At 46.3% G+C, this 288,358-nt stretch overlaps 3 protein-coding genes and 2 long non-coding RNA genes across 13 annotated transcripts; 4 read left to right on the top strand and 1 right to left on the bottom strand.

Moving 5' to 3' along the window:
- The first annotated feature begins 9,230 nt into the window (after nucleotides 1–9,230).
- SEC22A (SEC22 homolog A, vesicle trafficking protein) lies at nucleotides 9,231–90,913 on the top strand. 7 transcript variants are annotated; one of them, XM_086402922.1, is made up of 9 exons: nucleotides 9,231–9,409; nucleotides 10,533–10,698; nucleotides 11,245–11,339; nucleotides 26,912–27,112; nucleotides 39,787–39,950; nucleotides 41,093–41,287; nucleotides 66,668–66,783; nucleotides 80,522–80,587; nucleotides 90,290–90,913. In XM_086402922.1, exons 3-9 carry the CDS (start codon nucleotides 11,335–11,337, stop codon nucleotides 90,488–90,490), a joined length of 948 nt encoding a protein of 315 aa, XP_086259048.1. In that variant the 5' UTR covers nucleotides 9,231–9,409; nucleotides 10,533–10,698; nucleotides 11,245–11,334; the 3' UTR covers nucleotides 90,491–90,913. The 7 variants fall into 7 exon arrangements, with proteins under 7 accessions (XP_086259048.1, XP_086259020.1, XP_086259030.1 ...); XM_086402894.1 differs by lacking the exon at nucleotides 10,533–10,698 and having other exon boundaries at nucleotides 9,231–9,259; XM_086402904.1 differs by lacking the exon at nucleotides 10,533–10,698.
- A 26,965-nt stretch (nucleotides 90,914–117,878) lies between these two features.
- ADCY5 (adenylate cyclase 5) lies at nucleotides 117,879–276,662 on the bottom strand. The gene is made up of 21 exons (XM_086402834.1): nucleotides 275,106–276,662; nucleotides 185,335–185,484; nucleotides 181,536–181,657; nucleotides 167,472–167,583; nucleotides 165,815–165,942; nucleotides 163,647–163,805; nucleotides 162,678–162,819; nucleotides 160,596–160,736; nucleotides 155,683–155,705; nucleotides 153,961–154,105; nucleotides 152,609–152,706; nucleotides 149,142–149,229; nucleotides 139,270–139,386; nucleotides 138,683–138,847; nucleotides 135,316–135,491; nucleotides 133,224–133,253; nucleotides 132,059–132,191; nucleotides 126,642–126,905; nucleotides 125,403–125,607; nucleotides 121,917–122,041; nucleotides 117,879–120,222 (listed from the first exon to the last, which is right to left on the bottom strand). Exons 1-21 carry the CDS (start codon nucleotides 276,231–276,233, stop codon nucleotides 120,094–120,096), a joined length of 3,780 nt encoding a protein of 1,259 aa, XP_086258960.1. The 5' UTR covers nucleotides 276,234–276,662; the 3' UTR covers nucleotides 117,879–120,093.
- LOC147379875 (uncharacterized) lies at nucleotides 120,582–127,383 on the top strand. Its single transcript, XR_015164518.1, has 2 exons — nucleotides 120,582–120,942; nucleotides 124,865–127,383. It is a non-coding gene; the product is annotated as an uncharacterized LOC147379875 (long non-coding RNA).
- LOC147379874 (uncharacterized) lies at nucleotides 163,685–168,624 on the top strand. Its single transcript, XR_015164516.1, has 3 exons — nucleotides 163,685–163,822; nucleotides 168,248–168,341; nucleotides 168,494–168,624. It is a non-coding gene; the product is annotated as an uncharacterized LOC147379874 (long non-coding RNA).
- A 7-nt stretch (nucleotides 276,663–276,669) lies between the features above and the next one.
- On the top strand, nucleotides 276,670–287,084 carry LOC147379872 (uncharacterized). 3 transcript variants are annotated; one of them, XR_015164515.1, is made up of 3 exons: nucleotides 276,670–276,807; nucleotides 277,284–278,169; nucleotides 278,676–278,934. XR_015164515.1 is itself a non-coding variant. In XM_086402857.1 (2 exons), exon 1 carries the CDS (start codon nucleotides 276,857–276,859, stop codon nucleotides 277,811–277,813), a length of 957 nt encoding a protein of 318 aa, XP_086258983.1. In that variant the 5' UTR covers nucleotides 276,713–276,856; the 3' UTR covers nucleotides 277,814–278,169; nucleotides 286,781–287,084. The 3 variants fall into 3 exon arrangements, 2 of the variants coding, with proteins under 2 accessions (XP_086258983.1, XP_086258974.1); XM_086402857.1 differs by lacking the exon at nucleotides 278,676–278,934 and adding an exon at nucleotides 286,781–287,084 and having other exon boundaries at nucleotides 276,713–278,169; XM_086402848.1 differs by having other exon boundaries at nucleotides 276,713–278,169.
- The last annotated feature ends 1,274 nt before the right edge of the window (nucleotides 287,085–288,358 follow it).

Below are 288,358 nucleotides of genomic sequence, written 5' to 3'. Positions count from 1 at the left end.
TCGAGAGAGGCTTTCTTAGGTCTGAATTGTAGTGTAAACTCTTAATCCCGTCTCCACTCTGTTTTCCTCCATAGGTGTTAATCGCTAATACACATCTTACACTTCAGACTCTGGCTCCAAAGAACCCACTTTCTGACAGTGTCCTTTTCAGTGCATTACATTAGGAAGCAAGCATATAAAGTCACTTGGTGATTTGGTGGCATCTGCCAGGTTTCTCCATTATAAAATACCTGGTTTTCCCTTTGTTTAGTAGGCAATTTGGGGATGTGTTTTAAGATTTTTAAATATCTTGTTCCTCATTATACTTCTGTCTACTTAGATTGGGATAGGCTTCCATTAATAATTTTCTAAGTCTCTCATTCTTTCTGTATTTGTTACTTGGCATTCTACTGTAAGGAAAAGCTTTCCCTCCTCATTTGTCTATCATATCAGATCAGATCAGATCAGTCGCTCAGTCGTGTCCGACTCTTTGTGACCCCATGAATCGCATCACGCCAGGCCTCCCTGTCCATCACCAACTCCCGGAGTTCACTCAGACTCATGTCCATCGAGTCAGTGATGCCATCCAGCCATCTCATCCTCTGTCGTCCCCTTCTCCTCTTGCCCCCAATCCCTCCCAGCATCAGAGTCTTTTCCAATGAGTCAACTCTTTGCATGAGGTGGCCAAAGTACTGGAGTTTCAGCTTTAGCATCATTCCCTCCAAAGAAATCCCAGGGCTGATCTCCTTCAGAATGGACTGGTTGGATCTCCTTGCAGTCCAAGGGACTCTCAAGAGTCTTCTCCAACACCACAGTTCAAAAGCATCAATTCTACAGCGCTCAGCCTTCTTCACAGTCCAACTTTCACATCCATACATGACCACAGGAAAAACCATAGCCTTGACTAGACGAACCCTTGTTGGCAAAGTAATGTCTCTGCTTTTGAATATGCTATCTAGGTTGGTCATAACTTTCCTCCCAAGGAGTAAGTGTCTTTTAATTTCATGGCTGCAGTCACCATCTGTAGTGATTTTGGAGCCCAGAAACATAAAGTCTGACACTGTTTCCCCATCTATTTCCCATGAAGTGATGGGACCGGATGCCATGATCTTCGTTTTCTGAATGTTGAGCTTTAAGCCAACTTTTTCACTCTCCACTTTCACCTTCATCAAGAGGCTTTTTAGTTCCTCTTCACTTTCTGCCATAAGTGTGGTGTCATCTGCATATCTGAGGTTATTGATATTTCTCCCAGCAATCTTGATTCCAGCTTGTGTTTCTTCCAGTCCAGCATTTCTCATGATGTACTCTGCATGTAAGTTAAATAAACAAGGTGACAATATACAGCCTTGACGAACTCCTTTTCCTATTTGGAACCAGTCTGTTGTTCCATGTCCAGTTCTAACTGTTGCTTCCTGACCTGCATACAAATTTCTCAAGAGGCAGATCAGGTGGTCTGGTATTTCCATCTCTTTCAGAATTTTCCACAGTTTGTTGTGATCCACACAGTCAAAGGCTTTGGCATTGTCAATAAAGCAGAAATAGATGTTTTTCTGGAACTCTCTTGCTTTTTCCATGATCCAGCGGATGTTAGTAATTTAATCTCTGGTTCCTCTGCCTTTTCTAAAACCAGTTATGATTTAAATTTATATCAGTATGGACTCACGGATATCCCTGGTAGTTCAGCTGGTAAAGAATCTGCCTGCAATGCAGGAGACCCTGGTTTGACTCCTGGGTCAGGAAGATCCCTTGGAGGAGGGATAGGCTACCCACTCCAGTATTCTTGAGCTCCCCTGGTGGCTCAGTTGGTAAAGACTCCATCTGCAGTGTTGGAGACCTGGTTCAATCCCTGGGTTGGGAAGATCCCCTGGAGGAGGGCATGGCAACCCACTACAGTATTCTTGTCTGGAGAATCCCTATGGACAGAGGAGCCTGGCGGGCTACAGTGTATGGGGTCGCTAAGAGTCAGACATGACTAAGCACATAGATTCACAGATTATTTGCTTCACTGATATTTATTCTACTCAAGGGGAATTATGTAAAAATGACAGCTATTGTTTAGCTTGAGACTATGATATTGTCCTAGATTGGATCAAAGGAAATCCTTCAAGCTGGCTCCTACGTCTTGGATATGTCTCTGTCGTTCTTTGACACTTCTTTGTTTTCTGGCACAATATGATCCAGGTGCCTATTATTCTTTCTGTGCTGTAGGCCTGCGATCAACCTTTTCCCCAAAGACTTCTGATCTCTTTTAGTGGAAATGGCATTTTGTTCTCTTATTTTTAGGTAATTCCATTATTTTAAAATAACATTAGATAACTCCTTATTTTTAACTCCCTTTCTTGACTTGAGTAACCTGCTTTCCATCCTTCTCAGTGTATTGATTTCTTTGTTCAAGCCTAGAAAAGACAAAAATAATTTCAGATTGCTAGTTAGACTTCAATATTTATATGCCACTTTTTTTTTTTTAGGTAAATTTACATGCAATGAGATGCAAAAATCTTAAGTGTATCATTTAGTGAGTTCTGAATAATTCATATGCCTGTGAAAACCAAATCCCTATCAAGATAACAGAACCTTATCACCACCCTAAAATGTCCCTCCTATTGCTTTCTAGTCAACCGAACCACTAGAGGCAAGCATTTTTCTGATTTTCTTTTCACTATATATTATTTTTATTTGTTTAGATCCTCATTTAAATGGAAAGATACAGAATATACTTTTTAGTATTTGGTTTCTTTTGCTCCACTAATATTTTAAAACTTATTTTTATGCCCCAGAGTATGGTGTAGCTTAATGAATAGTACATGTGCACTCAAAAAAATGTATATCCTGCTGTTATTTGCCATTATTTCACCTTCATACTTTGAAAGAATTTTTGCTGGATATAAAGTTCTAGATGAACAGAGATTTTTCTTTCAGATTTTATTCCATTATATTCTGGCTTACACTACAGTCATCAAGACAGGGTGGTAGTGGCACAAAAACAGAAATATAGACCAATGTAACAAGTTAGAAAGACCAGCGATTAAACCCAAGCACCTATGGACATCTTACCTTTGATGAAGGAGGCAAGAATATATGAGGAAAAGTAGTCTGTTCAGTAAGCTGTGCTTGGAAAATTGGACAGTTATGTGTAAAAGAATGAAATTAGTACACATCCTAACACCATACACAAAGATAAACTCAAAATGGATTAAAGACCTAAATGTAAGACCAGAAATTCTAAAACTCTTAAAGGGAAATACAGGCAGAACACACTTAGACATAAATCACAGCAAGAGCCTCTATAACCCACCTCCTAGAATAATGGAAATAAAAACAAAGGGAATCTAATTAAACTTAAAGGTTTTTTCACAGCAAAGGAAACCATAAACAAGATGAAAAGACCACCCTCAAAATGGAAGAAAATAATTACAAATGAAACAACTGGTAAAGGATTAATCTCCAAAATTTATAAGCAGCTCAGGCAACTCAATATCAGAGAAACAAACAACCCAATTAAAAAATGGGCAGAAGACCTGAACAGACATTTCTCCAAGAAGACATATAGATGGTTAATAAACATTACAAAGTGCTCAACATCACTTATTATGAATAGAGAAATGCAACTCAAAACTACAATGAGATACCACCTCACACCAGTCAGTATGTCCATCATCAAAAAATCTACAAACAATAAATTCTGGAGAGGATGTAGAAAAAAGGGAACCCTCTTGCACTGTTGGCGGGAGTGTAAATACAGCCACTATGGAGAACAGTACGGAGATTTCTTTAAAAGCTAAGAATAAACCTACCATATGACCCAGAAATCCTACTACTGGGCATAGACCCTGAGAAAACCACAATTCTAAAATACACATGCACCCCGGTGTTCATTGCAGCACTATTTACAATAGCCAGGACATGGAAGCAACCTAGATGTCCATCAACAGATGAATGGGTAAAGAAGATAGACACATACACATACACACATATATAATATATATACAATGGGATATTACTCAGCCATAAAAAGGAACAAATCTGAGTCAGTTCTAGTGAGGTGGATGAACCTAGAGCCTGTTATACAGAGTGAAGTAAGTCAGAAAGAGAAAAACAAATATTGTATATTAACACATATGTATGGAATCTAGAAAAATGGTACTGATGAACCTATTTGTAGGGCGGCAATAGAGATGCAGACGATAGAGGACAGACGTGTGGACACAGTTGAGCAAGGAGAGAATGGGGTGAATTGAGAGCGTAGCACTGAAACATATATATCACCATATGTAAAAGAGATAGACAGTAGGAATTTGATGTATAACACAGGGAGCTCAATCTGGGGCTCTGTGACAACCTACAGGGGTGGGATGACGGGGTAGGTGGGAGGGAGGTTCAAGAGGAAGGGGACATATGTATACCTGTGGCTGGTCCATGTTGATGTATGGCAGATATCAACACAACATTGTAAAGCAATTACCCTCCAATTAAAAATAAGTAAATTTAAAAAAATTGTGGCTTACAGTCTCTCTGATTCTTAGTAGTAATTCTTATCTTTTCCTCTGTATACAAGGTGGCTTTTTCTCTGGTTGTTTCTAATATTTTCTTTTAATTATTTATTTTCAGCAGTTTTGTGTAATGTGCATTGATAAGGATTCTCTGTGTTTATCCTCTTTAGGGTTGGTTTGATTTCTTGATACTGTGGATTTCTATTTTTCATTAAATTTAGAAAAGTTTTGGCTGTTATTTCTTCAAATATTTTAAAATCACCTCTCTTCTCTTTCTGGGTCTCTGATAATACATGTGCTAGGTAACTTGGTATTGTCCTGTAGGTCACTAAGTCTCTTTTCATTTTCTTTTCAACTTTTATTCTCTTTGTGCTCTGGTATAGATAATTCTTTTTGTACTATTTTCTCATTCACAGATCTTTTTTTCTGTATAACTAAGCTGTTTTTAAGGCCATCCAGTAAACTTTTCATTTTGGATACTGTATTTTTCTGCCCTAAAAGTTCTATTTGGTTATTTTTATAGTTTTAATTTCTTGTGTTTTCCTTTAAATTCCTGGCTACATTTTTAACAGCTGTTTTAAGTCCTCTGATAAATTCATTATCATTGTTATTTCTGGGTCCATTGACTAATTTTTCTCCTGTTCATGACTCCCATTTTCTTGCTTCTTCATATAATTCAGTTCAGTTCAGTCATGTCCGACTCTTTGCGCCCCATGGACTGCAGCATGTCAGGCTTCCCTATGCATCACCAACTCTCGGAGTTTACCCAAACTGATGTCCATTGAGTGGATAATGCCATCCAACCATCTCATCCTCTGTCGTCCCCTTCTCCTTATGCCTTCAATCTTTCCCAGCATCAGGGCCTTTTCAAATGAGTCAGTTCTTTGCATCAGGTGGCCAAAGTATCGGAGTTTCAGCTTCAACATCAGTCCTTCCAATGAACACCCAGGACTGATCTCCCTTAGGATGGACTGGTTGGATCTCCTTGCAGTCCAAGGGACTCTCAAGAGTCTTCTCCAACACCACAGTTCAAAAGCATCAATTCTTCGGTGCTCAGATTTTTTTATAGTCCAACTCTCACATCCATATATGACTACTGGAAAAACCATAACTTTGACTAGACGGACCTTTATTGGCAAAGTAATGTCTCTGCTTTTTAATATGCTGTCTAGGTTGGTCATAGCTTTTCTTCCAAGGAGCAAGCATTTTTTAATTTCATGGCTGCAGTCACCATCTGCAGTGATTTTGGAGCCCAATTAAATAAAGTCAGCCACTGTTTCCCCATCTATTTGCCATGAAGTGATGGGACTGGATGCCATGATCTTAGTTTTCTGAATGTTGAGCTTTAAGCCAACTTTTTCACTCTCCTCTTTTACTTTCATCAAGAGGCTTTTTAGTTCTTCTTCACTTTCTGTCCTAAGCGTGATGTCATCTGCTTATCTGAGGTTATTGATATTTCTTCTGGCAATCTTGATTCCAGCTTCATTCAGCCTGGTGTTTCTCATAATGTACTCTGCATATAAGTTAAATAAGCAGGGTGACAATACACAGTCTTGATGCACTCCTTTTCCTATTTGGAACCAGTCTGTTGTTCCATGTCTAGTTCTAACTATTGCTTCCTGAACTGCATACAGATTTCTAAAGAGGCAGGTCAGGTGGTCTGGTATTCCCATCTCTTGAAGAATTTTCCACAGTTTGTTGTGATCCACACAGTCAAAGGCTTTGGCATAGACAATAAAGCAGAAATAGATGTTTTTCTGGAGCTCTCTTGCTTTTTCTATGATCCAGCGGATGTTGGCAATTTGATCTCTGGTTTCTCGGCCTTTTCTAAAACCAGCTTGAACATCTAGAAGTTCACGGTTCATGTATTGCTGAAGCCTGGCTGGGAGAATTTTGAGCATTACTTTGCTAGCATGTGAGATGAGTGCAATTGTGTGGTAGTTTGAGCATTCTTTGGCATTGCCTTTCTTTGGGATTGGAATGAAAACTGACTTTTGGATACTGGACATTATGGGTGCTACATTGTTTAGTGCCTGGATTTTGTTGTCCTTAAAGATTATTAAGTTTCATTCAATGAAGCACTTAATTTACTTGCATGTAAGTTTTCTGTTTTGTTTCAGTGAGTCTAGAATAGCCTTTACTTTTGGGCTAATTTAGCCTTATCTCTAAACTGTGACCTTTCTGAGGTTTTCTTACCAAATGCCCTATTTGTTTAATGAGGTTTTTCCATTCCAGTTAGTCAGAATGTCAATGTTTCCAAACCTTATTTAAGATCTAGTAGTTGTTCAGCTTGTAGTTCCCACAGTAGTTGTTATTTAACCAGCCTCCTGGAGTCTCATTAAAGCTATGCCAAAGATTCAAGGAGACTCACGTATATTTCTGAAACTCTTAATCTGGTTCTCTGGACTGCAAATTTCAGTTGCCTCCATCTCTCATAATTCAAATTTCACTCTCCTCAGTTAGAGAGAGTACTGTATTCTGCTGAAAATCTGGGGACGTCTTTGGGCTCATCTTATTTGCTTTCCTTCTTTCTAAGATCACAGTTCTACTGTGCCTACTGCCCAATGTCTGAAGAGACACTTGTCTTATAGATTTGGTTCAGTTTTCTATTGTTTGTGGTAGGAAAGTTAGTTTAGTTTGGTACCAGTCACTTATTTATGGCTGGATCACCATAACACTTTAAAAATATAAAATTTCTACTGAATACTAAGATGCGTACTAAAAATTGTATATCTCAAGTGTTCAATTTGATGAATTTTCTTTTCTTTTTTTTTGCCTGCTCCATGTAGCATGCAGGATCTTAGTTCCTTGATCAGGGATTGAACCTGTGCCCCCTGCAGTAGAAGCAGGGAGAGTTCCCACTGGATTGCCATGGAATTCCCAACCTCATGAATTTTCATTAATCAAACACACTAGTGTAATTAACATCCAGATCAAACATTACTAGAACCCCAGAAGCCCCCTAGGGGCACTTTCCAAAACTTAATGCCACCTAAGGGTAACCAACAGTCTAACTTCTATTACCAAATATATTATTTTTGTCTCTGTTTGAATGTTATATAAGTAGAATCAAGTAGTATACAGTTTCTGTGTCTGGCTTATATCAGTCAGTTTTACAGTTGTGAGAATCATCCATGTTTTGTATGTAGTTGTTGATTGTTCATTCTCTTTCCTGTATACTGTTCTACTATGTGAATATTCTAAAGTTGATTTATCCTATGAGAATTCTTATATATGTGGTATATTCTTATATATGTTTATGGTAAACATATGAATACATTTCTGTTGCATATATATCTAGGAATGGAATTGCTTGGTCAACCCACTCCAACAACCAGCAAATTTATATAATTAGTCCAGACATTGCTTCTGGACTTCAGACTTACATCTCCAAATCTGTTTGACATCTCCATATACAAGCATGTCCAACTAAATATGTCCAAGACCATTTGCTCCTCCTTCTAGGTTCCCTGAGTCAGTAAATGGGTTCTTAATTCATCTAGTAAGTCATCCTTAATGCTCCACTTTTCTTTATCATCCTAGGCAAACCAATTCTTTATTACATCCTTTGGATTCCACCTCTAATTTATAAATAAGTATTTCAAAATTATCCAAATCTTTCTGTCTCTAGTGTCATTACCCTAGTTCAAGCCACCGTCATCTCTGGCCTTAATTAATGTAACTGCCTCCAAACTGGACTTCCAGTAAGCCCTTCTCTCCTCTTTCAAACTATTCCCCACAAACAACCTAAGTGAGAGTTTATTAATAAATACATAAATCTGACCCTACTTAACACTCTGTTAGCTGCCCATTGACCTTAAGATACATTCCAAAATACAGTCTAAAATTTATAATGTGGCCAGGAAGAGCCTGCATAGTCTGGCCTCTGATTCATTTCAACTCGTTTGCTCCTACACCTCAACCCCACTGACTTCCTTTCAGTGACATGTTCCTAGAGCACATCAAATTCTTTCATGCCCCAACAATCTCAAACATAATATTCCCTATGCCTGCAACATTCTTAAAGCCTCTTTCATGTGCCTGGAGCTTCAAAGGCACTTCTTCAAAGAATTCTTCCCCCATAGTCCTGATTAATCTATCGTTGCACTCACTAATTTTCCTTCATAGAACTGATCACAATTTATAATTACGTAATGTTTATGCTTTAACATCTCTTGCTCCTATCACACATTATATCCACCGAAAGTTATGTTCACTCCTATAACCCAATGCCTAACACTGTGCTTGGCACATAGTATGCAGTCAGTAAGTATTTGTTTAATAATGCATGACCGATGCAAAAGCTGGGATGGACTGCAGGAACAGCATCTGGCATTTCTTTGTCAAGGTTGGATGCCTTCCCGGGCGTAGTAATAATGGGACAGGTCCTTTTCTTGTTCACTCAGAGGGGGACTTTCATGTTTCTTCGATAAGTGTTTCCTGCAGGGCCGCTAAGAAACAAACTACGTGCAGGTACAGGCGCAGACGGGAGATCAGCCTAATTTGCCAGGGACAGTATAATCAGTCAATCCAGGACTTGCCACTCTCTTGGCGTAGAAGCGTGAAAAGCTGTCAATCTCCCCTGGAGCGGGGCCGGGGGTCGGGGGGAGGAGGGTAAGTGTGTCCTTCCCCCAGAACCTGATTGGCCTGAGCAAGGAACGGGGGCGGGGCTTGATCCCGCTGGGTGCCAGCCACGTTGCACGCGGGGCTGCCCCGCGGAGAGGCCACTCCCCGGCCCCACAGTGCACTGCGAAGCGCGTCACTCGGAGCGGCGGGTCTCGGCTCGACAGGTACGACCTGGCCCCTCCCAGTCCTCCTTCCTCCCTTCTTGGGGTCGCCCGAACTCTGATCTGCCGCTCCCCTCTCTCTCCTGGTCTCCTGCCACGGTCCTGACTCTCGCCGTTGGGACTACAGACCTACCTACCCCGGGCGGGAACTAAGTTCGTGGCGTGGGAGCGGGAGTCGTCGGAGTCGTGGAGATTTGGAGGGGTGGGATTGCTGGGACTTCGTTCCCTTCAACTTAAGGGATCACTGGGGCCGGGCGAACGGCGGTTGCCCTTCGGCTGACCTGCCGGGATATCGGGCAGCTCGGACAGGGGGCCGAGGAGGGAGGGACAGTCGCTCTGAGCTGCCAGCGGTTAAGCGGCATTCCCTGGCGCCCAGGTGTCAGAAACACGGTGGCCCTCCTAGGCTGTTTAGATGGCCCAGAGAGCTTGACATGGCACTTCCTATTTTCTTTTAGGCAGGGTTATTTAGCTTTTTTGTGAGGTAATTCAACCTCAATGCTAATTCAACCATTGAACCCAGAGATTTGCCCGCGTTGGCTCACAGAAACCTAAGGTCCTGTTAATGGCACTTAGGAAACGATGTGGCATAAGGGAGACCTAAGCAATTGGCTCGACAGGTAGATGAGGGTTCCGGAATAGGAGGCCGAGCCCCAGCTGCCTTTAATCTCTCTGACAGTGAAAACAGCAGCTTTGGCCCGCCCCCCACCCCGCCCCACCCCTTTTAGTTTTCCTGGATCATCTACCTGGGGCAGTGGGAAAGCTTGAGAATCAGTTCCTTCTAAGCTTTGCTTCAGCCAAGGCAAAGCCTAGGGGTGAAGTGTCAGCCACCAGGAGGGAGATGATGGGATCCCAGCTAACAGGTGGAAAAGCCACTTAAAACTCTCTGAGTCCCTGTGCAGGTTACTGCATTTGTTCAGGTGCTAAGATAATGGTTTCCCTGGTGGCTCAGATGGTAACGAATCTGCCTGCAACGTGGGAGACTTCGGTTTGGTCCCTGGGTCAGGAAGATCCCCTGGAGAAGGGAATAGCAACCCACTCCAGTATTCTTGCCTGGAGAATTCCATAGGCAGAGGAGCCTGGCAGGCTGCAGTCCATGGAGTTGCAAAGTCAGACAGGACTGAGCAACCAAGCACACAACACAACCCTAACTTAAGGGGCATCTAGGCATTTCCTGTATTGAGAACCATAATTAGTTTACTGCTTGTGTGTGTGTGTGTGTGTGTGTATAAAGTGATTATAAAATGTTAGTCGTGTCTAACTCTTTGTGATCCCACAGATTGTAGCCCACCAGGCTCTTCTCTCCATAGGATTCTCCAGGCAAGAATACTGGAGTGGGTTGCCAATTCCTCCTTCAGGGGGTCTTCCCCACCCAAGGATCAAACTTGGGTCTCCTGTATTGCAGACAGATTATTTACCATCTGAGCCACTAGGAAAGTCCGTGTGTACGTAATTGACTCTTAAAAATCTTTATTTTATACTGGGTGTATTAATGGAGCCTGTAGTTCAGTTCAGCCGCTTAGTTGTGTCCAACTCTTTGCGACTCCATGGACTGCAGCACACCAGGCTTCCCTGTCCATCACCAACTCCCAGAGCTTGATCAAACTCATGTCCATTGAGTCAGTGATGCCATCCAACCATCTCATCCTCTGTTGTCCCTTTCTCCTCCTGCCTACAATCTTTCCCAGCATCAGGCTCTTTTCCAATGAGTCTAGGTCTTAACAAACAGGTACTTTTGACCTTCCTGTCCATGTAGTCGAGTTGCTGCTGTTGCTAAGTCGCTTCAGTTGTGTCCAACCCTGTGCGACCCCATAGACTGCAACCCACCAGGCTCCCCCGTCCCCGGGATTCTCCAGGCAAGAACACTGGAGTGGGTTGCCATTTCCTTCTCCAATGTAGTTGAGTAAGAAGCTTAAATATGTTGAGAGGCAACATTTCAGAGTGTGGTTAGAATTATGCTTGAGTTTAATTCTGTCACTTGCTTGTTTCAGGATTGAATAGATTACTTTTCTGGGCTTGAATTTCCTCAGAGATAAAATGGAACGGATAATAACTACCTCACAGGTTATTGGAAGGCTTAAATGAGGTAATGTGTATAAAGTGGTAAATAGAGGACAGTCAATAATAATAACAAGCACTTAATATTACACTTTCAGTCTGCAAGGTCCTTGACATGTTCTTATGTGGTAGATACTATTAGTATCTTTAAACAGTCCTATGAGATGGGTGCTGTTGGTAGTCAAAATTGATAGATGAGGATATTGAGCATAAAAAGACAAAGTTTGCCCAAGTTTACACAATTACTAAACGGTAGAGCCAGTTTTTGAATCCAGGCAATTTGGTTCCATAGTACACCCTGTTAACTATAATACTATACTATATAGTATATAAGCGGTTTTAAAAAATTGTTATTTCAGAATGAGTAGCTAATTCCAGTATCACTGGCTCCTTGCCCCTTGTTGATTATAGGAGGAGCACAGTGATGTAGAGATATACAAGAGACTTAGGTTTAAATACTGCCATGCATTAGCAGTGTGACGCTGAGGAAGGTTTCCTCATCTGTAAAATGGAGGTTATACCTCCCTCACTCTTTGTTAACTGTGAGGTGTTACACAAATTACTGATGCAATTGAGTATGTATTGAAGGCCTTCTTCCTAGATGTGTGTATGATCTATGCATACTATGTGTGTATGATCTATGCATACTATGCAGTACAAGTACCTATAATAAAAATACCAAAGGCTGTTGATAAGGTGGGGGGCACAGGTAATGTTGCAGAATAAACTCTGGTTGTTTTTGGTACCCTTTCCACCTCTTTTCAGGCTCTATCTCCCAAGTGCCTTCCTGCGAACCTATGGCTGCATGAAGTCCTTCTCATTTCACTCAATCTTCCCCCAACTCAGTGCATCACAATTAGTATAGCTTTCTCCAAAGCTACAGCCCAGTTCCCAGATCTCAGCTAGTACTTTTTAAAAAATTTATTTATTTTAATTGGAGGGTAATTACTTTACAATATTGTAGTGGTTTTTTCCAGACATCAACATGAATCAGCCACGGGCGCACATGTATTCCCCATCCTGAACCCCCTTCCCACCTCCCTCCCCATCCCATCCCCCAGGGTCATCCCAGTGCACCAGTCCTGAGCACCCTGTCTCATGCATTGAACCTGGACTGGTGATCCGCTTCACATATGATAATATACACATTTCAGCGCTACCCTCTCAAATCATCCCACCCTCGCCTTCTCCCACAGAGTCCAAAAGACTGCTCTTTACATCTGTGTCTCTTTTGCTGTCTCGCATATAGGGTTGTCGTTACCACCTTTCTAAATTCCATATATATACAGTAGTATACTGTATTGGTGTTTTTCTATCTGGCTTACTTCACTCTGTATGATAGGCTCCAGTTTCATCCATCTCATTAGAATGGATTCAAATGTATTCTTTTTAATGGCTGAGTAATATTCCATTGTGTATATGTACCACAGCTTTCTTATCTATTTGTCTGACGATGGACATCTAGATTGCTTCCATGTCCTGGCTATTGTAAACAGTGCTGTGATGAAACAGTAGGGTACACGTGTCTCTTTCAATTCTGGTTTCCTTGGTGTGTATGCCCAGCAGTGGGATTGCTGGGTCGTATGGCAGTTCTATTTCCAGTTTTTTAAGGAATCTCCACACTGTTCTCCATAGTGACTGTACTAGTTTGCATTCCCACCAACAGTGTAAGAGGGTTCCCTTTTCTCCACACCCTCTCCAGCATTTATTGCTTGTAGACTTTTGGATCGCAGCCATTCTGACTGGCATGAGATGATACCTCATAGTGGATTTGATTTGCATTTCTCTGATAATGAGTGATATTGAGCATCTTTTCATGTATTTGTTAGCCATCTGTATGTCTTCTTTGGAGAAATGTCTGTTTAGTTCTTTGGCCCATTTTTTGATTGGGTCGTTTATTTTTCTGGAATTGAGCTGCAGGAACTGCTTGTATATTTTTGAGATTAATTTTTTGTCAGTTGTTTCATTTGCTATTATTTTCTCCCATTCTTAAGGCTGTCTTTTCACCTTGTTAATAGTTTCCTTCATTGTGCAAAAGCTTTTAAGTTTAATTAGGTCACATTTGTCTATTTTTGCTTTTATTTCCATTACTCTGGGAGGTGGGTCATAAAGGATCTGCTGTGATTTATGTCAGAGAGTGTTTTGCCCATGTCTTCCTCTTCAGTTCAGTTCAGTTCAGTCACTCAGTCGTGTCTGACTCTGCAACGCTATGTACCGCAGCACGCCATGCCTCGCTATCCATCACCAACTCCCGGAGTCTACCCAAACCCATGTCCATTGAGCCGATGATGCCATCCAACCATCTCATCCTCTGTCATCCCCTTCTCCTTCTGCCCTCAATCTTTCCCAGAATCAGGTTCTTTTCAAATGAGTCAGCTCTTCACATCAGGTGGCCAAGGTATTGGAATTTCAGCTTCAACATCAGTCCTTCCAATGAACACCCAGGACTGATCTCCTTTAGGATGGACTGGTTGGATCTCCTTGCAGTCCAAGGGACTCTCAAGAGTCTTCTCCAACACCACAGTTCAAAAGCATCAATTCTTCGGTGCTCAGCTTTCTTTATAGTCCAACTCTCACATCCATACATGACTACTGGAGAAACCATAGCCTTGACTAGACGGACCTTTGTTGGCAAAGTAATATCTCTGCTTTTTAATATGCTGTCTAGGTTGGTCACAACTTTCCTTCCAAGGAGCAAGCGTCTTTTAATTTCATGGCTGCATTCACCATCTGCAGTGATTTTGGAGCCCCCCAAAATAAAGTCAGCCACTGTTTCCACTATTTCCCCAGCTATTTGCCATGAAGTGATGGGACTGGCTGCCATGGTCTTAGTTTTCTGAATGTTGAGCTTTAAACCAACTTTTTCACTCTTCTCAAGAGGGTCTTTAGTTCTTCTTCACTTTCTGCCATAAGGGTGGTGTCATCTGCATATCTGAGATTATTGATATTTCTCCTGGCAATCTGGATTCCAGCTTGTGCTCAGCACCACTTGTTAAAGAGATTGTCTTTTCTCCATTGTATATTCTTGTATGTTTTCATCTAGAAGTTTTATAGTTTCTGGTCTTACATTTAGCTCTTTAATCCATTTTGAGTTTATTTTTGTGTTTGGCATTAGAAAGTGTTCTAGTTTCATTCTTTTACAAGTGGTTGACCAGTTTTCCCAGCACTACTTGTTAAAGAGATTGTCTTTTCTCTAGTGTATATTCTTGCCTCCTTTGTCAAAGATGAGGTGTCCATAGGTGCATGGATTTATCTCTGGGCTTTCTATTTTGTTCCATTTATCTATATTTCTGTCTTTGTGCCAGTACCATACTGTCTTGATGACTGTGGCTTTGTAGTAGAGCCTGAAGTCTACTTCCACTGGAGGTTGATTCCTCCAGTTCCATTCTTCTTTCTCAAGATTGCTTTGGCTATTTGAGGGTTTTTGTATTTCCATACAAATTGTGAAATTATTTGTTCTAGCTCTGTGAAAAATACCGTTGGTAGCTTGATAGGTATTGCATTGCATCTATAGATTCCTTTGGGTAGTATACTCATTTTCACTATATTGATTCTTCTGATCCATGAACATGGTATATTTCTCCATCTATTTGTGTCACCTTTGATTTCTTTCATCAGTGTTTATAGTTTTCTATGCATAGGTCTTTTGTTTCTTTAGGTAGATTTATTCCTAAGTATTTTATTCTTTTCGTTACAATGGTGAATGGAATTGTTTCCTTAATTCCTCTTTCTGTTTTCTCATTGTTAGTGTATAGGAATGCAAGGGATTTCTCTGTGTTAATTTTATATCCTGAAACTTTACTGTAGTCATTGATTAGCTCTAGTAATTTTCTGATGGAGTCTTTAGGGTTTTCTATGTAGAGGATCATGTCATCTGCAAACAGTGAGAGTTTTACTTCTTCTTTTCCAATCTGGATTCCTTTTATTTCTTTTTCTTCTCTGATTGTTGTGGCTAAAACTTCCAAAACTGTGGTGAGAGTGGGCACCCTTGTCTTGTTCCTGACTTTAGGGGAAATGCTTTCAATTTTTCACCATTGAGGATAATGTTTGCTGTGGGTTTATCATATATGGCTTTTATTATCTTGAGGTATGTTCCTTCTATTCCTGCTTTCTGGAGAGTTTTTATCATAAATGGATGTTGAATTTTGTCAAAGGCTTTCTCTGCATCTATTGAGATAATCATATGGTTTTTATCTTTCAATTTGTTAATGTGGTGTATTACATTGATTGATTTGTGGATTTTAAAGAATCCTTGCATCCCTGGGATAAACCCCACTTGGTCATGATGTATGATCTTTTTAATATGTTGTTAAATTCTGTTTGCTAGAATTTTGTTAAGGATTTTTACATCTATGTTCATCAGTGATATTGGCCTGTAGTTTCCTTTTTTTGTGGCATTCTTTGTCTGGTTTTGGTATTAGGGTGATGGTGGCCTCATAGAATGAGTTTGGAAGTTTACCTTCTTCTGCAATTTTCTGGAAGAGTTTGAGTAGGGTAGGTGTTAGCACTTCTTTAAATTTTTGTTAGAATTCAGCTGTGAAGCTGTCTGGTCCTGGGCTTTTGTTTGCTTGAAGATTTATGATTACACTTTTGATTTCCGTGCTTGAGATGGACCTGTTTAAATTTCTATTTCTTCCTGGTTCAGTTTTGGAAAGTTATACTTTTCTAAGAATTTTTCCATTTCTTCCAAGTTGTCCATTTTATTAGTATATAGTTGCTGATAATAGTCTCTTATGATCCTTTGTATTTCTGTGTTGTCTGTTGTGATTTCTCTATTTTCATTTCTAATTTTATTGATTTGATTCTTCTCCCTTTTTTCTTGATGAATCTGGCTAATGGTTTGTCTATTTCATTTATCCTCTCAAATAACCAGCTTTTAGCTTTGTTGATTTTTGCTATGGTCGCCTTTGTTTCTTTTTCATTTATTTCTGCCCTAATTTTTATGATTTCTTTCCTTTTACTAACTCAGATCAGATCGGATCAGATCAGTCGCTCAGTCGTGTCCGACTCTTTGCAACCCCATGAATCGCAGCACGCCAGGCCTCCCTGTCCATCACCAACTCCCGGAGTTCACTCAGACTCACGTCCATCAAGTCAATGATGCCATCCAGCCATCTCATCCTCTGCCGTCCCCTTCTCCTCTTGCCCCCAATCCCTCCCAGCATCAGAGTCTTTTCCAATGAGTCAACTCTTCGCATGAGGTGGCCAAAGTACTGGAGTTTCAGCTTTAGCATCATTCCTTCCAAAGAAATCCCAGGGCTGATCTCCTTCAGAATGGACTGGTTGGATCTCCTTGCAGTCCAAGGGACTCTCAAGAGTCTTCTCCAACACCACAGTTCACAAGCATCAATTCTACAGCGCTCAGCCTTCTTCACAGTCCAACTCTCACATCCATACATGACCACAGGAAAAACCATAGCCTTGACTAGACAAACCTTTGTTGGCAAAGTAATGTCTCTGCTTTTGAATATGCTATCTAGGTTGGTCATAACTTTCCTCCCAAGGAGTAAGTGTCTTTTAATTTCATGGCTGCAGTCACCATCTGCAGTGATTTTGGAGCCCAGAAAACTAAAGTCTGACACTGTTTCCACTGTTTCCCCATCTATTTCCCATGAAGTGATGGGACTGGATGCCATGATCTTTGTTTTCTGAATGTTGAGCTTTAAGCCAACTTTTTCACTCTCCACTTTCACCTTCATCAAGAGGCTTTTTAGTTCCTCTTCACTTTCTGCCATAAATGTGGTGTCATCTGCATATCTGAGGTTATTGATATTTCTCCCAGCAATCTTGATTCCAGCTTGTGTTTCTTCCAGTCCAGCGTTTCTCAGGATGTACTCTGCATATAGGTTAAATAAACAGGGTGACAATATACAGTCTTGACGTACTCCTTTTCCTATTTGGAACTAATCTGTTGTTCCATGTCCAGTTCTAATTGTTGCTTCCTGACCTGCATACAGATTTCTCAAGAGTCAGATTTCCTCCTTTTCCAGTTGCTTTAGGTGTTCAGCTCTGCTCAGTCATGTCTGACTGTTTGTGACCCCATGAATCGCAGCACACCAGGCCTCCCTGTCCATCACCAACTCCTGGAGTTCACTCAAATTCATGTCCATCAAGTCAGTGATGCCATCCAACCATCTCATCCTCTGTCATCCCCTTCTCCTCCTGCCCTCAATCTTTCCCAGCATCAGGGCCTTTTCAAATGAGTCAGCTGTTCGCATCAGATGGCCAAAGTATTGGAGTTTCAGCTTGAACATCAGTCCTTCCAATGAACACCCAAGACTGATCTCCTTTAGGATGGACTGGTTGGATCTCCTTGCAGTCCAAGGGACTCTCAAGAGTCTTCTCCAACACCACAGTTGAAAAACATAAGTTCTTTGGTGCTCAGCTTTCTTTATAGTCCAGCTCTCACATCCATATATGACTACCAGATAGAGTTAGGTTATTTATTTGACTTTTCTCTTATTTCTTGTGGTAGGCTTATATTGCTGTGAACCTTCCCCTTGGCACTGCTTTTACTGAGTTCCATAGGTTTTGGGTTGTTGTGTTTTCATTTTCATCGTTTCTATGCATATTTTGATTTCTTCTGTGATTTGTTGTTTTTTCAGAAGCGTGTTGTTTAGCCTCCATATGTTGTATTTTTAATAGTTTTTTTCCTGTAGTTGACATCTAATCTTACTGCATTGTGATCAGAAAAGATGCTTGGAATGATTTCCATTTTTTTTAATTTACCAAGGCTAGATTTATGGCCCAGGATGTGGTCTGTCCTGGAGAAGGTTTCATGTGCACTTGAGAAAAAGGTGAAATTCATTGATTTGGGGTGAAATGTCCTATAGATATCAATTAGGTCTAACTGGCCTATTATATCATTTAAAGTTTGTGTTTCCTTGCTAATTTTCTGTTTAGTTGATCTATCCATAGGTGTGAGTGGGGTATTAAAGTCTCCCACTATTATTGTGTTGTTGTTAATTTCCCCTTTCATACTTGTTAGCATTTTCCTTACATAGTGCAGTGCTCCTATGTTGGGTGCATATATATTTATAATTGTTATATCTTCTTCTTGGATTGACCCTTTGATCATTATGTAGTGTCCTTTGTCTCTTTTCACAGCCTTTATTTCAAAGTCTATTTTATCTGAGTATTGCTACTCCTACTTTGAGTATTGCTACTCCTACTTTCTTTTGGTCTTGATTTGTGTGAAATATCTTTTTCCAGTCCTTCACTTTCAGTCTGTATGTGTCCCTTGTTTTGAGGTGGGTCTCTTGTATACAGCATATATAGGGGTCTTGTTTTTGTATCCATTCAGCCAGTCTTTGTCTTTTGGTTGGGGGATTCAACCCATTTACATTTAAGGTGATTCTTGATAAGTATGATCCCATTGCTATTTACTTTGTTGTTTGGGGTTTGAGTTTATAAACTTTTTCTGTGTTTCCTGTCTAGATAAGATCCTTTAGCATTTGTTGAAGAGCTTGTTTGGTGGTGCTGAATTCTCTCAGCTTTTGGTTGTCTGTAAAACTTTTGATTTTTCCTTCATATTTGAATGAGGTCCTTGCTGGGTACAGTAATCTGGATTGTAGGTTATTTTCTTTCATCACTTTAAGTATGTCCTGCCATTCGCTTCTGGCCTGAAGAGTTTCTATTGAAAGATCAGCTGTTATCCTTATGGGAATCCCTTTGTGTGTTATTTGTTGTTTTTCCCTTGCCACTTTTAATATTTGTTCATTGTGTTTGATTTTCATTAATTTGATTAATATGTGTCTTGGGGTGTTTCACCTTGGGTTTATCCTGTTTGGGACTCTCTGGGTTTCTTGGACTTGGGTGGCTATTTCCTTCCCCATTTTAGGGAAGTTTTCAACTATTATCTCCTCAACTACTTTCTCATGGCCTTTCTTTTTGTCTTCTTCTTCTGGGATTCCTATAATTCAAATGTTGGGGCATTTGACATTGTCCCAGAGGTCTCTGAAGTTGTCCTCATTTTTTAAAATTCTTTTTTCCTCTCTGCTTCATTTATTTCTACCATTCTATCTTCCACCTCACTTATCCTATCTTCTGCCTCAGTTATTCTACTGTTGGTTCTCTCCAGAGTGTTTTTGATCTCAGTTATTGCACTATTCATTATTGATTGACTCTTTTTTATTTCTTCTAGGTCCTTGTTAAACATTTCTTGCATCATCTGAATCCTTGTCTCCAGGCTATTTATCTGTAACTCCATTTTGTTTTCACTATTTGGATCATTTTTACTATCATTATTCTGAATTCTTTTTCAGGTAGACTCCCTATTTCCTCCTCTTTTGTTTGGTTTGGTGGGCATTTATCATGTTCCTTTACCTGCTGAATATTTCTCTGCCTTTTCGTCTTGTTTAGATTGCTGTGTTTGGGGTGGCCTTTCTGTATGCTGGAAGTTTGTGGTTCCTCCCTGTGGGTGGGGTTGGACGAGTGGCTTGTCAAGGTTTCCTGATTAGGAAAGCTTGGGTCGGTGTTCTGGTGGGTGGAGCTGGATTTCTTCTCTCTGGAGTGCAATAAAGTGTCCAGTAGTGAGTTTTGAGGTGTCTATGGGTTTGGTGTGACTTTGGGCAGCCTGTATATTAATGCTCAGGGCTATGTTCCTGCATTGCTGGAGAATTAGCATGGTATGTCTTGCTCTGAAGCTTGTTGGCTCTTGGGTGGAGCTTGGTTTCAGTGTAGGCGTGGAGGCTTTTGGATGAGCTCTTGTCGATTAATGTTCCCTGGAGTCAGGAGTTTTCTGGTGTTCTCAAGTTTTGCATTCAAGCCTTCTGCCTCTGGTTTTTCAGTCTTATTCTTACAGTAGCCTCAAGACTTCTCCATCCATACCACACTGATGGTAAAACATCTAGGTTAATGGAGAAAAGATTCTCCACAGTGAGGGACACCCAGAGAGGTTTGCAGAATTACATGGAGAAGAGAAGAGGGAGGAGGGAGCTAGAGGTGACCAGGAGGAGAAGAGGGGAAATCAAAAGGGGAGAGAGCAAGCTAGCCAGTAATCAGTTCCCTATGTGCTCTCCACAGCCTGGAACACCCAGAGAGGTTCACAGAGTTACATAGAGAAGAGAAGAGGGAGGAAGGAGATAGAGGTGACCAGGAGAAGAGGGGGAGTCAAAAGGAGAGAGACAGATCTTCAGCTAGTACTTTTAATAAAACAGTATGTACCAAATTAGTGTTTCCCAAACTTTGGTAAGTTAAGATAGGTAAGATAATTCGAATGATAAGCAGATAAACATAAAAGAAATTCTGTAAAAATTTTCCCACATATGTTTGATGAGACAAAAGTTCTTTATATATTTTAATTTAAATTAGGAGGAAAACCTAACACCTCAAAACTGATTTCATAGATGCTATTGCTAAGCATAGGGCAAAAAGTAAATCAATTGAAAGACCTGTATTAGGTAAAAAATAGTACAGGTGGGATGCAGATATGGTAATATGACTTCTGAAAATGGTACTTGGATGACAGAAGTTTGGGAAATAACAGACTAAAAGTATGAGTGATTAATCTATTATGAAATTTTTTTTTTCCTTAAAAGTGGCATTTTGAAAGCATCTTGCTGGAAAGTAGATATAAAATATACTTACGTGTTGGGTTTTGTTTATTACTTTTGAGAGATTGCCTTCCTGGAACCTTGGACCCACAGTCATTACCCTACAACATTCTAAAGAAGAGAGGCCAGTGTCTTGTTGTTTTGGGTCTAAAAGGCTGCTTGCTAACCACTGCTGTAGGAGTTTGGTATTGTGGAAATGTTTCCTCTAGCAGTTGCTATTGGGCAAAGAATATATAAGCCAGCACTCAGATTTCCTATCAGTTTTCTGATGTGGTGTAAAGGCATATGATACTTGTTTTTTTCCTGTTAAAGGTGAGGGAGAATGGACCAGTGTCCTAAAAATGTATCTATAACCCCAATTAAAATACTGCTCTTGAATCTTCCCATGCAAGTGTCTTAACCTCTCCCTTTTCTCAGTTCCCACTAGCTTTTCCATGTTTTCTCCAGTCACTACTTTGCTAGACTTTAAGGGTATCCTAACCCAAGCTTGGCCTTAATGTGAACAGATTCCTTTTTCTACTGCTACAGTCCAGATTAAGATTGGAGTGTGTGTATGTTTAAGGAACTGTATTAAGAATTCAAGGTAAAAAGAAAAAAGGTGGGGTGTATTTATTGAGGTAATAAAGGAAAGATTGCTAATCCAAAGAGTTGGACGTGACTGAACTGAACTGAAGGTGACTAAAGTCTCTACAAATTAGTCAAGCCTCGTATTGTTCACTGACAGTCATCCCAATTTCTTTTGTTAGTTTGCTGGTTTGAATGCTAGGTTAAATGACTCTGAAGTTCAGTTCAGTTCAGTTCAGTTGCTCAGTCGTGTCTGACTCTTTGCGACCCCATGAATCGCAGCATGCCAGGCCTCTCTGTCCATCACCATCTCCCAGAGTTCACTCAAACTCAACGTCCATCGAGTCGGTGATGCCATCCAGCCATCTCATCCTCTGTCGTCCCCTTTTCCTCCTGCCAATCCCTCCCAGCATCAGACTCTTTTCCAATGAGTCAACTCTTCACATAAGGTGGCCAAAGTACGGGAGTTTCAGCTTTAGCATCATTCCTTCCAAAGAACACCCAGGGCTGATCTCCTTTAGAATGAACTGGTTGGATCTCCTTGCAGTCCAAGGGACTCTCAAGAGTCTTCTCCAACACCACAGTTCAAAAGCATCAATTCTTCGATGCTCAGCTTTCTTCACAGTCCAACTCTCACATCCTTACATATCCACTGGAAAAACCATAGCCTTGACTAGACAGACCTTTGTTGGCAAAGTAATGTCTCTGCTTTTCAATATGCTATCTAGGTTGGTCATAACTTTCCTTCCAAGGAGTAAGCATCTTTTAATTTCATGGCTGCAGTCACCATCTGCAGTGATTTTGGAGCCCAGAAAACTAAAGTCTGACGCTGTTTCCACTGTTTCCCCATCTATTTCCCATGAAGTGATGGGACCGGATGCCATGATCTTCGTTTTCTGAATGTTGAGCTTTAAGCCAACTTTTTCACTCTCCTCTTTCACTTTCATCAAGAGGCTTTTTAGTTCCTCTTCACTTTCTGCCATAAGGGTGGTGTCATCTGCATATCTGAGGTTATTGATATTTCTCCTGGCAATTTTGATTCCAGCTTGTGCTTCTTCCAGCCCAGCGTTTCTCATGATGTACTCTGCATAGAAGTTAAATAAGCAGGCTGACAATATTGACAAATACCTCAAGCAGTCTTGACGTACTCCTTTTCCTATTTGGAACCAGTCTGTTGTTTCATGTCCAGTTCTAACTGTTGCTTCCTGATCTGCATATAGTTTTCTCAAGAGGCAGCTCAGGTTGTCTGGTATTGCCATCTCTTGAAGAATTTAAGGAAGAGGTTTAATTTTTTCTCCTCAGAGAAATCTTATCAGTAGATCTATTGAAGTAGTTCTCTGAAAACCTTTCAAGAATTTAGAAAGGGAATGTCACTGCTGTTGTGCTTTTGGTTACAAGCCTAAAACTGTATATTAGGAATATCTGAAAGGCAAGTTTGTGTAACTGTAGTTTTCTAGTTAGTAAGGCAGTTGGCAATATAGCTTTTGTTATGTTTGCTCTTTCCATCTGAATTTCTTTAATTCTGGACTGCTGCTTCTCCATGGTAGGAACTATCTATTCCTAATGTCTAACATAGCCCCTGGCATAAATAATAAATGTTTGTTAAATGAATGGAACTTAACTAGGTTGGTATTCTTTTAGGAAGTATGAATCATACATTTTTGTCTTTTAAGTCATAAAAAAGAAAAGAGTAGCTTTGAAGATTATGTGAAAGTTGGCACTGTATGCTGCTGCTGCTAAGTCGCTTCAGTCATGTCCGACTCTGTGCGACCCCAGAGACGGCAGCCCACCAGGCTCCCCCATCCCTGGGATTCTCCAGGCAAGAACACTGGAATGGGTTGCCATTTCCTTCTCCAATGCATGAAAGTGAAAAGTGAAAGTGAAGTCGCTCAGTCGTGTCCGACTCTCAGCGACCCCATGGACTGCAGCCCATCAGGCTCCTCTGTCCATGGGATTTTCCAGGCAAGAGTACTGGAGTGGGGTGCTATTGCCTTCTCCTGGCACTGTATAGTAAAGCTTATTCCTAATATTTCTGTTGAGAATCTAGAAAGAGCAAACATAAAGAATGCAGTTTCTTTTAAACAGTACTAAGAATATGGATGTTTGGAAACTGTAAGTCACAATCCTGCCCTCATGTTAACTCCTAGAGTGGTCCTTGCGTTTCAGTATACTTGTGGAAAGATGAAATTTTCTGTTTAAATCATAAATTGTAAGGGTATAAAGTAAGCCATTTTCCTAATTTCTTACACTTAGGCTAAATGTTACAATTGTGGTTTAATAAATGTAACAACTTTAAAAAGAGATTGATAGTATAGACATTATCCCTTGATCCCAGCTTTCTTTTGCTACTGCCTTCAGAAGGAAAAAGGAGCTGGTTGAATAGGAAGACAAAAAATGATTTGGATATGTCATGTTGGAACTTTTGTTTGAAGATTCCATTATGGTAAAGACTAATTTAATTCCTGCTGGGTTTTTTTTTTTTTTTTTCTTTCAAATAAATGGAAAAGAAAAATATTAAAGGATAATGACATATTAATACCTAGCTTTTCCTCTCATTCCCTCATGAATAGAGGTAAAGGGGGAAGTAAATTTAATGTATTAACTTTATATTTGGGTTAAGTTTTGTTATCAATTATCATCATGATTGGGCACTCAGATTTCGACTTGACATAGCGACAAAAATTAGGGGCCCCTGGTTTCCAAACTTGGTACCAATTGATTTTCTTTGTCATTGTTTGATATATTACTAACTCAGTTTTTCATTTTTGGAGCGAGATAATATTGAACTAAGTTGATTAGGTAAGGATTAATTTAGTCTCTGAGATATATTATCTTGAAAAAAGCCTATGACATTGTTACCAAATTTTTCAATTTTACTGCTGCTAGTGAAGGAGACATATTTAGTGGCATTATGCTCTATGACCTGGCAAGAAGGAGTTATCACTTAATTTTAGACTGCTAACAGACTGGTTCCAAATAGGAAAAGGAGTATGTCAAGGCTGTATATTGTCAGCCTGCTTATTTAACTTCTATGCAGAGTACATCATGAGAAACGCTGGGCTGGAAGCACAAGCTGGAAACAAAATTGCCAGGAGAAATATCAATAACCTCAGATATGCAGATGACACCACCCTTATGGCAGAAAGTGAAGAGGAACTAAAAAGCCTCTTGATGAAAGTGAAAGAGGAGAGTGAAAAAGTTGGCTTAAAGCTCAACATTCAGAAAACGAAGATCATGGCATCCGGTCCCATCACTTCATGGGAAATAGATGGGGAAACAGTGGAAACAGTGTCAGACTTTAGTTTTCTGGGCTCCAAAATCACTACAGATGGTGACTGCAGCCATGAAATTAAAAGATGCTTACTCCTTGGAAGGAAAGTTATGACCAACCTAGATAGCATATTGAAAAGCAGAGACATTACTTTGCCAACAAAGGTCTGTCTAGTCAAGGCTATGGTTTTTCCAGTGGATATGTAAGGATGTGAGAGTTGGACTGTGAAGAAAGCTGAGCATCGAAGAATTGATGCTTTTGAACTGTGGTGTTGGAGAAGACTCTTGAGAGTCCCTTGGACTGCAAGGAGATCCAACCAGTCCATTCTAAAGGAGATCAGCCCTGGGTGTTCTTTGGAAGGAATGATGCTAAAGCTGAAACTCCCGTACTTTGGCCACCTTATGTGAAGAGTTGACTCATTGGAAAAGAGTCTGATGCTGGGAGGGATTGGCAGGAGGAGAAGGGGACGACAGAGGATGAGATAGTTGAATGGCATCACCGACTCGATGAACGTGAGTTTGAGTGAACTCTGGGAGTTGGTGATGGACAGGGAGGCCTATGTGCTGCAGATCATGGGGTTGCAAAGAGTCAGACACGACTGAGCGACTGAACTGAACATGTTGTAATTCAATTTTTTTCAAAGTATGGTCCTTAGATAAGCATAGTAATTACTTGGGAAATTTGCTTAAAATAGAAAATGCTCAAGCTGCACTCCATAGTCAGTGGATTAGAATTTTTTGAGGGGAGGACCCAGAAATCTGCATTTCTAATAAAAATTCAAGTGGTTTTGATACAGGCTAAAATTTGAGAACCACTGTGTATGTGTGTATTTTATCAAAGTTTGACTGTTTACCTGATTTCTTTCAGACTTGTATAAACCTATGGTCTTTTATTTATTTTTGTAAAGCATGATTAGAATATAATAAAACAGGTCATTATGATTTAGTCAGTTCAGTTGCTCAGTTGTGTCCGACTCTTTGTGACCCCATGGACTGCAGCACACCAGGCCTCCCTGTCCATCACCAACTCCCGGAGTTTACTCAGACTCATGTCCATTGAGTTGGTGATGCCATCCAACCATCTCATCCTCTGTCGTCCCCTTCTCCCGCCGTCCATCTTTCCCAGCATCAGGGTCTTTTCAAATGAGTCAGTTCTTCGAATCAGATCGCGAAAATATTGGAGTTTCAGCTTCAGCATCAGTCCTTCCAATGAACACCCAGGACTGATCTCCTTTAGGATGGACTGGTTGGATCTCCTTGCAGTCCAAGGGACTCTCAAGAGTCTTCTCCAACACCACAGTTCAAAAGCATCAATTCTTCAGTGCTCAGCTTTCTTTATAGTCCACTCTCACATCCATACATCACTCTCACATCCATACATTGTGATTTGCTTTCTGGTAAAAAGATTGAGAACAGCATTGATTAGTATTCCTTTAGCTTTAAGACTTATTTTTATAAAACATTTATCTGATTATAAAAATAATATATTCCCATTGTGGAATATTGCGGAGACTTAGGAAATTATAAAGTAACTGTTACCCATAATACTGTTTCTTGGAAATGAGCATTCTGATTTTGTCATGTTTCCTTCCATTATCTATTTTGCCATTTATCCCTCCCTTCTTCCTTTTCTTTGTCTTTATGGAAAACAACATATACAGTTTTGATCCTGCTTTTTTAATACCTAACATATAAACATTTTACCATATCATTAAACTGTTCTTAACAAACATAACTTTTAGTTGCATTATATTCCATTATGGGGTGTACCAGTAATTTGTTTAACCATCCCCCTGTTGTTGAATGTCTAGGTTATTTTCAGTTCTTTCTATGAGAAAAATGTCTTTCTGTTAAAATTTTTTTCTAAATCTGATTATTTTCTTTAGGATAAGGGGAGAGAGAGAGAGAGAGAGAGAGAGAGAGGGATGTATATTTATTGTGGTCAAAGGGCATGTCTTTCTAAACTCTTGTTGAGCATCACCAAATTGTTTTCACAGTGCTGTTTATTCCAATATTTATTTCCATGTATACTTACAGAAATTCCAGAAGGAAGCAAGTGGTTTTTTTTTAACAACTAATTTGTGAAAGAAAGTATGATATGTCATTGCTTTAATTAGTATGTCTTTGATTATTAGTGAGTTGCATATTTTTGCACTGTTTATCAGCCTTGGGCTTAATTTCTTACCTAACCCAAATTGTTAATTTGTTTCAGATCTTCTCTGCTGGTGGAAATGTCTATGATTTTATCTGCCTCAGTCATTCGTGTCAGAGATGGACTGCCACTTTCTGCTTCTACTGACTATGAACAAGGCACAGGCATGCAGGAGTGCAGAAAGTATTTTAAAATGCTCTCAAGAAAACTGGCTCAGCTTCCTGATAGATGTACACTGAAAACTGGACGTTATAACATTAAGTAAGACTTCAGCTTGCTCCCTTAGAATCATTTGCTTAGTGGTTGTCATTTTAATGAAATTTTAGTTGTTGAAATAGAAATTAAGTGTTTGATTAGTTTAGGAAAACTTTTCAAGTCAAAAATGATGTGATTCTGAACTTATACTAAATAATATTTATTATGTCATTACCGTTTTTGTAGTTTCTCTGTGTTTATGTCTGGCTTTAGTAAATTTTATATTTTTACAGATGGCAGATATTCTGTCTTGTAAACTGATCATTAGGTATTTATTGGTGTTCTTACATGTCCAGGAAAACTTTCATGGGAAATATAAAAAAATCATACCCAATAGCAGCCCTCAAAGAACTTACAAGATTTATATCCTAGTGATAGGAGATAGTGCTCATCATTATTATTTATTGACGTAGTGCCCAATAAATAATGAGCAGAGGGATAGTGACTTTTTGGTGGTCAAGGGCCTCTCTGAGAGGGTGACATTTGAACAGAGATCTAGAAGACATGAAAGACGACAGTCTTATGAATGCTGGGGATGAAGATCAAAGTGTGGTAGGTGCATTAACCTGGCCTGGAGTAGTGAATGGTGATTTAGGGATAGTTATGGGAAATGTGAGATAATTAGTATGGGGCCATATCCTAGATTTCCCTGAAAGTTCAGGTCTAGGGATGTCACTTTGATGATGTAATAAGTTTAGGAAACTTATTGCAAGTTTGAGGAAAATGGCTTTATAAAAAACAATGCTGAGACAGTGAAATATAGGGTGAAATGGAAAGTCTGAGCAGAGGAGAGAAGTCAACTTGTAATTAGGGCCTGAACTAGTAACATAAAAGTGCAAATGAAAAAGAAAATGCCAACCAGAAAGATACTTCAGAAGAAGAAATGGTTAAGCCTGATAAGATAGAATATCAGAGAGGAAGAGAAGAAAGGGACGAAGTTGACTTGGAATAGGACAAAATGAGATCTTTGAAAAGGGTTGCTTATGTGGTGAGGAAGAAGAGGGAGACAGTGAAGCTCCATTTTGATCATTTTACTTGAGGTTATAACAAGGCATTCAGTTGAAGTGGTAGAGAGATTTTTTTTGTTATTTACATAGAAACTGAAACTGTGAGGGTAGACATGCCCACTGAGTTTCAGAGAGGCCCAGAAGAGAACCTTACAGAAGGTCCATATTTGCTTGGGTTACCTGGGATAATGAGCATTGTCTTTACTTGGTCTTTCTTAGAGTTTTAGCTAGAAAATGTGGTGGTCATGGTGGTTAAAATATATCTAAAATGATATCTTAGTCTACTTCTATATTTTGAAGAAAAAGCCTGAAACCTTACAATATTTCATAGGCTCTTTTTGTGCCCTGGGTTTATCATCCTGAGTTCCAGTTGTTGTATACTGCCAAGACAGATTGGTTTGAATATGTATTAATTCTGGCAGATATCCTGGACTCTAAAGAAACCAAATGCTTGTTTGCAAATGTTTTTTGTTCCTCTACCTTGTTGGCTTAAAAGGAGAGTAGAATGTGGTGAAATTTTAGCATTCTTCCAGTGCTCAATGCTGTTTAATTGTTGTGAATTCTAGATTTTGTATTATTTATTTGCACCCATGTTATTCCACAAAGGATGTGAGGCAATTAAAAAAAATTCAAGAGTACAGGTAAAAGAATCATATGAAAGAAAAAATAAAGATAGAGTAATAAACTGAAGTAATGTATCCTTCTAGAGATGCAAGCTACATAGTCCATTAATTTTTTTAGAAAAAGGCTACAAACATTGTTCTGAACTTCTTTGAGGCCAAAACAAAGGGGGATAATGGGTCATTTATGGGATTCACAGGTTCCATTGCGTAAAAACATTGCTTCTCATGTTATTGAAACCTGATGTACATAAAGAGAGACAGAATTTGGGTAGTATTCTTCCAGCAGCCATACCATGAGCTTTCTATGATTTTTCTTATAATATTCCTTAGTGTAAGCAAATAGCTTGATGCAAAAAGCAATTTATTAGCGAGTTTAGGAGTCAGGTGAATCAGCAGAGGTCTAATCAGCCTGATCTAAGAATATAATTTAGAAATGTCTAAAGGAATAAATATGTTACATGGCCCCCAGAACCACATATAGAAAAACCTCTTTGTGTATTTTTATAGCCAAGTTTTAAGAAAGGTTTTAATAACAGAGAATTTTTAGTTCTAGTTCCTAACAGCCTGGATTTCATATATTTTCTTTCACTGATTAGAAGTCTTGTTAGTTGGTTTCTAGTTCATTGAGGTTTTTATACAGTATGACAACAAATTTAGCCTGAAATACATAAAATTGGAAATTGCTGTGTTACCCGACATATTTAAAATTCTCACATGACACCTCTTTTTCTAACCTCCATGAGTTTGCCAGGTAAAACCCAAAGATCTATAGTAGTAGTTGCAGCACAACGTGAAACTGGCAACACTCTGCAGTTTCTTAGCCGTATTTCTAAATACTTCTCTTTCTTTCAAAGCTCCGCCTATAGCCTGTGTCTTTTGAGTCACCTGCCTCATTACTACCGTTTGATTTCTCTAGTAACCTCACTCCCTTCACAGATTGCCTGTAGAACTTGTTGACTGACCTTTTCAGCATTTTTTTTATTAATATTTTTTAGAATTTCTATATCCACTCTCTAAAACTAGGTTGTAACTCACTGAGATAATTGACCTGCCCTGGCTTGTATTATTTTTGATTCCTCACCTTTAAGCATTGTGGTTTTTAGATTTGTACAGAAATTGAAGTGCTCTTTGCAGAATACCCCTGAGAAGCCAAACTAAGTGTCAAATAATGTGCTAAATCAGATGGTACCTCACCTTAGATTCTAGTTGAATAGGTAGAGGAAGTTCAAAGTTTTAAGGAAGAAAAGTAGGTGAGTAACATTTAAAATGAGAAAATTATTTTAATTTTCTCCCCCTATGTATTGGATAAAAGATAAATTTCAACAGATTGTAGTACCTGAATAATGCAGTTCAGCTAATGGTGCACGTTCTGTGGAGCCTGGCTTGTGGTGACACAGTGCCATGCATATATCATAGTAGCTGCTACATAAGGGGTGGTTGTGCAGTATGGCAGCAGTCAGAGTGCAGTGGAGTTAAGTCTTCATTTTCTTTTAATTCTTCAACTTGACTGATCAGGGTGGGGTGGGGAGTGTATAACCCAGTTTTGTGATTTCTTTTCCCATTGCATAGTGATAGTATAATTCTCTGTATAAAATTTTAAGGAATTCATCTGTTTTATTAATTGAAGGATACCTTCCTTAAATTATAGTGTTTAATAGATAAACTTATATTACTACTTAGGGAACAACAGTGACTCACACAATAATTATTAACCATATGGAAATTAAGTTGTATTTTATGAAATCTCGAAACTTTGAAATTGGCTTTAGATGTTTAAAAAGTATAGTTGTACATTTTGAAATCTCTTTAAACATTGAGACACTGATCTCATGAAAAGACAAACCTTTGGAAAGTCAGTCATACTCTGAGGTGAGTTTAGTGCAAGAAGTGAAATTCCTTAGTTCTTTCATAGCAAATTCATTTGAAGTCTGATATTGGCTGTGAACTTCATAGGTTCTCTCCTTACCTGTGGAGTCACTTTCTTCATATTTGTCCCCAAACTGCTGCTACCAACCAGGAATGCTGTCTTAGACTTATCTACCTTTTTGTTTTTATTTCCGGGATTCCTTTCATACTTTGGTTGTACTTTCTGATTATAGGAGTAACAACTTCATCAATGAACCAGTTAGTAAGTACCTGCAGTTGCCAGGCGCGTTAGTTACAGTAGCTCCCCTACACGTGAATGAGTTGCATTCTGAGAGCATGTTTGTAAGTCCAGTAAAGTTAGCCTAGGTACCCAGCTAACACAATCAGCTATATACCACTGCTTTTATGCTTGCTTCTGGACATCCTCAGCTTGAAGTAAAGATACTATAATACTGTACTCTAAACTACACAGAAGCCGACCCACTTGTAGAGGATGCATGCACGTGACATTGTGTGCCAGACGTGTGAACTAACTTACGTGATTAGACATGCAAACACGTTTGCATCTTTGAAAGTTTGCAACTTGAAGGTTTGTATGTAGGGCACTTACTGTGCTTTTCATTAAATTTTGCAGCTACTCTGTGAATGGCTATTAAATAGAACTTTGCCCATTGTCAAGGGCAAAAACACAACTCACACTTGCTTAAGCAAAAAAGGGTATTCTGAAGGATAGGCCAGATTCCTAGTTGGGTGGAGCCAGGGACTTAGATGTTACCAGGAATTCTTCTCTCATTTCTTCAGTCTTTTCTTTTGCAGATAGATGTTCTGCACATATTGGAAAACACTGTATGGTGGCTTCAGGCTTACTTCATTACAGCTGGGCAACCCTGCCCCCTCCATGTTTCAAGAAAAGGACCTCAATTGGCCTTGTTGTGTCATGGCCCATTTCTGGACTAACTTTGTGCTTGGAGGTACTCTTAGTTGTCCTGACCTGGTACATACCCATCTAGTTGGTGGGGAGCTTTATCAAAGCCATATGGAATAGGTAGTGGGGCTGGAGGTAGTTCCCCAAAGGAAAGAGGTGAAGGGATGCTGGGCAGATAGCTGTTATAGTACTACCACTCCTATTGTACAGATGAGGGGACTGAGACTTAGGGGTGTAAAGAAACTTATTCAAAGACACAGAGCTAATAAATCGTATATCTGACGTACAGTCTGTAGGGTGGTTCAGAGGGTAAAGCGTCTGCCTGCAATGCGGGAGACCCAGGTTTGATCCCTGGGTCAAGAAGATCCCCTGGAGAAGGAAATGGCAACCCACTCCAGTACTCTTGCCTGGAAAATCCCATGTACGGAGAAGCCTGGTAGGCTACAGTCCATGGAGTCACAAAGAGTTGGACACTACTGAGCGACTTCACTGTCTTTCTTTTTCTTTTTTTTATTCACGTTAATCTCTGGTAAAAGAGGGAGTTACCTCTCTTTACCCTTAGCCTCTTTGCTGACAAAGTGCCTTCCTAATTCTTTTCATTTTATGAAATTAACTAGGGAAGAGTGTTAAGTGAAACTATCCCTCCTCCCTCTTTTTGGTTGAAAAACAATGAGGAATAGAGTATATATGAAGTCTAAAATTGATGAGAAAACACTGGAGACGAGGTGTTTGGTGGGGGCGGGGGATGTACCAGGGTAATGCAACCCACCAGTAGTTACCAGGCCACTTGGGGGAAGAAGATAACCTGTGTTTTGTCTCATTACTAGCATCGTATTACTTTTCTATTGTTTATTATGGTAAGATCCACAGCTTTTCAGCTCCATGTATGTTAAATAGGCTCTTATGAACTGATCTAGAAATCTAGTTATTCTTACAATGCAGTTTTTGTAGGTGTAGTAAACCTCTGAAATACAGCTAACAGGCAAATAAGAGGCTGTCAATGGTTGGTTATCTAAAAGAAGTTAGGATCTTTATTCCCTGGAATGTGAAGGTGTAAAGGAATAGGGTTAATGGGAACAGGTAAATCAGGAGATAGATTAACTTTGCAGAAAAAGAAAATGAAGGCTGTCAAAGGCAAAGTTTGTATCCAGGGTTCTGATGGTGTAATCATCTTCAGTCACTTAAAATCATCTGATTCTCCTTTTCTTTTTGTTTAGTTGCTAAGTCGTGTCCAACTCTTCTGTGACCCCATAGACTTGCAAGATGACCCCCTGGATCAGCAAGATCCAAGAAGGGAATAGCAACCCACTCCAGTATTTTTGCATGGGGAATTCCATGGATAGAGGAGCTTAGCAATTTACAGTCCATAGGATCACAAAGAGTCAGACACGACTGAGTGTCTAATGCTTTCACTTACTTTCTCCAGGGGATCTTCCTGACCCAGAGATTGAACCTGTCTCCTGCACTGTCAGGTGGATTCTTTACCACTGAGCGACCAGGAAAGCCCACTTCTTCTTTAGCTTACTGTTATAAGTTGCTATCACCTGACATATTACATATTAATACATATTTTCTTATATAATGAGGTTTAAGTTAGTAATGAAAATGGGTCTTTTATTTATGGGATAATGTATTTATGATTTAGCTCTTCACCATTGGAGGATAATTAAAGGTTGGCTACGTAAGAGAGGAATAAATGATAAAATATGAAATTCCTGATAGAATGTGGAGCATGGCAGACGCTCATTGTTACTTAGTTCTCTTTCTGGTTCTTGTCATTGTACTGTCACTGTACGGTCCCTCTGGTGGTAAAGTCTTGTTTTCACTTTGTTTCTTACCATATATATTTGGTGATAACAAATTCATAAGGTATACTCAATTTCATAACATCAAACCATTTTTTATGTTTAAAACTTTAAAATCATTAGTTTAGGAAATGGAATGCAGTTTGAAGTTTTTTTTCTTAGGAGTAGATTAGAGATTTCATGTCCAACTGGAGAACTTTTCTTCACCCAGGAAAGCTGTTTACTTGGTAAACATGGCTACAAAGGATGAGCAGATTTTCTATGTGCAGTGGTACAATTGCAGAATGAAAATTATCAGTTCAGTTCAGTTCTGTCGCTCAGTCCTGTATGACTCTTTGCGACCCCATGGCCGCAGCACGCCAGGCTTTCCTGTTCCTCACCAGCTCCTGGAGCTTTCTCAAACTCATGTCCATCAAGTTGGTGATGCCATCCAACCATCTCATCCTCTGTCTTCCCCTTCTCCTCCTACCTTCAATCTTTCCCAGTGTCAGGGTCTTTTCCAGTGAGTCAGTTCTTCGTATCAGATAGCCAAATTATTGGAGTTTCAGCCTCAGCATCAGTCCTTCCAATGAATATTCAGGACTGATTTCCTTTAGGATGGACTGGTTGGATCTCCTTGCAGTCCAAGGGACTCTTGAGAGTCTTCTCCAACACCATAGTTCAAAAGCATCAATTCTTTGGCACTCAGCTTTCTTTATGGTCCAACTCTCACATCCATACGTGACTACTCAAAAAGCCATAGCTTTGACTAAACAAACCTTTGTTGGCAAAGTAATGTCTCTTCTTTTTAGTATGCTGTCTAGGTTGGTCATAGCTTTTCTTCCAAGGAGCAAGCGTCTTTTAATTTCATGGCTGCAGTCACCATCTGCAGTGATTTTGGAGCCCCTCAAAATAAAGTCTGTCACTGTTTGCACTGTTTCCCCATCTATTGACCATGAAGTAATTGGACCAGATGCTATGATCTTAGTTTTTTAAATGTTGAGTTTTAAGCCAACTTTTTCACTTTCCTCTTTCACTTTGATCAAGAGGCTCTTTAGTTCTTCTTTGCTTTCTGCCATTAGGGTAGTGTCATCTGCGTATTGAGGTTATTGATATTTCTCCTGGCAATCTTGATTCCAGCTTGTGCTTCATCCAGCCTGGTATTTCGCATGATGTACTCTGCATGTAAGTTAAATAAGCAGGATGACAAAATACAGCCTTGATGTACTCCTTTCCCGATTTGGAACCAGTCTGTTGTTCCATGTCCTGTTCTAACTGTTGCTTCCTGATCTGCATACAGATTTCTCAAGAGACAGGTCAGGTGGTCTGGTATTCCCATCTCTTTAAGAATTTTCCACAGTTTCTTGTGATCCACACAGTCAAAGGCTTTAGTGTAGTCAATAAAGCAGAAGTAGATATTTTTCTGGAATTCTGTTGCTTTTTCTATGATCCAACAGATGTTGGCAATTTGATCCTTTGCCTTTTCTAAATCCATGTTGAACATCTGGAAGTTCATGGTTCACGTACTGTTGAAGCCTGGCTTGGAGAATTTTGACCATTACTTTGCTAGCGTGTGAGATGAGTGCAATTGTGCAGTAGTTTGAACATTCTTTGGCATTGCCTTTCTTTAGGGTTGGAATGAAAACTGACCTTCTCCAGTCCTGTGGCTGAAAACTATATGTAATACAAATATTATTGCTATTTCAATTACTTTTTCATTTAGCATGCTAAAAAGTTCAGTTTTGTTTCTTTAATCTTGTTTTGTATATCATTTTAAGTATATTCCCAGTACCTATCTACAGGTTCCTGGTGGGCAGGCATTTGGTCTTTGACATTAAAGCTTGTAGAGTAGAATGCTGGATATGCACTGGGTGCTTTATTATTTGCTGTGAGAAAGATCATAGTCTTCACTTATCATTTTAGTTTGGTAGAACAAGCCAGCAAGTCCTAATAATGTTGATGTTTAATTGGTGATGTCTAAAAAAATTTTTTTGGCATTTAATAAATAAAATTAGGTACTAGGAAAAGTTTAATGTCTAAAACCACTTATTCATTTTGTTGGACTTTAGGAATCACTTGAGGTGTGGCCTGCTTGGATACATGTTAAAATTAGCTTTTAAACAAAATGACTGAAAGTGGTAAAGCCTCCTTATCTGTAGTTGGAACTTCAGCCAGCCTTACTTGCCCCAGACACTCTTGACCTTGGATTCCCTAAAGAAGTTTCTAGTATATGTGCCATGGAGAGGAACCAAAGATGTAATGAGGTTAGATAAATTCCTGGGTCAGAAGGAAGGCAATAGCTATAGAGATCAAATCCCATGGATCCCAAAGTCCAGAAGTGGAAGGAAATAAAAAAGGAAAAGGAAATTAAAGTGAAGTAGGAAAAAAACAGTGGCAATTTAAGAATTGTGCTCAAGGTGGAGAAAAGAGGACTTTTTGTTGTTGTTGTGAGGATTAGTAATGACTGTGATAAGAGGAAAGCCGACAAGCTTGTTAGCCCTTTATAACCATCTGGGGGTACTCAGGGCACAGGTGAGTAGTTCTACATGATCTCTGAGCACAGCTGTCTTTTAAATAGGGGGATGTTGAAGACTTAGTGATTTGAACTCAGGCCTTCTGGGAACAATGACCTGGGAGAGTATGTGAAGTTCTATTCCCTTCTGTCATTAGTCAGGTGTTTATTTAGCTTCTTGGTGTAGATGCCACTGAGCTGTGCAATTATCTGTGCATAGTATCTAAACCAACTAGGTATAAATGAATAAATGAATGATGCCATCTATGCACTTATTTATTTACAAATTTATTGAGCACTTATTGTGTACTGGACATAATATTCTAGATATTAAGAATACAGTGGTGAACTGTAAAGAATCATCTCTGCTCTCATGGAGCATAAATATTAGTGAGAGAGACATGAGAACAAACATACAAATAGGTAAGTATAAACTGGGTTAATTACGTGAAGATAGATAACATGTGCTTTATTTACATAAAGTAAGAATTAAATTAGATAAAATATGTAAAATACTTAGCAAAGGGCCTGGTTCATTCCAAGTGATCAGTAAACCGTACCTGCTATTACCATTACTATTATTAAACCGTACTATTACTGTTACTACTACTTCTCTTCTTCCTCCTCATCAAGGCAGAAGAACAACAGCCAGATTGTCTGTAACAAGTGAGCCAAATGAGCTTGATGGACAGGCTAAAGCCTGCACAGACTTGCTTGCCTCTAGTGGCTTTAGACTATTTCATTGCAAGTTGTCCTCAGTGCCATGGTAGGAGTCTCAGTTTGTCCCAGTAATATGAAAAAGTAGAACCTTTGATAACAGAGTTGTATCTAATTTTGGAAAACCAGCTTTGCATTTCAAAAAAATATAGCATTGTAAGGGTAAATTCACTATGAAAAGTCAATAGCATTTTTGGAGAATATCTAGCATTTATAATAAAATAAAGACTTTGTAATAAAGACTTGAAAACATTAATATACCATCTTAAAAACAGGACTTTTTTTATTTCACAAATAATTTGCCAGGTAAATTGAGTGCAAGCAAGAGAAACCATTTGGGATAAACACATGTAGGTGTCTATGGTTCACTCTGTTATTAATATGGAAGTATAGTAAAACCCTGTTATAGCACAAAAGCTGGAGTGTAAAAGCTTCCATCATATTATTGAAGGATAGTGAAGTAACGCCTCAGCAGCTACTTGAAAGTTCCAAGTGTTTAGAAGCTAATCACCAATTTTGTTCTATCGCAATTCAAGTTATTGTGAGATATATTTGAATGTTGAAGAATTTTGATAGTGACAGTGAAGATTTTTTTGGACAGGGAAAAGTATTTGGGAAAATCATACTTTGATTTTTCAATTTACTTGACAATTTTGTAGAAAAGTACAGTACATTATGGTTAAACTTTTTTGACTGTGACCCGTAAGAAGAGATACATTTTACTTTGTGACTGTCACTTAGCATACAAATAGGATAAACCAAAGTTTTATGAAACAATTGCATTCCAGCATTTTCTGTAATATTCTATTTCAGTTTTTAAGAAAATGCTGTGTGTAATTCATTAATTTTATGGTCTACTGGGGAGGGGTGCCAACTTGCAGCTTGAAAAACATTGCGTCAAATGGCTTTATGTTAAGTGGAACTTCAGAAAGGAATTTCAGGTTATTCCAGAAGCACAAGATCAGCACAGTTTCCCTAGTAGTATATCTCACACTGTTAATAATAGATGATGAATAGGTGCCAACCCCACATCATTTGGCTGCCTTGGGTGGTCTTTTAAAAAAGATAGATGTATATTTGTTTTCATATGCATAACTCTCACTGGAAGGATGCATATGAAATTAATAGTAACATGAGTTGCTTGAGGGACAGAGAACTGAGTATCTGAGAGCAGCGGTGGGGATAAAATACTTCAAGTATATATTTCCTTTCATTTTTCATTCTTTTAAAATTTGAGTCATGTGAATATTTTAAAAGTTAAATTTAAAATGATATTAATAAATAAATTCTGCTTCTATAATAGTAGAGAAAAAGGGAGAGAGAGGAACTCTGATGTGGATCAGGGTTCGGTAGTAAAAATTGCTGTGACAGATTAGCAGTGTCTGGCATGGGAGTGGTGAGGTTACAGCCTCTACGCTGTTTGCTTCCCTTGATCTAGACCAGAACTGTGTTGACAATACCATGCAAGAACGTTTAATGACTCATTAAAAACCATCAATTTCTGTCCCATCCTATGCATGTTATAGGGCAATGTATACTTTGTTTCAGAAATTTTTTTTCCAATAGAAGATGGTTAATTTAAACATTTTTGTTTTAAATTTTAACTTATTTAGAAATAATTTCAAACTTTCAGAAAAGTTGTACAAGTATGAAAATTACAAATAATACTTGAACCCAGAGTCACATTTTGTTAACATTTTACCCCATTTACTTTATTGTTTCATCTATCTGATTTATTTTTGTCCAAACCATTTGAGAGAAACAAAAATACCATACCCTTTTATTCCTAACTACTTCAGAGTGTATTTTCTAAGGTTAGAGATATTCCTAGACTTAATTGTAGTACAGTTATCAGATCTAGTATATTTAATACGGATACCATAGTTTTACCTAAACTACTGTACTGCCTGTTTTCTGTTTTTGTCAGTTGACCAAGGAATGTCCTCTGTAGAACTTTTCCCCTTCTGTAGCACAGGATCCAGACTAGGGTTCAGTTCAGTTCAGTTCAGTCGCTCAGTCGTGTCCGACTTTGCGACCCCATGAATAGCAGCATGCCAGGCCTCCCAGACTAGGGTTAGGTATTGCATTTAGTTGTGTCTCTTTAACCTCCTGTGATCAGAAACGTTTCCAAAGCCTTTCTTTCTTTCTTTTTTTTTTACAACATTGAGTTTTCTGAAGAATATAGCTCCCCACCCCACACCCTTTTAAAGGAAATAGAATGTTCATTATTCTGGTGTTCCTTCATGATTAGATTCAGATTATGCATTCTCAGCCAGAACTGATATGTCTGACTGAGGATCACATCTGGAGGCATGGCAAGGCCATATTAGAGTACTTGGTTAAGGTGTTGTCTAGTTTCTACTGTTTTATAAATACAATAGAATTCCCCTGCAGCCAATAAGCAATCCATGAGAAGACATTTTAAAGCCATGCACAATTTCCTTCTCCTTACCAAAGTACCTACCTAGATTTAGCATCCACTGTTTATAAATGGATTCAGTCTTTACTGTGTAGGCTGCAGAGTGCTAAGTTTTCCAGTTCTACCACTATCTCCACATGTACCAGGTGGTATTCAGCATTCTGCTGTGAACGAGAGTCTTCCTTTCTTCCCTTTTATTTGTTGTTATGAACTCATAAATTCTCTTTTTCCCCCACTGATACATAATTCATTTTGTGAAGTAGAGGATTTGATTTTGGAGTCAGTGGATAACTTTAGGAGGTCAGTTATCACCTTGAAACTGTCTGCCAAATTCTGTGTTGTTTCTGCAAAGAGTGTCCATAACTTTCATCAGAACCTCTAAAAAGTTCTTGATTCAAATAGTGTTAAATTCCTCTAGGTTGAACGATTGAAATGTTAAACTATCTGTGACCCTTATTTATTTGCATAGTCTTTCCTGCTTTCTACCCCAAGTGATAAGTAACTGAAGTGTTCGAATCACAGTATATGTCCCTCTCCACTTTTTAAAAATGAATCTTAATTTGAGTATAGTTGATTTACAATGTTGTGTTAGTTTCTGCTATACAGCAAAGTGAATACATTCACTTTTTTGTCTATTGTTTTTAAACCGCAACTGAAACTAGCATTATATTTCAATTCCTTTAATTTTTTGCTAAAATATTTAATAAGTATTAGTAACATCAATGCCTCTGTAGCAGCAGAGTATGGTATATAGAGCCAGTCTTGTGAAGTAACGAATTACCTTGTTTTAATTTGAAATTTTAAATCCGATGTTTTTTACACTGTAGTTTTATTAGCTCTATGGGAGTGAGCTACATGATGTTGTGCACTGAAAATTACCCAAATGTTCTGGCCTTCTCTTTCCTGGATGAGCTTCAGAAGGAGTTCATTACTACTTATAACATGATGAAGACAAATACTGCTGTCAGACCGTACTGTTTCATTGAATTTGGTAAGGGCCTGATTTTTTTTTTCCCTTTTCATTATCCTGTCTCTATTCAGTCATAAATGATTTTTCATCTAATACTAAGGGACAGAGAGAAAACTCAGAAAATTCTACTAACTTGCTTTTGACAGAATAGTTTGACAGTCTATAAATTATGGCAACTTCTTCACTTGAATGCCAATTAGTAAAGGTTCTGTTTGAACCCTGTAGAGGATCATGATTATTGGCTCAAAGAATTAATCCCAGAAGATAATTTCTCAGTGAGAAATTTATAAACTAGAGATTCAGAGCTTTGTGTTTATGTGATAGTATTTTTAGACTGCTTAATGTAGAACAGAAGTTGGCAAACATTTATTGTAAAGGACCAGATAGTACAAATTTAGGCTTTAAGGATTATTTTCTCAGTCTCAGCCCTTGCTATTATAGCTTGAAAACAGCCATAGGCAATGCATAAATGAATGAGTATACTTATATTCCAGTAACATTTTATTCACAAATAGAATCAACAGGCTAGATTTGGCCTGTGGACATTAGTTTGCTTGACTCCTGATGCAGAAGGGGCAAAAAGGGTAAATTCAAGATGCAAATAGTGGAAATAAAATTGGGAGAAATTTAGGAAATGTTTTTTATTGACTTCATTAAATGTGTTCTTTAAAGCATATGTTCTAATGGTATAAGCAATAAATAAGAAAACAGATTTATATGAACATGCAATTTACAGTGTATGTTTTAATGTAATTACAACTGGTAATACTTACAGGTAATACTTTATGAGATCTGAATCCCTGTACAAATTAAGGCTTTGGTTTAAATTTAAAGGGAGCTGTTTTCATTTTTTTTTTTTCAGAGGTTCAGAGTAATTCCTTGAAGTGGATATAATTGTAGAAGTATTCTCACAACCATGTGATATTAAATCCTTAGTTTATTTATAATTACTAGTTTCTAGAGTATAATTTCTAGTGAGAAAAACTGATGATGCCAGGATATATTAACCATTAAACACAAATAATATTAGGGCATTCCATGACAGGTTGGACATTTAGGATAACAAACTGTTTATCACCAAATTTACTGTCTGTAAACATCACACTTTCAAATGATTTAATTAACAAATGACTGCAAGGAAATTTATTTTTTATTTTACATAGATAACTTCATTCAGAGGACCAAGCAGCGATATAATAATCCCAGGTCTCTTTCAACAAAGATAAATCTGTCTGACATGCAGATGGAAATCAAGCTGAGGCCCCCTTATCAAATTTCCATGGGTGAGCTGGGGTCAGCCAATGGAGTCACATCTGCATTTTCTGTTGACTATAAAGGTGCTGGTAAGATTTCTTCTGGTGAGTTCTGGATCTCAATTACTTCATTAAAAAAGTATTTTCTAAGAACTGAGGGACTCTTAAAAAATGAATTAATTTATTCTAAAATTTTAAAGCAAGTACATGAGAGAATGTAGAAGCTCAAAGTAATTAATCATTTCCCCCAATGTTTTATATAGTTATCTCTCAGATATATGTCTGATCAGAAAAATACTTTTAAACAGCAATCTCAAAGGAACTGTTTGCTAGAGAAACATTTAAGAAGGTTTCTTTGTACACATTTTTCTTGAAAAGAAAATGTTTATTTGCAGTGTATACCTATAGGCATGTAAAGTGCTTTGCATTGTGTAAAAATGACTACATTTGAGGTCAAGGTTCTTGACTGTCATGGGAAATATGATCATCTACTCAGACGTCCCTCTCAAACAAGGAGTGTCATTCTCAACAGTTATGACATGTTGAAAATTTCTGCTTAAAAGTAAAACCCTTGTTATTTTATAAGGTAGTATATGCCACTGTTGAATTGCTTATTTTAAAAATTCTTTCTTGTATTTTTGAGCTAAAATCTGTTCCCTATAATGCCTACATTTGTCTAAGTTCTGTGACCTCTCCCTCCCTGGCTTCGGCTGTACCACAACTTTGAAATCAGCAGCTTTGTGTCCTTTTTATCCTGTTAGTCTGATTGACTTCATGTGAAATATCCCCAATTTCCTTACCCTTTTTGTCTATTGTATTTTGAAACCCTCCTCATCCTGGAAGCTTCCTCTTTATATGCTTACGTTTGTTAGTATTCTTCAGATGTGGCATTCAAGGTTGAACACAACATTTCATGTTTGGTTTGATTAATACAAATTATGGGAGAGAGAGGAAGCAGATTTCACTAAAATAATCCAGCTAGTCAGAAAACAAGTAAACAAACAAATAATAGTAACAAACCCTGGGGGAGAGGAGGTGGCTCAGTACCCAGAGTTGTTAAAATATAGTTTCTAAAATGCCTAGTTTCTAAAATGCCTAGTTTCCAATGAAAACAATTACAAGACATTCAAAAGAAAAGGAAAGTATAATTCATACACTGGAAACAGGGTATGGTAGGGAAGGCAGGCAATAGAAACTGCCTGTGAGAATGATCTGATGTCAGATTTAACAGACAAAGACTTCAAAGTAGCCATTATAATTTTCTTCAAAGAACTAAAGGAGGCCATGATTAAAGAATATGATGGTGATGTCACATCAAATAGACAGTATTAATAAAAGAAAGAAATTTTAAAGTAAAGGAACCAAGTGGAAATTCTGGAATTGACAAATACAGCTGAAATAAAAAACTTGCTAGTTGGGCTCAACAGTAGATTTGAACAGGCAGAAAAAAGATCAATAGAGATTATGTAGTCCAAAGAACAGAGAGAAAAATGAAGAAAAATGAACAGAACTTCAGAAAAATATGGGGCCCTATTAAGCACACTAACATATGCATGATGGGAGAACCAGAAGGAAAGGAGAGAGAGGGGAGCAGAAGAAGCATTGAAGAAATAAAAGCTGAAAAGTTTCCACTTAGTCAAATATGTTAATCTGCTCCTCCAGGAAGCTCAAGGAATTCCAAACAGGATACATGCAAGAGAGTCACAAATAGATGAATCATTAAAAATGCTGAAAGACAAGGAAAAAATTTTAAAACAGCAAGAGAAAAACAATTTGTCATTTGCAGGGTTAACCACAACAAAATTAACAACTGCCTTCTCAACAGAAACAGTGGGGACAAGAAGGTGATGGGATAATATGCTCAAAAAACTCAAAGGGAAACAAAAACTCAACCAAGAATCCTATATATAGCAAGGCTGTCTTTCAAAAATGAAGGTGAAATAAAGATATTTGCAGATAAGCAGAAGATGAGAGAATTTGTTACTGGTGGACTCACCTTAAAGAAATACTGATGCAAGTTCTTCATATTTGAAAGCAAGACCCAGACAATAATTTGAATCCATACTGAAAGAAAAAAAAGCAAAGAGCAATCATAAAGGTAGTTAGACAATAAAATGTATTTTCTTCTTTTCTAAGTCAGTTAAAAGCAATATTATTAAGCTATATATGTATATATATATAATCTCAATAGATGGCGGAAAAAGCTTTTGACAAAGTTCAACAAACATTTGTGATGAAAGCTCTCCAGAAAGTAGGCTTAGAGGCAACCTGCCTCAACATAATAAAAACCATATATGACAAACCTCTTGTGTTGTTGGAAGAGGGTGTTTGCTATGACAAGTGCATTCTCTTGACAAAACTACATTAGCCTTTGCCCTGCTTCATTCTGTACTCCAAGATCAAATTTGCCTGATACTCCAGGTGTTTCTTGACTTCCTACTTTTGCATTCCAGGCCCCTATAATGAAAAGGACATCTTTTTTGGGTGTTAGTTCTAGAAGGTCTTGTAGGTCTTCATAGAACCATTCAACTTCAGCTTCTTCAGCATTACTGGTTGGGGCATAGACTTGGATTACCGTGATATTGAATGGTTTGCCTTGGAAATGAACAGAGATCATCCTGTTGTTTTTGAGATTGCATCCAAGTACTGCATTTCGGGATCTTTTGTTGACTATGATGGCTACTCTATTTCTTCTAAGGGATTCTTGCCTACAGTAATAGATAAAATGGTTATCTGAGTTAAATTCACCCATTCCAGTCCATTTTAGTTCACTGATTCCTAAAATGTCGACATTCACTCTTGCCATCTCCTGTTTGACCACTTCCAATTTGCCTTGATTCATGGAACTAACATTCCAGGATCCTACGCAATATTGCTCTTTACAGTATCAGTCTTTGCTTCTATCGCCAGTCACATCCACAACTGGGTGTTGGTTTTGCTTTGGCTCCATCTCTTCATTTATTCATGCAAAGATGGGCACAATAAAGGACAGATGGTATGGAGCTAACACAAGCAGAAGATAGTAAGAAGAGGTGGCAAGAATACACCAAAGAACTGTACAAAAAAGATCTTCACAACCCAGATAATCACAGTGGTTTGATCACTCACCTAGAGCCAGACATCCTGGAATGCAAAGTCAAGTGGGCCTTAGGAAGTATCACTACGAACAAAGCTAGTGGAGGTGATGGAATTCCAGTTGAACTATTTCAAATCCTAAAAGATGATGCTGTGAAAATGCTGCACTCGATATGTCAGCAAATTTGGAAAACTCAGCAGTGGCCACAGGACTGGAAAACGTCAGTTTTCATTCCAATCCCAAAGAAAGGCAATGCCAAAGAATGCTCACACTACCACACAATTGCATTCATCTCACACGCTAGTAAAGTAATGCTCAAAATTCTCCAAGCCAGGCTTCAGTAGTACCTGAACTGTGACCTTCTAGATGTTCAAGCTGGTTTTATTTTATTTATTTATTTTTTTAAATTTTATTTTATTTTTAAACTTACAATATTGTATTAGTTTTGCCAAATATCAAAATGAATCCGCCACAGGTATACCTGTGTTCCGCATCCTGAACCCTCCTCACTCCTCCCTCCCCATACCCTCCCTCTGGGTCATCCCAGTGCACCAGCCCCAAGCATTCAGTATTGTGCATCGAACCTGGACTGGAGGCAGAGGAACCAGAGATCAAATTGCCAACATATGTTGGATCATTGAAAAAGCAAGAGAGTTCCAGAAAAACATCTATTTCTGCTTTATTGATGATGCCAAAGCCTTTGACTGTGTGGATCACAACAAACTGTGGAAAATTCTTAAAGAGATAGGAATACCAGACCACCTGACCTGCCTCCTGAGAAATCTGTATGCAGGTCAGGAAGCAACAGTTAGAACTGGACATGGAACAACAGATTGGTTTCAAATAGGGAAAGGAATATGTCAAGGCTGTATATTGTCCCCCTGCTTGTTTAACTTATATGCAGAGTACATCATGAGAAACACTGGGCTGGAGGAAGCACAAGCTGGCATCAAGATTGCCAGGAGAAATATCAATAACCTCAGGTATGCAGATGACACCACCCTTATGGCAGAAAGCAAAGAGGAACTAAAAAGCCTCTTGATGAAAGTGAAAGAGGAGAGTGAAAAAGTTGGCTTAAAACTCAACATTCAGAAAATGAAGATCATGGCAGCCGATCCCAACCTTCATGGGAAATAGATGGGGAAACTGTGAAAACAGCAACAGACTATTTTTTGGGGCTCCAAAATCATTGCAGATGGTGATTGCAGCCATGAAATTAAAAGACACTTACTCCTTGGAAGGAAAGTTATGACCAACCTAGATAGCATATTAAAAAGCAGAGACATTACTTTGCCAATAAGGGTCCATCTAGTCAAGGCTATGGTTTTTCCAGTAGTCATGTATGGATGTGAGAGTTGGACTGTAAAGACAGCTGAGCACTGAAGAATTGATGCTTTTGAACTGTGGTGTTGGAGAAGACTCTTGAGAGTCCCTTGGACTGCAAGGAGATCCAACCAGTCCATCAAGGAGATCCAACCAGTCCATCCTTAAGGAAATCAGTCCTGAATATTCATTGGAAGGACTGGTGCTGAAGCTGAAACTCCAATACTTTGGTCACCTGATGCAAAGAACTGACTCACTTGAAAAGACTCAAGATAAACAAAAATAGATGGAAAGATATACCGTGTTCTTGGATTGGAAGAATCACTATTGGCAAAATGACTATACTACCCAAAAGCAATCTATAGATTTAATGCAATCGCTATTCAAGGGCATTTTTCAAAGAATTAAAAGAAAAAATTTTACAATTTGTATGGAAACAAGAAAGACTCTGAATAGCAAAAGCAATCTTGAGAAAGAAGAATGGGCTGGAGGAATCAGGCTCCCTGACTTCCTAATATACTACAAATTTGCAGTAATCAAAACAATATGGTACTGGCACAAGAACAGAAATATAGATCAGTGTAACAGGATAGAAAGGCCAGAGGTAAACCCATGCACCTGTGGCCAACTGTGGCCAATCCAAGAACACAGTATATCTTTCCATCTGTTTTTGTTATCTTGCACTTCTTTCATCAGTATCTTATAGTTTTCTGAGTACAGGTCTTTTACTTTCTTAGATCAGTTTATTCCTAGGTATTTTATTCTTTTTGATGCAATGGTAAATGGGATTATTTCCTTAATCTCTATTTCTGATCTTTCATTATTAGTGTATAGGAAAGCAAGATATTTCTGTTTATGAAAAAGGAGGCAAGAATATACAATGGAAAAAAGACAGTCTCTTCAATAAATGGTGCTGGTAAAACTGAACAACTGCATGTAAAAGAATGAAATTAGAACATTCCCTAATACCATACACACACACAAAACTCAAAATGGATTAAAGACCTAAATGCTGGATACCATAAAACTCTTAGAGGAAAATTAGACAGAATATTCTCTGACATAAATCACAGCAAGATATTTTTTGATCTGCTGCCTAGAGTGATGGGGAAAAAGACAAAAATAAACAAATGGGACCTAATTAAATTTAAAAGCTTTACACGGCAAAGGAAACCATAAAACAAAAAGACAACCATCACATGGGAGAAAATATTTGCCAACGAAGCAACAGCAGGGATTAATCTCCAAAATATACAAACACCTCATGCAGATCAATATAGAAAGAAAATGAACAACCCAATCAAAAGAAGTGTGGAAGACCTAAATAGACATTTCTTCAAAGAAGACATACAGATGGCCAACAGACACATAAAAGGATGCTCAGCATTATTATTAGAGAAATGCAAATCAAAACTACAATGAGGTATCACCTCACACCAGTCAGCATGGCCATCATCAAAAATTCTACAAACAATAAATGCTGAAAAGGGAACCTTCCTACACTGTTGATAGGAGTGTAAATTGGTACAGCCACTATGGAGAATAGTATGGAGATTTCTTAAAAGACTAAAAGCAGAGCTATCATATGACTCAGCAATCCCATTCCTGGGCGTATATTTGGAGAAAACCATATTTCTAAAGGATGCATGTACTCCATTGTTCATTGCAGCACAGCGGGCAATGCAAATGTCCATTGACAGAGGAACGGATAAAGAATAGCTTCTTTATTCTTGCTCCTGTACGTATACACAGTAGAATATTGCTTGGTCATAAAAAGGAATGAAACAATGCCATTTGCAGAGATGTGGATGGACGTAGAGATTATCATAACAGGTGAAGTATCTCAGAAAAAGATATTGTATAATATTGCAGCTTTCCTGGTGGTTCAGATGGTAAAGAATCTGCCTGCAATGCAGGAGACCTGGATTCGATCCCTAGGTTGGGAAGATCTCCTGGAGAAGGAAATGGCAACCCACTCCAGTATTCTTGTCTGGAAAATTCCATGGACAGAGGAGCAGTAACCAGCACTTTATATGTGGATTTAGAAAAATGGTAGAGATGAACCTGTTTGCAAAACAGAAATAAAGACACTGACATAGAGAACAAATGTATGGCCACCAAGGGATGGGAGAGAGAGAGAGTGGGAAGAATTGGGTGATTGGGACTGACGTATGTACACTACTATGTATAAAATCTGGAGTAGGAAATGGCAACCCACTCTAGTATTCTTGCCGGGATAATCCCATGGACAGAAGAGCCTGGCAGGCTACATACAGTCCATGGGTTTGCAAGGGTTGGACACGACTTAGCCACTAAACCACCACTATATATAAAATAGATAGTTAATGAGCACAGGGAATTCTCCTCAGTGCTCTGTGGTGACTTAAATGGGAAGGAAATCTATAAAAGAGTGGATATATGTATATGTATGGCTGATTAACTTTGCTGTACAGTAAGAAACCAACACAACATTGTAAGGCAGCTAGTTGTTGCTCGGTCGCTAAGCTGGGTCAAACTCTGCGAACCCATGGACTGCAGCACCCCAGGCCTCCCTGTCCCTCACTATCTCCTAGAGTTTGCCCAGGTTCATATCCTTCAAATCAGTGATGCTGCCCAATCATCTTATTGTTTGCCACCCTGTTCTCCTTTTGCCTTCAATCTTTCCAAGCATCAGGGTCTTTTCCAATGAGTTGGCTGTTCGCATCGGGTGGCCAAAGTATTGGAGCTTCAGCTTCAGTGTCAGTCTTTCCAATGATTATTCAGGGTTAATTTCCTTTAGGATTGATTGGTTTGATCTCCTTGCTGACCAAGGGGCTTTCAAGAGTCTTCTCCAGTACCTCAATTTGAAAATCAACTGTACTCTAATAAAAATTAATAAAAAATAAAACAATGTATATATTTTGCTACCTATGACATATAGAAATGTAATATATTTTCTGTTTTTATAGTACAAAGAAGGTAGATGGTAGCAAAGCTCCACTGGGTTAAAGAAATGACCCCAGATGATAATTTGATACCCCAGGTAGTAATTTGATTCTACAGGAGTAAATGAAGAAAGCCAGAAATGATAAGAATTCATATTAACAAAAACCTGCAAAAATATAATTGCAGTCCTTTTTCCTCTTAATGTCTTTAAAAGACATACACATAGAGCAATGCCACAAAAACAGGAGAAAGGGGATAATGCCATTAAGACTAATGTTTTCTGTAGCTCATTTGAATTAGGTTAGTATAAATCTGAAGCTGTTTCTGATAAATTAAGATGTATATGGTAAATTCTAGAGCAGACACTAAGCAAATAACTCAAATAGTGAAATATCATTGAAGAAAACACTGCAGTATTCACTTATTGTAAGTATAGCAGTAAATAAGGAATAGAGCAAAAAGTATGAGGGATATCAAAATGAGTAAAAATGGCAAGTGTAAATCTTCTGTCTCAATAATCACATCATATGTGAATGCATTTTTTTTAATGTGAATGGATGAAACATTCCATTCAAAAGTTAGAGATTTTAAAATTGGATTAAAAAAACAAAATTCAAAGATACAGGTAGATTGAAAGTAAAAGGAAGAAAAAATATATATATTGCAAACGACAACCAAAAGAGAGCTGGAATGGCTATTTTGATAAAAATGGAATTTAAATAGAAACCGCTACTAGAAACAAAGGACATTATATAATGATAAAAGAATCAATATACTTTATTGATTCTTATAACAATATAAGGTATAACAGTTATAAATACATATGCATTTCTCAACAGAGAAAATCCTAAAGAATTCACCAAAAAACTGTTAAACTAATGCATCAAGCAAGGTTGTAGGGTACAAGACCAAAATAGAAAAGTCATTTGTGTTCTAAATAATAGCAACGGACAGTCTGAAACGGACATTAAGAAGATCCTAGCAACTATTGGCCAAAACAAGACAGACACGTACGTATTTTACTGTTTGCAGTTAGAAAGAAAATCCCATATGCTGAAAAGTACCAAACATAAGAAGAAATTAAACAGGACCTAAATTCATGGAAAATAAAGTAGTCCTTTGTTCATGGATTCAAAGACAGTATCGTTTTCATTTCATACTCCTAAATTGATACACAGCTTCAGTGAAGTCTCTATGAAAATTCCAGCTTTTGTGTGTATGTGCAGAAATTGACAAACTGATCCTAAAATTCGTATGGAAATGCAAGGAACTAAGAATAGTCAAAATAATCTTGAAAAAGAATAAAGTCGGGGGACTCACACTTCCCAGCTTACTACCAGGCTAGATAGTCAGGACTGTAGTTCTGGTGTAAAGTACAGATCAACAGACTAGAATTGAGAGTACAGAAAGAAATCCTTATAGTCAATTCATTTTTAAGACAAATGCCAAGACAATGGTGTAACAATAGTCTTTTCAACAAATAATTCTGGGACAAGTGGATACCAACTTTCAAAAGAATGAAGTTAGACTTCTACCTTATAAAATGTGTTGAAACTGACTCAGAATGAATCAAAGATCTAAATTTAACAGCTAAAACTGTGAGATTCTTAGGAGAAAACTTACAGTTCTACAAAGAAAATCTGCAGCTGGCTAATTAGCACGTAAAAAAGTGCTGAACATCCTTCAGTCGCTCAGTCATGTCTAACTCTTTGTGACCGCATGGACTGCAGCACTCCAGGTTTCCTTGTCCATCACCAGTTCCCGGAGCTTGCTCAAACTCATGTCTATCTAGTTGGTGATGCCATCCGACCATCTCCTCTGTGGTCCCCTTCTCCTTCTGCTTTCCCAGCATCAGGATCTTTTCCAGTGAGTCAGTTCTTCATATCAGGTGGCCAAAGTATTGGAACTTCAGCATCAGTCCTCCAATGAATATTTAGGACTGATTTCCTTTAAGATTCACTGGTTTGATCTTGCAGTCTAAGGGACTCTCAAGAGTCTTCTCCAACACCACAGTTCAAAAGCATCAATTCTTCAGCACTCAACTTTCTTTATGGTCCAACTCTCATATCCATACATGACTACTGGAAGAAACATAGCTTTGGATGAACCTTTGTCAACAAAGTAATGTCTCTGCTTTTTAATATGCTGTCTAGACTGGAGAAGGAAATGGCAGCCCACTCCAGTATTCTTGCCTGGAGAATCCCAAGGACAGGGGAGCCTGGTGGGCTGCCATCTATGGGGTCGCACAGCGTCGGACATGACTGAAGCAACTTAGCAGCAGCAGCAGGTTAGTCATAGCTTTTCTTCCAAGGAGCAAGCATCTTTTGATTTCATGGCTGCAGTCACCATCTACAGTGATTTTGGAGCCCAAGAAAATAAATTGTTTGTTAAAGAAAATTCCATTGTTTCCTCATCTATTTGCCATGAATTGATGGGGCCCGATGCCATGATCTTAGTTTTTTTGAATGTTGAGTTTCAAGCCAGCTTTTTCACTCTCCTCTTTCACTGTTACATTGTTAGTCATTAGAAAAAAGCAAAGCAAGGTGTTAAGATACCACTTCATACCCACTGGGATGACTATAACAACATAGACAATAACAAGTGTTGGCAAGGATGTGGAGAATTTGGAGCATTCTTATGTTGTTAATAGGATTGTAAAATGGTGCAGCTGCTTTGGAAAATAGTTTGAAAGTTCTCAGAAGAGTAAACAGAGTTATCATATGACCCAGCAATTCTAGTTCTTGGTACAACCGCAGAAATTGAAAGTGTATGTCTAAACAAAAATGTGTACATGAATATGCATACCAGTTAAAAAGTAGAAATAACCCAAATGTCCATCAATTAATGAATGAATAAAGTATGGCATATTCACGCAATAGAATATTCAGTTCAGTTCAGTCTCTCAGTCATGTCCGACTCTTTGTGACCCCATGAACCATAGCATGCCAGGCCTCCCGGTCCATCACCAACTCCCTGAGTTTACCCAAACTCATGTCCATTAAGTTGGTGATGCCATCTAACCCTCTCATCCTCTGTTGTCCCCTTTTCCTCCTGCCTTCAATCTTTCCCAGCATCAGGGCCTTTTCAAATGAGTCAGATCTTCACATCAGGTGGCCAAAATATTGGAGTTTCAGTCTCAACATCAGTCATTCCAATGAACACCCTGGACTGACTTCCTTTAGGATTGACTGGTTGGATCTCCTTGCAGTCCAAGGGATTCTTAAGTCTTCTCCAACACCACTGTTCAAAAGCATCAATTCTTCGGCGTTCAGCTTTCTTTATAGTCCAACTCTCACATCCATATATGACTACTGGAAAAACCATAGCCTTGACTAGATGGACCTTTGTTGACAAAGTAATGGTTCTGCTTTTTAATATGCTGTCTAGGTTGCTCATAACTTTGCTTCCAAGGAATAAGCGTCTTTTAATTTCATGGCTGCAATCACCATCTGCAGTGATTTTGGAGCCCCCCAAAAATAAAGTCAGCCACTGTTTCCACTATTTCCCCATCTATTTCCCATGAAGTGGTGGGACCGGATGCCATGATCTTCGTTTTCTGAATGTTGAGCTTTAAGCCAACTTTTTCACTCTCCTCTTTCACTTTCATCAAGAGGCTCTTTAGTTCTTCACTTTCTGCCATAAAGGTGGTGTCATCTGCATATCTGAGGTTATTGATCTTTCTCCCAGCAATCTTGATTCCAGCTTGTGTTTCTTCCAGCCCAGTGTTTCTCATGATGTACTCTGCATATAAGTTAAATAAGCAGGGTGACAATATACAGGCTTGACGTACTCCTTTTCCTATTTGGAACCAGTCTGTTGTTCCATGTCCAGTTCTAACTGTTGCTTCCTGACCTGCATACAGATTTCTCAAGAGGCAGATCAGGTGGTCTGGTATTCCCATCTCTTTAAGAATTTATCACAGTTTGTTATGATCCACACAAAAGCTTTGGCATAATCAATAAAGCAAAAATAGTTGTTTTTCTGGAACTCTCTTGCTTTTTTGATGATCCAGTGAATATTGGCAATTTGATCTCTGGTTCCTCTGCCTTTTCTAAAACCAGCTTGAAGATCTAGAGGTTCACTGTTCATATTGCTGAAGCCTGGGTTGAAGAATTTTGAACATTACTTGACTAGCGTGTGAGATGAATGCAATCATGTAGTAGTTTGAGCATTCTTTGGCATTGCCTTTCTTTGGGATTGGAATGAAAACTGACCTTTTCCAGTCCTGGGGCCACTGCTGAGTTTTCCAAATTTGCTGACATATCGAGTGCAGCATTTTCACAGCATCATCTTTTAGGATTTGAAATAGTTCAACTGGAATTCCATCATCTCCACTAGCTTTGTTCGTAATGATACTTCCTAAGGCCCACTTGACTTTGCATTCCAGGATATCTGGCTCTAGGTGAGTGATCACACCATCATGTTTATCTGGGTCATGAAGATCTTTTTTGTATAGTTTTTCTGTGTATTCTTGCCACCTCTTCTTAATATCTTCTGCTTCTGTTAGGTCCATAGCATTTCTGTCCTTTATCGAGCCCATCTTTGCATGAAATGTTCCCTTGGTATCTCTAATTTTCTTGAAGAGATCTCTAGTCTTTCCTATTCTATTGTTTTCCTCTATTTCTTTGCATTGATCGCTGAGGAAGGCTTTCTTATCTCTCCTTGCTATTCTTTGGAACTCTGCATTCAAGTGGGTATATCTTTCCTTTTCTCCTTTGCTTTTCGCTTCTCTTCTTTTCACAGCTATTTGTAAGGCCTCCTCAGACAGCCATTTTGCTTTTTTGCATTTCTTTTTCTTGGGGATGGTCTTGATCCCTGTCTCCTGTACAATGTCATGAACCTCCATCCATAGTTCATCAGTCACTCTATCAGATCTAGTCCCTTAAATCTATTTCTCACTTCCACTGTATAATCATAAGGGATTTGATTTAGGTCATATCTAAATGGTCTGGTGGTTTTCCCCCACTTTCTTCAATTTCAGTCTGAATTTGGCAATAAGGAGTTCATGATCTGAGCCACAGTCAGCTCCTGGTCTTATTTTTGCTGACTGTATAGAGCTTCTGCAATATTACTAAGTAATAGAAAAAGAATGAAGTATTGATGTTACATGGTACCATATGAACTTTAAAACATGCTAATTGAGAGAAGCCAGGTACAAAAGGTCACATATTTATAATTCATTTATTCCATATGTCCAGAGTAGGCAGATCTACAGAGATAGAAAAGTATATTTGCCGTTGATAGGAGCTGGAGGGAAATAGGCATAATAACTACTAATTGTTATGAAGTTTCTTTTTAAGGTAATAAAAATGTTGTGGAATTAGTTGATAATGATGATACAAGTCTGTGAATATATTAAAATTTCTGAATTGTACACTTTAAAATGATGAATTTTATTATATTTGGATTATATTCAATTATTAAAATCAGTAATAAATGAAGGGGTTATTACTTTAAAGACTTCCAGTAATGATGGAATAGGTAATTGAGACCAATCGTGTGAGTTGCTCAGTCATGTCTGACTCTTTATGACCCCATGAACTATGGCCTGCCAGGCTCCTCTGTCCATGGAATTCTCCAGGCAAGAATAATGGAGTGGGTTGCCATTTCCTTCTCCAGGGCATCTTCCTGACCCAGGGATTGAACCTGGGTCTCCTGCATTGCTGGTGGATTCTTTACTATCTGAGCCCCCAGGGAAGACATTCAGACCAGTAGTCCCATGAAATACATGTGGACAAGCTAAATGGAATGTATATATTATATACAATAATAGGTCTAATATAGAATTTATTTTAAAACATAATGTTCCTGATGTCTTTGGAGACCCAACAAGATTACTAAGAATTACTAGGTTACAGGGGAAAATGGAGGCTCAGGAAAATGAACCCAATGTTTGGAACTACTTTTTCGGTGGGGAGGCTTTTTCCAGTTCTGGAGGGAACTACTGATAACCTCTCAAGACTTGGGAGACAGGGATTAGAGAGCAGAACCCACCAAGGTGGTGAACCTCATGAGCAACTCTTCAGCTTTGGGTTAGGATTTTGCATGTCTGCACTCTAAGAAAAGGATAGACAGGAAGGAGTATGAAGTAGGCAGGCTTTATGTATGAAGTAGATAGGCTTTATCAGGACTGCAGCTTAGTTTTGAACCATATTGGTCTCTAAAACTGAATTGAGCTGATTACACTGTGCTTTGCTCCAAAGATCCTGGCAGAAACAAACAAATTTCCTAAGAAAAAGTCTCACAAGCTTTTAATGTCTACAATACGATTTTGAAAATAGATTGGCCAGCAATCAAAAATAACCAGACTCCTTGAGGAGACTAGACTATGTGAATGCAAACCATTAGACACACACACACACTCTCTCTCTCTCTCTCTCTGTCCCTCTCACAGAAACCGTGGAGGCCAGAAGGCAACTTAATAATATCTTTTAAAAAAGAGGATAACTGCAAATGTAGAATTCTGTGGTTAACAAAGATATCCTGAAAGAATAAAATAGCTTTGTTCCTGATTTTGATCTTACCAGGAAAAGCTCAGTCTAAACAGTTAAATACTTATAATACGATATTAACGTAGGGTTTATATTTTATGCCTTTTTACCAGGTTGAGAAAATTCCCTTATATTCCCAGTTTTTATCAGGAACTGAAGTTGTATTCTGTCAAGTGCTTTGTCTGCATTTATTGAGATGATTGTAGCTTTTCAAATGTTAAATCAATCTGGTGGTTCTGTGATAAACCCCACTGAGGTTTATCCTGTATTATCCTGTTTATATACTCAGATCCAATTTGCTAAAATTTTATTAAGATATTGTACTTGTATTCATCAGGGAATTGGTTTGTAGTTTTCCTCTTTTGTGATTTTTTTTTTGGGGGGGAGGGGTTGTCTGGTTTTGCTAACACAAAAAAACTGGCCTCAGAGAATAAATGGAAAGGTATTCTCTCGTCTTCAAAATTTGAGAAATGTTGCTGTAGAAGTTATTTCTTTAAGCATTTAGTAGGTGAAGCCTTTCGAGCTTCTGGTTTTTGTGATAAGATTTTTATCTACAGATCAGTTTCTTTAGTGAATGTAGTTATTCGAGTTATCTTCTTGAGTGAGTTTTAGTAGTTTGTTCCTTTTAAGAATTCTGTCCATTTCACCTAAGTTATTGAATTTTGGGGCATAAAGTTTGACATCAGTCTTCTTAGAGTTTATAATTTTTCTTTTTTTTAAAAAAGAATATATTTTGTATTGGGGTATAGCTGATAACAATGTTGTGATTGTTTCATGGTGAACAGCAAAGGGACTCAACCACACATATACATGTATCCATTCTCCCCCATAGAGTTTATAATTTTTATCAATTTCCTTAAAAAACTAGCTTTTGCTTACTTTGACTTTTTATTGTTTTGTTTTCTGTTTCATGATTTATGTTTTGGTGTTTATTACTTCCTATCTTTTGCTTCCTTAGACTTTAGTTCACAGAAGGCAATGGCACCCCACTCCAGTACTCTTGCCTGGAAAATCCCATGGATGGAGGAGCCTGGTGGGTTACAGTCCATGGGGTCGCTGAGAGTCGGACACAACTGAGCGACTTCACTTTCACTTTTCACTCTTATGCATTGGAGAAGGAAATGGCAGCCCACTCCAGTGTTCTTGCCTTGAGAATCCCAGGGACAGGGCAGCCTGGTGGGCTGCCGTCTATGGGGTCGCACAGAGTCAGACACGACTGAAGCGACTCAGCAGCAGCAGCAGAGTTTAGTTGAGTTTTCTTTTTGTAGGTTATTAAGGTAGAAGTTGGGTGACTGCAGCCATGAAATTAAAAGCTTACTCCTTGGAAGGAAAGTTATGACCAACCTAGATAGCATATTCAAGAGCAGAGACATTACTTTGCCAACAAAGGTTCATCTAGTCAAGGCTATGGTTTTTCCTGTGGTCATGTATGGATGTGAGAGTTGGACTGTGAAGAAGGCTGAGTGCTGAAGAATTGATGCTTTTGAACTGTGGTGTTGGAGAAGACTCTTGAGAGTCCCTTGGACTGCAAGGAGATCCAACCAGTCCATTCTGAAGGAGATCAGCCCTGGGATTTCTTTGGAAGGAATGATGCTAAAGCTGAAACTTCAGTACTTTGGCCACCTCATGTGAAGAGTTGACTCATTGGAAAAGACTCTGGTGCTGGGAGGGATTGGGGGCAAGAGGAGAAGGGGACGACAGAGGATGAGATGGCTGGATGACATCACTGACTCGATGGACGTGAGTCTCAGTGAACTCCAGGAGTTGGTGATGGACAGGGAGGCCTGGCGTGCTGTGATTCATGGGGTCGCAAAGAGTCAGACACGACTGAGCGACTGATCTGATCGGATCTGATCTGAAGGTAGAAGTTGAGGTAGTTTACTTCGGAACTTTCTTTTTTAATACAGACAGTTAGTACTGTGTATTTCCCACTAAATATTGCTTTAGCTATATTTTGTGAATTTAAATTATAATCTATTGCATTTTTGCTTTCATTCTATTCAGAATGCTTTTTAATTTCCCTTTTGATTTCTTTCATGATCCATGGATTTGTTAGAAATATGTTACATGTTTCAAAATATAGAGATTTTTCAGATGCCTTTCTGTTACTGATTTCAAATTTAATTTCATTGTAGCCAGATAGCAAATTTTGTATAATTTTAATCCTTTTACATTTATTGAACTTGTTTTATTTTCTCCAAGTATAGTATATCTTAGTAATTTTTCTGTGTTCATTTGAAAAGAATATGTATTCTACTGTTACTGGCTAGATGATAATATATCAATATTGGTGATCAATATCATTTAGGTCAAGCTAGTTGATGGTGTTCAAGTCTTTTATACCTTTCTGGTTTTCTGTCTATTTCTGTTAATTATTGAGAAAGGGGTGTTCAAATCTCTCACTGTATTTTCAAATTTATGTTTTTTTCCTTTTAGGTCTATTGTTTTTATCTTGTGTATTTTAAATCTTGTTAAATATTTAGGATTGTTCTCTTGGTGTTATGTACTCCTTTGTCCTTTGAAATTACTTTCTTTATATCCAGCAATATTCTTGGCTCTGCAGTCTACTTTATTAATAGAGCAATGATAATCTTCTTTTTTAAAATTAGTGTATATTTTACCATCTTTTTTCTTTTAACATTTGTTTTTAACATATTTTTAAATAGGTAAATGTATTTTTAAAAATACTTATTTTAATATTTAAATAAATTAGTTAATTTAAATAAATACATTTATATAATTTAAAATATATACATTTACTTATATATTTTTAAATGAAATATAGTTGATTTGCAATGTTGTGTTAATTTCTATTTACAGCAAAGTGATTGAGTTATACATATCTATCTATATTACACATTCTCTTTCATGGTCTTTTCCATTATGGTTTATCACAGGATGTTGACTGTAGTTCCATGTGCTATACAGTAGGACATTGTTTTCCATTTTATATACAATAGTTTGCATCTGCTAATCCCAAGCTCCCAGTCCATCTCCCCTCCCTGCTTGCGCCTTGGCCACTACAAGTCTGTTCTCTGTGTCTGTGGGTTTGTTTCTGTTTTATAGATATGTTTATGTCATATTTTAGACTCCACATATAAATGATATTGCATGGTATTTGTCTTTCTCTTTCTGACTTACCTAGTATGATAATCTCAAAGTCCATGCTGTTGTATGCCATTGTATATATGTGCCACATCTTTATCCATTCATCTGTCAATGGACATTTATGTTGCTTCCATGTCTAGTAAATAGTGCTGCAATGAGCATTTTTGAATTATAGTTTTGTCCGGATATATGCCCCAAAGTGGGATTGCTGGACCATATGCCAACTCTAGTTTTCTGAGGAACTTCTATACTGTTCTCCATAGTGACTGTACCAACTTACATCCCCACCAAGGTGTAGAAGGGTCCCCTTTTCTTCATACCCTTTGCAGCACTTGATATTTATAGACTTTTTAATGATGGCTGTTCTGACCAGTGTGAGGTGGTACCCCATTATAGTTTTGACTTGCTTTTCTCTAATAATTAATGATGTTGAGCATTTTTCACATGCCTGTTGACCATCTGTGTGTCTTCTTTGGAGAACATCTTCTGCTCATTTTTTGATTGGGTTTTTTCCTTGTTCTTATTATTAAGTTGTGTGAACTATTTGTGTATTTTTGGAGTTTAAGCCTTTGTCGGTTAAAACATTTGCAGATATTTTCTCCCTCTGTAGCCTGTTTGTTTTGTTTATTATTTCCTTTGCTGTACAAAAGCTTGTAAGTTTGATTAGATTCCATTTGTTTATTTTTGCTTTTATTTATATTGCCTTGGGAGACTGTTGTATTTTTATATTTAAAGAGTGTTTTTTTTTTTTTTAGGTATGTAGTTGGGTCTTTTGGGAAAAAAATCCAATTTGACAATATCTGCCTGTTTACCTATGTATTCAGATCATTGATGTTTAGTGTGTTTATTGGTATGTTTGGGTTTAAACCTGTCATCTTGGCTATTTGTTTTTGTTCTTTCGGATTTTGATCACGTCTCTTTTTCTGCCTCTTTTTGTATTGATTACTTTTGATCTATTTTCTATTCTTTGTTGCCTTATTATACCTCCTTATTTCATTTGTCAGTTTTTGTGGTTCTTTTGGGTTTTATAGTCTTTCTTTCCAATGGATAAGCTGACAAGGTAACTTCTGCTTGAGAAAAGACAGTCATTGAAAATATAATTTCTCATGCCTTAACTGTCCTATTTGACAAAAAAAGAGAAGAGAGATTACTAATATATATCTGATATTTTGTGGTATGAACACTAGGTCCTGTGGTAGCTAATAAGCAAGCCTAAAACTAGTTCTGAAAATGAAAACAATTTTTGCCTAAGGGCGTGTCATTGCTTCAGAATACCTGGAGCCTCTTTTATGATTTTTCTTTCCAGGTTTACTACAGGCTCAAAACATCATCCTCTTATCCACAGATTTTACGTAATTAATTAGTTAATTTTTGGCTGCACTGCATCTTCACTGCTGCACATGAGCTTTCTCTAGTTGTGGAGAGTGGGGGCTACTCTGTAGTCGTGGTGCATGGGCTTCTCATTGCTTTGGCTTCTTGAAATTGTTGCAGAGCACAGGCTCTAGGCACACACACTTCAGTAGCTCAGCACAGGGGTTTAGCATTTATGACATGGGGGCTCTAGGGCATGTGGACTTGAGTAGTTGTGACACAGGGGCTCTTGTTGTGGCTCAAGAGCCCAAGAGCACGTGGGCTTCCATAGTTGTGGCATGTGGACTTAGTTACTCCACAGCAAATGGAATCTTCCTGGACCAGAGGTCGAACCCGTGTCCCCTGTATTAGCAGGGAGGATTCTTATCCTCTGTACCACTAGGGAAGTCCCACAGATATTTTTAACAACATTGGATCCCTGGGTCATAAGTGCTGAGTAGAAAAATGTCCTGTATTGAAGTCTGGATCCTTCTGTTGCTTTGGGCCCTCCTCAACCATTGTCATTTAGTAAACATGTTGAAGCATCATACACAAATCTAGAAAGGCGTATTAAGCAATATATGTTTTCTTAGTGGTATGGGTGGAAAGCTGCAATTTGATCTTTACTTTCAATATTCTCTAGACCTTTAACCACCAGAAACTTGATTGAGGTGGTAGACTTTTATAATCTTGAGATTATTTTTTACCCTCTGGCATATATGTCATCTCCAGGTATCTAACCCAAAGCATATACTGTCTGTTCTTCAGGTCCTGTCAGCATGAGATCCTCAATGAAGTAGACTAATATAATATTCTATGAGGTGTTAAGATGTTAAGTGCTTGTAAGCCAAGATTTAGCAAACTTTTTCTGTAAAAGGCCAGGTAGTAAATATTTCATATTTTACAGGCCATGTGGTCTCTCTCATACCTACTCAACTTAACTACTCAACTCTGCTGGTATAGTATGAAAACAGCTATATGCAGTATGTAAAAGAATAGCTGACACTGTCTTGCAGTAAAACTTTATTTATAAAAATAGGTGCTAGGCCGGATTTGGTCCGTGGGTCATGGTTTGCTAACCCCTGCTATGGACAAATCAGTGGCACACAGTTGATAAAACCTAGTGGCAATATGATAAATTTACTGATATCTGTATTAAGTAAAAGCAAAATGCTTCTGGTCTTCTGTTTTAGGATAGATTAAAAAAAAGTATACAAAAGTTAGTACCTGTGTGCCAGGGAGTTAATTGGTTTGTTCCACATGGAGACCGCATCTGGAAAAGCATGTGCTGTTGGAACCTACAGTAATCTGTTGTCATCCTCTATGATGCACCTAGTTGGAGACAAACTGGAAGGTTAAAAAGGAGTATGATAGGAATCATCACCAATGCATCTTTTTAAGCAAGCCTCGGGTGGTCACACCAATCTCTGCCGTTAGCCTAGGGATTAATTTTTTTATGATATTTGGATTGAGGGAGCTCCAAGACTTCCATTGGTCTTTCCTTCTCCAGTAGTTTTAATTCCATAGGTCTGGCACTTGCTAAGAATATATGTTCATTAAAATATACACTCAGGATCCAGGAGAATTACCTTAATTTGGGGTAGGGGTTCAACTTGACCTACTAGGAGGAGGACTTTATTAGAAACTCCTTGTATTACTTGACTTCCATAAGTCTCTACTCTGATGTGTAGATTGCAATGGTATCTTGGATCACCAAATAGGAGATACTTGGAAAATAGGGAGAAATCTGGAATTTGTTATTTTAAGAAAGGGAGAGAAAAATCATAAGAAAGAGAAAATTTTAAAATAATTGGCAGTTGGAGATTATCATAATATTAACTTTAAATTTGTTTTTAATTCAGATCAGGCCTGCATAATATTTTCTGTATAGTCTCCCAGTTTAAATATACTTTCTTGTTTTGCAGTTGTCTTTCCTAAATGAATTTATTTTAGAATCTGATTAATAGTTATTTGATAAACATTATTTTGCAGGCCTTGTCTCTCTTGCTTTTGGTATCTTTTTTCTACAGATGTTCTGCTGGGGTCAATATGTTAAATACTATGTCCTACTTTTACTTTTTTTTTTTTTAAACACTTTATTATAGAAAAATTTAAACATATATCAAGTAAATAGAATATTATAATTAACACTTTTGTATCCATCATCCAACTGTTATAACTATATCAATATTTTGACATTCTTGTTTCATCTATACCTCCCCTCACTACCCACTTATCCACTTGATAATTTCTACAGTTCTTTCTCTTTTTCTTTTTAAATTAAGTTTTTGTATGATTTATAAAGGTTATTTTCCATTTACAGTTACTATAAAATATTGGCTATATTCCCCATGTTGTATAACACATTGCTGAGCCTATCTTATACCCAATAGTTTGCCACAGTTTTCTTTTTTAAGGGAAATTTGCACATACTAAAATGCACAGATATTTGTTGTATGGTTCAACAAATGGATACAGTTGTATAAACCACACTCTGTTTCAAAATATAGACTTTACTCTTATTCACATATGGCACGGCACGGCCAACAGATTAGGAGCTAAGAGTCTTTGCTGTGATTTCCCCAGGAAGGAACGGGAGAGGCCCAGAAAGTACATTTAAGATTGGCTAGTTTGAATACTTGTATGATACCTGCCCCTGAAGTGCTTCAGGCAGGGGAATAGTGGCCTTCGGTATGAGAACCCTGTAGTTAGGAATGTGGGCTCCGGATATGGGGTTTGCTTATGGAAGACGTGCTTGCAGATGAGTTTTTTGCCGTCTCTACGAATTAAATAGTCCCGGGAGAGGCAGTCCTTTGATGTCTGCCAGGCCCCAAGATGTCAAAGCATCAAAAATACAGAGTAAAAAACCATGATAATACATACGCCTATCACAGTGTGGACCATTTCCATCTTCCTAGAAAGTTTTCTTTATGACCTTTCTCACTCAATCTCTGTCCCACTCCAGACAACCACTATTGAGATTTTTTTCACTTTAAATTAGTTTTATTTGTTCTAGAGCTTTATATAAACAAGACTATATAGTGTAATTCTTGTGTTCAGCCTCTTTTGCTTAATCCAATGTCATATGTGTATGTTGCATCTCTGTAGTTTGTTCCCATCGCTGAGTAGTAGTCACTGTGTGGGCATACCACACTTTGTTTATCCAGGGTGGGTAAACATTGGACATTAGCTTGTTTCCAGTTTTTGGTTAGTGTAGATAAACCTGTTATAAACATTCATCTTTTGTTGCTATGTGTTTTCATTTCTCTCAAGTAAGTGTTAGGAGTCAAGTTGATAGGTCACGGGTTAGGTGCATGTTTAACTCTTTATGAAACTGCCAGTTTTTGGAAGTAGTTGTGCCATTTTACATTCCCACAAGCAATGTATGAGAGTTTTGATTGCCCTCTATCCTCACCAACATTTAATGTTGTTATTCTTTTAAATTTTATATCCTTCAAAACAAATATATGAAACCCTAAATTTAATACACGTTTCTCAGTTTCTTTAATACCTCTGTTTTTAGCATAAATACTTGGTTAATCAGCATTTTGTCAATCTATGTAATTTTCTAGACAATTTATTAGTTGCCTACAAATGTGACTGTATTTGGCTGTTGTCCCACAATGCATGTAGATTTCCCAATCTCTTTCTGATACACACACACACACACACACACACACCCTCATAATCTAACAAATATTTATTGCTTTTTTCCCTCCAAAGTATTATGCTTAAATATTGTAGGGCATTTTGTAAAGACAATAAGCACATGTCTGGTTTCAAGATGGGAAAAGCAAGTAAAAGTCAATAAATAAAATACAAGGTAGAATGTGATACATGCTCTAAGATAAAAAGGAAGTAACACTTTTAGACCTTGGAAACTTGAAGGACAAGCACATTTTTGACAAGTGGTAATGATAAGAAAGGGTCTTGTAGTGAAAAAAATAGTGTGTTTTTGTACCTTACAATTAGTCTCAGTCATAATTTAGTAATAAGGTATGCTTATTTAGATAGAACTGACTTGAAATTTCTCTGCATTTTAAAACCTGTGTCTCCAGGTGTTTTGGACATCATTGAATGACTGCAACTTCTGAACTTTGTCTTTGACTCAGCATAGACACTAGTATTATGAGGAGGTTTGAGGTTAGAATGGGACCATCTTTTTGAATACTCACTATGACTGTTCTGGTACTCTGTTTCACCAATTATTTTTCTTTTCTCTTGATTCTTCTATTTCTTCTTCTCTGAATTTGTTGTTCCACCTATAAATTTATTAAAGTCTCTTTCTTCCACCCCATTACTGGGGAAAAATAATTATTTTTCAATCCTGTTGTATCTGTCAGGCTGTCGTTCTGTTTTCCTCTCCTGTAACTGCGGAAGTGTTCACTTACTGCTTCTGTCTCTTACCTTTACTAGTTATTTAACTTCTTGCAGTCTGAATTTTGCCTTCACCATTGAATACTTTCTGAAGAGTCAGAACCATCTTAGTCAGTAAATCGAATCTTTTTTCTTTTTCAGTTCACATTGTCTTTGGCCTGTTTACAGACATTGTAATCCATGTCTTCTTGATGGTCTCCCTTTCCTGAGCTTCTGTTGCTCCCTCTTCTTCTGTTTGTTTTACATCTGTCTTCCCTGCCTCCTCTTCCTTTCTGTGAAGGCAGTGTTTACCAAGGGTTTGCTGTTGGCTCACTTCCTTCAGTATAATCTCATCCAAGCCCTTCCCATCAGATGCAGACCTCATCTGTTTTTCCAACTCACCTTTCTTGCATTCTTCAGTTGCTTATTAAACATATCTCATATCTCACCATCACTTCAAGTTTGATATGTTTAAAATGTCTCCATTCTCAATCAAACCTGGGTTTCTTCCACTGAGTCTGCTAATAGCCCTTTTGTTCCAAGGGATTTGCTCTTACTTCTTTAGGAATTTTTTTAAACTTTCCTTTAATCATTGGTACATTAAAATTTTAATTTTCATGTGAAAATGCAGTTATTGGGCTCAAGGAGACTAAAAAAAAAGCATCATAGCAGAAGACAATAATAGCTAAACAAATAAAAAGTGACCTGGTAGTGTTATTTTGAATTAAACAAAACTATTATTTTCTATATTACCTCTCATTTCTTTGTTTCTTACTGTTCTAAACCTGCTTTATACCTAATAGTACGTATCATGGTGCCAAATTAAAATGTGAAGTAAGCATTTGTGGATAATAATTCATCTAAAATCTGTTTTATAAAATAAAAAATATGTAATATAATTCATTGAAATGTGATTAAATATCTCGTTCAATTCATTAAAATGAGAAAGTGTCCTTACAAAGTGTCAGCCTCACATTCTGTGCAGGTGGAGTTTTTCTTAGTAAGCATTCCCACAGGTCTTAGAAAGGGGATGGGGTGGGAGTGGGGGAATCTCCACTTGAGAATATTCTTTCTTGTGATTTGGCACCTTTCCAGCCTGTCCTTTAGCATAATTTGTGCCTTGTCCTTGTTAAAGGAGGCTTGTCATTTGCTTTAATGCCTTTAAAAATGTTTCTAGTTATTTGAAATAATTTTTAAGTCATATACTATCATTATAAAGAGAGTGTTCCAAGGGCCTAAGAGGCAAGTCTTAGAAACTTGGTAAATATTATTATTTATTTCTTAAATAGGTATTAATCAACACATTAAAATGGTAATATTTTTTCATTCAAGCACGGCCATTCCTTACTTGACCACAAAAGGCTATGGTTCTTAATTACAGTATAGATTACTGTTTGGTTTTTTGGTAAGATAAACTTGTATACTTTCGGAGAAGGCAATGGCAACCACTCCAGTACTCTTGCCTGGAAAATCCCATGGGCATTAGAAGTGTTATTTCTGTAACCTGTTTAGTTATCAAGTAGCTTTGTGCTTGAGGTCCTTGCTAAGGATTTTTTTTTAACTTGGAGGTCAGTTCCCCCTTACTACCCAGAGGGAGTGGAGAAGGATGGAGGAGGGATGCAGAGTAGGACTAATTGTTAGACCATTGGATAGATTCTTAAGTTGTGCGATTTTTTTCTCTAGTGATAGAAAATCTGGTACCAATACTTTACAAAGACATTTAGTTTTTGCTTTCATATTAATCTCAAGGAAATTAACTGGGAGAACAAGCAGTTAGCTTTGGCACAGAAGAAATTTAAGAAAATATATCCTATATTTGGATTCCTACTGAATTTGAGGAATAACTTTTTTTCTTGACATGTGGGTTTTTGTGTTTTTATGAATTATTTAGGGATGTTTTTCTGCTGTAATGGTTGAATATAAGTTGCAAAGATTTAAGCCTTTATATTAATGTTCTACCTCATTAACTTCATTGTTAGGGCTTTTACACTTCAGTGATTTAAAATAAAATGATCTAAATATAGTTCTGTTGTCCTCTTTTTCCCTCTCTCTCCCTTTTGAGGTCTAGATGATTATGTATTTAGTTTTGTGTTTTCATTTAGACTCTATAGTTAATTTTGTTAACTGCAGAATGATGAAGGGAAGCTATTGTATATCTAAATGTGTTATACCGTAAAGTCCCGATGGATAGGGCATGTGTCTGTAAAATAAACTGGTCACTTCATCAACTGTTGTTTTATCTTCAAGTGGTCTTCAGAGACCAGGAGCCTCATAACTGTAAGAGTCCATTCTATTACAGAGTTCAAATCAGTGGTTATAGATGAGCTTTCGCATATACCCTGTGGTATTTATAGCCCTGGGACCCAAATAAGGAAGAGCTTTGCTTAAAAGCAAGCTATGTTTGTCCTTTAAAATGTTTCCTAAGCATTTTCAGAAAAAATAGGAATTATGCAGTGAATTTCTGAGCAAAGTCACCTTCGCAAATATTTGCAGCTAAAAAAATATACATATTTGCAGCTACTTGTAAATGGTAGACATATTTAGGCAATAAGATTTTTTTCCTATATGGTTTACTGGCGAATGTGAGAACTCCTTAGCGCTATGTACCTCAAATGCAAATTAGGTGTCTTTGTTAAAAATGTAGAAAAAAAGTTAACTTGAGTTCAAGGGAATGAAGCTGTCATGTCAGACATTTTGCATTTTAAAAAATATGTAATTTGTAAGGCATAATAATTTTTTGAAGATTCACCAATATTTGATCCATATAAATTAAGCAGTGAATTTCATTTTATATAAGTATAGGTATTGATGTGAGATATTGATGTTCATTTCTGATCATTTTTTTTTATTTTTCAGCTCACCAGAGACTGGAACCAGCAACTCTTTCAGGGATTGTGGCATTTATCCTTAGTCTTTTATGTGCTGCTCTGAATTTAATTCGAGGCTTTCATGCCATAGAAAGTCTCCTGCAGGTACTGTGCTATTTTTGCAATTTCAGATGACTGTGCCTTTTGATTCCACTTGTTACACAATTGATTTAGATTTGGTTATTAGTACAACTTAATGTGCTCAGATTTTGTATCCTTTATACTACTCTAGTTTCCTCTCCCCTTAAAAACACTACTTTCTAGTTGGCTTCTTCGACTTAACTAACAAATATTTATTTATTATCTGCTCTGCAGGAGGCACTGCTTAGAGGTATTCTGGAGAAACCAAGATATGTGTGACAAGGGCCTTGCAGTCTCAGGCCCTGGAATTGAATTGGGAGGCAGAGAAGTCCACAAATAAATGACAAGTACAGAGAGTTTGAAGGAGGAGTCAGGATACGAGCAGGAAGCTCTGAGGGGGGCGGTGAGCAGGACCTGGAAGCACCTGAGTAGACAGAGATAAGCAGAAGAAAGAGGAGAGCACTCATAGGCAGGTTTTCGTCCTGCTTTTGGATTTCCTACCTAGTTATCTCCTTTTTTTCTTTTTTATTGATGGCTACCTCTGAAATCGCTAATTTTTTCAGATATTGCCAACTAATTTGTTTTCCAGAGGAGTTTCTTCCGGAGACTATAGCTATCAGAACATACGTTTTCTCTTACTTTTTGTAAACTTTTGAAACTTCCTTTCTTGAAGTTACACACATCTCCCCTTTTCCTTTCCCTGTTTTTACTCACATTCTCTGAAGAGTTTTTGACACTTACACATTGTAAATTAGTTCTTTTTTTTTTTGGCCAGTATTATGCTAAAAATATCATTTGTAAGAACCCAGTCAAGGCACTTTATATTCTGTTTTAAAGTTGCTGTTAGTTTGGGGAATACGCAAGAGAGTGGCATCTTGAGTACCCTCTGAAAGTCCTCAGCCATATGAAGCCAAGAGCAGAGGACATCACAGCTTTCAGGCAGCAGAGCTATCCCTCCAGGGGGATTGGGGGTCTTCTTATGACTTCCCAGCTCCTCTCCTGAACATCCGGGCCTGTAGGTAAAGCCCCTGTTCCCTTTCAGGCACAGGGCAGCTGGCTGCTGTCTCTGGGCATTCCTGCCCTGGTTGCTGAGCTGTTTAGCTTTATTCTAGTAAGGCATCAATTTCAAACCACTTAAACAACCTGCCAGAAAGAAACAAAGGCAATTTGGAGACTGCTGACTGGAAAAAGCTAATAAATAAGATCTTCTCTTGCCTTTAAAAAAAAAAAAAAAAACTTGATATAGTGGAAAGAACAGTCACATAGAAGTGTGAGAGCTGATTTTTGTTTGTGGAAGAGTGAGAGAGAGGGTTGACTCCAGCTGAGCTGATTAGCTCTGTGACCTTGAATTGTTCACCTTACTTTCTGGTTCCTCAGTTTCATTTCTTATAAAATGAAGGAGACTTCCCTGGTAGTCCAGTGGTTAATAAGACTCCTTACTGGGGATTGAACCCCTGTCCTCTCCAATGCAGGGGACATGGGTTCAATCCCCAGTAAGGGAATTAAGGTTTCCACATGGTGTGCAGCACAACCAAAAAAAAAAAAAAAAAAAAGGCAAAACACATCCAAATAAATCCATCATGTTAAAAAAAAAAAAAGTGAATGGTGAATGGATAAACAGATTTCAGCAAACTATACAGTGGAATATTATTCAGTAATAAAAAGAAGTGAGCTATCAAGCTACAAAAAGACATGGCTAAACCTTAAGTTCATATTGCTTAATGAAAGAAGCCAGTTTGAAAAAAAAAAACTATATACTAAGTGATTTTAACTATACGACATTTTGAAAAAGGCAAAACTCTAAAGACAATAAGTGAAAAGATTTGGAGGGATGGAGGAAGGGAGCATGAGGATTTTCGGGCAGTGAAACTGTTCTTATTATAATGGTGGTTATGTCCTTATAGTGCACATATAGTGTTAGTTGCTCAGTCGTGTCTGACCCATTTGCGACTCCAAGGACTGTAGCCCACCAGGCTGCTCTGTCCATGGAATTCTCCAGGCAAGAATACTGGAGTGGGTAGCCATTCTTTTCTCCAGGGAATCTTCCCAACCCCGGGATCGAACCTGGGTCTCCTGCATTGCAAGCAGATTCTTTACTGTCTGAGCCGCCAGGGAAGCCCAATGTCATTATACATTTGTCAAAACCAGTAGAATGTACAACACAAAGAGTGGGCCCTAATGTAAACCATGGACTTCAGTTAATAATAGTATGTCACTATTGGTTCATCAGTTGCAATGTTAGTGCATGATGTTAATGATAGAGGAAAGTGAGTAGGGGAAAGAGTGGATATATGGGAACTCGCCGTACCATCTGCTTAAATTTTCTGTAAACCTGAAACTGCTCTAAAGATAGCAGTCTGTTCATCCGTACACACACCTCCCCACTACCACCAAATTAAAGCAAAGACTGGAGGCACATTCTCCGACTTTGATATTTCATTAGGTGTGGCTCTACTTAGTTAAAGTACAGCTTGTTACACTTGGCCAGCTCTTAAGAAATGGTGGATGGGGCTTTCTTTTCTAACAGAGTGGCAGAGTGTTCCCCTTCACATGGGCCAGGTAGGGACACCAGAGCCCTAGCCAGAATGGAGCCTGGGTTCAGGAGTCTGATTTGTATTTCATAGTCAGATATACAAATTTTTGCTGTCTGAGAACTATGGCCATTTTGAGAAAGCCACTGAGAGACAGAGCAGGTTCTCTGAAATTGTACCCACCAGTCTCTCTCAGCTTGGCCCCCAGCTCCCCTCATCAAGATGTCCTGGGAAATAACTGTAATTTGCATTAATTTGCACAAGGAAAGTCTGGAAAGATAAGAAACCAATAAATGTAGTGGGAACTGGATAGATAGGAAGCAGAGTAGGATTGGGAATCTTCACAATATGTATCTTCTTAATTTTTACTTTTTGAACCATATAAATATATGACATTTAGATTTTAAATGCTAAAAATTAATATTTATTAGCACCTATTATGTAATCTGGAAAACACTTTTCTTAATCCAAATTAATAGGTAGATTTTCAAGAAACAGAAATTTCAGGCAGAGTAAAGGTATATGTTTTCATGGAGGGTAAGAGGAAGCTGAGCATTTTCCCTACATTTTTGAAGCTTCTTATTGTCTCTTAGAGTCTACAGTTTCCCTAGGAGCTTCAGGGTTTTTTATTTTAAACGGTTCCTTAAAACTGTGGTGGTGGGGTATGAAAGCAGCATGGGGTGAATTATGAATGGGAAGTTACAGTGGTCTTTTATAGTTTGGGATGCTTATATCTTTGAAGATGTGTCTTTCTGATGGTTGATATGGAATTCTTTTTCACTGTCGTCCTAGACTAAATTCACCCCAACAACATTGCTTTCTCACTTGACCCGGGGAACTGTAAATTGTTCCATGTAGGGTTTTTAGCTATCTGGAGGCTAGGGACACCTGGTTATGTTACTCTCTTAGCATTGTTTTAAGTCTTTGTTCTGCCATAACCCAAATACACTCATCAACAGTTGAGGTTCCTAAAACAGCGATGCTTTAAGAGAGGAGTGAGGAAACAAAAGAGTACAAAGTTGGGGGAATGTAATCTACAGGTACTTTGTCACTCGTTGATAGTTTTAAGGTATTTTCCAGCAAATTTTGATCCTCTCACCTAAATGAGAATTACTGCTTTTGGAAATTCACTGGACCAAAAGTAGAGATTCCCATTGTTCCAATTATTGGGGTTTTTACATCTGTATAGAGAGAATGTTCTGGTAAGTGACTGGAACTTGGAGATATGTTTCCTTGTCTTGTTATGAAAATAATGAAGGAGTGCTATGTAGTGTTGGATTCCTGAAAGATGGAATGGACAATAGGCTAACAAATGGAGAAAAATGTGATTGCAGAGAGCACTGTGATAAACTTAGAGCTCTTAGCAGGATGAGTCTAGGCGTGCAAACTAGATTAACTTCAACAGTACATCCTTTATAGCTTGAATTAACCTGAAAGAAAATATATACAAAATTAGGGACCTGAGTTCTCTCTCTTTTACTCTTCCCTCAGCATCTCTTTTATCATTGTTTGTGACTTGTGTTGGTTAAAATGTTCTTTTTATTCTCATTAAAGCCACTGAACTTAAGACATACTTCTTAGCCTTTTCTCCTTCATCACTGTACTTTGTGTTCAGAATAATCTCTACAGTTGCTGTAGATTATTTTTGATCAATAAAGTAGATCTTTTTGAGGTGGTCCACTGTGTAGACTTGAGTGCAAAATCCCGAACATGGGTCTTAAACCTTTATCTGTTCTGAACTTACCTGTATCTAATCACACCCCACTGGTACAGACTTAGTCATATGGCCGCACCTATCTGTAAGAGAAGCTGGACATGAAGCTCAGCAGCCATGCCCCCAGTTAAAATGCAAGGATGCTAAAGAAAAAAAAGACATAGCTATCACAGAACTGGAAATAGTTTTCATTCCAATCCCTAAGAAAGGCAATGCCAGAGAATGCTCAAACTACAGCACAATTGCACTCATCTCACACGCTAGTTGGAGAAGGAAATGGCAACCCACTCTAGTACTCTTGCCTGGGAAATCCCATGGACAGAGGAGCCTGGTAGGCTGCAGTCCATGGGGTCGCTGAGGGTTGGACACAACTGAGTGACTTCACTTTCACTTTTTACTTTCATGCATTGGAGAAGGAAATGGCAACCCACTCCAGTGTTCTTGCCTGGAGAATCCCAAGGACGAGGGAGCCTGGTGGGCTGCCGTCTATGGGGTCGCACAGAGTTGGACATGACTGAAGCGACTTAGCAGCAGCAGATCATAGTAGTAACAGAGGAAGTGCCAAGACAGTACCTAGATTAAGTGGCCTCAGCATTTCTTTAATACTTGATTTAAAAGCAAAGGTTTTATTTGGGGGCCATATTTTTAGATCTAGCTGAAAATGTATAGTGTGTGTCCTGAGTGTGAACAATATATTGATATTAATTTCAAATTTGATTTTTTAAGGCTGTGAATTCTAAATACTCTCCTTAAGTATTAAAACTGATTGCCACATTTATCTTCTAGTATGTAACTTGGTGCCTGAGGCAATTTAAATTTGAGAACCCACAGGAATTAACATTCCTGTGTAGTTAATGTCTTTGAAGGTTCAGCACAAGTTTGTTTCTTCTGGATTAATAACTGATTCTTAGGGTGATAACAAGCGATTTATTACAATGCCCAGTACTGAAGTTTTTCTTTGGTATCTAAGTTCAGACTGGGGAGGTTTAGGATGAGTACAGCTCTTTTTCAAGTTGGTAAATTTGATTTGGTGTTCACAGTAACGTGTAAATTAGATTATTTTCGCTCATTTCCATACTTTGTTCTGGGTTTAGACATGTTATTGTGAATTGACACCTCACGAATGCATAAGCTTTTATCACATTGGGCTTACTTTTCCTGTGTGCTTTTAAGGATCAGCCTTGGAACGATGATCTTAATTAGGCTGATGCCAACCAGAAGTAATTCACATGTGGTGCACTAGAAAAAAAAACGAGTATTCTGATACAGAATTGGAAATGCTGACCTAGAAGTCAGAATACCTGGGTCACATTTGCCAATAGCAAACTTTGTGACCTTGGATGGGTTATTTTACCTTCTTGGATCTCATTTTTCTATTTTGCTAGAGGAAAGTTTTAGACTACATAGGCTCAAGGATCACTTCATTACTACGGCTCTGATTCTAAAATTGTTTGTTCAGTTCAGTTCAGTCGCTCAGTCGTGTGCGACTCTTTGCGACCCCAAATTGTTTGTAATGGATACTATAACTAAAAGTCAACTTGCTTTTATTCCTGGAGTTCTTTATTTCCCATAGATTTGTTACTACCTTTTAAACAAATTATGTACCTATTAAAGCTCAATGAAAGTTTTTATTTCTTTAGTAGTATTATATCTATGTTAAGACGCAGTGATTGCTTTCTTAAAAAAAATAAATGCATTTTTCATGTGCTCTGTGCATAAAGAGTTGGAAGGAAAAGTATAAAGAAGAAAAGAAAAATCTCCCAATTTTCTCTTATTTTATTCATATCTACCATATATATACACACATATCATACCATTATGTAACTTTGTGTCCTTTTTTTCACTGAAGTTTAAAAAGTGAATGTTTCTCAATTATTACAGACCTTTAAATAGTATCATTCTAATACATTTTGTGGCTATCATAGGAAGCTTCTGCTTACCTTGACATCCTCATTTTAAAAAATTCTTTCCTTTTATTAGTTATTTCTCAAGCAGTATATTGATACCCTAGCATCCTCTGAAGGTGAATATGATTTTAAAAAATTTGAACTCTTTACTTCAGCCCTTTCTTCCCTGCCCCACCCTTAATCCCATCTCCTGTCCACCCTGCCCCCACTGACTCCCACTTTTGTCTCTCTCTAAACCTCTGCCCCATGTTTCCCCAGCCTGTAGCTATTCATCTGTTTTTCATATGCTTCCTCTCTACTGGCTCTGTTCTCTCAGCTCATAAGTATGTTATAGCCTGCTGATCTTAAAACAAACAAACAAAACACCCCTAAAAAACTTCTAGATGTATGTTCCCTCCTAATATTTTGAAAGCATAGACTACACTGTGCCCCTCTTCCCTTACCTCTGTTCTCTTGGTTGACCATGATCCCTTTCTGCCCTTATAATTCTTTCAGTGACCATTAAGTTCACCTGTGTCCTTCGGGTAACCAGATACTGCAGCCGCTCTAGAGGTCTTGTTTTACGTGTCCTGTCTTATCACACATGTTGTTCAGTGCTTGCTTTTGAAAATAATTCATTGTTTAAATTCAAAAATAATGTTTATTTTAGAAAACTTAGAACCAAATAAAATAGATCACTGTTAATAGTTTCATGGTTTACTTTATTCTTGACATAATCTCATCCCTTCATTTCCATGAAACAATTTTTCCTATTGTATCTTTTTTCCTTTCTCTTCTTGTTGTTCAGTTTATTTGGTAAATTTTGTCCTCCACCTGTCCTTTAAATTGTAGGGTTTGTGTCATGTGCTTGGCTTTATATTCTTTTAAGTCTACATCTTCTTGGATATTTTCATAATGACTTTTAAAAAAGTTAATGTGTGTATATTTACAGACATCAATAGTCATGCATACACAAGTAAAATATGTACATGGTAAATTTCAAGCCTGTAATTTTCATAATAGGCAATTCTCTTCCCATTTCTCCTCCCCAGAGTCAACCACTGGTGTATCCTTCTAGAGAGACTATGTGCATATGTTAGTGAAATGAAGTGAAAGTTGCCCAGTTGTGTCTGACTCTTTGCAACCCCATGGACTATACAGTCCGTGGAGTTCTCTAGGCCAGAATACTGGAGTGGGTAGCCGTTCCCTTCTCCAGGGGATCTTCCCAACCCAGGAATTGAACCCAGGTCTCCTGCATTGCAGGTGGATTCTTTACCAGTGAGCCACCAGGGGAGCCCATATATGTTAATACGTATGTATAGATTTACTTATATATTCTTTTAAAATTATTCCTTTGTAAATGTCAGTGTATTATTCATATTGATTTGAATCTTTTTCCATCTAACTATGTAAATCATTTCATGGCAGTATATAGAGATTCTTGTTAGTAACTGAAAAGCATTTTTTTTTTCATTTGTATCCCTGTTTCCCCCACCACACACCATTTTATTTTGAAAGAATTCAGACTTACAGAAAGGTTTTAAAAAGCAATACAATTAACAGCTACCAAACCATTCAATGCCACAGTAATCCAAGTCTGTGCCCCAACCAGTAATGCTGACGAAGCTGGAGTTGAACGGTTCTATGAAGACTTACAACTAACACCCAGAAAAGATGTCCTTTTCATTATAGGGGACTGGAATGCAAAAGTAGGAAGTCAAGAAACACCTGGAGTAACAGGCAAATTTGGCCTTGGAATACAGAATGAAGCAGGGCAAAGGCTAACAGAGTTTTGACAAGAGAATGCACTTGTCATAGCAAACACCCTCTTCCAACAGCGAAAGAGAAGACTACCATGGACATCAGCAGATGGTCAATATAGAAATCATATTGATTATATTCTTTTCAGCCAAAGATGTAGAATCTATACAGTCAGCAAAAACAAGACCGGGAACTGACTGTGGCTCAGATCATGAACTTCTTATTGCCAAATTCAGACTTAAATTGAAGAAAGTAAGGAAAACCACTAGGCCATTCAGGTATGACCTAAATCAAATGCCTTACAATTATACAGTGGAAGTGACAAATAGATTCAAGGGTTTAGATCTGATAGACAGTGCCTGAAGAACTATGGATGGAGGTTCATGACATTGTACAAGAGGCAGTGATCAAGACCATCTCCAAGAAAAAGAAATGCAAAAAGGCAAAATGGTTGCATGAGGAGGCCTTACAAATAGCTGAGAAAAGAAGAGAAGCTAAAGGCAAAGGAGAAAACGAAAGATATACCCATTCGAATGTGGAGTTCCAATGAATAGCAAGGAGAGATAAGTGATCAATGCAAAGAAATAGAGGAAAACAATAGAATGGGAAAGACTAGAGATTTCTTAAGAAAATTAGAGATACCAGGGAAAATTTTCATGCAAAGAAGGGCACAATAAAGGAAAGAAATGTTACGGACCTAACACAGGCAAAAGATATTAAGAAGAGGTGGCAAGAATACACAGAAGAATTATACAAAAAAGATCTTCATGACCCAGATAACCACGATGGTGTGATCACTCACCTATAGCCAGACTTCCTGGAATGCAAAGTCAAGTGGGCCTTAGGAATCATCACTACGAACAAAGCTAGTGGAGATGTTGGAATTCCAGCTGAGCTATTTCAAATCCTAAAAGATGATGCTGTGAAAGTGCTGCACTCAATATGCCAGCAAATTTGGAAAACTCAGCAGTGGCCCCAGGACTGGAAAAGGTCAGTTTTCATTCCAATCCCAAAGAAAGGCAATGCCAAAGAATGTTCAAGCTACCCCACAATTGCCCTCATCTCACACACTAGCAAAGTAATGCTCAAAATCCTCCAAGCCAGGCTTCAGTAGTACGTGAACCATGAACTTCCAGATGTTCAAGCTGGTTTTAGAAAAGGCAGAGGAACCAGAGATGTAATTGCCAACATATGTTGGATCATTGAAAAAGCCAGAGAGTTCCAGAAAAACATCTATTTCTGCTTTATTGACTTTGCCAAAGCCTTTGACTGTGTGGATCACAACAAACTGTGGAAAATTCTTAAAGGGATGGAATATGCCTCCTGAGAAATCTGTATGCAAGTCAAGAAGCAACAGTTAGAACTGGACATGGAACAACAGATTGGTTCCAAATCAGGAAAGGAGTATGTCAAGGCTGCATATTGTCACCCTGCTTATTTAACTTATATGTAGAGTACATCATGAGAAATGCCGGGCTGGATGAAGCATAAGCTGGAATCAAGATTACTGTGAAAAATATCAATAACCTCAGATATGCAGATGACACCACCCGTATGGCAGAAAGCAAAAAAGAACTAAAGAGCCTCTTGATGAAAGTGAAAGAGGAGAGTGAAAATGTTGGCTTAAAGCTCAACATTCAGAAAACTAAGATCATGGCATCTGGTCCCATCACTTCATGGCAAATAGATGAGGAAACAGTTGAAACAGTGAGAGACTTTATTTTTGGGGGCTCCAAAAATTTGGGGGGGCTCACTGCAGATGGTGACTGCAGTCATGAAATTAAAAGACACTTGCTCCTTGGAAGGAAAGCTATGAAATTAAAAGACACTTACTCCTTGGAAGAAAAGCTATGATCAATCTAGACAGCATATTAAAAAGCAAAGACATTACTTTGCCAACAAAGATCTATCTAGTCAAAGCTACGGTTTTTCCAGTAGTCATGTATGGATGTGAGAGTTGGACTATATAGAAAGCTGAGCACTGAAGAATTGATGCTTTTAAACTGTGGTGTTGAAGACTCTTGAGCCTTCCTTGGACAGCAAGCAGATCCAACCAGTCCATCCTAAAGGAAATCAGTCCTGAATATTCATTGGAAGGACTGGTGCTAAAGCTGAAGCTCCAACACTTTGGCTCCAATACTTTACCTGATGTGAAGTACTGACTCGTTGGAAAAGTCCCTGATGCTGTGAAAGATTGAAAGCGGGAGAAGAAGGGGACGACAGAGGATTAGATAGTTGGATGGAATCACCGACTTGATGGACATGAATTTGAGTAAGCTCCGGAAGTTGTTGATGGACAGGGAAGCCTGGCATGCTGCAGTCCATGGGGTTACAAAGATTCAGACATGACTGAGTGACTGAACTGAACTGTTACGTACCTGCCATTCTTTCTTCCTTTCTCTCTTTATTTTCTTTTTTTCTGAATCATTGGAAAGTAAAATTGTCAGTATTATGACAGATGTATTCCAAAATTATTCAATATGTCTGTCTTTAGGACTAGAACATTCTCCTGCATAATCACAATACTTTTATTAAACCAAAGAAACTGAAGACCAATGCTGCTGCTGCTGCTAAGTCACTTCAGTCGTGTCCGACTCTGTGCAACCCCATAGATGGCAGCCCACTAGGCTCCTCTGTCCCTGGGATTCTCCAGGCAAGAATACTGGAGTGGGTTGCCATTTCCTTCTCCAGTGCGTGAAAGTGAAAAGTGAAAGTGAAGTCGCTCAGTCGTGTCTGACTCTTCGAAACCCCATGGACTGCAGCCCACTAGGCTCCTCTGTCCCTGGGATTCTCCAGGCAAGAATACTGGAGTGGGTTGCCATTTCCTTCTCCAGTGCGTGAAAGTGAAGTCGCTCAGTCGTGTGTGACTCTTCGCAACCCCATGGACTGCAGCCTACCAGGCTCCTCCGCCCATGGGATTTTCCAGGCCAGAGTACTGGAGTGGGGTGCCATTGCCTTCTCCAGAAGACCAATGCAGTATTAGCTAATAATAAAATCTATTTTTAGATTTCACAATTCATATTTGACCCCAAATATCCTTTATATTTATATTTTTTCCTCTCTACAGTCTATCAGCCAGTCAAGAAATATATTTTGCATTTCGTTGTCATACTCCTTTATTTCATTTAACTACTATTTAAATATTTGACTACTAAACTAGATCTCTAGGTTAAACTCTTCCCTGAAGCTGACTTAAATGGCTACTAAACTTATTTTTTGAATATCTCATGAGCAACTCCAAAATACCTGAGTCCAGAATGAACTCATTTTTTCTTCCCTCAAGCCCATTTTTCCTCCTATATTCCCAACTCAGTGTTTGTGCATGCTTAGTCTCTCAGTCGTGTCCGAGTTTTTGTGACTCCATGGACTGTAGCCCGCCAGGCTCCTCTGTCCATGGGGATTCTCCAGGCAAGAATACTGGAGTGGGTTGCTACGCCCTCCTCCAGGGGATCTTCCCAACCCAGGAATCGAACCCAGGTCTCCCACATTGCAGCACCTGAACCACCAGGAAAGGCCAACTTAGTGTATGGTATCATTCAAATGTTGCCTAAATAGGAGACCTTGGAGTCATCCTATCCTCTTAAAACTGTACAAGCTACTCCGTTTGCCTGGAATTCTTGTCCTACCTTGCCTACTGGTTTATCCTTCAAGATGCAAATTAAGCTTTACTTTCTGTGACAAACCTTCCCTGATCCTTTTTTTCTCCAGAATTAAATGTGTCTCCAGTAGGCTCCCTTAGTACCCTATACATACACCTATCCCATCAGTTACCACTTTGGATGTAAATTGTTACTTTCTATATTTGCCTTCCTGATTAGAGTTGAGCTTCCTCATTTTGTGTTGACTTGTTTTCTGTCCTTGGTTGCATAACACAGTACTTGGGCCATCTGTGTTTAATGAATGACTATTTTTTGAAAGAAGAATATGTTTATAAATATTCTCTTTACTAAGTGGAAATAAAGATTTTCCAAAGCACAACTCAATTTGGCATTCATTTGTTGAATTCCCACTTTGTGCACAGTTTCTTGCAAGTAGTAAGATTCATTTTCTTCCTTGAAGGAAGGTTAGGATCTCAGTGAGAAAACAAGGCTAGCACATTAGAGATTTAAACAATATTGAAAGGTAATCCTAATTATCTGATAAATGATGCATATAGTAACCTTTGAGAAGGAGAAATTAGTGAATGTTTTTGAATACTTACTGTGTCCATTACTGTTCTTTGTGTTTCCAAATATTATTGATATTTCATTGACTCTGTACAACTTTTATTTTCAAAAAAGGGAATTGGAGTTAAATATTAATAATAGTCCATGGTCATACAGCTAGCTAATAAATAAAGATTTGAACCCAGTTCTGATCTACTCCAGAAACATGCTGTTAAGTGTTCCAAAGGCAATTAAGAGAGTTATAAAGTGATAGTGTAAATTTAGGGAAAATATAATATTCGATTTTAAGACAATAATGAAATTATTGTATAGCCCCACAGTTAAAGGTTATGTAATCATTAGAAATTAAATGGTTGAGAAATATTTAGTATCTTAAGAACATGTTTTATGATATAGTGTGAAGTACTAAAAAATACATAAAAGTATGATTCCATTTTTTCAAAGTACATATATTTTTGTACAGAAAGGATTAGAAGGAAGTACATAAATGGTTAGCAGTAATTCTCCCAAAATTGTGATATTATGTACTATGTGAGTTTCTTCTTTGTAACATTTTGTTTCAGGTTCTCTACAATGAACATGAACTTTTATAATCAAAAAAGATCATTGAAAGGACAGAAGAAAAAACAATCAAGCAGAACTTATTTAAAAGTCTTAGAATTATTAAAGTAGAAGGGCTTTTTCTTGACCTTCCTTGTCTCTGGTATAGAACTGGTCTAACCATCCCAGACAGATTAATGGTTTCTATTTTAAGATCCTCTCACTAGGATAAGCCATTTTCTCTCTGCCTTACAGGCACTTCTGTTGCCCAATAGCAAATGGAAAAGGAATTGTTCGCTTTATGTTATTTCAAAAACTCATGGTCATGAGAGACACTCCCATGTCTTCTGAAAATTTTTATTGTATAGAGAGATTTTTTTTTTTTTCTAAAATAAGGGCCAAATTTAATGTTTCTACCTAGAAGAAAAGAAATTTGATGCTCCTGCTTGGGCTTTATGTTCTACTCCATCAAAAGACATGAGAAATACAGATATTTAAAAGGAACCAAAGAGGAGTAGAAAAAAATGGGTTTTTACGTGTCTCTATTAGTTTTCTTTTAAAAGAAATACTCTTATGCATAATCTATCTCTGTTTTTCCTCTGAGTGATTTTAACATAATACATGTCACTGAATTTCCTCATTGGGATTTAGCACACTCTAGTGGACAGTAGCTTTTCAATTTTAGTTGTCTTTTTAAAAAAATTTTAATCATGTCAAATGACTTCGTTGGACAGTTCGGTGATGTGCTAGTTCTAGATGTAAACTATCAGTATTTATTTGAGTCAAATAGTAATCCCAATAAGCAGGCCTAGCTTTATAGGCTGCTGGGGTATTGTATATTTTCATATGGTTTCTTTAGTGGAAAGTAGAGACACGTTTAATGTTACGCGGAAACTTGTTTCCATTGGCTTTCATCTTCTCTTGGGTAAGATATAATTGATGGGGAAGCCCAGACCTCGAAGAACACTGGTAGTCTTCCCCTACCTCACACTCTCAGGTTCTTATGATGTGTTTTATGTTTCTCTTTTAGGACTCTTGAGTATTTTTATATTCCACTTTTGAAAATTTTGACCATTTGTGCATAAAGGTCATATCCTATTCCAATGGATTGTTTTTGGAAATGGGCTTCCACAGAAAGAATAACTTTTTATTTTATTTTTGCAGAGTGATGGTGAGGACTTAAATTACATTGTTGCATTTTTTCTTGGAACAGCAGCCTGCCTTTACCAGGTAGGTTCTCTCTCATTTTTAAGAAATACCTTCCTGTTATTGCTCATTTCAGGTGTCATTTCTAATTAACTTCTTGGGCGCTTTAAATAAGATAATGTCTGAGTTCTTTGCCTCGTTTTTCAGTTTGAGCCTCTATTAGCTTTGTGACCCTTTTGAATGAACATAGATCCCAGTGAATTCAGTGTTAGCGCTCTTCCTGTGCTGGGGCTTCATTGGCAGCAGGTCATCAGCCTGTGGCAGTAAAGGCTACTTCTAGATATTCTGGTGACTTATTATTCTACTTGCAGCCTCTGCTTCTACTCCAGGTTGAGGATTTTGTATTTTTGAGGTCTGTGAAGAGGGAACAGCAAAAGCGGGATTTTAGGATATTTAATTTAGCAATGATGAATAGGGCAGATTGTCAGAGCAGAGAGACTACAAGTAATGATATTAGTTTTGAGGCAGAAGGTAATGAAAGCCTAAACTATGGTAATGGCAGTGAAAGTGAAAGTGGCTCAGTTGTTTCCAGCTCTTTGCAACCACATGGACTACACAGTCCATGGAATTCTCCAGGCCAGAATACTGGAGTGGGTAGCCTACCCCTTCTCTAGGTAATGGCAGTAGGGATAGGAAAAGAAAGGATGCTGAGAAGGAAGACTCCCTGAGATTCGAAGACCAGGTAGATCTGAGACTTCAGGAGAGAGGAGGTTTTGTACCTGAATCATAGGGAGATACATACTCTTATTTCCAAGACCAGAGGAGGCACAGATGTGTTAGAGAAGGGAGATTTAACCATGCTGATTACCCAGATTCAAGTGTTTTTGTTGAAACATGTTAGAGCAAGCAAGGCCTTTTGACTTAACACTTATAGGTGTCACATTTCTCTGTCTTGCATAGAAAAATGTTAGATTCAGTCCTGCAAATAAAAGGGTACCTAAAACTCAGAAGAAATCTTTAGGGAAATATATTAAATATATGCGTTTGACTTTTATGTGAAGACATTAGAAATTTTAGTTTCAGTGGCCCCATTTTTTAAATTCCCCTAGTTTTTCTTAATCATTTATATTAGCTTTAGAAATTGTTTTTCTGTCAAATTTGACAGATTGAGTTATAATGAATGACATTTCATGCAGGAGATATGAAAGCTTGTCTTCATTGATGTCACAAGTATTTTAATTTTATGAAATATTCTTCTGCAGATTTCGTTCTTTAATCTCTACAGGCTATCACAGAGGGTATATTATCCTCACTTTTTTGAAAAAGAGAAATCTGAAGCAGTTTCAGTACTATCCTGAGATCACATAGCCAGCAAGTGGTAGAGTCAGAACTGAACTGGGTCTTCAGATTTTAAATGTCATATTCATTCCACTATATCATGCTATCTCTAAGCAAAATTCCTATATTTGCATAACTTTTATAATGCTGTAAGTGTATAATTTAATAACATATGCACTATTTCATATTCTAAAACAATGTGAGGTAAATATTAACTTTAAAATAGTCTCATGAATGATTATCCTTATAAAATATACTTTTAGCTGTTTTACCTTAATGAAATAATTTTAAATGCTAATAATAATGCAAAAATGTGTTGAGCTCTTCCTTTGTGGTAAGCCCTTTACATTCCTTATGCCATTTGATCCTCAAAGAAAGCCCCACACTAATCCTATTATTATCACCATTTTTCACAGCAGCCTAGACTGTTCTTAGAGTCAGTCAGTGACTTGAAGCTAAGTGATCTTAGAACCAGTGCTCTTGCCAAGGATAGGCATACCTCTGTAACTTTCTCAGAACAGATGAAAGTATTGATAGTTTTAAGAGTAGCCTCATGATGGAGCAATGTCACCCAGGTCTTCTTTTAACTTGAGAAGTAAACAGATAAATACTTTAAAAAAGAAAATTAAAAAAACAATGTCCTTCATATTGACAGGCTTGAAACTGAATGCTTTCCAAATATGATTAGCATATTCCTATAATTTCCCCATAGGAAGAATTAAGTAGCTTTTACCATGTGATATGCTGTATCTCCAATTTCAGGATATTTTTTAATCTCCTTTAGATTAGACCTCAAAGACTGCTACTGCATGGTTTGTTGCCTTTTCCTCCAGGCTCTGGATACTTACAGAATCACAGGGTTCAGTCAGATAGAGATCATCTTGATATGGAACATTTACAATAGGAAATCTGGGAATTCCCTGGCAGTTCAGTGGTTAGAACTCCATGCTTCCACAGCAGAGGGCATGGACTCAATTCCTGATCTGGGCACTAACATCCTGCAAGCTGCATTGCATGACCAAAAACATAAAGTAGGAAATCAGAAGAAACTAGAGATTGTGCTTTTCCTTCTGTGTTTTATTTTGGAAACCTTTAGACTTATAGAAAAGTTGAGAAACTGGTACACCTAGAATCACCAGTTGTTAACATTTCACAACATTTGCTTTAATCTCATTCTTTTTTTGTATGTTTTTGTATATGGGGTATATGCTCATTGTTTACAATGTAAGTTGCAGATAAAATGAATATGTGAAGTTGTTTTTCTTATTAGACTCTTTATTTTGAGATAATTAAACTCACTTGGAGTCATAAAGCGTGCTTACGTAACATTTATCCATTTCCCCGCAATGTAACCACCTTGGAAAGCTATAATACAACATCACAGTGCATATTGATGCTGTCAAGTATATAACAGTCCTTACCATAAAGACTCCTCATGTTGCCCTTTATAGTTCCCTCCTGCCCCAGCCCCAACCCCTCTTTAATCTCTGGCAACCACTCCTGTGTTCTCCATTAATATAATTTTCTCATTTTGAATGTGTTATATGAATGGACCCACATAGTATATATAACCTTTTGTGGTTGGCATTTTTTATTCAGCATAATATTCTGAAGGCTTATCCGTGCATGTGTCAGTGGTTTGTTCCTTTTTATTGCTGAATTGTATTCCATGGTATGGCTGTACCACAGTTTGTTTGATCTTTCACTCATTTAAAGGACATCTGAATTGTTTCTAGTTTTTGGCTATTATAAATAAAGGTGCTATAAACTTTCATGGTTGGGATTTTGTGTGAAAAAATTCTTCATTTCTCTGAGCTCAGTGCCCAGGAGGACAATTACTGGCCGTGGTAGTTGCATGCTTATTAAGAAACAAACAGTTTTCCAGAGTAGTGTACCATTTTACATTCAGCACTGTGTGAATGACCTAGTTTCTCTGCATCCTTGTCAGCGTTTGGTGTTGTCTGTATTTTTTTTTTTTAGCCATTCTGATAAATGTGTAGTGATAATCTCATTGTGGTTTTAATTTTCATTTTCCTAGGGGCTAATGATGTTGAAAATAGTTTCATGTTTGCCACCTATGTATCATCTTGGGTGAAATGTCTGTTCATGTCTTTCGCCTATTTTCTAATGGGATTGTTGTCTTTTACTGTTGAGTTTGAGAGTTCTTTATATATTTTAGATATTAGTCCTTTGTCAGATATGTAGCAAATATCTTCTCCCAGTCTTTGCTTATCTTTTCATCCTCTTAAGAGTCTTTTGTAGTTCAAGTATTTTAAATTTTTATGAAGTTTAATTTATCAGTTTTTCCTTTTTTTCCCTCTACTGAATTGCTTTTGCATTGAAAAAATCTGTTGGGCATGTTTATGTGGATCTGTTTCTGGAGCCTCTATTCTGTTCTGTTGATCTATGTGTCTGTTCCTCTGCCAGTACCATACAGTTTTGATTACTTCTGCTATTAGTAAGTCTTTAAAAAAAAAAAAAAAAAGATTATTTTTATTTTTTGGCTGTGGTGGGTCTTTGTTGCTGCACATGGGCTTTCTCTAGTTACCGCGAGCAGGGGCTGCTCTTCACTGGTGTGTGGGCTTCTCACTATGATGGCTTCTGTTGTTGCAGAGCACAGGCTCTAGGTGTACAGACTTCAGTAGCTGTAGCACGTGGGCTCAGTAGTCGTGGCACACAGGCTTAGTTGCTCCAGAGCATGTGGGATCTTCCTGGGCCAGGGATTGAACCAGTGTCCCCTGCATTGCAAGGTGGATTCTTAACCACTGGACCACCAGGAAAACCCTAATAAGTCTTACAATTTTCTTAATAGTTATAGAGCTATCCACATAATTGTTTACAATGGATGGTTTGCATTTTATGAGGAAATTGTCCATTTCACTTAAGTTATCAAATTTGTGTGTTGGATGGTTGTGGTATTCCCTTACTATCCTTTTGATGTCTATAGGATATGTAGTGATATTTCTTATTTCAGTCCTCATATTGATCATTTGTATCTTCTCTTTTCTTGATCATTCTTATTAATTTCATTGATCTTCTCACAGAGCCTGTTCCTTGTTTTATTGTTTTTTTTCCTATTTTCTATTTTATTGATTTCTGCACTACCTCCTTGGTTTCTTTCCTCATGTTTGCTCTGGGTTTATTTGACTCTTCTTTTCCAGGGTTCTTGAGGTGAGAGCTTAGATGATTTGATTTGAGAATTTTCTCTTTTTTAATGTGTACATTTAATATTACAGATTTCCCTCTTAGTACTTCTTTAGTTCTATTCCATACTTTGAGATGTTGTATTTTCATTTAATTCAGTGTATTTAAAATTTTTTTCCTTGCAGTTTCCTCTTTGGCCTGTGGATTATTTAGAGTTGTGTTGCTTAGTTTCCAAGTGTTTGGATATTTTCATTTTCTTTCCATTATTGTAGTTTGATTCCATTGTAGTTTGATAACATAGTCTGTGTGATTTCAGTTATTTTACATTTGTTGAGGTTTGTTCTGTGGCCCAGAATATGTTTTGTCTTGGTATATATTTCATGGGCACTTGAATAGAATGTGTATTCTGTTGTTGTTAAGTGAGTGTTCTGTAAATGTTGATTAGCTTCTGTTGGTTGATAGTGTTGCTCAGTTTTTATATGTCTTTGCTGATTTTTCTGGCTAGTTCTATCAATTGCTGGGCTTCCCAGGTGGCACCAGTGGTAAAGAATCCACCTGCCAATGCAGGAGACATAAGAGATGCGGATTTGATCCCTGGTTCAAGAAGATCCCTGGAGGAGGAAATGGCAACCCATTCCAGTATCTTTGCCTAGAGAATCCCATGGACAGAGGAGCCTGGTGGGCTATATGGGATCCATGGGGTCCATGGGGTCACAAAGAGCTGGACATGCCTGAAGCGACTTAGTATACATGCACACTCAGAGGAGTATTGAAATTTTCAACTATAGTTGTGTATTTGTGTATTTCTTATTTGAGTTCTATCAGTTTTTGCATCTCTGTTGTTTGGTTCATACACATTTAGGATTGCTCCATCTTCTTAATTGATTGATCCGTTTATCATTATATCCCTCTCTGTCCCTGGTTATTTTTGCTTTCTTTGAAATATTTTTACTTATTCATTTTTATTTTTTGGTCACACTTTCTGTTTCTTAGTTTCTCGACCAGGGATGCAACTTGTGCACCCTGCAGTAGAAATGTGGAGTCTGGACCACCCGGAAAGTCCCAAAATATTTTTATATTTATCTAATAGTAGGATAGCCACTCATGCTTACCTTTGGTTAGTGTTTGCATGCTACATCTTTTTCAATCCTTTTACTTTAAACTTGCCTGTATCATTTGAAGTGAGTTTCTAGTAGATAACATAGAGTTTGTTATGTTTTTTTAATACATCCTGCCAATCTCTATCTTTTAATTGCTATATTTAAGCCATTTATATCCAATGTAGCTATTGACATGTTAAGGCTTTTGTCTGCCTTCTTATATTTTGTTTTCAGCTTTTTCATTTTTATGTTTTATTGTTTGTGTCTTCCTGTAGATTACTTGAACATTTTTTTTAGAACTCCATTTTGTTTTATCTATAATGTTTTTGAATGTATTTCTTTGGATGACTTTTTAAATATTGCTCTAAGGTACTACATTTTACTTACTCAGTTTACTGGTGTCATCATTTTACTAGTTCAGGTGAAGCATAGAAATTGTAACTCTTTATATCTCTTTGTCCTCCTCTATTTATAATTGTCTTAAATATTTCCTCTACATATATTTAGAAACATATCAGACCCTGTTACAATTTTTACTTCAATCATCAAACATAATTTAGAAAATTCTTAAAAAGGCAAAGCTAGTCATTAACGTGTATTTTTGCTGTATTCCTTTTCTATCCAGTGTTCCAAGGTTCCTTTTTTTTTGGTTTCCTTTCTGTCTAGAGAACTTCATTTAGCCATTCCTTTAGAGTATATTTGTAGGTGATGAATTCTCTTCGTCTTCTGTCATCTGCTGCCGCTGCTGCTAAGTTGCTTCAGTTGTGTCCGACTTTGTGCGACCCCATAGACGGCAGCCCACCAGGCTCCGCCGTCCCTGGGATTCTCCAGGCAAGAACACTAGAGTGGGTTCTGTCATCTGAGAATGTCTTTATTTTTCCTTCATTCCTAAAGGATATTTTTGTTGGATATAGGATTCTGGATTGATAGCTAATTTTCTTTCAACACTTGAAAAACGTTGTTCCACTCTTATCTGAACTTCATAGCTTCTGATGAGAAATCCATTGCCTTTTTAATGCCAAGTGGAGGTGAATTTCTGCAGTCCTTCTTAGTCTCTAGTGATACACCATGGGGTGGGGTTGAGGGACTCCTACCATCCAGTGGAAATCAAAGTTCTGGCTTCCCACTTGCCTTCTCTGAAGCCCTGGAGAGTTAGAACATTAGCATTAGAGCCTTAGAGCATGATAGGCTCCCCACATAGGCTTTGATGGGGTGAATGTGGGTGGTCACAGTTTGTGTGTGTGTATGTTTGGCTTTTTGGTTTGTTTTGGTTTGGTTCTGGTGGTATTTGGCTGTAGAAGAATAGTTGTTGTGTACAAGTTTCTGTAGTGGAAAATCGCATCACTCTTGGTCTTTTGGCTAGAGAAAGCAAAATTTTATTGAGTTTTGTTTGTTTTGTTGGTGTGCGTCCAGTGGTTTTCTACTTGTCAGCTTCTTCAGCTCCAAGTGTGGGGTATATGAGGCAAAACAAACAAACAAACTTAGGTAATTTACCAATGTGTCATTACTTGAGACTTAAGGTCCTTAGCCTGTCTTCCTTCTTCTCTTTATCATCCAGAGTCATCTGATACTTGTTTGATATATCATGTCCAGGGTTTTTAGTTGTATCTAGTGGAAAGAATAGAGGAAAGTGCATCGACTCCATCTTCCCAGAAGCAGAGGTTCCTGCAGTTTTTTTTTTTTAAAGTAAGTTACAAACATCAAGATATTTCACCTCTGGAAACTTTAGCATGTGTCTTTTGAGACCAGAGACATCGTTCTGTTGTACATAGCCATGATACCTTTATCACACCCAAGAAATTTAACGTTGATACAATATTACCTAACATAGGATTCATATTCAGATTATGTTGTCTCCAAAATGTTTTCTATAGCTCTTTTCCTCTGATTTCAAATTGTGCATTGTGTTTGGTTGTTGTGTATCTTTTAACCTACAATGCCATCTCCTGGCCTTTTTGTTGTTCTATTTTGTTTTGGTCTTTCATAACCCTGACATTTTTTAACAGTCCAGGCAAATACCTTATAGAATGCCCCATAATCTAGATGTGTCTCTTGTGATTAGATTCAGGTTAGTTATTTTGGTGACCATACTATGTAGTATAGTATTCTGTATACCTCTAATTTCATAAGTCAAGAGGCATGTAATAAATTTGATCATTTGATTAAGTGATGCCTAACAGATATCTCCATTGCAAAATTATCTTTTTCCTCTTTGTAATTAATAAGTAATCTGTGGGGTACAGACCATTATCTTTAAAGCCTTTGAAAACCACAAATTAAATATTTATTTAAAAAAAATACGAGGTACTCTAGCTCTTCTTCATAGTAGAATTTCCAGTTAATAAATGTAGAGAATGATGGAAATTGAAAGCGACTGTTTGGCAAACACCTGTGGCAGGCAGGAATCATCAATAGATACTAAAATTAGTGGGCAAAATATGATGGGATAGAAATCTACATAATCTCAAAGTATCCTCCTACAGGATACTGATTACAAGGAGAAAAATAGTAACTAGTGGAGAAACCTGTTGGATACCACCTTACCAAAAGATCAAAGTTAATAAGTAATTTGACACATCACACATTACCTCTTTGGTATTCTTCTTTCCAAAATTGGATATCCTCTATTCAATTTTGAGACAATATCAGGTGAACCAAAATTAAGGGCCATTTTACAAAATAACTTATCAGTATTCTTTAAACTGTTAAGGTCATGGAAAACAAAGAAAGACTTGAGCTGTTAAAGATTCAAGGAGACCTGACAACTAAATGAAATATGGAGTCCTGGGCTGGATTCTGGACCAGGAAAAGGGTCTTATGGGACAGCTAGCAAAACTCAAGTGAAGTCTTTAGGTTACTTAATAGTATTAAAATCAATGTTAATTTCTTGTTTTGATGATTATACTGTGGTTATATGACGATAACATTTGGTTGGGGTAAAAAGCTTTTGCAACTTTTCTGACATTTAAAATTATTTCAAAAGAAAATTTATATTTGTTTTTCAACTTTTTAAATTCAAAACACTCCAATAAAATAAATTTTTCCAATTAAATTTTGCTTGGATAGCAAACACAGTCCTGATTTGTGTAAGAACTAAACACATTAAGCAGAACATCACATTCTTTCTGTATTGTCACAAACACTCTAATGTTCTTCTGGTTCTGAAGTCTGGATATAATGTCACACAGAGACCTGCACCTCTTTCCTAAGACTTTATGATCATATGTAATTCCTATATATCCCAGACTTGGAAAGCAGTTCATTGATTCAACAGATTTTTATTGTGCACTTATTATATACATACCAGGCACTGTTTGGGGCAATGGAGAAAAGTGAGTGAATAAGGCAGTTAAAAACCTCTCCCTCATGAAACTTGGATTTCATTGGAAGACTACAGATGACAAATAAAATAAGCATATTTTTGAAGTATGTTAATAAATGTAATATAGAGAAAAATAAAGGCAGAAAGGTGAATGCCAGGGTTTAGGTGCAGGGGAGTACTTTATCTTCTAAATCACCACTCATTGCGTCCTGTGTCCCATTTTTAAAAATCTTTTCTAGAACATAACTACTTGATTGTATATATATAAATACATATATATACATATATATAAACTTTATAATCTGTCTTCTAGTAGAAGGTAAGCTCCATCTGAGTGAGGTCTTTGTTTACTTAAAACCAAAGAACAATGCTAAACAGATAAATAAATTTCCATTGAATAAATTCTCCCTCAAGTGTTCTCTCAGGTCCTAGTTTAGCCCCTTGCACTCAAGTAAATATTTGCTGATTTCATTAATATACAGATTCAGGTTATATGAGCCCATTTTGCTGAATAACTTGTATGAGTTTTTTTAACTTTTCTGGGATAAGAACCCTTAAGATCCTAAGACTGCTTCTTAGTTGCCTGTCATCTTGAGGAATTTGTTTAGCTTGTTTGCATGGAAGTTATCTCTTTTAAATATGATACAAAACGCTTTTCCTTTTGAAAAATGAAAAACATAAAAGGAGAAACCTATTTCCCTCTTAAGCTGGAGCTTTCATAGCTGAATGTCTTAAAGATATTACATTGTGTTATCTGTAGTTGAAAAATCCCCTTACTCCACTTTCATATTTCACCCTGTGGCTTGTTAAAGTTTTATAGTTGCAGCATCTATTTCTTCTTCCTATAACCCTAATCATCATTCATTTTTGTATTTTCAACAGTGTTATTTACTTGTCTACTATACCAGCTGGCGGAATGTCAAATCTTTTTTGACTTTTGGTTTAATCTGTCTATGCAACATGTATCTCTATGAACTGCGCAATCTCTGGCAGCTTTTTTTTCACGTGACTGTGGGAGCATTTGTTACGCTACAGATCTGGCTAAGGCAAGCCCAGGGCAAAGCTCCTGATTATGATGTCTGACACCATCCTTCAGACATACTGCCTTGCCTTACAGAGGAAAAGGAAGGACACTACCACTGTGCTGAAGAAACTGCTCACCACAAATGAGAAGCTCTGCTTTCTTTCTCTCCAGCTGCCCTTTTTAAGTCAGCGTGGCATGCCTGTGAGCATGCAATACCTGGTAGGCAAATTCCTCTCAGCAGAATGTTGGCCATGATTATCATTCAGAAGATGAGGACACCTCTCTACAGGGCAGTGGCAGTGGAAGAACAGTCAGATGCCACGGGAAGACTGGGCCAACAGCTCTGAATCACGGCTGGAGAATTCAATCCAAAAGCAGGTGTGGGACTTGCTCTGAGAACCAAGCAGGAACTCTACAACCCCAGTTTGCCTTTGTGAGGCATTAGTATAGACCAAATAAAAGATGCTGCAGTGAATTGGAAAGCTTATGTGTAAAACAAATGACTTACTAAATATTAGATCATTTGCACATTCATTGTACCATGAGTTTATGAAGTCCAGATTGGTGTGGAATGGTTTCTTTTTCCTTTTATATTTTTGCTTGAATGTTAACTCTGGAAATCACCTGATGTAGGAGAAGGCTGTGGTGAGCTCATCCCTGGAGCATCATAAGTATTGAAAACACAGTGAACATGTTTCTTTCCTAGACCACATTTACACCTTCTTTTGAAATCACTTTTTAAAAATATGTCATTGGGCTATAGCCATTATTTGCCAAACTTCTATCACTTAAGTATTACATATGCTATTATTTACTTAATACTTATCTTTTAAATTTTAAAATATTTTAAAAAGAAACTAATCTCTACTCCAAGTGAAAAATCAGCATCAGTTTGCCATTAAAAAAAGAGAACTACAGAATAAATTAAAAATAAAACAGGATGTTGTTAGATTCTAACTGGATGCTGATGACTGCCAAGGCTCTGAATCCAAGAAGCCTACTCCTTCTTGTTGAGGTAAGAGACGTTACCTAGCCCCAAATGGGCTCTCTCTGTGGAATTATCAGAAATGTAAAAGAAAATTACAAAGGGAATGACATTCACACTGTGATTCAACATTATTTAATTCTGTGTTGTGTATCGCCTAAAGTCATATCACATGCCACCAAGTGATCTGGGTCCTGCCCTGTGGAAACACTGAGTTGTTCTAAAAGAATCAGAAGGTAGCTCTTCTCTCAGCACTTCTTATTATTCCTCTTACTATTTCATGGCTTCGAGGAGTTAAGCACCTACTGTCTAAGTGGTGCTTTTCGATAACTTTGTAAAGATTGTTTAAGCAGTTGTGAATTATTAGAGGAAGCACATTTTAGTTCTTTTAGCAAAATCTACTACTCTTCTGGTTTTGAGGGCTTCCCGGTGGCTCAGATGATAAAGAATCTGCCTGCAGTGTAGGAGACCTCGTTTGATCTCTGGGTTGGGCAGATTCCCTGGAGAAGAGAGTGGACACCCACTCCAGTATTTCTTGCCTGGAGAATTCCATGGACGGAGGAGCCTGGTGGGTTATAGTCCGTGGGGTTGCACAGAGTCAGACAAGGACTGAGAGGCTAACACTTTCACTTTCTGGTTTTGAAATCATCCTCATGAGTGATTTTCTTGAGGAAAGATTCCAATTAAGGAATTCATAAGGTTTGAAATTTGATATCCAGAAAAACAGTGGACTCATTACATGTGATTCATGTTACTGGGTATATTAATTAAGCAGAAAAAATTGTCCAGAGGGGTAAAGTCACCAAACTGCATTGTTTCCAGAACCAGTTTATATAGGTATGCTTATAATGAGAAATCCTGCTTAACTACAACCTTTTTGCTACACTCTCCTTTTTAGGAGAATGAGGCAAAAGAAGACAGTGAAACTTATAATTTTGGGGATTTATTTAATACAAGAAACTCCAGTTCCCTCCAATTTTCTGCCCCTAACAAAACTGCAAAGAAATTATGAATATTCTGAGAGATGTACCCATCTCTCAGATGTACCCATCCCAAGGTACCACATGATCCTAAATCATCAAAATGAAATTGATTTATGTTTGGTGTTTTGTAGTTACCGAGCCAGAAAGTTAACTTGATTCACTTTACTTTAGAAAGTAAAACTTGAGAAAGTTTTTTAGAAACTAATGGTTAAAGCAAGAAGAGTTTTCTTGTAAATTGTTGATTAACCAGGAGATTGGAGTATTCTGGTTCATCGAGATTTTGTTGTATATTGATACTTTATAGCTCTCTTACCAGTTTGGTTCTTTTTATTATTGAGTCATAATGTTTGGTATTAAGCAAGGACACTTGAAAACTCACCAGCTATCTTTAAAAGCTTCATTTGTTTTTCATTTAGTTTTTTCACCAGCTATTTTGGATAAGGGGATGTTTATATTTTAATGTAAAAAATGAAAACAGGTATAAATAATGTTTTATGTATAGAAATGTTTTCTTTCATTATTTGGTGCCTGCATCTTTGCGTGTTTATACAGCTTTCATGCCTCTGTCATGTTGTTGCCAAAGAAAGTATGAATTTAGAAAGATAAATTTTTGCCATGAATGTAAAGAAGTTTTTAAGCTCTTGAGAAAGAATCACTTAGGCCTCTAATGTGTATGATGGTGATACATTGCGTTTATATTGCAATTTTACTTCTAAGAGCACCTACCTAATCATAATGAGTCTTCTCCTGTCGAGGAGGTACTATTTTCCCAATAGGAAAGAGGACACTATGATAGCCAGGTGTTAGGGACTTACCTAGGGTCAAGAGCAAAGCACACACAGTTTCTAATCTCTTAGCCCAGGGTTGGGCTAATGAAGGTAGCTAAGATTATATTAATGAAGATAACTAAGATTATATTTAGGAAATATGTCTATTCTTGGTAAAATTGAAGTCCTGGGGACTTCTTAAAATAATGAGCTTTAGCCCGCTATTGTATCTAGGTGTATATTATCTTAAGGTAATTCTGAAACATTGCTTTTGATTAAGGTGTTTTATGAGGGCAAAGACACTCCCTTTTATATCCTAAAAGTATTTGCAATATTTGCTTGCTTTTTTCGGGTGTGTATTTGAAGTATACCTGGCCTCTTTGCCAAAAGAATTTGGGAAGCATATCCAAAAAGGACATACACAATAATGTAATAAAATATGAACATTAAGGGAAGAAAAGCAAAACCAATGAGACTGGAAGGAAGGGTGAACACATTGCTGTTACTGAGTATAAAATTTGATTCTTGAATTTCTTGAAAATCAAGGCTAGAAAAAGGAAAACAAGTTTTGCCTTGATTTATATCCAAAGTCAGAATGTGTTTCTCAGAGAAGATGTCTTCCTGATGAATTCAGGTAAAAATGTTTGCACTTGGCGGTCTTGTGAAATGCTAAAAGAACAAAATCCTCAGTTGTTTTATACACATTTCCATATTACAATTGTGCCTTGGATCCTCAACTTTGTACCAGCTTTCAAAGGCTTTTATTTCAGGGCTTTTTTTTATGTGTTTAATAGAGGATTTTGTTTCAATAAGAATTCTGCTCCTAAGCTAAAAGCAAGTATCCGTGTTAAAGCTTGAAAATCCATTTAAGACAAATGCCTTGACACTTGGAAAACCTTTACCCAGTTTTGTAATTTTATGACTTATATAAAGTGAATCTGCTACCTCTGGGTTAGCACATTTGTTTTGTATTAAATATTGTCTTTTTCACAGTGGAATCCAGTCTGGAGAAATGCATAGCTCCATTTCTTTTGGACTGTGTGTGGAATCTCATTAGAATTCTGATTTGTCAAGCCTCCACAGAGACCAGATTCGTCAGATGAACCTTTAACCCTCCTGTCACAAAAGTGCTTCCTCCTGAGGTTAGCGACCTACCAAAAAGGCATACACTTGGCCTTTATTACAAGATTTACTGAGTAACCCAAGAACCCATTCCAGGCTGTTGGATTTCCAAGAGACAAGCAAATTGTATGTGTGTGTTCACTATTCTTTTTGTTGTTTTAACAGACTTTTAATTCACTTTAAAATAGTTTTAATAGAGTATGTAGTAAAAGAACAAATTATTTCAAAATCAGCCACCACTCAGACCAAATTGAACACTTAGCTCTACTACATATTATAGGTCACTCTTCAGGGCTTCCCTGGTGGCTCAGATGGTAAAGCATCTGCCTGCGATACGAGAGACCCGGGTTTGATCCCTAGGTCGGGAAGATCTTCTGGAGAAGGAAATGGAACCCACTCCAGTACTGTTGCCTGGAAAATTCCATGGACAGAGGAGCCTGGTAGGCTACAGTCCCTGGGGTCACAAAGGGTCAAACACAACTGAGCAACTTCACTTTCTTTTCAGGGCTTCATTCTTTGTCTGTGGTCAAGCCTTTGTATTTTTCTGCTTTATATCTCTAAGGAAATGGAGTCTTTCTTTCTAAAAATATTGTGAGAAAGTCAAATCTAATTTTGGGGTTAGATTGGCTTTAGGAATATCCTGGCCCAAAGTTAATAGAATAAACCTTTCCAACTCCCAGGGTTATAAATGAATTGTGCAGATACCATGTCAGCTGAGGATTTTACCCTTATGGTCATACTGACTAGGGTCTGATGATCTTCATCAATGTCCTGGGATTGCTGTTGAATGCTGGCATATTGTAGCCTTCTGTTTGAGCAGTGAGCTTTTCAAAGAGAAGGAGTATCTGTGGCTGCCACTCTTATAACATCTCTTCCTTGGGTGGCCAAGCTTTCTAGGTTTCTTTATTCAACAAGTGAAATCACAGTGCCATAGCATTGTGTGGTTGGAAGCCACATGGCTTGTATCTTCCTTGCCTCTTACAGTGAGTGGTATTGACATGAGTGCAAACGTTTTCTTCTGCATTGGTGGAGCTGGTGTGTAAAAAATAGTCTAAACACCGTGGAGGCTAAAGAATCTCAAGGAGAGAAAAGGCTTCATTTTCAAAGAGTTCCTGAAGTCAGTACTGTAAACTTATGAATTGTTCCTGGTGTTTCCTTGGCAACAAATGGTGTTTTCAGCCCAACCCCACCCACAGTTCACATTTGCCCTTTTCTCCTACATCCCACAGTATGGCAGTATAAGCATCACGCACAAAAGCACGTTCAGGCTCCGTCTGACAGTGGGAAATAGGGCTCATCAGTTCTGTCTCCTGTCTGGTCCCAGCAGCCCCTTCCCAGCTCTGCCTTGGTTACCTGCCTCCTTGTGCTGGTGAATTTCTTTGAGGCTGGGTTTTCAAGGGGACCTTGCCTAAAGGTGAACAAAGAACATTTTGCCCTTGCCCTTTGAATTCTTCCAAAATTGGGAGATACCAAGGGAACATTTTATGCAAAGATGGGCACAATTAAGGACAGAAATGGCAAGGACCTAACAGAAGCAGAAGAGATTAAGAAGACATGACAAGAATACACAGAACTATACACAAAAGGTCTTAATGACCTAGACCTAACCACGATAGTGTGGTGACTTACCTAGAGCCAGACATCCTGGAGTGTGATGTCAAATGGGCCTTAGAAACCATTACTATGAACAAAGCTAGCGGAGGTGATGGAATTCCAGCTGAACTATTTAAAATGCTTAAAATGATGCTATTAAAGTGCTGCACTCAGTATGGCAGTGAATTTGGAAAACTCAGCAGTGGCCTTAGGACTGGAAAAGGCCAGTTTTCATTCCAATACCATAAAGAAAGCTGAGTGGTGAAGAATTGATACTTTTGAACAGTGGTGTTGGAGAAGACTCTTGAGAGTCCCTTGGACTGCAAGGAGATCAAACCAGTCAATCCTAAAAGAAATCAAGCCTGAATATTCACTGGAAGGACTATTGCTGAAACTGAAACTCCCAATACTTTGGTCACCTGATGCAAAGAGCCCACTCATTGGAAAAGACCCTGATGCTGGGAAAGATAGAAGGCAGGAGAAGGGGACAACAGGGGACGAGATGGTTGGATGGCATCATGACTCAATGGATATGAGTTTGAGCAAACTCTGGGAGATAGTGAAGGACAGAGAAGCCTGGCGTGCTGCAGTCTATGGGGTCGCAAAGAGTTGACCACAACTTAGCAACTGAACAACAACAACAATACCTACAACTCATGTAAAAAGAATGCTCATTAGCACATTTTGTGGGCCAGTGTAGGGCCTCCTACATAGTTTATCCTTATGGCAGCCTTAGGGGACAAGGGTGGCACTGTTTCATATTCATTTGAGGAAACAAAGGCTCAGAGTCAAACCTAGGATTCAAGATTAAATGACTCAAAAATTGGTGCTCATTTTTCCATGCCACAGAACCTTTCAGAGAGCAAGTTCTTTATGTGTGTGTTACTGACAACACTGGGCTCTTACCATTACAGCAGCAGTGAGAACAAATGAAGCCAGCATGGAGGGGAAAATAGTACTGTGTATGTGCTAAACATCCTCACAGGTTGCCTTATGAAGGCTTTCTGTATTATAGATGAAGCACCTGAGGCCCAAATAAGTTAAATGACTTAAACAGTCACAGTCTAACCTTTGTGGTGGCACCAGGATTTCAATCCACATCAGTCTTAGAACTCACACTCTTAACCAACCACCCTATAATATTAAGCTAGGCAACATGGAAATATGTTGAAATATATAAGGAATATATATAAGTAATGCATATTACTTTGAAAAGAGGTGAAGTCATGGCTAATTCCTGCAGTATAAATGTCCTAGTAAAATTGTTTCCTAAAATTCCTACACGTATAATGGTCAGGACAGAAGGCTGCCATAGGTATGGTGAACCTCAGGTGTGCCTTAGACTTTAGGGCAAGGAGGTATAAAGTTTATTCTTTCTCATAAAACTAACTCACAAATTAATGATTCTTGATATAGAATGTTAAAGCTTCCTTGGTGTTACAAACCAATGTAAATGTGTTACAAACATTTCCTTTTTCTAGCTGAAGGCCAGCATAGGTTGATTCTTTGATATGAAATAATTTCATAGGAATTCTGCTTTAAGTCATTCCTATATCTGAAAACATTAAACAAAAGGTAGAAGGTAACTAATTGCTTAATCAAAAAGTAGTAATGATGAGTTTAGAGTCAGACCGTCTCCCCTGCCCCCCTCCACCCCACCGGCTCTCCCTGCCACTGGCATGGTGACCTCGGCAAGCCATGTAACCTTTCTGCCTCAGTTTCCTTAGGTATGAAGTAGAGGTAACTGTGCTTTGGGCAAAGTGTTGTGAGGATTGAATGAATCAATAAATGTAAATCACCCAGAGCCAGGCACAGCAAGTGCTAGGACATTTGCTGCCTTATTGTGGTCTCTTTGATAGGTGTTGCTGTTACTTTCAAGATAATAGGCATCTTTATATATATATATATATTTATTTATTTTTAATTGAAGGATAATTGCTTTACAGAATTTTGTGTTTTCTGTCAAACCTCAACATGAATCAGCCATAGGTGTACATATGTCCCCTCCCTCTTGAACCTCCCTCCCATCTCCCTTCCCATCCCACCCCTGTAGGTTGATACAGGGCCCCTATTTGAGTTCCCTGAGACATACAGCAATGCAAATGCCCCCGAATATATCATTGCACATAACTTTTCAGAAATGGTAAATTAAGAAAGGATCCTAATTCAAAAACAAAAACGGACAAAGGATCCTGTTGAAATATTTGGTAGGCAGTTGACCTGCTCCTGGCACTCTCTTGTGTGCAGACTTCAGGGCAGTGTGCTGGGGATGCATCCAAAGTCAGAGCAGGGAACTGAAGGACTGACATTTGCCATATGCCTGCTGTACATCAGGTGTTTCACATACAGGATTCGTGTGAGCTTAACAAAATCCATCTGAGGTGAGTAAACAGGATTAAGTTGTCACTTAATCCAGCGTCACTCAACCTGGAAAAAGTAGACTACTCTCCGGGCCCCCTCAGTGTCCTAGGTACTGGAGCACTGCCATCAGATGGGAAAGTGCCTGTGGGAACCTCGCCTGCTACAATGCGGCACAGGTTTGCTTTGAACATCCTGTTTGGTCTATTGGGTATTCCTGGATAACTGCCACCTAGTGCCCACCACTCTGCAGGGCCTCCACAGAGTGGAGCGTGTGTGCCCATGGTCTGTGCCTGGACGGGAGAAAGGGGTGAGCAGGCAGCCAGCAGCCTTCTAGCACAGAGTGGAAATATGTAGATGCTGAGGATGTGAGAGTTCAAGGCACTCTTCAAACATGCAAATGCAATATGGCTTTCAAGAGACTAATCTGAAGAGAAATGCGTTCTCCCTGCCACCCCAAAAATCCCATGTGAGCCAGGGAAATGCCTGTCTAGCTAACAGAGTCAAAGCAGAGCAGCACAGTTTGCACAATTGGAAAATAGTCTAAGAGAATAACCAGAGATGCTGACAAACTAGAGATTACGGGTGGGTCTACATTGGAAATTGGCTGAGGGGGAAAGAGTGCTGAGGCTTCTTTCTAATGGATTCCAGGGAGACTTCTTGAAATTCACACAGGCCTAATAGGCCAGCAAGATGAAAAGGGCCTTGGGGATGAATATGCACTCAACAAGGGAGGGGGCAGCTCAGCTCTGCTCATTAGAAACAGATGGTGAGGTTTGGGGCTGACAAGCCAGTGGGGACAGGATGCCTGCTTAGCCCTCAGCCCCAAACAATCCTTTTCTTTCTCTGTGTCTTCTCACCACCATCCTGCCTTTCTGGATCTCTGCTCTGTGAACCTAGGTTGACCTGCATCACCTCTCCCCACTCCGTGGACCAGGGCCCTTGATAGAAAAGGGCATCCATTGTGCATGGTTGCTGCTGCTGCTGCTGGGTTGGCAGGGGGAGGACTGAACAAAGGCTGCTTCCGATTTGATTTGAAGGTGATCCTCCCACAGATCCCCCTTGGCAATGTGCTTTCACCTCATTTGTCTTTCTGTCTTTGTCTAACATCTTAAAATCCTGTTTGGATTGTGTTTATGTTTGCACTATTCTTGTAGTCTGGCACTTGAAGGTAAGATGAACAGTTGCACAAATATTTAGTTAGGGAATGCCAGAGAAGAAAGAAACCCTGGAGGTCAGCCATTCCAGTGGCCTCACTTGGCTTTGTTCTTGTGTCTGTCTTGCAAAGCAGTGACTTTGCCAGTGAGAAGTGGAGATAGGCTAAAGGAAGACAGCAAAAAAGTTTTTCCTCCCAAGACAGAAAAAACCCAAAATTTCTGAAAAGGCTTTTCAGAAATTTTGGAAAGATAAAATCTACACAATACTACAGTAATTGGATCTCATTTCATCTATTGTCAACCTTGGAGAAGGGTGGACCCTCTGTTCCTGCCAGGATCATTGGTACTTAGCCAGGTGGGCACACTGAACAGAGGTGCCTCTGGGCTAATGTCACAGCTTTTGTCCCCAAGTATCCAAGCCACTTGGAGAAGGCAATGGCACCCCACTCCAGTACTCTTGCCTGGAAAATCCCATGGGCGGAGGAGCCTGATAGGCTGCAGTCCATGGGGTTGCGAAGAGTCAGACATGACTGAGCGACTTAACTTTCACTTTCCTGCATTGGAGAAGGAAATGGCAACCCACTCCAGTGTTCTTGCCTGGATAATCCCAGGGACGGGGGAGCCTGGTGGGCTGCCATCTATGGGGTCACACAGAGTCGGACACGACTGAAGCGACTTAGCAGCAGCAGCAGCATCCAAGCCAATGCAGGGGCTGCACTGATCATTTCTCCCATTGCCCACAAGGCATGGGGCAGCACAGTGAGAAAGTGTACATGAAAGCTCTTTATACACTGGGAAGTTCATCCAAATGAGGGGGCTTGGTATCCTCTGGTCATCTGTCCCCTTGCCTAACCACAGCTCTACAAGTAACACCAGCACTTCCAACTTTTCCTCCTGATACCTGTGCTCCATGCTGCTTGCCACAACCAGTGTGGCCCAGCCACGTCACTCCTCCCTTCTGGACATGAGGACCTGTACAGTGTTCTCTTCAGTGTGGAGTTGTTTCAATCTTGGCAAATTCAAACACTGGGTTTTCCTAGCGTGCTTGTCGCTGCCAGTGCAGTTCTCCTGTTCAGTGACAGTGAGACCCTGCCCAGCACTGCTTTTGAACGTGTAGCTTGTGTCCAAGAATGCTTTCCTGCCCCATGACGATGCAAGCCCAGCATCTCTTTCTGGGTCTGGGAAGCTCATTTTCTATCACTTAGCAACTCGTGGCCAGATTGTGTATGGAAACATCCATGTTTTAATCGTGTAAAGACCACAGTTCAGGACATGATTTATCTGTGTGCCTCTCAGGTGATACACATTTTAGGAAAAGTTCTGTAAATGTACTTATAATTTTGAATGTCTTAACGTAACATGGCTACCTGGTGAACATTTAGCTTCAACTTCCTCAGTGCAACAAACTTCACTGTGCCTCACTGCAACATCACTACCACCGTTAAGTCATCCCCCTGTTGGATGTAATCAGGTCTTAGTTTTAGTGATCTTTGCTTCTTTGCTGTCAGTTCAGTTCAGTCATGTCCGACTCTTTTCAACCCTGTGGACTGCAGCACTCCAGGCCTCCCTGTCCATTGCCAATTCCTGGAGCTTACTGAAACTCATGTCCATTGAGTTGACGATGCCATCCAACCATCTCATCCTCTGTCGTCCCCTTCTCCTCCTGCCTCCAATCTTTCCCAGCATCAGGGTCTTTTTAAATGAGTCAGTTCTTCACATCAGGTGGCCAAAGTATTGGAGTTTCAGCTTCAGCATCAGTCCTTCCAATGAATATTCAGGACTGATTTCCTTTAGAATGGACTGGTTGGATCTCCTTGCAGTCCAAGGGACTCTCAAGAGTCTTCTCCAACACCACAGTTCGAAAGCATCAATTCTTCGGTGCTCAGCTTTCTTTATAGTCCAATTCTCACATCCATACATGACTACTGGAAAAACCATAGCCTTGACTAGATGGACCTTTGTTGGCAAAGTAACGTCTCTGCTTTTTAATATGCTGTCTAGGTTGCTCATAACTTTTCTTCCAAGGAGCAAGCGTCTTTTAATTTCACGGCTGCAGTCACCATCTGCAGTGATTTGGGAGCCCCCAAAAATAAAGCCTGTCATTGTTTCCCCATGTATTTGCCATGAAGTGATGGGACCAGATGCCATGATCTTCGTTTTCTGAATGTTGAGCTTTAAGCCAACTTTTTCACTCTCCTCTTTCGCTTTCATCAAGAGGCTTTTTAGTTCTTTGCTTTCTGCAATAAGGGTGGTGTCATCTGCATATCTGAGGTTATTGATACTTCTCCCAGCAATCTTGATTCCAGCTTGTGCTTCATCCAGCGCAGCATTTCTCATGATGTACTTTGCATATAAGTTAAATAAACAGGGTGACAATGTACAGCTTTGACATACTCTTTTCCCAATTTGAAACCAGTCTGTTGTTCCATGTCCAGTTCTAACTGTTGCTTCCTGACCTGCGTACACATTTCTCAGGAGGCAGGTGAGGTGGTCTGGTATTCCCATCTCTTTAAGAATTTTCCACAGTTTGTTGTGATCCTGTCAGCATTAAAATGGTGTTCAGAACTCACTCTACATAATAATGGGGCCCTTGCTAATGAACATTCTAGTATGGATGTGCTTCTGAAAAAAAGTATACACCTTTGGGAGAAACAGACATGTTCTCTGGATTTGCTCAGTGGAGATGGAGACGGAAAGGTGTGAGTTGTGCCTTTTGTTGTCGTGGTGTGCCCTGGATGTGTGTGCATGCCTGGGTGTGTGTTTTCATGTGCCTGCCCAAGGCTTGCTCTCCACCACCCACAGCAGGGTGGGAGTGTTACCAAACCAGGTTCATTTTGCAAAGAGAGGGTTTATTCGTAAAGCAGTCAAGCAAGAAGACTAGAGAAAAAGTCTTAAATCTGCTTCCCCAAAAGCAAAGGCCTTGGGGTGTTTATGAGATAAAGAAGAAAGAAACAGGACAGACAGGCATGGGGAGTATGGGGAGAGGTGATTGGGAAAAGGTATGGTAATTGATGTTTTGTGCAGGCATAACTAGACTACCAGCCTTGGTGTGTTCTGAGGATGGAATTTTCAGCCCTCTAATATCAAAACGTCACTGAGAGGGTGCTCACATGTGCCCAGTTGAAAGATTGGTGGTCCTGCCTAGTCTTAACCAGCTCAGCTTGGACTGGACACAGCTGACTCCTGACTAAACTGAACTAGGCATAGCTGTGAAAATCTTGTTTTTTAGGCTGTGTACCCCTTGGAAGAAGGGGTACAAAGAAAACATGCAAGTTTTCAAATCACCTTATTAGTGAAAGCAAGGGAAATGCATTTAACCCATGGTTTCAATTCCTCTTAGATTTTGATCATTCCTCTGTCTTGGGGGGAAAGGGGCTGTTACTTAAAAAAACTTAGGTCTGCTAGCCCACAACACAGCATAGTCAAGCTACTGACATGTGGTTGTGGTAGACAGTATAGCATTTACTGCAGGGTGCCCAGTAAGACCAGGCAGCTTGTGTGCAAATGACCTAAACTCCCTAATGGCTTTCAGGGAAGGGTTTTTAAAGGCAATTTGGGGTGAAGGTTGTAGAGGGCATGACCTTCTTCTGATTGGTTGGTGCTATGGTAACAGGGTAGCATTTCAGGCATTTTAATCATCAACCTTCTGGTTCCAACCAGTATGTGTTCTACTGCTTGTGGTCAGCAGGTAATCACTATCGTCCTCCTGGGTAGAAGTCTTAATTTCTTCAGAACAACTCAAAGATATGCATCAGTTAGTTCAGTCGCTCAGTCGTGTCCAACTCTGTGACCCCATGAACCGTAGCACGCCAGGTCTCCCTGTCCATCACCAACTCCCAGAGTTCACCCAAATCCATGTCCATCAAGTCAGTGATGCCATCCAACCATCTCATCCTCTGTCATCCCCTTCTCCTTCTGCCCTCCATCTTTCCCAGCACCAGGGTCTTTTCCAATGAGTCAGATCTTCACATGAGGTGGCCAAAGTATTGGAGTTTCAGCTTCAACATCAGTCCTTGCAATGAACACCCAAGACTAATCTTTAGGATGAACTGATTGGGTTTCCTTGTAGTCCAAGGGACTCTCAAGAGTCTTCTCCAACACCACAGTTCAAAAGCATCAATTCTTGGTGCTCAGCTTTCTTTACAGTCCAATTCTCACATTCATACATGACCACTGGAAAAACCATAGCCTTGACTAGACGGGCCTTTGTTGGCAAAGTAATGTCTCTGCTTTTCAATATGCTATCTAGGTTGGTCATAACTTTCCTTCCACGGAGTAAACGTCTCTTAATTTCATGGCTGCAGTCACCATCTGCAGTGATTTTGGAGCCCAGAAAAATAAAGTCAGCCACTGTTTCCACTGTTTCCCCATCTATTTGCCATGAAGTGATGAGACTGGATGCCATGATCTTAGTTTTCTGAATGTTGAGCTTTAAGCCAACTTTTTCACTCTCCACTTTTACTTTCATCAAGAGGCTCTTTAGTTCTTCTTCACTTTCTGCCCTAAGGGTGGTGTCATCTGCATACCTGAAGTTATTGATATTTCTCCCAGAAATTTTGATTCCAGCTTGTGCTTCCTCCAGCCCAGCGTTTCTCATGATGTACTCTGCATATAAGTGAAATAAGCAGGGTGACAACATACAGCCTTGATGTACTCCTTTTCCTATTTGGAACCAGTCTGTTGTTCCATGTCCAGTTCTAACTGTTGTTTCCTGACCTGCATACAGGTTCCTCAAGAGGCAGGTCAGGTGGTCTGGTATGCACATCTCTTTCAGAATTTTCCAGTTTATTGTGATCCTCACAATCAAAGGCTTTGGCATAGTCAATAAAGGAGAAAGAGATGAGTTGTTATATAGATAGATAGATAGATAGCATATTGAAAAGCAGAGACATTACTTTGCCAACAAAGGTCCATCTAGTCAAGGCTATGGTTTTTCCAGTGGTCATGTATGGATGTGAGAGTTGGACTGTGAAGAAAGCTGAGTGCTGAAGAATTGATGCTTTTGAATTGTGGTGTTGGAGACGACTCTTGAGAGTTCCTTGGACTGCAAGGAGATCAAACCAGCCCATCCTAAAGGAAATCAGTCTTCAATATTCACTGAAAGGAATGATGCTGAAGCTGAAACTCCAGTACTTTGGCCACCTCATGCGAAGAGTTGACTCAATGGAAAAGACTCTGATGCTGGGAGGGATTGGGGGCAGGAGGAGAAGGGGACAACAGAGGATGAGATGGCTGGATGGCGTCACTGACTCCATGGTTGTGAGTCTGAGTGAACTCTGGGAGTTGGTGATGGACAGGGAGGCCTGGCGTGCTGCAATTCATGGGGTCGCAAAGAGTCGGACACGACTGAGAGACTGAACTGAACTGACTGCAGTGAACTGAATTGATCCCTTGAGGAGGACCTAGGTAGGACTGTTTTGTTTAAGCTATCGTTACTTAATTTGCTTCACTGCTTTTCCTTGGTTTCTGCTTTCTCTCACTTCCATACTTAGTAACTGCTGAGTCTGCTCTTTGGAAATCAGGGAAGGCCTAGAGACTAAAGTCTTTTATCTACAAACAGGAAATGAGGGACACAAAGGGGCTTTTGTACCCAGAATGGCCCTGTTGAGTAATGGGGTCTGGGGTGTCCTGAAGCTTCAGTTGGCCTGCTAGTAGACAGGGCCCAGATGGTCAAAGAGGAGGGTCGGTTCTGCTGTGATGGACTGGGTTTGCAGGCTGCAGGGTTGTAATTTTCCCCTGTCTGATGTCTGCTCCTTGGTGGGTGAGGCTGGTTTAGAGGCTAGCATAGGCTTCTTGTAGAGTATGGCTGGTTCCTGCCCAGTGGTGGATAGAGCTGGGTCTTGGCCCTCTGGTGAGCAGGGCTGTGTCTATGGACATATCTAGAGTTGGCCGTGGGCTCAGGAAGCCTTAAGGCAGCCTCTCTACTGATGGGTGGGGCTGTGTCCATACCCAGTTAGTTGTTTGGCCTGAGGCATCACAACACTAGGGCTTCCCTGATAGCTCAGTTGGTAAAGAGTCCACCTGCAATGCAGGAGACCCCGGTTCAATTCCTGGGTCAGGAAGATCCGTTAGAGAAGGGAGAGGCTACCCACTCCAGTATTCTTGGGCTCCCATTGTGACTCAGCTGGTAAAGAACCCACCTCCAATGTGGGAGACCTGGGTTTGAACCCTGGGTTGGGAAGATCCCCTGGAGAAGGGAAAGGCTACCCACTCCAGTATTCTGGCCTGAAGAATTCCATGGACTGTATAGTCCATGGGGTTGCAAAGAGTCAGACACGACTGAGCAACTTTCAGTATCACAGCACTGCTGCCTACAGATTGTTGTGTAAGATTCTCTTTTCTCCACATCCTTGCCAACATTTGTTATTTGTGTTCTTTTTGATGAGGGCTGTTCTGACAGATGTGAGGTGATATCTCATTGTAGCTTTGATTTTCATTTCCCTGATGATTAGTGATGGTGAGCATCTTTTTATGTGCTTTTGGAACATCTGGTATATGTCTTTGAAAGAATGTCTATTTAGGTTGTCTGCCCATTTTTTAATTGGTTTTTTGATGTTCAGTTGTATAATCTATTTATATCTTTTAGATGTTAACCTTTTATTGGTCATGCCATTTGGAAGTATTTTCTCCCATTCAGTAGGTTTTCTTTTCATTTTGTCAGTGGTTTCCTTTGCTGTGCAAAAGCTTTTGAGGTTCAATTAAATCCCATTTATTTTTGCTTTTTTGTCTTTGGCCTTATGAGACAAATTATAGCAGTTTGTGGAGGGTCTATGTTAGAGTGTTCTACCTGCGTTCTCTTTTAGGAATTTTATGGTTTCAGGTCTTACATTTAGGTATTAATCTATTGAGGTTTTTTATAGGGTTTGAGAAAATGTTTTAATTTCTCATACATGTAGCTATCCAGTTTTCCCAGTACCACTTTTGAAGATACACTTTCAGTGTATCTTCTTGCTTCCTTTGTTGTAGATTAATTGACCATAGGAGTGTGGGTTTATTTCTGGGCTATCTATTCTGTTCCATTTATCTGTGTCTGTTTTTCTGCTGCTGCTGCTGCTGCTGCTAAGTCGCTTCAGTCGTGTCCGACTCTGTGCGACCCCATAGACGGCAGCCCATCAGGCTCCACCATCCCTGGGATTCTCCAGCCAAGAACACTGGAGCGGGTTGCCATTTCCTTCTCCAATGCGTGAAAGTGAAAAGTGAAAGTGAAGTCACTCAGTCGTGTCCGACTCTTCTGGACCCCATGGACTGCAGCCTACCAGGCTCCCCCGTCCATGGGATTTTCCAGGCAAGAGTACTGGAGTGGGGTGCCATTGCCTTCTCCGGTTTTTCTGCTAGACCATACTATTTTGATTACTGTAGCTTCATTGTATAGTGTGAAGTCAAGAGTGTGATTCAAGCTATGTTCTTTAAAAAATGTTTTGGCTGTTTGGGGTCTTTTGAGTCTGGGCTCATTCAGACTATTCCTTAGATATGCATCTTAATTATATAAGTCCAGCATCCAAAGCACAACATACATCCTATTTTTCTCCATACTGAATTTCCCTCAGGGCACACCATGGGAGCAATGGTCAGTGGCAATGGTGACTGGTAGCTTGATCCTTGAACTGGAATGTCAGGCAACATTCCCTTTTCACAACCTCAATAATCAATACCACATATCTGCCAAATGTCAAGGCCTTCACTGGTAATCAAACCAACGAGAGACAAAAAGACATACCCGGAAGGGGCACACAGAATGCCAGATGTTAGACTCCCAGGAGGTGGTCTAGTTAGGGATCTGTGTCTTACCTTATTGGACTTTCTCAGCGTTCTCAGTTTGTCTCAGACACCTAGATATTAAACATGGAAGTGACATAGGCTAGGAAAAATAGGTATTGTTTCTATAATATCCTGACCAAGGTCTTTTTTTTTTTTTTTTCAATCTGAGGACTGAATTTCAACTTAGTCAAAAAAACAGGGGACAGTAAATTCTGTTGACTTGCCTAAGTTGGTATGTTATATCCAAGGACTTTTTATTGTAAGTCACAGTGACATTAGGGATGGTTGAAAACTGATGCCAGGCACAACCAGGGGGTCAACATGTGAAATACAGAAAATAGTTTTGGATTACATATCAAGAGCTTGAGAGATTACCTGCTTTTGGCAAAGTCTGAGAAATCCTCAGCATTGTTCTTTCAAGCCTGGAAGGTTAGAGACAAAGAGAAATCATAATAAAAGAAAATAATCATTCCGCTAACCTAACAAACTATTTAAATAAACTGCCTTCTGAAAAGTTTTGCTTTACAAAGTTACCACTGCAGCAATGCTGTTCACCTCAATTTCTTTCCTGTAGCTTCCTTCTGAAAACCAACTTAGGAACTGTTAGAGGTCCACTTGCCCACTGGGAGAAGCCAGTGCCAGGGGCTGGGCAGCCATGTTTTGATGATCTCTGTCAAGGTTGTCTTCTATTGCATGGTTTCTGTTGATCTCTGCAAGATGAGCTTACCATGAATGTGATGAAGCCATGTCTTATTTCTCTTCCTCTTCACTGTGGAATGGGGCACAAGTAGCACTTGTAAGGTCCAGTCCAGCAAGTATGGAACTGGTCTTCTGGATGTTTATTCTTCCAAGATTTCAATAGGACACAGTCTCCAGGATAGACATGGTTGCCAAGAAGCATGTAATTTCCAGCAAAGGCCCTCCTACAAAGGCCCTTCTGTTGTCTCTGAATGGACATAGACACCAAACCTAGGATTTATTTCTTGCAGTAGGGCTTTAACCTCAGAAACTTTCAGAACAGCAGGAAAATACTTCTAAACAACCAGTTTAAGTGTCCAAGAAAACCAATAAGTACCTGAGTAGTGGTTCTTCAGCATAATAGTAAAATCAACCTGCCAGTCTTTGAATCTAAACTCAGTACTGATAAAATGATCATACTAGACTACCCAAGGCAATTTATAGATTCAATGCAAGCCCTATCAAATTATCAATGGCATTTTATGCAAAAAAATAAATAAATTTTGTATGGCAACACAAAAGGCCCGAAGTAGCCGAAACGATCTTGAGAAAGAAAATGGAACTGGAGGCATCAGACTCCCTGACTTCAGACTGTACTGCAAAGCTACAGTAATCAAAAAATAAAAATATGGCAGTTGCACACAAAAACATAAAAATCAATAGGACAGGATAGAAAGCCAAGAAATAAAGCTATGCACCTGTGGTTACCTAATCTATGGCAAAGGAGGCAAGACTATATAATGGAGAAAAGGCAGTCTCTTCAATAAGTGGTGCTGGGAAAACTGGACAGCTATGTGTTTAAAAAAAAAAATGAACCATACATAAAAAATAAACCTAATGTAAGGCCAGACACCATAAAACTTTTACTGGAAAACATAGGCACTCTGACATAAATCACGGCAATATCTTCTTCGACTCACCCCCGACAGCAATGAATACAAAAACAAACAGGACTGAAAAAAATGTAAAAGCTTCTGTACAGCAATGGAATCCATAAATAAAATGAAAAGAGACCCTTAGAATGGGAGAAAATATTTGCAAATGAAGCAACTCACAAGGGATTAATCTCCAAAATATATAAACAGCTCATGCAGCTCTATATAAAAAAAAGGACCTAATCAAAAAATGAGCAGAAAATCTAAAATCTAAATAAAGACACCATACAGATGGCCAAACAGTACATGAAAAGATGCTCAGCATTACTAATTATCAGAGAGATGCAAATCGAAACTACAATGAGAATATCACCTCACACTAGTCAGAATGACCATCATCAAAAAGTCTACAAACAATAGACGCTGGAGAGGATGTGGGAAAAAGGGAATCCTTCTACACTGTTGGTGGGAATATAAATCAGCACAACCACTGAGGATAACAGTATGGAGGTTCCTTAAAAAATTAAAAATAGAACTATCATATGATCCAGCAATCCCACTCCTGGGCATGTATCCAGAGAAAACCTTAATTTGAAAAGACACATGCTCCCGTGTTCATTGCAGCACTGCTTACTATAGCCAGGACATGGAAGCAACCTCAATGTCCATCGACAGGGGGATGGATAAAGAAGATGTGGTACATACTTACAATGGAATATTGCTCCGACATAAAAAAAGAACAAAATAATGCCATTTGCAGCAACCCGGATGGACCTAGAGATCATCATACTAAGTGAAGTAAGTCAGACAAATACCAAATGATATCACTCATATGTGGAATCTAATTTTTTTAAATGATACAAATGAACTTATTTAGACAGACTTCCAGACATCAAAAACAAACTTATGGTTACCACAGAGGGTATAAATCAGCAAAGAAATAAATCAGCAGTGGGAAACATAACCTGCTAGGCAAAACACTTATAGCAGTTAGAGTAGCTCCCAGTGATTGTATATATTCGACAATGTCTGGTTTCTTGTTTCAAGTTCCCTCTTGGTCTCATAAACCACTTCTGGAAAATAGGAATCGTCTCCTATAGAACATTCCATAGGGGCTCAATTGGAGCTTGCTTCTAGGGAATACTTCACTCAAAGCAGGGCAACTGGTAAGACCTTATTCCTGGGAATTATAGCTAAAATTTGTCAAGAGACTTGTCTTTTTAAAACTATAATTCATCTTTCCTTTTGCCAGTAGATTAGGAATTACATGCGTGGACTTTCCTGGTGGCACAGTGGATAGGAATCCACCTGGCCAACGCAGGGGACAGGAGTCTGATCCCTGGTCTGGGAAGATTCCACATGCCACATAACAACTAAGCCGTGCAGACAACTAGTGAACCAGTGTGCCCAGAGCCTGTGCTCTGCAATAAGAGAGGCCACTGCAATGAGAAGCCCACACTCCCTGCAGCTACAGAATAGCCCCCGATCTCTGCAACTAGAGAAAGCCAGCAGGCAGCGATGAAGACCCTGCACAGCCAAAAAAAGAATAGGTAAAAAATAAATATAGCAGTGTGTACATGTCAAAAAAAAGTTACACGTTTCATGGCAACCCCAACGAAGCTTTCAAGCTCCAGATACTTGAGTTGCTATAAAGGCCCCTCCACTGTCACTCTGAATGGACATAGAGAACACAAACCTAGGAATTCTTTCTTTTAGTAGGGATTTTTCAACCTCAGAAGCTTTTTCAGACCAGCAGGGAAATGCTTCTCACCAGGCAGTAAAAGGGTCCACAAGCACTAGTAAGTACCTAAGGTTTCCGGTTGCCCTTGGCCTCACAGTGAACGCAGCCTACCCGTCTTCTCCCAGCCCAGCACTTCCGGTCTCAACTTCTTTGATTGGCAGCACTCCAGTGTTAGCGTTATTTAGCACATACTGTGTATTTCTGTGTCACCTTTTGAATTGTCCTTTTCATGTTTGGTCCTATAGTAAATTTCTGAATCCACTGCAGGGTGGCATCTCTCCCATTGTGGGTGCGCTTGTGTAAATAATTTATTAGATCTTCCATAAGGTGTTCAGGGGCAAGCACCTTGCCTTGTCTGTTCTAAACCCACCCCTCCTTGGTGTACCTTTATAGTCAGCCTCCTGAGAATGGCTGGGAGGACTCCAGTCAAATCCCCTTTCCCTAGCCTCTTCTGAGTCTTCAGGAGACTACTTTGGGCAGCATTTTGTCAAGGGTAAGGGCCAAGTTGGGAACCCAGGGCTGTTAGTTCTAACTGCCAGCTTTGCCACTTGAACTGCTAGATTATTCCCTCGAGCAGTCAGACAACCTGATTTCTAATGTGCTGCACAGTGGATGATAGCCAGTTCTTTTGGCTCTGTGACAGCTTCTAAGTTTAAAGTTTCTTGGCATGTTTAGTTTCCTTCTTTTCTGCAGTTAACAGTCCTTACCCCAAATGGCCCCATGGACTCAGACCACCAATAAAGGATATTTGGCATCAGTTAAAATCATTATTTTCTTATCCTTATTAGATGGAGGGCTCTCATCAGGGCTGTGAACTTCTACCTTTTGAGTAGGGGGTGCCTCGGAAGGGCTTCAGTTTCCAGTGCCTTTTGGTGAGTCAACACCACATACCCAGTCTTGCATTGGCCCCAGTCCCTAAAGCTGCTTCCATCTGTGAACATTCTGTCAACTTAAAAATTCACAACCTAAAAGTTGATAATTATGTTGAGGGCAATACTGAGGACATAGCCTGGGGTACAGTCTCTCGGATAGCTCTGGGGCTGTACTGAAGAGGTAAGGGAGGAGCCAGGACATACAGGAGATTTTGCAGGAAAACCCGAAAACAAACCGGGTAGTCAAACATTGGAAGAGTCACTTAAAGCACACAGACATCTCAAGTTTATGAATTGAGCACTTTTCTTTGTATGTGTGCTTAGTCGCTCAGTCGTGTCCAACTCTTTGTGACCCCATGGACTGTAGTCCTCAGGCTCCTCTGTCCATGGAATTTTCCAGGAATTCTGGGGTGGGTTGCCATGACCTCCTTCAGGGGATCTTCCCAACCCAGGGATGGAACCTAGGTCTCCTGCATTGCAGGTGGATTCTTTACCATCTGAGCCACCGGAGAAGCCCTTTCTTTGTATGGGAAGATGCAAGAATCTGGGCTCATTGAAATCATCCCTTTGATATGCACCATAACAACCTGTCCTGTTTTCTCCATCCTGAATCCCCTCAGGGTGCACAGTCAGCGGCAGCTTTAGTGGCTGATGGCTGCAAAGTTCTTTGTCTTATTTGTCTGTAGTAGAGACGGCTTTCAGAGTAACATTAGGAATGTTACTGCCTTTTTGCTCATTTCCATGGCTCCATAACAGTCCTAGTTTGACCACACAGGGTCAAGAAAACTCCTCGGCCGGATGTGGACAAGGAACTGATGATGGAAATTTGATGTCTACTCAAGAATGAGGAAGGGGACTTCCCTGGTGGTGCAATGGCTAAGACTCCATGCTCCCAATGCAGGAGGCCAGGGTTCAATCCCTAGGAAGGGAACTAGATCGTGTATGCCACAATTAAGACCTGGTGCAGCCAAATAAATAAATAAATATACTTTTTAAAAAGAATGAGGAGTAAGATGGTCTTCTTCCCCTCCCCCCTCCTTTTTTCTATTATGAAACTGTAGCCCACTAAGTTCTCAGGGTGGCACGCCCTTTCCTGCCTGCTTATATCTCTCTCAAGCATCCTATGCTAATAAATCACTTCCTGCCTGACCCTTTGCCTCTTGCAGAATTCTTTCCTCACTGAGACAAAAGAACCTGAGCTTCATTTAGCCCTGAGATGCGTTCTGAGGTTTCGGCAACCTATGCTCTGAGTCCCAGTACTAGTTGTGTGGTTTCATGAGGAAGTGCCATCTAGCAGTACTGGTTAATTTTTGTTAAACTTTTGTATCTAGATCTTCCCATTTGAAAGCAGACAACTCTTGGGATTCAAAACTCAAGGGTATACCCAAAAAAGGTGTTCTTTGAATCCAAAATGGTAAACCAACAAAAATCTCCAGAGTGTATGGGTTAGGCACTGGATGATTATCTTCTACAGTTTGAATAATTGTTCTTTGGTTTGTGCACAAACCAGTTTGTGTCTGGTTTCTGACTGGTAAAATTAGAGTTCTAGAAGGTGACAGGCAGAGGTGTATTAAATCATATTTAAAGGAAGGCTATTAGCAGGGGTTGACTTCCACACTTCCCCTGTTCCTTTAATGGGTAATGCTTTTAAGTTTGGATTTTTGCCCCAGAGCAAAGCCTAAACTGGAGAGGTATTGCTGTGTGTGTTCTCCCTGCCTCCCATCCATTCACACGTCTGAGCTCACCTTCTGCCATCTCTCTCCTTGGATAGTTGCTGGATGTTTTCTTCAGGGTCAAAGCCATAGAGCCTGCAATGTGCAAGTCTGCCCTGGTGGTATTTTAATGTCCATTCTTGCAGGTGCAAAGGTACCCTTGGCATTTAACTCAGTAAATCTCAACCCAGTAGAGGAATGAGGCCTTTAGGCGTGTATAGAAAGCTATGCTTCAAATGGGTCTCCCCCATCCCATCTGACTGTCCAGTAGCAGGAGAAAAGGCTTTTTCTCTGGACATCCTAGCCTCAGAAGAAAGTTTAGAAAGCCAACTATTTTTAACAAAGCAAGTGGCCTCAGCATCAATCAGAAAATCCAAAAGCTGATTTCCCACAGTCATGGTCACCTGCGGTTGCATACGGGGATATTGATGGATGCAGGATTGAGAGGAGGTCCCGGGCCCTGTCACTCTTGTTCAGTGTCATTCTCAGCTCACACACCTCATGTGCCACCTGTTTACCTTCAGTTCAGTTCAGTTCAGTCGCTCAGTCGTGTCCGACTCTTTGCGACCCCATGAATCACAGCACGCCAGGCCTCCCTGTCCATCACCAACTCCCAGAGTTCACTCAGACTCACCCCATCGAGTCGGTGATGCCATCCAGCCATCTCATCCTCTGTTTACCTTCAAGAATGTTATTTAGGACGTGACAATCTTTTTCAGGGTCCCTCCCGATGGCAGTATGCCCATTGCAGGGTCCCATGTCAAGTGCCCCATTCAAGTGGAAGTTCGGGGCTTGAGGCCTCCCACCTTGCGCTGAGTCCCTTGTGAGGCTCCTCCATTTGGTCTAGCTCTCCCCTGTGTTAAGGCCGCAGCCAGCTACGCAGCCTGTTTCACTCTCCGCTGTTCCCTTTTCTCCTGAACATGCTTCCTGCCATTAAAAACTTTGAAGGCAATTTCAGCACGTTGAGACATAGGCATTCCTAAAGCCCCTTCCACCTTTTTGCAGTTTCTTCTGTATACTGAGGTTGCTCTCACCAATAAAAGCCATTAACCTTTTTTAAAATTCTCTGGGGTCTTAGGATCTGTATCTGCACGTTGCCTGTAGGCTTTAAAGACTCTTTGTAGAAATTCTGAAGATTCTCACTCAGCTTCTGTTTTACCTCCCTGACTCTACTAAGGCTTCTTTGTTTTGACCCTGGGTCCTGCAAGAATGCAACCTTGATAATGTTCAGCATTCGAGCCCCAATTAGGATCCACTGTTGGTGTAGCTATGCTTGCAGCAGCACATACTGAATTACCAGGGGTTTCTGTATGAAGCCCATCTGCCTCCTCCCTAGCTTTATTCAGCACCATTCTATGTTCTGCTGAAGTGTGGGTGGTGTTTAATAAACTCTCAACATCTGCCCAGATTGGGTTGTGGGTTGCAGAAATTGAAAAGACACTTCATTTTCTGTGGGTTATCTCTATAAATTGGCCTTTTTTTTTTGTGGCTGCGCTGTGTGGCATGCAGGATCGTTGTTCCCCGACTAAGAATGGAACCAGTGCCCCCTGCAGTGGAAGGGCAGAGTCTTAACCACTGGACTACCAGGAAGTTCTGGCATATTGTTCTTCTGATTAATTAAACCTGAAGTTGAAGAAAAAGTAGACCCAAATCAATGCCATCAACTGCCCAGTCTCAGCATTTACACACTCATGTGGATTTGCCTTAATGGTAGGATTGCCCTGAGTTTGGGTGGCTCTCTGGTGGATATGATCGGACTTCCCTAGTGGCTCAAATGGTAAAGAATCTGCCTGCAATGCAGGATACCTGTGTCCAATCCCTGGAGAAGGAAATGGCAACCCATTCCAGTATTCTTGCCTGGAGAATTCCATGAACAGAGGAGCCTGGCAGGCTACAGTCCATGGGGTCGCAAAGAGATGGACACGACTAAGTGACTTTCACTTTCTGGTGGATATGAGAGGGAAGACCATTCTTATTTCTTGATTCTCAGAGACAGGGGCAACCGTGGCCCAGAGGCTGTGGCTCAGGCACTGGCAGGGAAGGAGTAGCAGCCCCATCACATGGGGGTGGAGGAGGAACAAGCAGAGTGTTCTACTGAATTAATAGCAAGTCCTCTTTTTCCTTAAGATCAGGCAGAACAGCTTTCTTTGCCTTTCCTTCCTATTGAACTGTAGTCTTATTTTCTTTGCACAGGTTTACTCAGATACAATGACATAAAAAATTACATTAGATTTTCATCACACTTTTCTTCCTACTTAATAAATAAATCTAGCTGCAAAATTGTATTATGATTTAAAGATCCATTTTCAGGCCATTTTGTTCTTGAACCTAAAGTCAAGCTGTGCTATCAAAAACTACCATCTTCTCCATGGATTCATAACTGAAAGCTCCCTAGTTTTAGAGTATGCAGCCTAGAAATCTTGAAGAGGGAATTGGATTAACATTTTTGATTTTGAAAGTGCTTTACTTCCAGTTGGTCACAGCAGCAAAGTCTTTCTACCACTGCTTGCTGTGGTCACCAAGAAGCTCAGTCCCCAATAGCCAGTTCTTAATAAGTGACAACCTGACATAGACATGGACAAACAAGACCAAGCCAAAACCAAGACAAAACCAAAATAAAACGAGACAAAACCAGGAGTCCCTGAGCCTTTAACCCATTGTCTGCCACAATTCCACCGGGTGGGCCTTCAACCCGTGATCTATATGGACAATCTGACACAGGTATACTTCTTTAACAAGGCTTCTCACCCAAAGACAGCTTCCAAACCCCAAAGCCACCTCTTTGCTACAAAACAAAACTAAACGCTAGAGGTCAGCGGCCCCTCCCTGAGGAAGTCGCGGCGGGTGGGTAGCCCTAGGAACAAATGGCCCGGGAAGCTGCTTGAACTTGCTCACAGGCTCAATACGGGCAAGGGACTGACAAACTACGGGCAGGAACTCCCTCTGGACTTCTCTTCTTGCAGGCTTATCAAACTTGTTACCAGATCAGGTTCATCTTCCCTGAAGAACAGCAAGCCAAAATGCTGAGATGCCAAGGTTTGCAGCAAACTGAGGATTTATTTGCAAGGTAGCCAAGCAAGGAAACAGGAGAAGGCATCTCAAATCTACTCCCCAATGCAAGAGACGTGGGGTACTGATATAGGATAGCCAATAAAGAAACAGGGCGACTGGAGGACGAGGGAATGTGGGGAAAGGTGACTGGAAAAAGGTGCAAAAATCCTCATTCTGCACAAGCGTAACTAAGCTACAGACCTCCGCCTGTTCAAAAGGTCACTTGTGCCTGCCTAGTTGAGGCGTCTGTGGTTAAGAGTCTGGACTGGCTGGCCCATCTCAAACAGGACGTAGCTAACTCTTAAGTTTCTGGAAAACAATTCCGGCCAATATCTCATTGTTTAGGCTACATGCAGATTGGGGGACACCCAAGTCTTTTGTAGCAAGTTAAAATGATTAGTGAAGGCAGGTTACAGGTGAAATGGATTTAACTGATGATTTCCCATGGTTGCACTCCTAAAGGATCCTGAAAGATCTCTAAGTTAAAATTTAGCTCTGTGTTGCAGAGCACGGGCTCTAGAATGCTCAGGCTGCAGTATTTGCGTCTCCCAGGTTTTAGAGCACAGGCTTAATAGGTGTGGTGCACAGGTTTAGTTGCTCCAAGATATGAGGAATCTTCCACGCTCTGCAACAAGAGAAGCAACCAAAGTGAGAAGCTGGTGCTCGGCAACTACAGAGTAGCCCCTGCCTGCCACCACGAGAGAAAAGCCTGTGCAGCAATGGAGACCCAGCACAGCCAAATATAATTAATGAATTAATTATAAATAAACTTTAGCTCTATGCAATTACATTCTTTTCCACACATATTTGAATTCCTAATGAATCTATTCTCTTTGGAACAGGAGACCTACCTAGAACCAGGAATACCACATCTGTGTCCCTCTGTGGCCATTATTGCAATGAACCCCAGTGAAGTGTCTTTCAATAGTTCCTTCCTTCTCACTTGTGTTCAATTTTATTTGACCAAGCTCCTCTGGTTTTATTTCCTGAAGCCAAATATAACCCTGCATTTAATGGATGCAGCAGCTGGGAATTGCTGAGAAGGGTCCCCCACCCTCCTACCACCTTTCCCTTTCTCTTGGGAAAGGAGGAGTCCTGGACACATGTGAAGTTACTTATCTGTGTGGGCTTACTAGACAAGCCTGCTTTAATCTTGGTTGTGAATTACCAGCTGTGTGGACTTAGGCAGATGACTCAACCTCTCTGTTCCTCGGTGAAATATGGTGGCCAGGAGGATTAAATGAAGCCATGTTTGTAGGGTGCATTTCCTAGGCTCTGGCAGACAGATTGCCTGATAAATATTCCTAGTTATCCAAGTCAGGTCAGTTCACCTCCTGCCTACATCTCCCCCACTGCCACCTACTTGGGTCCTTTCGATGATCTGTGTTCCCTCTTGTATTTTCAAACTTTCATTCCCTTAACATGGAAACACATTTGGCTCACCTGTTTTAAAACATCCTCCCCTTGGTCCTGGATCTTTCTGGTTCCATCCTTCATTGCTTGTTCCCTTGGTCCCTCTCCCTATCTCTCCATCCTGTGGCCTCCTGCACCCTGGCACGTCCAAGGTCACCAGTGTTCTCCCACCTGCTGCCACAATGACTGCAGTCTTTGGCCAACATTCTCACCACAGCAGTGCACTGTCCCCACTCAGGGGTGCTCTGTCCTACACTGAGAGCACTGTTCTTCCCACTGGAAACAGGCCCACTGCCCCAGACGCAAATTAGACCAGAACACGTTACCAGTGAAAGTGTTTAATAGTTAAATTATTTAAATAGACTTTTCCATTTCCATGGGAAATCATAATTGTATTCATTTTTGCAAGAGCAGGGATAAAAAGAGTGCACACCCCTTGGAGGGAATGAAGAGCTAGCACTGCACGTGGTCACCAGTCACTGCCAGGATGGGAGGGAGGGGCCCCACAAGGCCAGGGAGTCCATGACCAACAGGGGAAACACTGGAGAAACCAGCACACACGTTACTCAGGTTGGGGGCAAAATGAAAACCCAGCACCACTGGCGGGCCGTATGGAGAGGTCAGGACTCGAACACAACACCATGGGGAATGCCAGCCCCTTGGGACAGATGCAGGGGTGATGCAGAATTCAGAGGATGGAGCAGCAAAAGCACAGGGAAACTAAGGCTGCCAGTGTTAGGCCCATAAGCTTTGCTTCTCAGAATTGTGTTTGATTGGGGTGGGAGGTGGTGTGTAGAAAGGGGAGGGCGGGGCTGGTGTCCACTGAGAGGTGGTGCAGGGGGGTGTCAAAGTAACGTTTTGCAGCTGGCATGTAGCTGCCTCCTCACCTCCTTCAAGCTCACATGGGAGGCGAGAATAATGCTGCCCTGAGACGGAATGAAGAGATCTGGGCACAGGACCCAAGGATTCTGTTTGAATAAGGTCTCTATGACAGTATATCCTTTTCCAAATGCCTCCCTCATAGGACATAAAAAATAGAAATTTTTCTTGGTGTATTTGACTGCTCCCACCACACCCCCCAAATGAAACCAGACAAAATGAAATTTCTGCTGGCTTGGCCCAGGTTGGCTCCACTCTTTCCTCTGTCTGGTTTGTAGATGGAGAGCAAAGCCCCCTGTCTTTCCTTGCCTGAGGGATCATCTCCAGAGAGAGACGCCTGCACCTTGGAAAGCCAGGCAGCCCAGCCTTCCCCACACCACCACGCCAGCTGAGCTCTCAGGGTTGCAGGGGCTGCCTGTCTGCCCGAAGCAAAAGCTGACATCTCCGGGAGCGGAAGGGTGGAAGGAGGCCCTGCTGTCTGCCACGGGTTGAGGCTGCTTCCCTTGACTCCAGCTTGGCCTGAGATGGGAAAGAGGCTTTTGCTTTCTTTTTATTCTGTTTGCATTTTACTTAATAGAAGTGACAAGTTTGTGTGTGTGTGAGAGAGAGAGAGACAGGGAGAAAGGGTAACGTGTGCACGCATCTTCCCACATATGGAACCCCAAAGGGACACGCTCACTGCTCTGGTTGGACCTGGGAAAATCTGAGGTGAGGGAAACAGGTGTCCTGAATGAGAACAGTTCCACAGCATAAACACGCGCACGCACACACACACACACACACTCCAGTACACACATTGACATACATACAGTACAAATGAGCACAAACGCCCTGCTGTGCACAGCCGTTTTCTAATATAGAGAATTTACAAAATATAGAATTTGGTATATTTGTTAGATCTCCAAGGTTTTCAATAATACAAAATAAAAAATACAAAAAGACAAGTTGGGATCCCTGGCCTCCCTCCGCAGTGGCATCCTGGTTTGCTTGTGGGCCTCTTACACGCATACAACTAGCACAGTCTAAAGAAGGGCACAGAAACGTGTTTTGTTTTATTTAATAAATATTTTCTTTTTTTCTCAGAACCACCACTCCTTGCTCCGAGTCCTCTGGCCTCCCCCTCGCAGTTAGTTCTGCCCCCTGCAGGGGCACCGGCCGTGGGTTGTGGGAGGGGCCCGCGATGAAGGCCACGGCCCATCCAAAAGCCAGCACTCCTGCCGAGGCCTGCAGAGCCGCTGCCTCGGTCTGAAGTGTAAAGGCTCACATAGAAAAGCAGCCCCGGGCCGGGCCAGAGTGGCGCCGCCTCCCGCCCGCCGGAGGCCGAGCTCCGCGGTCCTGCGCCCAGGCGGCCTGCCCTGCCGAGCCCGAGCCCTCCTGCCGCTCCTCTCCGCGCGCGCGGCAGCTCCCGTCAGTCAGAAAACTCGAGGTTCCGACCGCATGTGGCGGCGCCTTCAACAGAGGGTGACATCTTTGGTCAGCTTGGTGCTCGCAGGACGCTGGCACCCCGGGCCTTGGACGGAGACCGCCAGCTCTCCCGCCCGCGAAGGCAGAGGCTGCTTCTGGAGTCAAAGTGGGAAATCTCAGGGCGGCCCCACGGGCTGGAGCGAGGCTTCCGCCTTGTCTCTGGAGGCCAGGCTGCCTGGCGTCCGCGGTGGCTGCTAACTGGGCGGGGGTCCTCCGTTGAGGAAGTAGGTCATCATCTCGCCTTTGCCCTTGACCTTGACCACACCCCGGCACTCCAGCTGGTACGTATTGGCGGCCAGCACCTGGTACATGTCTGTGGTGACCTAAGAGGCAAAGGAGGAAAGAGGACAGGCCATCCATGACCTGACTGCCCCTGACTTGGAAGGGTGGGTGGCAGCCTCAGGGCAGCTCCTCCAAGGAAGGGCCTCAGAACCCAGAAGGAGGCAGCACCCACTCCCAGGCAGGTGGGGTGGCCAGCCCCTCAATGCGCCTGTGGCCACGCACTGCCTATCGCCATCCTCCACAATGAGAGAGCCGTAGAAGCTGAGGGGAGCTCTCAGGAGCTCACAGCTCTCCCACTCCCCACAATCCACGCCCAAGTGTTTTACCAAAGCCTCATTCCAGAACTTTCAGAAAGTTCTAGAGACTGGTTTTCCACCACAGACAGTTTGAGAACCACTACTGATCTTTCTCATTTCATCTTCCTAGGAGGTTAGAACTATGATCTCAGGCTTGGAAAACCTATGCCACTTGCCTGAAGTCACGCAGCTGGTAAATGCTAGAGCCCAGATTCACTTCAGATTGTGCTGCCCGCCTCTGCTTTGGCTTTTGGAACAAAGAGGAGGATTCACAGGCAGTGTCAGTAACACAGGACACTGCTGCAGGGCGGAGGGCCAAGCAGAGGTGACAGGAGGAGCAGTGAGACTACAGCTTCACCACAGGGTGATCCAAGAGCCATTTCTGAGAGTGGCCAGCACCCTGCCGGGGCCCCCATCCACACCCGCTGTCCAGCCAGGGAGGAAGGGGCAGCACATTCTGTGAAGGTAAGCCCTAGGTAAAGGTAGGTGCCCTGCTGCCGGTTACTGACTGAGCCCCTCACATCTGTGTATATGTGTATGTGGGGGTGGGGGGGGTGGGGTTGAAGCTCTGTCAACACTCCTCCTCTCTCTCCGTCTCTCCTCAGGACCCCCACTCCCACCTTTCTGTCCCACTCTCTTCCCCCCCCCAACCCCCCAACCCCCAGGGTGGAGGTGAGAGGAGGCCATCTGGCCAGGCCCCTCAGGCAACACCCACAGGCCAGCCAGGGCCATGCTGGGATCAGTCCCTTTGTTCAGAGGCCCCACAAGGGAGTGAAGTTAGGGGACGGTTAAGCAGTGTCAGTGTGAGCAAGGACCTTAAAAATGGCCCAGTTTGCACTTGGGAAAACCGAGACCAGGAAGGCTAACCGAGGTTCCACGGTTCAGGGCCTCTCTGTGTCAGATCAAGCAAGGCCTGAGAAAAACAAAGAAAAGTGGCTGAAGAGCACCAGCCTGTACAGGATGAAGAGACGAGAAAGTCTCCAAGTCTCTGGCCAGGCTCCTTAGCTGTTAAGATTGGTGGGGGCACCATCCAGGGACCAGTGGCCTTGTCTTGTTTTCAGAACCAAGCCCTGAGTGCTCTAAGCTCCATTTAGCAAATCCTGCTCCCTGCAGCCGCCTGCCTTGTGACTGTTCTGTGTGCCTGGTGTGTGGCGTTAGCACTCCTGGCTTGGCATGGGCAGCTGGCTGTGCCATTCCCCACAATTCCCCCTGTGGCCAGTAGAGGGCTTTGTGCAGGCTAGAAGATCTGTCCAAGGTTCTGAGAACCTGAAACATAATTGTGTTCTCCAAGTTTCCACTGCATCAGCACCAACCACCCCATCTCCCTCAAATGTGGCTGCAGAATTCTGACTAGGAACTGTGAGCAGCCTGCTGGAAGACCGCTTAGCATCACACAGAGGTCCCCCAGTGGACATGGAGGTAGATGCTCCTGCACTCACCTGGATGCGGTCGGGCACACCGGTGCTGTCCATGCGGCTGGCCACGTTCACCGTATTGCCCCAGATGTCGTACTGAGGCTTGCGGGCTCCAATCACACCCGCCACCACGGGGCCAATATTGAGCCCTGCAGGGCACAGAAGTCAGAATTCTCATCAGGGTTCAGACCAACTCTTTCCTGCCTGCCCTTGACAACATTCCTCCCCCGACTCTTGGCAGATTATCCCCCTGACTCTTGGTCTGAAGACACTCAGGGTCCTTCTGGCTTGAGGCTGTACCTAACCCCACAGCTGCCACTGCTTGGATCCTATTGCACACTTGCTAACTGGAGACCACAGGAACCCATTCACATAGCCACTACTCCTGTGTCCTTGTCACCCAGGCAACACTCAGCTCCTGCAGATCCACCGCTAGACTGCCCTCTTTAAGGCGTCCAGTGACCTTTTGCATTTTCTGGTTGCCTTTCTTTAATCACCCCTCTCCCGGTAGCATTTAAGTTTCCACCTTTAATTCAGAATACCAGACTCGCCTTGCTCCTCTGTTCCAGGGGTGCCACCACTCTCATTCTCAGAACCTGCCTCCTAACCCACTTCCCTGCCCAGTGTCTGCTCTCTTCAAGTAATTCACCCCCAGGTTTCCGCACCAGGGTGGTGATGCTGCAGTGACTGACACCGGGAAGTAATCTGCCACATCCATGTGGACTCTCCCTCTCCTTCTTTCTCCTCCACTTCTGCTCCAGTCTGTCTGCCTTCCTGGTCCTGCCCAAGACAACACTGAGCAGCCCTGCCCCTGAGCCTCTGTTGTGCTGGTCTCTACCTCAAATGCCCTTCCTCCTCTCCCAGCAAAGTCCTTCCCAGGCACATCTGCCTCAACCAGCATTCTCTCGATATTTTCTGCCCCATCTCCAAGGCCCAGGGCACTCCCTCCTATTACATAAACTGTCTCTCATGATGGGCCTCATTAAGCCTAATTGTGGCTTAACTATTTCTTAGCGTGTGGCCACAAATACAGCAGGAGCTCCCACACGCCCCCCTCGACCACTCACTAAATCAGAAATGTCATCAGTCCTCAAAACTCTTCCCTCCACCAACTTCCTCTTTGGGTCCATCAAGCCACAGGTAGCTTTTTGCCCCACGTGCTATTCCCAGGCTGAGCTGTCACCCTCACTGGTGACAGTCATGCTTCCCAGGAAGACATCCCTGCGTCTGTAGGGCAGGATCTACCACACGAGGCTCCCAGCTGCCTGCCCAGCTCCTGTCTGCATGCCACTCAATCCCAAGTCCTGGTCCAGCGCAGGAGCTGGGGCAGCTCACAGAAACATACATGCCAGGAGAGAAGTGCAGATCAGTGGAGCTGGGGAGGTGGAATGAAAGAAAACAAGGATGCAACATCATGGGAAGCCAGGGGTGATGTTTACACAGAAGCACAGACTGCCCATCAGTTAAAGCCACCCCCCAGCTGGCTCTGGTCTGGGTTTCCAGCACCTGATGCAAAATGAAAACCTGGTCCAGTCCGCAGGCATGTGCCCCCCACCAGCCCGCACGACCAGCTCCTCAGGGAAAGCCAGTTCCCAGCACTCAGGCCAGAACAAAAGATCTCCTGAGGACCTTCATGATCACAGTATTGACTTTTAAGAATCCATATTTCAGTTTAATGTGCTAATTTTGAGAACTGAAATACCAGTATCTTTGCTGGTGAATCACTGTTACTTTTTTTAAAAATTTGAAATCTGAATCATTTTTGGCCTGAGACATTTCTGGGAGGGAGCTGATAATACATTAAAATTTTGACAAAGGATTGCTCTTTCGGAAAGTATTCTTTATCTCCACCATCCTCAAGAGGTAGAGAGCAGTGCTCGACAAAGCTGTTTCTTTTGAAAAAGTAACTCTTATTCTGAAAGCCTGGGTATCCTTGACAAGATAAGGACAGAACAAGCCACTGAAACACCTTGAACCTTATCAAGCAACACAGAGTTGTGTTTCTCAGATCGTTTAGTGGATGCAGTAGCAGAGCAAATAGGCAAGTGTGCTGATGTACGTGGGTTTTCCCTGCACTATTCTTGAAGCTCTTCTGTACAGTTGAAAAGTGTCAGAATAGAAGACTGGGATAATAAACAACCAAAGGAATACAAAGAAGATGTATAGCACAGGAAATATAGCCAATATTTTATAATAATTTTACTTGGAGTAAAATCACTATGCTGTATACCCACAACCAGAGAAGGCAATGGCACCCCACTCCAGTACTCTTGCCTGGGGAATCCCATGGACCGAGAAGCCTGGTGGGCTGCAGTCCATGGGGTTGCTAAGAGTCAGACATGACTGAGTGACTTCACTTTCATTTTTCACTTTCATGCGTTGGAGAAGGAAATGGCAACCCACTCCAGTGTTCTTGCCTTGAGAATCCCAGGGACGGGGGAGCCTGGTGGGCTGCCGTCTATGGGGTCGCACAGAGTCGGACACGACTGAAGCGACTTAGCAGCAGCAGCAGCATACGCACAACTAATATTATATTGTAAATCAACCATACTTCAATTGCTAAGTCACTTCAGTCGTGTCCGACTCTGTGCGACCCCATAGACGGCAGCCCACCAGGCTTCCCCGTCCCTGGGATTCTCCAGGCAAGAACACTGGAGTGGGTTGCCATTTCCTTCTCCAATGCATGATAGTGAAAAGTGAAAGTGAAGTCGCTCAGTCGTGTCCGACTCTCAGCGTCCCTATGGACTGCAGCCTTCCAGGCTCCTACATATATGGGATTTTCCAGGCAAAAGTACTGGAGTGGGGTGCCATTGCCTTCTCCGATACTTCAATTAAGAAATAATAAATACAAAAATTGAAAAAAATTATATAGGGTTTTGGTTCAAAGATTTTCTAAACAAGTAGAATACAGCTCTGCCTGTTTTGAAACTGGCCCAGGGCCTCTGCTCAGAACTTTCCCCTCTCTCCTGCAGCAGTCCTGCCCCCCAGATACCACAGCATCAACGAAGCTCCTCAAAGCCACCCAACAAGGGCCAAAGCATTTGACAAAGAAGGAATCTAAGGAAGATACGTGGACTCAACTTATCTCCACATCCTCACCATTTCTTTCCCCAGTTTGTGTAGATTAGAAGAACCTTCACATCACCTTGATCTTGCTCACACACACACAGAAACCACTTAGAACTCAGCAATAACCCCTTTCTGAGTTCCGGCCTCTCCCATGGGGAGCCCTGTGCCCTTGGCACACAGCATCCCCCACAAAGCCTCTCTGGTGGGCACAGTGAGTAGAAAAGGCAGGAACTGAGAAAAATGGTATCCTGTGCTCACCACCATGCAGAGGAAGCACCACTAGGCCCTGGGAGAGCTCTGCTGTGTGATGGGCACCAACCCCTACCCCTTGGGCAGGGACATACGATAGCATCAGCCTCCTTGGACTGGCTCATGGAAGCAGGATGGGAGAGAGGGTTTGGGGAGCCCCCACAAGCCCTCAGCACTCTGAGCCAGGCTCACCGATCTTCATCTGGAAGTTGTTGAAAGAGTGCTCGTTGATGTACTTCATTTGGTCCATCAACTTCATGGCGAAGTCGGCCAGGGCTTTGATGTGGGTCTTGCCCACCTTGTCGTAGGTGGAGTCATTGAGGCCGGAGGCGGCCATGTAGGTGCTGCCGATGGTCTTGATCTTTTCCAGCTGCCTGAACCGGTCCTCACTAATGATCTGGGAAGAAGGAGGCCAAACCTGGGTCACCCCGAAGTTGGGTACTGAGGTCTGCAGGGGAGTGCAGCACAGCCCCTTGTGTCACCCGGGTTCACACAGAGGGGCCCATCTCTGTCACCAACTTAGTGGAAAGCCTCGGTGCTCCCCAACAGTCAGGCTGCTTCCAGTACTCATCTGCTGGCTGTCTAGGGGCTGTGGGCTATGAGCCCAGCCACATACAGGAGCCCCTGGGGCCAGGTCACAAGTCACCTCTGGGGCTTTTCCCCCTAATATGGATTGGCAGCCGCCTTTCCCTTTGCTGGCTAAAGTCCCAGCCCTCCCAGGGAAACCTCCTCGTTGTTGTCCAGCAGGCCACTCTCTCCTGTCTCCAGGACCTGCTGGAAGCCTGTCCACATCCATCTCAGCCAACTCCAGGATCCGCAATGCCCGGGAGTCTCAGGGGCTGCTTCTGACTCTGCCTGGTCCCAGCTCCACCATCTCTCTAGTGCCTGTGCACCATGCCCCGGCCCCTGTACTCCTGCTGGGCTTGTCCCTCTCACACTCACTACATGGTGAGCTCCCAGCACTGAGGCTGCTCTACTGGGTACAGTACTCCTCAGGGCCTGGCACACACTAGGTACTCAACAAAGGAAATGTCTTTGCTTCTGCTGTTCAAGGCTTTGCAACTTGGTCCCACCTCCTCCTTTAGCTTGGGTATCCCTCCTCCCTTGGACTCTCTCAATGCTGAGTCCCAGCCTGAGGCCCTGTCCAGCCCGAGATGCCATAAGAGGAGTGGCAGGTGATGGGGGTGGCTGGCGAGGCAGCCAGGCGGGGCCTTCATGGGGCAGCTGAGGCTGAAACACCAGCTCTGGCACTTACAGGCAGTGACCCAAGGCAAGACGCTTAATGTCTGTGAGTCTGGGCCTCCCCCATTGTGACATGGTGATGGGGAATACACGCAGGCGCCTGTGGCAGTGCCTGGGACACAGTCAGGGCTCCTGACGTCTCCACTCACACTGGTGATGGGAAAGGGGGATATCAGGGCCCCGCTGCACCTCGTCAAAGTCTGCGATGATCTCGTTGAGTAGCCGCAGGCACTCGACGCCCTCGTTGTTGGCCTCTAGTTCCACATAGAACTCAGAGAAGTTGGCGATGGAGGCGAACATGACGGCCACGCACTCGCACGACTGATAGTAGAGCTCGTCGTTGCGCCGTTCGCGGGCCAGGAAGTGTGCGGCCACGTCCTTGGGCAGAATGTTGTGCAGCAGCCGCCGGTTGTAGGCCTGCAGCTCCTCCATCTCCTCCTTCTCCTCCGTGGCCTGGGACAGAGGGCCCGGTCAGAGGGAGGGCAAGCAGCAGGCCACTTAGAAAAAGGCAGTGCAGCCCACCTGCGTGCCCACATGGGCCCAAGACTTCAGCAAGTGCCAGCTGCATCCTCACTGCTGTCTCTACTCCAGGTTTTCAATAAAGAGCATCTATTACTCTGACCATCAGAAAAGAGAGCTCTGTAAGTGGCTAACTCCCCGCCTGCCTCTCGGAAAGCGACACCTATGAGAGCGTTGATCCTGCAGGAGGGACCCTGAGTGAAAACAGGTCCCAGAGGAGAAGCTGGACGGATCCTGCCTGCCCCAGATGAAAAGGAGGCAGGAGGGTAAAAGGCCGGTTCAAACCCACGCCCACACGGCCCTCTAGCCACCCAAGTGCGCCTCGATTGTCCATTTGCCTCTTCGTATAAGGAAACGCACACAGAAAACCAATAAAAATCATTTTAGCAGACTGAATGCAGGGAAACCTGCTCAGAGCCCTGCCTGGTCTCCCTGGTTTCCCGAGAGCTGACCTGCCCCAGGACCAGAGGGTGCAGGTGCCTTAAGGTGCCACCTGGGCAGGACAGGGACATCACTGATGTCCCCAAGCTTGGGTCCTGGGCCTGGGACAAACCTACTATCCAGGATAAAGGGACAGTGCAGAACCCTCAGGTCAAGAGGCCAACAGTGGCCCACAAGCTGAAGCACAGAGGTAGTCCTGCACTTTGGTGTGCAAGGAGCCAGCTGACCAGAGTGTTCAAGGGGCACAGACGTCCAGAAAAGGGGTCTGCTTGCTCCCTCCCCTCAACAGCAAACAGAATGGTCCCTTGAATGGGGGCAGGCAACAGTGTAGGTAAGGCAGGCAGACAGGCAGGCCAAGCACCATTAGCAGGGCTGTTTAAAGGATCTAGCCAGCCTTCTTGGGCCTTCCTTAACTGCAGCTAGAACCTCCAAAAAGGCCAGGACTATTTCTCAGGGCCCTGGGTCTCCAGGTAGGCAGTGGCTACCCATGGAGAAGGAGCTGCTACACCCATCAAGGCTGCAGGTCTGGCTCCAGTGGGGGAGGAGAAAGCTGAGGGATGAGGTGAGAGGACCCACCTCATTCTTGGGATGGGTGGGTCACACCCAAGGAAGCTCCTGGACCTCAGATGCCAGGGGGCTCCAGCAGGCACATGCTCTCTTCCTGCCAGGTGGCTCCTGTGGGGTGGGACACTTTGACCATCCCCTCCCCTAAATTGGGCTTCCCTGGTGGCTCAGTGCTAAAGAATCCTGCAATGCAGGAGATGCAGGTTCTAACCCTGGGTTGGGAAGATCCCTTGGAGAAGGGAATGGCAACCCACTCCAGTATTCTGTCCTGAAAAATCCCAGGGACAGAGGAGCCTGGTGGGCTACAATCTCTGGGGTCACAAAAACAAACACGACCTTGTGACTAAACAACAACTCCCATCAATAAGGGCCCCCTGCTTCTGCTCTGGAACAGGTGTGCCCGCGGGAGAAGGCTGGTGGGGGGGTCCCTCTCCTTCTCCCTGCCATCCCCACAGAGGGGCCCCAGCTGCTTTGAAGATGCACCAGGCTGCCCCCACTCCTGCCCCTGCCACCCACGGAGACCACATGCCCGGGAACCCAGGAGCACCTCAGCTCCTCTGATCAGCCCACAGGTGGCAGGAATGCTTTCCCAGAGAGCATCTACCCAGAGTGTCAGGCAGTGGAGGCTGGGGGTGGGGATGCTGGGAGCACAGCTGCTGCTGGGAACAGAAGCCCAGCACAGAAGTGCTGGTCAGGTGAACCTGCCTCCTCTGGGAACTCTGCCCAAGACGTGTGGGCAGTTGCCAGCACAGCCAGCTGCTTCTAGGGCTGGGCTGTGCTCAGGCAGGATGGCTTGGGGGTTCCCAGGTGCTTGCTGGTCCTAATAAGGTCAAGGATATGGGAGGAGATAAGAATGGCCTCTCCTGAGAACCGAGGCCCAGAGGAGGGGCCATGCGGGTGTGTGTCTTGTGCAGGTGCTTCAGGGAAGCTAAGGACCCCAGGCTCCCCACCTCCCTGCCAGCACTACACCCAGCCACCAGGACCATAGATCCGACAGCTAAATGGGCTGCTAGGCGAGATCGGCAGTGGGGCAACAGACCATCACTCAACCACCGAGGACCCGTGCTCAGGTTATTATTTACCCCTGCCCCAAGTGCTGGAGGACGATGGGAGATGGAAGGATGTGGGAGCATCATGAGACGCTGCAGTAGAGGCGGGCAGACACGCCTGGCAAGCAGAGACACACGCCCCCACACTCACACACATGCGCATGTTTGCAAGATGGAGAGTGGCCAGCCACTTCCTTGTCAATTTTCCCTTCCTTCCCAACCTTGTACAGAGTGCTTGTGCCTGAGAAAGGACGTGATCAGAGGAGGGAGCGTCACATGTGGTGTGTCCAGCAAGGAAGCAGGGCGGTGAGGCGGGGAGCGGGCATGGTGGGGCAGAGAAGGGGGCTGGGGTGGGGAGGCCAGTTCCACTGAACAAATGAGTAAATATGTGAGAGAAATAGAAGGGGAAGTTATCACTGCCAGCGATAATATTTGCATGCATGGAAAGAGGAAAGCTAGAAAGAAGCCTGAGGTATTGCATTGGGAATGGGGATACTGCTACCAACCCATGGTTTTAAACATCAGCTGACAGTTACTGCAGTAGTATCCATTCATATGTATGTATATGTGTGTATTTTCTATACACTTACATACATTTCCTAGCTTTGTCCACAGAGAGGACCTAGAACAGTGAGCACACAGCGTGCCCTGATCTGGGTTTCTAAACACCATTCTCCATGAAAAACAATTGGGGCACTTTGAAGGGAAAGTACCTGATGAGCCCCAGACAGCATCTTGTGCCAGAAAGTAAAAAAATGCTCAAAGAATGACGGAGCGTGTCAAAGAACATGGAAGCCAATCTGAAGACACACGGACCAAAGCCAGGACACGTGAAACACTGAAATAAATAATGAGAGGAGCAGGGCATAAGCCCCACTGAATTCGATAGGAATCGATGAGTGTAGGCTGATGTAGATAATGAATGAAGCAAATAAGAGGAGGATAAGGAAAGCTCTGGGCTTCCCTGGGGGCTCAGACGGTAGAGTCCGCCTGTAATACAGGACACCTGGGTTGGATCCCTGGATCAGGAAGTTCCCCTGGAGAAGGAAATGGCAACCCACTCCAGTATTCTTGCCTGGAAAATTCCATGGACAGAGGAGCCTGGTGGTCTACAATCCATGGGGTTGCAAACAGTTGGACATGACTGAGCAACTAACACACACAAGGAAAGCTCTGCCTTAAAGGAGAATGTCGATCAACAAATGCAGAAGGGGGACTTCCCTGGTGGTCCAGTGGTTAAGAATCCACCTGGCCATGGCAGGGGACATGGGTTCAACTCCTGGAACTAAGTAAGATCCCACATGCTGTGGAGCGACTAAGTCCATACACTGCAACTACAACGAAAGATCCTGTGTGCCGCAGCTAACACCCAATGCAGCCAAATAAATAAATTAATTTAAAAAGAAAGCAAATGCAGAAGGAATGACAGACATAGGTCATCACAGCTGGCAGGCAGGAGTCAGTGATGGATGCTGAGACTGCTGGGGGAGGTTTGCTGAGAATCAGAATATTGGTGTGATGCCAGAGTATCTTTCCACAAAATGCTAATAGGGTACAAAAGGGAAGATGGGGACCTGACAGTGGAGAAATCTGGCAGATGCCCACTTGAGCGGGTGATCAAGGTTAACGTCGCCAGGGGCGGGACGGGCCGACACAGAGGAGTCCTCAAGGTGATGCTCTGAGAAGGGGCTAGCGAGTGTCACGTCCATGGTTTTCCTCCTGGAGGGTGGGGCCCAAGTCCGGACACAGGAAACATCAAGGGCCCCGGACTGAGGGCTACAGAACAAGGACCTCTTAAAGACTGACAGACTGAGAGGCAGACAAGAAACGTAATGGCCAAATGCACAGGGCACCTTGGAGGGGGTCCTGGGCCAGAACTGGGACAGCTGACCAAACACGAATGGTTCTGTGAGTGGATGTATTGTGGACGGACAGTGTTGATTTCCTGTCTGGGGGGTTGCATGGGAATAACGCAGAGAGTGTCCTTGCTTTGGGGAGGCAGACACTGGGAAACTGAGGGGGTGGATTGGGGCAGCGTGTCAGAAAAGAGAAGGTGATGGAGCAAATGCAGAGACCAAATGCCTCCACTTTCGCTCAGCAGCCAGTGAAAATCAAGGCTTCCTGCCCTGGCCCAAAGACTTGAATCTCGACATTACTAGGAAGCTGAGGATGGAGGAAGCCTAAGCAAGCTACAGATGAGCTGGAGAAGTGATCTGCACACAGGAGTCAGGCCAGAGGAGGCAAAGAGGCCAGGCTAAGCTATGCCTTACAAGCAGCTGGGCAGGAACAACAGCTCTAAGCCCCACCCCTACTCCTATCTAAAGCCAGGCTTTCTCACAGGTCCTGGGCACCCTCTCCTGCACCTTTTGAGGTGGTCGAGCAGGTAGTAAGGGGCCACACAAGGGCTACTGCTAGCACCTGGAGCACGCTGTGCATGGCCTAGCATCACGCCCTCCTCCATGTGGACACAGTCAGCTTTCAGGGCACAGAGCCTGGACAGCAGAGTGATGGCTGGATTTCAGTTCCACCAGGGCACCTGGCACCCAGCACCTCTGCCCCGGCCTGGGCTACTGCTCATCAAGGCCAGGGCATAGCCACCTGGCTGGACTTCCTGTCAACGATCTTTGATGCCCCTTCCAGCTGTCTTCCCCTGGAGGAGGCTTCAAGTGCAGTTCCGGTCACATCGAGCCCTGCTCAGACGCCTCTGGTGCCAGCTCCTGCACTCAGGCCTCTGAGGCCCTGGAACTGCACACCCCCTGCTCACCTCCTCTCCTCCTGCCTGTCCACCAGGGTCCCAGCACTGGGCACTATCGAGAGTGGGTTTGCCTGGAGCTCTACGGTTTTGCCTCTCGGCCCCAGAGAGCAGGGGGCAGACTCACCGGGACACAGGGTACCAGGCAATTGGGATGAGGCCTGAGCAGGACACCTCATCAGTGCAGAACCTAGGCCCAGCCCAGCCCAGAAAGTGGCCAGAGGCCTGGGTACCTCCTCCCGCTCCCCCCGCCACCCCCGCCCGAGCCCCTAGCTACCCACCTGAAGTTTCCAGAGGAAGTCGAGGCGGGCAGTGGACTCCACCTGCTGGGCATGCAGGTACAGGGCCAGCACGAAGACGGAGATGATGATGGGCGTCACCACCTTCAGCGCCACCTTGGTTGGATGCTCAGGGCTGCAGGCAGGAAACAGAGGCCCCATGCTTCATGCCAGGCTCCGAGGGCCGCTCAGGCCTGTTTGTCTTCCTCCCACTTCAACTCCCCGCTCCTCACCCTCCTGCTCTAACTTTGCCTGAGGTGTGCCGTCTTCCTGGTGGACAGCACCTGCTTGCCCTGCAGCCCAGCAGCCATTACTCCTCCACTGAGGCTCACTCCCCTGCATCACTGGGGTGCTTCCCTCTGGTTACAACAGGAAATGAACTGGGCCATCTTACAAGGCAATGTATCATCCCAGGTCTCTCTCAGTTGACAAGACAGGGGTTGTAACAAGGGAGCCAGGCAGGCCATACTGTCTCTGGGCAACCTTGGGCAAATCTCTTAACCTCTCTGAATCTTAATATCCTAATCTGTAGAATGGGATAACAATACCCGCATTTCAAGATTGTGGCAAGAATTACAGATACTATATGCAAACTCCTGTATAGTATCTGAGAAACGGTAGGAACTCCAAAACTGGTAGCAATTATTATCTGATTATATTTCTGTTAACATTACTCATGCTCCTAATAAAAAACAGCTGTCCCAAACCCTTCTCCTGTCCTAGGAAAGAGCCCAAACCTTGAAGGCTGCATACTCCCTGCGCAGCAGCAGCCAGGAGGCAAGACCTAACCAACCAACCCTGCAGGCCTGGGCCTCTGCTCCTCCCCTCTGGGAGCAGAAGGGGCACGTGTTCTCCTGTGCCTGGGGTCTCATGTATGCCCCCAGAGAGAGCTGGAGGCCTGTGGAATGGCCTCTGAGGCCTGATAATCTTGGTCCCGAGTCTGTAAGTCATCTTGGGGTGATGGAGACAGTGAAAGAACGGTACCTACCCAGGGAGGCCCCATTGGTACTTAGAGAGGGAAGGGCCTCCTCCTTCATCACCCACCTTGCCACAAGGCCCCCTCCCACCTGTGCACCGCTGCTTTCTCTGCTGGGCTGGTGGCCTGAGCTGGTGGCCTCTGGCAGGCAGGGGTCGTATCAGGGAATTCAAACAAAGAGCTTCAACTCACCACTGGGAGGTCCCGTTGTTGCTGAAGTCTCTGTGAACAGGAGTTGGAGAGGGCTGTTCAGAACTGCTCCCTGCCTCATACCCTCCAGGCCTCTCTGCCGCCTCTGTCCCCTCTACACCCTTTACACCCAGCTCTGTGTCCCCATGCCTTATATTTCTGCCCCCACAATTGCTGCTCCTTTGCCATCCCCCCAGCATCCCTCTCCCCAATCCAAGGACACTTTCAGAATAGGAGGCTTGCAGAAAGCCTGGTCCCTATTAGCATCTGGTCACCAGGACCACAAATCATCCAGTCCTTTCCTGGGACCCTACCTGGGCAGCAGCCTGTCCCCTCTCCCACCCCAGCCCGTCGCTGCCACCCAGAGGAGAAACACACACTTGTACTGTCCAGTACAGTAGCCACTAGCCATATGTGGCTACTGAGCTTACAATGTGGCTAGTACAGGCTGAGATGTGCTATCAGCGTAAAATAGATACCAGGTTTTGAAGAATCAGTGTGGGAAGATATCAAATACTTCACTAGTAATTTAAAACTGACTACATATGAAAATAATATTCTGAATATATTGGTTAAACAAATATATTATTAGAATTAATTGCATGTTTTGCTTTTTAATATAGCTACTAGAAAACTTAAAATTACATCTGTGGCTTGCATAATTTTTCTAGTAAACAGTGCCGCCCTAGAGCCACGCCAGGGTTTCTCAACCCAGAAAGGACCTTCACTCTCTGGGTAGGGCTGCTTTAGTAGGAGGAGGGGAGGGGGTGTAGGGGAGGAGCAGGGCAGGAGAGAAAGACAGGCAGAGTCCCGCTCTTGTCCCATCCTTGGGTAGAAGGGTCAACTTCCTCCTTCTCCGGTCCCCACAGGACCGCAAACTGCACTGCTCCCCATGCTCCAGTCTCCCTGTCATCTACCCACATCCCCGCACGGCCACTGAGAAGTTCTTCCTTGCATCTGCCTTAGATCCTTCACTACATCTTCATTTTCTCAGGTGACATTCTCTGCACAAGAAGGTAACATCTTTTCTGACACTGGACATATGGCCGATGTTATCCATGACTATACCTTCACTGCCAAGCTTGGTGCCCGGAACAGGGCAAGTGCTCCGTAAATATTTTTGAGTGACTGGGTAGATGGATGAATGAATCCCTTCCTCCAACTCAGAGAAAGCACAGTTTGCTGCATTTTCTCAAGGGACACAGACCTGTCAGCTCACATGTTTTGCATTTCCTGATGTGTGTGTTGGGGGTGGGGGCAGGGATGGTAATGGGAAGAAAGGGGTACTATGTATCGGGCACTTTACACACATATTACTACTATAGGTATTATTATTTCCACTCTACTGGGAAAAAATAATGGGAGGTTCAGGAAAAATAGCCAAATATGTGTCTGAAGCTGAGATTCAAACTCAATTCGACCCCAAATCAGAGCTCTTTCCCCTCACAGAGCCACCTCCCTGGGAAATCTGACATCTGTCACTATTTGACCAGGCTGACTGCCAGCTAGAATGCCCGGGGCACAATCTTCATTCGTGCCACCTCCTGGCTGCTCACCATCACAGTCAAGGAGCCTTTGAGCAATGCACAAACTACCCAACTGTCCAGGGAGGCCCTGTCTACTTTGCTGAGTTGCCATAAGGATGAAAGGGATAAAGTATGTCCAGGTGTTTGGCTTAAGGCAGGACAAATGCCCACAAACAACGAGGCTGTTCCTTTGCTCCCACACACCTTGCTTTCCAGCTCTGTTGAACCTTGACCCCTCTGGGCCTGAGGTTGCAAGGGCAGTGAAGTGAAAATAGCTCATCAAAGGCTGCCTGGGACAGATGAGGAACAAATCACTGAAGCCTGAAGTCAGGACTGAGTAAGCGTCTGGAGGCAGAAGGACAGGGGACCTAGTAGCCCTGAGGCCACCCTCATCACTGGGAGAGGGATGGGGGGGAAGAAAAAAGACACTGTGCTGTTTTTGCCTAGGTGGTCAGAGCTGGGAGCAAAAGGACACTCCTCTGGAAGCCCTGCGGCCCCAGTCTTCCGTTTTTCCTGTCTCTCTGCAATGCTCCAGACCCCATTTGGGGTCCCAGGCAGGTGCCACCTACATGGCGTTGGCCGTGACCAGTAGGTCGGCATTGTCAAAGAGCGTGACACCGGGCACCTCAACGACGAGCACGTAGATGAGCTCGATGGCCAGCATGAGCACCAGCTTCCCGATGCAGCTGATCTGCAGGAACACGGAGCAGGCCAGCAGGCTGAGCAGCACGCTATAGGTGAAGTACTGCGGAGAGAGGGCGGCAGCTTTAGCGCCCGGCCCGCCCCCTCCTCGGGCCCCGCCCTCCTCGGGTCCCGCCCCTCCCCGGGCCCCACCCGCCCCCCAGCCTCTCTCCAGTCTGTGTTGATCTCAGGTGAAACCGGGTCTGGGGATGTTTCTGCTGATGCAAACTTATACTGTGATGTGAATGGCCCTGGGTAGAAACCAGGAGATGGGGCTGGCAGGATAAATATCACTAGTTCCAGCAGTGGGGCCCAATGGTTAGAGCAGAGCTTCCCGCTCAGGCAAACTTGAGTTTCAGCCCTGATTCATTATGGACTGTTTGTGTGACTTTGGCCATTTATTCAACCTCTCTAAGCTTGTTGAAAGTGAAAGTCGCTCAGTCGTGTCCGACTCTTTGCGACCGCATGGACTATACAGTCAGGCCAAAATACTGGAGTAGGTAGCCTTTTCCTTCTCCAGGGGATCTTCCCTACCTAGGGATCGAACCCAGGTCTCCTGCATTGCAGGCAAATTCTTTACCGTCTTAGCCGGCAGGGAAGCCCCTAACCTTGTTTCCCTGCATATAAAGCCTTTTCTCTCATGGGCTGACTGTGATGATTAAAAATGATATGACGCCCCCTGGCACAGTGTGTGGTACCCTCCATAACTATGAGAGTGCAGGCTCCAGCCCTGGATCTGCGACTTTAAATTCAAAGTCCTGAAAACTGAAAGTGTTTTCATAACTGATGTGATGGCAACATCTGAACTGCCTTATTTGGTGGCCAAACTGATCAACTGACGTGATGTGAAGTATCACCTTTGTCCTGCTTCCTGTGACTATTCATACATTTTGCTGCAGAAATATTTCTGTGATTCATTATCAGGTGCTGCCCAGATTGCACCGAGGTGTGAGATAACCTTTTAAACTCTGAGAAATTTTACAGTCCAAAACATATCTGATCTGAAAGGTTTCAGATGAGGGACTGTGCCTCTCCCTGTACTTTGGGGGGAACCCCTTCTGGTCTCAGAGCCTCAGTTTCAGAGCCTTGGACAATTGTCCAAGGGGTCAAACCAGGCCATCTCAGAGGTCAATTTCTGTTCTGTCGTCCCCTGATATTAATCCAAGACAGTCAGCATCTATTATTTTGCTCTTTCTTTTAAATTTAGCATCACTATTTCTGCTCCAGGCAAAGCGTCTCACTGCTGCCTCTGCCTTGGGATGGAGGCCAAGTATTGGTGGCTGGAAGTGAGGGTAGCCCCTGCTGACTGGAGGAGGGAGGGACCTGCTTCAACTCACCAGCAGGAAGGGGCAGAGGAAGGAGTAGGGAGGGCACGCACAGACACATCAGCCTCGAGGATAATAATTCTTTTCTCGGTGGGTGGGGAGGGGGACAAAGCACCAGCTTGGAGGCCCATTCAGACCCGGGGCCCAGACAAGGCCAAAGCTTAATGCTGAGGTCCATCCAGGTCTCTGAGGAGTTGCTGAATTGCTGAATCAGAACAACACTTGTGAGGTGGGGTCAGCCTGAGGGGTCTGCAGCTGGTGAGGCCTGGGATCTGAGGGCCCAAAACAGGTCAGGCTGGTGAGGGCTGAAGGCTGTGATCAACCATCTCCCACAAACGAGGAACCAGGACAGGCCCTGCCATCACTTTGTTCCCCTGCTCTCCCGTGGAGCAGCCACCAATGGACACGTGCAAGACCAAAAACAGCCTTGGCTTCCAGCCAACAGCCCTCAGGCAGCAGCTCCTAGAGGCTGTCAGCCAGATGTGAGAGGGAAGAGAGGTGGAAAGCCAAGGGCAGGTGCTGGAGCATGGCTTCCAGGGCAGAGTGAGCGCATGGTGGGGCCCAGGGACCAGCACTCCGGGTGACACTGGTGTGGGGGAGCCCTACTTCTCACTGAGTCTCCCTGATCCCATCCATATAGGGGAGGTGGATCAGTCCCCTTCCCTGGGACAGGTAAGGAGGCCAGCACTGTGACAGTCCCCAGGGGCCCTCACTGCCATCTTGGAGCCTTCTTATGAGTCATGGGCCCTTTGGGAGTTGGAAGAAGGCATGGGCTTTCTCCCCAGAAAAGGGCAAAAACTACCATCATCTTAGATTTCACGGGCGCCCTGGTTGGGAGTCGGGTTGTGAGAGTGACCAGTGCTGGGAGGCGATGCGCTGGGCTGGAAGCCTGATCCTGCTGCTTTCTGCAGAATGGCTCCCTGAGGAAGCCCAGCAGGGTGGCGCAGCACTCAGCATACCATGCTGCTAAGGGTTCTCGACACTGGATTTTTAAACCCAGTGATCTGTAGGTATACGATTTCATTTTGGGGTGACAAAAATGTACGATTCCATTATAATGATGGCTGCACACGTTGTGAATATACTAAGAGTTGTGTCCGACTCTTTGCCACCCCATGGACTGTAGCCCACTAGGCTCCTCAGTTCATGGAATTTTCCAGGCAAGAACACTGGAGTGGGTTGACATTCCCCTTCTCCAGGGGATATTCCCGACCCAGGGGTTGAACCCAGGTCTCCCTGCATTGCAGGCAGATTCTTTACCATCTAAGCCACCAGGGAAGCCCTAGTTAGTAGGAGAACCCAACCCAGCAATACTCTAAAAGCTACTGAACTATACTTTGAATGGGTGAGGCAGGTGGTAGTGTTGGTTTAGGATATAGTTCCTTTTGCTTCCCTCTGCTCTCTGACCTACAGCAAAGGGGTCAGGCAGGCCACCCAGGGCAGCATGGGGGCATGCTGCTGAGGCTGAGGGTCCAGAAACATTTCTGCCTTCAGGTTAAGAGCAAAAATTCTGAAGTCACCTGACCTGGGTAGGACTCTGCCTCTGCCACTTGCTAACTGTGTGACCTTAGGTGTGTTATTTAACCTCTCTGTGCCTCAATTACATCTGTATAAAGGAGCTAATAATGGCATCTTTGTCACAGGGTTGCTCTGAGGACTAAATGAGTAAATGTGAAGTTCTTGGCCCTGTGTCTGGCACATGGTAAGCACCCTATAAGTAACAGCTATGCTGTTATTGTTGTTAATATTATACAGGGAGGTTGGCCTTGCTCACAGGTGTCTGGCACATAGAGTGAGATAGACTCCGGGGGAAGGAGGTTTCTGGAATGGCAGTGAGCCTGAGGGCCCTTGACTGTCCATCAGAGTAGTTGAGGATGGAGAGAGCTGGTGGCGGGTCCCCATCTGCATCCTGCCCCACCCTGCCCAGTACCTCGGGGAAGTTGCAGTTGGGCCAGGAGCTGCCGCAGAAGCCCTGCTCGTCACCCAGACTGTAGTTGACGGCCGACTCCACCACGTGGCATGCATTGACCTGACTGGCACTGATGTTGTGCTCGTCCCCCAGGCAGCCAAACAGGTCCTTGGAGTTGCACGTGAACTGCGGGGGAGGAGAGGCTCAGCCCACGGGGGCCCAGGCCAGCGCAGCCCATCTCCACAGGCAGCACGTGCCCATGCCCCCTGGTTTTGGGTGAGGTCTGACTCTGACCAGGGCAGGGGATGAGCATGGAAGAGACCGAGGAACAGTCAAGACTTGCCCAACACCCAGGGCAGGGCTCATAAATCTCCCTTGGGGGTGTACTTCCGCAAGCCTTTCTGGTCCTCTGTCTTAGAGAGTGAGGACTAAAGGCTGTGTGAGAGGCTTTAGGAGCTAAATCTGATCCCAGGCCTGAGGTGAGACCCAAATAAGAATTTCCAGGGAGGGAGAACCCCAGGGTCCGGGGGAAGTCTCCTCCCAGCCGGTGCTTGTGGGGTTCAGGGCTCCAGTGGGCTGGGAGGTGCCGGGGAGGTGGAGCCACCCACCATGTTGACGAAAGCCGACAGGAACACGAGGGTGATGGTGAACACCCCCACCAGGGTGCTGTTCATCTTGGACCGCACGATCTTCCTGGAGAGCGTCTGCAGCGGGGCTGGGAAGAGCTGTCCCGGGGCAGAGAGAGGGAGAGAGAGAGACGAAACAGAATTCAGTGGACTCCACATACTGCCACAGAGGAGGCAGAGGAGGCTCTCCCCCTCTTTGTCTGTCACCAGCAGAACCCTGAATGCTTTCCTGACCCCCCTCCCTGTGTGTGAGCCTCCAACCTCTGCTTCCAGGTCAACCACAGCTAGATTCTGCAGGGGGCCGGGAGGAGTCCACCTGAGGCACTCACAGGTGAGAGAGGATGGACGAAAGGAAAGATGCTACCTTAACCCCAACATGGAAGCAGAGGGAAAAGCCCATGTACCCACTGTGTGAATGCTGGGCCCCTTAGAGTTACATTCAGGGAGTGGCAGGAGGCAGCAGTCAAAGAGTCATGGAGGGCCCAGAACTTTCCGAGGAGGGCCAGAGGGTTTCTGGGATGAAGCAGGGAGCTGTGGATCTGAGGGCTCATGGAGAGCCTGGCATCTGGAGGAAGGGGATGGGCATGTGTAAAGGAGCAGAGCAGCCTGGGAGCAGAGGGTGGTGCCCCGGTCACATGAATTGAGTTTTTTCAGCAGGACGCCCATGGGTCTGCATTTCCCTCACCTAACCCTCCCTATATTTCCTTCAACTACACACACTGTATGTCCACTCAAAGACCCACTACAGTTTTGGTAATTAAACAGTTGGGTCTACCAAATCTGATGCAACTGGCCTTGGCCACCACGTCCTCATCATCTCCTAAGCAACCCAAAGAAGTTGGCAGACCCAGAAAATCAAAGCGGTGGACCTGCTCCTCTCACCCCACCCACCTTCATGCCTCTTGGTAGGCTGATTTTCAAGCATGCCACATGTCCCACGGAAACCCCTACAGGCAGAGGAAGCTGGTGGAAAAGCACCCAGAGGCCTGGGTTCTGGGCGTGGCTTTTCCTGGGTGGCCCTGAGCATACCTGCACATTCTGACTGAGCGTGCCGGATGCAAGGCTCAGCCGCCCACTGTTACAGAGAGTAACGCAGGCAGCTAAGTAGGTGAGGGCACACAGTGTGGCCATGAAAGGACTGCTCGTTCCCAATGTGCTGGCTCATGTGCTACAGTGTTTAAGGCCAGCAAGTGCCAGGCCCTTGGTCCAGTGTTCCTCAGCTGTGACCCAGACTCACTACACGTGGTTCCACAGGGGCCCATCAGGTTGCCCCCATGGGACTTTGGCAAACCAAAACAAATATGCTGATGTTTGTAGTGCTTGCTATGCCACAAGTAATAAAGTCTCTTGTCCCTGACCCAGGAGTCTGGTCACTTCTGTTAGCATCTGTGAAAGAGCAACAAGCGTAAAACCAAATCTCAGACCGTTCACAGTTCTTGACACCAAGAAAGTGCCCTGCTTACACCTGAGTCTTGGGCTTTGGGCTAAGTATGCACGTAAAGAAGCTATATATCCCTTTCGCTCCAAATCTCCCTCTGCCTTCCCAGCAAGTCCATTTCCTATTCAGCAGAGGGAGAGAAGGGACCACACAGAAGGACTGTAGCAGGGATGGAGGCTTGCAGCCCACTTGGGCTCTAGGCTGAGTGGTGAAAACCTTGAACTTCACGTGCCAAGCAGGGGTGCCTCTCAGCTGCGTTCATGGAGCATTGAGTCTGTGGCATCTTTTTCTGAGAAGACACTTCCTTTGGAGGGTAATCTGAACTCTGACTGAACCCACTCTTTTATACTCTTAGATACATACCCAAGAGAACTAAAAACATAAGTCCATATAAAACTTCATATGCAAATGTTTAGCGTAGGATTAATAGCCTGAAAGTGGAAATTACCCAGATGTCCATCAACTGATGAAGGGATAAACCAAATGTAGTAAATCTACATGATGGAATGTTATTTGGTCACAGATGAAGGAATGAAGTGCTGTTTTATGGTACCAGATGAACAAACCTTGAGATATGTTATGTGAAAGAAGCCAATTTCCAAAGGCCACATATTGTATTATACCATTTACACAAAATGCCCAGAACAGGCAAATTCATAGAAACAGGAAATAGATTTGAGGTTGCTAGCACTTTCATGCATTGGAGAAGGAAATGGAAACCCACTCCAGTATTCTTGCCTGGAGAATCCCAGGGATGGGGGAGCCTGGTGGGCTGCCATCTATGGGGTCGCACAGAGTCGGACACGACTGAAGTGACTTAGCAGCAGCAGCAGCAGATGAGAGGAACAGGGAATGAGGAGTGACTCCTAATAGGTGTAGGGTTTCTTTTGGGGATGATGACAATGTTCTGGAATTAGTGGTGATAGTTGCAGAATTTTGTGAATAAGCTAGAAGCTACTGAATTATAATTTTATGACCTTTATAAAGAAGAATTTTTCAGTATGTGAATTGTATCTCAAAAAAGTGCTTACTTAAAAAATTCCTGCTCAGCCTCTTACTGTGTGATCCTGGGAAAGTCATTAAGATCTTAGAGTCCCAGTTTCCTTATTGGTAAACAGGGAATATCTACTTTCCTGGGTAGTAGATATTCTAGGGTGGTCATGAAGACTCAATCATTGATGCATTTGAAATTGCTTTGAAAGCTGTTAAATTCAATAGAAATTTTAGTTAATATTTGCATTTTAAAGAGCTATGTTGCCAATAAGAACAAAAGTCCTTGTTTCTCATTAAAGGAATTTTTGGTTTCACAGCTGTGGAAAGTGTTTTGGCAGCAGCATGAGGCACTTACTCTGAAACGGTATGACAGATGGTTTCTAATCTTTGCCTGCTTAAAATTTTGCCATTTCATCCTCCCATCCCCCATGTTGCTTAAACCATTTCAGTTCTGATCACCCTATCCATCAACTGAATGGCTTCTTTCATTACCAGTGTAATGACTGATTTAGGCGAGTTATTACCAGATGCTAAAGCCTCTATTGGAGAAGGCAATGGCACCCCACTCCAGTACTCTTGCCTGGAAAATCCCATGGACAGAGGAGCCTGGTAGGCTGCAGTCCATGGGGTCGCTAAGAGTCGGACACGACTGAGCGACTTCACTTTCACTTTTCACTTTCATGCATTGGAGAAGGAAATGGCAACCCACTCCAGTGTTCTTGCCTGGAGAATCCCAGGGACGGGGGAGCCTGGTGGGCTGCCGTCGATGGGGTCGCACAGAGTCGGACACGACTGAAATGACTTAGCAGCAGCAGCAGCAAAGCCTTTATAGAAAGTGGTTTTGTTGTTGTTTAGTTGCTAAGTCATGTCTGACTCTTTTGCGACCTCATGGCCTGCCAGGATCCTCTGTCCATGGGATTTCCCAAGCATGAATACTAGAGTGGGTTGCCATTTCCGTCTCCAGGGTATCCTCCTGACCCAAGGATCAGACCCACGTCTCCTGCATTGCAGGCAAGTTCTTTACCACTAACCTGCCAGGAAAGCCCATAGAAGGTGGTGGTGGTTGTTGCTCAATCTCTAAGTCGTGTCCAACCCTCCCTCTGTCCTTTGGTATCTCCTGGAGTTTGCTCAAACTCGTGTCCAGAAAGGTGGTTGGGGAGTTCTATGTGCAAAGGCTTCCTGGTGAACCTGAGACCGGGGGCCCCACGGGGGCCACCCAGAGGCCAAGAGAAGAACTGCAGGCTACTAAACAAAATTCAACCAGGAATAAACTTGTAACAGCTAAAGAATGATTACTTCAGTGCATTGCCTTGCTACAAACCAATTTTCCTTGTCACCATTTCAAAAGATCTTCTCAACTTTAAATCTCAGCAGGAACCCGGGAATTGCTGCTTTTTTGAAGTCTGCAGAAGATTTGACATCCTGGCCTGGCAAAGGTTTATGGAATATCTCATCTCCTGTAATAAAAATTCCCCTGTATGTTGACCCGAAATTCTACCTGTACTAACCCTGGTGTAAACAATAAGATTCTTCACCTGGAGTAGAATCTCCTCATGGGGCTGCCCTACAGCTGCAAACAGATCCTGGAGGGCATTTGTCTGGCAGAATGATTGTGTCTGTGCAAACCAATTGCTCAATGCCTGTTCTCCAGCAGAGCTCAGGAAAAGAATCAATAAAAAAAAATTCCCATCCAGTACATTCCCAATCTGATTAATTCAAATCAATTCAACTTGAAAAATGGGAATGGCGACACAATTAATAAACCGTGACTGGGTGAGGGACAGCTTTGATCCTGGCCTCTCTGAAAGTCTCCAGGCAAATCAATGACCTTCCTGGGGTCCTGGTTCCCTTACTGTGATGTGGGGCCAGGGTATCCAGGAATGAAATCTGAATGCAATCTGACAGCAGAACATTTAAGAAGACAGACTTTCTGATAAGAAGCTAATAACAGAAGCAGAAATTTTTCCTGCTTCGGAAAAATTTTTTAAAAGATACAAAAATTTCAGAACAAAGCAGGCAGACAGTGACCAGGTGACACACTACTGCTCTCATCACCTGGCCTTTCAGGAGCCAACTGGACATATTAACAAAGACATATTAACATATTAACAAAGGAGGGGAAGGGTTTGTGGGCTCTGGAGTCAAGAACCATCTGGGTTTAAAACCCAGCTATCCCATTTCCTGGCTTCCCTGATGGCATAATGGTAAAGAATCTGTCTGCCAGTTTAGGAGACATGGGTTCGATCCCTGGGTCAGAAAGATATACTGGAGAAGGAAATGGCAGCCCACTCCAGTATTCTTGCCTGGAGAATCCCATGGACAGTGGGCCTGGCAGGCTACAATCCATGAGGTTGCAAAGAGTTGGACACGACTTAGCAACTAAACACCAACAACAATCCCCATTCCTAGGGGAAGCTGTCTAACCACTCAGAGCCTCATTCTTCTCATCTGCAAAGTGAATATAATAAAAGCTGCCTTCAAGATTTGGGAAAGGCCAGGCAAGGTGGCACAGCTGGGCTCTGGACCCAAGACAGCCGGACTGAAAAGCCACGGGAGGAATCTAAGGTCTGCTTCCTGGCATGAAGAGTTCTCCATCCCTAGACGAACTGTGCCGGGCAGCAGCACGCCCTCTTCTAGTAGATAGAGTGCAAGCCCAAACGTCTGGAAACGTGAGTGTGGGATTCTGCAGTGGTCACAGGACAAAAGTACTGGGAGGTGAGAGGTACTGGCGGTGTAGTAAGACCTAACTTTAGAAGCTGTGGGCAGGAGTCAGGCTGGAGTGGTAGGAAGGACAGCTGGCAAGGTGGGGCTTGGCTACATTCAGGCTTCAGGGAGAGGGACAGGGGGCTTTTTGGTGACTGCACAGGGCAGATAAGGGCCTATAGAAGCTCTGGTCAGATACGCCTTCTAGGCCTATCTGCACCCGGCTCCCAAACTGCAGAAAAGCAGAGTTTGGCCTTCTGAGAGAGAACATGCCGAGGAGCCACAGGAGAGACAGGGGACCCCGATCAAGTGTAGGAACAGAAGGGAGGCACACTCTTCTACCCACTTGGGTGGCGGCATTGGCAAAAATGCCAGTGCTGTCGGGGGCAGGCCTCGGCCCCTTCACTGGATGACGACGGGACAGAGGGACAGGGAGACAGAGGGACAGAGAGACTGAGGGACCAGGCTGCTGCTGCTAAGTCGCTTCAGTCATGTCCGATTCTGTGCGACCCCGTAGATGGCAGCCCACCAGGCTCCCCTGTCCCTGGGATTCTCCAGGCAAGAACACTGGAGTGGGTTGCCATTTTCTTCTCCAGTGCATGAAAGTGAAAACTGAAAGTGAAGTCGCTCAGTCGTGTACGACTTTTTAGCGACCCCATGGACTGCAGCGCACCAGGCTCCTCTGTCCATGGGATTTTCCAGGCAAGAGTACTGGAGTGGGGTGCCATCGCCTTCTCTGGATGGACCAGGCAGAGCTGGCCAAAAACGGAAGGGGCTGCACTCAGGAGATATAACAGGCTTGTGCCCCTGGAGGGGACCCAGCAGAGGCCGGCCTGGATCTCACAGCGTTATTGCAAAGGGGTTCCAGGCTCAGGTGGTTGTCTGGACTGCCTCACTGTTTGGGAACCTTCCAATCTGAGATACTCTGAGTTTGTGGACCACATGTGATGCAAAGAGGGATTTAGCATGGTTTTCTCTGAGCAGCTCTGGGGCCCAGATCAGCACCAATGACAAGGGGAGAAAGGACTGTCTGGGTGTCCACACAGCCCTCTAAGAGCCTCACCAGAAAGAGGCGCTCGGGGGATGTGCCTCAGGACAAGGTACCCCAGGCAGAGGAGCTCCAGAGGGCAGCAAGACCAGGACCTTGGGACAAGAGGAAGATCAAGGCTCCAAATTAGTCCTGCTGAGAAGTCTAGGGGTGTGTGTGATCTGGACCAAGCTGTGTCAGGAAGAGATCACACAGGCCTGAGATGAAAACACACTCAGAGCCCTTGGTGAGCAGCACATTTCAGAAAAACCTTCCAAGAGAAAGGACCCGGGAATTGCTCCTAGACAGATGGCTAAGAAGACTATGTCAACTGACTCAGACTACACTTTCTTCATGTTTCTCTCTTCAAAAAGAATAAAATATGGATGATTTAAGAAATCATCCAAGTCCAAGTTGTTTCGGGGAAATGGAAAAGTAAATGAAACAGAAAGAGACCACGTCTGACAGAACCGCCTGGCTTTGGATCTGAGGAGCCCAATGCGGGCAGGGGTGATTTAGGAACTGCGGTATCTCATCGGAACACCACTAGCCATGACATCTCAGAAACCGTAGGAATAAGATGAAGAATGTCTGAGTTCTGGCAAGTCTTTTCACAGAGAAAAACAGAATGACACTGAAAATTCCAGTTCAATCAGCTTCATGGCAATACCTGAGAAGGTGATATAATCAACTTTCAGTCAGTCAGGCTGCAGGCAGTGTGGGGGGGCGGGGAGGGCCAACCCGCCCTGCTGCAGAGACACCAAAGGGGAGACTTAACCCCCTTCACATCTTACCGTGCAGTTCATGCACAACACAAAGAGGAAAGATTAACTGCAAGATTAACTGGAAGAGGAGTTCATACTACAGACAATTGCTCAGGTTGGGGTCTACTTTACAGAAAGTGGATAAATGCTGAGAAGATGGATTATCAGAGGCTTGTGAGAGACAGATGCAGCCAGGACCCCAAGATGGGTATTAGAGTCTATTTGCCTCTTGGCCGAGATCAGCAGGTTTCAGGCTTGATAAGTCACAGAGCACTTTTTTTTTCTAAACACACGCTTTATAGAAACTCTACATCTGCAAGATGGAAGGAGTAGGCTCCCCTGGTGGAAGGGTGTGGGGAGGTGGAGGTGGGGGATGTAAGTGTTCCAACCACCCCCTGCCCCAAGGAAAACTGAGGCCTCAGAGCAGTCAGAAAATCCCCGAGCTGGATGGAGGAATTGAGAGCAAGCTGATTGAATGTGACATTGATTACAAAATAGGTGGATTCAATAAAGCACAAGGAGGCAGGGAAGACGTTTATAAATAATCATCTCCAACAGTGGCAAAAAGAATTCACTAGACCAGAGAGCTAAGTCAACATGGCAAGGCACGTGGGGAAATGGGTCTGTCCCCTGTCCCTCCCCAACCCTGCCTCTCCCCCGCCTTCCCCCACAGCAGATATACACTCAAAACAGGGAACAGAAACCAAATGAATTCAGTGTAGCTAACAGAAGAGAGATAAATCTAGGTTCCGGTTTAAAAATTGTGAACAAAACTTTGATTCTGATTTGAATAGGCTCGTTAAGTTCCTCAAATGAACAATGACTTTGCTTCAGTTTATAACTTAAAAAAAGGAAAGACTCTTTTTTGAGCATTCAGCTAAAGAATGTTTAAGAGGCCCTTTTAGCTATGGCATGCTTTATTTTACTAGGTTGTTTTATTGTGGTAAAATATGTATAAAATTTGCCAGTTTGGCCATTTTTAAGTGTCCATGTCGGTGGCATGAACTACCTGTACGACGCCATGAGGCCAGCACTTCTGTCTATTTCCCAAACCCTTTCATCACTCCAAACAGAAACTCTGAACCCAGTAAACAATAACTCTTCACGCTCCCTCCCCCAGCCCCTGGTACTCTCTAGTCTACACTCTGTTTCTGTGAATTCATCTATTCTATATACTTCATATGAGCGGAATCATGTAATATATGCCATTTTGTGTTTGGCTTCCTTCACTTAGCGCAGTGTCTTCAGGGTTCAGCCATGCAGTCGCATGTTTCAGCACTTCGTCCTTTTATGGTAGAATAATACTCCATTGTATGGATATAGCACTTTGTTTATTCATTCATCTGTTGATGGACACCTGGGCTGTTTCCACCTTTTGGCTCTTGTGAATTATACGGTGTGCTCTTACAGGCATGAGATGAAGAAAGTGGGACTGGCCACGGCGGGACAAACAGGTTCAGGGGAGGTGGGCTTGACCACAGCAAGACCACAAGGCAAGGGGGAATGAACACAGAGCAGGAGCAAGGTTGTAGCCTCAGGGAAGGAGCTGGTGGAGAGGCAGGGAGCCAGGATTAACCCCTACCTTGCAGCACAGCAACAGGCTGAGCACCCAGCTCAATTTGCCAAGTCACCCTGGCCAGCCCTGCCTCTCTCTGCACCCACTCAGGGGCAGGGCTGTAGCACACCAGATGATGGTAAGGTCCTTCCGGTTCTGACAGTCAATCCCCCAAGATATTGACTATCAGGTGATGAAACAGTGAACAGCCCCATGAAGGACTCTGTTTGGAGGGTGGAGGGAGAAAGAGGACTTTGGAGGTGACAAAGACGCAACTCCCCAGCAAGGAGAACATGTGCCCCCTGCAGAGGGCGTGGGGAGTGGTGGCAGGGCCTGAGGCCCCGAGGGGCTTGGCTCCAAGTGAGCATCCAGGAGGAGCAGAGAAATGGTTACAGCACAAGCTGGCCAGGGCTTGTCCCTGCCTGGATAGAGTGCTTTCTAGAACCAGACTGGCCCATCAGAGAATTCTTAGTGAAGTCGCTCAGTCGTGTCCGACTCTTTGCGACCCCATGGACTGTAACCTACCAGGGTCCTCCATCCATGGGATTTTCCAGGCAAGAGTACTGGAGTGGGTTCCCATTTCCTTCTCCAGGGGATCTTCCCAACCCAGGGATCAAACCCAGGTCTCCCACATTGCAGGCAGACGCTTTACCCTCTGACCCACCAGGGAAGCCCAGGGAATTCTTAAACCAGTGGGAAAGAACCGAGGAAGAGGTTTGGTGGGCAAGGCAAATGGGAACCTGACTGATTCCTACGACTGACCCTAATGACCTGTGGTCAGGTCCCCTCAAAGGACACAGCTTGGATGGTGACATGGCATGCCTAAGAGGAGACACGGGAGTAAACCCAGAGCAGGGTCTCACATCCGCATCCCTAGCCATGGGGCCTCGTCTGAAACAATGGACCACTCTGGATCCCCCTCTCGTCTGTATGATGGGCAGCTCAGAAGCCGTCATCTCTAAGGCCTCCTCCAGGGCCATCTCTGGGCACACTGGAAGCCAGAAGAGGCGTGATCTCTTTCAGCCATTCTTTCAGCAGGTATTTAGTGACCATTGCTCTGTTCTCAGCTATGTGCTAGGCGCCCTTCCTTCGGCCCATCTGATACCCAGGGGACAGATGGAAGAGATGGCAATAGTATCATCTTGTTGCAGAGATGGGCAAAGGCTAATTGAAACAGCCGGTACAAACAAGCACCCCCAGACATACTATGGCCCCTGCAGTCTGGCTTGCTGCCAATGCCAATCAAGAGGTATGATCCAGGTTCAGTCACCTGGGTCCCAGGCGTGACCCTCCGGCTCCAGCGCGGGGAGCTTATCAGAGGGCTGGGAAGGGAGGGGAGAAGGAAACTGGGGCTCAAGTGTAAACTGGACTCACCTTCACGCAAGAATAGATCACGGACACAAACACCACCAAGGTCAGCAGCAGGAAACAGGTCAGGTAGAAACTCAACATGAACACGGAGCTGGAAGGAGAGAGGAGGTGGGAGTTCTAGGGCTCTGAGAGGCCCTGCGAAGGAAGCAGAGCTTGCTCCATTTCTCCTGCACCCACTGCCCAGTCTTCGGTGCCTGGCCCCTGACTCACCGAGGGGAGATTAGAGCCTGTGAGCCGATCTAGAACCCTCCTCCGTAACGGTCTGGCTCCTGCCCTTCCTCTTGGTCCTGTCACTTTCCTGGGGGAGCACAGCCCACAGAGGGGCCGAATGGAGAACTGGTGACACCTGCTCAAAGTTTTACCTAATTCTTAGCTATCCATAAACTCACTTTGTTTAAGCTGGAAGGACCCATTTTAAAAATCACCTGGTTGTTCCCTCCAGGTAGTCACTCATGGCTTGACAAGTAACTCTGAAGATGGAACATTGATTTGATAAATGTCCATCATTTATAGAAATGCATTTGTCAACAAACCAACCAGGCACTCTGAGAAACAGCAGTGACATGTCCCTTTGGAGGGCAGAGTCCCTAAACCTGTGCCCACTGTCAGGCTGCACAACAAGTCCTGCTCAGTTTCTGTTCCCCTACTCCCACCCAGCTCAACAGAAGTCATAAAGCCCGCCGGGCTCTCCTCACTGTCCCTCCTTACAGGAGCAGATCACAGGTGAGCCTAATGTTCACCAGGAGCCAGAATCCTCACACGAGAGAACGGCAGATGACTTTCCATCTGGGGCCTGCCATGGCTCTCCTAGGGCAGGGGCTGGCCGAGGCACGGCACTCTCCACCAACCACAGGAGGCCTCAGACACTCCTTCTCCCTTTTAGGGAGTGAGATGGCCTGAGATGCCAGGCGTTGTCCGCAGGTCAGAGGCAAATAGGGGACACAGAAGGCAGGTGGACACCTCCAGGGAGGCGTCTTTGTTCCAGGCTCTCCCAGGAGCCAGCACTTATCTGCCTTAAACAAATAGAACAGGGAGAGAGTACTCTCTCCAGAGGGAAAGAAAGACCTTTAAAGTAGCTTTTAAGGTTTCCCTGGAGAGAGGACAGCCAGATAACGACCTCTGACCATGCTTTAGCAGCTCGGAGCTGTGGCCAGGAGGGAGTGAAGCCGCTGCTGGCAGAGCAGGGATCTGCAAAATCCCAGCCCCAAGCCACACTGAGGAGAGAGAGAGGCAGCAAGGAGGCGGACTGTGCACCCAAGCGAGGGGGACTCTCAGCTGCAATGGGACAGGAAGTCTAGGTTGCTTATTATACTTATAGCTCCATTTCATTACTGAATGTAGGTCCTATGCCGTAAAGACCCACAATCCCACCAGCTCTGCATGGTCTCAGTGCAGGGGGCAATGGGCACTAGCTGCCTAACCAGGGAGCAGCTGGCTGCTGGTGTCTGGTTTTCACCTGCAGTATTCTGATAGGGTCACGGCAGACACAAATGCAAGGGCCATCTATCTCTTCAACAATGAGCACCATTAAAAAATAAAAAGCACTGAGTAATAAGACACCATGACGCCGTGCACCTCCCCATATGATGCACTGAGGACACTTCTGTGGGATTCTTGTCAAAAATAACCTCCATCGAATCATGAGGAAACATCAGACAAACCTAAATTGAGACATTCTAAATCGAGACATTCTACACATTAAAAACAATTTTTTTTTTTGGCTGCCTGCAGCTTGTGGGATCTTAATCCTCAGATCAGGGATTGAACCCTGGGACCCTTGAATTGGAAGCATACAGTCGTAACCAGTGGACCACCAGGGAAGCCCAAGACATTCTACACATTAATTAGCTAGTACTCAACCAAAGTGCCAAGGCCACAGAGGATCAGTAAAGGCGGAGGAAGCATCACAGACTGGAAGGGCCTAAGAAGATACAGTGGTTAAATCCAATGTGGGGTCCTGGCCCAGCGCCCAGAACACCAAGAGGCCATTTGGGGGAATGCTGATGAAATGAGAATATAGCCTGTAGATTAGTTCATAGTGTCGTTGCAATGCTGACTTCCTGATTTTGACTACCGTCCTGCAGTTATGTGGGTTGTCAACATTAGGAGAAACTAGATGAAGGATGTACAGAAATCCTCCAGAGTACTTTTCAACCTTTCTATAAGTCTGTAATTATTTCAAAATGAAAAACAGGAGGTGTTGGGGCGAGGGGACACTTCTAGATTGTTAGATTTATGAGACATAACTAAATGCAAGCAGTGACTCTTGAGTAGGTCCTGGCTGTGAATAAATTCGGAGCAGAAGACATTTAGGGGTATGATTTTGGAGATTTGAACATAGACTTGGTATTAGATGATTGCAGAGGAACTGGGGTTAGTTTTGTTTGGTATAGGAGGCATGGTGGTTAAAAAGCAAAATGCCCTTAGAACAGGTGTAGATTGACATTTTATCAGGGGCACAATGTCCCTGTGTCTAAAATTTACCTTAAAAAATCAGAAATACACTTGAAACTAACACATCATTCCAAATCGACTATACTTCAATTTTTAAAAATCAGAAAAAAGCAGATGAAACAAAATTTGCAAAATATTAACAACTGTTCTACCAATGGGGTGGGTGTTGATTACATTAATTACTTTTCTGTATGCTTGAAATGTTGCTTAATGAAAAGTAAAAGATGTGTATATATGCATATATATATACACACACATACATAAATACATATGTGGAGCGGTTATCTTTCTCACTTAGCTGTGAGTCTACAGTGATTGACTACCTAACAAACACTTCATTTCCAATAGCCCACTTCCGAGTGGCTCCCTCAGAAGACACAGGCCTCTCTCAGGACACAGCCAGTCCTCAGAAGAGTTTAGGTACATCTCTTTGAGAGAGGCCTTCAGAATCTGAGATCCAGTCTTTGAAACATCCAGAGTAGCAGAAAACCCTTATCTTAAAAAAATTTATTTATTTTTTGTTTTGGCTGTGCGGCATAGCATGTGGGACATTAGTCCAACCAGCAGTCCAAATCCAACCTGTACCCCCTGCGTTGGAAGCACAGAATCTTAACTACTGGACCACTGGGGAATTCAACCCTTATCTTTTAAAGATGTATTGACTTTTTGCAAGAACCAAAGGTCACACGGAAACCAACCTGGTGAACACTTTGGGTGATTCAGTGGGCAACAGTGGTCTGTGTTAAAACAGGATGAGAGGATGAAGTGGAGAGAAGGTGTGTCCGATGCACTGGCCTGGGCCCAGATAGAAGTTCCCCACAAAGAGCGCTTCGCCTCCCCATCAGGGAGGAGGCAGACCTCGGCTTCCTTGTTCCCCTGAGCACACATCTGAGACTTCTCTCCTATATGAGCAAACTCAGCTCAGATCCCATCCCCTTCTGATCTCCTATGCCTCTTCTTTACCCCTGGAGACCCTCCAGCCAGAAGAGGTTGCCTGGAAGGGATGAGGTACTTACTGGGGCACAATGGTGATCTGGACAAAGCAGATGAAGAGGAAGACGAGCGAGGCACAGGCCACGTAGGCACCAAATCGGTCATCCACCTGCTTGGAGTACTGAGAGGACATGGACAGGGGGAGGGGCGGAGTCACCCGGCCAGCCTGCTCCAACCCCCTTCACCCCAGACACAGCTGGGCTGCCCACTCCTGACACCTGGAAGGCCAGGTCCAGACAGCACTGGCCTCAGCTCTCAGTAAATCAGTCCACTCACCACACTGTGGTGGCCGTGGGGAGGGCGGCTGAACTATGTTAAACCGGAAACTCTGCAGGCTGGGTCACCATGGGAGTGATCCATGACGATCATGGCACACGTTCCTGAGCACCACCTACACACTAGGACACGTGCGGAGCCTGCAGGCACCACTGCACATCCTCACAAGAGCCCCAGGAAACAGGCACAGGACTGCTGCTGTTTCTGTTTCAGAGATGAGCATGCTGGGTCTCAGAGAAGCCAGGCGACTTGTCAAGAGTCACAGAGCTCATCTCCAACGTCCTGACTCCCAGCTCCCACCCCTCCCATGACATCAACCAGCTGCAAGAATGGCTGTGCTGGCAGAGAGAGGGTAATGCATGAGTCAGTTCCATTTATGCTGGTAAGCAGACTAAGTTCCCTTCTCATAGCTTTCCGCTCCTGATTTGGTGTGCCTCACTTGGCCATGATCATGTGTTCACATGATCCCATGTTGCCCAAACACAAGGGAGACCCTGTGATGTGTAGCAGAGACCCTGGACCCGCTCTGTCTGGTTCCGGTTCTGTCACTACCTCACTGGGTGGCCTAGGGCGAGTCACCCAACTACTTTGAGCTTTACTTTCTCAGTCACAATTTAAGGGGGGGGGGGACAAAGAGCTCTTGACCACCCCTTCCAACTCGAATTGAGGTTCCAGTGTGCCAAAGGCAGCTGATGGTCCATCTGTCATTATAATGATAATAGCAATAATACAAATAGCAATATTTACTGAACATCTGCTCTGTGGCAGGTACTGTTTCATGTGTTTTACACACATGGACTTGTTTAATCCTCACTGACACTATGAGGTAGGTATGTTGAATATCCCCATTTTCCAGGTAAGGAAACTGAGGCACAAAGAAATTAAGATTTACCTTTTTCCACCAAGAAAGTCTCCCTAAAAGCCCCATTTCCTGGTTAGGACAGCATCAGAGCTGGGGAAATGGAGGTGGCAAAGAGGAGCTCTTTCCATGGTAAGGGAAGTGGGAAGGGAGCCAGCTTGTCACTTCTACCCTCTCCCTGTGGTCCTGATTCTTCCTGGGGCCCCTCCTGGGAACATGTGGGAACATGGGGTCTTGTACCTTCTTCTCTAAGTCAGGCTCCCTGAAGGTCAAGAGGAACTTGCGAACATGTTCAGATCGCAGCCTGTCGATGCTCCTGGCATCAATGGCACGGCCCAGAAATTCATCCACTTCATCCTCAGGGTTCGAACTTTCCTGGGCATTCCTGGTGAGCAAGGAACCGCAGACACAAGACAGGCTGACCACCAGGGGGTGCTACCGCCGGGGGGCTGCCAGCTCAGCCCCTGTACCCAGACCCACTAGAGAGGCTGGATCAACCCTGATTAGGGGGTGGGAAGCTGAGAGTGACACCGGGCCAGCCAGAAGCCTAAGCGCTTACATGCGCAGAAAGCTGCCCAAGTCTCAGAAAACTGTCCCCGCAGGCTGTGGGGGCTTCACTGACGGTAGTGAAAATGAAAGTGTTAGTCGCTCAGTCATGTCCAACTCTTTGCGACCCCATGGGCTGTAGCCTGACAGACTCCTCTGTCCATGGGATTCTCCAGGCAAGAATAATGGAGTGGGTTGCCATTTCCTTCTCCAGGGGATCTTCCCAAGCCAGGGGTTGAAGCCGGGTCTCCTGCATTGTGGGCAGACTCTTTACCATCTGAACCACCAGGGAAGCCCCCTGACCATAAGGATTTTCTAACTCTATTGGTATATATGTTATTATATGATAATGGTAAAACACGTAGCCCACCAGGCTCCTCAGTTCATGGGATTCTTCAGGCAAGAATACTGGCGTGGGTTGCTATGCCCTTCTTCAGGGGATCTTCCCAACAAGGGGTGGAACCTGCGTCTCTTCCATCTCCTGTACTGGCAGGTGGGTTTTCTGTACCACTAGCACCACCTGGAAGCCCATATATGTTGCACATGATAATGATAATATGAATTATCATCAGAGGTTTGTTTTTTTCCCCTGCAGGTAACAATCTCTGCTCTTCACTCTTTAGCTATACCATCATCCTGAAATCAAAGGCTGAGACCAGAAGGCAAGATCTCTGCCGCAAGGCCTGGGAGCCTCCTGGCTGCTCTTGCCTGACTCTGGGGACTCTATGGGAAACATATTGCACAATCTTTTGGTGCTGAACTAAACACTCTACTTCTAGAGTGAAGCCCAGTCCTCGAGTGGAATTTCTGACAGCCCCAGAGACGGGGGACTGGAGGAGAGAAAAGGGGATACTCCCTTGGGTCGCTGAGATATAGCCAGGAACTGGAGACCAATGTTTAAGGCGCTCCCCATCCTGGAAGCTGCACGTGTGTGTGTGTGTGTGTGTGTGTGTTGTGTTTGTGCACGTGTGTGTGTGTGTGCGGGTACACATGCAGAGTGTGTGTGTGTGTAGTTGTGTGTGCGTGTGGGTGTGTGCACGTGTGTGTGTGTTGTGTTTGTGCACGTGTGTATGTGCATGCACATGTGTGTGTGTGTTGTGTTTGTGCACGTGTGTGTGTGTGTGTGCGGGTACACATGCAGAGTGTGTGTGTGTGTGTAGTTGTGTGTGCATGTGGGTGTGTGCACGTGTGTGTGTGTGTGAAGTGGAGATTATAAACGGGCGATACCAAGGCCCAGCCTCTCTACGGGGCCTGGGCTCCAGGGCTGCTGGTCTCTCAGGTGCGATGGGCTCTGTTCACTTGTGGCCAAGACTGCGTGTCCTGGGCTCATCCTCTACAGAGCACAGAAACCGAGCTCCAGGCAGCTTGGAGACAGCCCCCAGACCGAGGAGCAGGAGTGAAGGGCACATGACTCACTTGTCCTTGGGGTCTTCAAAGCCCTGAAAAAGAGGGATGGAGAGAGGAGGAGAGGAGAGTGAGAACAGAGGGGATGAAGACAGGGAGGCTGCAGCTCATCCTCTGCCCACAGTCCACCCAGAGCTCGGCCACAGACAGCACTGTACTCAGCCGTCCACTCGTTCCTTCATTTGGCGAACACAGCTGGGGTTGGGACAGGCTCCGTGCTGGACACTGGAGGTGAGCTGTGATTTCACTTCCTCCGCTGGCAAAATCCACATGTCTGAGCTCTTCCGGCCCCACACCTGATTCCTTGTCTTTCTCCAAACCTCCTGTGATTTTCCTCCTGGACCATGGGCTTGGTGGTATATATGTGTTAGTTGCTCAGTTGTGTCTGACCCTTTGTGACCCCATGGACTGTAGCCCACCAGGCTCCTCTGTCCATGGAATTCTCCAGGCAAGCATACTGGAGTGGGTAGCCATTCCCTTCTGCAGAGGATCTTCCTGCCCAGGGATCGAACCCATGTCTCCTGCATTGCAGGCAGATTCTTTACCATCTGAGCCACCAGGGGCTTGGTGGGTACCCTCTCAATTCTTCCACTTACTTAGATGGAAATAAGAGAAACTGCTAAGTCAATGAATCCCCACATGCCTGTGCACACCCATGCACACACAGCTCACGGACACTCACCTCCCACCACTGCCAAGCACACAGAGAATCTGGGAGTTCACAAGTTTTGAGCTTAAGAAAATGAAACTCTGGTCACCTGAAACAGCTTTTCTGGTATCTGAGAATCTGTGTTCTTGTTAGGCTGGGGGTGGCTGGGGACCCAGGAGGTGAGGTACCTGTAGTCAAACCTGCCTCGGTTTGACTACTGTTCTGATGCTCACTCACACAGGGCAGGGGTGAGGGTGGGAGGGGCCCCTATGAGTTACCAAACTCAAGGCCCTACGTGCAGTCCATCTACAAAATCCACAGAGGATAGCGGTGTGTCAGAGTCTGACTGTGACAGAAGGGAGGGAGGGGTCCCTAAATGGGGAGGGGTGGGATTTGGGAGGCAGTGCGGGAAGCATAAGTACCCAGGGCAGGCAGCTTCAGGTTGCCAGGACAAGGGCAGAGGGTGACCTCCTGTCCCTGTGATCCAGCGTGGAACATACTGCTGGGCAGGTAGGGGGCTGGTAAACATCAGGGGGCCCAAACCCCAGAGGAACACATCTCTCTTCATTCCCACTGAGGTGAGGGACTTACGTTGGTCTCCAGGAGTCAGAGCTTCCTGGCTCTGAATACACATGGGGCCCGTGGGAAATGAAGTGTCTGTGCTCCCCACTAGCTCGGGGCTCCCAGGGGCCTCGGCAGCCCCTAGTGCCACATCCAAGGGCCTGACCGTGGGCTCTGAGTGCCTCCCGGGCTGCCCGATGGTGGCCTTCCCTTCTCCTTGTTCTCTGAGAATATCCAAGCCCTCCATCCTGGCTACAGGATCTGGCCCACCACACCGTCCCTGCTCGAGGCTGGAGGAGCCAGGGTCACTCAGGTGAGTGCCCCATCTGGGGGTGGGCGGGATCCCTCAGGGTACAAGGCCCACTCCCCACAGGCCACGGTGCAGGGCTGGCCTGCTCACCTCCACCACAGGGGCCAGCAACAGTTTTACTCAGAGGATGTCCAAGCCACATTATGCCTATACTGGTCTCTACAGCTCAGAACTAGAGCTGAAATGTTTCTAACAAACCTGTCTCTGACTTTCTCTAGCATTCCTTTGGTCATTTGTATGGGCTGCTGTTGGGGGCTGGGTCCGCTCTAGGCTCCCTGAGTATCGGGTGGGAGTGGTGAGCTGACGATTGTCGGAAAACACTTTGGTGGATGAACCACAGCAAAGGGCCTCTGAGAACACAAGCCAGTGACTTCTCTGGTGGTCCAGTGGTTAAGAATCCGCCTTCCAATGCAGAGGATGCAGGTTTGATCCCTGGTCAGGGAACTAAGATCCCACTTGCCTTGGGGAAACCAAGCCTTCATGCCATAACTACAGAGCCTGCACGCTCCAGAGCCTGTAACCAGAGAAGCCCGTGCACCATGACAAAAAGCCCATGAGCCACAGCTAGAGAAAGCCTGTGTGCCCCAACAAAGAGCCCACTTGCCACCAGGAAGACCTGGAATGGCAAAAACAAACAAACACAGAAGCAACCCACAGGCCAGCGGACTGGGTTCCCTAACCTGCTCACTGGCTCTAGCACTGTGGTCCTCAGCCCAGGGAGGAGGACCCTCAGATGGGCTCCTGCAGTTCTGCCTCAGCACTTCTGGGTAGCAGCTCAGCCCAGTGTTTCTGTCTGCTGCCCGAGTCCTCACCTTACACACTCCCCTGCCAACCTCTGTATTAATAAATAACCTTAGAGACTTTACAACACATGCCTAAGGCAGTGCAGCTCCTCACTACGCCTAACAAGCTGGGTAAAAGATGGATCAAGATTTAAAGAAAGAAGCTTCTGACTGCTAGTTCCTACTGCTCTCGGTCACTGCTTAATCTAATTCCCACCCTCCACCCCATCTTCAGTGAAAGTCCAGGAAGAAGCTCTCTTTTTGGGTATCTTTCTCCAGGGTTTCTGGGCAGGTTTACCCAAAGCCAGTGGTATTCCAGACAGGACACTCTGGACAGGCAGAGGCCCAGGAGATGGTGCTTTGATGCTGGCCCCTCGGGTGACCCCGCCCAGCAAGGAGGGGGTGGGGAGCCTCTTCTCTCCTTCTACAGGGGTGTCTTCAACACTTTTCTTCTGCTCACTTTCCATTTCCTCCCCTCTGGGCGAAGCAATTAACACCACGAGGAACCTTTCTGACAGCCAGTCTCCCCTGAGACTGTTTCCCAATTACGGCCCTTCTGCTAATTCTTCCAAGGCTTCTTGTCCTAACAATGATTAATGTGTCTGCCAAATAGGTGCTTATAGTCCAAACTGGCTCCTCTGAGACTCTGAAATAACTGAAGAGTCTACTTATACCAAACATCACTAGAGAAAAAAACTTTCCAAAGATTTTAAACAGAGAACGGACAGCAGGCACCCTTTGTGCCTGCTGGTGGTTCTCCATCCTCACCTCTGTCCCACCACATCGCTTTCTTCTCTGTTCCCCCGAATCTCTCCATCTCCCCTTAACCCTCTCTGTCCACTCTCTCCAGTCTTCCTGCTCCCCTGTGCTTCTCTTTCCTCCCACCTGCATGAGAGCTCCCCTCTTTGCATCCTGTTCTCAGTCTTCCCCCTCTCTTCTCACCCTCTCTTTCACCTCTTGGCCATGCTGGTCACGCGCTACAGAGTCTGCAGAGGATGGTTAAAGAACCAGGGTGAGAACACAGAAGGTCCAGCAATTGCTTTGCAAGGGGCCTGGAGGAAGCTGGAGTGGTGCCTGGAGCCCTGGGTGGCACTGACCAGGTCCAAGTTCAAAGCCCTGAGGCTAGAGGCCAGCCCTCCTCCACTCTGTGCCTTATATTATAACCTTGAAAGTGAAGAAAGTGAAAGTGAAGTCGCTCAGTCGTGTCCAACTCTTTGAGATCCCCTGAACTGTATGTAGCCCACCAGGCTTCTCTGTCCATGGGATTCTCCAGGCAAGAGTACTGGAATGGGGTTACCATTTCCTTCTCCAGGGGATCTTCCTGACTCAGGGATGGAACCCGGGTCTCCCGCATTGTAGGCAGATGTTTTAACCTCTGAGCCACCAGGGAAGCCCATATTATATCATAACCTTGGTGTCCTGTAAGTTGCCTCTTGACCATCAAAAGTTAAAATGGTGGTCCTGACTCAACTCACTTTTTTACTTCTGTGCATTTTCGTTAAAAGTTCGTCATCTGCTACTGGCTAGCTGGCAAGGAGCAGAATGACTGGTCCCCAGACTGTCCCCTCCCTCAGACCCCTGGATCTGTCTGCCGACTCAGCTGGACTCTTGGAGTCTCCAGTTACTTCAGCTGCAATGTAAACCCAGTTTGAGCCACAGATCCCAACGTGGGGATCCTAGTGTAGGGAGCATGCCACCCATTCCTTTATCAGAATCTGTGGGAACTAAGTGGACACACACACACACACACCCCTATCCCTCTCTCAGGGTGGGCAACTCCTGCCTGGGAATCAGGCAGGAGCTGAGGAGTGTGTTCAGATGTAGAAGCTAAGCTCTCAGGAAAAAAGAAAGAAAACATGCTGCTGAACCCGACTTCCTGTTAACCCCGCTCCCTCTTCTTCCCACCCTCTGATGTCTTCCTTCCAGCCTCACTGATAGAACCCTGGCAGCACCTCCTGAATTAGCTGTCTGTGGCATGTGCAGGGGCGGCTGAGGGGGTCTGTCCCCCGAGGCAGGCAGGGTCCCTTGAGATGGAGGCGGCGCCCCTACCATAGCCTTGGCTCACTCAGCCCGCACTCAGTCCACATGGCCTCACAGGGAGACTGGAGTTAGCAGGGTGTTTCTCAGCCCCGAGAGCAAAAAGACCATCTCTTGGCACCAGCCAAAAAGCACTGGGATGTTTCCTGGGTGACTGAGCCAGAGTATATGTCTCAGCGGTCTGGGAAATATACCAGATGCTGGAAGGTGTCTGAAAAGCTGGTGCCCACCTAACTCCCCAGGGTTCCTCAGACAGTTCCAAGAGACCCCTGGAGACTCTATGGGACCCTGAGTCCCCCCTGCACCAGCAAGCTCTGCCAAGGGGGAGGGGGGAAGGGGCATTGCTGCTCTGCTCCAGAGTCAAATCCAGCATGCCAAGAGATGGTGGGGTCCACGGAGAAAGCCTGGGGCTGGAAGTTAGGTGCTCTGGCTCCTGGTCCCAAGTCAGGGTGAACCCCTTTCCAACATTTCCTCCTTGGCTCCCCAGGTTCCCTTGGCCACGTGAGGGGCCTGAGCCAGTCCCCTCACCCACAGGGGCCCCAGCCCTGGAGAGCACGGCTCACTCACTGCCCCGCCAGCCACTCACCATCCGCTTCATCTCCTTGGACACCTGGTTGCCCCCCAGGTGGTTATAGAAGGGGCGCTCGGCCCCCCAGTGGGGCGGGTTGTGCCCGATGGAGTTGGTTCTCTGACGGTTCATCTTGGCAATCATGGCCTTCTCTTCTTTCTGGGAGAGCAACAGAAAGGCATCAGCCCATGGACAGGGCCCATCAGGTGAGCCCACGCAAAGAGTTTCATTCCTCCCAGTGCCTGGGCAGGCAGGAGTTATGGCAGAGGCCTCTTCCTTCTCTGCACAGCCTGGGGCTCTAAAGTGCATTCAAGAAAGCATCCTAAGTCCCCCAGACTCCCCAGACCAGCCCTGGCCGGGAGCTGGGAGCCTCAGGTGGGAGCAGCAGGACAGGATGATGCGGTTGGTCTTGTGGGGAAGCCATGGGGTGTGGGGACATCTGTCATTGGCACAGAATGTTAGAGCCTGGGTCTGAAAGTGCCTGGGGGTGATGGAGGGACAGGAAACCAGAGATTCCTATTTCTACCCCAAAACAGGCTTGTTCTAGCACAGTGAATAGTAGAACAGGTCCTGTTGCTCAGAGGCAGCTTCGGGAGGTTTGGGTCATTAGAATGTGAGGTTCAAGGGCTGACATGCGTTGTACAAATACACAGACAGGGCCTCAGCCAGCTCTCCGTGTGCCAACCACAATCTATCTGTTCATCCATCCAAACAAACTCGAGGTGGAGGGCTGCAGAGGTCCTGGGGGGACCTGGGTGGCCTTCCCCTCTTCTCCTTCCCTGAGCCTGGGAAGGCAGCCGCTCAGATCAGGGAGGCAGAGGGGAGAGATACAGCCTGCTTCAGCAGACACTGCTCTGGGTTGGGGCTAGGGTTGGGGGTTTTCCCATTTCATCTTTTCTGGACCACTTGTCAAGCTAGAAGAACCAAGACCCAGAGAACCCAGGGCAGACGATAAGCCTTTATCCTGGGTGGGGCAGGACGAGGAGGCCCGTGGGCCCAGTGGAGAGGAAGGGTGTGGGAGAGGGCCTGGGAGGATTTCAGTTCATTTATACTCTAGCCAAACACAAGCAAATGCTTTAAAATGAGTCGATTAAGCCACAAGGCACTTTCCCCAAAGCACCTACATCCTCCCATCCCTCTCCCAGGTGTCTGTGGCAGGCCTGACACAGCTCCCTCAGGGGCCCTCCCCAACACCCCCACATCCCCTCCCCACAGCCAGGATGCATGTGCTGAGCTGCCCAGGGAGGGCCGGGTACCCCCCTGATGCCCCTCCCAGGGTGGGCGCCTGCCTCAAACAATTCTGCCCACTTTGAAAAATCTACTTTTGCTGTCTCCAAGACTTTCGCTGAAATTTCCTCACAGCTTAATTTTGTCTTTAGTCTAACTCCTTAGGAAAGAAACAGGGAAATTTTTTCTATCAAAGGGCTCTGACCAACAGATAAATTCAATTGGAAGGTTTATAAGTAAAAGGCATTTCAATCTAGGGAGAAATATAAAGTGGGTAAAATAGAAAATGCTCCTGTTTGCTTTAAAAATTAAGAACATGGAACATGACACTATTAAAAATAGAACACTAAGTCTGCTAATAATTCTGTTTTATATTTTGGCACGTGCGGGCTGAGACAAAAGAAGGAAGAAGAAAGACTAGAAAGTGAGAGGGGGGAAGGACAGAGTATGAAGAAACAGAGATACATAAGTACAGGCAGAGAGAGAGCAAGATCAACCTAGTTGGGCAATAGATAAGGAACGAGATGGAAATAAAGGACACTGTATACCCTGAGGTCGCATGTCCATCTCACGGCCTTCTGTTGCATTGTTACTAACTGATCTGAGGTCTGTTGCATTTTTGCAACAGAAGAAAAACGAAAACATCTCCTGTTTGCCATCAGCCTTTGCTAAGCCTCTGTGTCTCTCACGTCCTTCTGGAGACACAGGAACCATAACTGCATCGGGACTTGACTCAAGGAAAGAGTAAGAGGAGAAGGGAGCAGCAGGCCAAGAAACATTCCTCCCACAAGGAATGAAGCTCTTCCATCGTCCCTCCCTCCACTGCAGGCCCCTGCCCAGGCCCAACCCCGCCCCAGCCCTTGGCCCCCGGACCCGCTTCTGGGTGCAGCGCAGGATGAGAAAGGTCTCGATACTGTGCTCCTTGAGGTAGGCGTTGCGCTCGCCCCCACAGCCTGGCTCCACTTCGTAGTCACCATTCAAGTAGTTGAGAGTGGCCTTGGTGATGTGGATGCGTCTAGGGTGGGGAGGCAAGCAGGGAGAGGAGGGCAGTAGATATGAATTCAGAACCCCCGCTCCTGTGCAGAACCAAACTGCCACCGACTGAGTCATCATTCAAATTCCAGAGCTCTGGCTCAAATGCTCACCCCTACCTGGGTCCCTCAAGGGGCCGTATCCCTCCAAGTCATCAAGATGGCTCGGTGGGCCCCGCCCCACACCATAGCACATCGGCATCATGTTATTACAATAAAGTAACATGTCAGCCTGCCAGGAGAACACGGCCTCCAGTCTCACAAACCTGCAGAAGCCAGCGGTGGCTCTTGCTGACTACAGGATTGTGTCCAATTCTCCAGCCTGGCATGAGCGTCCTCTGCACAGACACACTGTTTCTCCCACTGGTTCCTAAAAGGCCATCTGCTCTACTTCCACTCCTTGGAAGTACTGTGTTTTCCTCCACCTATGCCTGTCCCCAGCCTAGCACCTCCCCCAACCCCGCCTTCCTCACCTGTCCCCATACTGCCCCTTGTGCCGGGCCAGCTCACCTTCCACCTCCGTATGTCCTGGCCATCCCCCGCCAGGGTTCCTCCCCCATCTAGAAGTTTATGCTACCTCCTGCATCTCAAAACGGACCACGAAGTTCTGTGTAGTTTCTGGATGAACACTAGGTGAGGGTTGGGACGTGCTCCCTACAAACTGCCTTGCGTCAGCGCTCAGCTACTAGAGGAATCCCACTTAGATTCTGCAGCCCCCCAGGGCCACAGCTACCCGGTCACGCCCATCCTGGCCCCTCCCACAAGAGCCGCCCGGGTGGGGCCAGGCCGGAAGCTGCCGTCACTCACTCACCCCGCCTTGCCTCCAGCCTCCATGTGGTTGGCCAGTGTGACATCGTTAGACCAGACATCGAACTGCCACTTCCTGAGGCCGAGGACACCGCAGTGCACTCTCCCGCTGTGAATTCCCACACGCATGTTCACGTTCACACCTGTCACCTCCCGGACCAGCCTGGGGATGGAGCAGGGGTAAGGCTGGGAAGGGGTCAGGGCCAGGCGCAGAGAGTGGGGGTGGCTGGAAGGCATGGGGTCAGGGTGCGTGAGAAGGTGCAGAGGTCAAAGGGTCATTTCTCTCTGAGCCAGCCCAAATCCAGAGTCTGAAACTGTTCAACCTGAAGGGCAAGGGCTGAGCCCTTGGTGCTCAAGTGGCTATAAACTGTGAGAGCGCTGTTTCCCATCTTGCCCACAAGGTGGCGCAGCACCTCACACTAGAATCCAGGCCCCACTGCTTCCCCCCGACAGCTAGGACACCTGAGCCAGCGCCACCCTCAGTCATCAACTAAGTTGTGTTCTGAAAATGCAAGCGCACGTTAGTGCCGATTTGAGTCAACAGGAAAGTTACAGTCACTCCAATCTCCATTCATATAATTGTCAGATTTATCCACATTGCTGCTTCTTCAACATTAGCAGGATGATGGAGAGACCCTGCCCAGGAAAGAAAGGAAGCTGGGGCAGGTGCAGGGGACCAGGGGTCTCCACATGCTAGAAGACAGCTCCAACCCCACCACATGCACCATGCACGTACCCGGGGGTCCCCAGTAGATGGGTGGGCCGCCTGTAGGAGAGGGAGTCGGATGGAAGCTCTGCAGCTCTGGGTGTGTGTCTGGGGCACTGGAGAGGGAGCCGGTGCTCACATTTGCACTTTTTAGGGGCCTGGACCCTCTCTGACTCCCTGCATATGGGCCCATTCAGCCTGCCGTGGGGCCGGCAGTCTGACTTGGCCTGGTGGGCAGGACCACCATGTGGACTCCAGCTCTTGCCCCATCCTACCACCAAGAGGCTGATACCCACCACAGGGAATACTTAGGTCACCTCGCATTTCTCTTGTCCCGGGATCAACTCTGCCAATACCTTTGCTGGAGCTGTGTCTTCCGTCCACAAGACCTCTGGACACTTGTGTAGGTTAAAGTCTCTCATTCTGCCTTTTTGGCTTAATTCCAAGGCCACCTTCTTTATGAAGCCTCCCTTGGTCCTCCCAGTGGAATCAACTGCCCTATCCTGGGCTCTCTGCTGCAGTTTGCCTCTCTTACCTGATGGTGTCCACTGGGCATGCCTGGTATCAGAGCAGCGGGAGTCCTGGTCTCTCTCCCTCAAAAGACTCCATGCTTCTGGCCCCACGTCTAGCCCAGGCATGCAGGGGAACTCGGAAAACACCACCGAAGGGAACCGAGCCAAACAGAATGGACCCGGCCACCTCCTGGGCCAGCTACTCTGACCTCTGACCTTGCCCACTGTGGCTTTTCTTTTGCCCCACCCAGGCTACTTCTAAAACTCACAATTATTAATCCTGGATGCAATCTCTGATCCTCTCCCTTGACTGACTGTAAGCTTGGATTGTCCATGTTTTTTAATGACTAGGGCTTCTTCTGTGGTCAGCAGTGATCAAGAATTGGCCCAAAGATCTGTTTGCTATTGTTCCCAGGAAGGATGGATTTTCTTAAATGGGAAATTTGTGTCCACATCTACCTGCCTTGCAGTATTACTCCGGGGAGCTCTTTAGCTCCTGTGAGCCCAACCTTTCTCATCTGGGAAGAAATGGGACTGGTGACTTCTACCCTTGGCTGACTGGCTCTGAGAAGACATAGGGGCCAGAGCGGTAGGCACTCCCACAGCACGGGGCACAGCGAGACTGCCAGCCAGTCCCCCTCTGCTGGAGGGGTGGCTCCACACCTCCTGCTGCCCTGGAGTCTGCAGAGCCCTCCCTTCTCCCAGGACAGGTCCCTGTGTGCAGAGCTTCCCAGGCTGCTGCAGACAGCCCAGGAGAAGACCCAAGGCCTGCAGGTGTGGATCAACCCTCCGGTGTGACCAGGGCCCTTGGGACGTGGCTTTGCCCCACTGTTGCCCTGCATCCACCAGTTCAACATGAGTCAGTTACTCGGGCTGTGGGACAGCAGACAGGCAGTCCCCTGGAGATGGACATGTCCTTACAGGCGGGCAGTCACCCAGGAGACGGGCACTTACGAGATGGCCTCGATCATGTCCATGCCCATCTCCACGCAGCAGTGGGCGTGGTCAGCCCTGGCTTCAGGCAGCCCTGAGACACAGTAATAACAATCTCCCAGGATCTTAATACGTAAACAGTGATTCTCCTGGAAAGCAAATTAATTTTAAAAATTAAAAATAGCAGGAAAGAGAAGTGGGAGGGAAAGAAACAGGAAGCAAATAGATTCACCCTGTGCCTGGAATAACTTGCCTTTTAGGGCAGCGAGCACAGATCCAGGGCTGGCACGAGGTGAGGCCCCAGCACTGGGACAGGCTTATGGGGAGCCGTGGGGGACAGAGGACAGGCCAAACAGCCCTAGAGAAGCATTCTAGCGCCCCCAGGCTCAGGAACTCACTTTTATGGCCACAGCTGAGGCTCAAGGAGAATGCAACTGGCTCAGTGTGGCAGGGAAGGTGGCAGACTCATCAGCATGAGAGGCCCCGAGCTGAGAGCAAGGGCCCCATCCCACTCCAGCTCTGGGGCATGCTCCGACTCTTGGCCGAAGGTTCTACTAACAGTTTTGTGACTCTCCTTTTATGAAAGACTGAAGCAGAAACAAGATTTAACTAAATCTCAGCTGACCCTCAGCCTGGAATTTTTTATCCAAGGGAGTTTTGCTAAGCCTGTGAGCACGTGTGTGCTAAGACCGCCGTGAGCGGAAGCCCCACTAGATGCAGGGTCACCTCGCAGGCTGCAATTGACGAGTAATTGGGATTGAGATGGACTGTCATTCATCACCAATTCAGAGCTGTCCCAACCTGCATCCCAGAAGGTATTTCATGAAGTTGGAGCACTGGAACCCAAGTATTTGTGTGCCCTGAACTCTCCTTTAAGGCCCTTCCTACGCCCAAGCGCCAAGCATGTTGCCATTCACCTTGCCCACGTTCGGTGATAAAATTGGTGAGATGTGAGGCCCCCCATCAATGCCCTCAGAGACCCGGGCACCGGGTCTCATCCGTGATCTGGCCTGGCATCCTGTGACTGCCCAGGGACATGTCCACATGCCAGGGGACACTGCAGTAAGTGTCCCTGATACAGGACTCCCCAAAGGCACAGAGTGTGACTCAAAGCCACGAAGGCTGGGAAAGGACAACAGAGTGTAGACAGGGACTAATGAACCAATGTGTCCTTCACACTCCATGTCTGGGCGGCGGGTGGGGGGCACTTCCAATCTGTCCCAACATGGAGGAGTCCTCTTTCTGGACGTCCCAGGGGTGACACACAGCTGTTTGCAGGCCAGTAGAGATTCAGACTTTCTCTCTTTTTTTTAATCACTCTGGCTACCTTCATCAGGAAAGTGACTGTGTGGCACCGAATTTGCTCCCCCAGACACAAATTCCACAAATTCAGGGCTCTGGGCCACGATCCCCACAGACCTGCCCTCCTGTCTGCTGGTGGAGGGCTCGTTCCCTTGTGGCTGTGACACTGTGAGAGCGCCTCTGAGTGTGTGGTCAGGGCCGATGCAGGGCGTGAGAACACGCAGCCACAGCCTATGCAGCCCTGCTCACCAGCTCCAGTGGCCGCCCCGCAGCACCCTACCCCAGGCAGCCCGGATCAGGCCACCCTTCCAGCCCTGGCTCAGGCACACAAGGGCCCCAGGGCAGTGGCGGGCGCAGGGAGATGGGGGGTACTCACCGCAGCCAGCTTGTCGAAGCGGGCGAAGAGCTCGTTGAGGGTCATGACCAGCTCCTGGGCAGTGCACTGGGATGCCAGGCTGGTGAAACCCTCGATGTCAGCAAACAGGATGCTGGGGAGACAGGGGGGAAGACCCCCGTGAGGGAGGAAGGTCGGAGGGGGACACAGCCAGGGCCACCCTCTGCCTTAGGAGGACCGCTGGTCAGCAAGAGTCCTGGGAGCTCCGAATGGCTGCTGGGGAGGGGACAGCCAGCCAGCTGACACTGGTGGCCTTTCCCAGCTGGCAGGGAAATGCCAGGCCAGTCCTTCTCTCTGAATCTCCCTGTACCCTCACCACCAACCCAGGAGGAAAGGGAAAGCAGAGGCCTGGGAACGTGTGCTTCTGCCTGAGGCCACCCAACAGGGCGGGGCGCCCCGTCCTCAGCCACCTCTCAGGCCTGTCCCCCATCTGATTCCTGGGCAGCCCCCTCAAAGTAGTTGGGTCCAGGAGAGGGGTCTTTGGTTCCTCTTGTCTGGAAAGTGTTCAGGCCCTAATGGGAGCCTCACAGACGTCTCACTTCCCAACCCCATACACAAGGGAATCCCAGCCCAGGCCCTCCACCCCGAGGGAGTCCTCTAGCATGGCGGTCCCCAGCCTTGTTGGCACCAGGGACCGATTTCACGGAAGACAACTTTTCCACAGATGAGGGGGAGTGGGGATGGTGTGGGGATGATTCAAGCACACTGCACTTATTGTGCACTTTATTTCTAATCAAATACTGCCGCTGATCTGACAGGAGGTGCCGGTCCTCAGCCCGGAGGTTGGGGATCCCTGCTGTAGCAGAGACAGAACGAAGAGGCCGAGGGAAGAGGGAGAGGAAGATGCAGCCAGTGAGCATCTAGGGAAGGCCCCCACCTTGTCCCGCCAGCTCCTTCGGTCTCACCCCTGAGCTCCTCGGTGCGCCCGCTGGTCCCTGTATTTTGTGGTGTGATCTCTCATCCGTTCCTGAGATTCAACATGTCTTCCTTTTCTTTCGAAACAGACTCTCAGAGGTGAGGCCCCGGGGCCAGAACGTGTAAGGGCTCTGAGAGCTTTTTCTTAAAACGGACACAGAAATGTAGTAGCTCTTGCGAGCCGAGCTGTTCCTGGTGGCCACGCACGGGGGCTGGGGCCCTCAAGGCAGCACTGAAGGAGGTCCCGATGTCCCCGTCCCAGGACAAGGGGGTAGACGCTCGAGAGGAGCTGTGGACGGCAGCGTGGGGGCTCCTCGCCATGGCCTGTGCTCTCTTCTCTGATCCACGCAGCTCTCGAGGCTCCAGACCGACACCAGAATTCACACCAGAATGTAGAACTGAATGCATCTTGTCATTTTATTCAGATACTGTGTGTGTGTGCGTGAAGCATGTCTTTTCATTCTGCTGTCTGACATCTGGAGCCTTGCTGACCTGGGGATCCTGCCCCTCCCAGGCCTAATGCTTAACCACTTGCCTTAGAGTCCAGAGCTTCCCATCCCAGTCAGATCCTCACACTTGGGCCATCACTCCCCTGCCCTCATCACCCCAGGGACAGATGCCAGGTGACGTGGGACAGTCCTGTGCCCCAGAGCCCGCCGACATTATTATAAAACTAGACAATCCGAAGCCTGCTGACTCTCCCTTTCCTGTTCATTCCTGCAGAAACCACAACAGAGGTTTTGCGCACGTTTCTCCTCACTCTACCTCCTGGTGGACCCCCGTGTATCCCCGAGTGTCCCACCCCCACCCACGGCACAGTGCGCCCTCTCTTCTTGGGACCTGTGAGTAACAAGCTCCCTTTTCAATGGCAGCTGTCTCCTGATCTGTTAGCCTCATCGTACCTAGATAATAACACATGTCCTAAAACAGTTGGACACTGTACTAAACCTTTTACACGTATTAACTCATTTAAGCCTCATAACCACCCCATGAGGTAGGAATCCTTTTATAGGTAAAAAAAAAAACTAAAGCACAGAGAGGTCAAGTCAGCTGCCCAGGGCCACAGGCAACCTGGCTCCACAGTCCAGGTGTTAAGCCAATAAATGTTACACTGTCTCCTGACCCCACAGTCATCTTAAGTGAGTAAAAGCATAATGCTCTGGTCTGGCATTGTATATGGGGTGGCGGGAGGTGGAGGGGTGGGTGTGGGCTGTCACAGGTGGGCAAGTACAGGACTCTATCACAAGGGGACACGCTGGGCACCAGCTTGCACACGACAGGAAGTGGGAGCGCCTCCTGGGGCTTGGGCCAGGCAAGTACAAGAAAAGTGTGAGAAGGCAGCCCCTGGGCTGGAGCTCAGTGATGTTTCCCAGCTTCCCGGCTCCTCCAGCCACTCTGATCCCAGTGGAGACCAGCAGACAAGTTTAGAAGGAAAGGCAAAGAAGGTGGGAGACCTGGGGGAGCTGGTTCGAGAGGAGACAAATGAGGGGGAAGGAAGAGAAGGTAAGGAGGGAGAGGAGTAGAGAGACTGGGTGAGCCCACAAGACTCAGGAATCACTCCAGCTGCTCCAGAGGGGCAGCCACAGGGCAGGGGCTCATAGGATGAAAGGGAGCCGGAGCCCTCACGAGGCTCTGATGCCCGGCGCCTGGAAATCCACACTGGTGATGCTCCCAGCTCCTGAAGTAAATGCTGACCACAACCCCTCCCACCAGCCAGCTCTCTGGCTCTCAGTCTCTCAGGTAGCCCCACCCAACCCAGGAAAGGGGAAAGGTCTCTCTCAGTCTATGTGAAAGAACCGTTATATAGCTGTTCTGGAGATTCTTCTTTAATTCTCAAGAAATCCAAGCCAGGGGAAGTAGGAGTCAAGATCAACTGCTCAGTCAAGGAACACCTTCATAAGCATCAGTTTTTGATTGCAAACCTGGCAGACACCAGGCCCACAGGCTGTTCCACACTGGATCCCAGGCTACACAGCAGAAGCCTGGCTTTGGGGGTTGATTAGTCTCCGCCACGGTGGGAAGGAAAAATAATTCCCAACTGAGCTTTTCTCCTAGGAAGAAAAGCTATGACCAACCTAGACAGTGAATTAAAAAGCAGAGATATCACTTTGCCGACAAAGGTCCATATAGTCAAAGCTATGGTTTTTCCAGTATTCATGTACAGATGTGAGATGAGCTGGACCATAAAGAAGGCTGAGGGTCAAAGAATTGATTATTTCGAATTGTGGTGCTGGAGAAGACTCTTGAGAGTCCCTTGGACAGCAAGGAAATCAAACCAGTCAATCCTAAAGGAAATCAACCCTGTATATTCAACGGAAGGACTGATGCTGAAGCTGAAGCTCCAATACTTAGGGCACCTGATGAGAAGAGCCAGTTCATTGGAAAAGACCCTGATGCTGGGAAAGATTGAAGCCAGGAAGAGAAGGGGACGACAGAGGATGAGATGGTTGGATGGCATCGTGGACTCGATGGATATGGGTTTGAGCAAGCTCTGGGAGATGGTGAAGGACAGGGAAGCCTGCTGTGCTGCCGTCTATGGGGTTGCAGAGTCAGACACGACTGGACGACTGAACGACAACTTGGTAGAGGCAGGATTGCTGCTGGGCAGGGTAACCCACAGCCCCAGGCTCAGGAGAAGATGGGAGGAGGACAACACGAGGCAGACTGTGGACCAGGGCTCAAGGGGTCTCGCTTCACCGCATCCTCAGCCCACAGCTGCCTCAGCTCTCCCAGCCACTGAGCCAGGAGGGCCTCTGCCTGCCGCGCATGGATACGGGCAGGCCTGCCACCAGTCTCCTCCACAGGCACCTGGGTGGGCCTTGGAGAATTCCTTTCTCCACTGCAGCTCTCATTCACTAAATCAGTGGCTCTCAGACCTGGTGTCCATCAGAATCCACTGGGAGCTTTTCTATGGAGAGGTCCCACCACGTCTCAAGAGATTCTGACTTCATCGGTCTGGGACAGGGCTCTGCTATTGATTGTTTTTGTTCTGTTTTATTGTAATCTTCCCTGGTGATTCTGTATGTAGCCAGGGTTAAGAACCACTGTACTAGTTTACATGACACCTTCTCAAGGCTTCCAGCAACCTGCCTAAATCTACAACCCCTCCCATATGTCTATCTCCCTTCCCTTCTGTATTTGTCTCCATTGCATTTTTACCACTTAATCTATTAGCTGTTCTTGTTGCTCCTATTTATTATCATGCTCCTGTCTGTTTCTGTCCACTAGAATGTAAAGCCTTTGAAAGAGGAGTTTTGGTCTATTTCATTCAACACCACATCCTGGCCCCTGGTACAATGTCTGGCACACAGAGGAACTGCTCAATTAAATTTGGAATGACTATGAGTGAGGACAGGTCACATCCACCTTGCCCTCTGCTCTGTCCATCCCAGTTCCACACACTCACACACCCAGCACAATACCCAGCACACGGCACCTAATACCCTGTGTCAGTTTCCCGGGGCTGCTATAACGAAGATCAACAAACTGGGTGGTTTAAGACAACAGACATTTATTTTCTCAGTTCTGTCCAGCAGGCAGGAGGCTAGAAGTCTAAAGGCGAGAAATCTGAAGTCAAAGTGTCAGCAGAGCCATGCTTTCTCTGAGACTCTGGATGGAATACTTCCTTGCCTCTCTACCTTTCAGGAGTGGCTGTCAATCCTTGTACTCCTTGGCTTGCAACTATGTCACTCCAGTCTCTGCCTCTCCCTGCAGAAGGCGTTCTCTATGTGTATCTGGGTCTGCATGACATTTTCCTCTTCTTATAGGGGCACCATATATATTGGATCAGGGGCCCACCCCCTCCAGCAAGCCCTCGTCTTAACTTGACTTCACTTCAAAGACCCTATTTCCAACTCAGTTCACGTTCACAGGTCAGGACTATGTATCTTTTAGTGTTAGTCAATTAGTCATGTCTGACTCTTTGTGACCCCATGGTCTGCAGCCCACCAGGCTCCTCTGTTTATGGGATTCTCCAGTCAAGAATACTGGAGTGGGTAGACATTCCCTTCTCCAGGGGATCTTCCCAGTCCAGGGATCGAACCTGGGTCTCCTGCATTTGCCCACAGGTTCTTTACCATTTGAGTCACCATCTTTTAGGAGGACACAATTCAACCTACACAATGTCTAATATATATTTGTAGAATAGAAGAGATTCGTCATAATTTAAAGCAAGGAAGAAGCAGGATCAGTAACTCCAGTAGCTTGTCCTTCTATCACACTGGGCCTGTTGGGGTCCCAAGCATGTCATCTGAGACACGAGCCTGGGGAACCCTCAGCCTGTCACCCCACAGACACTCAGCAGTGTTCATAGACCAAATGGTGGAATAGTTACAGAGGAGGCCAGGCAGCTTCCTGGTCAAGCTAGGGGACGTCAGAAACAACAGCCATGGGGATGGTACCTTGGGAAGCCTGACCCTCCCTCCAGCCCGCTGGGATCTACTCTTCCATAAAAGAAGTTCTTTCAACAGCTGCTGAGGAATCAGGGAGGGGCAGTGGCCTGCTCCCCTCCTTCTCACGGTGTGACAGTGACCAGCAGCCAGGCAGGAGGGGGCTCAGAGCAAGACTTGTAACTGGCATGGAAGCTTGGAATGGTCCCAAGCCCGAGCCCTGCAGCCTGTCCTCCACATAGATGGAAACGCTACCCCCTACCCCATGGTCCCCCCACCTCCGGTCAGAGGGGAAGTCGCACTCCTCCGCTGCCTTGGGATGGCAGGCGGGGGGGCGGGATGTGGAATGAATCTGCTCAGTGTCTGTCACTTCTGGAGACTCCTCTGGTTTACGAGGTTTACCCAATGGCAGGCTGTCTGCTCTGCTGGCCAAGACTTCCCGATCTGCTCCTTCGTGATTCCGAAGGCCATTTTACAACAGCGTGGGGCCCAGACTTGCACTAAGGTGCTAATTCATCGATTAGCTCCCACTTGAGAGCTTGTCTTGGCAACACGACCTGGGTAGGCCCGCCCCGGCTGTGCGCTCCTCTGTAATTGCACACCGTCCATCACTCAGGTGGCCTGCCTGCAGGCACGCCTTTCATCCCAACAGGCGCTTCCTCACAGCCTTACCACGCTCATTTTTGGTTAAGCCGTTTCCTTTCCTCTCTGTTGTTCCCTCTTGCTGCCAGCAGACCCTAGGACTTGATGGAGCTGCCGGCATCTGATCCTATTCCTGTGCCGAAACCGCATCCCACAGCATTTCTGAGCGGCCAGGAGTGGAGGGAGGGGGGAGGGGGGTGTCTGGGCGGGCGGCAGCAGGAGGGCCCAGCCCTCTGAGCTCCAGCGTTCCCCATCTGGCACAGAGAGGGAACTTGAGAAATGCCAAGAGGCAAACCATCTGTCCAGGTGGGGCCAGGAGGAGCGGGGGCCTGGGGAAACAGAGGTCATGGGGTGGGGGCTGGGAAGGGAGCACAGCCAGGTCTCAGCCCAACTCCTGGAGTGGTGGGCCCAGCGGGAGCAGAAGGTTCTGGGGAAGCAGGGCAGGAAGTGCCCTGGAGGCTCTGAGTGTGCAGGCTGGGGAGGCCCAGCCACAGGCTAGGGGTCTCTTCTAGACGGAGAGGGATGCCCCCTCAGCGTCTCTCCATTTGCTCCAAGCCCTGTAACCCAGAGAGCCACCCGGCTCGATGCCACTTGTAAGATAAAGGAGGGGGTGATGGGCCACCCCCAGGCCTTAGGTGAGCAGCACAATCAAGTGTGGTCTTATCATCACTTGGCTGAGAATGGGCACCAGATGACTGGGCATTTCCCGAGGGGCATCAGAGAATGATTAAAGCAGGGTGTCAGAATAGGGAGCAGCCAGAAGACCATCTGACTCCGCAGGCTGGGAGGGCAAGGGTCGGGAAGGCCCAGGAGAGGACCCGAGCACCCTGGGTGTCGGCACACACCCACCTAGGGGAGAAGCTGCCCTGGGATGGCCGTGCCCTCTCTGCTCCCACAGATGGGACCTCTGCCTTCTTGTCTTAGGACTGGGTCTTAGGACTTGTCTTAGGACTGGGTCCAGGGGGACTGGGGTCAAGGTACATCCTGAGATCCTCGCTGCCGACCTCAGGGTCTCGGGCAGACCTCAGTTCCACCCGCCAGTCCCTTGCTCTTGCTTCCGCCCCCCAAGCCCTTCTCCCTCCCAACAGTGAAGCCCACAGCAGCTGCAGATCTTCTGTTCCCAGAGTCTGGGGAGAGTTGGGGAGATGCTCCCTAAAGGGAGGGGCCCTGCACCAGGACCGAGCATAGTCAAGCATAGTCGGGACCTCTCAGTGGTCACGAGACGGGTGCTTTCTATTTACTTCTCATGCTGCTTTTATTTTCCAATTTTCCTACAAAGAACATACGTCCTTTGTATAATAAAAATGTTAATTTTTAAAAGATGGAAAATAATTCGCATTCTTCTTTTAGGCCCTAACTCTAACCCTTTCATCTTCACGATGTCCTCTTTGACTCACTCTGCCCAGAATCAGCCTTCTTGTGTCTGAATTCTTATTAGAATCAGAATCACAAAGCACAGCTGATTTCAGTTGTTTCAAAGGCAGCCTGACCTGTCTGACTGGTCAGTGACTCTGCGCCCTGACTTCTCTGTCTTCCGGTTTCCTCCAGGGCCCCCCATTTTGAGAGGCAGAGAGGTGCTGGTTCCACCCCCCACTGATCCCCATTCTATGCCCCAGGACAAACTTAGATCTGTTGTCAAGACCCAATCCCAGGCAAGGATGTGAAGAAATTGGAACCTTTGTGCACTGTTGGTGCAAAGGTAAAATTGTGAACCACTATGGAAAACAGTATGGGGTTCTTTAAAAAGTTAGAATTACTGAGATTTCCCTGGTGGCCCTGTGGTTAAGAATTTGACTGCCAGTGCAGGGGACACAGGTTCGATCCCTGGTCTGGGAGGAACACACATGCGGTGAGGCAACTAAGCCTGTGCGTGACGACTGCTGAGCCCGAGTACCCTTGCTGTGCTTTGCAACAAGAGAAGCTACTGCACTGGAAGCCCAAGCACCATAACCAAGTCGGCCCTGCTCACCACAACTAGAGAAAGCCCACACAGCAATGAAGATCCAGCAGAGCCAAAATTAAATAAATACAATTTTTTAAAAAGAAATAGAATTACCATCTGAAATAGCAATTTCACTTCTAGGTATATACCCCAAATATTGAAAGCAGGGACTCAAGGAGATATTTGTACACCATGTTCATAGCAGCACCATTCACAGTAGCCAAGAGGTGGATGCAACCCAAGAGTCCACCAGTGCATGCGTAGAAAAGCACAGTGCGGTAAACACATACAACGGAATGGTATTCAGCCTTAAAACACAACGGAAAACATGATATAGTCTACAGCATGGATGAACCTTAAAGACATTAAGTGAAATAGGCCAGACACAAAAGCACCAATACTGCATAACTCTAAGTAAACGTGGTACCTAGAAATAGACGAGTTCATAGAAAGTGGAATGGTGGTCGCCAGGGGCTGGGGAAGGGCAGCAATGGGGAGTTAGTATTTAATGAGTACGGAGTTTCAGTGCTACAAGAGGAAAGAACTTCTGGAGATGCATGGGCTGATGGCTGTCCAACAATGTGAATATACTTAATGCCACTGAACTGTACCCTTAAAATGGTTAAAACAGTAAATCGTATACTGTGCATATTTTACCACAGCTAAAATAATTAATCAATTGATTGATTAATTAAAAGAAAAGACTCAACACCAGTGGGGCCAGCTGGGTCATCAACCCATAGCACCCAGCTCCACCTTACCTCACTGATGAGGGCTAGACATTCTCTAAGGGGCAACACAATGTCTTTTCCATTTACTCTGAGTCATGCCTGGCACATAGTAGCAGCTCAAAAAATGTTTGTGGCATGAATGAGATGAAAATATAAGACCACTTATACCTATAATTGATAGGAAGTATGACAAGAAAAGGGCTTCCCAGGTGACACTGGTGGTAAAGAATCTGTCTGCCAATGCAGGAGATGCAAGAGATGTGGGTTTGATCCTTGGGTTGGGAAGATCCCCTGGAGGAGGGCACGGCAACCCACTCCAGTATTCTTGCCTGAAGAAACCCATGAAGAGAGGAGATTGGCGGGCTACAGTTCATAGCGTTGCAGAGTCAGACATGACTGAAGTGACTTAGCACACATGCATGCACATTACAAGAAAGAATACTTTTCTTAAAATCAGATTGGAGACAGGAAACCTGTATGTTTGTAGACAACACTTCTGTCTGTCCATCGGCTAGGGACGTGGGGAGGTAAACATTTCCCCTCTCTGCCCACAGGGTGTACAGTCCACCCATGGGTATCTGAGCATCACAGACATTGTCTCGTGGTCATTATAATTCAGAACCATGCTATAGTGGAGCCAGACGCCAGAGCAACCTGGGGACGCAGCCAAGTCCTTGAAGGAGATGGAAGAGGAGACGATAACCTTAAAACGGGGAGGTTGGGGATAGAGGGGGAGAGAAGGAAAGGGAGTGGGGAGGGCTGAGGGAAGGACAGCCCTCCCCAGATCCTGCTACACCCTCACTGCATAGTGAGGAGGTGTTACTCACCTCCACCCCAACCCTGGGTCAGCAGCCCTCCGCAAAGACCCCCAACTCCAGCCCCACAGGGCTCCTGGGTCTCTGAGAATGAGGCTCTCGTTCAAGCCATTGAACTAACACCCTCTTCCACACACTGGAGCCTGCTCTGCCTCTGCAGGGCAGACAGTCTGCAGCCCATTCCGGGGCCCGGGGCTTTACACCCTGTACCTCCTCTAACCTCCCAGCACCCTTGCAAAGCCCCAGGCCCCCTGTTACAGACTCTGCTCCCCAGTGGCTAAGAGGTGGGTTGTCTAGCATTATACTCCGCCGGAAGGCAAAGTCCGTTGTCAGCTCAGCAGCTCCACCCGCCGTGTGATGTGTCTCCAGTTTACTCTCTTGTTAACGTGTCCTCCCAAACAGGAGAGCTTCCTGATGACAGAGCCAGAGTCCCCCTCAGTTCCCACCATGGTTCCTGCCTCTAGCTGAGTGTCTGAGAGCACAGTCAGCGGTTCTCAGTGAGCAGATAGAGATGAAACCTCTGCTGGATGGATGAGTGGGTGGACATCACCATTCCCATGTCACAGATGAAGGAACTGAGGCTGAGACTCGGTTACCTGCCCAAGTCCCCACAGCTCCTAAGGGGCAGGGAGGTTATGAACTAGCCTGCTCAACCCAGATGCTCTTCTTCCTCCACACAGTGACCTCTTGACAAAGGTAATCCGGACGCATCCCGTTTCTGGCTGCATCAGCACCCTTATTCTGCTTCCCCAAGTGGTACCTCCTCTAGGTGCCTCTTCCTCCAGTCTCCATCTCCCTCCTCCCAAAGCAGAGCACCAGGAGCTCCCAGGTGTGAGCAGCCTCCACTGGCATGATCCGGAGGCCCTTGTCCCAGGAGTGGGGACAGCACGGCTCTCCACTGACCCTGGCACTGTGGCTGCAGCAGGAGGGCTATGAAGCCGCAGGTCTGAACCCAGCCATGGCCCCAGCCCCAAATGACCTGTCCAGCAAGAGTGGCAGAGATATCTCCACCTGTTACCATACATCAGACATGAGAGGCATCTGGGGACTCCACGGGGGTCTTGAGGGTTCCGTGGCCTCTGACCAGTCTCAATCCACAGGACCAGCGCATCCAACAGGCCTCCCCAGAACCCCAGGAATTGGATGCGATAAAAGGATCCTCCTCAGGCCCAAGGGAGAATGAGGCCATGGAGAGTGATGGGCGCCCATCTGTCACCCTTCTCCGCCAGGGCCAAACTCTCCTGCCACCCATTAGTCTCTTCCCTCCCTTAGATCCAGGCCCAAACCGTCACACCGCACAGTTGATTTATTTATTCTTGTGGCCTTGCTCTTGGTGGGGTTAGAGAACAGCATGTCATCACCCTCTCTAAATATTACAACTCCACAGAGAATTGATGAATGTGATTTATCACCCTTCCACTCCAGCTCCAGAATCCCCAGGCCATTCTTTGTTGATAGGAGTGTGATCATAATCATAATAATAACAGTAACAACAATAATAGCCGCTCCCAATTACTGAACACTTGTTCTGTGTCAGGGAGTGTGCTAAGCACTTTCCTCGTATTATTTCATTTACTCTTTAACAACCATGTTAAGTAGGGGCTAGTTCTTCCTACTACACAGAGGAGGAAACTGAGGTTCAGAGTGGCTCAAAGCTGATAATTTGCCCTGGTCACAGCAGGTCTGGAATGACATGAAGGGCAGCCTAATCCGGGCCTTAGGGCTAATCACTGGACCATAAGCCAAGCCCCAGCATGCATCCCTATACCATAAAATCATTCCTCCACCTACTACTCAACCCCTAACCGAAGCCATAGGTTCAGCCCCAAATCAGAGACCAAGCACAGCAAGCCATGTGTTTCCCCAAAAGCTGCACTGGGCAGTGGCTGCTGAAACAGGGAAAGGGGCCAGTGGGATATTTGCATATGATTGCTTGTGGCTGGCCTCTGATGTGTACCAGCCACCCCAGGTCCTGGCAATTTCAGAGCCAGACTTATGTCTGTCCCTGTGAAAATGATGGCCTCTTAGCTTTTCTCTCTTTCATCTCTTTCCTGATTGCTGTCACTGATCCTGAGTACATTCTAGAAGAGAGACATGACCCCCCTATGGCTGGGGTCTGATTCTGATCCTTGCCATGTAGATGCTCTCACCACTCTGTGACTCCTGCATTGACCCAGAGTCACAGCCTCTGTGGGAGTGGAGGGGGCAGGGGTGCTTCCCAGAGGGTGGGCCACTCCATGGGCAGTCCCTCTGGAAGAGGCCCGAGTCATCCTCTCTCACCAAACTCCCTTGCTGGAGGGCTGGGGGCCCAAGAGCCAGCAACAGAGGGGTGGGAGGTGGAACGCTGCCCTGCCGTGTGGGAGGACAGAGGTGTGAGAGGGCAAAGTGCTGGGCAGAGATGCAGAGGTGGCCAGGTGTGAAAGCTGCAGCAGCCAGGCCAGGCTGAGACTTTGTGCCTTGAATGCCAGACTGTTTCTGGGCAAAGAATTTTCTGGATTTCCTTTGTGTTCCACTTTACAGTTTAGTAAATCTGCTGAACGCTCTGCTGTGCTAAGAGGAGTCAAGAAAAGCACCCTTTGTCCATGCTCTGCCTGGAACAGAGCCATGCTGGGGCCAGCGGGGTGGTGAAGACAGGACCAAGAGAGAAAATTCCAGAGGAGCTCAGGGGTTTGTATGTATTGGAATGCTTGGTGGGTTACCCCTTACCCCTTGAACCTTGGGTCTCTGGGACTTGTTCTGATAGAGAAGGCTGTTTCTTTACCTGCCCTAAGGTGGGGACCCCCACATTTGAGGGGCAGCCATCAGGCAGGAAAGGCCCCCCTGGCTCCTCAGTCACACACAGGCAGGTGGAAAACCTCTCTTCTGGCCAAACTTCTCTCCTCCTCTTCTCTGAGTACCCTCCCTCCTGAGGGCTCCCCAAACCTCCTTCCCACAGAACCATTATACAAAGCCCTCCTGCTGGGCAGATAAAAAACATCTGTCTAGTAGTCAGGCCAGGTGGAAACTTCGAAACCAAAAAGCTTTCTGGGGGCAATTGCCTCACTTAACTGTTATGGATCTTGGACAAGTTAATATATGTGCCTCTTTATTCACCTGTTAAAAGGAGATAATAATAGTACCAACATCTTATGTTTGTTGTGGTGATTCAGTGAATATAAAAAAGTGCTTAGAGCAGTGCTGGGTTCATGAAAACTCTATACAGGTATTAGCTGTTGTTAGTGATTATCCTACCACATGAAGACAGAGGCGGGTATGAGGAGATAAGCAGAGAAACCCTCGAATTAGCACCACCTTTCGAGGCCTGGACCCCGCCATCACGTTGAAAGGAGCACACCTGAGCCCACAGCCCCTCAGGACACCTCCTGGGCCTGGAGGCTCAGCCAGGGCGGCTTTCTTCCTGAGAGCCCAAGGCTGCCGCTGGCCATGATCTCCCTGCCTGAAGCTGGAGTGTGGGTGGGCGTCAGAGAGGGTGGGATACTTTGAAAACTGAGAACAAATACAGTCTGTAGGTACTTTTTTCTTCCAAAGGCTTCAGATCTGTTTTGGGAGGTGGATGGAGGACACACCGTTAGGACTGGCAGTCTTGGGGCACATTGGGAACTGGGCAGTTCTGCCCACTCCACAGAACAACACCTGCCTACTCCCCACCCCATCATCAGCCTCATCTGACTTTATTAATACCTATTAGTGTGTGTGTGTGTTTATCCTTGCACAATAGTTTAATTATTTTATTTAACCCCTTTATTGAAAATTCAGCCCAAAGCTCCACAAGGTTGTCTTTGTGTCAACCTTCAGGGACTCATGGGTCCTAGGAAAACTCACACAGGGAGGAAAGAACCCGCCCAAAGGCAAACACAGCAGCTCCTTTTCTGGGCATATGGGAGGATTAGAGGGCTCCCCAGGAAGCCATGCTGGATGAAGGCCACTGTATCGCTTCATGTCCCCGTGGAACGCAGAAGCAGATTTTGCACTCTATTAATCTACATCTGTTTGCATGTCCCTGCTGTCAGCACTTCTGTCTAGGGAAGCAGCAAGCAGGCAGTAAAAGGAACATGGGCTTCGGCGGGGAGGGGAGACCTTGGTGCACCCTGCTCTATCACTCCCTGCCAAGTGACCTTGGGCAAGGGTCTCAGCCATTCTGAGCTCATTCTCAGAGGATGCTGAAAAGGGTCCCCACCCCGCAGGGTTGTCAGCCTCCTGACAGGATTAGCAATGAGGTGGATAACGCCTGGTGCAGTGCCTGGCACACACTGCTTAGAAGGCATGGAGGTTGCCAGAGATGCCGGATGCTGGTGAAGATTGAGATGATGATGGTGACACTGAGGTCCCAAGTCTGCTTTCTGCCTCCCTTGTTAGGCTAGGGGTTTCTCCAACAGCTGCTTGTGGTGTTTTCTCCTTTCTCCTCCTTCCTACAGCCTCACCTCCTCCCCACAGTACTAATTCACTTACCAGACCGAGAGGGGCAGGGCTGGGGTGCCCCAGACAACACACATTCCAAAGCCACCAGACCCCCTGGTTGGGCTGTGCCCTCCTGAAGTGAAGGAAAGGGACATGCCATCTCCTATGGGATTCAGTCTTCCCACCCTGCCCTCGCCCCCCAGCCTCGCCCCTACCTCACGTTGTCATGTTTCTGGATGTAAATCTTATGGAACATCATATCCTCCTGTTTGGCGTTGATGTCGGCTTTCATCTCCATGGCAACGTGACGGGGAAGGACAGACAGCAGGAGCCGCTCCTGGAGGGGAAGCAGATGCTTTCATCATAGCCTCTCCCCAGCTTGGCAGTCCCTTCCCCTCCCCAGGCTTCACTCCTCTACACCTGTGTCCCCACCGCAGGGCCCTGGAAAACCTCTCAGGCTCTCCTCAAACTCAGGGGGCTGACACTTGCATGCTGGGGACAGAGACATGCCTCAGGGCCACCTGGCCCCCATCTCCCTGGGACACCTCCTGGTTCTTCGGTTACGTGGGGAAAAGCACTCCGGGTGAGCCTGTAATACCAAGCACCTTGGGTCAGAGACCTTGGGCAAATGACTGAACTCTGAGCCTCCAGTTGCTTATATAAATGGGGATGGGGTTGTTAGAGCTTTAGATGAGATTCATTCAGTCATCAAATATTCACTGCAAACTGACCGTGTTCCAGGCATCATGCTGGGTGCCAGAAGTGATAACTGGGGCCAGGTTCCGCCTTCACAAGTTCCCGGTCTCCTGCGTTACAGGTACTATGGGGCATGGAGCAGGGGCACCTGCCTGAGGCTAGGGAGAAGTGGGGTGGTCACAGAGGACTTCATGGGGACTAGAGAATGACGTGCTCCATTTTCACAGGATGGTGGCCCAGGAGGACGGGAAAAATCCCTGACATGAGAAACTGAGAAATTAAGATCAGCTGAGGGGGAGGTTGGAGGGAAGTAGGGAGAGGGGCCAGGGCCACCCTGTGAAGTGGGGGAGGGTCACGTCAGCCCTTGATGGAGTCTGGATGTGGCCTCCTCTCTGAGTTCTCCTCTGGGGCCTGCCTGCTCCAGAGGTTCAGCAGCCCCCAGAGTATGCAGCCTCTGCCCGCACCCTCTGCAGCCCCTCCCCATGCCAGGCGCTCTGCCAGGCTTACTCACGGATCCTCTCATCTGGGGCCTTTGCTCCTGGCGGCCCGCAGCTCCTCCATCTTCCCTCCCATCCCCCAGCAGTGGAAGCTGGACCACTCCCTCCCCAGGCCCTAAGACTTCTGCTCCTGCACCTGTCTAGTTCCCCTCCCTCCTTCCTGCCCCACCTCTGTCCTCTTCCTGCTCACTCCTGCCATCGGGGAGCAAGGCTTCCACCAGTACCTCCCCTGGTCACCTCCCAAGCCACTCCCTGGTCCAGGTCCCCAAGTCTTCAGCCAGCACCTGACATCATGCCCACAGCATGCTCACCCTCCCAGTGGCTCTTCTCAAGTTCCCTGCCTTTGTCCATGGCACTCCCATCTTCCAGGTCACCAAGGTCAAGGCCTTGCTCCTCACCTAGAATCACCATCCTCACACATGCTGCTACCCTTCCTTGGGCTCACCCCCTTCCCAGAAGGAGGGTCCTGGCTCCAGCTGCCAGCATCCCTTGCCATGCTGAGCCTTCCTGTAGAGTCCCCCATCACTCTGCATTTCAGCCTGTTACTGGGGCCTCCTGAAGGTGGCAATATGTCTTGTTGGGCTTAGAGCAGACAGTCTTATGCTCAGGAAGCTCTGATAAACTAGTGAGGAATGGTGCTCTCTGTGGACAGGCCTAACCTCTGGTCAGGACCTCCATCAGTGGACACGGCCATTACAGGCCATCTCATATTTACTGAACTCTCCATAAACAGCTACTGGTGATAAAAATACAAATGAAGGACAATTCTGTGGAAATATAGGACGACTGGGAGAAAGTGTGCAACAAATTGTTTAGATTCATGAGAGACCTTCCTACATTTCAGCTAGTTCCGGGGCTGAGGACCAGGAGGAGTGGGCAGGGGATGGGTGGGGAACGTGCTGGATTCCCTCATCAGGTGGCACTGAGGAGCATCCTCGGATCTAGGAGCACCCCCTTCTGCAGAGGGCAGAGGAGGCTGGACTCCGGGCCATGGCTGGGTGAGGAGTGCCTGTCCCCTGGAAGCAGGCCTCCCCTCCCTGGCCTGAAACATGGTTTGGAGAACATATCCCCCCCCACCTCCCCCAAGATCCCTGTGGATTTGCTGGAATGTCTAGCCTGGCCAGGGCCAGCACAAGTAAACTGTGATGAACTGTAAATGCTATAAATGCTAATTTTACTGCAAAAGGGTGAGGTCCAGGCATGGGGGAGGGGGGCGGTGTGGGAGGCACTCCCTAAACCAGAAGGGGCGGGAAGTTATCCTGATCTCAGGTAAGTGATGCTGGGGCCTGAGACGGGCATGAGAGAGGGGGCTTTTGAGGCAGATAGGGGCTTGGGGGTGAGTAGGGTGCAGAAGTGAGGTAACCGTGTCAAGAAGAGACAGTGGGAAGACTCAGGCACACCTCTGGGCATGGGTTTCATTCAAGAGCTGGACCAGGAGCTTAGATGGGACCAAGAGAACGCGTGGGAAGGCCAGGCCTCAGATGGGACAGCCTGAGCTGGGGACCTGGCCAGGCACAGCGGCCCCGCACAGGGCTGGAAGGGAAGCAGGGGCAGACTATGGGGGTGGGCGGCCTGGAGAGGCACTGTGGAACTCTGCCCCCTGGCTCAGCTGTCTGTGTCACCAGCCAGGTCACTGTAACTCCCTAGACTGAACCCAGACAGAGGCAGAGGGGTGCCTCACACTGTGATGAGCTCCGCACTCGTGGGGACTGAGCTCATGCAGGGTTCACGGAGCACCCGCTGTGCCAGGCAGGAGGGCGCACGTGACTACCGCTCTGCTGTCCACGCCTCCGGCTCCCTGTCCTCACGATCAAAGGCAGACCTTCCATGTTTACACCTGCCACCCGCCTGACATGGCGCGCAGCTCAGAACAGAGCTCCGCCAGCGTTTGGGCAGGCTGCGGGGAGACGCCAACCTAAGAACAGAGCGAGGCCCCTCCGGCTCGGAGTAGTGACCTTCCCTCTGAGAGCCAGGATGAGTCTGAGCCCAGTGGGAGCCCCAGCACCTGGCCGGCCGGCCTGCTTCCCACCCCCAGCTGCCCCCGGGTCTCCCTCCAGGCCTGCTGTCTGGGAGCAGTGTGCCTGGTACAGACTCAGAGCTTCTATCCAGTTCACACGCATGAGAAGACACAAGGGTGACCTGGCCAGACCCGAACCCCGAACAGGACGCCCCAGGATGCCAGGCAGGGAACCCTGACAAGTCCTCAATCTCCACCCCACCCTCAGCCAGAGGAGCATGCGGGGGCAGGTCTCTCTGCCTGGGGCTCACGGAGAGAAGTCCCCGAGTGTGTGGCCTGAATGAGTGACCTGCCTCCTGGCCCTGGAGTCCTGAGGGTGAGGTTTAGGGTGAGACATGGCCGTCTTCCTTTCTCGAACTAACCAGACCCCAGAACTCAGCACATGGGAAGTGCCTCGTGAGGGCATCATGGGGCTGACAGCTTGGGCTTCTCTCCTTCCCCCTCCCCCTCCCCGGGAGCACCTTCATCCCAGGAGGGAATGCTGATGCTCTCATCATCCAGTTCATCAGCCCTGGGGTCAGGAGGGAGGGCCGCTTCCTGCCTCCCAGGGCCTGGGTGCTCAGTTTGAGTGCGAACCACAGGGAGGCTGAGCAGGCACTCTCAGCCCAAAGCTTGAGCCCAGAGCTCATTCTCCAAAGCTTCTTGAGAGCATTCCCACAGAGCCAAGAATGCTGGGCACCCTCCAGAGGAAACATCCCCCACGGCCTGGGCCCCCACCCAGGAGGGGCTGGACAGCTGCCCTGAGCATCGCTGGCGGGCAGGCAGCAGCTGGGCAGCTGCGCGGGGCAGGAGGGCCTCACCCACCTGCTGCTGGTTCTCCCGCTGTGAGTGGAGCCGTGCCTGGATGCACTCCCGGGTCTCCTGGAAGGCCTGCCTCTGCGAGACCTCAGCCGGGTAGTGGGTGCACACACCCACAATGTTGGTGCAGGAGAAAATGAGGACGTTGGAGACGAGCTGCAGAGGAAGAGATGAGGACAAGAGCTGAGTCCTGGAGCAGGCACTGGAGCCCCAACCACGACCCTCCCACTCCCAGGGCTCGGAGCCCCCAGGTCCCACTGTAGCAAACACACACCTAGTTGCCAGCAAACAGATGCCAAGGGCTCCCACCCACAGCCAACTACTGGGAGCAGCCAAGTGCAATCAGTCAGGCTTCCTGATGTCCTCAGAGCCCAGAGCTTGGCTGGCCTGCGACAGAATATGGCCCTAACGATGCTGAGTCACAGAATGATTATCCTGGCTATGTCCATAGTACCAAAGGCGACAAGGTTAGGTGTCCTGGGGATGCTGTGTCAGAGCTGTGGGTGTTGGGGTGGCAAGGCCACTGCAAGGAAGTTTCCTTGAGAGGGATAGGACTTCATCGTTTGAAAGAGTGACAGGGTCCACACAGGACAAAGGAGTGCTCTCTCACGGAGAAGCCTTAGCCGGCTATTCCCCAGGGATCAGCTCCAAGAAGCAAATAGCTGCTGATGCACAGCACTGTGTGAAGTCCTCTGGGGATGGAGGGGAGGATGAGGTCCCCAGCCAGCAGGGATCAGTGTCCACACAGGTCTCATCTCCTTCTCTACACCAGCACCAGGGCCTCCCGATGACCCTCCCCCCAACACACCAGTTGGTGGACACCCTCCTTCACCCCCACTCCACATGGATGCCCATCTCTGTGCTGACAGAGATGTGTGCAGAGAGACACCACTGTCATCAGGTCACAGGGACAAAGCTGAAGTTCTTTTGAAAGCAATACTCACTGAAAAAATGAGGGAAAACACAACACAACCCACAAAAGCTAGTTGACAGAGCACATTCCAGATCTGGTCCCTTGGACAGCAAGGAGATCCAACCAGTCAATCCTAAAGGAAATTGACCCATAATATTCACTGGAAGGACTGATGCTTAAGCTGAAGCTCCAATACTCTGGCCACCTGATGCGAAGAGCCAACTCACTGGAAAAGACCCTGATGCTGGGAAAGATTGAGGGCAGGAGGAAACGGGGACGACAGAGGATGAGATGGTTGGATGGCATCACCGACTCAAAGGACTTGAGTCTGAGCAAACTCCAGGAGATCCTGAAGAACAGGGAATCCTGGCTTGCTGCAGTCCATGGGGTTGCAAAGAGTCTGACACAACTGAGCGACTGAACAACAAAAGGTGCCGTTTGGCCAAAACTGCTCTTGGCAGGTACAGCTCCTGGGCAGTCTGGGTGCAGGGATTCTGGTCCTGCCCCTGACTCAGGCCATATCAGACAGAAGTCACACAGGCTCAGCTTTCTAGGCCTCAGCCACTCCCTCCAAACACATAGTTCTTAGTCCCAACTGCTGCAGCAGAGCCCAGGCTGGACCTGTGCCTTCTGCTGTGGTTCCACCCCCATCCCCACCGGGAGCCCTGAATTGGTCTCCAGTCCACTTATCCATTTGGATCCCAAAGAGCCTCCCCTTGAGACTTCAGATGCCAGGCAGTGATCGGCAGCAGCTCCCACATGCTTCTTCCAGGGTCTTCTTTTTCTCTGGATGTAGATGTCCTGTCCTTGGCGCTGCTCTGCCTTCTACCTGAAGGCTTTCCCCACCCCACCCACTCTCCGAGGTGGCCCTGACTTCCACCCAGGCTCTCAGGCCCACAGCCATGTGGGCTCCATGCTGGAGGCAGTGCCATCTTTCCCTGGAGACGACCCATACCGTGTCCATCCCCAGTCGATGCACAAAGAGATTTTTCCTCTCCCATCTCTGTCTTGCTTCCTCCTCAACTGCACGATAGACTCTAATGTTCTGGCTGAAAGACACTGTGGGCTCCCCTCAAGCACTTCCTGGCACCCCCAGATGCCTCCCTGAGGAGCCTTCAGGGAGGGGGCAACTCGGCTGATGGTCAAAACTCCCGACCCCCAGCCCCATTCACCCCAGAATCCTACCACTGTCATTGTATATAAACACATCCCAGAGAAAAATCCCACCTGTTTGTTACAAGCAAAGAAGACTTCTGATACATGGAAGCTTACAGTCCAGTTGAGGAGATAAGTGGTCACAACCGACAGAGAACCAGCAGCAGGAAGCAGGAACTGAATCATGCGAAGCAAACAGGAGTAGAGGAGAGCACAGGGCAAGTGGAGATCTCTGGGAAGCCTGGTCTTGGGGAGAGGGGCATGCTTGGTGAGGCTGGCAGACATGAGACAGAGTATCCCTGGAGAGAGCAACTAGACTAGCCAAAGTAATTCTGAAGAAGATGAACCAAGGTGGAAGAAATACTACTCAAGTTCAAGACTTCCTATAAAGCTACCGTAATTAAACTGGTGCAGCACTGTTTTAACAAAAGAAATATAGGTCAGTGCAACAGAATTGAGTCCAGAAATAAACCCTTATGTTTATGACTTGCTGAGTTTTGACTAGGATACCAAGACAATTCAATGGGAAAAGAATGGTCTTTTCAGCAAACTTGCTATCCATATGAGGTAGGAGACTTTACCTCGTACCATATACAAAATTAACTCAAAATGGATCAAAGACCTAAATATGAAAGCTATAGCTATAAATTCTGAGAAAAAAACATAGGAATACCTCTCAATGACCTAGGATTAGGCAGTGATTTCCTAGACATTACATCAAAAGCACAAATGATAAAAGAAGAAAAGACAAATTGCACTTCATCAAAATTAAGAAGCCTTGTGCTTCAAAAGGAACCATTAGGAAAGTGAAAAGACAGCCCATAGAATGGGAAAAAATGCCTGCAGATCATCTATCACGCCTAAATAAAGGTGTTACATATTTTTGACAAATATACAAAGGCAACTAAATGGAGGAGGATCATCTTTTGCAGCAAATGGTGCTAGAACAATGGAATAGCCATATGATTAACTCAAATCTCACAAAATATTACAAACATTTATTCAGAATGGTTCATAGGCCTAAATGTAAAACCTAAAACTATTAAACTTCCAGAAGAAAACACCTTGGGTTAGGCAAAAATTTCTTATATACCACAGCAAAACATGATTCGTAAAAGAAAAGATAAATTGATAAATTAGACATCATCAAAATTAAGAACATTTGCCTTCAAAAGACACTGTTAAGAAAATGAAAAGACAAGCTATAGAATGGAAAAAGTTATTTGTAGATCACATATCTGATTAAAAGACTTGAATCCAAAATTTACAAAGAGCTGTCAAATCAAAAATAAAAAAATCCTCAAACCACTTTTTAAAAGAGCAAAATATTTAAGTGGACAATTTACCAAGACGATATAAGGATGGCAAACAGAGAAAGATGGAAATAATTAGCCATTAAGGAAATGCAAATTTCTTACAAAAAACGAGATACTACTAAACACTATTAAAATGGTTAGAATAAAATTAAATTTAAAAAATGAAAATAGGGACGTCCCTGGTGGTCCAGTGGTTAAAAATTTGTCTTGCAATGCAGGAGACGTGGGTTTGATCCCTGGTCGGGAACTAAGATCTCAAAAGCCTCAGAGCAACTAAGCCCACATGCCATAACTGCTGAGCCCACGTGCCCAAACTAGAGAGTCTGCACATCTCAATGAAAGATCCCTCATGATGCAACAAAGATCCCGTGTCCCACAGCTAAGACCAAAAGTAGCCAAATAAATAGTGCGCTTTGTGGCTCAGTCGTGTCTGACTCTTTGCAACCCCATGGACTGTAGCCTGCCAGGCTCCTCTGTCCATGGGATTCTCCAGGCAAGAATACTGGAGTGGACTGCCATGCCCTCCTCCAGGGGATCTTCTCAACTCAGGATCAAACTCAGGTCTCCCGCATTGCAGGCGGATTCTTTACCGTCTGAGCCACCAGGGAAGCACATGACTCTGACACCTTCCTGTTAAAATGTGGCATAAGACTGTCTCAGTTTGGAGAATAGACACAGAATTGGAAGTATTTCTGAGTTCCAAGTCCTAGATATGAGTCCTGTATGATTAAAATCTCAATCCCTTGGTCTGCCATTTTGATGTAACAGAATTAGAAGTAGTTGGAGGAATGACAACTGGAATTTTAATTGACAAAATAAATTTCATTTCCTTACAGAAGCACAGGCCTGAAACTGTGCTCTGGACTAGGCACTTCAGGGAGACTTGTGGTCAGGTAGCCGGTTGCCTAGTTTTATAAAAAGTAAGGTTGCAGTTGCTAGCTGTCAGCAGACATTGTTTTGAGAATGTTTTGTGGCATCCAAGCCTAACACAACTCAGAAAACTCAAGTGTTTAGCAATACAAGGTCTAGTCTGAAATTACACCCATAGTATCACCTAGTTATTTCCTTGGATGTCTGAGCCATAGCTACTCTATTTTGACTTTTAATTGTAAAATTATCCTTAATAGCCAAAGCAGATGTCACCATTAATTATGTCAGTGTTTCTCTGAGCTTTCCCGGTGGCTCAGATTGTAAAATCGTCTGCTTGCAATGCTGGAGACCCAGGTTCAATCCCTGGGTTGGGAAGCAGCAACCCACACCAGTACTCTTGCCTGGAAAATTCCATGGATGGAGGAACCTCGTAGGCTACAGTTGATGGAGTCACAAAGAGTTAGACACAACGGAGAGACTTCACTTTCACTTTCCAGTGTTTCTCTAGGTATAGAAGATGCAAGAATTGGGACTCATAAAATCTTCTCCTAAAAAGATCTAACTATATGAAGCCCTGTTTTGCCCATTTTTCCCAGAGCACAGACTGCACAGAAATAAGTAATAAATAAAAATAAATATTTTTTAAAAAATGAAAAGAAGAAAGAACTGCCAACACTGGTACTGGTAAGAGTGTGTAGCAGCTAGAACTCTCATACCTTGCTAGTACGGATGAAAAATGGTACAGCCATTTTGGAAACAGTCTGGCATATCTCATACATACACTTGACCAGCAAGCTCACTCCTAGTATCTGCCCAAATCACATGCAAAGTTACGTTCAAATGGAACAATCTCATGATAACACATAACATAGATGAGTCTTAAGTTAATTATGCTGAGTGAAAGAAGCCACACTCAAAAGGCTACATACATAAATGACTCCATTTATATGGCATTCTGGAAAAGGCAAAACTTCAGGGACTGAAAACAGATCAGCGGTTGCCAGGGGTTGGGGAGAGTTTGACTAAAAGGGGCGGCAAGAAGAGATCTTTCGGGGTGATGGGACTGTTACATACCACGATTGTGTTGGTGGTTACTTATCCATATACCTTTGTCAAATCCAAAGAATTACACACCAGAGAGGGCTTCTCAGGTGGCACAGTGGTAATCTGCCTAACAGTGCAGGAGACACGAGAGACACATGTTGTACCCTGGGTCTGGAAGATCCCCTGAGTAAGAAATGGGGAACCACTCCAGTATTCTTGCCTAGGAAATCCCATGGACAGAGAAGCCTGGCAGGCTACAGCCTACTGGGTCGCAAAGAGTCAGACACTACTGAGTGTGTGTGTGTGTGTGTGTGTGTGTGTGTACGCCAGAGAAGCCAAATTCTACTGTATATAAATTGTTGTTATTGTTTAGTTGCTAAACTGTGTCTGACTCTTTTGAGACACCATGGACTGTAGCCCGCCTGGCTACTGTGTCCATGGGATTTTCCAGGCATGAATACTAGAGTGGGTTGCCATTTCTTTCTCCAGGGAATCTTTCCAGCCCAGGGATTGAACCCACGTCTCCTGCATTAGCAGCTGGATTCTTTACCACTGAGCCACCAGGGGAAAAAAAGAACAAGAGTAAAGGTCCAGGAGGGACTAGCAGAGAGAATATGAGGAGCCGGCTGGACAGGGAAAGGGCAGCTTTTCCTCTCTCTCTGAGGCCAGAAAGAGGAACCAGAGTCTATTTTGAGACATGACCCTCGAAGTAATTATCAGCTGGCCTCTGCGTATCTCCGCACTAATCCTCCTGGCCTCTCCTGCTGTAATCTGACTCTTCCTGCAGCCAGAAGGCCAATAGCAACAGAGGGTGTAAATCCAGGTAAAACGATGTGTTGTAACCCAATAGGGTCCAAATGGCTCAGCTAAGCTTAGCCTGCCTCAGTGTTCCTCTCTCCCATTCACTAAACAGACAATGGGGTGAGCCAGAAGAGAGTGCTAGGTGTGAGAGAGGTCTTCAGAAAGGCCTGTTGGAAAGGGTGATTTTGGCAAACTGGACCTGAGAGTGAAAACGCTTAAGAGATTAATATATCAAACACACATACACCCACCAAAAAGGCAAGAATCTGTGCGGCAGGTCTTAATAGATGCTAAGATCCCTGTGCACATGCAAAGGTTATGAATGAAGAGAAAGCTTCAGTAAAAGCTGATGGAATTCTGCAAACAGTCTTCCAGAAAGGAGTTTGTAGCTTAAAAATGATCTCACACCTTAGGCTGCTGCTGCTGCTGCTGCGTCACTTCCGTCATGGGACTCTGTGCGACCCCGTAGATGGCAGCCCACCAGACTCCTCCATCCCTGGGATTCTCCAGGCAAGAACACTGGAGTGGGTTGCCATTTCCTTCTCCAATGCATGAAAGTGAAAAGTGAAAGTGAAGTCACTCAGTTGTGTCCGATTGTTCGTGACCCCATAGACGGCAGCCTACCAGGCTCCTCCACCCATGGGATTTTCCAGGCAAGAGTACTGGAGTGGGGTGCCATTGCCTTCTCCGACAGGAGGGTCCAAACAAATGCTAACCAGTTTTCTTCTCTACTAACAATGATGATCAAATATTGAGCCCCTTCATACATGCTTATGCAAAATACTTAACTAGTAAATAGTAACAGGTATCAGTCACAACAACAGGTAAACAAGGCCTAATTAAGGGTTTGTTGCTTTTCCCTGTGCACACTTCACAGGACATGTCCAACCACATGAAAGAGGCGTGTGTGTGTGTGTGTGTGTGTGTAAAGGGATACCTACATCATAGCAGGTGGAGTAACAGGGACACCTGAGAATACAACAAACCTCAGGCCTTACACTGGCCTCAGCATCTGCTTTTAAAACCAGCCCTGCAGATGGTTTGGGTCTGGGAGGTCCCAGGACCACACCAGGAAAAACCCCAGGAGAGGGGAATGTTTGGAATTCTGGTCTCCAAGGGGAAGCCCAGAGGAGGTGCCTGTGCATATTTACAACTCCACTGGCATTCCTAACTCCCCAGCACTTCAGAAACCCGATCTCTCCTGTCTGCAGGCTGCAGGTTTGATTTGGCCACAGTGAAGTTACTGCTTAGTGTGTTCAGCGCCTCTGTGGCGAAGCCTGAAAGGGCTCCCAGCAGCTTGCCTTGGGCACTGCCATGCCTGCTGCCCCTTTGCTCTTGAGTATTCAGAGGACCCCATGGGCCCATTGCCATAGGCATGCTGTTTGCCAGTCCTGAGAAAGGTGAGAGGCAAAGAGGAATGAGGAATGAACTGGTTTGGAACAGAAGAAAATAAGCTAGGAGGACCTCCTCATAATCTACTATTCTGCATGGGTTCTGTTCTGGACAGGTCAGCTGGTAGTTCACAGGGTGTACCTGGTGGGGGTGGTACGAGATAAAGAACCAGAATTCCCCAGGCAGCCAGATTAGGTGACTGAGGTGAGGGGCCAAGATGTCCAGTTATATTTGAATTTCAGATAAACAACAGGTGTTTTTTAAAGTATAAGTATGTCGTGTGCAATAGTGGGAACTCGTGTGTTAGTCGCTCAGTCGTGTCCGACTCTTTGCAACCCCACAGACTATAGCTTGCCAGGTCCCTCTGTCCATGGGATTCTCCAGGCAATAATACTGGAGTGGCTTGCCATTCCCTTCTCCAAGGGAACTTCCCACCCCAGGGATAGAACCCTGGTCTCCTGCATTGCTGGCAGATTCTTTACCATTTGAGTTACAGGGAAGTCTCTAGTGGGAACATACTTATACTAAAAAATTATTTATCTGAAATTCAAGTTTATTCCAACCTGCCCTCCCCCAGCTCTAACACCCTCCAGAATTGGCCAAGCCCTAGCACACTAAGGGTGGCCCAGCTCCCTCTCCACTCCACTCCCTCTTCCATATCCTCTCCCACTCTCAGAGGCTCCCGCACAGACAGACAGTGCTTCCTCTTCACATAAGGGTCTGAAATCACCTCACTTCAGTGCAAGCCAAAGCTGGGATCTGATTGTTCAAATCCACCCACCTGGACACAAGGGGCAAGAGCATCTCAGAGTCCCTAGGGACTGAGGACCAGCTCCACAGCACTCTGCAAATGTGACTGGGACTCCACATTTAAAAGGCAGAATCCTTTCTGTTCTAGTCCTTTTTCTGTTTACAAACACACAAAACTAGCAACCAAATAACTCCCCAATAAAAGGAGCTGACAAGCCTGATAAGGGTTCCTTCTGTCTGGCCCAGATTTCATTTCTCCTGAATGGTGCTGGTGGGAAGCTTGGGGGACCTCAGTGGAAACCCATTATTATATAAAATAAATCAAAGAAGGATAATCTTAAAATATATATACTCAGAAGGCATATCAGCAGGGCTCCTTGTATACTGTACCAAGCATTACTAGAGGCTAAATGACTTAAAAAAATAATATATATTTTAACTTTTTTCATCATAGTGATGTGTCTTTAAAAATTTTCCTTTACAAAAAATAAAGATTGTTGTATGCTTTTTTTTTTTTTTTTTTGGCCATCAAAGCCACATTATCTCTGCCTGGGGGCTTTTGTGATGAGGTCCTCTTTCATGGGGGTGGCTGGTCCATCTCAGTGGCTCTGGACAAACAAAACCACCGCTCTCTGCTCTCTTCATTCCTATTAGGGGTTCTGCCCAGGTGGCACCTCTTTCTCCTCTCCATTCCAGCTAGGATATAGCTGCCTGGAGCTTGTCAATCTTACCCAGACTGGAATCCTCTCTGCAACTATCCTGTGTCAGAGATCATCATATCCCCTTACATCAAGACACTTTCCTGATCAAATCCCACCAATAATACAAAGCCCAAACTCTTGTGTTGATATTAAGATTCTACAAGTCTCATCATGGGCCACATTCCCCCTTCTTCTTACTACTTCTATCATATGGGCTACTTACTGCCTCTGGAAATTACCAATCTACAGTATGATTCTAAAAGTATACTGTTTACTTAATACACTTTTATTATTACTAAAAACAAATTAATAATTAGCATCCGCTTAATCCATATTTAGAAAAGACAAAGTAGACTAAAATAGGACATGTATCTGAGAATGATTAGGTGCAGCAATTTACAACCTTCAAAACACCTTCACAGGTCATATTTCATTGCATCCTCACTGCATTCTTCTAAGAGAAGCGAGTTGGGCGGCATCACCTCCTCCTGCTAGTGCAGGAACTAATTCAGGAGCCTCGGCCACACAGCAAGACAGCAGCAGAGCTCAATCAGATTCTCAGAGTTCAGAGCTTGTCCTGTTCTACTGTACTAAGCGGTTATTTATCCCAACTTAATTTAGGTCCACTTTTGTTTGATTCTATTTAATAAAGGAACACTCAACTTTCTTCCACCCTCTTCCTAGGTGCCTTAGGCCTTCTTTATAGATCCTGGTCACATAACACGCTGCTGATTAGGGACCTACTCACAGCCGCTGCCTCTAACCCAGCTCTATCCAAGGAACTCGCCACTGTGAGTGAGAACGGCCCATCGCCTGTCTTATAAGGCCAATTCTTACCCCAATAGAGGTTTCTTGAATTCTTTTTTCATTGATAGAGATCATACACCACACGACAGCAGTCTCCAACCTTTTTGGTGCCAGGGACCGGTTTTGTGGAAGACAATTTTTCCACAAACCGGAGGCTGAGGGAATGGTTTCAGGATGATTTAATAAGCACGTTACATTTATTGTGCACTTTATTTCTCTTCTTATTACATCAGCTCCACCTCAGATCATCAGACACTGGATCCCAGAGGTTGGGGATGCTCTGGCCATAGAATTCATCCTTTTAGAGTATACCATTCAGTAGCTTTTAATGTATTCTCAAGGTTGTGCAGCCTTCACCACTAATTCCAGAACGTTATTAACATCCTTAAAGAAATCCCACACCCATTAATCATTGCCTGTTCCCCACCTCTACCTCCACCCCGCCCCCAACTCCTGTCAACCACTAATTTATTTTCTGTCTTGATGGACTTGCCTGTTCTAGATATTCATATAAATGGTATCATGCAATAGCCTTCTGTGTCTAGCTGTTTTCACGTAGCGTAATACTTTCAAGATTCTTCTCTGTTTAGCATGTATCAGTACTTCATTCCTTTCTATGGCCAAGTAATAGTCCACAGTACAGGTATGCCACTTTTTGTTTATTCTTTCATCAGTTATAGGCAATTGAGTAGTGTCTCCTTTTTGATTGTTATGAATAATGCTGCTATGAACATCCATGTTTCTATATATGTTTTCAGTTCTCTTGGGCATATACCTAGGACTGGAATTGCTACATGTTATGGGCTGTTATGTCCACGTCCCCTTCTCCTAAATGCATATGTTAAAACGCGAACACCTAATGTGATGGTTTCAGGAGGTGGGGTTTTGGGAAAGTGGTTAGATCATGAGGGTGGCACACTCATGAGTCAGATTAGCACCCTTATAAAAGTGACCTCATAGAGTTTGCTAATCTCCTTCCACCACGTGAGGACACAGTGAGAAAATGACCATCTATGACCCAGGAAGTGGGCTCTCACCAGACCCTGGTGACTTGAATCTGGATTTCCCAGGCTCCAGAATGCGAGAAATAAATGTTGTTTAAGCCACTCAGGCTATGGTATTGCTATTTTGTTATAGCAGCCTGGATGGACTAAGACACTGGGTCACACGGAAACTCTACGTTACATATTTTGAGGAGCTGCCCAGCTGTTTTCCAAAGGGGTTGCACCTTTGATATTTCTACCAGCAATGGCTGATGATGCTCCACGCCCTCCCCAGCACTTGCTGTGTCTATCTTTTTTATTATAGCCATCCTAGTGGGGGTGAGGTGGTATCATATTGTGATTTTGATTCCCTTAAAATTCAGAACAAATAATGACAATAATGAGTGAGGTAGTTTATTCTGTAACTTGAGCAGCTGTGCTCTTAGAGAGAGATGGCCACACTGTATACTTATTTTTGTCACCTTTGGTTATTGATTCCTAGGAAACCCCAGACCTTGTGCACATAGCCAGAGAAAAAAAGCAGCTTTCATGTAACAGTACTTGCTTGAACAGGACATCCCCTTAATTCATTAAAAAATTACTGACTGAGGACCCAGTGCAGGGCACAGGGCACTGGGGAACCTGAACTCGGGTCACCCAGCCCCTGGCCTCCAGGACGCCACGTCTGGCGGTAGAGGCAAGCACGTGCACAGAAGCAGCAGGGAGGACACAAACTTTGCAGGCTTTGCAGTCACTAACCCAAGTTAGTTCCACAAACACTCAACAACTCTGCAGAGGAGACACTACTCTTACTATTGATATATGAACTGGCTTATAAATTAATGAAATAAGTAAAATTTGGGTTAATCCCTGGATTGGGAAAATTTAACAGAAAAAAATGGATAATGTAGATGAAGCTTTTCCAAGATGTAAAATTACAAATGACATAAACACATGATATGATATGAGATACGTGAACCTCATCAATAGGCAACAAAATACAAGTGAAAACAATATTAGCCCATTTAACCAGCAAAGCATTTTTTTGTGGTAATAATGTTGGCAAGAATGCAATAGAACAGGCATCCTCCTATACCTAAGTGGGGATGTGAAGACACAGTCCTTCTGGAAAGCATTTTGGTCATGTGTATGAAGAGCTTTAAAAATGTTCACACTCTGTGACCCAGATTCGGTCTCCTCTTGGGAATCTGTGCTGCAGAGACTCAGTAGCTTGGGCAGGGTTTTACAGCCAAGAATAATTAGAAAATTTAAAAATGGGGAACGGTTAAATGTTGAACAACTGGAGGATAGTTAAATAAATTATGGTGCTTTGATACCCTGGAATATGTCAAGGCCTTTCAAATGTTTCATTTGAACAAGATTCAACATCAAGGGGAGGTTTTCAAAATATAATGTCACATGGGATAAAAAGAGAATACAGAATTGCAAATTCAGCGTGATCTCAGTCTCAAACTATATGTATGTTAACAGTGGTAGGATGTCTCTAGGTAGTGGGATTATAGGTATTTTTTACTTTTCTCTTTAGATCATTGAATAGTTTCCTACTTTTTGACCGTGTGTGTGAATCTTAAAAGAGAAAAGTGATATGTTTATTTTAAAAAGAGGAAAAACATATATGCTTTTACTCTGAGCATGGCAGGCTGAAGGAACTTCTTTTCTAAATAGAAAAGATGAGAATTCAGATGCCTACACAACCAGCCAGAATAAGTCAAATGGGAAAAGAAAAAGAAGTCATGTCTGGGCAGTTGGGACTAGGAAGGCTAGTCCTGGAGATGGAGCTTGGGGTGTGGGCAGGATCTGGGCAACCAGCATGATAGCAGAGGTGCATCCAGGTGGCAGAAACAACCTGAGTTAAGGGGTGGAGAGGAAGGTGCAAGGCTATCTGGGGAATGAGAAGAAGTCCCCCCTGACTGGGACAGAGCCCTCAAGGGGAACTGAGACACAGTGGGGTTCACAGCTTTATCACAAAGGACATCCATGTCAGGGTAAGGGGCTGGCACATAATCCAGGAAGCATTGAAACCTCTTGGTAGCTTCATTTCCCAAAATAAAAAGTGTATTAATATTTCAATTTACAAAGTGTGCATTCATTAGAGAAAATTTCAAAATCATAGGGAAAAAACTCAATTTGCCACCCCCAAAGACAACCAATGGTGTCTGCTTCCTCACTTCCTTCCTCTCTAATCTACTCACAGTTTTTTGTTTTTGCTTTTGTGAAGCTGAGATCTTACTGTTTCTATAATTTGGTGTTCTGCTTTTTTTCACTCAGCATTATAGCATAAGCATGTTCCCCTGTTCTTACGATCTCTAATGCTGTGGGCTTTCAACAGGGAAATGTGATCAGAGCTGCAGTTGGGGAAGAATAATCGGACAGCTGGGAAAGAAGTAGTCAAGGGGAAGGTTCAAGAGGTGGAGAGACCAATAAAGAGGTGGGGATAGGAATTCTGTGGTGGTCCGGTGGTTATGACTCCGTGCTTCCACTGCAGGAGGTGTGGGTTCAATCCCTGGTCAAGAAACTAAGATCTCCACAAGCCTCGCAGTGTGTGTGTGTGAGAGAGGTGGGGAATGCCACAGATGAGAAGGACCAGGGTCTCAGAGGGGTTGGGGACCTGCAAAGGGAAGGGGGAGCAGTGTGTTGGGAGGTCCCAAGCAAGCATGGACCAGGAATGGCTCTCCAGGGGGACGGAAGTTTGCATAGTGAGTGGAGTGAGTGAGGTGGTGTCACCAAAGCTAACTGGAAGGGAGTCATTAAACCGGAAGAGTTTGTGGAAGAGGTGGATGAGGTTCTATGAGTCCAAGGTAGTCAGGGCCCCATGCATGACCTCTGAGGGAGACAGGATGGAATAGGGGTCCTGGCTGCAAAGGGTTTTCCCTGGTGGCTCAGATAGTAAAAAATCTGTCTGCAATGTAGGAGACCCACTTCAATCCCTGGGAAGATCCCCTGGAGAAGTGAATGGCAACCCACTCCAGTATTCTTGCCTGGAGAATCCCATGGACAGATGAGCCTGGTGGGCTATGGTCACAGGGTTGCAAAGAGTTAGACATGACAGCAACTTTCACTTCACTTCAAGCCATAGGGGCTGTGAAGGTAACTCTTTCTTAGGATGCTTAGGAGAGAGCAGAGAGTGAAGGGAAAAGAGAGAGAATTTGATTCACCCAAAGGCAGAGGGAGGGGAGGATGACAGAGACAAAGGAGGACAGGAATCTATTGAGCTGCAGGACAGCACTGTTCACACTGGCAGCCCCCAGCTGCATGCAGCTGTGAGCACTGGAAATGTGACTCATCTGAACGGAGGTGTGCTGTGAATGTAAAATTTCCCTGGTGGCTCAGATGGTAAAGAATCCGCCTGCAATGTGCGAGACCTGGGTTCAATCCCTGGGTTGGGAAGATCCCTTGGGGAAGGGAACTGCTGCCCACTCCAGTTATTCTGGCCTGGAGAATTCCATGGACTTCCTGGAGAAGTCCATGGGGCCGCAAAGAATCAGACATGACTGAGCGATACACACCAGTTTGAAATCATTTTTTATTTTAATTACCTGTTGAAATGATATTCTGGAGATACTGGGTGAAGTAAGAATACATTATTAAAATTAATTTCACCCATTTAAACATAAACTTTTTTGGTGACTGGAAAAATTAAAATTACACATGTGCCTCTCATTATATTTCTGTTGGACAGCACAGCTATAGAATAAAGGGAAGCAAAGCAATAGGGGCTGGGGGCACAGCAGATGTGGGAGAGACCACAGGCTGATCTGCACACTATCCAACTGCTGCCTGGAACTCGACACTTGAACTGACCTAGAGCCCCACCTTTGGGTCACAGAGGGACTGGCCTCCCTCCCTGCCCTTTAGGGTGTCATTTTCCAAAGATTCAGATTTGTTCATCTACCAGGCTACAGCAGACTTCAGATGGTGCACCCCATGACAACCACTCCCTCTGGCTTTTGGGAGTGTGACATGCATAGGAGAAAAGGAGAGGGTGTCTAGGGGCTGAGACTCAACCATAAGACCCCAAGGGACTGGAAGCTTTCACAAAGGGTCTCAGGTACAAACTGAGGTATTACACCAAGAGGTAAGGGGGGAGGAATAAATTAGGGTATTGGGATTGACATAAACACATTCTATGTATAAAATAAACACATTCTATGTATAAAATAGATAACTAATAAGAACCTACTGTGTAGCACAGGGAACTCTACTCAGTACTCTGTAATGGTCTATTGGCTAAGACATAGTGTAGTATGGGGGCTTCCCAGGTGGCGCAGAGGTAAAGAATCCACCTGCCACTGCAGGAGACACAAGAGCCCTGGGTTCAGTCCCTGGGTTGGGAAGATCCAAAGATGAGGAAACGGCAACCTGCTCCAGTATTCTTGTCTGAAAAATTCCATGGACAGAGGATCCTGGTGGGCTACAGTCCAGAGGGTCACAAAGAGTCAGACACAACTGAGTGACTGAGCACACACATGGGGGAAAAAAAAGCTTTAAAAGAGTGAATATATGTTTAACACACATATAGGTGATTCACTTTACTGTGTATACTGAAACTAACACAACACTGGAAATCAACAATATACCAATAAAAAATCTTAAAAAAAAAAAAGGTTCTATTAAGATAGGATGTCAATGCTTGTATCATGTCATGAAACTTGGGAGCTTTGGGAAAGTACATGAATTTAAAACCATGGGGAGGGGACTTCCCTGAGGGTCCAGTGACTAAGATTCTGCACACCCAATGCAGGGGGCCTGCATTTGATCCCTGGTCTGGAAAATCCCACGGACGGAGGAGCCTGGTGGGCTGCAGTCCATGGGGTCGCTAAGAGTCGGACACGACTGAGCGACTTCACTTTCACTTTTCACTTTCATGCACCGGAGAAGGAAATGGCAACCCACTCCATGTTCTTGCCTGGAGAATCCCAGGGACGGGGGAGCCTGGTGGGCTGCCGTCTATGGGGTCGCACAGAGTCGGATACGACTGAAGCGACTTAGCAGCAGCAGCAGCAGGAAATTAGATCCCACACGCTGCAACTAAAGAACCCACAGGCTACAACAAAGATGAAAGACCCCATGTGCTGCGGCTAAGACCCAGCACAGTCAAACAGATAATAAAAGTAAATAAGTAAAACCATGGGGAGACAGAGCCTAAGAGCAATGAGTGAAAGCCAAGAGGTAGCATGGTGTAAGAACGGACTAGGGATTTCAGCGGCTAAGTTTTCCTCCTGGATTTGCCAAAAAAAAAAAAAAGCACTATGGCTCTAAGCAAGTCACGTTTCCTCTATGGACCTCAGCTTCCTTGTCTATAAAGCTGGAATGGCAATGAGTGATGGCCACGGTCTCTGCCATCATGGACAGTCCATGGAGTGGCTGTGGCCTGTGGTGCTCTGGCAGCATAACCATCCTGAGCACTGTGAATGGAGATGCCATGTGCGGGATTTTCTGGGAAATCTGATTTCAGATGTCCTGTCCCACGTTCTCCTGAAACGCAATAAAATGCCCAACACTTCAGCATGAAAGCCACAGCTTTAACACAGCTGGTCACACCTGGAAGTCATACACAACTCTCCTGTCTGACCCAGGCTGAATCTGTGGAGGATCCCAGAGGAGGCCAGAGTCCTTCAGAATCTAGGCCAGGCAAGGACCCCTCCCACACACACCCCAAGCTGTGGGAAATCACATGTGCAAAGCAGCGTGGAGACACAGATATGTTCCCACACAAAGCAAGGACGTGAGTTGGGGCAGAGGGGTCGGGTGTGATGGACAGACTGGCTTGGTGGGCATGCCTTGGCAAGGCTTTCTATAGAAGTTGGGTGGGGCTTTGCCACCCATAAACTGTTTCTCATGCAGCTCTCTGACCTCTGCGGTAAGAGAGAGTTTGCTCTGTGGCCTGGCAAGAAGTTTTGTGGGCTAGAAGTTTATTTATAATCTGAGTGCAAATGAAGTTTCTCTCCTCTAAAAATCTCATCTTGGAGAATAATTATCCAGCCCCACCTCCCCAAGTTCCTCCACCCTCCGCGTTGTCCTCCCTCTTCCAAGAAAGTCAGACAAGCTTTCATTGTTCTAGGTGAGCAGTGGTGACAGCTGAGGATGACGTCGGGCTGTGGAGGTGGAGGGAAGGGGCTGACAAAATGCTCGAATCGGATCCAGGGGAGGGAAAGAGCACCCCCTCCCCCAATACTGAGATCGGCTTTCTACCCCACACAGGTAAAGTGAGGCTTTCCCCCATACCTTCCCCACCCACCGCCAGTCCTCACCTCCAGTCCTCACATCCAGGGCCCCATTTTAGGTCTGCTGGATTTGGAAGGAAGAAAGAAACGCCAAAGAGAAACTGGAATTGCCAACAAGCCGTTTACCTAACCTGTTTCAGTGCAGAACAGGTATGGGGCTGTGCCATGGGCACCCTGTGAACAACCCAGGATGGACGGTCACCCTGTGGCTGTTCAGAACAAGGCAGGCTTGCCCAGCTCAGCCAGGTCCCTCAGCAGGGATTTCAGGCAGCTCTAGGGGTTACCCCAGAGGTTGCCTGGAGAGACAGGCAAGGAGATACCACAGAAGGAGAGCTTTGCTGGGAGTCAGGGGACCCGGGTGCAGGCCTTGTGACTTTGGGCAAGTCATAGAACTTCTGCAGATAACTATAAAATGCCTGCTGATTTTACTGATGCAAATATGTTGCAGGTGTAAAGCAATACAAGTTGGTCTAGTGATGCCCTGAGTAGCCAGGAGGGGGAAGGACTAGATGACAGCCCTCCAAGTGCTGGCCATGCCTCCTTCTGCACACAAGTACATCCTCATCCTCCAGGGCAGAGGCTGACACATAGAAGGCACCAGTAAATGCTTGTTAAATGAATAAATGGGTGAAAAGCACACTGAAGGCTGTGGGGCATTTTCAAGGCCTTGACTATCCCAGCTCATGTCAAAAGACAGTTCAGACTCCCAGTCTTTGCCTCTGACACTGAGCAACAAGCACAAGACCCCTATCCACGGGAAGGCAAAGGCCTGAGTTAGAATTAAATAAAACACCAATGAGACCAAGAAAGATAGACAAATGCGGCACTAACTGCCGTGGCTGCTAAGGGCTTAGAGATGGTTTCTACCAGACGAGCCAAGTCTACATGTCCCTGTGAGCGGGTGCACAGCTCTGTCAGGCTGGGACCCGGGAGGCTTGGGTGTGTTCTTGGTGGGTCCCTGCCTGGCTGGCCGGCCTTGAGCAGATCACTGGGGAATCCCTGGAGGCTGAACCTGGGAGGAGAAATGAGATAATGTGGAAATGAGGCTTGATGAAAAGCCAGGACCTGGATTGCTGCAGGGCCAGCCCTTTTCCTCATGGGCTGGGCCACCTTGGCAAGTCTGCTGGGTCCCCTGAGGTTTCTTCTTACATAAAACAAAAGAACATGACCCCACGTCTCTCAGCTGCTTTGTAAGGGCCCTGACATCCTGGGACTCAGGGGCCTTCTTTGTGACAGGACAGCCTCCCAGAGAGAAAACCAAGAGTTGGCCCAACTCTATCCTGACTCCCAGCTGTCCCGCTAAGAAGGGCTGGCACCAAGACCCCAATTCTTGGGACAAAAGAGTTAAGACTCCTTCCCCATGAGACGTGATCTGAGTGCCGAAGGGTGAGCCATTAAACTCAACCATTACTGATGCAAGCCTATAAAAAGCACCCCCCCCCAGTGGGAAGAGGGCAGCAAGTATCCACCTGCAGACTGACCACCACCCCCCAACCCCTAGAAACATACCTTCAGCTCAAGAGCCATCTAGTAGACTATAGATGATCACACTACAACCTCCCACCATGTCCCTTTAGAGTAGATCATTAATTTTTTAATTAAAAAATAATTTTACATTTGCAGCAACATGGAAGGGCCTAGAGATGGCCATACTGAGTGAAGCCAGCCAGGGAAAGACAAATATCATATGATATCATTCAAATTAATATGTGGCATCTAAAAAAAAATGGTGCAAATGACCTTATTTACAAAACAGAAATAGAGTTACAGATGTAGGAAACAAGCTTATGGTTACGTGGGGGGAAAAGAGGGGTGGGAGGGATGACTTGGGAGACTGGGACTGACACATATACACTGCTGCTGCTGCTAAGTCGCTTCAGTCGTGTCCGACTCTGTGTGACCCCATAGACGGCAGCACACCAGGCTCTGCTGTCCCTGGGATTCTCCAGGCAAGAACACTGGAGTGGGTTGCCATTTCCTTCTCCAATGCATAAAAGTGAAAAGTGAAAGTGAAGTCGCTCAGACGTGTCCGACTCTTAGCGACCCCATGGACTGCAGCCTTCCAGGCTCCTCCGTCCATGGGATTTTCCAGGCAAGAGTAGTGGAGTGGGGTGCCAAACGAGCACCTGCTGTATGCCACAGGGAGTGCTTCTCAATACTCTGTAATGACCTATGCAGGAAAAGAATCTAAAAAAGAGTAGGTATATGTGTAAATATAACTGATTCACTTTGCTATACTGCAGAAACTGGTGCAGCCTTATAAATCAACTATACTCCAATAAAAATTGTATTTTAAAATAGTTTTAAAGATCATGACAGAGCCTGTTAGTTGTCCACCCAAATTCATTCTCCCCCTGTACCAAAACACTACACGGTAGTTGGATACATGGCTGCCCAGCTAGAGCATTTCCCAGCCAACCTTGCAGCCAGGTGTGGTCATGTGACTATGCTCAGGTCAAAGGGATGTGAACAGAAGTGATGTGTGCAACTTCATGCCATTTCCCTCTCCATTATCAGATAAGCCCCTTGTCCTACTTGGACTAGCACTTTGTTTCACTATCTTCTGGGCTGAACATGGATGGCTCCCCAACCCAGCTTTGACATACAGATGGGGATAATGGTCTTGTGGGTAGTGGAACAACCTCATGGGAAGGACCAGAGTGGGTCACTTTGGGACAACTACCTGAGAGAGAGAAAGACACGCTCATCTTCTCAAAGTGACTGCATCCTGGCGTCTCTTTGTTACATGAACATACCTGCAAACTGCAGATGTTTCTAGACTGGAACATCCACTGGCAGCCTGATCCCTTCCTTCCCCCTCCTCTCTCATCACTTCCTCCAGCGCAGAAGGGAGAAACCACAACATGCAGAGCACGGAAGATGAGGGAAGGCAGGATGGGGTTGGAGGTGTGAAATGGGAAGCCCACTTCAAAAATAGTGGAAGCTTCCGAAGCAGTGGTCCTGACAAGTGCTGGGCCCGAGCCCAGAAAGCAGACCAGAGACAAAGCAGACAGACTGGCTGGATCCTCAAGGGCGGAAGGAAGTAGAGTGGCTGCACTCCGCAAGCCGGGAGATGGAGGCCCAGAGCAAAGAAGGAGCGGGCTCTGCGTTATCTCAAGGGATGAAGCAAGCATAGTGTGGGGGAGAACATGGGACCTGGTGTCAGAAGACCTGGGTTCAGGTCCCAGCTCAGGTTCTTATGAGATGAGCAGTGTGGACTGAGTCATGTCACCTTAGTCAGCGTCAGATTCTTCTCCTCTAGGAGAAGGGAGAAACTACTTACTTCTCAAGGACTATTGGTAGACTAAATAGGCCAATAATAGTAAAATGTCTGAAAAGCAATTATTATTTTTACAGTGAAAGCAAGAAACGTGAGAATCCCAACTAATCTATGGCCAGTCCCTGGGTGGGGAGTGGAGAAGGGAGGCTAGAACAAGGATCAGCGTTTGTCAGGCACGTTGAACCACCAAGAACGGGGCTTGGAGTGTTTCCCAGAGCATCTCCCAGGGAAAGTGACACATGACCAGCTCCCTGAGGCTTTGAGTCTGGAGCCTCGGGACCCTGTGCACAGGCTGCCTGGCTTCTCTCAACCAGGCCTGGAGGATCGGCCAAGGACCTGGGGGCAGAGGCCTCCAAAGATGGGGACCCACCCCCGCTGGACAAGGGGGCTCCCCTCCTCTGTCCAGTGGCCTCTGCAGGCTCTGCCCTGATGATGATAGGCCTTGACAGGGAGTGAAAGCAAAGACCAAAGCTTCTCTTCTCAGGGGGCTCTTGGCAAACTGCCAGGCCTGGACCAGCACAGGCATTGGAGTCTCAGCTTCCAGGCTGATGTCCCCTCAGCATTTCCACACAGCAAAGCACAGGAAAGTGGAAGAAGCCTGAGGGCCTTGTCTCAGGAGCAGCTGGGCCTTGGGCTGCTCCTCAGCCAGATATGGGGAAGAATGAGGGGTTTCAGGCAGGGCAGCAAGGTCTCCGAAGTCTGTAGTGAGGCTAGAAAGAGGGCCTGGGACACCTGGCCCAGCGGTTCTCTTCTCATCTTTGAGCCCTTTCCCTTCCTTCTCTTCTAATTTTATTTTATTAATTTTTTCATTAAAGTACAGTTGATTTACAATGTTGTACCAATCTCCAGTGTACAGCAAAATGACTCAGTTATACACATAGACGTTCTTTTTCCTCTTTTATAATCCAAGTTCTTTTCTTTCTTCAAAAAATGATTTGAGTTGGTAGAGAAAAGTGAACTCAAGCTCAGCCCTTGTCCAGTCCTGCAGGGGACCCTGATACCCCAGCATCACCAGCAGACTAGCTCCTCCCACAGACCCTTCGTCTTTCTGTCCCAGGGCTCATCTGGGAGCCTTGAAAAGTGAGCTGCCACATCAACACAACGCCTCTTCCCTTGCCTCGGTTCACCCCCAATGCTCCCTGCTAGAACACCAAGTCCTCTGAGTCCCCGCTGCTTACACCCACTTCAGCCCCAGCTCTGTCTTGGCTGGTCTTCCTTACCTCTCCCCAGACACCCAGCAGTGGCACTCTGCTCTGTCCCCAGAACACAGGAAGACAGGACATTTCCCGGGACTGCCCTGGGATCTGAAGAAGTGTCACTATGCCCTGTAAGATAGGATACCAAGCCCCGAATGGCACTCCCATCCTGAGTGTGGCTGGATTCGAGGGGCCAGAAGAGTCCTTTCTCCTCTCCATTGGAGGGAAGCAGAGTTCTTCCCGAGACTCAGAGGTGCATGGAGAGAGACTGAGTCCTCAGAAAGAATTCTGGAGTGGAACCCGAGCCAGCAACGCCAGATGCTCTCCATTCCCTGGCCACATGCATGTGCCTGGAGTGACAGAGCGTGAGAACGAGAGAGGAGAGGAACACAGCAGCCTGTCTCCCCACCACCAACCCCCCAAAGTCCTGCCCCACGCCAGCAGTGAGGCAGGAAAGCCTGACCAGGCTTGTGGCTGGCAACAGAGCCGCCTGACAGTCCTCTGTGGTTCAAGGTCTGCACAAAGGAGCTGCCATGGAAAGGAAGCCGGGGGTGTGCCCTATGTGATGCAAAGGGCCACTCCCCTAATAAATCAGCTCAGCAAGCCTGGATGTTTGTCAACTCCACTTTCTCAAAGAGGGCCACAGCTGCAGCAGAAAGCAGAGTCTAGCAAAGCCATCTTGAACCCCAGCAGCCTGAAGCCTGACAAGCAGAGGAGAGGGCAGAGGTGCTCAGAAAGGTGGACACTGCACCATTCGGCCACCTGTTCTCTCCAGGTCAGTCCAGGGCCTCATCCACTGTGGGAATGAATCATCCACAGCAGTCCACTACCCAGGGTCAGCCCAGCCGCTCTCGGGGCACAGGGATTACATCGTTCGGAGCCTCAGCACCCCACAGCATGCTTAGCACACTACAGGTCCTCGAGAAATGCTGGGTGAGTAGGAGAATGGGCAAACACATTAAGGAATGACTGGCTCGCCCTCACCATGGCCATTTCCAGGCAGCGATACGTACACAAGGAATACAGATTGATCTGACCTCAGCATGAGCCCAAAATAATTAAGAGAGGAAGTCTGCTACAAATCATCCAATGCATTCCAAACTATCAAATGCATTTAGAAATCCTCTGCTGTTTGGTATTATCCATGCCTCTGGCTTCCTTGCTTAATGGAGCTAACTGGATGAACACCCAGAGGCACAGAGAACTCTCTTGGAGCCAACCAGTCTCAGATGGGGCTGCTCCAGGAGCCAGAATGGGACTGGGAGAATGAGGGCTGAGGGGGACAAGTCCTCCCCACCCCACCCCATGGTCTCACAGCAGTGACCCCCTTCGCTGATCCTGATGGGCCCTGGGGGTGGGTACTGGGGCAGCAGTTCTGGTGAGCACCTCAAGTGCTAGCACAAGCCACATAAGCTAAATTGCCCTGTCAAAACAGACCACTACAGGCACTTGCAGGGCTGGTCCTGGCTCTTATCACTGCCACTTGCTGAGCTGTGGAATTTGGCCAAGAAGTCAAGATTCCCCCCTCCCCCACAGGTAACAGAGGCTCAGGCTTGAGGGTGCACAGGACCTGAGCCGGAATCCAATCCCACTGCATCTGCATGGTCACTTAGGAAGCTTAGAATATAGCTCTTGACCTTTGGGCTCCTATCAAATCAGGATAGGACTTCCCTATAATTGATGGAGAAGTTTCTACTGATCATTAGGATCAACTCCCAGGTCTCCATATTAGGAGAGGCAGATCAGTAAGTGGCTGGCCCCATGAGACAGGCTGGGGACATTCAAGAGGAGGCCCCCATCTTCACGGCAACCACAGGAATAAATGATGGAGAGCAAGATGGCTGTGTTCAGACTACAAACACCTCTGTGGGTCACAGAGGCCAAGACGGGCTCTAGGAAGTGGTGAGGTTTGTGTGGGGAGGTGCAATTTTCAGACAGAAGTGACAGTCCTGGAAAAATCCTGGCATGGCTGAGGCAGTGAAGGGACTACCTAGCAGGATCAGAGAGTGACAGTTATAACACTGCAGCCAGCTGTGGCTCAGATGAGAACATCCACCAGGATGGGAAGCTTGTCCTGGGCTCACAAGCCTTAAGGAGCCACTGCTGGTTGGTGAAATGATCTTTAACAGCAACTACTGTCTGTTGAATGACTACACCGTGCAGATACACCCTCCTTTCATTCTCTGGACAATCCAATGAGTCGGGTACAATTAGAATTCCCATTTTACGACCAGGAAACTTGTGAGGCATGGCAAGGTTAAGCAACACGCCCAAGTCCACACAGCTAGGACATGGCTTAACTGCTATGCTCGCTGGGCCCCAAGAAGGAAGAATACATTGTCTGCAGTTGCCAAGAGGCTTGGAGATGGCAAAAGGGAGGAGCCACAGCATCCACTGGGAGCCTGGGCCTCCAGGGCAGGAATATTGTTGCATTAGGAGTTTAAGGATAGGAATGAGGCTGGAGAGGAGTTAAATTCAGGAGCTTCCATGAGGAAAGTACTGACAAAATTTGGGACTAACCCATCCCAAGCCCCAGGGAGACTCAGGTATTCAGGCGGCGCTTGCCAGAGAAGGAAAGTTGAGAAAGGCATCAGGCAGAGGGCAGATGATGACTCCAGTCTGAAGAATGTGAACTGTCCACAGAGTGGACACCGCCGTGTCTCTCCTTGCAGAGTTCTTCTCCTACCTAGCCTAACCTTCACCTGCAGCCCAGGCCTTCACAGGCCACCCTCCAGGGACAGGAGTGCCCACCACCCCTCAGCCCTTCCACAGGCCCCGTCTCAGTGACACGCCCACCCCCACCACGTCCCTTCTCCAGGGAAGTGCATCTGTTCCCAGGGGAAACGGACAGGCTCTGCTTAGTGTCTGTTCACTGCCACAGAGTCCAAAGTGGGGGACTTAATATTTCCAAGTCTCTGTGTGTGAAAGCATGCATGCATGTGTCAAGATCCTCCAGATATAAACAGCTCTGCCTCCAAAAAGGAAGCACACTCTCATTTTTCCTCAGCGGACGACAAACAGAGAGAAACCAGGCGCTGAGCTTTCGCAGGTCCCACTGCCAATAATCTCAGCCAAGAGGGCTTTCCACAGGGTGTCCTTCCTGGAGGCTCTGGGCCCTGACAGTTAAGTGTCAAGACATCACCTCAACAACACAGCCTATCCCACTCTGGTTTCAGCCACCCATGTCAGACAGGCCACTCTGGCTCCCAGTTTTCAGAGAAATCTGGAGAAGGGATATTTACAAACCAAGGTCAGCAGGTGCCATCTTGCTTTCTTGAGAAAGAATGTCAGCAGCTACAAGTTTGCCCCAAGAATACCTGAGGGGTCAGAGGGACCCGAGGCTTCTGGCAGGCCAGCCCTTCTAAGAGCTGGTTTCATCCTCCAGTGTTAACAGGGACTACTGTGTGCTGGGCACTCAGGCATCTGAGGAAGCTGGAAAGGGCACTGGCACAGCAGGCGGATAGCTGCAAGGCTGGGAGGATGACTTCAAAGGCCTCGTTGAGCCCTGAGAACAGAGCACCTTGCTCACTTGTCCACATCAGCATCTGTCCTGGAGGTTCTTAGGGACACACAGTCCCACAGCTGGGCTCCATGCAAGCCTTCAGAGTGGTGGTGGGAGTCATGGTGGCAATGGTGATATGGGGGTTTCAACTCAAACGCTGAGTTTTTTCGTGGCTGTTTGGGGCCGTGTGTGCAGCAGACCTGGAATTTCACAATCTGTCTGCTTTCCAGGGCAAGGGGCTGCAATGGGGAGATTCAAGGACTGCTTGGCAGTTCTGCCTGTCTCAGCAGGACTGTGGTTAAAGTGCTCTTTTGTCTTGGGGCCCATAGGATTGAAAAGCGAGGAAATGCCAAGAGTGTAGCCAAGGTGGTCCCAGTTAAGCTAAGGGGTTCGGGGCAGGCTGTGGGTCTTGGCATTTCCATAAGGGAAATCAGAATTTCATCTGAGGACTGTAAGTTCTCTCTGCCTGGTGCCTCCCAGTCCAGGCTATATATTTCTGAGAAATGTCTCATTAGGAGGAGGGGACACTTGTTCCTAGTGGTCTTTCCTCTACTTGAGGCATCAGAACATAACCTGCTAAGAGGAAATCACGATCAGACAATAGCCAGTCTGCCCACTATTTGGATGCCCAGGGAGGTCTTAAACAGGCAACAATGGGGAATTCGCTGGTGGTCCAGTGGTTAGGACAGTGCTTTCACTGCCAGGGTTCAGGTTCAATCCCTGGTTGGAGACCCAACATCCTACAAGCTACACGGTGTAGCAAAAAAAAAAAAAAACAATGAACCCCTCAACCTTAGCCCTAGAGCAGAGGGGGTGGCTGAGCTAAGAGGATGAAGAGAGGCTGGAGAAGAGAGGTCTAGGCAGGCAGGAGGAAGGAACCAGAGCCAAGCCCTCATCAAGGAAAGAGCAGGAAGAAGTTTCACTAAAATATTCCTAAAGCCTAATTTTAGACAATAGTTCCTTTCTCCACCAGCATTCTTCTCAGAATTAGGATCTGCATCTGGTGAATTCCTGCCATCCCCTGGGGAGGTTTCATCCTCTGGTGTTTCATGCATGGAACACCATGCATCTGATCTGGGCTGGGGCAGGCCAGGGGAGAGACATGCCCTAGCAAGTAGCAGGCAACCTTGGACTGCAGGCGTTCTAAAATCATACGCACGCTCTCCCACACAAACACACACACCTGTCCACCTCCAGTTGACAAGCACAGAGCAGACAAGAACTGGAGTTGTACACAGCAGCCAAGATGATCTTTTCAAAACACAAATCTGATCATGTAAACTACACATCCTCTCCCACTTCAAACTTTGATAACTTCCAAGTCTCTTGGAGTAAATGCTAACCTCCTAACTCAGCTCCCTGGGCTTGTGTCATCTGCCTCTTCCTGCATCTCCAGCCTCATCTCACATCATCTCTTGCCATCACTACTGTGAGTTCAATTCCACTCCATTCGGCCACAGGGCTTCTGCATACACTGTTCCCTCTCCCAAGAAAACCCCATTCCCACCCCTCTTTACCTCATTACCTCCTACTCTTCTTTTAGATTACAGCCAAATATCCAATCCCTCTGAAAAGCCTTTTCTGATCTCCCAAAGTGACATCCCCCAACAGCTACCACAGCCCATGTTTCTCTCCCTTTTGTGGTGAATACGGTAATTCTACCATTACCAGTGTGATTTCTCATCAGTGTATAACCTCCCTCCTAGACTGAGAGCCCCGTCTGCTCACTAGCAAAACAGCAGCGTCTAGCAAGCTGGAAGCATATACTAAATGTTCAAGAAACTTTGCATGAATGAGTGAGTGGATGAATCAAACCAGAAAGACAAGAAAATCAAACCAGTTATGAACTGGGCATTCTCCAAAGATGGAGCCACCCATTACTCCACTCAAGAACAAAGCTGAGAAACAACGTGGGCAAAGCAGGCACCTTCCCTGACTCTTCACCCCAAGCCCAGGAATCAATCCTTCCGTCTCCAGTCTGTTTACTCAACTCTGATCTTCACAGCCTCACCAAATTTCAGACCCTGAGAGGGCTTTTTTCATACGAGGACATGGGTTCAGTGCCTAAGACCACACTTTGAGGTAGCAGTATAGCACGACTACATGAGGGCCCTCAAATCTCTTTTTTAATTTGTTTATTTGGCTGCGTCGGATCTTAGCTTCGGCGTGTTGGATCTTCGCTGCCGCATTCGGGAACTTTCACTGTGACAGGCTTCTCTCTAGCTGTAGCATGAGGGCTCCAGAGTGTGCAGGCTCAGTAGTTTTAGCGTGCAGGCTTCGTTTCCCTGCAGCACGTGGGATCTTAGTTTCCTAACCAGGGATTGAACCCACATCCCCTGAATTGGAAGGCAGATTCTTGACTACTGGACCCCCAGGGAAGTCCCCCCTTTGAATCTAATGTGCTGCGATGTTAGAATAGGTTCCTACTTCAGGAACAAATATGCCCTGACAACTCTGGCCTTTAATGCCATGCAAGTTGGATTCTGGCTCATAAGAAATGTGATGCTGCCACATCCGGACCATGTGGAGGGTGCGCATCAGGTCCCTGCGGAAAGGGAGAAGGGAAGGCACTGGGCTCTTCATAGACCAGGTCTGAAAGTCGTACGCATCAGGGTGTAATTGGCTTTCATCCACATTCCACTGGAGACAACTCAGACACATGGCCCCGAATTAACAGTGAGGGAGGCTCAGGTATACAGCCTTCCCAAGTACCCATAAAAGAGAATGATGTGGAGAGCACATCTCCGCACTGCTGTGTGACCCTAACTAGAGCTACTTTCATCCAGAAGCAGCCTCCACTGACCCAGTGGCCCCATGTCCCTGCTGGGAGGACAAAGCCTCCTGTCCTGAGATGACATGCTGACCAGGAGCCCAGTTTCCCAAAGCATGGAGCCCCAGGCAGAGATCAGCAGGTGGTCCTCCAGACGGGTGTGAGTCAGGGAGAAGGGCCAAGGCGATAGTGAGACCATGCCCTCCTGCTCCGACCACTCTGACCTCACTGCTCGGAGGTTCCAGAAGGTCCAGCTGGCCCTGTCCTGCAGGCAGGCAGCCTGATACCACCCAAGGGAAGCCTCACTACCGTGTTGAGATGGAAGACTCTTACCCCCGTCACTCCTAGAGATGTGGAGGTTTGCTCTGATTGGCCAAAGGTCTTAGCCGTGTCTCTTCATGCTTTTGTTTTCCCAGAGGTAAAATGGAGATGCTCGGCACCAACTCCCCCCATCACAGCCGAGGGTTAGTTACAGCCTCAAGAGGGGAGGTGAGGGATGGTGTTCAGGTGAAAGTGATGTCAGTTGCTATAAACAGAGACAGTCCTCTAGAGCTCCAGGGCTCTTTGCTGTCCTCTGACTCTGCAAAAAGGCCCGTGTTGTCAATGCCCTGTCCTACACTCTCATTTTCAGAGCATGCATCCCTGGTTTCCAGGAGCTCAGGCTGAAACCCTCCAAGTGAAGTGAATTCCTGGTACTGGCTATTGTCCCGTGGTCCTTAGAAACAGCATTAGGTGCAAATGTTTACTTTTCTACATGCTCCACCCGCCCACCTGCTCACAGATATTTCACCATCTCCAGCTGAGGGGCACAGGACCACTTGTGCCGTAAGGGTAAGGACCACTTTACCTTCGTGCCTGGTCTTTTTGCAGGCAAAGGTTCTGGTGTTGGAGGGTGGGATTGATAGAGTGGATGCGAGGTGTTGGGGGAGGCATGTTTGAGACCCCCATGAGGCTGAGCCTGGGGCACGCTTTGGCTTCCCTGGGGTGAGACCTCCCATTAGCTCCCCTCCTGGAGGACTTGTGAGGCAGTCCTCTCTGCCTGTTTGAAACAGCACTGAGTCTCGAGCAGGAGTCATTTAAGGTAAGAAAGGAACTGACACAGGGCAGGAGGTGTCTTCAGGCCCATAGAGTAGGTGGGTTTGCAGGAATTTTGAGAGGATTCAGAACAGCAATTGCTGCCTAGGGGTGTGGGGGGCTCGGAAGTGGGGGCGAAGGCAATGGGGAGAGAAGGTGTGAGAAGAGAGTGGGTGATGCAGACAATGGAGGCTGTCAACAGGGCTCTGTGACAGCACAGAGTGTGGGAAGCATGTGTGGGTGAGGGTAGGGTCGCTTCATGAGGGCTCAGAGACATAGGGACTTCAGAGTGGAGCAGGGAGTGGGGCTGAGTGACAACTGCAAAGTTTTCACAACTCCCAACTGGAGGCCCCAGGTTTCTGTCAACTTTTGAGCAGACCTTGTCTGAACAGCAGAGAGACTCCAGACTAAAAGCATTTGCAGAATTGCATTTCTCCTTCCTGTTAAGTATCTCACCACAGGTCCTTACATCAACTCAAACAGATCATCCTCATTTTTGCAGAAGAGGAAACTGAGACTCAAAGAAGAAACCAAAGCTCAACCCAAGGATAAAAGTGAAAGTGTTAGTTGCTTCAGTTGTATTCAACTCTTTGTGACCCCATGGACTATAGCTGTCAGGCTCCTCTGTCCATGGAATTCTCCAGGCAAGAGAACCAGAGTAGGTAGCCATTCCCTTTTCCAGGGTATCTTCCTGACCCAGGGATCAAACCTGGGTATCCTGCATTGCAGGCAGATTCTTTACCATCTGAGTCACTAGGGAAGCCCCAACCCAAGGATATGTAGATAAAATATTAAATGCAGGGTGAGAATTCAAGTCTAGGACCTTTTAATCCCAAAGGACATAGCCAGCCATCTCTGGGTCTGGACTTCACCTCCCATTAATAGGCCAGACTCTCCTAGTTAGGGCTACTTCCCTAATTAGAAGTAATTAGGGACTTCCCTCGCCTCTCTTCTCAAAATAAATCCAAGCTTGAGTACATTTTGGTTTCCCAGGAAAAAAAAAAAAGCCAGAAAAGTCCCAGTTACAACTATCAATGCCTTGGTATGATTATCAACCACAAACATTTATAAGGAGCCATGGAAATGGGGAACAAGCTGAGTAGAGGTGGGTGGAAAATGACTGTACTACCCTCTGCCCTCAACTTGATTCTGGTCCTGTCAACTCTGAGCAGCATTCAGGGGCTTGTGGATCCTGGCCCCCAGAGCAGGGAGTGCAGAAACAGGAGGTGACACCCAGGTGAGTTTTGTCAGTTCACGTACCAACCTAACCCATGTGCTGCAAACTGTCCTCTTTCTTAAAATGAGCACTGTTGGCTCCCTCTCTTAGAGTCAGGATGCCCTGTGGGAGGCCACCTCCCCCAAATGCCCCATACCCACAATGCCAGGCCTGGGGTCTCTACCATGGGCTCTCCTCAGATCCTGTCCTTCCCCCAAGAGGAGTGCAAACAGCATGGTACCCCCTCCCTTGGTGTTTCCTCTCTACTCATGCCAAGGACCTGACTGTGCCTCAGTCTCCTCTCCTGTGAAATGGGGATACCTTCCAGGCTTGCCTGAAGATTAAATGAGTTACTATAACATAAGGTACTAACAGTGCTAATAAATACAGCTCTCATCCCACTCAGAGTAAAATGAAGGAGCAAATCATGACGGTGGTCTTGAGCCCCCTCACAGTCTGCACCCTCTCCTTCCCTTGTTGACCAGGCATATTCCAAGCCCAGGGCCTTTGCTCTGGCTGTTTCCCCTGCACAGGACACTCTTTTTTAGGCTTTTATATTAATATTTATTATACTCAGCATTCAACAAGCATTCCAATGGCTTTGGGGGCCATTTATAAATTTTATCTTCCTCCATCCTAATCATTCACTCTTTATTTACTCAAAGGACTTTTACAAGTATCCCCTCTCCATCTAGTATAGTATCATTCCTTTTCCCTTTTTGTGACCTTTCAATATCCTTCCCTTTGTTTTTAAGTAGACTGATTTCAGGGCTTCCCTGGTGACTCAAACGGTAAAGAATCCACCTGCAACGCAGGAGACCCGGATTTGATCCCCGGGTTGGGAAGATCCCCCTGGAGAAGGGAATGGCAACCCACTCTTGCCTGGAGAATCCCATGTGACCAGAGGAGCCTGGAGGGCTACAGTCCATGGGGTCGCAAAGAATCAGACATGACTGAAGCAACTTAACATGCATGCAGACTGATTTCAGCAACTCAGTTGTTGCACTGCGATTCCAAACCACATGAATGAGCCAAATATTAGTCAACTGAGTAACTGAAGAAGACAGTCCTCCTCCTTCCATCTGGGCACAGGACACTCACTCACCTCAGATGAGGTAAGGACGTGGAAAAACTGGACTCTTGTGTGTTACTGGTGGGAATGTAACATAGTACAGTCACCGTGGAAACTAGTATGGCAGTTCCTCAAAAAACTCCACAAAGAATCACTACTGGATCCAGCCGTGCAACCTCTGGGTATATAACCACCACCACCCGCCCCCCCCCAAATTGAATAGAATAGGTATTTGTACACCTATGTTCACAGCAGCATTATTCACAATATCCAAAAGGTGGAAACATCTCAAATATACAGGGATGAATGAATGGATAAATAAAATGTGGTATATACATAATGCAATACTCCTTAAGAGGGAATGAAATTCTGACAGACGCTTTAACACAGATGAACCTTGAGGACATTACACTAAGTGAACCAAGGCAGACACAGAAGTACAAGTATTGTATGATTAAAGTTAAACGAGGTATCTAAAACAGTAGAGTTCATAAAGACGGTAAGCAGAATAAAGGTCACCAGGTCTGGACTGGGACGAATGAGGAATTACTGTTTAATATGTACATAGTTTCTTGCTTAGTATGGGAAAAGGTCTGGAAACAGAAGCATGTGGTAGCTTTACCACATGTTGAATGTGTTTAATGACACTGAATTGTACACTTAAATTTGGTTAAAATGATAAATTTTATGTTATTTATATTTTGTCACAGAAAAAAAAAATCAAGGAAAAAAGCATGAGTGAGAAGGCTCAGTGGCATCTGGAATCTACCCTGGCCCCCTGCCCTCCCCTCAGCGCCCTCCGCCTCCTCCTCACCACCCCAAGGTCTGATGCTGCTCCTGCTGACACTGACCACCATGCACCAGGGTGGCCAAGTGTTGCCCTGTCCTGGAGAGGGCAGGAAGTGCCCCGGGTCTGCTTCGTCCCCTACTGATACTCTGTGAGGGATTCTCAGGCACAGACACACACGGGAGGTCTCTTGCTGAGGAGAGGTGGCTTTGTGAAGAGGTGGAAAGTGCAAAGGGAAAGGCAGTCAAAGGGAGAGGCGTCCGGGGACTCTGATTCTGCCCCCAGGACCATGGGCTTCAGTAAAGCCAAGTCAGGGCCAGGCATGGCCACAGCATGTGACAGAGGGAAGGTGGGGGCCTCTGTCCCCTCCGCAGCCCAGCCCAGCTGCTGCTCTGCGGCCGCTGCAGAAATGTGAAATGGGTCCGTGTGGCTCTTGAGCTTTACCAGCCATCGGTCAAGGCCGAGAGAGGGGAGAGCAGTTCTTCTGGTGGTTGGGGAAATCTGCGATGCTTGGAGTTCTGTCCCCAAACTGGGGTGAGGTGGGGCAGAGCTGCCCAGCTGAGCTCCAAGCTCCCACCTTCCTGAGATGGACAAGCTCTTCGGGGAGAGGAAAGCCAGATGGAAAACTGCCCACCCATGAGGCTAATTTTAGGCTCCACAGCAGCAGCTGTGGCTCCCCCTGCACAGGCCCCTGTGAAAGTCAGCTAAGAGACATACAACACAGGGCCACCCAAGAGGGCACACAAATACACACGCACGCATGCATCCATGCACGTGTACACGCATCCGTGCCGGTGAACATGTACACATGTCCATGTACACACAGGCGCCCGTGCACACACCCTTCCTCCCCACAGGCCTTGGAAATGCCCCTTCCTGTCCTGTAAGAGGGAGGGGATCTGTGGATTCTTTACTCCCTGCAGCTCTGAACCTAGTAAGGCCCCACCAGATTCCCAGGTCAGAGGGCCTGAGGTGGCTAGGACCCAAGAAAAGATCCTGAGGGAGATTAAATAATAAACAGCCTTTACCCCGCAGCTGCAGATGGGACCAGCTGTCTCCTCTGAGAACTGAGCAGGACAGCTCAACAGTACTTGTTATCAAGGAATTTGGTCGCATTTGAAGATGAGCCGTCCCACCAAGGGAAATCTAAAACACGGAGTCCCGGAGTCTGGTCCCAGAGCATGACTACACCACAGAAGGGTCGTTAGCAGGGCCCAGTGTGGCCTGCCTGTGGACTAGGGGTGGCTTCAACGGCCTTGACAACGCCAGCTGTATTTGCTCCAGCACCTGCTGCGACCTCTCCATGCATTGCCCCCGGCTCGAGATGCTGAGAGCCTTGCCTCGGGGCATCCAGTGGGCAAGAACCAGCGCTAGGACTTGAAGCCAGGTGTGTCCTTGTAAGCCTGTCTGCAGTCACGTGCTACCCTTTCTCTGACCCCAGAACCAGGCTCCAGGGGCCATTTTAATTTACTGCCTGAGAACTTGTTCCTTCTTTGCCTCCTCCCCGTTAAAGCCACAGGAACTGACCCGAAGCCCGGGGACACCTCTTCTCTCCCCACTTCCTACTCTGATGCTCGACTCTGGGACAGTCCCTGAGCCCCAGCTTTTCTAATCTGAGGAGCCCAGAGGCTATTAGTAGCCGTCTTGGCCTTCTTGCTGCTCCTAAAGCCACCACTCCTTCTGTGAGCCTCAGCTCTGAAGAAGGAGGGGGCATGAGACCTCAGGGATGCAGCCACCAAGTGCAGGGCCAGCCCTTCGGTCTCCTTGAAGTCAGTTGATGGGACCCCACCCCGGTCCTCGAAGTCATAATATTTACAGACAACACTGCAACGCCAGCCACCCCAGCAGCTCCGCCTGGCTGGCAAGTTACTGCAAACAGCAGATGTCTCTGAACAATGTGAATGCAGCGCCCCCTCCTTACACTCCACACCCCACCACACCCCCGGTAAACAAACAAACAAGTGAGCTGCTGGAGCCAGGCTATCTGCCCTTCCTGCGGAGGTCACCCTGGAGTCTGCATCACACTCCACTCCTTCTAGGGGCAAAAAATGTTCATTGCAGATACACACACACACACTCACAACCAGGGCTATAATCTGTGTGTGTGTGTGTGAGAGAGAGAGAGAGAGGCGGGGGAGGGAAGCAGTGGAGAAAGGAAAGAGGGAACGTCAATACAGCCAAAAGGCTTATTTTATTAAAACCTTTTATAAATAAGTCCCACTTAGCTCCAGCCAGATACGCAGTGTCTGAGCCAGAAATCATGACTCCTCTACTTTCCGGAGACCTAGCTGGTGAGACAGAGGTGTGCACAGGGTGAAAGGGGAGACCTGCCAACGTCTGTCAGGACCCTGACTTTCAGAGAAGAACCCCCACAGGATCCCACCACCCACCCCAGCCTCTCAACTCCCCATGATGCCCAGTCTGCATCAGCGCCCTCTGGATGGAACCACAGCGCTCCTCGAGCAGGCCTGCCTTCCATTCAGGTTTCCTTTCATTCCATTCTATTCTGATTTGCCCAGGGCAGTCCTGGGCAAATTATTCACAGTGCTCCTCCCTTTCCCTTTCACTGCCAAAAGGAGCCTGGTTTTAATGCTAAATTATATGACCACCATATTCTGACCCCCTAAGGCTCCTGAGCCCTGGGCCTAAATCTGCTACCTCTTTGGATAGCTCCAAGGACCTTAAAGAATTCTTACCACCTTCCTTTCCTTTTCAGGCTGTAGAAACTTTCTTCCCACATTGCCTGCCAGCCACCTCTGCCCGTGACTTCTAGAAGGGGCCCAGCTAGGTTTTCACAACACCACATAAGTGACCGAAGGTCATGAGTCAGCAGAAAAGGCCACTCAAGACAAAGAAAGGAGACAGCGAGAAGTGTCACCCAGCACTGAGCAGCATTAGGATCCATGAGAAATTGCCGTACCTTCAAAGAGAAAACATACTCCCTCAAGCTCTAGTCTGTTCATCTGTTTATTTATTCATTCAACAAAAATTGAGTAGACATCAGCCAGGCTCAAGGCTAGGTCCTAGAACCCACAAAATTAAAATATATATACAACTTACAGAAATAGGGTGGAGATACACATACGCATATGTAAAATTTAGTTATTTGTGTTTGTGAGGTGTGAGGTATCCCATGAATAACCTGAAAATCACTGGAATCAGGTTTCAAAATGCATTAGGTGATTTTATTTTCAATGCCTGTATCTCCTTGGTAATATTTCAGTCCATATGATACTACATTGTTATTCAAATGAGCTTGGATTCTGAGACCTCTTCTACATTTCCAGAAAACGCCTGGGTTTCAGGAAGCTAGCCAGGGGAGAAAAATCAATTTGACCAAATTTATCACTCTGGATGGGCTTCCCAGCTGGTGCAGTTGGTAAAGAATCCACCTGCCAATGCAGGAGACACAAGAGATGCAGGTTTGATTCCTGGATTGGGAAGATCCCCTGGAGAAGGAAATGGCAACGCACTCTAGTATTCTTGCCTGGAAAATTCCATGGACAGAGGAGACGATCGGGTTACAGTCCACAGGGTTGCAAAGAGTTGGACATGACTGAACACATGCACACACGCGCGCGCACACACACACACACACACTTCATTCTGGAAATATGTATAAATTGCCCAGGATGTGACCAGCATGCAGGAGGCTGGAGGTAAACCACATGCAAACATGGGGTGAGAATAAAAAAATAGGCAAATCCAATAGCCTGCAGAGAGAAGCCTGAAGACAGCCAAGGAATCCTGCGAGAAGCTGAGGAGGACATTCATCTCAGCACAGCCCAGTCACAAATGTGAGACATTCAAACCAAGTGACATAGTAACCTCCCTTAAAAAGGTCTATTAGCAGATATAAGACAGAATGTATCTTCAAACAACATTAATTAGACAAACATGTACTGAGGCCCCATGGCAGGCCAGGCACTCTGCTAGAACTGGAGAAACCAGCAAAAATAAAGGCTGATCTCTGGTCTTGAGACAGATACATCCTGAGACTGGGTATGTCTTTCTCCAGTACTCTTGCCTGGAAAATCCCATGGACGGAGGAGCCTGGTAGGCTGTAGTTCACGGGGTCATGAAGAGTCAGACACGTACTGAGCAACTTCACTTTCACTTTTCACTTTCATGCATTGGAGAAGGAAATGGCAACCCACTCCAGTGTTCTTGCCTGGAGAATCCCAGGGATGGCGGAGCCTGGTGGGCTGCCATCTGTGGGGTTGCACAGAGTCAGACATGACTGAAGCGACTTAGCAGCAGCAACAGCAGCAGCAGGGGGGAGAAAGATAAAACCAGGAGGTCACAGAGGGGCCCCAAGGAGAGGAAAAAAACAGCCCGTGCCTGCAAGCTGGGGCATAGCCCATGAAGGCCTCCTGGAGGAGGTGATGTTTGACTTGGGTCCTGAAATGCAAGATGAGTCGGAAGCACTTGGAGGGACTGAAAGCCTTCCAAGAAAGCTTGGAGAGGCAGCTGTGCAGGGCAGATGGGGAGAGGGAAGCCACATGCAGAGCCAGAATGGCCTGGAAGCAATGTGCTCAGTCCTGAGTTATGGAAATGCAACATTACAGCTGTGCGGAAGGTGAGCCAATGAGGGAAAGAGCTGAGTCAGGGGACCCAGTTAAAAGGCTGTTGCAATAATGTAGACGAGAGAGACGCTAAGGGCCAACCAGGGCAGGCTGGGAGGGGATGCAGGAAGTGGAGGCACTGAGAGAGAGTTTTCAGAGTTACAACCATTAGTACCAGATGACCAGCCACAGGTGAAAGTGGGAGGCGAAGAGCGGTGGAGGATGACTCCCAGTTTTTAACTGAGCAACAAGGAATGGTGATGCCAGAAAACAAAACAGAGAAGAGAGGTGGAAGAGAAGCTAGCCTCGTCAAGGAAGTGGGGTAGATGGATCAGGATGTGCACACAATGGGTTTTTGATGTTCCCAGGGACGAACAGCCTGGGAGCAACAGACAGCTTGAAATCTGAGAGTGGATCTCCAGAAATATCTGGGCCAAAGGGATAGGTATGGCAGACAACTAACTGAATCGCAGAGGTGCGCAAGATCAGCCGGAAGAAGGGAGCTTTCTGTGGAGCCTGGGAAACACTTCAATGCTTAAGGTGGAAAGAGAGGACCAGGGGCCGAGACAGGATCTGGAGTGGGAGCAGGTGGAGAGGAGAACCTGGAGTGCCAGGAAGGAGGCAGGGCCATGCTGAGCAGAGGCAGGAGACCAGGGCTGAGGGGGCTCAACCGCATGTAGCCAAGGAACCCCAACATGTGCAGCAATGGCTGCTCTCATCGTGGGTGGCAGGTGGGGATTGCCGGGTTCAAGAACTATCCTGTTGAGAAGGCTGGTGGTGACGAAGAGGGGAAAGAACATGTGAGGTGGAGGCAAGCCTGGAAGAGACAGGATGGGTTTGATGCAAGAGAACCTGTGTTCTCACTCAGCATCTGAGGGACGAGGGGCCAAACGATGCCAGGAGTGATGGAGGGAGGAAGGGAGGGGGCCAAAAGAGACACAACAGAGGCCTGGCCAGTGCAGTGAGCACCGTGGGCAGAAGGTCAGGGCTGGCTCCGAGAGGCTGGGAAGGGTACCCAGGAGGTAGTTGAGACAGAGAGGGACAGGGGTTGAGGGGTCCTCAGTGAGGCAGGAAGTTCATCCAGAAACAATGAGGGCTTGGTGGTGGTACAGGACCAGAAGTCAGAGACAGACAGTGGGAAGGGTTCCGCCTGGCAACTCTGGCGAAGAGGATATGAATAAAACCGTGAGCCTCATTAGAAAACCTTTGCAAGAAATTCTGGCCCTGGAGGGAGGGGAAACTGGTTCAGAATTAGGAACACAGCTTGAAGAGTCTCCTTGGGGCTAAGATTTACAGCCTTGTCCCTTTTCCCCAATACCAGGAGGGTTCACTGTCACATGGAGAGTTTTCACAAAAGACAGCTAACCACTCCCCAGCCCCACCCCCATACTCCCTGCACACCACGGCTGGGAACTCCTAGTCCAGCACAGGCCCACATCTGTTTCTTGTTTTTGGTGATGCCCCCAGCAGAGCGCCACATGCAGAGAGGCATGTGACAGATGCAAGGGACACTGACCCTGAGGTTAGAGAACCCTGTAACTTTCCCCCTCGCTGACCACAGGGTCAATCAACTCTCCCAGAATTGAGTTCTCAGTTCTCCCAGATTGCTTCTCAGTCCATGACTCAGAGCAGGATAAACTCTAGTGTGAAGTGCATACGATTAGAACCTAATTGCACGGAGAGTACACAGATGTCCAAAATAGTCTGCGTGCTTCCTCAAGAGCAGGGCCAGGGTGGGTGAGTGTACGCTGAGGGCATAGCCATGGGAGGGTCTGGGGAGTGGTCCTGGCACATAGTTGGACACCAGCACAGAGCAGGTGGCCCTTGGTGATAGGGGTGAGGGTGGCTGCCAATCCCTGAGCCACCAAGATTCCAGCTTTGGGCTCCAGCTGGAAAGTTGGACAGACACTTTGAACCATCAGATCAGAAAACAGAACCCACTGCCTACCACTTATCCCCAGCAGGCACAGCTTACAGCCAAGCATGACTTTTTTGCCGCTTGAAGAAGAGTGGGGAGAGAACTGGGAGCTGGTAGCCCCTGAGTGCTGTCGTTGTGGCAGAGGCAGAGCAGACCAGAATCTGCTTGATCACCCAGCTGGGCATCAGTCTAGCGCTTGCTCTCAAGGTCTCCTACTGCATCCTCAAGCCCGTTTCCCCTGTGCATGCTGGTGGAATGGGCAATGGAGAGTCAGCCTCCCTGTGAGATCTAGTTAGCAGGGCTCTACCCGAGGCTTGTGTGGGTGGTATTCAGGAGTCCAGGTCTCCCTAAAATGGTACAATTCCCTGCAGGGAGGGTGAATAGCTTTCCTTAGATTTTTCCAGGAGGCTGAGACACAAAGGAGGATAAACAGTTGCTTCAGAGAATTAAGAGATGCCGTAAAGTAAGGAAGTAAGGAATGAGAGCTGGGCTTAGACTACCGTGGAAGTGGGTGAAACACCCTCCTCACCACCCCCTGGTGGTGGTCCTGGGCCATCAGAGTGAGGCCACCCAGTCCCATCCGTGGAATGGAGTTGTCGTACTCCTTCTCACACCTGCATCTGCTCAGGACAGCAGGCTGGACTTTGTATCCATGAAGGTTCACCTCTGTGGTCTGTCTTTGTCCCCAAAAATCTCTACCTGGGAACAGGGGACTTGTTCAACTTTCAGTCCTGCTAACAGAGACTCAGGGCATGAAGGGGACATTTCGAGATGGAGAGCCCTCCCTTGGAATGACTCTAGAAAACCAGAAACAAACACCAAAACACTCTGCGCTGATCCAGCTTTGGGCAGGGGCCAGCACACTTCCCATCTGACCCTCCAGGGGCTTGGGGGCCACCCAGTGCACCTGCACGTGGGGACCAGCTGCCCAAACAGACTGGCCAGCAGTGCCCGGAAGCTTGAAGGATGTGCAGGCACACTGATCCCTCCAGGTGAGTGGGATGGGAGGAGATGGATGGGAAAGGAAGCCAAAGTGTGTAGGTCTGAGATGCGAAAAGCAAGCTACACTCTGAGAATTTCAAAGTGCGTGCCACCCCTGAAGCCGCTGGGCCACTGAACTAGGCCAAACCCACCCTTCCCAGCCGGTTCGCGGGGCCACTGCATGATGACCACAGACTGTCTAAATACTTCCAGATGTCTGTGAGGGCTGTGCAGGGGACAGCAAGTGCAGCTCGGACAAAATAAAGTGAAAGATCATCTCTTGGGAAAGAGAGGCTATAAATTACAATTTATGACTTCCCACACAGAAAGAGGGAGAGACCCTGGGGCTGAGGGCTAAGGGAGGACAATGGGCATGTCCCTCCTGGGAGGCAGCCCCCACCCAACCCACGAGGCTGAGAAGAAGCAACACACCCCCAGGACCGTCCCTGGTCTCCTTGCTTCAGCCCAGCCCCTACAGGCTCCCCTTCCCAGGGTCCAAATACCACAGGATGGAAACACAACCAAAATAACTTCACCCCGTGAAATGTGCTGAGCCATTTCCAGGGCCCAGGGCTCCTATTAACTCACAGGGGTGACACAGGCAATCCCTCCGGCTTTGGTACAACCTCTCATTGCACAACGCAGGGGGTGCCACTCATAATGCAGACTATGATGGTTTTGCCCCAGAGCCCTGCAGGCTGATGGCTGGCCAGGTCCTGGGGCACCTGCAGTCCCCACCATGGCACATCTGTCATTGCTTTACGTAATGAAGAAAGATGCAGTATGTAGTGACAGGAGTGTGGGAAGCAACTTACAGAACGGTATATCCTGCATTATACTAATCTCGGTTTTAAATGATCAGAAGGAAATATCAAAATGTGGCAGAACTAAGGGGGATTTTACATTTTCTCCTCTATACATTTTTTTAAAATCTTCCAGACTTCTTCAAAGGATATATATAGCTTTTATGATCAGAGAAAGAAAGCTATGCATGCAATAAAGATTTTTTTTTCTCAGAGAAACCTTGAGTGGAAAATTCTGTGAGTTCCAGGTAGGATAAAATCTGTTGAGTTTTTAGGAAGTCTGAGGAATGGTGGAGACCAGCTAGTGTCTGCAGGTATCACAGGTGGGCATGCTCCTTGAGGTTCTCAAAAACCACAGAGTTACAGACCAAGAAATCACTTCCACCTTTCTCAGCTTATGACTGGCGGCCCAAGGCCCAGAGCCACCAGGCTGGCCTAAGGTCTGTTAGCCAGGAGGCAGTGGCCAAGTAGAGTCTGAAGCCAGGCCTCTTGATCCGCAGGCAGAGAAAGGTGTTGTTACTCTGCTCTGCATCATTCTGTCTGTTTCTCACACACATACACACACATTGTCCTTACCTATCCCACCCCCTAACCTAAATAGGACAAGCTCTTTGTGTGTGTGTGTGTGTGTGTGTGTGTAGGGGTTGGAGGCCACCAGTCTCCCCCACCCCAAGTGGCTCAAAGGACGTGGGTGCATGCTCAGTCGCTTCAGTTGTGACTGACTCTTTGCGACCCCATGGGCTGTAACCGGCCAGGCTCTTCTGTCCAAGGGATTCTCCAAGCAAGAATACTGGAGTGGGTTGCCATGCTCTTCTCCAGGGGATCTCCCCAACTCAGGGACTGAAACTGCGTCTCTTATGTCTCCTGCATTGGCAGGCGGGTTTTTTACTGCTAGTGCCACCGGGGCTCAAGGGACACGCAGCTATGAACGCTCTGGGCCTGGAAAATGGCATCCAGTAGGAAGACTCAGGTCCCGTATTCAGGCCACACACTAGGCAGACAAGTGAGTAACCAGGCACAGAAACCCATGCTGCTTCCAACTGAACCACTCCCTACCCCACTGCACCAACACGGGCCTTGAACAAGCTGTTTCTCTCAGAGCTGAGCTCTGGTGATTGTGAGCACGTTAGTCCTCTTCTCTGAGCCCCCGTGTACAGGGAGGACAAGAACGTTAGCTCCTAGCGGGTGGTATCACATGAAAACCAGACAACATGAGCAAAGTGTCCATTTGAGTTGGCCTGGCCAGGTGTTCACTAACTGGCAGCTACTGTTGTCATGAACTTGAGCCTTCTGCAGACCCACCTTCCACCCATACACCAGGCCCAGGCCTGGGCTGGCCCATTCCCAATTTCCCCCACTTTCCTCCGGCCCTGGTTGCTGAGGACCCTCAGAGACGATTATAATAGCAATAGCTAATTTTAAGATGGTAGTGTCTTAAATTTACTCTTATAACTTCATAAGGTACATATCTTTTCTTTATTCTCGTAATTAAAAAAATTTTTTTCTCACCCAAATCAGACATGATAAAGGATGTTTCCTTCAATACTTAACCAATCAACTGTTTTCTATTCCCTTCCAGGGATCTGATAGTTTTTTGTTTTTTTTTTTAAGTTTTTTGTATTTATTTATTGGCTGTGCTGGGTCTTCACTGGGGTCAGCGGGGACCACTCTCTAATTGCTTCTCCCTGTGGTGGCTTCTCTTGTTGCAGAACATGGGCTCTACAGCATTTAGGCTCAGTAGCTGCGGTGCACCAGCTTAGCTCTCCCATGGCATGTGGGATCTTAGTTCCTGGACCAGGGATTGAACCCGTGACCCCTGCACTGGCCGTCAGATTCTTAACCACTGGACCAGCAAGGAAGTCCCTAATTGCTTTCGAATGAATAAAAGGAATGCATATTAACACTAGCCTTCTATAGCAGAGGTTCCCAACATCCGGGCCATGAGCCAGTACCAGTCTGTGGCCTCTTAGGAACCAGGCCGCACAGCAGGATATGAGCAGCGGGCAAGCAAGCAAAGTTTCATCTGTCCCTACGGCCGCTCCCCATCTCTCACATTACCACCAGAGCTGTGCCTCCTGTCAGATCAGAGGTGGCACTAGATTCTAGAAAGAAAGTGCACAATAAATGTGATGTGCTTGAATCACCCCCAAAACATTCCCCCTGCCCCCTACCTACCCACTCTGACTCCATGGAAAAACTGTCTTCCATGAAACTGGTCCCTGGTACCAAAAGGGTTGGGGACTGCTGTTCTATAGCACAGCTGAGAACCCAGAAATAGCCCCAAAGATACCCTACATGGGACAAAACAGATGTCACTTAGACTGTGTACCCACATTCATGAACTTTACCCATAAGGGATAATCTCAGGTTATCAACTAAGTCCCTGATAACTGTTAGCTTCCACAAATTCTAATAATGTATTTGCCAAGCTCATGCAGTTTAGAAATAGTCAATTAGAAGTGGGGTAGGAAGGGGGTGGGAGAGGTGAAGAGCTGCTTGGGAAGGCACCGTGTTAATTTTAAGAAGTGACAAGTGACAGTCTATTCACCAAGAAAGAAGAAGACAGAAAATGATTTTTTAAGTATGAATAAGTTATCCAAAAACTTATCTAGTACTTGGACTATTTCATGTAGGAGCAAACATTCCTGCAGTCCCTAAGCAGGTCTGCCCTGTACTATAGCTGAAGACGATAATTAACTTACACAATGATGGCTCGAGTCACCCAGAAAAGGTTATATTACATCAGTGACTATTTAAGGAGCGGACAAAGAATTATACATATTTTAGGAAGAGTTCATCAGAAATAGTTATAATAATAAATGTCAACATAAATATTTAATTATCTAGAAATGGCCTATTCCCCAAGGGTTCTAGAGAGAAGGGGTTTACTGGGCAAACTTCATTTTTTAAGTGAGTTACCCTTTGGACCTCCCCACTTTGAGTAGCCTTGTGTGATGAGCAGAGGGGCTCCCCAAACCACAAGCCATGACTTAGACTTCTCCCCACTCAAAGGACCCATCAGGCCAGGGCCCAGTGTCCAGGCAGAATCTCTGCATCCCCTGGGCCAGTTATCTGACAAACGGGCCACACAAGTATGAAGTACCCCCCAAACTGGGGTCTGCTGAGGCCCCGGAGGGCTTACCTCCCCCAACATACGCATACTCCCACGCGAGTCTCCTCTTCCCTAACCATACCACCCACCCCCACATGGCCCTCACATGGCCCCTCCTTTGCCTGCAGCATTCCCTCACACAGCCTGCCACCTCTCTCCCAGCAAAGTCCTACCAGCCCTTGAAATCCTCCTCACCCTCACCCTCACAGGCCCTGGCCTGGGCTTTCCCCTGAGCTCCTTCCCATCCCGTGTTGATGTGACTTGCTTGCACACACACCTCTCCTGCTCTGCTAGACGGTAAGCCGCGTGCAGACAGAACGCAGCCTGTTTAGTTCCCCACAGATGACAGCACACTCAGCACCCAACGAGTGTTCATTAAACTTTTGTTGGACTTGAAGACCCATGTCCACACCACAACAGATCGGGGCCCTGCTTTGTGGAGCATACACGGGCATTGCACGCCCACAGGCAACCTCATACACATGACTTCCCACCTCTTTGGGGAAACTCGTGGAGGACGTGATCTCCCAGAATGGGGGAAGGACAAAAGGAGGTCCATCTGGGAAGGAATTCCTTCTTGCCCAAGAAGGGTTTTATGCTAAATTTTTCTCCATAAACTCTAAAAAAATAGAAGGGCTAAATTTGTTTCTCTTCTGGTGTTCCTGAGAATGGGTGGAACTAGGTGGAAGGGAAGGGGGCCCTGCCAACAACTCCCTCTGTGCCTTGCCTAACTGACTTTTTCCTTACTCTTTGCTGTGGCATGGTGGGGGACAGGCACAGAAACATCTAGGATCACTGGGCCCCTCTTTCACTCCTACGTGACCAGGCAGGAGTCTCCCCTGTGCTGAGACTGCCACAGAGAGGAACAACTGATGCATCCATTCCAGCACTTAATCTTCATGTCTGGAAGTTCTTCCTGATGTCTAGCTTAAACCCCTTCTTCTGTTCTGTGGGAATGATCTTCTTTCCCACTCTGTACCATTTTTTCCCCTCTGATCTTAAGCAATGGGCTTTTTAAACCAGAAAGGAAGAGGGACGAGGAAAGGGGGCCTCAGTCAAATGTATTTCTGGCTCAAGCTGTTTGATCTTAGGGCTTAAACAGGAAAGGGGGTACGTGCAGGAGAGAGAGCACAGAGGCCACTGTGGAGAGTGAAGAAGAGGGGACATGAGAAGAGGAAGAAGGAAAGTTTAGGGGTTAACCCTCCTGTCTCAAAGTCTAGCTGACTATTGGGCACCAACAAACCACTCAAAGATATTCTTGGCATTCAGATACCTCCTTGTCTGGGTGCCCTACCTCCTCAGCCCTGTAGCACCCAAGCAGCTGTCTGCTGCCCTCCTCCTCAGAGCACTTGCCAACCTGTGCCCATTGCCATGGCAACCAGCTCTCCCAGCACCTGGAGAGTGGGTCTCATCAGCAAAGAGGCCCCTGATTAACCTCAAGCAAAACCCCTTTCCCTGCAAAATCAGGGGCTTTACTGCCCCTCAGCTGAGACCCACATACTCCAGCTACAGAGGAATGAAGAGGCCAGTATATACCGCCCGCTCAGGTCATTGCATGGTCTGGGGGCCTGCTTCAGGGATCCCCAGGCTGAGGTGACACAGGGACACTGGGAGGTGCTCAGCTCTCAGATTTTGCAAGGATGGATCCAGATATGCCTTACCATCCATCATCACCACACCCTCTACCCACTTGTCACCTCTGGTCCAGATTCCAGGCCAGTCTGCCCTGCTCCAAACCATCACACTCATGGCCACTGCCACCAGGATAATCTTCTTCAAATTCCACTTTTATCCAATCACCCTTCAGCTCAAGCACCTAAAATAGCCTGCCCCAGCTTATCAGTTCACGTCTAAACCTTTACAGTATTTACACCCCCACACACTCAACCCCAAATCCAGACCCTCCTCCCTGAAAACAGCCACACCTGTTTCTTCTGTCTCAATTTTCTTATTCTTGCCACGTTTTCTCTGCTCATGCCATTATCCCCCTCCCGCCGTGTCCTTGCATCCTGGCTCACAGTTCCCCTCCTTCAACAAGCCACGCTGTGTTCTGTCACTGCAGATACTTGCATCTACCACGATGTTCCTATAAATGACCATTTGATTGTGGGTTCCAAATTTCTAACTTCATTGCAAACTCCTCAGGGGGGATCCTCCTCTTTCATTAGGCTGCAATATCCCGCTGTTAGTCGGGAGCCCCCAGAGGGTCCACAAGTCTTCCTCCGTTACTAGGTACAAGACAAGCACCGCAGCTATCGCATTAGAATTCTGCAGGGACAGACCTGGGGAGCTGGTCATCTCTCCACCTCCCCCAGGCCTCAGCTCCTCCTGGGCTTCTCTACATTGCAGCCAGAGCTTCCAAAGCAAGGTGGAGGGTGAACGTGTCGAGCAGCGCTATCCACTGGAAATTTCTGCAGCTGGAAATATTGTGTGGCTGAGCTGCCCACTAGATGCATGTGTCTATTGACCACTTGAAATGTGATGAGTCCAAAATGACATGTAAAATGGAATGGAATTTAAGTATAATATAGACACCAACTTCATACACTTCATAAAGATGCAAAATACCTCAATAGTTTTCTATATTGGCTACATATTAAAATAATACTTTGGCTTTGTTGGGTTACATCAAATATAGTGCAACCATAAACTTACCTGTTTCTTTTTTTTTTTTGGCCGCACCACACAGCTTGTGGAACCTTAGTTCCCCAACCAGGGGTTGAACCTGGGCCCCTGGCAGTGGAAACACAGAGTCCTAACCACTGGACCACCAGAGAACTCCCTGTTTCTTTTCATTTTCTAAAAATGTGGCTACTGGGAAAATTTTAAATTACACACGTGGCTAACGTTATGTACCTACTGGAGAGTGGCAGTCTAGGGAGCTCTGGGTGTCCTTACTGGTCTGTATCTCTTAGTTCCGTAGGGTGTAATGAGTGTTCCTTTGAACTGTCCCCACGTCTCCGTCCTTTTTTTTCCCCTCCATCTCCATATTGCTTAATGTGGTAAAAACAAGGTAACATGAAATCAACTTTTTCAACATTTGAAGTATACAGTATGGTATTGTTAACTTTATGCACTTCGCTGTACAGGATCACTTTTTGTTTCATGTATCTTCATGTATACTCTGACAGATGCTTCATATTCTCTCTAGAACAAACTGGTATTACAAGTGAGCTAATTAATTAAGACCTTTAGTTTTTAATGCTGAATTCTCCTATCCCAAGAATACCTCCAGAACAAACCATAATCAAAATAGCATGTTTCATTTGGTTTGTGCCTTACTGCACTGTGATACGTTTTGCATATTAATCCTGTGAGGTAGGAAGGCCATGCACTGACAGCTCCGGAAAAGAGGTTAAGGGAACAGAGGTTGCGGGGTGGGGGGGCAGGTAAGTCAAGTGTGCAAAGGTGGTGTCAGGACTAGGACCCCAAACCCTTGACACCCAGACACCTTCCACTTCACATGTGCAGGAAGGGCAGCGCACATGGTTCAGAAGCAGCAGAATTACATGCTCTCTTTGCTGCCATAGGAAAGACTGGGACACAACTCAGAAAAAGGAAAGGAGACATTATAAAAACAGAAGAAGGTGATGAGAACAGTTGAGATGTCTAAAGTGAGAGCCTGCAGGCTTCGATTCTGGAATCACCTCTGCTCTCAAGGAACTGTGTGACCCTGATCACCATTCCTTTCATGTCTCTGTGCTTCGGTTTCCTCATCTGTAGCAAAGGAGCTGGATGTTCGAGAGGCAGCTGGATAGTCACCCGCTTACCCTGCTATTGGGATTGCCAGCTGGCTAGATCCTTTTGTACAGAAATTTGGTAATATGTGTCAAGAGCCTTAGAAATGTTCAAACTCTTTGACCCAGTAATTCCATTTCTGAGAATCCTAAGGAAATAATCCTAAATAAGCAAAAAGCTTTATGTGCAAGGACCTTCAACTTAGCACTACTTATGACACTAAAATACTAAAGGAGCTAAAGTCTAATAGTAGGAGAATGGTGAAACTATGATATAGCAAATTCATTTAATAAAACATTATGCAATTATTTGAAAAAACAGAATGTGCTTTTGGCCACATATTTTTTTTAAAAAGCAGGGTATTAAAAGGCTAGTACTGTATAGTTGCAATTAAATTTTTCAAAAAAAGAAGCTGTGTACCCTTACATGGGGTTCAACACCTATATGTTCACAAAAACTCAAAGGAAATTCACCATAAAGCCAACAGTGACTATTTATAGAGTGATGGGAATAGGGGTGTTAGTTTTTTGTCTTTTTTTCTCATTGTCCAAAGGTGCATAAACAATTTGGGGAAAAAACACACAACGAAGGTCCTGATCTGAAGTTCCCCAAGAGTACTCCTGGCTCCAATAGGTGGATGGATCAGGTAGATGGGGAGGGGGGACTTGGATGCTAAGCCCAGGCACGCGCCTGGGTTGGTCAGGGGAAAACCCAGCACCTGAGGACTCCTCCAAACGAAAAGCAAAACACCGTGAGACCAGGGACCAGCAAAAGTCACGTGCTGGTGGGAACAACTGTCCCTGTCCCATCCCTCTACTTTAAAGAGCATTTCGTGGCCATTGGCATTTAGGGTGAAAACAAGCATATGTCTGACCACTGTACAGCCTAGAGCAGATGGTTTTCAATCTGTGCTCCTTGCTGCCCAGTTGGTGGCTGGGGTCAGGGTAGGGGAGCTGGGCAGAGGAACGGGAGATGGAAACCTAAGTGACCATTAACTGTTTTTCCCAGGGAGACCTATATAAGATTTCATTGAAACAGACGGTGGTTAAGATCAAGGCAACTTTCCTGAGTGGGTGGGAAAGAAAGCTGGGTTCAACTTGAGCCCTGATCTCTCTCTCTCTGTTATCAGCATTCTTCATGGCAGGAATAACTTGCTCCCAAACTTTCCAGCTATTCTCCTGGGTCCCTGCTGAGACGTGTGGTTCTAACCAAACCAACCTAGAGATCGTGGCCTGTCTCAGAGAGGGCCTTAGAAACACATCAGCAGACTGAGATGACCCCAGAGGATCATATAGTGCCTGCCCCTGCTCTGAAATCCCCAGGCCATGCCTCAGAAAAGGCCTTGCTGGGCTGGAGTGGGCCCTGAGAGGAAAGCCAAGTAGACAAGGGCTGAAAAGGCAGGTTTTCTGTGCATCAGCTCTTCCAAGATCAGTGCTAAATGCCCCCAAGAGATAGTGTGTGTATTAAGTTGCTTCAGTCATCTCTGATTCTTTGGGACTCTATAGACCATAGCTCACCAGGCTCCTCTGTCCATGGGATTCTCTAGGCAAGAATACTGGAGTGGGTTGCCACGCCCTCCTCCAGGGGATCTTCCCCACCCAGGGATTGAACCCATGTCTCTTATGTCTCCTGCTTTGGCAGGCAAGTTCTTTACCACTAGCACCACCTGAGCTTAAAGAAGCAGTTAGGATATGAGAAAGAAGCACATTCTACAAGCTGGATGGGAATTCCTGGCCCCCATCTCTCTAAGAGCTGAGATAGGCTGAGGACAGAACAGGCTCATGGAAGGTTCAGATAAATTAAGAGAAGGCAAAATCACAACTGGTTATCAAGGGACATGACGGATGCCTGGACCACAAGCAGGGCCTTTTAAGGCTGATGGCAAGGAGGACAAGGCTCCACTCTCCAAACATACGGCTTGGGCCTGGCCCAGATGTGGAATGCTGGGGCTGCAGAGCATGGCTCCAATCCAAAGTTACTATTCTTGGGATCCAGTCTGGCTGCCTGACAGCACTGGACGGCTGGTAAGGCCGGTGACAAGCTGATTGACAATACTGGCAGGATGTCAGAAGGCAAAAGGGGGCCTTCTAATGCAAACAGGGTGACTTCCAAGCACTCCATCCCAAGGCAGAGTAGTTCACAGGACCATGGTTGGGGAAAGTGTTCAAATGGGATTCTAGTCACAACTCTAGTTTTTCCTTTTCGTCAGGGAAGATGTACTTATATTTATTATCTAATTAAAGACTGGCAATTAAAAAAAAGAAATCATTAAAGCACAGATGCGATGAACAACAAAACCAAAAGATTTCTTTCCCAGGGCCTCCATGTCCTGCTGAGTCTTAACTAACACGAAGAGCACACATTTAGAGCTAGAGGAGCTGGTTTTGAATCATGGTTCCACCACCTACAGAAGATATGACCCACGTCCAGATGTCTTGTCAGTGAGATGGGGATGGTAGTAACATCCAGCTACCAGAATCACTGGGAGGAAGAACTCGGGCAGTGTCCCCATGCAGTGAGGAACCCATTCTCACTTCCCTCTACCTAAGGAGGCCACCTTCTCCTCCTCCCAACCCACCCCCACACCACCACCGGGTGGATGAACCAGCCACATCAATCAAAAGCCCCCAGAGGGTTCCGACTGTCCACGAGGTTAAGAACGAACCTCTGAGCCAGTCTTTCCCAGCCCACAGGGCCTCTCCTCATACAGGCCCCTTCTTATGTGCTCTTGTCACAGTCCTCCTTCTATCCTCCTGCTTTCAATCCCATTTCTCTGTGGGATCCATACCCACCTGCAGTCCCTCCTCCGTGAGGTCTCCTCTGACACACACCCCAGCCAGGAAGGAGTCTCTCTCTCACTACCTTGTCACATGCTGCCTAAATAGAGTCAGCTATGTGAAGGTATTCACCCTCTTGACTTAGCCAACAGCCTGAGTTTGGAAAGAAAGAAGTAAAACCCACTCCTTTCGAAGCATCGGGAACACAGCAAGGAAGGACAGAGGCATGCCCACCCAAGGAAACACCAAATGAAGCAGAACAGCCAACTGCAAAGCACCAGCAAGAGCAGCTCCACCGGCACTGTGTCTGAGTCACTACCGTGTCCGGGCCAAGCAGACAGCCGCTGCTGCTGGCTTTGAGAGGGGGCTTTTATTTATCTTTTAAAACATTTTACTTGTGTATTTGGCTGTGCTGGATCTCAGCTGTGGCAGGTGGGATCTTCGACCTTCGCTGTTGTATGTTGGATTTTTCTTTTTTTTTTTTAATTGCGGCATGTGGGATCCAGTTCCCTGACCAGGGATCAAACTGGGCCCCCTGCCTTGGGAGTGCAGAGTCTCAGCCACTGGACCACCAGAGAAGCCCAGAAAGGGACTTCAAAGTACAGCATGAATGGCTGGTTGAACAAGCACTGCCAAGCACCTGAGTGCTGAGAACACAAGACCCCAGTGAAGTCAGGTTCCTCTTCCTCTAGCTTCTGACCTTGGAAAAACCCTGTCCCTGTCAGACCCAGAGGATGGACATGGTCACCGTGGAGCTGCCGGTCCATCCTGAGCATCAAGCAGACAGTCTCGTGGTATCTTCGGGCCTTGCCTCTCCAACCCCCATCCAAACCTCAAGCTCCAGAGAGGTCAGAGGCATGTGGCCAGAAGGCCAGCAGTCAGCCTGCGTCCCCCGCCTGTGTTTAGGGCCTGCTTCCTGCCTTGCCCCGTCTTTCCAGCTGTGTTCTGGAGGGAAGAACATGCACTATGCCCAGAACAAACACTAGCACAGACCTCCTGGGTGGGAAGGCAGCTCAGGAAAGTGGGATCCTCCACCCCCATCAGACCAGGGCTCCTGGCAGCTCTGTAGGCTGCGTGGGTGTCACCAGAGCCATTGAGTTCAGCTCTAGGGGATTTTTCAGACCAAATGAGCAAGCACTGTAAGAAAGTCACAAAATTAGAGCTCCCCGGAGGAGTCAAGCTGAACCTGGACTTGTCTGGGCACGAGTGCCCCTGGCTGCAAGGGAAGGTGGCTGACAGACAGATTTCTGTCTCATTCCATCTTTTTACACTCCATCTTCAACTGGCTCTCAAAGAGAAACCCTGTCTAAAGGGCCTGGTAAATGTGTCCACTTTGGGGTTTGAGCCCCCACCCCGACTCTTGCCTCCTCTGAGCCTCCATCTTCCTATGCTAGACAGATGCGCTCTGACTGGGGGTGCTGCTGGGACAACACAGAGATGACAGAAGGAGGGATGGGGGGACAAGCATGCCAGGACCACCAGAAATGTGACCCATGACTGCTGTTACTGATTGCCCAGAACGGCATCTGAAAGCAGCGCTGCCTGGTGAAGGCCTGAGGTCCAACCAGCGCCAGCTTCCAGTCCTGCCCTCCTGCTGCCATGGCCTTGATTTTGTGGTGAGACCCAGGCCCTCAGTGGCCCCACCCTGCACGCTCTTCCCTGCATCTCTGCTCAAGGCTCTGAGCATCAGCCTGGAACTGACAGAGATGGACAGGCAGACACCAGTCATCTCGGGCCAGAGTGTGGACATCTTCCAAGTCCTCTTCTTCCTTCTTCCTGGAAGGCAAATGCTTCCAAGAGTCCACCCAGGTGGAGGAGAAGACTCCAACTTTGTTCTCTTCTCACTATGAGAGGCAAAGAGGAGAGCAAGGGATGAGGGGAGATGCACCCACGCCAGGCCTGAGCAGGACTGTGCTGTGAACACAGTCCTGTGGTTCCTCATTGTACCAATCATAACTTTTTATTCTTCTGTATTTCTTTTCTTTTTTTTTTTGCATTTTTAACTTATTTTTAATAAGTTTTGATTTGCTCCCAGAGATGCTTAATACTTAAGGACTAAAACAATCCACACTCTGCATGATTTTACTTTGTCTTCTCCAAAGAAAGTGCGGCAAAATAACGTATGGCTGAGGTGTTGCAATAAATTTTATACTGAAGCAGTCTGGGTCTTATTATACAAAGGAAAGATGGCAATGATACTGGTCATATTTAAAATTTGAATTATTAATGAGAGATATAATCAAGTACTAAAGTTTGCAAAGTTAAAATAAAAAGTCTGTGTGTAACAGGGCATCAAATATTGGGTTGGCCAAAAAGTTCATTAGGGTTTTTTTTTTTTTTGTAAGCCGACCAACCCAATACAAGGTGTAAATTCAATATTGTATTTGTTTCTGTTATCTATTTACATATAAATATAGCAATACATATATACATACACACACATATTCTAAATCTAACTTTAATTGGGCAAGTTTAAAAAGAATATACTCTTTAGATTATACTAAATTTTTTATTTCCAGGTTAAGTTCTGGGGTCATTACCCTAGGCATGCAGGGGGCACTTTCATGCAGTCAGTTCCTAGAGATAGTAAATGACTTGCTTCCACATGCAAACTGACGAGTCCAGAGCCCTACCCCCAGCCACCTCCTTTATCAAGTTCTTACACTCTCACACTCTGACCCACCACTCCCTTGCCCTAAATCACCCCAGGGACAGACAACAGGTAACTCAGACAGTCCTGTGCCCCAGAGCCTGCTGACATCATTCAAACTAGCCACTTTGAAGCCTGCTGATACCACCTCATCCATTCCTTCCTGCAGAAACCACAGCTGAGGCTCTTGCGCACATTTCTCATCACTCTATCTCCTGAAGGACCCCCGTGCATCCCTGTGTGGCCCCCCATGGGGTAAGGCACCCTCAATTCTCAGGGCCTGTGAGTAACAAACTCTCTTTTCAATGGCAACTGTCTCCTGCTCTTTCAGCCTCACCATACCTGGATAATAACACCTACATTTTAAATGCTCACCCTATAGTTCTCCAGTCAGTTACAAAGATAGTTGTCTGGTGCCACTGACCAACAAAGCGGTGTCTCATTTGAGTTCAAGGGAGTGAGAAGGAGAGGAAAGGGATATTTTACCCTTCTGAAATGGTGCTTTGAGACTTGGGGCTCTTCCCTTTCCATTTCTCCCATGATCACTTAAATGGTACAAACAATGGTCTAATGAACACTGATTACTGTAATGCTGGGAGGGACAAGGGCGCTCGGGTGACTTGGAGTTGAGCAAGCTGGCATTCCCACAACTCCGCCCAGCCGGGCTCCTTATAAGGCCCTGCTCCTCTATGGGACACAACGACGCCAGGCTCAGCCAGACAGTCACTCAAACACCCACCCTGCAGGCCAGGCCCCAGCTATTGCTCCTGTTTCCCAGGAAATCCAGGACCTTTTCCATCTGGGCATCAAGTCATGCCTTGGTTTTGGATCAGAATTCTCCCACTTGAAGCCATTCACATGCAGGCTTGGGGACATCCTTGGAATTCAGCCACAGGTTTCCCTGAACTAACTGCTCCTCTCTTCTAGGAATATGACACCCCCTCAGCTGCCCCGCCCTGCCAATTCATCATTCTGACCTTCCTGCTCGGTCTCTCAAGGGCCCATAAAGTGAAGTGAAGTGAAGTCACTCAGTCGTGTCCGACTCTTTGCGACCCCATGGACAGTATCCTACCAGGCTCCACCATCCATGGGATTTTCCAGGCAAGAATACTGGAGTGGGCTGCCATTTCCTTCTCCAGGGGATCTTTCCAACCCAGGGATCGAACCCGGGTCTCCTGCATTGCACACAGACGCTTTACCATCTGAACCACCAGGGAAGCCCTCAAGGGCCCATACCCAGTCCCATCTCTGACCTCCAACCTTCTCAACACCCCCGACCACTCCCCCGTGTCCCGTGTAGCCCCCATTGATAAACTGCTCTCCTAGACTCCCTCTCTTCTCAAACATTAGCATCACACTCCAACATCCAACATTAGCTCTTGGATCTCCCTGGTTACCAAAAAGAATGTGGTTGGATAAACATGTGATATATCCCTACAAATGAATATTATTTGGCCACAAACAGGTACATGTACATGATATATGCTATAACGTGGATGAACCACAAGACATTATACTAAGTGAGAGAAGCCAGACACAAAAAAGACACATATTGCATGATTCCATTTACATGAAATATCTGGAATAGGGAAATCCATGGAGACAGAAAGCAGACAGGTTGTTGCCAAGGACTGAGGGAAGGGGAGAATTAGGAATGACTTCTAATGGCTATGAGGTTTTTTAGGGGGTAACAAAAACGTTTCAGACTAGGCAGAGCTCATTATTGTAAGGCATGATGAATGTACTAAATGCTACTGAATTGTACACTTTAAAACAGTTAATTTCATATTATGTGAATTTCACCTCGCTTTTTTAAAAAAGAATCAGATCAGATAATTCATCTGTGATACTCAGTATACAGTGGGCAGATAAAAAGAAATATAAAAGGTGGTCCCGGATGTACAAAGAGCCCTGGACCTACAGTGAAAACTCCAAAAACCAATTCCATGTTCATGATGCTTGGGAAGCACTGAGCAAACCACAGAACATCACCTCCGTGGGATAGTCTATCCCATGAATACAGTCATAATACTACCCTCAGTGTTGTTGTGAGAATTAAATGAGGTAATGTAAGGCCATCACACAAAAGACATCCGTCTGTACACTCAGGAAGAAAATTAGTATGCAAAATGTTAATTTTTTTAAAAAAAAGCAGCCACAAAATTCTAGCTATGCAGACTGCAATTATATATACACAATGCATCTCTGTAGATACAGAAGAGACCTGAGAAGTAGCTGATGTTCTAAGCTTATGAAATTATTTTGGTCAAACTGTCTATACAGAGACTACATAGTAGGAGTCCAGGAAGCCGGGTTCTAGTTCTGATTTGCCCCTAACCAGCCTAGGAAGCCTCTGTGCAATGCCCTTCCCCATGTGAACTTTGATTTCCTGGTTTTGAGAACGACCGAATCATGACAACTGCCCAGTTTAACCAGACCCACTCTGATCCCAGTTTCTCTCTGTGCCTGGCCCTATTCGAGGCACCACAGGGGCCCAGGAATCAGTGAGAGGACCCCGGTGTTGAGAGAATGTTCAACAGCACTGTAAAACGAGCAGAATGTGAAAACGAAGACAGATGGCCCAGCACGCACAGCTGTCAGTCTGGCCACAGGGGAAGGTCTCCTTTGAATCAGGACCTCAAGGTAGAATGTGGATTTCTCAGGTGGAAGAGGCAAGATCCCAACCACAGACTTGTCCAAGGAGCAAGGTGGGGTGAGTGAAGAGTCATCATAAACTCTCATTTGAGTGTCTAGCATCATGGTTCTCAAAGTGGGATCCCTAAACCAACAGCAGCAGCAGCATCTGGGAACTGGCTAGAAATGTGAATTCTTGCACCCCATCCTGGAAACTCTGGGGTGAGCCCCTCCACACACCGCTCCCATCCCCACAAGCCCTCCAGGTGGTTAAAGTACTGCTCCCTGGCACCTCCTTCCTTAACAATGTAGAAACTGCCCCAGAAAGACACTCTTTCCTGGCCTGGCCCCGCCTAACCCCCAGGCCCCAACCGAGAAAGTTTCCTGGCTTTAGAGGAACTAATCCATCACCTGGATATAGATTAACTTTCCCTCCCTTCACCAGCCCACTGGCTTGGGAAAAGCAAACACCTAAAGGGACAGCCATCATAAATCTGTCCACTGCAGCCGCCCAGCTTTTTCCATAGCCCCTCCCACACCCAATTCCCCACCTCAGGACCTATGCTCCCCAGGACAGTGGCCCCATCGTCTCAAGGTCCCCACACAGGAGGAGGCACAGGGACCTTCCTCTGTTCTCCCCACAGGGCCCAGGGCTGGTATCCTATCAGCTCCACGGGAAGCCTCCATCCGCCCCCAGGGCCCCCTCCAGAACTGGGAGGCTGTGGGAGGGATGGGGGTGGGAACACAGTTCATCACTCTTATGGGCGGCAGGGTGACTGGGAGTTTCCTTTCTAGAACTCCCCAGGAAACAGCTCACAAAGACTCCCTTCCAGGGCATCTCCGCCCTGTGGAAGAGTGCTCCTCCCCTTCTCCCCCTCCTTCTCCTGGAGGGAGCAGCCTGGGACCACCCTCACCTCCGAGGTGTCAGCTCAGCCTCCCATATTCCAAGGCCCTTGGCCACACCCTGCACCTGATTTGGCTTGGGAATCACACTTCCACCGCCTACTAGATGGATGACTTTTGAGATTCAGTTTTCTGGAAAGCCAGAATAACAATACCCTCCTTAGAGGGCTGCAAGTGAGGATGAAATCAAAGCACAAAGTAATATAAAGCACACACACAGGGAAGGCTCAGTAATGGACGCTCTCACTCTCATCACCATCAGCCATCCTTTATTCAAACACCTTCAGTGGCTAATGGTCACCTACTGGGTAAAGCTCAAACCCTTAGCACTGGCCATTCTGGCTCCTGTTCACCTCCAAACCAGCAGCAGTACAAAGACATTCTCGATTTGTCAAATATGCCTTTCGCCACCAAGCCCGACCTTCATGACCTTCCTGGAGCTATTTGTCAGAAAGCTCCTCTTTCCTGCCTTGTGGCCCCTCTTCCCAGCATTCTGCCTGGGCCTCCCAGTGATAAGTGCTGGCTTTGAGGAGAGCTTGCTGTCCATCATGGGGTCCCCTCGCAGAGGGCTGAATAAGCAAGACAGATGTTTGGAAAATTGAATGGAATCCTTCCAAGTTCAGAAAAGAAAGCAGAGCCTTAAATAAGCAGGGAGTGAGTGGATGCCGGCCAGCCGACCAACCTTCTCCCATCGCTGTCTGAGCAGTCAGGTGACTGTGCTATGGGCCCTGTCCTGAGCACCTGGGAAGGGGCAAGGTATCACATTCTGAGGCCATGCCCTCAGAGTTCCCAGCCTGAGACAGAAACATTCAGAGACAACAGACTGACCCAGCCCCGAGGGGACAGAAGACAAAGGCCTAAGCCCAGCACAGGGTGCCAGCACCTACCCTCTCTCCTCACCTGACCCCCATCCCTGGGCTGAAGACCCACCAGCCAGAGGTGCATCACAGCTGGCCAGCCCAGCATTACCTGCTCCACCCCCAGAACTCAGTCCAAGTCCTAAAAGCAAAGCAGGGAGGGAGTTAAAGCTGCTCCTGAGCTCAGACTCTGAGGCTAGCTCAGCTTGGGGACCCAGGCTGCTGAGCCTGCCCCCAAAGGGCTCGACGTAAAGGGACAGCTGCGCTGACATGTCAATACAGGTGAGGCGGCCCATGCGTGGCTTTCAGTCCATGTTGACTGCACAACAGAGTCCCAGGTGGATGGCTGCAGCCTTCATCACCCTTCTCCACACATGGCCCAGTTCCTGTCCCTGCACCCTGTGGGCCTGCTTGCCAAACGTACTCAAACAGAACTTCCCACCTTCTGGAGCGTGCCTTCCCCACACAGCCAGCAGTGCTTTGGAAAACCAAGCCAGGAGCTCAAGACACCTGCCCACCTCTCTGCAAGGTGCCAACAAGGCCTCTACTTCCTCCACCTCACATAGGGGAGGATCAGAAGAGACAACAAGGAGGGAAGGAGACCAGACCTCTGGGAGGCTTCCCAACCAGAGGAGAATGCCATGGAGGAGAGAAAGCATCTTCCCCTATGGGCTCTGCTGGGCCCAGCCTGGGCACTCTGGCTTAGTTCAGATTCCTGCCACCAGGCCGCCCTTAGACTGGGGGGATGGGAGAGACAGGACCAGAGAGACAGAAAAAAACCTCATGGGACTGTCCTTGTGTGTCTCTCTTACTCCAAAAAAATGCCAAGTATGCAACCACAATGTTCCCCAACATCCAGGTACTTCTTAAAGAGAGATTCCCAAAGGGGCCAAGGCCCCTGGGATGGTTCTTGGGCTGACATGATAAGGGAATGAAGACGGCAGTTCCAGAACCAGTGGCAGAGAGCTCTGAAAGAAGGTAAAAACACAAACCTGAGAGGGGGCCATGCTGGACAGTCAGGCTGAAGGTGGGGGTCCAGAGCAAAGGGACCCTGAGCCCCCGCAGGGAAGACAAATTATCGGCTGGTTATGCTATGTGGAAGGCTCTGGGACCACCGACCCCCATCCGCAACATCCTTCATTTTCTATCTCTGGTTGTCAGCTTTACCACAGAAAACAACTGGAGAACTAGAAACATCTGGATCCTTCCTCAGGCTAAAAACAAAACAAACAAAAAAGGGCAGTCACGGTCACACGCTCCGCCAATGAGTGCCCTAAATAGCCCCATCCACGAGCATGCCCATCACAAAGGCTGGGGACCGTCACTCGCCAGGTACAGATGCCCAGAACAGCCTCCAGAGTGAACATCAGAGCTCAGCCATGGACTCTATCTCCTGGTTAAACCCAGATTTGTGAGAAGTCATGGTGCCCCCAGCAACATATGTCCTCAGTGTCAGCAGACTTCACAACATGGGCTGGTCCAGGAGACGATGAGCCTCTCTCGCCTATTCTATTTTCCCGTTTCATCTGAGAAGTGCTGCCAGCTTATGGGAGAGGTGCTGCAGACCCTGCTTCCCGGCAGATGGGCCAAACCCAGGACCTGGCTGTTTTCTTAAGCAGTGACCTTTCCAAAGGCAGGCGCTGAGCGTGCCTAAGACACGTCACGTTTCCCTGAACCCTAATCTCAGGCAGCGGGAGCACTTCCCGTCCCTGATGAGATCCCAGAGCCATGAGCTCAGGCCCATGGGTGGGCTGGGGCCTGAGCAAGGTTGTCCGTGCCTGGGAGGCCTCTGATCTCCGTCCAAGGAGGGAGAGAGACACTCCCTCCCAGATAGAAGTTGTGGAACAGAACCCAAGAAAAACCCACATGGGGAGGGCCTCTGCTTAGAAGCTTGAGGGCTGAAGTTGGGAGACCAGATCAGGAATCAACTCTGTATCCAGACCTGCCTCGAATTCTACCTAACAAACCCCAAACTGGTGCGGCTCTCAGCAGAGGAGGCCACTGAGTCCACAGCCTCCAGAGATGCAAACAGCAGGGCCACCACCGGAAGCGGACCTGCCTGAGCTCACTGTCAGTCTAACCTAAATGCCTCTGGCTGCGACTTGAGGCATCTTCTATTTCATCTCAGAAAGAACACAGAAAGCAGTTCCCTTCCCCTTTGATTTGTTCAATCAATATTTATTAAACATGATTGTGCTGGGTGCATGAGACAGAAACCCGGGATCTGCCCAAAGGAGCACATAAGCAGCAAAAACCAAGGCCTGGGAGTCACGTCCCAGCCCCACTGGGGACTGTGTGCCAACTCTTTACGACCCCATGGACTATATAGCCTACCAGGCTCCTCTCGCCATGGAATTTTCCAGGCAAGAACAGTGGAATGGGTTGCTATTTCCTAGTCCAGGGGATCTTACCAACCCAGGGACTGAACCCACATCGCTGGTGTCTCCTGCATTGGCAAGCAGGTTCTTTACCACTAGCACCTTCTGGAAGAGATGTGTGCCCCTGAACAGGTCATTTCACCTCTGTGCACATAGCCTCACTTTCAGACAGAGCTAGGGAAGGTGACCCCCAAGGTCCCTGTGGGCTCTGGTTCAAAGAAAACAACACAGAGAGGAAGAGAAAGAGGGAGATTGACAAGTGGTCCAGGCAGGGACTTCCCTAGTAGTCTAGTGGTTATTAAGACTTCACCTTCCAATGCAGGGAGGACAAGTTAAATCTCAGTGGGGGAACTTAGATCCCACATACCTTGGGGCCAAAAAACCAAAACATAAAACAGAAACAATATTGTAACAAATTAAAGACTTTTAAAATGGTCCACATTCCTTGCCCCCAAAAAATCTTAAAAAAAAAAAAAAGTGGTCCAGACAGTATGTTGCCTACTAAAGGTATACAAACTGCCAGAGGATCTACCCAGGATGGGTTAGTGAAGACTGTCTTGAGAGGACACTGAATCTTCAAAGGCCTGAACAACTTCTCATTCCACCCCAGCCTTTTCTGCTCCCGGGTGGACAATCCTAGCCCTTGGGCCACTCCACATCAATTTCACCCACTAGCCTGTGTCACATCCACGTCCAACCTCCACACTTACTGTGCAAGTTTGTACAACTTTCTTAGACTCTCTGAACCTCAATTTTCATATCTGCAAAATGGGAATGATGATAATTCCTATTTCACTGACACTCCAATGAGATAATGTATGGGAAGTGCTCCTCAGAAACTATACTAACAATAATTTTCATTTTTCGCCAAGGATTTTCTGTGTCCAGTACAGAATGCCAGAGGGACATGGGAGCTCCAGATCAGAGGGAAGAGAAAGCATCATTTTTGAGGAGGACCAGTTCTGAACTAGGGGTTTGACTTGACAACTCATCTTTAAAGCAACCCTTCTGAGGATTTACAAATGAGGAAACAGGCTCTGCAAGGCTAGGTAGGCAGCCCAAGGTCCCAGGGGTAACCAAGGCAAGAAGCAGGATTTGAATGTGGGACTGTCTAACTCCAAAGCTTCCATGACACCAGCCTCTGGAACCCCCAGAGAGAGGAGCCGAGGGGTGAGCCATGGCGGGTCCTGCAGCCCCCTCACAGCCACCAGGGAGGAGACCCACAGGTCCTCCCATGGTCCCCATTAGCCCTTGGGTCTGACAGGAACTGTTTATTCTAAACTCTGATATTTTCTGTAAACACGGCTTGGTTGCCAAGAGAGGGAGAGAAATTCATTTGTTAGAGAGGAATGAGACGCAACCATTAAACTTCCTTTGACTCAGCCAGGGACCAGGGGACAGGGTGGAACCAGCCCTGGACAGAGCCTTAAGCCGCCTCTCCCTGGCCCCGCCGCCCACTAGCACAGCTCCAGGCCACATGCCAGTGTGCCTGGGGTCTTGCTGGTTGGGCTACTTCTTACCAGAGCCCTGGGGAGACCTTCAAGGTATAAGATAAAGCGACCCAGATTCTTTCTGAGCTGGGCCACTTGTCCTCCCAGAGGTGATGGCAGCCCCGGGAGGACTAACGAGCCTCTCTTCAGTGTCTGTGGGACCATTTAGAAAATGATTACTTCTCCTGCGACCAGAGAGGGGGGTGGAGGTACATCCCACAGCGCCTCTGTGGCCTTCGAGAGGAGCTCCAACCGGGGAGAACGCAGCTTAATTACAAAACCCAGGCCTCCGGTTCAATCTGGCACACCTTCTTACTACTCTGCTGTTCAAGTTCTCCTTTATTTTGCCCGACAACACACCCTTGGGAAAAATTCACAGCAAAGAAGCTGAGTGGTGAGGGCACAGCTGACTGACCTGGGGTGGCACAGAGGCAGAAATCAAAAACTCAGACACACTTTTTTTTTTTCCCAAAAATACTAAGTCTATACAGGTTATATGCGCATGATGGCTGGAATTTGCTTTAACAGACTTCAGCAAGAGCGGGGAATAAATGTGGGGAAAAGCATGCCAATTGTTGAATCTGAACGATGGGTCTATGGAAACTCGTGGTTATTCTCTCTACTGTGCCATGGTTCATATTTAAAAATCTGAGACAAAGGCCCCACCCAGGGGCAGGAAGTTATAATGCAGGACCCAGGTAAGGTGCCCAGGGAGGGCTCGGGGAAAAGGAACCGGAGGGACAGGAGGAAGGAAAAGATGGCGCAGAGGGACCGGAAGCAGCGATGCTGTTTCCCGCAGAGGGCGGTGCTGGCTGGGACCCGCTGTCTTCTTGGGCAGGTCACTTCCCCCTCAACAGCTCTCTGAGACTTCGTTCTTTAGGACTCACTTCCAGCCTCTTCCTCCAAAGGGCCAATGGCAAGACTCTCCTCCTCGGATGTGAGGGCGATCTGATTGCAACATCTGTCACCCTATGACCTACAGGGTTGATTCGGCTGATCTGGCTGGCTAGGCTAGTGTCCCCTTCCTCCCTCACCACTCCACGTGTGTCCCTCCTGAAGCTGCCCGCTCGATGGAAGAGGACAACCATCCCCAACAGAGGAGGACTGGTCTTCAGTCAAGGATGTACGAGTAGCTGGGCTTCCCTGCTAGAACCTCCAAACAAGCTCTCAAGAATCTCCTTCTTTGGAACATCCGGGCCTTCTTTCCAACATCCGGGCCTTCTTTCCAGTTGGGCTGGGGAAGACACCAGGCTTCCCTACAGAGAAGCCATCCTCCCAAGGACCCTCCCTGACCCCGATCTGTTTGGGAAGGAGGGGAGGGAGCTCTAAGGATGAGGGATCTTGGACTCTGCCCGTTCATCTGAGGTAAATGGCAGTACGTGACTACTCTCACAGAAACTTGTAGAGACTTTGAGATTTGAGTAAATTTCCTACCAATCAGGTCTTTCACACCCACAGACAGGGCATCCTGACACTGAGGAAGATGCAAACGCTCTCTGTTATGGACTGAATTAGGTTCCCCCAAATTGACAGGTTTCCCCCCACCCCCCACAGCGTGACTGTACTTGGAGATGGGGGTCTTAGGGCAGTATCTAATATTAAATGAGGTCATAAAGGTGGGACCCTCATCCAGTAGGTCAGGTGCCCTTATAGCTAGAGGAAGAGACAAGTGAGATCTCTCCTGCTCCAAACTCATACATAAACGGGTGGCCGTGTGAGAACCCAGCAGCAAGGCAGCCGTCTGCAAGCCAGGAAAACTGTTCTCACCAGAAACCAAATCTGCTGGCACCTTGATCTTGGACTTCCAGCCTCTAGAACTGTGAGAAAATAGATGCCTTGTTTAAACCAAGTCTGTGGCATTTTGTTGGAGCAGCCCAAACTGACTTTCCCTCGGAGACACAAACCCTAAAAGCACACAGTGGTTCCATGTGACCCACGCATACCTGTCTGGCTCAAGTGCCCTTGGTTGCCTAGCGTTTCCAAAGGCACAGGTTCCCTCCTCCCTCCTCAGCCCACCATGCACAATCTGGGCCAGGAGGCATGAAAAGCCTGCAATGGGTCTGCCTTACCAAGGAAGAAAAGGAGTTGTAACAATGTAACCCTCTTTTCCTCAGTCCTCTTCTCAGGCTCCCCTCCAGGTAGTGAAAGAAACCACTGGTTGATGGACAAGCCAGCCAGAACCAGTGAGCCCTCCTCCCTCACAGGCCCTGGACAGCCAGGTCCCCAGAGAAGACATTTCCTTAAGCCCTTGCCCCTGCCACCCACTAACTGAACAAATATTTGCACTTGGACTTCCCTGTAGCTCAGACAGTAAAGAATCTGCCTGCATTGTAGATGCAGGAGACCCAGGTTTGATCCCTGGGTTGGGAAGATCCCCTGGAGAAGGAAATGGCAACCCATTCCAGTATTCTTGCCTGGAGAATTCCATGGCCAGAGGAACCTGGTGGGCTACAGTCCATGGGGACACAAAGAGTTGGACACAACTGAGCAACTAATACTGCTACACTACTAAGCCCTGTCCTTTCATTCGGGCAACAAATTTTCATTAAGTGTCCACTTTGCTGAGTGCTAGAGATGAACATGTATCTCCTGACTTGGAAGAGGCCAGAAATCTATAAATAAAGGAGGCGATATGGGAAAGAGGACAGTACCTCAAGTCAGAAGGCAAGCCTAAATCCCAAACAATTTATATGCATCTCAATCAGTCATGGGCTTCCCTGGTGGCTCGGTGGTAAAGAATCCGCCTGCAATGCAGGAGATTTGGGTTCGATCCTTGGGTCATTAAGATCCCCTGGAGAAGAGAATGCAACCCACTCCAGTATTCTTGCCTGGGGAATCCCATGGACAGAGGAGCCTGATAGTTTATAGTTCATGGGATCACAAAGAGTTGGACACAACTGACTGACTAAACAACAAAAGCAAAATCAGCCATGGACTAGCCCTGTGACCTTGGGTGGTCACCTCATCTCTCTGGGCCTCTGTTCCACTGAAAATGAGAGAGTTGGAGATGATGGTGAAAGTTCTTTCCACCTAGAATTCCATGAAGCAAAGCTCAGAAAAATGATACAAATGAAGACTTGTTGGGTAAGATGACTTGAGGTGCCTGAAACATGCAGGAGGAAGTTGCAGAGCAGTCCTCCAGCACAGTAAAGCCCTGGGTTAGCCATGGCCACCAACTCTTTGGTGAGCAAGGAGATAGCCACACTCAGGAATCAGAGTGGGCCCATTTCCTGGGGAGCCCTGGTCACTGGGCCCACTGGCAGGTCTGAGTGACAAGCATCCAGGGCCCCAGGAGCCAGGACCCATGCTGGTCACTCTTTCCTGCAAAGGCCAGTGGCACCTGTTCACCCAGGATCCCACCTCACTGCTTGGCTGTGCTCCCTCCATCCCCCTTGCCCCACAGTGATTCCCCAGAGACCTGCCCACCACGGCACCAGAGGGCCCAGTGCTGGCCCCAGGCATAGGCAGATGGCACAGAGCCCCTTCTTCCATAGGGCCAAGGCCGGGGGCGGGGGCAGCACCCACCCACTTCTTACTGAATGACGACACCATTCCCTCACCTTGTCTCATCCTGCACGCCACCACTTCCTCACTTGCCGAATCCTGTCAGTCTTCCAAGAGAGAAATCTTCCCTTCACCCCTTTTTTCCTCTCCCATTCTGCTCCCTCACTTCAGGCCTCATCACAGTCTCTCAGACCTGCTTCACCCCTTTCCAGGGCACCCCCAGCTACATGCTCCCCACCCCACGTACTCTCCCTGTCCACCCCCTTTCTAAAGTGTGACCTAAACCACATACCTGTGCCCACAACCCCACCACCTCTGATGGCTACATTAGACACGCCTTGAGCCAGCCTGTGAGGCTCCGCTTCCCACCTGACCCAGGACCCTGCACGTGGGTCCCTGGGAGGATTCTACACCAGACACACCATCCCTCCAGCTCCCAGGCCTGTGCCTCCTCACTGCCTCCGCCAGCAATGCTGGGGGCTCAGAGGCTCCTTTGGAGAAGGCGATGGCACCCACTCCAGTACTCTTGCCTGGAGAATCCCATGGACGGAGGAGCCTGGTAGGCTGCAGTCCATGGGGTCACGAAGAGTCGGACATGACTGAACGACTTCACTTTCACTTTTCACTTTCTGCATTGGAGAAGGAAACGGCAACCCACTCCAGTGTTCTTGCCTGGAGAATCCCAGGGACGGGGGAACCTGATGGGCTGCCGTCTATGGGGTCGCACGGAGTCGGACACGACTGAAGCGACTTAGCAGCAGCAGCAGCAGCAGTAGCAGCAGCAGCAGCAGCAGTAGCAGCAGCAGCAGAGGGTCCTTTGTGAAGTGGCCCCTCCCTGCGGTTCCCCCCGACCCATGGGACAGGACATCCTAACTGCCTGTGCTGAGGTTCCCTACCTCCCCAGCCCCCAACCTCGACTCTCAGCGTGTGCTGCTTCATGCTCTTTGCTTTATTCCCCTAGATTAAGAGCTATTCCGTGCTTGTCTTAGACACCCACCCGCCCCTCCGCCCTGCATAAATGACAAGCTCCCGGTGGACGAGGCCAGCATCTTCCCCATCGCTGGATCCCCATGCTGTGCCGACAGACACACGTAAGACCTGCCTGTTCCCCCAGATGATGAGCACAGCCCATTCTCTGGAGACAGCAAGCAGGGGAGAGCTGCCAAGGTGCACCTCAGATGGTCCTGGTGCTGGCTGCTGCCTTGGGAGCTGGCATCACCTGCCGGGGGACAGTCTCTCTGGCCAGGGAAGTCTGACTGTGCGTATGTGAGTCATGGTCATGAGGCCACAGAAGCAGAATGAGGGATGTTCTTGGTACACACACTTTGTCACACATACACACACACAGATATACCCCAGAGAGGTAGACCATTTCCCACCCAGAGATCAGAGCTGAAGTTCCAGGAGACGGGCAGGAGAGGGGCAGAGATGTTCAGACTCACAGCCCACTTTGGCTCGTCTTCTCCAGGGATTATTGTCTGCTTTCTCCATTTCTTCCTGCCTGGAGCAGGGGTGAGGTAGGGAGTGCTCCCAGAAGAGGACACAAGAGGCAGGAAGGCAGGGCGGGAGGTGGAGGATGGGCCATGTGGACCCCAGGCCTTATGAATGGCTCCAGCTCCATTTACCTGCATGGCCAAAAGCCCAGGTCATCTGAGAAGGACGCCAGAGGCCCAGGGCTAGCTGAAGCCTAACGGCAGGCTCGGACCTTGCCCTGCTCAGTCCCACCCATTTGTTCTTCTCCCCTGGGGGTGGCAGGCAGTTCAGGGGAGCAGTGGGAGGCCACGGGCCACACCCCCATCAGACCCTGTCTTCATTTCCCAGGGCTGCCTTGACAAGGTACCACAAACTGAGTAGCTCAAATGACATAAATAATTGTATCACAATTCTAGTGGCCAGGAATCCAAGATCAAGGAGTCAGCAGGTGGGTGCATCTGAGAGTGGCGAGGGAGGCTCTCTTTCAGGACCCCTCCCAACTTCCAGCAGCTTCAGACATTCCTGGCTTGTAGATGGTGCTTTCCCTGTATCTCAATGGACGTCTACCTCTAGGTCCAAATTTCCCTTTACTCCTAAGGACACAAGTCACACTGGGTAAGGACCCTCCCTAACGACCTCATCTAACTTGATTATCTGTTCAGTTCAGTTCAGTTCAGTTGCTCAGTTGTGTTCGACTCTTTGCAACCCCATACACTGCACATTATCTATAAAGACCCTATTTCCAAATAAAGTCAAAGGTACTGTGAATCAGAACTTCAACATCTTTTCAGAAGACAATTCAACACATAACACAACCCAAGGTGGGAGCTGGTGAAGGTATGGTTATTGTTCCTGCTGAAAGAATAGTAACTAAAAAAGAATTGACCCTTGGTGGGCTTACCATGTACCACATACCAGTATAAGCATGGATAAGCATGAAATTAGTTTTATTATCTCTACTTCCTGATGAGAAAGCTGAGGCCCAGAGAGGTTAGGGAACTTCCCCAAGGTCACAGAGTTTATGCATGACAAAGCCAGGATTCTAACACAGGTGGTCCCCAGCCGTTGGCACTATAATAATTGTATCATACAATGTAAGCATTGCACCAGTTCTGGGTAACACAGATACCATCTCACTATGGCACCTTGTTCTAAATCCAGAACCTGGGTGTGGTCCACTCTGGAAATCAGATTGAGTCATGGAGGGAGTTCTGCCAGGGCAGTTGCCCACTGCACGTGGGCTCAAGTTGCCACTCAACAGAGCGGACAGGCCTGCAGTGGGGGCCATGCAGAGGTGGGAGTTCTGTGTGGGTGTGAAGAACAGGGGGCCAGGGACACATGAAACAATGGAGCCCACTGCCTCCCTTTCTGGGACCTCGCTGTCTGCCCCCTAGAAGGGCACAAGACCACACTGTGCTGTAGTGGAAGAGACTTAATGATCTGTCCAGAAGTCTTTTTATTTAACAGGGAAAAGCTGTGGGCAAGAGAGTTGAGCATGAAAACCTGAAATCTGCTGCCTTCAAGCATCCTGGTACACTCACCACAGCCCTGGCCTGGAGCCAGGTCTTCAAGTCTCAGCCTTCTCTGTAACTGCGTGTGCTCCTCGATGTTGTTGCTGTTATTATTACTGTTGTACTAATCATATTACTCCGGGTTCCTTCCCTGGCTATTCCGGGGACAGCACAGACATTAGCTCATGTTACTGTAGTCTTTACTGGGAAGCAGAAAACCACGCAGGCTTGGGACTGCCAGCTTCCTCCCTGGCAGAAAGGGGCCCTCAAAGGGTTTTGTTCAGCTCCTAATACAGCCACACTCTCTCTAACTTCTCTCAGCAAAGTGGCACCAGAGCTGAGCCTCGATTTAGATGAGTAGTTAAAGCGGCCAGAAGTTAAAGTACGCAAGACCATGGAAAAGTCAGGGCGGCACGGTGGCTGGAGGAGCTAGACATCTTGTTGATTCACCTCCTCTCCCAGTCTGTCCGTGGGATTTCCAGGGGCAGTGGGGAAGGGCAGGGTGTTTTATACAGATTAGTGTACAGCGCTGTGCTGTGGAGCGCAACAGCCTCAGGTGGTCACGTGGAGCCACTGAGGGTCAGACAGCTGTGGTCACTCGTCCAGGCTAACTGTACACAGGTGGCAGAGCTACCCAGGAGGGCCCACCTCCTTCCAGACCTTGTGACAATGGCTTCCAGGTCGGGCCCACCAACAGCAGACTTGGTCCCCCTCCTCGGGCTGCTGGGAACCCTGCGAAGTTATTGCACTCCAGAAGAGTCCAAGGGTTGAGTTCGGGAGAGAGGTAAACACACCAATTAATGAGATGGTCCCTCTCAAGTAGCGGAGAAGGACAGATACATCACAGTCTGTCAGGGGCCAGCACAATCTGGATGCACAGACCAGACAGGACTCCCCAACCATGCCTCCCGGGGAGAAACATCAGCGCTGACCTCGAAGACAGGAGATGACACTTCCCTGCACCTCAGAAGGAGGGGACAGGCCAGTTACCAGGGCTGCACTGGCCCTTGGCTCAGGAGCGGGTCACACGAGGCAACAGCTCAACAGGACACTTAGTCTTGAGACCACCAGGGGCCCCAGCCCAGCCCTCCCTGAGTGCCCACCCGTCCCACACCCTCACCTGCCACCCAGACCCACTCCATGAGCTTATTAGCACTAACCTTTAGTGCTCAACTGGCTCTTGGGCTTGTGAAATCCTGCCCCCCTACCCCAGCTATAAAACCCATCCCTACCCCACCCCTGGAGAGAAGGGGAAGTAGAGGGAGGCTCCTGATTAAGGAGATGGACTTCTTGGTTCGGACTTCCTGTAGGGAGTTGGGAAGTTTCTCATCTTCCACATCCCCAGCTACAGCCTTGTGGCCCCCAGCATTCTACCCTCTTTTCAAGCTTTCCAAGCACCCAGGACCAACTGGGTCCTGATCCCACTCTCAGGGAGTTCCCAGTCTGAAGGAGGTGGTAGCATCTTCTGCCCTCAGGGAGTTCCCAGTCTGGTGGGGACAGACTCAGTCTCTGCCCTCAGGGGGCTCTCAGTCTAAAGAGGGAGACATGGTCCTTGTCCTCAGGAGCTCCTAGCCTCAATGGAGGAAATGCAGTCCCTGCCCTCACTCTCAGTCTGATGGAAGGGACCCCCTGCCCACAAGGAGTTCCCTGAGTCTGAAAAGGGCTGGCATTGAGTCCCACAGCAGAAAAGCCCCACAGTTGATGGTCCCTGTGGAGTAAGTCTCTAGTCCCAGGAGTGTGGTGTCTTCCTGAGGGGATGAGGAAAGTAGATGGCACATGCCCTAAGGAGGGTAGGGTGGGGTTGGCCAGCCGAGTGGGAGAAAGAGGGAGCCATGCCGGGACTCAGGCCTGGTTGCCACCACTCCAGCCCCTGAGCCCCTCGCTCCCTGCCTTGGAGGTGGCAGAAGCAGTGTTCCCAATTCTCACAGGTGCAAACCAAGGCCTGGGAGAGGCCCCAGGCAGCCTCTGGAAGCAGGAGGGTCCCTGCTGCTCATTCTCTTCTCCCATTGGTGCCATGCTGGTTCTGGGGAGTCCCAGGAGCACAGCTGGGGCTCCAACCTCAGAGCAGGAGAGCTGCCCTGAGGCACGGAGCCTGGATGTGAATGTGGGGATCCTCTCACACTGCTCACCCTGGTACCACACACAGTGCCCCGCGCACAGGTCTGTGTGGTTGGCGGGGCCGGCACCTGCTCTGCTAACAACCTGCTCTCCGAGGGAGAGAATGCTGGTCAGGGCCAAGTGCACACTGCCCCTCAGGTGGGACCTGTTCCTCCTGATGCTCCATGCTCTCAGCAGGGCCTGTTCATCTGACGACCAGAGCCCAGGCTTGTCCTCAGCAGGCTGGGAGCTCTCTGAAGGCAGAAGCCAAGTTCCCCTCCTCTGGAAGATGAGGTTTGGTGGGGCAGGGCAGAGGAGCAGGCCTTCTGTAGGAAGGAAGCTGGGCCCTCCTGCAACCTAACAAGGGGCCCTTAGATCTCCCAGGTCTTCCTGCTGGCTTCTCTGGAAAGACGGCTCAGGCAGGACCCATAGCATTCTCACACACATGGCCCCTTCCCAGGGCTGAACACCTCTGCGGGAGAGAGAACAGGAAGAGAGATGCTTTGGGAGTGGAGGTGTTTCTAGGGAGTGATGAGCGTGGGGAAGCCACTGGTTCCCATCACCCCACAGCCCTTCCTCTACCCTGACTCAGGCAGACCATCATTTCCCCCTTTTGCCTCCCATGCTCAGCCTGGTGGGTGCAGGATGGTTTTTCCAACGGGCTCTGGGTTGAAGAGTGTGTGTGTGTGTGTGTGTGAGAGAGAGAGAGAGAGGGCATGTTGTGTGTGTGTGTGTGTGTGTGTGTGCGCGCGCGCGAGTGTGCACACCCATCTGTCCTGGGGAGCAATAATAGTTAATAAATAAGTGAATGGCAAAAATAGCCTCAAAGGAGCTGACAGGCAGAAGGCCAGAGTGGCCGGGCGTGGGGCCAGCACCCTGAAATGCCAAATGTTAATTTAGCCAAAAAGAAAAAACGTCCATTTCAAGACCGCCTCCATTAGCCAGGGTCCGGGGCTGCTGTGGTTTCTGGCTCTGCCATAGCCCCTCCCTATGCATCCTAAGTGAAGCCCAGGCACAGAGGCCCCCTCGCTCAGTGTGAGGGTAATAGCCCTGGAGAGAAGGGGCCCAGGCAGGGGCACACAAGGTTATGGACCAGCAGGAAGCCGGCAGGCTGCTGCCCAGCCATCCTCCAACAGTCCACCCAGCTGGCCAGCCTTGGTGCAGTCCCAAAGGTCCAACCAGCTGGGGGAAGTTCTGGACATTGTCACATTCTCTCACCCTGGGCATGGGCCCTGCCCCACCTAGACACTCACTTGGGGGCGAGGGATTGGACTCAATGTCCTGGTTGTCACTTGACCTTGGCCAGATCCCTCCAGCATCTCAACTGATTTCTCTCAGGCTCTGAGTGTTCTCCACCCTGAGGCCTCTGGTGGCCCATGGGTACTTTTGTCTTCTGGGGCAGGTGTGCATGTCTTACTAAGTTACAGAAGGAAGCACATCTGGGAGAAGCAGATGTTTGCCTGCTCTCTTTGCTAGTGGTTCTAACCCTTCCAGAATCATCCTCAAGCTTATTTATTGGCCTCTCTAGATGGCACCCCACTCCAGTACTCTTGCCTGGAAAATCCCATGGACGGGCCTGGTAGGCTGCAGTCCATGGAGTCGCTAAGAGTCGGACACGACTGAGCGGCTTTACTTTGACTTTTCACTTTCATGCATTGGAGAAGGAAATGGCAACCCACTCCAGTGTTCTTGCCTGGAGAATCCCAGGGACGGGGGAGCCTGGTGGGCTGCCGTCTATAGGGTTGCACAGAGTCGGACACGACTGAGGCGACTTAGCAGTAGAAGCAGCAGCTAGATAGGATTCTGGTCACATCCCTGCAGTCTCCCTCAGCCATGCATGTGCATGCGTGCTAAGTCACTCAGTCGTGTCTGACTCTTTGTGACCCCCCGTGGGCTGTAGCCCGCCAGGCTCCTCTAATTATGAGATTCTCCAGGCAAGAAAATTGGAGTGGGTTGCCATGCCCTTCTCCAGGGGATCTTCCTGATCCAGGAATCACACTCACGTCTCCTATGTCTCCTGCACTGGGAAGTGGGCTCTTTACTGCTAGCGCCACCTGGGAAGCTCCTCCCTCAGCTACAGCTACTGTCAAATTCAGGGAAACCTGGTTCAGCCCACTACCCCCTCCCCAATTCATACTCCCTCAGGGAACTCCTGGCTCCAGCTCCCAGGCTGGTGCCAGTCAGTGCTCGAGGCTGCCTCACTTGTGGAGGGTCTATGCTGGTCACTTGGTGGCCAGCACCCAGAATAAGGATGGGGCAGGGTGCAGGGAAAACCCAAGACCTAGTCCTTCTTCCACTCGGCCTTCTTTGGGAACTTTGGTAATGCAATTTTCTCCTACCCTGTTTACCACGGTCCATACACAAAGGACTTCAAAAGAAACACTAGGCTCTCCTATAAAGTGTGGGAATTTAAAAGCTTGTGTGCAGCCAGGACAGATCCCAGGTCATTTATGGAGGATGTATCTCTTGGCAGTCCCTGTGCTAAGGGCTTTGCATACATCATCACACAGAATGTTCAGTGCAAAACTCAGGGGCGGCAATTCTCATTCCATCCCATTCTGTGGAACACACTGAGGCTTAGAAAAGGCAATGAGCCTGCCAAGGAGAAACAGTTGGGACATGGAGGATCCGGGATTTGAACCATGTAGGCACAGGGAACACAGCCATGAGCACAAGGAGTCCCTGCCTGGGGAAGCTGACATTCTAACAGGGGAGGGGGAGTGGACAAGCAATGAACAAAGTCCTCTGTAAATATGCATTTTGTCAAGTGGTCCCCAGAGGGACACTGTGTCCAAGAGTGGCATCTTGGGCCCTCAGGTGCACGAGGAGCTCTGCTGGGGATCAGGGCGGCCAGGGTCCCAGAGGCCCAGAGAGGGAGGAAGTGCTCAGAGACTTGTGATCTCTGGGCACCAGGAGCTGCTTGGGTGGGGGTTCCTGGGTTCTAGAGGGAGGAAGAGCTAAGAGGTCAAATGTTTGGGTGCTTAACACCTAGATAAAGGCAGAGTCCTGGGAATTTAAGGAGAGAAGGCTGACACGAGATGTTTACTTATTTATTTGGCTGCCCCGGGTCTTAACTGCAGCACCCGGGATCTTTGATCTTTGTCACGGCATGTGGGATTTGTAGTTGCCGCATGCAAACTCTCAGTTGTGGCCTGTGAATTCTCAGTTGCGGCTTGCGTGATCCAGTTCTCTGACCTGGGATCGAACCTGGGCCCTTTGCATTGGGAGTGCAGAGTCTTAGCCACTGGACCACCAGGGAAGTCCCTGACATGGGATATTTAAATCCCAAGAAAAGATAAGAAAGAGAGCCCTCAGGATCCACCCCAGGTCCCCTGGGAAAGAGATGCTATCTGGTTCCCAGAGGCTGGGGAGCTGGTCTATTAGGGAGCAGAAGGGAATGGGTTTGGCACCATTGATAACCAAGGCAAGGAGAAATCAATAGGAAAACGCCCGGGTGCTCCCTGTGACCCTCCCCTTCGTGTTGAAGGCTGTGACCCTCGCCCCCACTCCACCTCCGCCCCTCCCGGGCCCTCTCCAGCCTCCCTAGACAAGGGCAGCAGCCTCCGCACTCAGCACCGCCTCTCCCTCACCCTGCAGGCTGCTCCCTCCAGCTCCACACACTAGAGCCACCTTTCCCAATACAGATGGGGCCATGCCCATGCACTGTCTTGCATAAAAACCTAGAGATGCCCACTGTCTCAAAAAACTCAACTGCCTTGGTCCAGAAATCTATAGGCTTCCCAAAGTAGTCCAACCTACCTTTGCCACACATACCTCTTTCCCTGCCTGCTACAGGCTGCATGCTTTGTTTCTGCTGTGAAAACTGCAGGCATCATGCAGCTCCCAGCAGGTGTGAGCGCCCATCTGTCCACTGCACTTGGGAGGTCAGAGCCGGGACTTGGAGCCAGGCTGCCCAGTTCATTGCGTGAGCTTGGGCCAGTTACCTAACATGTCAGTCTCAGTGTCCTCATCTGCAAAATGGGGGTGACCACAGCAGTGCTCACCTCCTGGGGCTGTTGTGGGGATTAAATGAGTTAGCAGAACAAACACAAAGCACTTAGAACAGAGTCGGGCATAGAGGAGGCACAACACACAGGCTCTGCCCTTGAGGGCACAGTCTGCAGCTTATTCATCTTGGTTTCCCAGCGCCAAATACATGGTAGACATCTGTTAAATAACTCAGTCCCACAAACATCTAACACCAGCACCTGGGGTCACACAGAGTCGGACACGACTGAAGTGACTTAGCAGCAGCAGCAGCAGGCAGAGAGAGAACTGACACGATAAAAATAAAGTCCATTTATTTTATATGTCAATTTAGGGAAGACGATGAATTTTCTTTGGGAATGTGTTGAGTCCAAGGAACTGGAGGGACACTGACCAGGACAATCAAAGGACAAGGACCCCTGAGGACCACACACCATCTGTGACTCTCAGTCCCCGAGGGTTGTATCATTTTTGTCACCGTTGCATTCCCCAACCAAACCTCTGGGGTGAAATTCTTTCTTTTTTGGCCCCAGCGCCCCTATTAATAGGACTTCCCAGGTGGTCCTAGTGGTAAAGAATCTGCCTGCCAATGCAAGAGACTCAGGTTTGATCCTTGGGTTGGGAAGATCCCCTGGAGGAGGGCATGGCAACCCACTCCAGCATTCTTGCCTTGAGAATCCCATGGAGAGAGGAGCCTGGTGGGCTATTGTCCATAGGGTGGCAGAGTTGGACACGACTGAAGCAACTTAGCACGCCCACATGCCCCTGTTAGTATACTCACTGGATGGACCTTCAGGGAATGTCTGATTTATGTGGCCCAGATGAAGAAACTAAGGCAAGGCAGATGTCTCCTGGTCAAGACCTCTGTGCCTACAGAGTCACAGCCGGCGGCCCTGCAGTCACCTGAGAATTCCTTTGTAAACTGCTCCTGTCTCTGGCGGTTGACATACGCTCAGCTCCCGGACCACTTCTTAGCTCTCATCCTCTGGGTTACAGTCCCTCCCTCACCTCTTCCAAAAGTCCCCTCACCTCTGCCCCCTGAGACCAGCACAGGCGCAGCAGAAAGGCCCCTCCTTACCTCAGTCTAACTGTCTCACTCTGCCTTTCCCAGCTACATCCTGGGGAAGTCGACCCAGAAACCTGTTTCTGTGGGAGCCAGATATCTCCCTCTCACCAGCCCTTATCATTTCGGGGAAGGGAGACCCTGTCAGCTGAATCCTTTCTCCACTGGGGGAGGCACTGTGGAGTGGAACTGTGTTTCTGGGGCAACAGGCTCACCTTTTAGGGTGCCGACTTGAGATGCAGATTCTGGGGGTTCACCTTAGACTTACTGCATCAGGCTCTCTTGACAAGGGGCCCAGGAACTTTTTTAATTGACTTCATGGGGAATTCCTGCACACACTAGTGTAAGAGCTGCCGGTGTCCTGGCTGAAAGCATGAGCTCTGGAGCCTGCTGTACCACTCTCCAAACATACAGCCTCACATAAGCCACTAACCTTCTCTGGGCCTCAATTTCCTCATCTATAAAATATTGTCTTTTTAAAAACCCATCTAAACGGAGATTACGAGGGTCAAATGAGTTACGGGGCTCAGCGCTGCCTGGCACACAGTAAGTGCCCGATATGTGGAAGGAATTAGTAATGTTGTCCTATCTTTAAGTTGAGCATCTCAGAAAGGCAAAATTTCCATCAGACTGAACATGCCCCCAAGGGAAGGACAAAGCCCCCTCATTTCTTCCCATGCCAGGGTCCCAGGAGTTGATCAGGACAGCAGCAAAGGCTGGTGAATGGAAAAGAAACAGAAATGCTGTTCCCAAAGGACAGCGCACCCTTGACCAGGCAGGCTATCAGGACACCTCCAAATCCAGAGCGGTCCCTGGAGCAAAGCAGGAAGGAGCAGTGCCCCCTCCCCAAGGAGTACCTGAGCTCAGCCTCTCCCCAGCCCTGGATGGAGGTAGATCATACAGCACCCCCTTCCTCGGAGCAGAAGGCCAGGCACCTGGCCCCATCTACTCCCACCGACCAGTCAGATAGCTCCCCCAGGCTTTCCACTCTAGGGGCCCGGAGAGGTCAGGGGTCACACAAACAGGGAGGGAGGTACCTCCAAGACCATCTGATACCCATTCCCTGGAAGGGCAGTTGCTGCACCATGGGGCTGGAACAAGTCAGGGAAGCATATGACACCCAGGTGTGGCCAGCCCGGTGGCTTCTCAGCTTCTGAAACCCAAGGCTCTGAGCCTCGGCACCTTCACTGGGGAAGAGAAGGCCCTGCTCCACACCACACTCAACTGCAGCAGGTCCTCTGAGCTCACCTGCCCACAGCCACTGCCTACTCCGTCCCGACCCTCTTAAATGAATTACAACTCGGGGTGTGAAGATCCAGTGGGGAATGCCTCACACATCAGTCCAGGGCCAGCCTCGTCCCTTCTCCCCATGTCCCAGCACCTCTCCAGTGTCTCCTCCCTTCTCCCCCCACACTCCCTGCACCCCTCTCAGCACAGAGGCTCCAGCGGCTGCCCTGGGACCCTCCTCCTGCTCCACAGCGGAACCACAGATGACACTCGGGGAAATGGGGTGGGGCTTGTTTCGCTGTCCATTCCCTTAAGAGAAACCAGCTCTGTACTTTAAATCCAGGCTTCGGGTGATTTTCCTTTTACTACTAGCAAACTGTACAGAGTGAAAGAAGGGAAAAAACCACTGGAGAATGCAGACTGAACCAGCCTCACAGACCTGTATGAGGCAGGGAAAGGCCTGGATGCCATCGCCCCCTGTGAGGAGAGGCAAACAGCAGCACCAGGGCCCGCTCCCGACACGCAGGACAGAGCAGAGGATGATCCCGGTTAGGTCCAGCAGTGCTTCCCTATAGATCCTTTGTCTGTGAAAGCTCCCCGAGGGAGAGGATGTAAATCAGCCCCACAGTCGTCAGGTGGCAAAGAAGCAGGGGCAGCAGACACTCGACACGGGGAAGATGTCAGATGTGGTGACTAACTGGCTTTTCTAGGCCATTGTCACCAATGCTGGAGAAATATTCCACTTTAAAAATAAATGTAAAGCAAAATCCAAAATTAACTCTCCCCAGATAACCCCTTTCCGAAATCAACCATGTCATAATCCACATGTGGCCATTCGTGGAGGATTTAACCTGAGGATGTCTCCCTGTCCTGAGATAGGGACACTTCCCAGGCCTCAGTCCACACATGTGGGGCTTTTCAATCCTCCCGGTCCTCAGATGAAGCCTGGTTTCATGTGTGTCTCTCAGTCCTCCCAGAGCATAAGGGCTAGAGCAGGATCCTTGTACATTCCTAGCCAAAGGTGCTAGGAAAGAAGTAGCTTTAAAGTCCACAGGAAGGAAATCCTTTCCGGGGGGCGGGGGGGAAGGCCCTTCTCTCCATCACCTTTCTTTACTCTAAGTCTTTGCCATGCGTGTTGACAACAATACACGCAGACGGGGAGTCTCTGACTATATAATAATTCCTTGCACATTTCATGAGCTTAAGGGTCAAAGAAAAAAGTAGTGCTGGACTCACACTGCCATTTGCCTGCTGTTTAACTGTGCAAATTCATTCATTCTGTAACAGACGTCTACGACAGACACTGTCCTAGTTTACATTCCAGTTGGAGGGAGACTCACAAAGACTAACGTACAATTTCTCCCACTGTTGTATCCGACCCTTGGGACCCCATGGCTTGTAGTCCACCAAGCTCCTCTGTTATGGGATTTCCAAGGCAAGAATACTGCAGTGGGTCACCATTTCCTTCTCCAATTCTGAGAGGAAATACCACATAAAAAAGAGAGAAGGGAAGAGTTAACAGTGATCAGCAGGCCTTTGGGTGTAGCCCTCAGGCCGTCAGGAGCCTTGAGTGAGATGTGCCTGTCTGCCAAGATGGCTCCGTGGAGCGCACGGTACAACAGTCGTTTTCTAAACTATCCTTGCAGTTATCACAACACTGTGCTAAGCCACTTATTGAGCCACGTTTGGGGCTAATTGCTGGTGATAAGAGGAACATAAATATACTGAGCCACAGCCTGGCCTGATAAGATTTTATACACCAACCACCAACCAAGTTTTCTTCCCCTATTACACACCTGCAATAATTTTTAGTGGTCATCAGTCTTTACTGAATCACCACAATAAACCCCTTTCGATATAAACAACTCTCCTTTCGACACAGCCATAAATCAGACTCAGCGTCATCCCCCCGAGCCCTCTGCTGACGCAGGGAGGCTCAGGGCAATAGTTCCCATCTGTGGTGCATGTCAGAATCAGCAGGAGCGTCCCCAAACGCTGATGTCCAGGCCCACTACAGATAGCCTGGGTACCAGGGTTATATAAGAACTCCTAGATACACCTTCCTGTCCCACGCCTCAAGTTCTGTTGGGTGACTGGAGGTTAACCCACCCCGAAGTTGATGTCTCAGTGCTGGGCGTTCGAGGTGAAAACAGGGCTGCCACCTGCACTGCGATACAGGGCAATCAACCATAAGGAAGTTTATAACACACTGTGAGAGCTGCTCTTTCATGGGGTTGCTTGGAACAGCATGAAGAATACTGTTTGGAATTTGTGTAGTTAGCCATGCTCATATTTACAGTCCTTACAGTTGAGCTTGCCTCCTGGCGAGTCTCTCAGGTTTTCCCACATCTTACAGCTGGAAAGAGGGAAGTGGGAGGACTCAGGAGGAGGAAAAAGGATACCAGAAAAAAGAAGAAGAAGAAAGGGGACCAAAGATGAGAGGGAGAAGCAAACGCAGACAACAGGGGACCTTCCTGACATTACCAGACAGACCAGCAGGGAACCCACAAGAAGGAGGGCAAAGATGGAAAGCAGTGTTTCCTAAGATCACACCCCCAGGCTCAGAGCCCCGTGCCAGCAGGGCACAAGCTCACCTTGGTCAAGGGAGGGAGCCCTGGCTGTCAAGAGTCAGCATTCCCTATGGAACATGCAAATGGGAACCACCTGCTTCCCACAGTGCTGGGCAGCGGGGGTCAGAGAGTCAGGAACATTCAGTAAATATCTGAGTATTAAAACAGATGAGGCCCCTGTCCTCAAAGAGCTGACTGACAAGTTGAAAGACAGATAGATAAACCTACTGAAATAAAATTATAAACCAGTATGAGTGCTCCAGAGGAAAAGAAGAGGGTGTTTCAGAGTGACTCTGATGTTAAATGCTGAGTGTCAGATGTTGCAAAGGCAGGGCTCCTTCCTTGGCAGGGAGGGGTACAAGCCTACCCTGCTCACCCAGGATTCAGTGACCATCACTCTCCCTTGGCTGCCTCCACTCAGCTGTCAGGACCAAGGTGCTTCTGAGCAGTTGCTACCCTTTGGGAGCCCGTCAAACGATAGCCAGGTCCCTCTCAGGCAGTGTGGTGAAATGGTTACAAGAAAAGGGACTTGGCCAGAGGAAGACTCGGGGCTTGGGCCTGTTAAGTGAATAAACAAACAGCAAAGGAAAACGGCAACCACTCCAGTATTGCCTGGGAAATCCCATAGGCAAAGGAGCCTGGTGGGCTACAGTCCATGGAGTCAAAAAAGAGTGGGACTCATGGAATTCTCCAGGCAAGAATACTGGAGTGGGTCGTTCCCTTCTCCAGAGGATCTTCCCAACCCAGGGATCTAATCCAGGTCTCCCACACTGCCAGCAGATTCTTTACCATCTGAGCCACCAGGGAAGCCCAAATCACCACACTCATCCCCAAAAGAAAATGTGAAAATAAAATCTTGAAAATCCACTTAGCAAAAGAATGGCACTTGGGCAGGAGTTACATTTTCCTTTATTTTTCTTGAGAAGAGTGACAAACAACAGAAGTGGCTTTGAAGCAGGATATTTGGGGTACTTGTTAGGATGATGGTGGTTTGGGTGAGCTGGGCTCTAAAGACATCCTAGAGTAAACGCTAAACTGCTCTATCCACTAGATGCGACTCTACAGAAAAACCCCAGATGTGACCTCCGAGAAGTGATGCTGATGTGTACCCAGCTGCCTCCTCCCTTCCTGCCTCTGTTCCACCCATGCCACCAGAAGCCTGGATATGAGGGAGCCTTACACCCAGACCTAAGCTACCCGGCATTGTGTCTGACCCCTCTTCAGGTCTGCATCCCTCCTGACCCATCCTGAAGCTCACTCAGGGGCCCTTCACAGGTAAACATCTGATCCCAGTTGTCCTCTAAACACTTTCACGCTGTCCCCTCTCACAGCATCGCTGCAGGCTCCGGAAGTGACAAATGATTTAATGCCTATCTGAGCCAGACACCCCATGGGAAGGAGGTGTCACAAATGAGAAACCATGTGTTCCACAACCACCCAAGACAACTGCTTGAGAGCAGCTATGCCTTCTATAGCCTCTTTAAGTACGACGGGGTGGACTCAGGCTGGGTTCATACGTGCAAAGAGCACTGGATTTGGAGTCAGGGATCTGTATTTGTGCAGCAGCTCCTAAGCTAACTAACTGGCTGTGTGACCTGAATGAGGTCACTCAACCTCTCTCAACCCCTACTTCCTCCTCTTCAACACAATATCAGCAGCACAGGTCTGTAATTATGAGAGCTCACATATGCATTACCTTGTCTGGGCACTCAACAACAGAGTCTGTCAGTCAGGAACTTATCCTCAGTTTAGAGAGGGAATGGACTGAGCGAGAGTAAGGCAACTCAGGATCACCCAGCCAGGGCGTTCTCCTGGGCCCCAAAGCCAGTGTCTGCGCCTCCTTAACTCATCACCTCCTCAGGGCAGTAGTGAGAAGCAAGTAAGATTACGCAAGGTAAAGTCCTTTGTCATCTACAAAATGCTAATCAAAGGTCAAAGTAGTTGAGTCTTTTGGCTGATATTCGAGACATTGTCTAGGGGACAGAAAGCCATACATTTTTAAGAAGCAGAAATTCAAAACAAATTATATATATATAACACAAGACAAAAAATACATTTTTTCACATCATCCCACTAGTCCAGAAACAACCGTTCTGGTGAGAAACATATATCATCAGATAGGAGGGAGGGGCCAGGGTTCTGAGTTTGCCACAGAGTTCTGTCCTTGATGCATTTTTAAAAATATTTATCTATTTAGTTGGCTGCAATGGGTCTTAGTTGTAGCATGTGGAATCATTGTTGTTTTTTTTCAAGCTGTGGCATGCAAACTCTTAGTTGTGGCATGTGGGATCTAGCTCCCTGACCAGAGATCGAACCCAGGTACCCTGCATTGGGAGCACAGAATCTTAGCCACTGAACAACCAAAGAAGTCCCTGTACCTGATACATTTTTGCCCCAGTAAAGTGATCACTCCACTCCCTAGTGTTCAAGTCAAACCGGATTAGAATCTCAGTTTCTCTACTCTCAATTTGGATTTTTCCTAGAAAAGGATCCTCAGACAAGGATTTGAAAGAAGTGGTTTGCCTGGGAGGTGACCCCAGAAAATATTAGAGAATGGAGAAATGAGAAAAAAAAAAAAACAGGGGAAGAAGACAAAGAGAACGGAAAGATGGAAGGAAGATCGAGGAGGGAGGAAGGAAGGGAAGGAGGGAGAAAATAAAGAAGGAAGGAAAAAAAGAAAAATAGTTTTCCAGCCTGTACCACTGTGGACAACCAGAGCTGTATCCTGTAGGCCTGGGGGCTAACAAGAAGGCTTGTCTCCGTTACACTCCCCCCACACCAGGGTCAAGGGAGCTAGGGTATCTATCCACTAGCGCCCAACAGTCACTGGTTGAGAGCTGCTCTGGGGATGGGCACTCCCTCCCCAGCACTTCTGACCTGCCCCACAAGCAAGCAGAGAGGCTCAGGGCCAGAGAAAGCCCTCAGGTGCTGACAGCTGGCAGTCTGGCTGGCAAGAGTGAAAGGTACATGCCCAGGGAATATGAGCAGGCGCCGAACCATCTGCTGTGCTTGCTCACTGAGTGACCTTGGGAAAGTTACTTACCTTCTCTTATCCTATATTCTGCAGCCCTGAAATAGGGGTAAGAATGTCTTTCTCTCAGGATTGATAATAAGTAAAGTCATATATGTAAGGGATTAGCTTAGTGCCAAGCTCGCAATAAAATCTCAATATATACTCATTGTTTTTAATCGACATTCTATAAAGTCTTCCTCCTTTTAGATGGTAGGAAACAAAGCAAACTGGGGAACTCTGTTTGGACCCAGGATGCTCTGAACAGCCCATCACCACTTTCTCGTAGGCAGCCAGGCCCTCAGCGAATGGACCCGCCCCCGCACCAAAGGTCACAATACAGAGCCCAACAGGCTCCATGTCTAATGACAACAGAAAACCCTTAAAGGAAACCGAAACTAGATAAAGGAGGCATCTCCCTGGTCCCTTCCAGTCCCATCATTTTACTTTATAAAGAATTTTGGATGCAAACAGAGAATGAGACTTTTAATGCAGGCTGCTCTGTCTCCTTTTTGAAGTAGAAGAGCCCCCAAACAAACAAATGCCCATATCTAGATGACCTTGCCTAGGCCTATCCCTGAGGCAGGGGGCTGGATGCTGAGATCCTCCCAGCCCCTGAAGCAGGGTGTCCCAACGTGAGTTCCAACAGACACTAATGCCTCTGCTATGCTCCTTCAAAAACTGGCTCTGGGGTCAAATATGTCTGATAATGGCTTCATGCAAAAACCCCTTCTTGGCAAATTCTATGGCATATTAACATATGAAAAGCTTTAAAGTTCTACAATAAAGAATTCTGATCAAGCCAGTATTTCTTAAACTTACCTGACACAGGACTGAATGTGTGTACGTGAAACATTCAGCAACATCCCTCCAAAGGACAGTTAGTGGGAGCGTCTGGGCTAAAGGCAATGCTAAGTGCTGGGGCCCGGGCTGAGTCATCTCTGGACCCTCGTGGCCTAGCACGCGCCTGGTACACAGTAGGCACCTAATAAATGGTTGTTGTCTGAATGAATGGGGAGAAGGCTGAAAGAATGACTTAATAATGGTTTTCAAATCTGTGAAGGGATATAGTACCGGCACTGCCAGGCAACAGCTCTCTGTTTCCAAGAAGACACACGTTCTAAATTGCAGCAGGAGGTACTCTGGAAGCCCTGCTCGGAGTTTAGGATAACAATCCACCAAAATAGGCTCCAAGCCGAGCCGCATCGCTTCCTTCTGTGGAGGTGTTGGTCTAGCACTTCAGAACAGCCGAGAGTGTGCGTGCAGCCGTCCACCCACCCCACCACCCGTTCATTCATTCATTCAAACCCTCACTGAACACCTACTACGTGTCATGTACCGAGGTCCCTCAGGACCCCTTCCAAGAGCCAAGTGGGACTATGGCAACCTGTGAGACAACCCCCAGGAAGCCCCTAAGGAGACGGAAGAGGAGGCCACCCAATGTGAGATCAAGAAGCCTCAAAGCCCAGAAGCAAGAGCCGATAACCCTCCCAGAGCAAGAAGTGTGTGTATGTATATGAGGTGGGGGGAAGACTGTCCAGGCTGACACATGAGGCAGGCCCAAAGAATAAAGCCACTACTGTTTCCCAGTGTTTGCTTGTTTACCCCCCTCTTCTTGTGACTATATCCCATTGTTCCAGACAGCATCCCTGCCCCCACTTCCAAGCTCTTCCCCTCCCCACACTCACAGCTCCAATCTCCTCTTCCTTGCCTGACATCGTACTGTTCCTCCTTCAAACCATCTCCTAGTTCCTGACCTCTTGCCTACCCCTGATCTCACTTTCCACATTCTGTACCACCCCTTCTGGACCTGGGGTATCCTCAGTGTTTTCCATATTCACTTACCAAATGAATGAGTAAACCAGGACTCAAACTAAGGTCTGTCTCTCTGCTGACCACCCTCACCACCACTACCACCACCAATACTGAGCCAAAGATTGCTTTGCCTCAATCAAGAGTAGGGGGATGGGAATGGCTGGGAGGCAGGATGGGAGGTACAGGCAATCTTTCCCACCCCCTCTCACCACTACCAGTCACCTTCCCCTCCGCATCCTACAACCAATATACTCACCAGCCCCACTGGGACATCTCCTAAGGGGCCTGCAAGTCTGCAGTGATTTTGTGACTTTTAAACAGAGACCAAGTTAGGCATGACGACAGACATCCCAAAAGACTCAGCAGGCATTCATGCTGTAGCAAGACATGAAACCATAAAATTCAAGGGTTGGATGTGAACTGAATGGTTATCTTGGCCAATGATCCCAAACCTAAGAGTTGGTCATCAAGATCAGCTAGAGAGCTTTGAAAACTAGATCCAAGCTGGCAAAAAATATAGATCCCTTCCTGGGACCCACCCCAGACCTTCAGAAGCAGAGTCTTCCGTTTCCTCAGTCCAGTCTCCCCTTGAATACCTCCACTGACACAGCTGGCTACCCCAGGGGGCTTTTGGTGTAATGGCTACAACCCCAGAGGCTGGAAAGTATCTTCTACCTGGATAAGGAAATGGTAACCCACTCCAGTATTCTTGCCTGGAGAATGTCATGGACAGGAGTCTGGCGGGCTACAGTCAAAAGGGTCCCAAAGAATCACACACGACTGAAAATTCAGCACGCACACACCTGGAGCTGAAATCTGTCTACTATTTCTACCCATTTACCCCAACTCTGCCTTTGGGAGCAACCAAAAATAAGTTTAGTCCCTCTTCTAACATCTGATAACAGGGATCCCAGCAATAAATAACACTTTGCCCGTGTTTCTGCTTTCTCACCTCCCAGCTAAACATCTCCCACTCTTTCAAGTATTCTCTTAGAAGTCAAGGTTTCCAATCCCCTGACCAAACTAGTACCCTCCTCTAAATTCTAGAATCAAACATAGAATCTCAGATGGGGCCTCAGTCTTCCTATCAACTGGATATGCCCACAAGCCTGACCCTACTGGCCTTTTCCAACAGCTAGACCAAAATGCTGCTTCCCATGAAGCTCATGGTCTGTTAACTAGAAACTCCCAGATTTTGTTCATGATGTTGAAAAAGAGTTCTTCCCTGTCCTGGATTTGAATGTTACCTGGAGAAAAGAGGTGGGTGGGAGGGGAGTGGGGGGAGTAGAGCTTTCCAATTATCTTCATGGAGTTTTGCATTTGGGAGAGAAAATCAATACTGACTGCCCTCCACTAGCAAGCTCCCCCCACCTGATAGGCATGGAGGAAAGAAAGATATGCTCAAGTGTAACTTATGTAACTGCACCCAAAGAATTTCTGGGCCACAGTCATATGGGACTCCAAGAGAAAACTGTTTCCATTCCCAACACAGAGGATGCTCCTGGGAAGTAAATGGCCATTGGCCAGATCTACCACAAGATAAATAAAGTTAACAGAGGTGCCAAGCAGGCCGCCATGACTGAAAGTCATCCGGCAAGAGGCCGTACACTCGCAGAGAGGCTCTCACCTCCCTCCCCCAACACACACCCCTCCCCTGGCTGGGCCCGAATGGGTGCTCCACAGCCCTACACCCTCTGACAGAGTAACTGTGGCCAGGGCCTGTCTGCACAGGACAGCTTCTGTCCAGGCCTTTTACACTGATTTTCAAAACTCTTCTGTGAGGCTGGGCAGGTTTTGGTGCTGGGGTTTAATGCATCGTTGGTGTCCTCTTTATAGACAGACACGAACACACGGTTCTGTGCTCCACAGCACACAGACCTCATGCTCTTGCTCCAGATTAAAACTTAGATAGAATTATTAACTGTCAACATTCCCAAAGCACAGCAGCTGACCATTCTGCTCCCTGGCCAGGCCTCTGCCACTCCTGAAGTCCTCCCCACAGGCATCGAGACACCCCTATCTGGATGTGCCTAGATGACCTCCTACCTAGAAGCCTTGCTGGACCCCCACCCTGAGGCTTGTGCCTCCCTCCAAGCACCCCCTCCCCATCGCAGAGATAAGGAGGCCACATAATCAAAACAATTAGCAAATACAATTAGCACTGAGGCAAAACAAGCAGACCCTCCCTGGCTACAGACTCAGAGCCACCCCCCCAACCCCAGCCTACTGTTGCTGCTGGGGTTCACCACGGCCAGATTTCTCCTGTCCAGAAAAGTGGGTGATGGGGAAAGTAACTGGTGGTAGATGACCCCTGGTGTCATGTTGAAAGTGTGTGGCCTTCTCCACACCATCCAGCAAGCAGGGAGGCAGCGGCAGCCAGCAGGGCACACAGGGCAGACACGGTGACCCACCACCACACAGGCCTCTGGGCCAAGTTCCTGAGCGAGGTGGCGGCTCACCACAGGGCTTACCGGATGGCTGAGTGAGTGGGCAGCTCGGGCTTTTGAAAGGGAAGGGCGAGACTCCATGGGGGCAGGGGAACTGACCGCTCAAGTCTAGCCCCCAGGTTCATTTTGGAAAGTAGGGGCATGTGCATCCAGGGTACTTCCCTGGGGAGCCAGAGGTCAAGGTGAGAAGGTCGATCAAGGCCCAGAATCAGAAATGCAAACAGCCACAGGAAGTCAGCCACGAACAAAGAATAAACAGGACAGAGCTGTGATGATTTCCTTTCAAAGTCAACACAAAGGCTTCCCTCAGCCCACCTCCATAACCCAGGCCAGCACACACAACAGATACACACACACAAACACACACACATGCACACACATGTTCACGCACATGCACATACATACTAGAGCCTGCCCACATGACAGACAGACACCCACCCTTCAGCCACAGTAGTCATTTCTTGGTCTGCTTCCCCACCCCCATCCAGCCCAAGTATGGACACTCACATGTGCTCATGGTCACAGAACATCACTCACATAGCGCAACTGCCATTCTGATCACTGGAACAACTGGTGACAGTTGTGGGTTCAAACAGGCACAGAGGAGGAAATGCAGAAAATCACTGAGTTTCTTCAAAAGGGACCGAGGGAAGCAAGGAAGGAGCTGAAGACAGGCTGGGTAGGGATGGGTCAGCCCACACCACAAGGGCAACCTCTGACAGCTCTCCCAGGCTCACAGGGACCCATACAGGGTCAGAATCTTCTTTTCAAAAACTGTATCAGGTGGGTTTAATGCTGCTGCAGACTAATAATATCCCACATCTGAACAGGACTCTCTACTTTTCAAAGCACTCTTCCATCCATTATCACCTCCGAGAGTAACACTGGACAAGCAGAGACACTCATCTCCTTTGCCAAATGACTGTCCATCCCCATAAGACCCAAAGATGTTTTCTCCAAAATAATCTCTAATAGCTAAGCATATGTAATAGTTGTGTGAGCATACTTGTTTGTGTGTGAGTGCATGCAGAGGCTTTATGTAGCAGAGTGGGATACAGTCAAACAAAAATGAGGTTGCCATGGCAACAGGCTCCGGCATCATTGCAGCCTATTAACACAAGTGAGGAATGTGTTTGGCAGATGCTTGAGTGTTATTTATGGTATGGGTGTAGCAGAGGGACTTCTAACAGGCAAAGAAGGAAAAAAAAAAAACAACCCATGACGCTCCTACTGTATCCCACCAAGGAGACGACAGTGAGACGAGCACAGAAGGCGAGCCTGAGAGGCTGCAAAACAGGGAGTAAGAGATGGGGAAGCAGAAAAGCAGGCAGGCAGAGGAGAGGAGAGCAACAGGGGACTGGAGGAGGAGGAAAGTGAAAGGAAGTGAGAGAAAAAGAGCGGGGTGGGGGGGTGAATACCAGGAGAAGAGCTGGAGCAGGGGATACAGCAAAAGGAAGAAACATCATCCCCCACCTTGGGGGATGCCAAGGGCTGCCCCACCTTGCCTCTCAGTTTCCTCTTGAGTAAAAACCATCAGGAGGCATCAGATAAGATACTAGATGTTTCTCCCTTCTAACTGAAGCAAAGGGCAGAGCCCAAGACAGAAGAGGGACAGGGAAAGAATAAAATACCGAGATCAGATACTGATGTTGAAGGTCTGAGCTGTGGGGCAGCTGGCAAGGGGACCAGTCTCTCATGAGAAGTGAAAAAATGCCAACAGATTCCTGAGAGCCTACTCTGTGTCCAAGGTCATGGAGGCAGATTCCCAAAGCCCCAGTATTAAAAACCACACATTGCTGGCCCATTTACCTGGATGTGTATCTTCATCAAAGATAAGAATAAGGCATCTAATGGAGGCCATTCTCCAATACCTGCTACTCTGGGGTAACCTGAGGCAGAGGGTAATGCTTGATTGTCTCACTAATATTTCCCACCATCCAATAAGATTTGCTCAAGAAACACAAAGTTTATATCATAATTAGAAAGGCAAATGAAATACAAACCAAAAAAAGATACAGTTTTGTCTTAAGTCAACTACAAAGAATGCTTGCATTCTGATTATCATGGACCATTTCTAACAAGTTCTGCTATACTCAGCACAGCAGGTCATGAGAAGTGCAAATGTATGCAAGAGCCTACAGACAGGGGAAGGTCTGAAGACCACAACTGGATAAAAGAAGCATGAGTTGGGAGGTGTGCAGCTGGGGAAAGAAGGGAGAGAGACTGGGCTGAGGAACTAGATGGGAAGTCAGTCAGCTGGCTCTGCCGCCGCAGTGGCACCTTCATGCTAAGATGGAGATGGAACACCCCAGGTCCAGCGCTGCCATCCTGGGACCTGACTCCAGTCTCCTGAAATCACTCACCTCGGATTGTCTAGGGCTGTAATCAGGCCCTGAGTCCCAACTCTGGTTTCAGTAAACACTCTGAATGATCCTGGAAACTTCTGCTGCTCCATGTGCATGCCATGCCTGTCTTTCTGCAGAAAAGCCATACCCACCCAAGCAACCTGCCTCCCATTCAAGCCAGGAACAACCCTCAAAGATAAAAAACTCATATGCCAGCTTGTGTCCCCAGCTCAAAACATTTGGAGCCTTTATAAGCACTAACAATAGCAGTTAACTTTTTTTCAAACCAGCTCTCAATAGGTTTTTCTCTTAAGTTTAAAGATGATCTCTAAAGATTTTTTTTCCTTCTGATCCCAGATCAGAAAAACTTCTTTAGCATCAACAACCCCAATTACTTCACTCATTGGAATACAACCAGTTAAGCAATTATGAAATCCCTATATATTCAACACAGTGCTAGATAAGGCAGAGATGGTAAGGAAAAACACATACACCTCAAGAATTCTGCATCCAAGGGGCTTACATTGGATGGGGAGTAAAACCAGGGGCACTCAGGAATAAGTAAGTGCCCCACCCTGTGGCTCTGACTCTGTTGTTGGCCATGCAGAAGAGGGAGAGGCTGACATGGCTGGAATGGAAGGAGGGCTCCTTGCAGAGGTGAGGCTTGGCACAGAGGGGGTAGAACTGGAAGGGTCATGCATTATCCTCTCATTTGCTAGACAAGGAACCTAGGGCACGGAGGGGCTGCAGATCCCCTCCTTCCCAGTCACAGAGTGCCTTGAGGGTATACCTGGAGTCCAGCGCCATGAAGCCCACACTGGGACTATTTTGAGAAAGCCAGGGGGTACAGGACAGCCCCTGAAGAAACACACAGTCCTCAATAGGATTGAAGTCCGAGAAAAGGCACTAAAAGTGGGGAGGCCATGCCTGGAATTCAGTTAGTTAAGAAGTTCTGTAGAGGAAGCAGATGCCCAGAGAGAGGTAGGGGGTGCAGTAGGATCTACAGTCAAGAGACTAGACTGCAGCAAGGGCCCATTTGACTCTCACAGCCAAGCTGCAGCACAACCAAGTAGGCTGAGCAGGGGCCAGTGGAAGAGGCGAATGGCGCCACGGACAAGGGCACTGCTAAGGGGAGAAAGTGTGCTTGTCAGAAGAGCCAATCTCATCAAGGTCACCATGGCAAGCACGCCTTCCTCTCATAAGTCTTCAGAAGAACCACCAGTTAACCAGACAGAAGTTTTATTTCCTCCTTATCCCATCATTGGAGGCTCACCTAACTCATCCCAGAAGTGATAAAAAGCCCCCACCACAACTAATAACCAGGAGCACCCACATGGAGGGGTCCTGACATAGGACACTAGCTTTCTGCTCAGGCCAGGAGAGGACTGTCCACCCAAAAGGTTGCTTCCCACTTTTGCTGAAGGCAGCTCTTTGGCTTGTGGGCACTTTCACAAAGGAAACACATTTGTCAGTCTTCCCTCAATTTCAGGTATATTTCCAGCTTTCAAACCCCCAGTCTCAGGCAACTGGCAGGGTTACCGTTTCTCCTCCCTAAGACTAGGCAAGGAGTTCCTAGGGTTTCCCCTCATCAATCCTCCATCCAGGACTCAACTGACTCACTACATCCAGGACTCACTACAAACTATCAGTGGCTCTCCCCAGGGAGAGGTTGGAGAGGGATTAGAGGGTCCAGTCACTTTGGTCAGGGGCCATATATACAGGGACAGAAGCATAGGAAGAGAAGGGGACCTCTCCAAATAATTTTCTCCTCCAACCCTCCTTCCTCATTAGCATCCCTACAATAATGGATAGGGTTTAGTGTGTCTATCAGCGGGAAGATTACATAGAAGAGCACCCTTTTTGTAAAGGAAGATGCTGGGGCTCAGAGTGCGGGGTCAGAGGCTAGAAGACACCACACAGCTGACAGAGCCATGTCTCTCTGGATCTTCTCACCAGTTTAAAGGGTGAAGGTGGCTTGCCTCTCTTTGGAGTCAGGCCAAGGCCTGCACACCCTACTATACAGTCCCTGTGCCCAGGTGGGCCCCTACCTGCTTGAGCAGGAACTGATCCTGGGCGTTGGTGCGCAGGGCGATGGCCAGGTGGAGGGCGGACAGGAGCACCCCGCTGAGTACCGCAGCCCGCATGCGCACGGGCAGGAGCGTGTAGATCGTATAGATGAAAAACACAGTCCACCAGATGCCCTCGGAGGCACTGCGCGGCTGGGGCAGCAACAGGCCCACCACCTGGACGGCCAGCACCACGGCGATAAGCGCGTAGCAGGCCAGGCCCATGTGGTCCTGGTGGAAGGCGGCGCGGTTGCAGAGCACGGCCATAACGAGGATCACACCCACGGCGGCCGCTAGGACGGCCAGGTAGGGCAGCTGCAGCGGGGGCCGTGCCGCGTGGAAGGCCAACATGACTAGGCACACGAGCACCAGCACAGCCATGAGCATTGTGAGGCTGCTCTGGTTCAGACGGAAGAAGTAGCGCTGGTACAGCCGCTCCAGCTTGTCCGATGGGAACTTCTTAGAGCGGAATATCTGCAGCAGTGCCAGGCAGCAGGCGCCCAGCGACAGCACCGCGCCAGGCCCCGCGCCCGAGCCTGCCGAGCTGCCCCCATCCCCGGACCCTTCGTCTTCCTCGACGGCGCCGGCCTCCAGATCGTCGGCCGCGCGGCCCTTGCCACGCCGCTCCTCCAGGCCTAGCTCCACCGAACGGGGGCGCACCTCCGTCCCGCCCGCTGCGGCGGCCGCAGCCGCCGAACCGCCGCCGCTGCCCGCAGGGGGCGCCCGGGTGCTGCCCCCGCCGGCCGCGCCCCGCCGCTGCCGCCGGCTGCCGCGACCGCAGTCGTCGCCGCCGCGCTCCTGCCAGGCCGACTTGGAACGGAAGCTGAAGCCGAAGCCCCCGGCCAGGGGGTCATCGCCACTCAGCGGAGGATCGTCTTCGTCGTCGCTGCGCCAGCGGCTGGCCAGGCGCTGTTGCTGCTGCGGGGTCACCGCCCCCCCAGGTCTCTTGGTGGAGCCGCGGGCCGAACCCCCGGGGGCTTGGGGGTAGCCATTGGCGCGGGAGTCGGCCTCTCCCCACGCGGAGCGGTGTTCCGGGCCTCCCCGGGACGCCGGCGCCGCCGCTGTCTGCGCCGCGTAGCCCGGGGGGCTCACGCTTTTGGAGCTGGACATCCCCCCCTCGGCCTCGTCGTCTTCTTCCTCCTCCCCCGGAGGCCGGGCCGGGGGTCTCCAAGGGGAAGGTGGACGGCCGAGCAGGGGGACCAGGCTGGGGTCACACGTCGGGGGCGGCCCGGGGCCCTGGGCAGTAGCGGGGCATCTTGGCACCCCCGTCCTGAGGGGAGAAGGAGGGCAGCGGGAGAGCGAAAGGGAGGCAGGCACAGCCCCGAGGTGAGAAGTGGCTGAAAATCCGCGTCGGGAGCCCCAGGTCCGAGAGGGAGTTGGCTCCGAGCTGGGGCAGCGGGGACTGCTGGAGCTGCTGAGCCGCGCGCAGAGGGACGTCCGGACTCCTGGCTCGCGTCGAGCTCGACAAGGACCGGAGTTGCGGACGAGGCGGGACGGAGAGGTGTCCTTGCGGGCGGCACCTCCCCGGGGCTTGCAATGCCTGGGCGCGGCACTCGCAGACTCTGCCTAAGCGGAGACCAGCGGCACGCACGGCGAGAAGGCAGTTAGGACGGCTCGGCAGGGGTCCCGGCGTGGAGACGAAGTGGGCGCCCTTCCCTCGCGGCGGACTGGGAGCGACTGGGAGGTGCGGGCGCCAGCCAGCATTATTTTCTTACGAGGGGTGGGGAGGTGGGATGGGGGGGTGGAGAGGACGGGGGAGGGGGCGGCGGGCGGAGCAACAGCTCCAGAGCCCTGCGGGGAGGGTCCTGGAGCCCAAGGGCGCCGTCGCCCTCATCCCCCACCACCTCCCGCGGCGAGAGTGGGAGCTTGGCCCCGGCCAAAGCCGAGCCCAGCCTTCAGCGGGTCCGCGCAGGGGGCGGGGGCGAGGACCGGCTCCTGCAGCGCGGCCCTTCCCCTCTCGCCTACCCCTTCCCCCAAAACGGAGCGGGGCTGGCCCGGACCCGCCGGCCCAGGAGGGCTGTCGTGCCGACTCCTCAAGCCCCAGGCTCCTTGCCGCCTGCTGCGGGCCCACCGCGGCCGGGCGCAGAAGGACTAGGCTGAGGGCGGAATCCGGCGCAGCGCCGCCGCCGTTCCGCCCCAACGCAGGCGGGCTTCTCCCAGGGAGCACGGCATCCAGAGATCGAGAGCCGGGACTCAGATGCAGCCAGCAGAGAGGGGCCGGCCAGAGGGCCGCTGCTGCGCCCCGGGGGCGCTCCGGGGAGAGCCGCGGGAGCCGGGCTCGCGGCGCGCCATGCACGCCTCGGGCCCTGCGCTGCTCCGGCCGCTCGCGCCGCTCCTTCCTTCTCGCCCGCTTGCCGCCGCCGCCGCCGCCGGAGCGCCCTCCGCATCCCCTCCTCCCGCCGCCTCCCCGCCCCCCGCGCCGCTCGGGCCTCGGCTCACAGAGGCGCGCGGCCGCCTCCGCCCCCGACCCGGCCGCGGCCCCCGCCTCGGCGCCCCGCCGGCATCCTCAGGCCCGGCCTCGTGAGCTGCCCTTTACTGTGGGGGCCCTGGCTCCCCTTCCTCACCTAAAATTCTCTCTGCGTCCCCTCCCTCCCTGGCGCCTGGAGCCGCATCCAGCCCGCGGTCCCTTCGCCCGACCTGGGTGGCATGCGGTCCTCCCTCGCCCCTTGCTTGGGTTCCTGCGCCCCTAGTCCTAGCTCCCCTCTTTTGTATCCCCTTTTAATCCCCCATCCCCCCATTCAACCCAACTTCAGCCCCCGCGCTGCGCCCCCCTTCCCTGGCCCGGCTCGATTGGCCGCTTCCTGAGCTGTCAGACTTGAGTCCGGCGCTCTTATTGGGCGATTCTCGGGCCGGGCGGCTGTGCCAAAGGAGGGCGCACCGGGCCGGGGGCGCCCAGGCAGCGACTGCCGCAGGGAGCCGAAGACCAGAGTCGCTGGAGGGCCAGAGGGGCCCAAGAGCCAGACCCGGAAATGGACGGGAGAGATGGAGAGACTGAGGATCTCTGAGGCCCAGGAAGACAGTTACGGGAAAGATGGAGATGCAGTTGGTGAGGCCGATGCAACCAGGGCTGGGCGGACAGGAATGCTTTGGTGGATAGTTACAGAGCAAGAACCCCGCAGACAGCATTACGAACACCTGGCGTTTGTGAAGAGCTCTCTCTGCTCGTTCATATGTTATTATTATTATTGTTGTTGAAATCTCATTTGATTCCCCTCACTAACCCTGGGTTGTGACAGGGAACAGTGTCCAGGTGATTATTCCCAGTTTACAGGTGCAGAAACTAGAGCTTCAGAGCTTAATTAACTTGCCATGGGCCGCACAGTTCTCCTGACTTGGAACGGAAAGATCTTTCGTCAGCTCCAGGCTGGCTCCTTACCTAGCAAGGTGTTATCAGGAGGGATAGGCACCAGAGTAAGGTGGAGATGCCCCGCTGGAGGGGGGCCAGATGCTCCTACACAGCGATTAAGAGGCAGGAGTGGAGAGGAATTTTCTTTGGGTTAAAGGACCTAGGCCTGTGGAATGAGGTAACTATCTAATTCTTCCCCCAAGCAGTCCTGCTGGAAGTTCCCGCAGCCTAAACTCTGGACAGATGGGGAACAGTCACCTCTAATCCCAGGAGGGAGAAACAAGCTTCATTTTCTTCCTTCAGCTCTCCCTGTGGAGGTTCTGACAAAGAGACTAGAGGCCTGGGTGAGCCTCCCATCCTTTCTCTATCAGTCATCTCTTTGGAAATTGGAAGATAAACCTTCCCAGAGTTGCAAATTGGGAGGAGAACCATTCCAAGAGATCTGAATAAACTAACCCTAGAGTATTCCAGCGTTTGAGTAATCAATCCCTGATTAGCAAAGACTTAAAAAGCCTGAAGCCTGAATTTAGCCAACAAACACTCAAAGAGCACCCTCTATGTGCAAAGCACCGTGCTAGGTGCTTCAGGGATGGAGAGGTTACCCACCTCTGGTTACAGTCGGGGAGGGAGAGCAGCTAGATGCTAACTCCAATTCAGAACACAATTCAGTCCGTATTCAACAGAGGACCAGAGAGAGTGTTTTGGGGGGTTGGAGAGACAAGGCATTAATTCCTACTGTAGGCACCAAAAAGAGGTTGAATCTGGAGCCAGCAGAATAGGAGTCAAGAGAAAAAGAGAATGGACTGATATTAAGCCACAACAATATGTCTGTGAATCTTATTGTCATATAACCCTTTTGAGGAAGATGTCATTTTCCCCACTATAGATATGAGAAAACCAAAACAGAGAATCAAAGTTTGCCCAGTTTGTAGCAGAAGGAAACCTAGGTTCAGTCTACTTGTACTCTACCACACAGCCATGTAACAAATACGATATAAGAACACCCAGACTGGCAGCTGCATGGACAGAAACCAGATGGCCTGAGGTATTAAGGTGGTTGGGTTCCATCTTTGATCTCCTTCTCATTCCCTAAGCTCTCCCTAGGTCGTTCCTTTCCATTTTATTCACAATTTTTTTTTATAACCATCATCTTATAACAAAAGCTATGTATGATTAAATGTGGGAAAACTGGAAAAAAGAAAGACAAAAGAAAGCACTTATAAATTACAACACCTAGCAAGAACCATTAACATCTTAATTTTTCTCTTAACAAAAAACGGGACTTTTTACAAAGAGTTGTAGAATCTGCTTTTTTTCTACTAGGCAAAATATGTGGATTTTTTTTATACCAATAAGCATCCATCTACAATATGCATTTTATTGTCTGAGCAGAATTCCATTGCATGAATATAGCAAAATTTATTTAACCAGTCTCCTACTGTTGGACATTTTTCACTGTCATAGCAGTTTATAAAAAGTTTCCACTCTTTTACTGTTATAAACAATGAGCATTTTGTAGATAAATCTTCACACACATCTTTAATTGTATCCTTAGGAGAAATTCCTACAAGTACTATTGCTGAGCCAAAAGATAAACATCTTTTCACTAAGGTATTTCTGAAATCTGACTCTTAAGCCCCTGCCTCCCCTTCTTAGTTCCAGTCTTACCTACCCCTGTCCACTGGAGAAATCCCTATGGCTGTTCCTTGGTATCCACCAACACCCTAGATTCATTTTGTCTAAAACTAAGGTCACCACCCAAGAAGCTTTCTCCTCCGTCTGTTTTCTCGCCCCTGGTGGAATTACCATCTGCCCAAATCCTGGATCTTAGACCAGTGAGCCCTCTTGTCCCGATTCCCATAGTCCTGCAACCATACCCATGTCTTTTCACATCTGTCTCTTCCACGTTCTCTGGCTACTACCTTTGCCCAGATCCTCCCTTCTCCTTGCCTGGCCAGTTACCAACTCTCCCTTCTTGCCATCCAGTCTGTCCTCCACTTTGTTCCCATCTGATCATACATGTCACACCCAACTGCAAACTGTCCAAAAAACTTCCTACCTGCCAGCTTTCAGTATCCACCACCTCCCCACATCATCTAGCCACCCCTAAAGGATTCTTTAAACCTCTGCAGAGATCACTCTTCACATACACCCCCAGCACAACCAAATTTATAGCACCTCTGCGATGCCTCTCTAAAGCCTCTTCCCTCCCGCGCTCCCAATCCCAGGCTAGGCACTCCCTCCTCCTCAGCTCCCAGCACACCTTGCTTTTCTCTTTTATTGCACTTGTCACATTGTATTGTCTTGACTTGTTTTCAGAACTGTTTCCACAGTCTGTTGAGCTCCTTGAGGGCAGAATTGATATCTTTCTCATTCTTGTGCCTGGTACCTGGCATATAGGAGGTACCCCTTAGCTGTTTGTTGGATAAACAAATGGTACATCTGGGGAATAGTGATGAGAGTGGAGTCTGAGGGGTGGGGTGGGGTGCAGGGAGTGCGCTGGCAACTGTGCGTGAAGATGGAAAAGTGGGTTGGGCTCTTTAATACTCTGTTGGAGGAGCGTGGGCTTCAGTTTAAAAACAGGGAAGGATGCCTGAATTGGGGGAAAAAGGTTGGGCTGTTATGTTTTGGGAGGCAGACTCTGGCAATGTTGTAACTAGCTTGGAAAAGCAAGATTTAAAAGCAGAGGGGACTAGTCAGGAAGCTATGTCAGAGAAGGTATAGATGGAGCCCAGAAGTGGCATGGCGATGGGAATGATGCCTTTGGCTGGAGGACGGCTGTGAAGGGCTGACAAGGAAACCCAGGGGTTGTCTATGGCCATACCACCCTGACCGGCCTGATCTCGTCTGATCTCAGAAGGTAAGCAGCGTCAGGCCTGGTTGGTACTTGGATGGGAAACCCAGGGGTCAACCAGTGTGTAGAGGAGGAGTTCGAAAGGTCAGATGAAAACCGAGAAGGGTGGGGGTCACAAGGGCAAAAGGCTGAAACTTTTTTTTTTTGCCTACAATGGGTCTTAGTCCCGGCTGGCGGCCCTCGACCTCTTTGTTGTTGCTGTGAGCCCCTTTCTCTAGTTTTGGTAATGGGGGCTACTTTCCTGTTGTGATGCATAGGCTTCTTACTGCAGATGTGTCCCTTGTTGTGGAGCACAGGCTCCAGGGCACATGGGCTTCAGCAGTTGAGCACGGCTCAGTAGTTGCAGCTCTTGGGTCTAGAGTGCGGTCTCTAGTAGTTGTGGTGCAGACTTAGTTGCCTTGCAGCATGTGGGATCTTCCCCGACCAGGGATCAAACCCATGTCCCTTGCGTTGGCAGGCAAATTCTTAACCAGTGGACCACTCAGGAAATCCTGAAAGGCAGAGGTTTTGAAGAGCAACTCAGGATGGGCACCTAGCTGTTGTCATCAGATAGGAGCGGACCCAAGGACCACCTCGGGGCTCTGTCTGAAGTGAGCACTTGGTTTGCAAGGAGAGGTGCCTATGCACTCCAGGGCACAGCGGGCCCTTTGGGAGATCTGCAGACCCTTTTTCCAGCCATCTGCCCCTTGTACCTCAGTTACCCTTCAGGACTTCATTCTTCATTTCCCACAGACTTCTTTTTGAAAGAATAGTTGTATTTTGGAAATTAAAATACTAATATTTTAGAATGTTTAGAAATATTTGTAGAAGTGAGTCTCAGTAATCCTTTTTACCTAAAAATACCTTCCTTCCTCACAGAGCTTCCTCACAGTGGGATAGTGTAAGCACTATCTCACCATTAAATAGTCATGCTTTGGGATGACAATCATTCCCTAAAAGTGAATGCAGAAAATCTAGGGACAGAAAGTAGATTAGTATTTGTTTAGGCCTAGAAAAGAGGAGGAATGGAAAGTGATGGCTAATAGGTAAAAAATTTCTTTGGAGGGTCGGGTCATGAATTAGATTATGGTGATGTTTGCACAACTCGAGAAAAATACTGAAAGTCATTGAACTGCACTTTAACCCAACTGGGTGAACTTTGTGGTATATAAATTATATTTCAAGAAAGTGGTTGAGGGGCTTCCCTGGTGGCTCATGGATAAAGAATCTGCCTACCAATGCAGGAGACATGGGTTCAACCCCTGATCTGAAAAGATCCCACATGCATCAGGGCAGCTAAACCATCGCATCACAACTATTGAGCCTGTGCCCTAGTTGGGAGCTGCAATTACTGAGCCCACATTCCACAAGTACTGAAGTTCAAGTGCCCTGGAGCCCATGCTCTGCAACAGGAGAAGCCACCAAAATGAGAAGCCTACACACTTCAACTAGAGAGTAGCCGCCTGCTTACTACAACTAGAGAAAAAGCCCGCAATGAAGACCCAGCACAGCCAAAAAAAATCTGGTTGAAAAATTTATTGCAGATGCTTCTGGGAGATTGAAGGATTTATGCCAGGACTGCCAGTCATTATTGTTAGTGTAGACAAGTTTACTCAGGCTTCTCCCTCTAATGCCAAAACAAGTTTTTCTCACTGACAGAAAGGTTGCTTGCTCTTTAGGAGCAGGAATGGGTTAGGGAGAGGAACAAGAGAACACTTGAGACCGCTAAGCAGCTCCAAGGCAAATGGAAGCAGAAGAGGGCATGGGCTCAGGAGCAGGAAGGAGGAGTGCAGAAATGACAGCCAGTTAGGAATTGGAGGTTAAAAATAAACTTCCCCTACTGCCTGGGAGAGCCCTAAGAGTCTTCACAAGGAAATAAAGAACTCTAAGAACCCTAGGCTTTCTCAAGGGTGGAAGAATCTTAAAGATCATCTAATTCCCTGGGTCAGTCCCTGGGTCAGGAAGATTCCCTGGAGGAGGAAATGGCAACCCACTCCAGTATTCTTGCCTGGAGAATTCCATGGACAGGCTGCAGTCCATGGGGTCGCAAAGAGTCAAACACAACTGAGCAACTAACACACAATTTCCCAAAGGTATGTCACCCTCCTCTGGATATTTGCATTTTGAGAGCAAGCCCTATGCCTAAAGCTAGATGACTTACTTTTCCTTTGAGGAACTAACTTACTATCCCCAAGTCATAGAGTAGCTAACAGGATGGAACATTGTGTGTCTGGAGGTAGGTCAACCATGGAGGCGTGGGGCCCTGTGTCTTTGCCACTGGGCACAGATGGCTGAGGTTCCTGGGAGCCACCCTCCACCCTAACCCGTCCCCCACAAGGAGTTCTGAGGAGGAACCAAAGACCTCTGACTTCCTTAGCTTGGAAATTGGGGATGGTAGTTTGTAATTGACCATAGGGAATTGGGCCCTAGATTTTTCCAGACTCTACACTCACCTCCAGACCTCTGGGCCTCAGGGAACAGGAAATATTCAAAGAGCTCAGATTGTAGCAGAGGTGGAAATTGCTGATAATAGCTTGATCTGCCACTCTCGCAGGTGTTGACATTTGCATTTTAATGGAGGCGGTTAATGCCTTCAGCTGAAGGAGTGACTAATATGTTCTTCCAACTGCTACTGGAGGTAATGGGAGACCCTTTGTGGCCCAGGGCATTTTAAATGCCCTCTAGTCACAATACTAGATTACTCCTGATGGGCAGCTGCCAACCTTTGGATTCTAATATCCATATTCCATGCTTTATCTTTGATCCTGTTCTTGATTTTGCTTTCTTGAACTTACTTCTGAATCTCATTTTCCTAAAAGTATGGGAACATCCTTATGAACCATTATTCTTTAAACACTCATAAACTAATTGTCCATTTCAAGCAGAAAACTTGTGCTGGACACAGTTGAGTGGCGGGAACCCAAGACGTACATCAGCAAAATGCTATCCTTAAGAAGTCGGAGGTGAGAAAGTCACAGAAAGCTAGAGAACAGCGCAGCGCCAGGGGAGATGGGCCATGCAGCTTATGCCAAGCGCTACTTAAACAAAGAGGCTGAGAACTATAGGAGGAAGTGTTCTGATAGGCTTGGGTGAGCAAGAAGGACTTCTCGGAGAGGTGAGAAGCTGAAAATATGTGTGGGAGTTGGATATACAACAACTGAATAGAGTTTTGAGGATTCAAAACATTCCTCTAGTCACAAAAGACCATGTATTTTTGATCCTATTTATATGAAATGTCCAAAAGAGGAAAATCTATAGAAACACAAAAGAGATCAGCGGTTGCCTAGAACTTGGAGGGAATGGGTGGGGGAAATGGGGATTAATTGCTCATGCGTACAGTGGGAGGGTGAAAGCTGTTCTGAGATTGTGGGGATGGTTCCACATCTCTACTGCTAAGTCACTTCAGTCGTGTCCGACTCTGTGCGACCCCATAGACAGCAGCCCACCAGGCTCCCCCGTCCCTGGGATTCTCCAGGCAAGAACACTGGAGTGGGTTGCCGTTTCCTTCTCCAATGCATGAAAGTGAAAAGTGAAAGTGAAGTCGTGTCTGACTCTTCTCGACCCCATGGACTGCAGCCCGCCAGGCTCCTCCATCCATGGGAGTTTCCAGGCAAGAGTGCTGGAGTGGGGTGCCATTGCCTTCTCCGACATCTCTAACTATACTAAAAAAAATTGCATTTCATACTTTGAATGGGTGAACTTTATGGAGTATAAATTATATCTTAATAAAGCTGTTTAAAAATGGGGAAGTGGGATCCAGAAAGACCATTCCTTCAGTAATTCCACTTCAGTTATACCCTAGTTTCAGGTTCCTGGTCTTTTCCTGTATGAAGGCTCTTTCTTTCTTTTTTGCTGCACTGCACAGCTTATGCGATTTTAGTTCTCCAACCAGGGATTGAACCCAAGCCCTCGGCTGTGAGAGTGTGGAGTCGTAACCACTGGACTGCCAGGCAATTCTCTGAAGATTCCCCCTCTTTTTTTTTGCCGCACCACATGGCATGTGGGATCTTAGTTCTCTAACCAAGGATCAAACCTACATCCCCTGCCTTGGTAACATGGAGTCTTAACCACTAGACTGCCAGGGAAGTCCCTGAAGGCTCCTTTTCAAGGCAAAAAAATTTCCAGGACCTCAACGTGGTGTTTATGTACCTTTAGTTAAGAACATATATAGTGGTAAAAAGCTATTATAAATTTATTAATTGATTTTCATTTGGTAAATGAATTAATACTTTACTAATCCCAGTAGTATTTATATATGCTAGAAAAGTGATTCTGTATTTGTAGCCAAGCATCTTATGCCTACAAACAAGGCTTAGTGGCCCTCTCTCAAAATCTCCTTGATTCTTTGGGGTTTTCAACCCACAGTTTCAGAATCCTGGTCTGTGGTCTACCAAGGCATGTTTAATTCAGCTTCCCTGTCAGGTGACTGCCAATGGGGGGGGATCCATTAGCAGAAAATATGATACAATTTCCATCCTATGATGTGTCTGCCTCTTCAGCTGCTCAGGCAAAATGGCACCCTTTCTCCTCCCAAAACCAGTGAGCTTTGCTTAGAGCAGATCCAGCACAGAAGACAGCCAGAGCCGTGCTGGTTGGCAGACACTTGTCTTTAGCAAATGTAATTAAAGTCAGCAGCAAGTAAGTGCCTATTCATTTTTCATTAGAAAAGTCAAAGGCAACCTTCTTGGAAAGCAGCATCATTGAACTTCAGCCTTGGTGTTAAAGCCAGGCTTTCCCTCGCTATGTGTATCTTCTTCCATGAGTACACACACAAATGAGTCCACAACCTCTTTATTGAGGGTGGGAGAGAGAGAGTCAGAGACCATCAGACCTATAGCCTTCAGAGGTTTTTAGTCCCATCCTCTGTCTCAGATTACCCCAATGTCTATCTGCATATGTAATTGCCTATATATATGTATATGGACCTTTTACAGTTTACAGGTGTGTGTGTTAGTCTCTCAGTCACGTCTGACTCTTTGTGACCCCATGGGCGGTAGCCCGCCAGGCTCCTCTGTCCATGGGATTCTCCAGGCAAGAATACTGGAGTAGGTTGCCATTTCCAACTCCAGGGGATCTTCCCAACCCAGGGGTCAAATCCATGTCTCTTGTGTCTCCTACACTGGCACGCAGGTTCTTTACCACTAGCACCACCTGGGAAGCCCGTACAATATACTGGTCTCTCCCCAGATTGTGTTTACAGACCATTTGTGTAGTTTGAACCTGATCTTAGATTCCCTTGGGGAGATGACGTTTTAAAGCTCTCTCTATGATGAATCCTTTTGTAAAGAAGATACAGTGCTTGCACTCTAATAAGTTTGTTTTTTAAGGCAAGGGTAATATTGTCAGTCAAGAAGAGAGAATTGGGGACTGGGGCCCCATCTGGCCCTATCAGACTCCTTGTTGGTAGGCTGAGCTGATTCAACTTGCTTTAGGCATCAGTTAACTCATCTCTTTTCCTCCATATGCTTCCTTACAAAGGCATTTCACCTGATGAGCAAACAGTCCACTCAACGCAGGACTGAGGGACGAGCACTAAACTTGGGGTCAGAGTACCTGGAGGTTCTTCACCAGCCCCACCACTTTCCAGCTGCATGATGTCTGACAAGTCATCTGTCTCCTCTCTGAACTGCGGTCCCCAGCAAGGGTGACTGCTCTCCTGCCCTTAACAATTTGACGTGAGGATCTAGACAATGATGTGGAATTCCTTTTCAAGTTATTCACCCTTATGTAAACCAGGGATCATTCTTAATAATAGCAAAATAATAAATTCACTCTTAATAAAGTCAGATATTCATTTAAGAGGTTAGCATGGAAGGTGGCACATCTCTGGGTCTCAGGCTCTTGCATACATTTATTTTTTTTTAATCATTTATTTATTTTAATTTGGCTGCACTGGGTCTTAGTTGCTGCATGTGGGATCTAGCTCCTTGTCCAGGGATCGAACCCAGGCCCCCTGCATTGGGAGCGCAGAGTCTTAGCCACTGGACCACCAGGGAAGTCCCTCTTGCATACATTTAGAGATGACTGTGATAAATATTTTTATGTCTGCTGCGTGTGTACCAGCTTGTCTAGTAGTCTGGGAGATCAGCTCTTTCATCTCTGCTGTGTTCAAAGCAGGGCCCCTAGGGCCATGCAGATGAAGGCTCTGTTCTCCAAGACCTTACCTCTTTCAGGATTCTGGCAGACTGCAGCCTGTTTGCTGTGCAGACTGGGGAGCTGCGCCCTCCTGCAGGCGTGGGCGGTGGTTAGAGTGGCCTGTGAGGAGCTCGAGTGGGGCTGAGTGTTGCTTCTCCTCTTGCCGGCCACTCTGCTTGGCCCTGGAGTGGTTTTGCCCAGTCTCTGTATCACTGACTGTGAATCTGTGATTGGGCATGGCAAGCCAAGCGGTGTTAGCGATCGTGCTGGGGCTGGCTGACCTTCCCCAAGCCAGGATAATCTCTTTCCCTGGCAACAGGCAGAGGCACCAAGGGACAGCGACAGATTGTGAAATCCTGGGGCTGGGCTTTCTAGAATTACTTAAAAAGAGAAAACTGTAACAATACCTTGCATTTGTACCGTGCTCTTAGAAAGAAAACAGTTTTTAAAAGCTATTCAAGGAGAAGGCAGCGTTGGAATTGTCTGGTAGAGAGCAAACCAGATGGGGTAAGAAATGTATTGTCTTATTCTTATCAAGTCAGTAACAATGAGAGTGTTAAGAGAAATCTTTCATCCTTACCCACCCACCCCCCCCCACCAACCACCACACACACACAGGTGGGAATACCAAGGAAGAGTATCACACAGCATTAGCAACAGAGTGCAACCTAACCTTCTTGACTTTTATCATCACCCTAAAGCAAGCAGTGGATGAAGACGCTGAATGACCTAACAATTTGCTTTGTCCTCCTGAGATTCCAGCATGTAGACAGCTCTTCCTGAGTCAGACTTTGTGCTCCGTCCTCTGGGGCATACAGAAATACGCTTGATCGCTTGTAGGTCTGAAAGCAGTGAAGAAATGTGGGGGTGGCACATGAGAAACACTGCCATCTTCTTGCGAGGTACCTGCTAAGGATCTTT

This window comes from Bos grunniens, chromosome 1, assembly GCF_055505025.1.
Source record: "Bos grunniens cultivar Pamir isolate PY7600 chromosome 1, Bosgru_T2T1.0, whole genome shotgun sequence".
In the NCBI taxonomy this organism is placed as follows: domain Eukaryota; kingdom Metazoa; phylum Chordata; class Mammalia; order Artiodactyla; family Bovidae; genus Bos; species Bos grunniens.
The sequence above is the reverse complement of the archived record's forward strand: the minus strand, read 5'-3'. Positions and strand labels throughout refer to the sequence as shown.

Excerpts from the sequence above, each read along its gene's own strand:
- SEC22A (XM_086402894.1), top strand. Across the intron at positions 39,951-41,092 it reads GTACTGTTTCATTGAATTTG|ATAACTTCATTCAGAGGACC; the intron begins GTAAGGGCCTGA and ends TATTTTACATAG. Across the intron at positions 41,288-66,667 it reads TGCTGGTAAGATTTCTTCTG|CTCACCAGAGACTGGAACCA; the intron begins GTGAGTTCTGGA and ends TTTATTTTTCAG.
- ADCY5 (XM_086402834.1), bottom strand. The coding sequence starts at position 276,233 with ATGTCCAGCTCCAAAAGCGTGAGCCCCCCGGGCTACGCGGCGCAGACA. Across the intron at positions 160,737-162,677 it reads TGCGCTGCACCCAGAAGCGG|AAAGAAGAGAAGGCCATGAT; the intron begins GTCCGGGGGCCA and ends TTGCTCTCCCAG. Across the intron at positions 139,387-149,141 it reads TGATCTATTCTTGCGTGAAG|CTCTTCCCAGCCCCGCTGCA; the intron begins GTGAGTCCAGTT and ends GCCCCGGGACAG.
- LOC147379872 (XM_086402857.1), top strand. The coding sequence starts at position 276,857 with ATGGGGGGGTGGAGAGGACGGGGGAGGGGGCGGCGGGCGGAGCAACAG.